The following is a 288,358-nucleotide window of genomic DNA, read 5'->3' on the forward strand; positions in this document are numbered from 1 at the left end:
GACATATAGACAGTAGAAGGAGACTGCAGCAGTGAGACCCAGCGGGAAATGCCTTTTTAAAGAAAAAAATGATTTCACTTGACTTGCAGCAGGAATTCCATTGTTAGTCTTGTTACAAAATGACTGACGAAAATGTTTGTTAACAAAAGATTTTTTTTTTTTTTTGTGAAGGATAATGAGGATGAGGCAAAATGCTGTAAGATGATAAAGAAAAGTGTAAAAAGCAGGAATATTAAATTAGGAATATTATATTATTATTACATTAATGGTATTTTGTCAAATACAATAAAACAAAAAACATTGTAAAAATGAACACTGTAAATAACTATAATTTTCTTTATGAGAACTTTTTGTTTTCCAGCCAAATTAAAGACACATTTGAAACAAGATGGAAAAACAAAATTGTGAGAAGATAAAATCTAATCAAATTTATTGAGATTTATGCTTAAAAGGGTGCTCAAATTTGAAACCTGTATCAGAAAAGCTCTGTGGTTCTGTAGGTGATTGCTCTTTTTGCTTTGGAGTTTCGTAACTCGCTGAGGCATTTGGGTTCACTCAAAATGGCCTTCTTAAATCAAAGCCATCACTCACATCCACATACGCCTCTACTTTGCATGCTTTTATTCCAGTGTTGTAGTGCAACCACATTGTTAGAGCTATGCATTAGACACTGACCTGTTGCTTTATTTCTCATCCTGTTTTTCTAACCTAAAGTAAATGCGTTCAGACGGCACAGCTGTGAACCTTCAAAGGGCTCCTTATTTGCATGTTCTGGGCACACACACGCCCCTAGAAAAAAAACATGGTCTACAGAGTTGGGTGTTCACCCCCATGCTACACTGGCTCTTTTTTTCTGATGGTGAATATGGCTTTGGGAGAAAAGGCTGTGCTGGAATGTGAAGAGAGAGAGACGGCTTTGGTAGATCCAATGCTGTGGGGGTAGGAGGAGATGGTAGAGTGCGGATCTGCGCCCTCTTGTGTAAGGTTCAGCGTTCTCAGACAATGAGGCGAAGGTATTGAGAGTCATGTCACATCTTTGAGGGCGGTGGTAAATGGGGATGGGGCTGCTTGAATAGGGCACTCTTTTAAAGGACAAAACAGGGCGGTGCCTCGGGTTGCCTATTGAAGCACACAGACCTTGAAGATCCGCCAATGAGACGGATAGCCTTCGCACCTCCAGCCAGCAAGATGGGGGCGGAGCCATCTCACTTTAATCAGGGGCCTCCTTAATGAGTATGCAAATGACATTTTCCTCCCAAACCAGTGAAGTTTTGGAGGGAAGGGAGTGTGCACGCAAACTCAAGTCCTGCATTGCAAGTATAAGTGTTCAGTATTTTTTATTTGTTTTCTGGTAAAATATGTAAACATCTTAAAAAAAAAAAAAAACATTACCTCAGAACCAAAATTGTGAAAGATAAGACTTGATTTGCCACAACTTTAAAGATGTTCCTGAAGACAAGTCTTAATATCTTTTTCAAGTAAATTGATCTTAATTTTGATCCTAAATTTTTACACACAAGAATGATTTTATTTTTTTTATTTATTTTTTTTTGGTTGAAATGTAAAAGAAATGGCACATTTATGTTTGACATACAAAAGCAACTTTGTTTTATCTGTTAATTTGTCCTCTTTTTTTAAATTTAGTGGATGCTTAAGAAGGTGCTTTAGTTTCACATACTGTATAAGACTATTGTTGGAAAACAGATGACAAGTATTAAATTCAAAACTATGTCTGCTGGAGAGAAAAAAAAGACAAATTCAAATACATATAGGTTACATGAAATCATAAAGTGTTCACAGTGTCCAGGGGCCTCATTTATAAAACTTTGCGTAGGATTTGCGTCAGAAGTGGCGTACGGATGAAACATAGGACGTGCGTATGCAGAAATATTCTGATTTATAAAACCGTGCGCACGCACATCCTACGCAGTTTTCCCTTAATAAATCACAATCAATTCCAAATGTAGCGCAGCTTTTGCGGCTTCATGTCACGCCCGTAGTTGCCCATAAATAGTCCGTGAAACGCCCACAAGTTAATATTCATCATTTGCCGCATCTTCTAAGAGCGCAAGATCAGCCATTGTGCGTCATTACGCATTGTGATGGCATCATGGCATTTTATTACCATCCATTTGATTGCATCTGACAAGCTACAGATGTGTTATGAGGATGAATTGCATAACATGCCAATATTATTGCAGAACATATTTCATACATACTTTTCTTTTTGCAAATATGTGTTAATTTGCATTTCTGTTGTAATCTTCGTTTGATTTTGTTTGTTTTACACTGCAGATCGATCAAACGGGTGTTCGTGTGGGCTGTTAATTGTAAGACTTGCTTTGTGAAGTCTTCATGTTATTTATGAGAGGCAGTATTGCCATTTCTTTTACACAACGGTCTACAGTTTCACACACTTTCACGTGTTTCTTCCATCTGCCGACGGTGTCTCCATTTCTCATTTCACCCGTTTTTGTGCGTACACCTGGGTCAGAGTTTGCGTGAAGGACCGCACATTTTCCCGTCAAGTTTGCTTTTTATAAATACCAATTATTGCGTAGAGAGCGGCGTACGCCTTCTTTTGTGCGTACGCAACGTTTATAAATGAGGCCCCAGGCCTGTACTTTAAAAGCCAGGAAGGTTTGAGTTTAGTTTGAGTCTTTTGCTTTAAAATGAGCTTCAATTTGTTCATAATGATGTGTAAATGTTTAAATTATTCATATTTTTCATATGATATAATTCATTAACAAAACAAATCTTCTGTTTTTATTATACATGGATTTTTTATGACCTTGTACGATTAAGTGAGATATATTTGAGGAATATTTTGTAAATATTCATTTGTCACCATGTTATGGGAAGATTCATTTTAAATTGACTACAGGAAAATGTGTCTTCATAATGATTAACAAGTGCTTGAAGCTTCCCTGAGGACAGGTGCAGTGTCCTATGATATGCTTTTCATTTGTAACACTTGTAATGTGCCACCAAGACAATAGCCCTTATCAACGGAAGCACACAGCCTGCAAACTGGGTAATTCTCCGCCATCCTGCCCTATCTTGTGCTCGTATATTAGCATTTCCTCAATACTTGAAGTGGATGGAATGCATCTTCTTGCCCACCGTTTGTTTCTGTGCCTCGCTAATTTATGTATAAATAATCCCAACTATTTTATTCCTCCATGAAAAATTCATGCTAGTATTTCATGAGGATGCCAGGGGCAGGGTGCTTGGTGCCGCCACCATTATTAGAACAGATGAAGTTTGAGTAATTATGCCACAAATATTGGAGCCAAGTGTGAATTCCGAGCTAGTGCACATACATGGTGCGGTGTCCTCATTAGACTAGTGAGATACAATTGCAGAGCCACATTAGACTGCACACTCCAAGCACACATGCTTCACTGTGATTCTCTCTTTGACAGCTTTGTAAGCTAAACGGATGCTCATCTGTGATCTCGGCATCTTTTATACCCTTTAGGGAGTTTTACAGCTATTCTAAATGAAGAAAAGTGCAATTTGGACTACTTTATAGTGCATCGTTTGTTATTCAAGCATCATAGAGATGTGAAACTGTCATTTATCTTTCTTAGCTTATGTCTCTATTTTACTCAAACTGCTCAAGTTTGAGAGTAGTGTAAGCTACTATATGAGTCTATTTTTCACTGGCAGTACCAGTTGTTTTTAGTTTAAAAGTGATTTATTGTAGCTGTTTTATTATTTATTTAACTGACTTTTTTTCAGGTTGAAATGAAACAAAATGATATACTTCTTTAATAATAATATCACATTATATTATTAGTATTACCATTTTTTAATTTACAAAGTGAATTATTGTAACAATTATTATTTTATTAAATTTTTTTAATGAAATCCAGTATAAGAATAATACCTCATTTCTGTTTGGTGTTTATGACCCATGCCGTATCCAGTTATGGGGATATAAGACAAAAAATATTGGAAATCTCTGGCTTAATTAACAAACAAATGCGTCATTGCCTCTGCTTGCTTTTAATCTATATATTACCTCATCCTCTTTGGCATAACGCTTGTCAAAGGTAATTTATCATTCAAAGGTTCAAACCTCCCACCAGTGAAAAGCTCTCCCAACACCATCCGCCACTGCCTGGTGGATACTGACCCCCCCAATGGTGGCAGGGTTTCCAGCTTCACATTGAAGCCTTCGCCAAACATGGCATACAGTGTGCTTTTCACAGCCTGCCTCTTCAGAATGGTCTTTGGGAATAGCATTGGAGGGCTGGCATTGTTCCAATGTGGTGTGAAGAGAGGGACTGCCGTGGCTAAGGTCAGGGTTAAGCTGACGGATTCTTCCAGAAAACAGGGGCTCACAGACAAGATGTTAATGACCTGAACGATGACTCACCACTTAGGCATCCATCACAAACATGCCTCAGTCCTGAAACACATGAATGCAAACACAAACAAAAGAGCACCAGATCTGTGTGGCATTGTGTCGTACCTGACAGATTTGATGTTGTTAACTACTTTGACCACCAAGGAGGTAGCTAAATGTTTATATCCTAATCATTGAAAATTTGGGAATTTTCTCAGTATTAAATGGTTAGTTCACCCAAATGTGGAAATTCTAACCTTATTTACTCACCCTTGTAGTTTCAAGCCCTTATGACTTTCTATGGGTTTGAAAAAAGTATTCTAGCAAATTGGTTAATGAGCTTTTTTTCTATATGTTGTAAGTAAATGGAAAAGGGTGCTGCTGGCGTACTAAAAAAAAAATCATTCACATACTGTATACTCAGATATGGTGCTTCAAGACATGCCATTAATTAATACACTATTAATACACTAAACCAATTACCATCAGTAATTACAATCTGCTTACATTGAAGGGTTTCTTATGTTTGACTATGTTCTCTATTACAGTTATTGAATGTGTTTGGTTTGTAGCCTTTAAAAGAAGTTTGCCATTTTAATTAGCCAAAGTGTCTCCTATTCAGATCAGAAATACAAATGACATTTGAGATCTATGGTGTGGGGCAAAGTCTTTTTGAATTTTCATGTTTGATTTTCTTGTAGATTGATGTGTTTTTCTTTGTCCAGTAACATTGGTCGGTAAGTTAATCAAAAATTTCCTTTCCATTCAGCCTGATGAACATTCATCCATTACTGGCTATAGTTACTTTTTTTAATTGGCTTGTGTGAAAAATTAACCTAGAATATCTTGAATCTCTCTCAAGCACACTAACTTTGTCTCTGGAAACGTTCCTGAATTTAAGTAATCAAGTCAACCTACTTATTTTGCCATCTAGTCTTCCTTAGGTACACTGTCAGAAATAGGGGTACAGTAGGAGTCCATTTCTGTCCCCCAAGGTACAATCTACACTAAGGTACCCCATAGGGCTTATTATTGGACCTCAAGGTACATATATGTACCTTTTTGAGGGTCAAAAAGCATTAAAAGGTGCATATATGTACCGTTTCTTTTAAAGGTTAAGGGACAATATTATACCCTTGAGGGTACAGCCCCACTGACAAGCCATTGTACTGTATTCAAATATTCTGTCCTTGAATTATGATTCAGTCGATTCAGTCCCATCAGTCAGGGTTCACTTGAGCCACACCATTTATCTTCTTATCCACACTGAAGGGTTTCTTGTGGTTAGTGTTTCCTTCGAACCCTTAGTGCCATACAAACTAATGGACTATATTTAGAGTTTCAGTCAAGATCTGAAACCCATGGGATCTCAAGCTGAGAGATGAAGGTTGTGGCTTTGTGCTTATAACCGAGTAATTTGTAAAAGTATGTGTGTTTTTGTGAATATGCCCACCTTAAGACAGCAGGATTGCAGTTTTTAAGTGCTGCCTCTATTGTTGTTGGCTGGACACGCAGCTCTAAAGGGGCATAATTGGACAGAAGAAAATGGAGTGGCTTGCGCTGGTGAAAAAAAGAGAAGACGATGAGATCTCTGTGCTTGAACGAGACTAGGGGATGGTATTTACATGCAAATTGCATCTAGTCTTCCAACTGTCTAGTTACCTTACCCTTTTAAGCCGCTGGCCCACTTATCATGCTGTTTACACAATAAACACCACAATAAGGTTAATGTCTTTTGATGCATCTGGCTACATGCAATATTATCATCAACAGTTGCGTAACCTGCTTTATTGCAAACAGCTGCCAGGCAACTGCTAATCACAGCAAGTCACTTTTTTGGGGTTTATTTTGGTTTCCTAGGCAACGGAATGGGGCCCAGACGAAGACACCAGGAGGTCCTGTCAAAGCAAAGGGAAGACGGAGGTAACTTTAAACCCCCAGGTTCTCTGTTGAATAGGCACATTTCTTACAAAATGCTGACAGCCTATTGGCCAGAGAGGTCGGGCATTGTTGGGGTTTGTGGGAGGTCAATATGTTGAGCTTACTTATTCAGTATTTTTAAAGCCCAAAGGTCAGTATTTTCTTTTTTGAGCTTATCATTCGCTGAATGTGAAAGGCAAAATGAAAAACCCACTAGCAGATTAAAACGTTGCAGGAAAAAGTGTTTTTGCAATTATTAAAGTATTGCAAGAAAAAGCTTAGCTCTTTAGAATGACTGTAAAGAACCGGTTCTCACCGCCACTCTTAACCAAATCGAAAACTAGTTTATTTCAAGAATTTGAGCATGCTGAATGAAACCGACCTAGCCTTTTTGGAATATGGAGTTTGCTGTAATTATTTAATTTCCCAGAATGAGATGAGAGGTGTGAGTTCTCATCTCAAATAGACGGCATAAACAACAGTCCCTTAACTTTTAATTAAAGCCACGTGGCTTTATGGCTCAGTGACGTTGGAGTGCTTATCATATCCCATCCTGTTTGAAATATTGTCACTTTTACAGTTAACTGCACAAGAAGGTTGATGCCGTGACTCGCCGATCCATTGTTAGATTGGATTATTTATGGATTGTAGTACAAATGAAAGCTGAAGTAATCACACTCCTTGGTGAAGAATAAGTGTTCTCACAGGAAATATGGCATAATAATAATGGCATATTAGCATCCTTTGTCATAACATTATAAATTAATGATAATAATTTCTATTATAATATTGAAGCGGATATGATTGAGCAAGAACCCTGCAAAAAATTCCCACTGGGTGAACTGATTTTTTTTCAGTTTGCACTACAGTTCAAAAGCTTGGCTTCAGTAAGATAGGAAGATACATTTTTATTCAGCAATAACGCATTACATAGATCAAAAGTGGCAGTAAAGACACTTACATAGTAATAAAAACGTACTATTTCAAAAATGTAAAACTCTATTCTTTTCAACTCTATTCGTCAAAGAATCCTGAAAATATATACTATGTATATATATATATAATAAATTCTTATGATGACTTCCACAAAAATATTTAGCAGCAGAACTCTTTTCAATGTTGATAATAAGAGATGTTTCTTGAGCACCAAATCAGCATATTAGAAAAATTATTTCTGAAGGATGTGACACTGAAGATTTCCATCACAGGAATAAATTACATTTTAAAATATTTATAAATAGAAAACTATTATTTAATGGGACTGTCAAAAGTTATTTTCACAATATTGTTGAATTAAACATGTAACATAGTTTAACTGTTTTCGTATTGCTGTTTCCATACGTTTTCAATTACATATTTAAAATTGTATGCATTACAATAGTAATTTGAACATGTATCTCCTCTTGCAGGTGGAGTGTCAAAACTACATCCGTGTGTTGCTTGTCAACAAGACCGAGGTGATCACCTGCGGTACCAATGCCTTCCAGCCCCTTTGTATCACCAGAGAGGTGAGCATCTATCAGTTAAATGGGCTGCCTCAACTGGAGATTTTATTAAAGTGCGTGACGTGTGTGTGATCCATGCCGTATTCTTCTCTTAGGCAGGGAACATGAGCAGAGTGTTGGAGAGGGTGAATGGAGTGGCCCGTTGCCCCTACGACCCTCGTCATAATTCGACGGCTGTGGTCACCGAAAGCGGAGAGCTGTACGCCGCCACGGTCATTGATTTCTCTGGCCGGGACCCTGTCATCTACCGCAGCCTGGGAGGAATGCCGCCTCTGCGGACCGCCCAGTACAACTCCAAATGGCTTAATGGTACATTAATCTCATCATTTTATGTCTGAAAGTCTCATATTCCAGTGATCGTCTGGAAAGTTTCAACATTTCTGTTGCTGCCCTTCCTTTTTTCTGTCCTACTAATATGCAGCCAAATTGCCAAATGGTGTTCTTCAAATGACAAGCGACGAGGCTTTATTCAATTGCTATAGCATTCCCCATAAGAAAGAAAAATCAAAGAATCCTTTGAAAAAAAGTTGTTTTCACTAGACAACAACGAGATTAAATGGAAAACAAACCGTGCTTTTTGCTGAAGTCTCCTGCTTTTCAGATTTATTTCTTTAAAAAAAAAAAAACTCACATGCTCCATCTCCTCTTTTTAGTATAGATATCAAAATGTTCCCCAAGTAATCAGATTTGCCAAGAGAACAAAGTGATCAAAAGAGAAGCAGAGGTTAGATTTAAATTTAATCTCAAACATTTTTCATCAAACATGTTATTTTAGTATTATTGATATACTATTATAGTTTTATTAATACTTTGAATTAGATTCTATTTTATATTTTCTGTTTTCACTTTAATCCTAAAGTTTTTGTTGTGTTTTTGTCATTTTTATTCTTATTCTTATTGAGTATGTTTATATATTATTTATTATTTGAAATGTAGTCTTGGCAACTAGCTGAAATAAAAATAAAATAGAAATAAATAAAAAAAATAAAATGTGATTTTTTTTTATTTGATTTTAGTTAACATTTTATTTCAAGTAACAAAATATTTTAGTTTTAGTTAATGATAATAACCCTGATCCATGTTTGATCTGACCTAAGTGCGCATGACAAGTATGATACCTAGGTTGTTCTTCAACAAAAAGCGAGTAAAGCAAAGCTACACTCTCACAGTTTCATCGTTTGTGTCTAAGGTAGATTTTTTAGAGCAGCCCTGGCCTGTCAAGGGGAGGAACCAGTCAAACATGGAGATGAACAAAACTCAGCACACTTCCTGCAAAAAGTCAAAAGGTGTCAATAATCTCCCAGCTGCTGACACTGTGCCTTTTCCCACAGAAAATTCATCCAACACCAGTCAAAAAAGAATAAGCAGAAAGTTGTGATGAGAGCTGTGAGTCATACAGTGAGACCTCACCGAGGATGTGTCAGAGAGCAGTTGAGGTGAAAGGAGAAGGACATAGACAAGGGATGGAAAGTTAGAGATGGTGGTGAACGAATAGAATTGGGTGGAACAGATGCCTTTGTTCAGGCATCCTGCAGTGTAATTATTCCTCATGGCCGAGAGAGGGTGAAATTGCAGCTAAACGCTTCACGTCACCCAGTCGGCCTGTAGTTCCATTGTAGGCTCATTTTAGGAGAGAGAAAGACAAAAAGTGAGATTATTGAAGCATACACATTTACCTGCAGTCTAAGGACACACATATTGACCATATTTGAATAAAATCAGCACAAGAAAGTTTGAAATCAATGTGAATTGCTATTTTACTTCTAGAATATCACATAATTCAAAGCGAAACAGTATATATAACATGTAATAAATGACTTTTATTCATTTTGAATCGGTTGAATTGTGAAAAGGGAGTTAGCGCTTGCATGAGTTGTGAGTTTGTCCTATTTTGTAAGTGTTGTAGCTAAAGTAGCTATTTGGCTTATATTTAATGTCCGTTAATAGTTTGCACAACTCTCTTCAAATATATTTTTTTCCAGCACAGCCAAAGGAAAACCGCTAACCTTTCAATCATGTGTGTTAGCTGGATGCAGGGTGTGTTCACACTTGTAGTTCGGTTTGCATGGTTCGTTTGGTCGGGACCAAAAAAATAACATTTAGTCCTAGTCCTCTTAGCTTTCACATTGACATGTTAACACCGAACCTAAAGGCATAGGGATATATGGTCACAATCTGATTGGTAGGCTTTTATTATGTATATTTCGCATATGAACTTAATAACATCCAAAACAATGCTATGCTAGGATAAATGCGCTCGTTGTATGTGCGTAGCCTAAATATGATGGTATTTTGACCAGCTGAGAACTCGTGAAAAGCTTATAAAATGTGTAAAGGAGTCAAAAAAGCAGCAGGAATCCCTCCGTCACACACACAAACGAAGATCTACAGTACTGCGAGGAGACGTCTTTTTAGGGTCGCATCCTGTGACATCATGTGCCGTTTTTGGTTTGTTTGGTCCGTGTTGTGTTCATATTTCATTCGAACCGCACCAGAGTTCATTTGGAAGCGGACCCATGTTTTAAGCGGTCTCGGTCTCGGTTTCTTGCACATCAGGGTTCAGATGGCAGCGTTCACACGTGTTCAAATGAATCGCACTAACAGAGCAATCGCACCAGGGTTCATTTTAATCGAACCAAACATGCCAAGTGTGAACACACCCTAAATGGAGATGAAGTGTGAATTAAAAACTTGTTTCTCAACTGAGGCTCAGTGAAGAACAGCATGAACCTCAAGTGTCCACAATCGAATCCATCCGGACTGTTATTGTACCAGTCGTGCCAGGTGCTGACTGAATGTTTTTTTAACACTGAGCCCGTGTGGGGTCTGACCTGAAGTGAGATGTGATATTGTTATAGCACAGCTCTGATTCAATGAGAAATATCATCATCGCCAATAGCGTGGCTATTAGAACATGCCTCTCTCCTCTGGAGCTTATTGGGCCTCGTAATTCACTTCCCAGCTTAGTGTTTTCTCCTGACTGCGGCCTACAGATAAACACACACACACATACAGGGACCCCTGATGGAGTGGCGGTGTGGAAATGAGGCAGTATTTACGTTCAGCATGGAAGAAGGAAAATACAGTTTGTCATGTTCAGTCCCACACAAATCAGCACACTCACTCCCTGCCCATTCCAGCTTAGCAAAATGACTTGATTAATTCATGCAGTCTCTGAGAAGTAATTGTTGTAGTTCCTGAATGCATCAGTATTGGTTTTCACTGTTTCTCTCTAGCCACTTTCTTCACCCTGATCGGTGTGGAAATGTTGTTATGATGTACTGAAAGCTGAAGAATTCTTTGTTTGATTACATTAACAACAATGCTCTCTGAATACATCTGGACAGAGAATTTCATAATTTTTTAAAGTTCACCCCTTACAATATGTACCATGGTACAGTTAGGCATTAAAGGGCAACGGCATGGAACTTATGAACTACACTTACCGTGTAATATGATACATATTCATATTCTAGTGTGTTTGCATGGTACCAGGTGCTTCAAATACATGTCCAAAAAAGCATTAGACTTCTGTGGTACATGTTCAGAAAGATATAGCATTACCCTTTCCCTGATTACCATATCCAAAATTATTGTTGGTACTTTTTGTTAGTGAAAATTCATCAGTCATCATTTATTCACTCAAAATACTGGGATGGCATCTGACATCAATACCATGGTATTTGATGTATACAGCATCGTTCAAAATCTCTAATGCTCACCAAGACTGGATTTGTTTGATTTAATAATACAGTAAAACGGTAATAATCATTCTAATATGCTGATTTGGTACTCAAGAAAAATGTATTATTATCAATGTTGAAAACGGTTGTGTTGCTTAATATTTTTGTGGAATCCGTGATACATTTTTTAGGATTCTTTGATAATTTGAAAATTCAAAAGAACAGCATTTATTTTAAAATAGAATTTATTGTCACAGTTTGACCAATTTAATGTATCCTTGCTGAACAAAAGTGTTAATTTCTTAACTTTAAAAAAAAAATCTTACTGACCCCAAACTTTTGAATGGTAGTGTAGCATAGTATATATTTAATATTTATACAACTGTATTCACATAGTGCTTACTTAAATGTATTTATTTATTTTTTTTGCAGTGAAGAAAAATTGTTCTTGCCGTTTCCCACACAAAACTTTAGTAGTATGTATGAATGCATTGAACATTGCACAAAGTCATTTGGTTTGCGTTAATGGTGCTTTTTGTGATTTTTGGACCAGCATATGATACAATGCACAAGGTCCAGTCCAGTTTCAAACATATAATTCTGTCGCAGTCAGTTTATGCAGATAGAGCAGTATAATTTTTATTTTATTTTATCCATGCTGAATTTTCTCCAAGCTGTTTCTGGATGAAACAGTGAGATTTGGTATTTATTGTGTTTAAAATTGAATCAAAAACAGTTATGGCTATTGATGCCTCTCCTGGGATTCACAGCATAACAGTAATCTAATTTTCGTAAAACGCCGCGATGGCCCCAGCAGTTATTATAGCCAAGCCTATTTACAGGTGAATATCTACGGCATGCATTACTGGATGGGCTGGGGAATAAACAGGCCTTAGGGGTAAGACATTATTCAGTGTATGTGATATTAACTCTGACTAATGCAATCCAGACCAGTGCCACTTGGACCGACGGGACAGCTTTGTGTATTCAGAATCATTTTTGCATGTCACATGCACACAGTTTTCTGCTCCAGTCCAAGGCAGGCCTGAGCAGATATTCAGAAAGAGTGGAAGTAAGAAATTCAATGAAAAGGGATGCAGGCCAGTTTGCTGTGGAAGTAAATTATTGTTTTGGCATTAAATCCACTCAATGCTGCATTGCTGAGAGTCCTGCCATTTGAAATGCTTGTTTTACCCAAAAGGTCTTTAGCAACGCTTTGTTTTCCTTCTCCCTCAGAGCCTCACTTCATCTCGGCTTACGACGTGGGTCTTTTCACCTTCTTCTTCTTGAGGGAAAACGCAGTGGAGCACGACTGCGGTAAGACGGTGTATTCAAGAGTGGCACGGGTGTGTAAGAACGACATAGGAGGCCGCTTCTTGCTGGAGGACACGTGGACCACCTTTACGAAAGCCAGACTAAACTGTTCACGGTCGGGAGAGATCCCATTCTACTACAATGAGCTACAGAGCACCTTCTACCTGCCTGAACAGGACCTTATCTATGGCATCTTCACCACCAATGTGTAAGTTTAGTCATCTAACAGCATCATTTTGTGTAGTTGTTTGAGTGACATGTAGTACTTTTATAGTACTTACATGCTTTACTCCATCTAATTTTAACTTAAAAAACAATATGTTTAGATATGTATATAATAAATATGAGAAATAATTATTTGTTCACACTTCAGATTAGGGTCAAATTCTCACTGTTCGCTAACTATTAATTATGACTTTTGCTTCAATAAACACCTAATTACTGCTTATTAATAGTTAGTAAGGTAGTGGTTAAGTTTAGGTATTGGGTAGAATTAAGAGATGTAGAATATGGTCATGCAGAATAAGGCATTAATATGTGCTTTATAAGTAATAAACAACCAATATCCTAGTAACATGCATGCTAATAAGCAACTAGTTAATAGTGAGAATTAGACCCTAAACTAAAGTGTTACCAGTTATTTACATTGTGTATAGTTTTATATATTTTATGTTTAAATTTAGTAAAGTTTATAAGGATATTTATTCTGGAAGATAAAATTATATATTTAATATATATATATTTAATAGGTATATATTTAACCTAAAATCTCGAAGGACGTATAATTATATATACACACTTAAGAACTAAACGTGACAAACTCGTGCTTTGTTAACCCTAATAGCTGTGAATGTCTTTTGTCAAAATGAACAATTTGGATTACACCTGAATTTAAGAAACATGTGCAACGAGTCTGTTTCAATTTATTCAAGAAATGTGAGAAGGCCTTAGAGAGTAGTATATGAATGTGTTGCATCTCTTTTACAGTTTGGACAGAAAATAAATTAGCACTAAATTAACAAGCATATTTTTGCCCTTAATTGCAAGTCACATTGCTAACAAAGTATTTGTTAAAAATATGAATTTAATATGATATGAAAGCTAGTAGGTAATAATGGTGAAAGCCGCAGCTGTCACAGACTTTCTTAATTAATATTTTAATGAAATATTCTGACTGTCATCAATCACTTCTTTCTCTTCATATCCATATCTTGCTGTGTTCAATATTTTATACTGCATACTTCACATTACACACTGTTAATTGCATTTTATGTAATGTAGCATTTGATTTATAATCAAACATCTTTTCTCTCGAATTTAGTATTGCAGCACTTTTGGACACAATTGTCCATTCCTTTCAATTAAAACATCTTGTAAAAATACATAAATGTAAAGTAGAATTTTTTTTTAAGCAATACCAGAACATACTGGATCCTATTTTAACGATCTAAGCGCATGGTCTAAAGCGCACGGTGCAAGTTCACTTAGGGTGTGTCCGAATCCTGTCTGTTGGTTGTCAACCAAAAAGTTTTATCTACTACCTTTTAACACTACTGGACTGTATACTACCTTTCAAATATACAGCAAGTAGTGTAGTTTCAATACTGCCTCACTTGCTCTCCTTCCCTATATTTCATACTATCTCTCTCTCTCTCTCGTTTTCACTCATTTTATCAGTTTCTCTTTTGTCTCTTTTCCTGTCCCCTTTCGCTCACTGCCCCAGTAGGAACAGAATATGGTAATGCAATCAGAACAACAGAGTCTCCATCTGTCTGTGGTAAATTGAACACCTTAAGCAATGCTCCTTGGGGTTTGGGGCTGCAAAACAGGGAGGACGGGCATGGGAGGAGTTCAGTGAGACAGAACGCAAGAGAGCAGCCAAAAATGTCTGAAAGTGTTGGTAGTAGTTTGTCCCGAGGTATTGGCAGCCTTTCATTGAGTTGGCTGAAGGTGTCAAAGCAGTATATGTCATCACACTGAGCTTATAGACAGTAACGGCTATCTAATATGTATTAGATGTATTGTGAAAAGCTACTTAGGTAATGAACTTTATTAAATTTTTTTATGGATGTTATATACAGGCCTTTTCTATTCTTTCCCTGTTTTATTTTTTTTATTTAATTTTTTTTATCTTTGCATCAAAGCTTTTCGCAATGTTTGGCTCAGATTCCTCAGCTGTTTCATGATTATTATTGTTCATAAATTTAACTTGACCATCGGTATGTTTTATTAAATTGCTGTTGCTGCATTTTATAAAAGCAATAAGTCAGGAGAGGTTGCACTTTGCAAAGATTTTACTTCGGGTTTCTAAAAGGGTTTTCTGTAATGGCCTTAACTGCTAAAATCACTGTTTCTCTTTCTCTTATTGCCTTTATAAAACCTCTTACATGGCTTGATTCTGATTGGTCAATCAGAGCAAATTTTTTGTATGATAATTTTATTGGATAATTGGCAAATGATTCCCTATAAAGCTATGTTAATTTCATGTCTCCGGTATCACTCAGCGTCTCTTTGTTCTCATCTAATTAAATTTAGGATTCATTTATTAACTCTTGATGACCCTTCCTGGGTTTATTTGGCGATATGACTGGCTAACTGGACATTTTCCTTTATTTAGCCACTCCTGACCTATCGTACATTTTGGTATGAGGAAGGAGGAGGAAATGTTTATAGAGAGCTAATATTGTAGAAATATTTTAAATAGGATTCTTTTTTTGATTAACCTTTTGAAGGAATAGCAATCACCCTCATTTCTGTCACTGACCCGCAGGTTAACAGGGTGGAACAAACCTATTGGCACTTAGTATGATGACAGACAACCTCTCTGGAAAACAGATCCGCAGGTGTGAATGAATACGTCTATCGTGAATACACACACTTTCATGCCTGAATTACAACAAATGCCAAATAACAACCAAGTGCATCTCTTCGCACACTGTGATGCGGTATGACAAAATCCACCTTGAAATGAGTTTTTTATACCCCATAGCAGGAATCTTTGCTTCGTGTTTATTCCTTGCCTATGTATTTCATGTAGATTGTATGAAGGTTGTATTGTTGCTTTTCATCTTTCTGAAACTGAAGATGATGTGCTATAACTTGTCAAATTAGTACACCAAACAGCGTACTGTAAATATGAATACTGTGTAAGAAACTTTCATTTAAATATTGATTATAAATATAAATATTTAATATAATAACAATATTTAATATACATATTTATTACATTTAAATATAAAAGCTCTATAGAAGATGCAGAAGGTGTATACAAAAGTTAAACTTGTTTGCATTTACAATATATTTTGTTGCAATACGTTAATAAATAATAAATTAAGGACACGGATGAATGAACTATGAAATTATTTTATTTTGATAATTAATATTCTTTTTATGCTTGAGTGCACATTTTTACAAGAGCAGATATTGTTATGCTGTAAAAATATTTATGAATAATCTTGCCTCAGTCCTGGCTGTGGAATGTTGCTGAGTTGGCTCTTTGTTTTTTTGCTGCGATGCAAGTATTCACTGAAGTTGAAACACGGAAGTATTTTTCTACACTGATGTATCTTTCTATTTTTTTTTTTTTCCTTTTTCCCTTGAGTACTGTCCTACTTTAGGTCAAAATGAACTTTATGGACCTCTTGGGTGACCTCAAATGACCCTGTGCTTTTTGACATCTTGTCTATTCTGTCACCATAACTCAACATGACTTCATCTAAATAAGCATGTGATCTATTGTACGTGTCGCTTGGAAAGCTCAGAAGTCATCTGCTCTCACAGTGAGAAGACTTCATTCCCATATGCTGCGTGTTATACCAAGCGTGTCGTGGGATTTGCTAGAGTAGGTGACTTTCCAAAGGGTTATAGGACCAAACTCTGTACTTTACTTTTTACAAAACTCAAGAGCTTTTAAAACTGCACCATCATATGTGTGAAAGTCACATCTGCACAAGCATAAATGCAATAAAATGCCACGGTGACTTAGCATAGGCATGCATTATTTGACCAGACAGTGCATAAATGCATTTTTATGTTTGTACAGCATGTACTTGTGTATGTGTGTGTGTGTGTGTGTACATACTATAAACCTTGCTCGGATATGTCAGAATAGTGAAGAAAAGACTATCGCAACTTCCGTTTCATGCCAACTTTAAAATCAGGAATTGGAATTTAAATTGAAATTTCAATTAATTTCTGAATGATGCACTTGACGTCACACCCTTTTTTATTGTGAAAGTCATGAATAATGACAGTATAGAGCTGTTCACACCAAGAAACAATAACTATAAAGATAGCTATATTGATAACTATATTAGCGTCCACACAGACATTCTGCTGCAGTTATGTTGTCTGCCAGTATTTTTATCGTTCATCAACTGGAAAAGGAATTAGAATAGTTATTAACTAGAACTTTGTATTTATAGTTACCATTATAGTTATCGTCCTTGGTGTGAACAGGCCTATATATCTTCGTAAACTATAGTGACTGAATATGAAAGCGTATAAGCAACTGGTTCTAAGACCTTTAGAAGACATATTGCACTGTATGATGTGGCAGAAATTTTAATGGTGTCAATTTGGTTATAGAATATGGTGTTCCTTTTATTTATAACTAAGTTGTGTGTAAATGTAACTGTATTTAGAAGTCTAAAAAATACTAGCAAGTGTATTTCTGCTGCTGTGAAGCCGCAGCCACTTATATAGGCAGTCGGCAGGGAAGCAGCTCACTAGCTTTTCCCTTTCTCTATAAAAGTAAAATCTCAAAAAAAAGAAAAAAGCCTGTAGTGTCTCATAACAAAGTTTCAGAGACTTCCTTTTGAATGTAAGAGTGAAAGAAAAAAAATTGCTTGAGATAATTGGCTGTCCTGTCAGAGCCTGCTCTGTCCTCGCAGCCTAAGGCTGACCGGTTTAGAGCCAATGTTTCATCGGCGCAACAGCCTTTTGAGCTGCACTTCCAAGAGACTCTCACTTTACCTCGCTAATTTTCCATGTTGAACCCCCTCATATGTAGTCCCCAGAGTCCATAAGTCCATGCCTCACCATGCCACATAACAAGAGCCCAAGCCAGACACCAGCGTCTGGCAGGCCGAGTCCCCTCCTGGAGCTCTGCCTCTGGACCCATCTGTCTGTGGCTCCGGCATTACCGTCACAGTTATTGCTGCTCATTTATGTGCGGTCTCAACAGCACAAAATAATGAGTATGGTACTAACAAGAGTAACTTTCCAGTTTTAGTCATCTTCTCAGTTGACATCAAAAGACACCATGCTACTTTCCTTGTATGTGTGTAACACTTGTATGTGTGTTACTTCCTAACATCTACTGTAAATAGACATGAGATCTACTGTACCCTTCATAGTCAGAAGACTTTGACTTCCAAAGCTGAAGGCTATACAGAGCATGTCATGTGTAGGTGACCTTTAACACCTGCTGCTTATCATACTTATAATGTCATAAGTATAAGCAGTAAAGCAGCATATATTTAGTTCAAAACGAACTTTTTTTCAGCAATAAATGAAATTGAATATGGCTCTGGTCACTTGGGGTCCTTTCTGGTCCTTTCTTTGTCACTTCAACAGCTTCTGAAACTGCACTGTCATCTGTCCAAAATTGAGTGAGTCTGGGAACAAGAATAACCACTCAATCCATCCACTGCAGAGCTCATCTCTGCTCCTGACAGCTTACTGGAGTCTCTGGGCCACCTGCCACTCAAATCAAGGGAGTTAATTAAGTCACGATGCATTTAAGAATATTTCATGCCAGAAGAAGCTGGCAAGATCCTCATGGGATCAGATTATGAACTTTTATGTTTGTCTCAAGATTCTAGATTGTATAACTTTTTGAAGCCCAAAACCAACAATACCATGTTGGTAAGGTACATGGTGTGTAGAGGTCCATCAGCTGTATGCTGTGTGTGGGAAACCTCAGACACAAAAATGAAAATACGTTCCATCATATTATTTTAGAGAACAATTAATTTAAGTAAAAAGTAAAAACCTGATGGCATTTATCTGCAGATCCGATATTAAAGAACTGATAACTGATTAGAAAATTGTGAATATCTTTTATATTGTGTGTATATGTTTTCATTGTGCTAAATTTTACTCTTTCTTGTGATGCAGGAACAGCATTGCTGCCTCTGCAGTTTGCGCGTACAACCTCAGCGCAATAACGCAGGCTTTCAACGGGCCCTTCCGCTCCCAGGAGAACCCTCGCTCCACGTGGCTCCCCACCCCGAACCCCATCCCTAACTTCCAGGTGCATCACTTTTACATTTTGTTCTCTGTGTGTGTGTGTCTGGAACAAACAGCCAATAGATAAATTCTATCAGCCCGGCACTGTGAGAGTAATTGCTCTATACCAGCTGGGTGTACTTGCATGCATCGTAATTCACAGTTATTGTCTACTTTTCTATAAAATTACATGGTGAGAAGTTATTTTTTGGAAAAGTTTTTTGTGAGTTTATATTTGCACTGCCCTGCTTGACCTCTGCACTAATTAATGAGTCTAACCCTATAATGACGCTTACCAGTGTGGGACCATCGAGGAAGAAGGGCCTAATGAAGGACTAACTGAACGAAGTCTGCAGGACGCCCAGCGGCTCTACCTCATGAATGACGTGGTTCAGCCAGTTTCTGTGGACCCGCTGGTCTGGCAGGATGATGTGCGGTTCTCTAAGTTGGTTGTTGACATTGTACAGGGGCAGGACAATTTGCACCACGTCATGTACATAGGCACAGGTAATTAGGCCTTGAGGAGTTAGACAACTTCAGTTTTGTATTTTTCTTTTTGTGCAGAAAGTTTACCACCAAATCCTTATCTAAATAACATTGGTTATGCAGCCTTGTGTAATTATGCTTTCCCTTCTGTTCTGACTTATCAGAGTATGGAACTATTCTTAAGGCCCTGGCAACCACAAATAAGAACCTGCAAGGTTGCTACTTAGAGGAGATGCAACTCTTCCCTCCTGGCCTGCGTGAGCCAATCCTGAGCCTTCAAATTCTCCATGGCGACAGGACTCTTTTTGTGGGCCTGAATGACAAAGTGCTCAAGATCCCTCTGGCAAGATGCTCCAGCTACAAAACAGAATTGTGAGTGACATGTTTTATCAGTACATTTTGTGCTGCAAACAACTCTCAAAATCAAGATCTTCATTTCTCATCATTCATTTGTCTGGCATTTGCAGGTATTAGGTTGGGATGTGCAAACCTGCATATTTAAAAAATGGACTGGTTGGTGGATTGCCAGTCGCTTAACTAGCCTTATGGATGCCTTGAGTAAATATTCTAGTTTTAGGATCCCAGATTACCCCGATCAGATGTGACAGAATGGAACAGATTGCACAGGTTTTGAAGGGTTTCACTATTTTTAACTTGACACACTGCTCCTGGCAAGACCGCTCAAGACAGTGGCCAATACGGTCTCAATGTCTATGGCTGTAGTGGAGATGGATTGAATTATATTAAAATAAATTATTTTATAATATAAATTACAAATATATTATGTAAATATGTTCTATAATATATCATTTCTACTAAATACTGCATACAATTTTAATATTCTCACTTTAATGGCATTTATAACACCAATAATGCATTTATCTACATTTTTGTATACTGTGTATATATACAGATACTCTGTGTATATAAATATATATATATATATATATATATATATATATGTGTGTATATACACACACATATACTGTACACACACATATATATATATATATATATATATATATATGTGTGACTAATGGACTAGTCACTAGTCGGTTGTTGACAAATAGTCAGCTAGTCGACCATTGTGAACCATTCCTAGGGCCTTTTAGATTTCAAGGACAATACCTGCTTTCTCATTGGACTGTAGGTGTTGGGTGACAGCAGACCCAGGTTGAGGTGCATGAATGGCTCCTTTCACGTTGGTAAGAGCTCTTGTTACCCACCTCATTGGAATTATACCCTTGATGTGTCATTGGAAAAGAAATTCCTCCTCACGAGTGACTGAAGCAGTAAGAGGAGCGCCGTTTGACAGCCCCCATGTATTCTATCAAAGCTTTCCATCAACTTCCCACTCCAAATGCAGGGTGGGGACAACAGTCAGGCTCAATTTGCCAGAGGAGCACATAGAGCGCACTGTCCGCTCTCTGCGCGCCGTGCATGAAGGTGAAAGATCGAGTGTGGGTCTGGATGAATTAGGGAGAGATAAAGGAAGCTAGGAGGGTTCAAAGGAAAGAGGAAGGGTGCCGTCTCGAGTGAATGGTTTTCTGTGAGGGCAAACATATTTGACTGCGAGCAGATGATTAGTCAGCACTTTGATTTCACTTCTCAGTATGTGTGCACGCTCTCCCTCATGCACAGAAACACACACAAGGCTATGTGGTGAAAGCTGAAGCTGTTGCATACTAAACAAGGTGAAGGTGAGATCTGAGAGATGGAGCGGAAGTGGACGTTGCCAGCTCTATTTAAAACCCAGCAGGGAGGAACAATCACACTGGGCTCCAAGGGCAGGCCAGAGAAAAGAGTCCTTAATCCTTAATCCGTAATTTCTGCCACATTCAGAGTACGTTCACATTTGAACGCAGCGCTTTGACATTTCATTAAAGCCGTACTCTCATATGAAACGTCATAGAGGTCGGTGTGACAGGCCTGCATATGAGCTGCATTTTTTTTTTCACTTCCTTCTGCACCAGCCAGCTTCCACTCTTTGAGCTTTGACTGAAGCGAATCATCAGATCATGGAGAAGGTGGATCGCTGCTAGAGACCTTAAATAGAGTTATTTTTCTCCAGGTTTTATATTGGCGCCACATATAGAAGTCAAGTCAAGTCAAGTCAAGTATATTTGTATAGCGCTTTTCACAATACAGATTGTATCAAAGCAGCTTCACAGTATTAAATTAAAATAATACAACAAGGTTTGTTTCTAGTGGAATTTATTGATAAAATCAAATTAGATATCCAGAATATCCCCAACTGAGCAAGCCAAAGGCAACAGTGGCAAGGAACCGAAAAACTCCATCAAGTGACCTAATAGTGTCCTAAAACTCCATCAGGTGACCCAATGGAGAAAAAAAAAAAAACCTTGGGAGAACCCAGGCTCAGTCGGGGGCCAGTTCTCCTCTGGCGTTTATTAACTAGAGGCCGGATTGTAATTTGGACTGTAAGATTAAAAATATTATATGAATGCCTGGCTGAAGAGATGCGACTTTAATCTAGTTTTAAACTGGGAGAGCGAGTCTGAGCAACGAACAGTATCAGGAAGGCTATTCCAGAGTTTTGGAGCTAAATGTGAAAATGCTCTCCCTCCTTTGGTGGTTCTGGATATCCTAGGTATGACCAAAAGCCTTGAATTTAGTGATCTTAAAGAGCGCGATGGATTATAGGGCGATAGAAGATCCGTTAAATAGACTGGAGCTAAGCCGTTTAGGGCTTTATAAGTCAGTAGCAATACCTTGTAATTAATACGGAACTTTATAGGTAACCAATGCAGTGATGATAAAATCGGTGTTATATGATCATATTTTCTTGATCTAGTAAGAACTCTAGCGGCGGCATTTTGGACTAACTGTAGCTTGTTAATTGAGGATGCAGGACAACCGGCTAATAAAGCATTACAGTAATCTAGTCTCGAGGTCATGAATGCATGAACTAACTTTTCTGCATCAGAAACTGATAGCATATTACGTAGCTTAGCAATGTTTCTAAGGTGGAAAAAGGCGGTTTTTGTAACATATGAAATATGATTTTTGAAAGACAGGTTGCAATCGAGTATAACACCCAGGTCTTTTACTGTAGAGGATAAAGTAACAGGACATCCTACTATATTAAAGTTGTATTGCGAGAGGTTTTGTGGGCGGTTTTTTGAACCGATAAGTAGTACCTCTGTTTTGTCTGGATTTAATAAAAGAAAATTACGCGTCATCCAATCTTTTATATCTTTAACACACTCTGTCAATTTGGATAATTTATCGTTTTCATCTGGCCGTGATGAAATATATATTTGAGTGTCATCAGCATAACAATGGAAACTAATTCCATGTTTCCTTATAATATTTCCAAGTGGCATCATATATACTGAGAATAATAGAGGGCCTAACACAGATCCCTGCGGCACTCCATAGTTTACTGGAGTTATGATCGATTTTTCTCCATTTAAATAGACAAAATGGTAGCGGTCAGATAAGTATGATCTAAACCAGCTTAATGCTTGTCCTTGAACACCAGTATAATTTTGTAGTCGATCTAAGAGTATTGTGTGATCTATAGTATCGAACGCAGCACTAAGATCAAGTAAAACTAGTATTGAGATACAGCCTTGGTCAGAAGCTAAAAGTAAATCATTTGTGATTTTAACGAGCGCAGTTTCAGTGCTATGGTGCGGCCTGAAACCAGACTGAAACTTCTCATAGATATCATTTTCTTGCAAGAAAGAACACAATTGAGCGGACACCACTTTTTCTAATATTTTAGACATAAATGGAAGATTTGAAATGGGTCTATAATTTGCTAGGTTATTATGATCTAATTGTGGTTTCTTAATGAGAGGTTTTATAACTGCCAGTTTAAATGTTCTTGGAACATGACCTAAAGATAAAGACGAGTTAATAATATTAAGGAGAGGCTCTTCCACTACAGGTAACACTTCTTTCAGTAGTTTAGTTGGTATCGGATCTAATAAACATGTTGTTGTTTTAGAGGAAGTGATAAGTTTATTTAACTCTATTTGTTCTATAGTTGTAAAGCACTGTAATTGTTCTTGCGGGGTGATAATTAAGGCTGAATTATAAGGCGCAACTGAAGATTGAACGTTTACAATTGTGGTTCTGATGTTTTCTATTTTCTCAGTGAAGAACTTCATAAAATCATTACTACTAAACTGTAATGGGATATTTTGTTCGGGTGATGTCTGTTTATTTGTTAGTCTAGCCACGGTGTTAAATAAAAACCTTGGATTATTTTGGTTATTTTCTATTAGTTTGCGGAGGTGCTCAGCCCTGGCTGCTTTTAGGGCCTTTTTATAACGTGACATACTGTCTTTCCACGCGATTCTAAAGACCTCTAAATTAGTTTGTTTCCATTTACGCTCTAAAATACGGGTTTCTCTCTTTAGAACATGCGTGGTATTGTTGTACCACGGTGCTTTAATTTTCTCTCTGACCTTTTTTAATCTAATAGGTGCAACAACATCCAATGTTCTAGAGAGAATAGTGCTCATAGTGCTAGTTAGTTCTTCTAGTTCATCTGTTTGTTTGGGTTCAGGCAGCAGCTGAGACAGATCGGATAAGCAATTTGAGAAATTATCTATGGTGGATGGAAGGATTGTTCTGCCTGGTTGATAACGCGGCGCTGCATGACATATTACAGCAGTACGTAATATGCAAGTTACCATGTAATGGTCAGTGACTTCATCACTTTGCGGTATAATATCTATATCGGTTGGATCGGTTCCATGTGATATAATTAAATCGAGTGTATGATTAAGACGATGAGTTGGTCCGGTGACGTTTTGCTTGACCCCAAATGAATTTAATAAATCTGTAAACGCAGCCCCTAACGCATCATTTGGATTATCTACGTGTATGTTAAAATCTCCAACAATTAATGCTTTATCGACATTGACTAATAGGTCTGAGAGAAAATCTGCAAACTCTTTTAGGAAATCAGCGTAAGGCCCAGGCGGTCTATATACGGTAGCCAAGGCTAGAGATAATAGGGATGTTTTTCTAACATCTAAGAGCGTAACATTTAGTACAAGTACTTCAAACGAAATAAACTTATAACCCGCTTTCTGAGTAACATTGAGAATATCTCTATAAATTGTCGCAACACCACCGCCACGACCAATTAGACGGGGCTCATGCTTATAGGAGTATCCAGGAGGAGCAGACTCATTTAGACCGAAATAATCATTTGGTTTAAGCCAGGTTTCAGTTAGGCAAAGTACATCGAAGCTATTATCTGTGACTATTTCATTTACAATAACTGCCTTAGGTGTGAGTGATCTAATGTTTAGAAGACCTAGCTTTAGAAATTGTTTTTGTTTACTAATAGCAACATTTTCTGTTTTAATAACAATTAGATTTTTCCTAGATCCTGCAGTAGATATATTATTTGATCTCACTAAACGAGGAATAGACACGGTTTCTATGCAATATTCTACACTAGTATTTATATCAGTTAAATTGGTGCAGCAGAGACTATGATTTGGACTTTTGGTTACTAGTCAAAAGGTATTTAACATTTTGGAGATGTTATCCGACAGAAGATCTGCTCCGAATCTGCTTGGGTGTAAGCCATCGGCACGGAAAAGCCTAGGACGCTCCCAAAACAGATTCCAATTATTTACAAAGAGCAGTTTCTGCTCATTGCACCATGACATTAACCATTCATTTAGCGCAAATAATCTGCTAAACTTTTCATGTCCTAGTCGGTACGTGGGAAGCGGTCCTGACACTATGATCGTTGTTTCAGGCGATGTGCTGCGTACCGTATCGATCAGATTCCTGAAGTCTTTCTTCAGAATCTCTGTCTGGCGCATCCTGATGTCGTTCACTCCCGCGTGGAGGACAACAGTTCCGACGCGCTCGTCACCGTTCAGAATCTCGGGAACGTGAGTAGCGATTTCAGAAACACGAGCACCAGGAAAGCAGTGACTGTGCACCTTACTTTTACCTAACGTTGCGCGTACGTGCCGAATGATGGAATCGCCGATGATCACAGCATCGCGTTCTGTTTCGCGAAGAGGGGAGAAGCGGTTTTGTGTGGATAACTCGAAAACCGGGAGGGTCGGAGAGAGTCTTGGTCTAGACCTGACTCGCGTCTTCCGCTGCGGAACCACCCAGGCTTCGTGGTGGCGTGTTGGAGCCGGAGTGAACGAGACCATGGCTGATCGCGACCTCGGCGCTCGGGACCTATGTTGAGAAACGCACGGAGTAGACGAAGTCGGAGTCAGCGGGTTAGTAACGTTAATCTCTGATTTGTGTGCATCGGCGCGTGATGTTTCAAGAGCTAACCGCCGGTCTATCAGCTCGGCTTGTCTCAATAAAAGGTCGTGGATCTGTTTCTCAACAGCTTCCAGCTCAGACTGCAGTGCGTGCAGCTCAAATGTGTCCTCACCTGCACCAAAAGGTAGACTACTTTCATCTGATATATTCGCCATTTTAACAGATGGACAGTAAGTTAGCAACGAAGCTACCAGTGATGCTATCAATATTAATACTAATTTATGACTGAAGTTTTAGATATAATCCGTCTTTTTAGTGGTACGGGTGTAGAGTAGACGCACGATAGGCGAAAAATGTTTGTAAGTGAGTGTTGAGAAGACGCGTTCAGCCGTGATCCACGGGAGTAACCTATAGGAGTATCCAGCGTTGGATCAACAGAACACATTGTTGTTGTTTGGTAGTTGTCTTTTGGACCAAAGCAACCTAAAGAACATTTTTGTAGGTCAAATGCAAATAAGGGATGTGAGATTGCATCAGTGATGTGAGAGACAAATTCTTCTTTGCCCTTGTTGTGATGAAACGAATCAAATCAATGCAAACAAAACCGACAAAAAGAATAGCAGGCTTTTCAAAATGTAATGGCTCTGCATAAAATCGTTATGCTTCTGTTCACAGTTGCTGCCCCTTTGCAGCTATTTCTCTTTACAGATGAAAAGAGACAAAGAGTCTCCCCGCTCTTGCCTTTGGAGAAGTGTTTATTAATGACTTAATCTACATTGTTGGTGGCTCTTGTTTGAAAGCAGTGTGATAATTAAAGTTTGATCCCTCGCAATTCACTTTTCTGCTAATGTTCATTGGCCTTAGCCTCTCGCCTCTGCTTTAAAAAACTCATTTACTTTAATCAGCCGACTGATTGTTTGACGGGATCTAAAGGGACCAGCCGACTGGGCCAGATCGATAAACTCAAAAATGGCGATTTCTAATCAGCGATGAAACAAATGTGCAAGTTGATGGGCTGGATCCTTACTGTGATTTCTACCGACAGTGCAGCACTAAGCAGCGGAGGTTTGGGTGATAAAGTTGCTCCTGATGTTCACTATTTACACCTAGGCTATATACAGCCAATGGATCTTAGTAGGGATGTGAAAACTGCATAATTTTCAAAAACAACCACTCGACTAATTGGTCTTGGAGAAGTGATGTACTGAATAATTAGGCTGGCTTTGGGTTCACTCGTCCTTGATTCAGCCAACAAAATATTGAAAAAGTCTTTTCAAAAAGTTTTCAAATGAGCAAAGAACTACAAAAAAATAAACATGGGCTGTGAAAACATGACATGATTAAGACATGACAATCTCACAGCTTAATTTTCATCAAATTAATTATGGCGTCTACCCTGACTAAGGTCTATTGATGAATTATTTTACATACAGCAGCCTAATTAGAGACAGCAGCGCAGTGAGTGCTGACAGTTTTGATGATGTGATGATGTGATGATGATGTCTTGGAGCGCTGTTAGGAATGTGGTTTTGAGGTTACAAACATCTTCCGCAAGCAGAGCATACTATAAACAGCCCAAACCACAAGCTTTACTCAGAAAACCACAAATATGTTTTTACAGCTTTCCTTTCCCACTTCTTGTGATGTGGCAAACCCATGTTCCCATGTCTACAGAGATGCTTGGTCACATCAGAGAGTGTTTTTGGAGGATTTTTGCTGTAACAATCACTGTATGTTGCAGTTTTAGATCTGTCTTGCTTTATGGATTGTGGGGGGGGGTGTAGGAAGTCCTGGATATTTTTTTAAGCCTTGTTTTTTTAATATGCTCTGAAAGTACTTACTACTTTCAACCAAATAGCTGTTGTAGTTTACTCTTTCGCCTCATTTACGAGTTCTCTCGTCTTTCATGAGAAAACATTTCCCCGCCATTGATGAGTTTTACAGCTTTCCTTGTTTTCACTGTTATACGGTACAGTGTACAGAATCTCCTGATTAAAACACAGGAAAATAAGCAGCAGAAACTATCGATCTCATGTGTAATCAGATGCATATAACAAAATAATATAATATTTTGCATAGTAAAAATAATGCGATCATCAACAATAAACAGCATTTAAATCAAAACGCCCTAATGTTACCAAGTGAAATGTCGACCCAGGAAGTGGTTAGGACTGTGAAGCTTTAGGAGTGTTGATGGACTCGATCTACTCCATCTTTTGTTCATCGTACTGAATCTGATCCAGACGTAGTCTTTGACAAAAACGCAATTTTTGCTCAAAATGTAGCTTTTTTTCTTGAAACTTACCCATATTCAAGTGTTGATAAAAAAAAAAGAATGTATGAAGCTAGAATAAAAGCAGTATAACAGCTTTTTTATTTATTTTTATAAATTACTACTTTATAGCCAGCAAGGACACATTAAACTGATCAAAAGGGACAGTAGACATTTACATTGAAAAAAAAAAATCTTTCAGATGCATGATGTTCTTTTGAATTTTCTATTCATCAAAGGGTCCTAAAAAATGCATCATGGTTTCTTCAAAAGCATTAAGCAGCAAGCAGGATTGACAATAATAGTATCTCTCAAATCAGCATATTAGAATGATTTCTGAAGGATCATGTGACACTAATGATGCTGAAAATTCAGCTTTACATCACAGAAATAAATTACATTTTAAAATAGTTTACAATAGAAAAGTTATTTTAAATTGTAATAATATTTCACAATATTACTACTTTTCCTGTATTCATTTATTTAGTAAAAGCATAAAAACATGGTGAACAAAAGATACTTTTTCAATGGTTTTGAATGGTAATAGACCAATATAACAATACATTATAATAAACAGCAATATTTAATTACAAGTCATGAAACTAGTTTTATGACAAAGTCTTGGATCTCTCAGTTTTAGGAAAATTGCTGGTTTGATTTTGGCAGGGAGGGAATCGTGATCTATCACCTTTGTGTGCTTAACCTCAGGTTGCACCAGTGTAATTGTCTCCTCCATAATGCTGCGTTCACGTTGTGTTAAAATTAGCGCAATTACAAGCTGACAACTTGAGATTTTACTCTGAGAAGAGCACGTTCTCAGACATGACATGTTTCTATGGCAACCCTCATAATGTCAAAAAGGTTCCACCATGTGTGGTTGTGTTGTTGATGATGATCAAAATATTTAATCACTACATTCATTTACCTTTATATGCTTTTGAAAAATAGGAACAAAGAAAGTGCAGCAGGTAACAGAAAAATATAGATGTATGTGCCTAATTACAAATGTTGAAGATGCTGCCATTTTCCATGAAGTGAGAAAAGTCAGTGCTTTCATAAAATGTAGTTTCCAATTAGTAAGCACAACTTTGTTTTCTAGTCAAAAACGTATCATTTCTGTCATTTAACATCATCAAATTCCCCCTGATCATGTGGCGATAAATATATTTTCTAAAAAGGGTCTTTGCCCTTTACCTGTGGCTAAGCCCTATAGACAGTCTGTAAGAAATTCTAATTTCAGAGGCCCCGTCTTTACCAAACAATTTACAGCCAGCTTGTCGCCAGCTTGTCAACGGGGTGCTAAAAAACACGGGGTTTTAGAGCTTGCAGCTTGTTTGAGCACACAGCCCAGTACTTGAGCAACTGGAGGAGCTGCAGAGAGAGGAAAGGCAGGGGAAGAAAGTAATCTGAAGGTGAGAGCATTTATTACCACAGGCTTTTAACTGACTCTCCATTGGCAGAGTCCCAAAATAAAGCCATTTTTCTCATGCGCTTTCTCCCATTCTTGATTAAGACAAGCAATATGTCTCAAACTCCGCTGTCCTGAACTTCTGACAAATGGTATCTTTTCTCCTGAGATGAAGCCATTAAAACACCTGACCATCTTATCTCTGTCTAAGCTAAGCTGTCAGCGTTTGGTGTGTGTGTGGAAAAGCTGTAATTTATGGGCTCTGGCGTTTTCCTAAAATATTAACTGTATCATCGGTAACATGCAGAGAATTCAATTGACAATTATAGGGTTTGTATACTAAATGTGTGTGACGTAGCTTGGTTAGCTTTATTGATTCTGAGCATAGTGTTCATAGTGCATCCATAAAAAACAAAACTTTGGCCCTTGTTTACAACGAAAAGGTCATGAATTGCTATTAAAAGGACAGCAATAACTATTTGTCTTTGTTCATCTTTTTTAAAGGCCTATAAAATAAGACAGTATTTTTTACAGCCCTCCCAATGACTTTAAAACCTCTATTAAACCGCAAAAGATTGATTGTCTTCTGTCCGCTGCCTTGCCACATTGTTTTATGTATTACTTCATTTTTTTGCACTAGTTAAAATTTTACAAGCAATGTCTTGTGGCTTTGCTGCTGAAATAGTGCGCTCTTCGTGTTGGTTTGTGTTGCTTTTGTTTTAGCACTTTTTCCATGCACAGGAACCATGAATTAAGGTGCAATTCTTTAAATTGGCCCTCAAGTGCACTAACTTATTTTTCACAGCAGGTTATTTTTAAAATATGTGAGCTATGTGACTAGTTGCAAGGCTAGACGGCTGAGTTTTTCTGCTGTCCTTGTCCTTTTTCTTCTGAGACCGTGGTCAGCTTGTGAAAATCTCTCTCTGCGGAGTGCAAGTCGCAGAACTCAGGAGAAAAAAAAAACACCTTCAGGAGGCTGTTAATTGAGTTTTTTTCTCCACTAGGTCAGCTGGCAGAGTCCTGAGAGCAGTCGTGTCCTGGCAGTGCCCCAGGGCCGTGTCCTGAGCTCATCAGTATAACAGGCTACTGCTGTATGCCCACCGGAATGTCAAATCAGCATTCCTTCCATGCCGGCACATTTTCATAGTCTTAAGAGATTACATGGACGGCTGGCTTTCACTTTGGTCCGTGGGAGTGGATCTTCCACTGTAATTAATGAAATCACTGCAAACGTTTTTGTTTGAACGGGTAGTTCTCGTAGGTCAGCGCCCTGAGGGCTTGTGTTCCTGCCCTCTGTAATGGGGGGTAATTTGGCCTTGATGTGCACAAGGAAGTTGTCGTTCTTCTCTCTATCCTCACATCCTTTAATTGGTTGGAGCCTTTTATTTCATCAATCATGCACTATATATGATGCTAGGGGTGCTCCAGCTAATTTATTCTTGTTTATTACCGTTGCGTTATAGCTGCCAAAACTTAGTCAGAAACTAATGAGAAGATAATAATCAGGCCTGTTTCATGCACCTCACGTCTGATGCAATTGATGCATATTCGTTTCAGCACCCATATTGACTGGATGCAGAAACCCTTTTTTGAAAAGACTTATGACTGAATCCGGATGACTTAATCAGTTTTGCATAAAGTTCAGTATATCTAAAATGCTTCTTACTGCTTGCTCTGCTGTCAGTCCCACAATCCCTCACATGAGCCTGCCACTCAGTTGCTATTGGGCAGGATTGTCCAATCCTGCTGCTGGACGGCCACTGTCCTGAAGAGTTCAGCTCCAACCCCAATATTTCAGCTCCAACCCTCTATATTTTTTCAGAAAAAATACAAAGATAAATAGTGATGAAAGCCAAAATATTAAATGTCTTGGATGTATATTTACTGAGTAATCCACTGTTTTGTAGAAAGATGGCAGCATCATTATTTTATTTATACACAGAGATTGGTAGGTCTATTAGTGAAATCTGTTGACTTTAGTAATCTTTGTTGCATTATATGTCAACAGTGACCGTTCAAAAATGGGAAAAAGCACTTATTGTGTTTTTTTGCCCCATGTTTGCATGCCTGTTACTCAATAAGTATTAAAGATATCTTAATGTCCTTTTAGATTCTGGTTCTTAACAAACTTTCCTTTTGGTATCTTGGTAGCCCTATATGGTTCAATTCCAGAGATATGGAGATCTTAATGCGGCTCTATGAGTAAATAGGTCAATTGTTCACATTTTAAGTGGTCAAAACCCAAAGTCACTATCAGTACAGCTGATACTTTTTTCTTGTAAAGAGGAATATCTGACCAAGAAATAATGTTGAAACTAGAAATGTAACTAGTGTTGATCTTTTCTATCAACACAATTGCATCGAACATACCTCTCTGGGTGCCAAAAATACACTGAAATGGTCAAGTTGAGGCACATTAACTTGCTCTCAAAAGTGTATTTATATGAATCTCTATTTTAATCAGTTTCAAGGATATTGGAAGAAAGAATTTTGTTCATTTTAACAGCTTCTGGAGCTACCAAGAGTTCAAACACGCAGTATCGTAACTTAGATAAGATATCGTGACATCCCAATACCTCTGGGATTTAACCAAATAGCCTTAAAAATTAAGATTCCAAAAGAAGTTTCATAGGAACAAGAATCTAAAACGAGATATCTTTAACACTTCTTGAGTTACAGACATGTAAACTTCAGAAGTTTTTTTTTTGCCACTTGCAATTATTTTGATAGAGGAAAACGAGATACATTTCTAGGTTCAGTATTATTTGTTCTTCAGACATTTCTCTTTAAACACAATACGTAACAGCTGTTTGAAAAGTAAACCACATTTGGTTTTTGACCATTGAAAACGGGTACAATTTAACAATTAAACATGGAGCCGTATTGAGTTGCGCTGACTGTGAACTTGAAAAACATGTGATAGGAAAATGTATGCACAGATAACCCCAATACTTAGCCCTAGTTCCATTAGCCCAGTTAAATCATATGGATTTAACACATTATGACAGAATCTTCATTTTTTGCCATTTTACGATAAGGTCATTCAGGATCTGTTTAAATGAAAGTGTTGAAGGGCAATATATTTTCCTTTTGCCTTGATATTCCTGACAGACTTGAAGCGTTGGAGTGGTTTAGCACTCAGCCCAGCTCGAGCTCCCTTCTCGGCAGGATTCAGTCTTGGCACTCTGCACTGTATCAACACTCTGTGTGTTTCCTCAACCTTGAGTCTGGAACACCAAAGGGCCAGCGCAAACAAACCAATACACTTGTGCCAAAATCGAGCCTTTCAAGCTAAAGGGAAGGTTGTGAGGCTGCTGGTGCTTTACTAACACACCGCCCCAAATTCCGGAGCCTTTAAAACGGCACTCATGGCTTAACTTCATTAGTGGGTTTAGATTTAATTACACCTCATTAAGCCTCTTTTTTTTAGCAGCTTACAAATATTTAATCAATTTCGAGGTGTTGCGTAGCAAGGGTTTTGTAGAAAAAATGGGAAATTCTCCCAGGCGTGGTTTAGATTTGTTATCTGGGAACTGTAGTGCCTAGGGCTGCTGTCAGTTAATGTGCATGATTTTTAATCTACGATGTTAAGCAAGGAAAGCAGATTTTGGATGTCTCCAGTTGAAAAGTCAGTGTGAATTTTCATTTGCAACCCATTTTTCTTTCACTATCTGTTTAAGATAGTGTTTGCTTATTTGTCTGGGAATCGACTGGATCATGAAAAGTGGCTGTTGCATACCCCAATGAAGTCTTGCTAAAACAATAAATAGCTATTTGCATTCAAATTTGAAATAGCTATGTTAGCTATGTCAGTAGATTTTTTTTAATTCATATGTATATATTTCATATAATACATATATATATAATCATATATATATAGTAAATAAATTGAATTAATATTTTTGTGGAAACTGCAAGAATTTTTTTCAGTATTCTTTGATAAATAGAAAGATTATAAGGGAAAAAGAACATTATTTACTGTCACGTTTGATGTACTGTACTGTTTACTGATCACGTTTGATGTGTTTATATATACACATATAAATACAGTACATATATATATATATATATATATATATATATATAATTGATCCAAAGACCAAGAACGTGCATTTTAAAAGTAAATAAGGTCAATTCTAATTTAATGTTGACTATTATATACAGTACTATTCATACACTATGTCCCTTTTTCTTTTTTTCTCACTCCTTCTATTTTAGGACGTGTTTGGATGCAAGGGACCCTTACTGTGGCTGGGACCGAAAGCAGCGCCGCTGCACCACCATAGAAGACAGCTCCAACATGAGCCAGTGGTTTCAGAATATCACTGCCTGCCCGGTAAGGACCAGCCGTTTAAAGAGTCCACCACACTCACTGCTTCATGCATGACTGAAGTTTCGACACATGTCTGCCGTCTCCATAGCTCTCAGTCAGTCTCCCAATGCAGCTTTGAAATCTGTGTTGCGTGAAAGGTGCTATGCCGCATGATTGATAACATCACTTGAGGCAGCTGCTTTGTGGTCGTTATTTTTTAGGACTGAGATTCTGCACGCACCGAACCTTCAAATTCACTCGTTTTTTTTCTCATTAATTCCAGCTGAGGAACCAAACCGCAGATGGTGCATACGGGCCCTGGGCTCCATGGCAACCCTGTAGCCATGATGATGGCGAAGGCACCAGTACGTGTCTTTGTCGATCACGGGCATGCGATAGCCCGTCCCCTCGCTGTGGAGGTAAAAACTGTGAGGGTCCCACCATTGAGGTGTCCAACTGCTCAAGGCAAGTAAAAAGTTGTGTGGTTTTTTTTTTTGTTCCATCCTGCATCCAAGGTGCTGAAACTGAATTGTGATTTTACTAGAAGTGGCAGTTCTGTCATCATGCGAGATACACTGCAGAAACAGAGCACTTTAGCAATTTGAGAACGTTTCCAAATCAAAATTCCTTACCAAAGCTGTTCTCTTTCTCTTTCATCACATCACCTTAGTTTTATCAAATGCGGCAGTGTTGCTGAAAAAGATTCACTGACACTCACTGTTTCTTTTTTCTGCAGGAATGGAGGATGGACACCCTGGTCGTCCTGGGGCCAGTGCAGCACAAGCTGTGAGATTGGGTTTGAAGTCCGCCAGCGATCCTGTAACAATCCTTCACCCAGGCATGGCGGCCGAGTGTGTGTGGGGCAAAGCAGAGAACAGAGGTAAGAAAAGAAAGTCTTTTATTTGCACATTTAAATAAAATAAAATAAACACAACCTGAAAAGTATAATTATTTTAGGTAATATAATTAAGGAGCCTAAAATTATATTTGCTTTCACATGAGGAAGATTCTTTTTTTATGGACCCCTGAGATCCACTTATAATGTGTGTCAGAGTCTTTAAACCAAAACAGTCATTATTTACATTTCAAATTTCACCCTCTGAAAATGGTAAAAAGGTAATTTTGCTCTTGTGGTCTGACATTATTTTCCCCATTATTTACGGAAAAAACGGAAATATCCAAAATCCTTGTCCTTGTGGGGGCATTTTTGGACCCCATGAGCACAACAGTTTATAAATCAGATTAAGTTATGTGTCTTGAGAAATGCAGAAAGTTTTCTGTGACCATCCTAAACTCATGATATCAGTGAAGCATATTTTTCATGCTCACCAGATTCTGCAATGAGAAGGTGTCGTGCCCTCAGCCCATCTTCTGGTCATCATGGTCACCCTGGTCTAAGTGCAGCTCAGAGTGTGGGGGAGGGGTGCATTCCCGCTCCAGGAACTGTGAGAATGGAAATAGCTGTCCAGGGTGTGCGCTGGTACGTACACCTGAAGTACACACACTTACACACACAAACTGTAGCCTTGAAGCCTCCTGCTTGACCATGATAACCAAAGCAGCTCTCTTCCCAGAAAGATATGTGTGATGCACTGTAAAAGTGGAGCTTATTTGTGATTCAAGATAGACTGAGTGGCCCTGACAAATCTGCACAGAACACTTTTTAATTATATATTTTTTAGATTAATTTTTTTTTATATATATTTTTAATTTTGAAAATATATGCAGTTCTAAAGCTGTCGTCTACTTTCAGCTGATCATTTACACAGCCTGCCAACACCCTTGTAGTTATTTACATTCCTCATCTTCAAAATGAAGATCCCCACTTTCAACTGAGTATATTCATTTTATATGTGTGCTATTTTTGTAACCAAGACATTAAAGGATGTGCCTATACAAAATTAACTTAATCATATTCACTGGAGGGAAAGTGTCACAACTTGCCCGGTTTCCCCTATAAACTGTTTCCATTTGGATAAATTTTTAAACAAAAAGAAATTGTGATGTTAAAATTATGACAGGAAGTTGTCACCCGTGATGTAATGAAAAACTGTGGCATGCAGAGTAATTAATTGAAATCGAATGTCTTTTACACAGGAAAGAATAAATTGCTAAGTCCCAGTTCTAACTAAACCTTTTAGTCAAGTAATCATACTAACTGAAGAACCATTTAAAATTCCATTAAATTATTTTTAGGACAATGGTTTCTTATTTTGTGAAAGGAGTGAACAATAAATCAAGACAAATCAAAACAGCATTCAGTTTCCTAAAATGCTCTTTTGCTTTTACATTTTAAATCAGACAGATTTCTTTGCTCTCCAACTCTCTTAAGAGCTGCAATTAATTCAAATTTAATCGACTTAATTAGGACTCAAATTAACGTTCCTTGCAAAGAACTGCAACACCCCCTTGGGTGTCTAGGAGCCATTACATTTTATTAACTGTTCACAGTGATGGCACAAAAATGGTGAGCTATGGAGCTTCTCATGCATCTTAGGAACTGAGGTAATGTTCCCTGTGTATGAGGAATGAGCAACTGGATGATGTCATCAATGTGTCAATCCTCTCTCCATTGCAGGAGTACCAGGCATGTAATCTGGAGTCCTGTCCAGAGGTGCGTAGAAACACCCCATGGACACCTTGGGTGCCAGTGAACATAACCCAGGGAGGGGCACGGCAGGAGCAAAGAGTACGCTACATCTGCCGGGCCCAACTGGCTGACCCTCACGAGCTCCAACTGGGCAAGCGTAAGGTGGAGACACGCTTCTGCCCCAATGACGGGACAGTAACCTGTGAAACAGACTGTGAGTGTATAGATCCTTATTTCTCATGCAGACCCACACCTAAATGAGCAGATATGACTTGAGTCAGCCGATACTGCTGGCTCGATGACATATCAGGGTCACAGTTCAGCACTTGACCACTTTGCGCATGTTGGACGCCACATTGATTAACTGTAGCATCCTGTCTAAACTCAGAGGAGGTCAACCACTTGAGGTGCACAAGGAATGCATTAGAGACAAGAGTGTGTCAGAATTCACCTTGTGCAGGTTGCTGTGACCAGAATGTTTTGTCATAGATGCTGTAAAACACAGCGTGACATTGGTTTTTTTATTTTTTTAGGTAACCTTGAATTTCACAGGAAAAGGCCATTCCTTTAAATAATACAATACTTATAAAAGACTAAAGGGGCATTCACACACAAGAACAATAACTGTAGCGATAACTATATCCACACCAATGGACGATAATATTCTGTTTTTTATAAGCGCGCTGCAGTTACGTCATCTACCACATTAAATGCTCATGCTCTTTAAAGTCAGGTGGATTCTGAGTGACTGTCAATGTTTGTATCGTTTACCATCTGGAAAAAAACGTTCTGGGGTGTGTTTCCCTAAAGCATTGTTAGCCAACTATGGTCGCAACATGTCGTTATGTCGTTATCAACATAGGTCAATGAGTCTGTGTTTCCTGAAACCAAAGTTACAACGAACATTCGCAAGCAGCTTTTGGAACGACAGCTCTTGACCTGTGGTTAGAAGCATAGTTTCTTGTTTGCATGTCATGTGGACTCAATAAATCCTTATCTTGAGCAAAATAAGCAAGCTGACATTCAGTACAATCTTTTTTGAAGAGTGCGCATGTGCGTATGTAGCCTGGATGCCAGCTGAACTTAGCCCCGCCCACAAAATGTTTAGGTCGGGAAGTTAGTCATCCTGACTAGAATCTGAGTATGACGACGTCAGGCTAGTGCGTACGTGCTCTAGTATGTAAGAACGAGCCAATGAATGAATATAGTTCTCATGTCCGTAATTTATAGCAAAACATCTAGCATTAATTCGATCTCAAACAGATTCATTAAAGAAAGTTATTACTCCACCACCTGCGTGACATCATTAACCAATGTGGTTGAACGACCAATTTGCGACAATGTGGTTTCGGGAAACAGTCGTGACTATTTGCATCATAGTGAGGCAGCGAGTTACATCGTTGTACGGGAAACGTACCCCTGGTTGTGATTCCAACTATATTTTTCCTCTGCATTGTTTTCATTAAGCTATGGTGTGGACTTCGCTATTGTCATGGAATTAGTTATTTCACCTTTTTTTAATATAGCGTTTTATACAATACAGGTTGTTTTAAAGCAACTTCATAGTAATAAATAGGAAAATAATGGAATCAGTGATGTAAATTTCACAAATTCTGCTGTGAAGCATCTCTAAAATGACAATAGTGTCATTATTCAGCTCAAATCAGTTCATTGTTAATTCAGCTCAATAGCTGTGTAAAGTTTATCAATAATGAAACCGTTCAATTCAGTTATGGTTATATTGGCAAACTGGTAACATGCAATAAATGTTTACAGCACTAGTTGAGGAGCTTCTCAGGACGCCTGGTGTACGACTGACAGGTTCTGGCTGGTCTTCGTGGGAGACGTGGTCAACTTGTACTCAGGAGTGTGCTAAAGGCTACCGCACTCGCAAACGCACCTGCACCAGTGCAGAAGGCAAAAGTGTTCCCACCGCCTGCCGGGGATCTTCAGTAGAATATCAGGACTGCAATCCACAGCCCTGTCCAGGTAACACACACGCTCAGAAACGCTCTTGTAAGCACAAGCTCATTTACATAGGTACACACATTAATAGACTCCCACATATGCTCATAATCAAGGTAGTTGCTCATCATGATGGGAAAGCCTCTGCTTCCATTAGAGTATGTGAAGTGTATGACTGATATCATTAGCTAATGGAAACCTGAAGCCCCATAGGGGCCTGCTGTGGTCAAATTAAGAGGTTTTACCATAATTACAAAAAGACGTGAACTCAAGGTTAAATCGAATACTCTTTTTTTTGTTTTAGAAACAAGATCATATGAACTTTCCAGTTAGCACCAGGACTTTATAGGTGAAGTGTGTAATGAAATGGCATCAAACTGAATTTCTAAAATAGCCAGATTTTTTGGTTTAATAAGGAAAATGTGAACGGCAAAACCTGCCACTAATTTGCTTATTTTCTGGAGGTGAACAGGGAGTTGCTTTTTTGTTTTCTATGTTTTTAATATAGTGTTGCTATAGTGCTTGGGGATGCTAACGGACAGTTTGAGAATGCTTACAGACAGTTTAAGGATGCTAAAAGGCCGTTTAATAGTGCTAACGGACAGTTTAAAGATTCTAACGGACAGTTCTAGGATGCTAACAGACCGTTTAAAGGTGCTAACATAGTTTGGACATGGTAACGGACAGATTAGTCATTAAGGTGTTAACAGACAGTTAAGGGACTCTGACATACATTTTAAAGATGGTAACAGACAGTTTAGTGATGTTATCAGACCATTTAGGGAGTCTAACAGTATATGTGTGCTAACAGACAGTTTAAGGCTGTTAACAGTTTAATGGTGCTAACAGAGAATGCTAATAGATAGTTTAGTGTGCTAACAGACAGTATAGTGATGCTAACAGACAGTTTAAGGGTGCTATGTTTTGGAAGTGCAGGGTGACCAATCACCCTGAAAGTTCCCAACAAATGGTTTATGTGGTTCTTTAGACATATTGGCAGATACTTGCCAATGCATTGTCCACTCTAAACTCTAACTGAGTGTGACAAATGAACATCACCCACACAGTATTTGCTATGCTGTTTTCTACTCAGGCAGGATGAGAAAATAAGATTGAAATAATAAAGTGGAGGGGAAGAGGGTAGGGCACATGGATTCAAACACATCACTGACATCAGCCAACCATTTTAATCATCGTTTTGACCTCAGACGTGCACTCCAATCCGACGCCTGGCTTCTCTCTCAGTGTGCGAGGTTGCTGGACTCACTGTGATTGCGGTCGCTCTTTCTTCACACTTCAGTCATGCCCCAGTACACACATGCTAATCCACTGAAGTTAAACGGTGCTTTCTAGTGCAGAGAGAAGGAGCCACCCCTAACCTTCTCCTCCATCAGTCTGATGAGACATCGAGAGGATGGTGGCAGGGCCTGTTAAAGTGGGGGGACACTTCACAACAGCAAAGCTTCTATGCTGGTCAGAGCTGGAAAACCTAGTTTAAAGTGCTGGCAGTGATAGCTGGTTTCTAGCTGGTAGACAATCTTGAACCAACAACAAATGAGTAGGTTATACCAGCTTAAGCTGTTTTTTGGAACATGGTGACCAACCAGATTTCAGCCATCTGCTTAATCTGTAATTTTCAGCAAGACTAAAAAAAGAAAAGAAAGTGAACAGCTGGCATTCGCTGTAACAAGTCTCGAGAGTTCGGTGAGGAGCTTTGTGGGTCAAATAAAGCAGTTTGAAACAGACCCGTGCGACATTGTTTCCTGCGCTCTGAATGTCTGGATCAACATCACATTCCATAACAGATGTTTGCTTGCCTTGTCCGCCTTTTGCAAGTTTCCAATCATTTTTTTGTATTGTTTTGTGTGTTTGCCTGTTTGATGCTGTTTTATCTTTGAGTTCGGTACATCGTGTTCGCATCCTCCACAACGTCTTTCTTGTTTGTGCAGCATTTGCGTCCGCTATCTGATGCTTGGATGATTGTGTCCCCCCTGCTTGCCTGATTGTTTTGTGTTTGTCTTTGTATGTCGTATTTGTTTGTGCGTGTTTGGTCTGTGCAGTTAACGGCGCCTGGTCTTGCTGGTCGTCATGGTCACAGTGTTCAGTGCCCTGTGGAGGCGGGCACTATCAACGAACACGCACATGCACCAGCCCTGTCCCTGCCAATGGAGGGGACATCTGCATCGGCTTGCACACAGAGGAGGCCCTTTGCAACACACACACCTGTGATGGTAAGATCAGCTCCAATCCAAGACCATGAATGGGGAAAATTATGCTTTAAAGGAGAACTCCGGTCAATTTTAACATTGAGCTCATTTTTTTGTACATTTGGAGTGCTGTCAGTACAGAGAACAACGACAAAAATCGGTGTTGCCTACACCGAGTTATTCTATTTTTAAAATTTGCACCCTATTGACTTCAATGGGGCAAGTAGTAAGCCTGCTTTTTAGCCTCTTAACATCCTTTAAGTGTCATTACAAGTGCACAGAAAATGTGAGTGATTCCTTCCGAGTGAACACGGGTGGATCTGACTGCAGTAGATGTTAGAGATATTAATAAAAATGAAGTTAATTCAGCCAGCGCTCATACCTTTGTTTACATCCTGTTTTCGGTGGAAGGCCATAGTAATCGATTGTCGAGTTCAAAAAAATCCTCTGTGTGTTCAACATCTGATTCGGATGAACTATCCATCAGATCTGATATTCTCAGAACACCACACAGCACCGTCATCGGCTGGGCTGACAGTCTGAGTCTCCACTGTTGCTTAGTTACCTATGATCACGCGCGTGAACTCGACAATCGATTACTATGGCCTTCCACCGAAAACAGGATGTAAACAAAGGTATGAGCGCTGGCTGAATTAACTTCATTTTTAGTAATATCTCTAACATCTACTGCAGTCAGATCCACCCGTGTTCACTCGGAAGGAATCACTCACATTTTCTGTGCACTTGTAATGACACTTAAAGGATGTTAAGAGGCTAAAAAGCAGGCTTACTACTTGCCCCATTGAAGTCAATAGGGTGCAAATTTTAAAAATAGAATAACTCGGTGTAGGCAACACCGATTTTTGTCGTTGTTCTCTGTATTGACAGCACTCCAAATGTACAAAAAAATGAGCTCAATGTTAAAATTGACCGGAGTTCTCCTTTAAGTGAAATGTGCTACAAAAAAACCCTCAATGTTCTCCTAATTGAGCACTACCTCTGTCTGTAAGTAGAATATAGTTGCTTCTCAATGTGTCATCTGTCCATCAACAGCCATTATTATCACAAATCAGACACATGCAGTTTCAACCCTGCTGAAAAGTCAAGCGTAGATTGACCAGCATTGTATTTTCCAGCAAATCTCGGAGGCTGATCGACCAGGGAAATTGTGCTGGATGGATAGTTCACTCAAAAGTGACAATTCTGTCATCATTTACTCACTCTCCTGTCATGCCAAAATTATGACTTACTTTCTTCTCTGGAAATCAAAAGAAGATATTTTGAAAAGGGTCTCAGTGTTTTTGTCTATACACTGAAATGTTTTGTGTTCCACAGAAGAAAGCCAGTGAGTATGTAAATTATGACAGAATAAAAAAAAAAAAGTTTTCTCTTTTAACTCTTTCCCTGCCATTGGCGGAAATTCCCACTGTTATACGGTAGGGAGCACTATGACACTTCTTCTGAAAGAGTACAGAATCTCAGAATCAAAACACAGAAGCAGAAACAAGCGATAGATGCATTGCTTATGCACATGTAAAATAACATGAACATTAAACAGCATGTAATTCAAAACTGCCTAACATTACCAAATACATTTTTGACCCAGGAAGTGGTATAGGGCTTGGTATAAGCTTTTGGGGTGTTAATGGAAGTGATCTACCACTTATGTTTTGATCATTGGTCTGAATCCGATCTGGACATAGTCTTTAACAAAAGCGCGATTTTCTTAGCTTTGTGTTCAAAATGTTGCTTTTTTTTATTTTATAAAAACTTACCCACATTCAAGTGTTGATACAAAATAATGCATGAAACTAGAATAAAATGTTTTTTGTTTTGTTTTTTGTTTAAAAGCAGAAGCTCTATTCTTTCTTTTGATGTATTGCATGTTCAGATATTCATATAACAAAATATTCTGGGGGCCATGAAAGTTTTGTGAAAATGGTCTAAAAATCGTTCTTTTTTTAAAAACGCTGGCAGGGAAAGAGTTAAGAAGCCTGGCGAACACAGCAACGTCCACAACACAACAAATGCTGGTCTTTTCAACAGGGTGGTTTATTTATGACCAACTGATCATTGTATTGAAGGCATGATTTCAGACCTTTCAATCATCAGAAACACACTCTTTAGATTCAGAGAGGGGCTTCTAGGTCCTCCAGGCTGCAGATGGTACCATATGTGAGCTGCATGCATATGGAAGTGTGCTGTGTGTGAGCAGACTCTGGCAGTGCAAAGCTCTGTTGTCACATTCTGTTGCCATACAATAATCAGCTGTTCCTTTTAGACACAACTGAAATTTATGACGAACCTCAAATCCATGCTGTCAGTGGCAGATCTAGAGTTTAATTAACAAACAAACAAAAATAAGAGCCTTTAGAATATTCAGCTTTTATTCCAGTTGATATTAAGAGCAAACTCAGAATGTAGAACATTCAGTCATTTATAAAATCCCATTTCAGTTAGGGTGCTGCCTAAGAAATTCTATATGATATATTGTTTGTGTCTGGAAAATAAATGAAGGGCTACCTTTTATCATTTTTAACTGTGGATCTGCATTTTACGAAATGCCAGGATATCCTCTGAGACTAGCTACTGATAATAAAGACTTTTAGATTCAAACATTTGTCCCCAGTTGGTCCCCTTCATAAATGACACATTTTTTTAGGCTCTGAGAGAATTTTAAGACTGCGTAACATGAAAGGAATGTGTATATTTACAGATTGGATTATCTCAGCAAACAAATACATTTGAAATCAAAGTTAAGTTCTTGGTACACTTGCTCTGAAAGTGTTGCTTCAGACTGTGATTATTTGTGCCTCCCCGTGTGACTCTGCCGGTATTTGTTTCATGTGTGTGGGTGGGCCGCTCTGGTTAGATTGGTGCCTGAACTGTGAGGATGGACAAAATTGGACCGCTATATTTAAAGGAATAGTTCACCCAGAAATGAACATTTTGCCTTATTTACTCACTGTTATGTTGATTATTTTGATGTCATGATGGATTTTCATTCTTCCTTGCACCTACAAAAGGATAAATTGAAAATGTACTGATTTCTCTTTTCTATGGGGACTGAGCTTCAAAAAGCACCCAACAGTGTCATAAAAGTAGAATTTAAGTCATTGTTTACTGATAATCTTCTCCGTTGAGCTGTTAACCACTGCAACTGGGTCACAGAGTCAATGAGTTAAACTTAACTGCATGATTTTAACCGACTCCTTGCAACAATTTCGGAATATGAATTTGAATATAGTCCATGTCAAATGGACCACTTTTATTAAACTTATGAGTTTTTTTTATTTTGGTGCTTGACAGAAGAAAGTTATAGAGATTTGTAGTGACATGAGGGTGAGTAAATGATGACAGAATGTTAGTGTTTGGGTGAACTGTTTCTTTAAACCCTGTGTTTGTGGCCGTGTCTATGTGCAGGTGGGTGGATGGCCTGGTCAGTGTGGTCTGAGTGTGATGACTCGGGCCTGCAGCTGCGCAGTCGAGTGTGCGGGGCTCAATCCACGCCGTGTGTGGGAAACAGCTCCCAGCACCGAGACTGCAATGAGATCCCAGGTGAGAGAGAGCTATATATATACTCTCACATACATTCACACGCAGTCCCGACTATTCCATGATGAAGCTAAGCTTTTCCCAATTGCAATGTTATTGCAATGTCTTATTAAATAAACATTCACTTTAAAACCCTGTCAAACTCGCTGTTGTTTTTAATAGATTAGATGTAATATGTTTACTTGTGCTTATTCATTACTCTTTGCTGGAGGAGTGGAAGTGTTCAAAGTGAAGAACTGAACGCACCCAGCCTGCAAGAACACGAGTTATCAGAGCGGAATACCAAGTGAATCAGGCACTCTAATTAATATTAATGTTATGCCACAAGGCAGACTCGCATCCAATTTCTCTCCAGTTTTGGGAAAAGGGTTCCAAATCCTGAGGTGTCTTAGACGATGAGGAGATCAAGGAGAATTGTGCATCTCAATCCAAACATCTCCCTCCCACACCCATCTCTGCCGTTTGTGGAGATTTCAGATAGAGCTTGTAAAGCATGACTCTGCCCAGTAATAGTGCACTTCAGACTGTATTGCAGCTGTGAAAAACACGTTTCATTTAAATGCACCTCATTACCTCAACCAAAATGAAATATTTACTCTAAACGAGTGTTTAAATCAAGTTGATTTTTACTGACATTGCTGTTTATTCTTGAATACTTTTGGTGTTTGAAAGCTGGAGAAATGACAGAACAGCAGTAATAATTTAATCACTTTTATGCGACCCGACTGACTGCGAGCCTTTGATGTGTTTTCCTGTGCTTTATCACTGCGGCCCTGCTCATCCCTCAGGTTTAAAACAGGAGACCGTCTTCCTCACCACTCAGGTCTACTGCTCTTTGAATCGCCTCACTTCCAGGAAGGTTGCTTTTGAATGAAGAGAGTGGAGTGATATAAGATGGGGAGTGATTGACATTTTGGCTGCAATTCAAAAATTGGAGGAAAAAGAAGGAAGGGTGTAATAGGCCATTCACATTAGACTGTTCCTTGCATCAGTCTGCTCCATTTATAAACGGTTGGTTTATCATCAAATAGTTGATCGCAACTCAAAATTGTTGGTCATAACCCAAAATTTGGCAGCAGAACAGACCAAAAAATGGACACTAAATGCATTAATAAAATAAACTGCAACTATGTAATTGTGCATGTTTGTGATGGCAAAATAAATAAGCTTATTAGCTTTGAAAAGGAGGAAGCACTTTTCATGTTTTTTTAATGATGACATCAAGGACATCCTTTTTATAAGGATAATATGAATAATTTTACATATTGTCGGGCCTATGCAGTTCATGGTAATATTAAAAGATTTCAATATTTGACCCTTTTTCCTTACGTTTATATGAAAAAAAAAGTCGTCACTTCATGTCTAAAGTAAAATTTACATACAAGCATATGTACTGTATGTAAAAAAGCCTTTAACACTGAGTGGAACAACACTGAGCCTTTTCCTGTAAAAAGCTGTGTGTTTGGCAGACACTTTTATCTAAAGCGTAAATTCATGCATTCCCTGGGAATTGAGCCCATGACATTGGCATTGCTAGCGCTATGCTCTACTGCTTGAGCTACAGGAATTTCGATTCTGAAGCAAAACTAGTTGACAGCTACTGCTTTAGATGGATGTCTATGACCGTTCCGATGCATCTCGAACCACGATCGTTGTGTTTTGAAGATGCTGTTTCAAGTTGAAATATATGCAACATCAGTTCAAGATGCTCAGAAAGAGCTCACTGCCATTGCTCATCCTGTGTGAAGAGTCCCTAACTATATATCTCCTTCTTTTCACAGCGATTCTCCCGGCATCTAGCTATGAGAAGGACCAGCAGTGTGGAGGTAAGTGCTTCGACAGATGTGTTTGTATTGTGTTCACCGCATGTTAGAATGTGCTTGTGCATGCACTCTCCTGAATGCTCAAAGACATGTAGCAGTGTGCTGCTTGTGTGTCATGTTTCACGTCAGCTCCTTTTCATCCAGAACTCAGGAAGAAATGGAATCGATAACCAGGTTTAAGTGAGTGAACTTCATTCACATTGCTGATCTTTTTTTTTTCATGTGCCGTGCTCCCAGGCAGAGGTGCGCTGCCTTTCCAGTGCATGCACTAGATGAAAAAATTACATGAGGGGGCACAACGGTGCCTTTTAGGTTGCGAATCCAGGCCACATTGGGCAGTGGCTGCCTTCAGAGATGGCGCCGCAGTGCCAGTTTGGTGTTTCTCCAGGTGGCAGCACATATTACCCATCAATGTCCAGCAGTGGCATTCTCCTGAGTGATCGCTGTCCAATTAGAGCAGTTCATGACGGGGGTTTGGCGTTCACTCTCCTCAATCACATTTCGCACTCATTACGGGTCAGACCAGCAGGATGCCTGGTCCATCACATCGACCGGCTAATCACAGCACTGTCCCTTGGTACTGCGTCATTCAGCCAGATGCTCTCAAGCACCTGCCCACCACTGTTTGATGGATACAGACATGTTGTGTTAATGATGAGAGATGTAATGGTGCTGCATCAAAGTTTCCACTGACAAGGATGACTATATTGTCTCATTATAAAATAAAAAAATTAAAAAAACATATTTAGTCAAAGGTCTGGATGAGAGTGATATCACATTACAGTTATTTGCAGACAAATGGTTACTGTAATATTGCCTTCTCTTGTTTTCCCAGGGTTCACTCTGCTTCACCTGATAGCTACGGGTGTGTCGTGCTTCCTGGGTGCCGGTCTGTTGTCCTTCCTGGTGTATGTGTACTGCCAGCGGTTCCACAAGCCCTCGCAGGAGTCTGCCGTCATCCACCCCACCACTCCCAACCACCTCAACTACAAGGGCAACACCACACCAAAGAATGAGAAATACACACCCATGGAGTTCAAGGTCAGTGCTGACACCCTGGTCACACTTTTCTTTTCGTTACACTGTTTTATGCCATGAAAAGTGTCAGTAGGACCATTGTTTTTGTTTTTGTGTATCATGTTGCTACACTTAATCTTACCCATATTAGATGTACACCCCTGGGCAAAAAAACCCAAAAGGGCCAACCCGAAAATGGCTAATCGCTAAGCTTTTAATAGTCTTAATCACACATTTGTGGTCAGGAAATTAGCTAAATTTAAGCAAATGCACTACTTAAAAAGTAATTGCTGTCTCAGAAAAAACGCAGAATATGTGGAGTGATGAATCACAATGAAACAAATTGCATGGTGATGCTCCAGAGCAGTGTCTTCAAAAATCTGGACAGAAAAATAATAATAAATGCATGTCTACCACAGTGAAGCATGATGGAGGAGGTGTCATTGTGTGGGGAGCCTCTTTAGCTGCTGGTATTGGTGAGCTGCTTCACTGTGAAAAGTCATTTAATGCTTTGGAGTACAGGAGAATATTGCAGAATGGCTTGCTTCCCACAAATGAAAAGTTGTTATCTAAATAGGAATGATCAGATCTTATTTTTCAACAAGACAAATCCTGCCCGAATTGAAAAGACAACCAAGAACAAGTCCATCAGGCTCATGTTTTGGCCTGGTTAGAGTCCAGATTTTAACCCTATAGTGAATATTTGGTCTCACATTAAACTCAAACCGAACTGGGAGACATTTTTCAACTACTCATGAACTGTTTAAAGTTTTAACATTGAGTGGGACAACACTGACCCTTTTCCTGTAAAAAGCTGACCAGTGATTGATTTGTGATTGAATTGGTTAAGACCATTAAAAGAACACTAAATATTTAGCAATTTTTGCAATTTTTTTGCCCAGGAGCAGTCCATGGCCCGTATCACAAGGAATTACCTCTGGTTGTATTGAGTGATTGATAATTGAAGTGTAAATAGAAGGAATTACATTATGTGGGAATGTTTTGCATGAAGCAGGGAGACTTTTTGATTTGTCAGGGATGTGTTTTGATTTCATTAGCTATAACGAGGTGTAACATCCTTGCAAAGTCACATATTGCAGTTATCAGCGGCTATTTGCTACAGTCATGCATATTTTTATTCACAATGTGCAAGACTTTCAGTAAGATGTGCAATGAATTATGGTGGCTTACATTGTAGTTGCTAAAAGTAGGATGGGGGGGATTAGTACTTCTTGTCGGTATTGGCCTGATGTGTCCCAAATGCACTCTGCGGTCCATGAAAATAACTAATAGTTGTTGTTGTTGTTGTTGTTGTTGTTTTACTTAGACTTAGATCCGCCTGCGCCGTGCGGCGCATTGGGCGCTAAGCAATCTCCAGCGGGCTCGATCAGTCGCAACTGTTTCGGCTTCGTCCCATGGTAGGTCAACGGCGCGTAAGTCTTCGATGAATGTACGCCGCCATGTTTTCTCCGTTGTCCTTGCTTCAGTTCTTCGGTCTGTATATTTCCTTTTTGCTGACATGGTTACGGTATGAGACCGAAGACATCGTTGTTGGAAGACGTTTGGTGATGCTTGTCTACGATTTCCGGGTTTCACTCGTGTTGGGATGTCGACTGAATTTAGAAATCGGATTTTTGTTCCTAGGACAATTGCATTATACATCCAGATTGGCCATAGTTGCCGTATAACCGTCGTGGCCTTCCCAAGTCGACTCGCGACGTCTTGGTCTGAGCCGCCGTCCGCAGTCACAACGCTGCCGAAATAAGTAAACTGATCAACTTCATCCAGAGGCTGTTGGTCAATTTGTACTGGAATATGTGCACAGGCGTAGCCTATACAAAGGATCTTGCTCTTGGACGTGTATATCCAGGGTTCTGGCTTTTTCTGCTTCGCTTCCCATTGCTGCCGTTAGCTCGCAGAGTGCTGGTTGAATAGATCCGAGGAATGCGATATCATCCGCGAAATCTAAATCCGCAAGTCGTCCTCTGTCTTCTCGCTGTAGGTCGTAGTCGCCATGGGTGAGGGGACGTCGCATGACGAAAGAGGAATGGCGACAGCACGTAGCCCTGCCTCACTCCTGTGTCAATATGGAAGAATTCAGAGACATCTTAGTCGGTGCGGATGCAGCAGCTTGATTCATGATAAATGTTGCGGAAGAGGTCAATGAAACGAAACCGGGATGCTGTTGTTTTAACAAATGACTAAAATAATTGCAGCCTTTGCCAAATCGCGTGCGGTTTCATTGCAATTAATTGTGCGGCCCTAGCAAGGACGCATGAATTTGATCAAAATTGACAGTACAGACATTTATAATGTTACAAAAGATTTCCTTTTCATGATGTTCTTATGAACTTTCTATTCATCAAAGAATCGTAGAAAACATGTTCAGTATCACGGTTTCCACAAAAATATTAAGCAGCACAACTAGTTTCAACAGTGATAATAATAAGAAATGTTTTTTTTTTATCACCAAATCAGCATATTAGAATGATATTTGAGGGATCATGTGACACATGAAGACTAAAAATTCTCCTTTTGCCATTTTTGCCACAAATACTATATTTTACGACATTTTTGATCAAATAATTTCAACCTGGGTGAGCATAAGAAACTTGCTTTCGATCCCAAACTGGTCGTGTATATATTCATATGGTGTCAATCTGCAGCCTTTTATTGTATTTTCTGTTCTGAATTTTGGTGGATTTTAACTAAAATTGAGCTCAGAGTACTGCACTCCCATTGATACTGTAGCTAAATGCTTAATCAAATGAAATAATAATAATAATTAATGGACACTCAAAAGGCAGGGATATGTAGAACTTTGAGAATAACGGTCATAGTAGATCTGTGCAGATTCTGTGTGAGCCTGAAGATAAGTTTCTGACAATTCCACATAAATCTCAGTGGATTTTGACAGATTGCATGTCCTGTTCATATTGTTATTTAAAAGAGTGTTTAACAGCTCCGTTCTACAAATTTAACTATATTAAATCTATAGGCCGCTCAGTGTTTTGATAGCACCAGAGAGACAGCGTTTACACTTTTCATGGGAATGCGCCTACAGATGCCTTTTATATAGTGTTTGCATATTAAGCTGAGTATTTTCACATCAAAACATGACATATTTCACCTTTACGGTTTCCCACAGATAAGCTAGCAGAAAAAGTTGTGAGCAGTCAAAAAACCAAACTCAGTTGGAGAGCACGCTCGTTTATTTTGTCCAAAATGAGCATCACTAGATAACTGATAGTTTGGAGATTACAGCTGGTTTCCCTCTCCCCACGGCCGCTTGTTTAGCCGTCTCTTCTGGCTCCTGGCACACACTCCGTCTTTATTAATGGGCTCCATTAGGCTGTTTAAGCAGCAGCCGCTCAGTGGACTCCCACAGCTGGTTGTGACTGATCGTCGAGCTCATCCAATTAGTTTGGCTCGGCTCGCTCTCCTTCCACCTCGTGTCCTTGCTGTGACACCTGTGCGAGCCTTTTGCCACTTTTTCCATCGATCTTCTGCATGATCAGTACTTGCTTGAAACTCATTATGAGACTTTGGCAATACGAGTGGATCGAGAAAGAAGCGCCTGCTGCAAAAGATCGTCACTCAGGCCTCTGTCTATGCGTTCCCAGGCCACGTCGGTGCACAGATGGCTGTGTGATATTAACCGGGTGACACGGACTCCCTCTGATTGATGGGTGTTTGAATAAGCATCCGTTGAGAGCCACGTTGTAAATCAGGATGAATATTCTGATTTCGCGCAGGGAGCTGTTTGTCGAAAGTCTGCAGAAGATACCACAGTCAGCAAGATGTAATTTGGTTTCGTAATAGTAGACAAACATTCACTTGTTGTCACTCATTGAGTCTTGGATAAAACAGCAATTCCATCTATCTTGTTCAGACTAAAAATGATCTTAGTGCATTTGTAGAGCTATTGTTTGCCAGGTATTGAAAAGTATAATTGTTGCACAGCAGTTCTCGGCTACGATGAGTCATTCAAATCAATCTTGTATGTTTTTTAGCTTCACTCCGCCAGTTACTGAGCTGCAGGTTTTTTGGAGCTAGACAAATGATATTTCTCGAGACTCAAGAGCACTACACTTCATACACAAATGCTACTTTCATCCATGACCCATAAGTTCACCACTTTTGAATTGTTTATCTTCTATGGGCTCCATTCAGTGGTGCGTTACATATTTAAAGGTGCAGTTTGTAATTTCTGCTCCACTAGTGACACCAAACCGAATTGCAAAAAAAAGAACCAGATTTCTCAATTTCTTTTCTACAGTGTTCTGGATTTTGTGTCCTTAGCATGTTGCTGTCTGTTCTCTGTTTCGTTCAATAGCCCCCACTTGAAGGTCTATGGTATATTCTGGTCCATAGGTGTAGTTCATTGCAAGCCTACATGATCTACTGTTCAAACTCATGCCATTGGTTGAGCTAATATTGCTTTTTTGGGGCTGCTCAAACACAATAGTGGTACAGATATTACAACCCCATGTTTCATCTCAGAGATTGATTTGCCTCTCAGCTCATGTAACTCTCCTTTATATATTTATTTCTCTACAGACTTTGAATAAGAACAATTTGTTGCCGGATGAGAGGACCAACTACTTCCCTACTCCACTTCAGCAGACAAATGTGTACACCACCACCTACTACCCCACAGCGCTGGGCAAATATGACTACCGCCCAGACTCCTCACCCTCTCCCTGCAGAACCTATAACCACAGCTGAGACATGCTTGCCCATCCGTAGCTTTATCGCCATGGTGACAAGGCTGCTCACCTCCCTTTTCCCACCCAGACACTCTACACCCAATGTGGTGCTTGTTCCAACATTCCAGCTGATTCCCCCCCAAACTCTCTCCCCTGAAGACTGTGTCTCCTAATTCATGCCTTGTGGTGTCCAATGGGGGAAAAATCCAGTGACTCAAACAGCACTTTTTAAAGATTGTGTAGCGACACTGACTTTGATAAACTGATGTCTTGATTGATCTCTGCAGAACTCCCGTTACTGGAAGGAGATTTTGCTGAAGCTGAAGGTGGGAAGAGAAAATTGTGCTGGCATCCCGTACAACTCCAGTAATATTCATTACGGGAATGCAATCTGCCGCGCTGTGGCAGTTCTTTTTAAAACTACATAAGAGAAGAATAGCCGGACGCCAGACAAAAGAGAGCAATCAATGGTGACATTATCAGGTTTGGTTAGAACGGTGGTATTGTTACCTTTGGATGCAAATGTAAGGACTTCCCACTGACTTCCGACCTTTGAGAGGACAATCTCTAACAAAAGAGGACGAGGATCGCAGGATCAATGCATCTCCTGGGTGGACTGTTCGGATATGAGTTCGCAACCAAGCTGCAAGAAAAAGAACAGCTTAAAATAGGATGCTATTCAGAACGGACTCTTATCAGAAACGAACTATAGATTCTCAGCACGGTAAAAGCGTAAGGACAGAAGAATGCCTTATTCTTCCCCTAAAAAAGTTGAAACACCCTTTTTACTTGCGAATGCATGGGAATTGAGGAATATTGCACCAACATGGAATATGCTTAGGTCTGAAGCAAACATGTTCTACTCTGTTACTGTAAGTCCCGGTGGTCATATTAAATATGACTGGGTTGAAACTGAGACGGACTATATTTTATTATGAAAAAATGTAGGAAATACTGATAGCTTGGCACTTGTTTTCTACGGTTATTTTAAAGAGGGAACTATTCAGCAGTTGTAGGATAGATGGACAATAGAGTTTATTTAAGAGACGAGTTCAAAAATTGATGGAGCTATACTGAACATTTCATATATTATTATTTTGTATTATTGTTTCCAGATGGTGTATTCCTAACCATCATCACATTCATCGGAGAAATGAGCGAAGGCGTACATCGGTATATGAGCATCACATATTCATAAAATTACCCAGAGTCAACTCTCACATAAATGATCAATGGATCACTGTTTTTGTCACATCATACAATATCTGAAAATATAATCTGTGTGCAGCAATATGTGCCCAACTCAGATCTTGTTTTGCTCATGTGTTGACATGCTTCCCAGCGGCATCACGCCCACATTCCAGGTGCAACTCTTCAGTTATCGATAAAAGTGTTTCAGGAATGGCAACTCTCACCAGGATGTAGTATTTATGGTATGCTTGGTTTCTAAAGGGCATTGAGAACTAAACTAAGCTATTTTATCAAGCTCATTTAATGAATGCGAAGCCAACCATGCTTTCAGCTAAGCATGAGTACATGGGTTGTAACTAGGTAATGTCCCACCACAAAAAAAGTAACGCCACGCAAAGGTTAGTATAATGTACATGTATATTGTAAAGCTAACACTGTTTTTTAAACGCCTTATAGTTGTAAAATAATACGTGCCGCAGCGGTGTAAATATACCAACCGTAGGGATTGTGTGGGGATGGAGCCTGTCATGTCCAGAGTTTAACTGCAGTAGAGAGACCCATCTTGTTGACCAACCCTGATCGATAACATCAAAGATGATACACTACAGGCCCTACAAAACTATTAGAGAATGTAGTTATTTTTGATTAATTTGGGCATAATTCATATGAATAGATGATTTTGATGTTTGGTTCACAAATGTTACTTCAATTAAGGCACTTAAATATCATACTCATTCAAATACATTTGCCTTTAATTGTTTTGACGCTGTTGGATCCTGTTCAGAGTATTTAATGCAGAGTTTTTATCTGATTTTTGTTGCTCACACACCGAGACTTCACAGATACATTTTCTACAGAGGGTCCAAAAATCCATTACTCAAATTGTTCCTATTTTGCATTTAAGTAATTATAATTGCAAATAATGTTATTAGTATAATTTGAATGAGAAGTTGAATTGAAAAAATAAATAAATTTTTCTATAGATTCTAAAAACATTATTTTACCTGAAGTAAATCACAGATTTAAAATGTCTTTCAAAGGCTTTTTGACTCCACTGTATGCATGAAATGAATCAAGAATAGGCAAGACTCTAAGCTCATATTTAAGTTAAAAGGTCAAACTAAATCCCCACATTCACACATCATCACATATCATGTGCCTGCCCAGATAATATATGTTGGTCAAACGCGGCTGCTCTGTGTAAGTCGGGTCTTGAAAGGAGTATCTCCGCTATGGAACACGCATAAAGCCAGACGACGCAATGAGGCGCTCCATCCCTGCAAGGCTTGGTGCCCTTCTATGCAACTGACCTGGTGGTTAGATATGCGATGTAGACTGTAATCACTGCCTTTTAGACACTGTGAATTTTTGGTACTCTATATTTTTGTATATTGTACATTGTAAAAGATAATAAACCTTGATGCCAACCCGGTCTAACCCGGCTGTTTCGTCCTTTCCCAACTACTCCCACACTACATCAATCTAGGTCACCTCGCTGTCTCCCGCAGAGTGAAAGGTAAGCGTTTTCAAACTGTCATGTTTTTCAATCCAATGTCAGGTTGACTATCATTTGTATGTGTAGGGATTTGCTTGGCAGGCTGAGGAAAATTGGACCTAAATGCTGACAACACATGCACATGGTTTTCCCCTTCACACAAGAGAGAAAAATAGATGTTGGTCTTTGACATGAAGCAGTGTTTGCCCTTTTCACTCAAGACCTGATGGCATTAATATTAAAGTTGGCATCGCCATCCAAGATTTACCCTGTGAGTGTGTGAAGTTTATTCACTGCTCGGACTGTGAGTTTCTTTTATTTATAAAGAAGATGGTCTAGAGTTTTAAATGAGTGAGAGTCGATAGGAACCAGCAAAGTCTCTTTTTATAGTTGTTTGGATGATCAATAATTGTAGTTTCAACGGTATTGCTTTTGCTCCATTCAGTCAAAGGAATAGTTCACCCGAAAATGAAAACCTTCATGTCGTTTCAAACCGATCTGACTTTGTCTTCTGTGAAACACAAAAGAAGAAAAAGTGTTTTCATTACAGTACAGAGGTTGCTCTTTTCCATGCAGTAACAATGAATGGGGTCTGGAGCTTTCAAGTTGAATCAGAATAGTAAAGTAGTCATTCCAAGTAATGTGCTATACTCCTAGCCTTTGAGAATAAAAGCTAAAAATTGAAGCTGTTATCCACTGAAAATATTCTCCTCCAGTGCCACTGCGACCGGACCATAGAGTTGAATGGGAATCGGATCAGTCAAATTTGTTAATGAATTGTTTTCAGGTTTTGTGAGTTGAATCAAACTATTCATTGAAATGATCTGACTCAATTAAGTTTTTTTATCTCATGAATGTGCTCAGATTTTCAGTGAACAGTGCCTTTTGGTCAGAACAGAGCTATTATGTGACTACAGAAGTAGTATGGACCCCTTTTTGGAGCCTGAAAGCTCCGGTCCCCAATTTGTCCGGTGACCATCTAAAACCAGAACCAGAACTATTCATTAAAGGTGCAGTTTGTAATATTGACAGCTAGCGGTTGAAATTGGTAGCCTGATAATACCAAACTCTGCTACTTCACTTTGCTTCGTAGACAGAGTCTGGAAGGGCATAATTGAAAAGTGTTTTCTCGCAGTGGGGTGGGGTGGGGTGGGGGGGGCGCTTGTCTGAAGTTTAAAATCACTGGTTACCCGTAAGCCAATCACATAACGTTTGGTTATGGCGTGTGTTATGCGCATGCTCAGCCGCATCTAACTTCCACTGTAAACACATGTAGTATGATGCCAAAACAAAACCATCGAGCGAAATACCGGAGTGAACATGGCTGTGAACGACTTTTGCAGATTATGTGAAGTAAATCTACGCATCCACGGTACAATCTTAGCGTCTACTTCACGGCTGTCAGCCCGCCCTCTGTTCGTTGATTGGCCGGCTGTTTTCAGGCCGGAGGAAAACGGAGAGATAAGGCGCTATCTCAGACTGAGTACAGAAGCGAACTGAAATTGAGCGGAAGTACGAAGTCTGACGTAGTCAGGCTATGAAATTGGTACTGCAGTCCAAATTCTAAATATCGGAGAGAATTGTTTCCCCCACCCCCTCCAACACAGCTAGATTGAGGACTGGTCATAGAGCTTTTTAGATGGATGCCGAGGCTTTTTATGTCCGGTAGAATCTTCCATGGCTGCAATACACTGTGGTTTCCGGGATGTCTTGATACTATTTAGGTAATTTGGCAGTCGGTGGACCCCAAGACCAACAGCCAAGACCCAGAGACCAAAACAAAAACATTCCGACACAGAACAAGTATGCTGTGAACTTAGCACGTTTCCTAAATATCTGCAAGTGTATTATGGAATTTTTATGCTTTAGTACAGACAAAGAAATTACATACAGCACCTTTAAAAAGTTTTATGTTTGGGATGATATGAGGTAAATTACAGGGATTGCATTTGGGTGAACTATGTGTTCTGTGGTATGTTTTTCCGAGCTCAGAGTGAATGATGTCATCTCCTTGTTGAAGACAATACATACTTGTTCTTCAGCATAAAAACCATACTTATCTCAATCTACCCGTATGAGTCCAGCAGGGCAATGCTATGAGATGAAGGGTGAAGGCCAGAGCCCGCTGCACTACAGCTTGGTCTTTGCACAGCACTGCAATCATTTCAAAGTGTGTTTTATTGACGAGCACACGGCTCCATCCATCAGCCACTATCTGCTGACAGACTGGCACTGACGGATGACCACCGCTGTCCTCCCCTGAGTGGCGAGCTGGCGTCATGCCAGGACAGAGCCGTATGCTGAAGGTAGGGGCAGAATCTGCGGCCCATCAGAGAAGAGCAGTGGCGAGGAGCGAGACAGATGCTTTTGTGGCTGGTTCTGCAAACCTCGTGGAATCAATTTTGTGCTGCTGTCAGCAGAGTCGGGAACTGCAGAGTAATGTGTCTTCACCAGTACTATACTGTAACTTCCTTAACACCTGGTATAAAATCCAGTGTCAGGGCCTTGGAAATCTAATCTTTTGGATTCATGTTGTATTTCATTTGTTAAAAAAATTAATAAAAAAAACTTATACTGAATCTAAAAATGATGTCAGCCTTTAATGAGACTTTTCTTTGTGTCAGTCTCAGGTTGGTTTATGGCCTACAAAAATATATATATATATATCAACATGAATTTTAAATGATGTTTTATTAACAAAGTTCAGGAGGAGCACGTTCAGATAATTAACACAAGTGGAGAGCACTCAGCAATCAATGGTAAGAGGGGTATATACACTCAGCAGTCTCACCTCATTCCATTGACAGTTTTGCAGCATCCCTCCACCACCCCTTCTCCACGCTTCTAGTCCTAAGCACTTACATACGGGGGGAGTACTCTGGGTACTCAGGCCGAACTCCGAGCTCCGAGCCCTCCCCCCGGACAGCATGCCAAATACGCATTAAACCTCAAGTTATATGTAAGTGTGAACTCGTGAATTAATAAATGGGAGACATACAAGAAGAGGTGTAGTCATGTCGTTTAAAAAAAAAAGTATTACTGAATAAATAACAGAATGGATACAGACTCACTGACACCCCTGCATAACTCCGCATAAAGCGGTTACACAGATTTTGTTTGGGAGTATTTTGGAAAGCATTTATTATACTGGAAATTCAGTAATCAGATTACTTAAAGAAATCAGTTTGCATCTGCACCCAACGCATCTGTCTTGCCATTGTTTTCACTATATAGCCAATGATCTCTGTGAAAAACACTGTGGCACATCAGATAAACATCGTTCTATTATGATGTTTGTGAAGAAAGCTGAAATTGTTTTGCTTTTTGGTCTCCACAGGGAGACCGGGAGAGACTGTTTGCATGCTTACAAAATGAGCAAACCAGTTTGAGTAAGTCTCAGAACCTTAAACAGCTCTCCTTTACAGCACAGAATCTCTCCTTTATTCTCTGAGGAAAAGAGACGGTGTCTGCGCACTGAAATAACAGATGCTTGGAAATGATTGATATCATCTGCAACCAGATGTCATTGATCAGATATCTTCCATATACAGGGATCATACACTAAGATGATCATATTTCCAAAGAATAGTATGAGAAAAATGATTTTGTGTAAAAATATTTTTAGCACCATTCATTTTTATTTTTTCCATTGTGACATTTATTTTGTTGAAGCCTACATCCTTTAAGTTATTCAGGAAGTTATAACTAAAGATGTAGTCACATTTACCTTTGTACAGTAAAATTCCGCATGTGAACTGCAGTCAACTCAATGGACCTTTTTCTCTGGGTTCAACTTCTCATAAGCGTTGGGTAAACTGAAACTTCGACAAATATAGATTTTGTGTTCCTATTTGCTCCAGTAGCAAAATAAATAATCTATGATATGATTTCTATGAATTTCCAAAAGAGGAAAAAAGGTAAAGGGATTGAATACTGTGGTCAGAACAGAAAGTTGTCAAATTTGTGGTTACACCCTCAGCCGTTGGTAGAAACTCACACAGCAGCGTTAACCAGTGTATCAGATTGTTTGTTCCGTCCATTAATCACCATGGTATCACTGTGCAAATTTAAATACAGCTGTCAATTACAACCCGAGGTAGCAGGTAGGCCACACAAAGCTGCACTCTTGCGAAAACTCCCGTTATAATCAATGAAGCTGTGCAATGAATGAATCATATTGACACCGTGTTTATACTTTGTTGGTTATAATGAAAGGATTCACGAGCGTGCAGAACTCGTGCTGAACAAAAACTCCTGACTAACTTAAACACATCTGATTGGCGTTCATGCGCTCAACAGATGTCTGTGAATGGCTACATGGCTCACAAAAATACATTGTAAATAGAAACCTTTGATGTTCTTCACACAAACACTCACGGGAGCATTTTAAAGCAGCCGGCTATCAACGGGTACTGGTACATATCGTCATAATAAATGATATAATAAATCTTTAGCGGGACAAAGATTAATTTTTGGTGGCCTGTTACGATTTCCTGATTGATCTAGGGGAGGAAAGCAACAGCAAAAATGGATGGTGGTGAAATGAATGTGCAACAGCATGAAGCCACCCCGTCTCCAGACCCAGAGTTGTTTCACAATAACCACATAATTATCTCAAGAAAGAAAAATAGTTTTTTACAAATTAGGCAAAAGAAAAAAAAGAGGGGTATCAGATTCAGAAGGGGGTATTGCCAAAACAACAAACATAATCAATCTAACTCCTTATTAACCAAACTACCTAAGCTAAAAGAAAACAAGAGTACAGCAAAATAAGTTAACTCCCTTGCTAACATAAACAGGAGAAAAAGTCAAATTCAAAATAAACGGCACCCTCCTCCCTACTAACGCCACAAATAAAGAAATAAATGATTAACTAGCAAATTTCATATAAACTAAGAGAAAACAGATTAATTAACCATACAATAAATAATCATTAAAGTTAACTCACTTCTGCATTTTAAGTCTCAATCATAGTGTGATCAAAAAGAGACTAATGAGAGAAAACTACTTCAATAAGTAGAACACAACATGAGGTAGAGCTACACTATACACTATACACTATACACTATACACTATACACTATACACTATACACTATACACTATACACTATACACTATACACTATACACTATACACTATACACTATACACTATACACTATACACTACTGGCTTCACCAGAACATCAGGTCTAGTGTTGAAGAGGAGACCTCAAAGCTGCTGCACACAGTCAAGCCACCACCAACACGGCTCTGATGATGGTTGCAGTTTAAATTCTCTCCTTCCCCTCCCAGTATCCAATCACAGCAGGGCATTGATTATTTGCATCAGGTGGAAACCATTTCTCCTACGAAGAGAGACAGGGATAGAGAGAGAAACAGCACAGCTTGGGCACACACAAACAAAACCTTACGGCTCTGGATTTAACTGCCGTCAAAGTATTTTTTAAACAATAGCCTATACAAATGATTTTTTAACTGAACGGGAGCCTTATTCTTTTTTTTCTTGTTTCGGTAGAGTACAGATTTCTAAAATGAGGGACGGGCCTCAAATCCGTATGTAGTTTACAAAACTGTAGGAACGGATTGCGAAAGTGTGTGCATGGTTTATACATTTTTTAGGTATGGAATGAAAAGCCGAAGTTATGGTTTACAAATGCAAGCGCACGGATTGGAAATTCATGGGTAAGGTTTATTAATCCGTGGGCATGATTTGTTAAACCGAGGGAACAATGAATCTGTGAGTAGCCTATACGGTTTATAAACTAAGGGGACGAATTGCAAAACTGTGGCACTTGCGGGTCTTGATTTTTTTTTCTCCTAGGTCACTGTAGGTGACTCTGTATGTTATAGAGACACATGATGCAATCAAGGCGAAACATTTCCCCAATGGATTTCATATCAGATTCTAGTTTGTTGAACACTCAAAATACAGATCACATGGTTTCAAAGTGACCTCTGCTCATGCTATCGGAATCATACATTGGAGTTGGAAATTGGTCATGAACGCTCTCTCAAGTAGCCTAGCCTATAACATGTAAACTCGGACATAATTTTGATACCCAAGTTCCCGAGTTGGGGCGTGCCATAAAATGTTAAACATGGACAGAGGGGAGAACAATTGCTGCTGTAACTGGTATTCTTTATTATTATTTTTTCAACACAGCGAAAATGCATGTAGGCCTACTTGACCGAAATTCCTGAATCGTCAGCATGCTGCCTATCTATAGCACGGTAAATGTGGTTATAATCAAATGGGACGAAACGTTTTATTCAAAATTAAATATCTTCAGACTTTACTTTAATAAGATTTACCTAAGAAATAGGCAAGAATAAACCTGGTAACCACCATGAATCCTGTTCTTTCTGACAAAAACCACTTGAACGCGACAAGCTGCTAATGATTTCAGAAGAGGGAAGATGGAAATTTCCGATAGCATGTGAAGATGTATATGATAAGTATGGAAGCTTGTTTCCGCCACAAAATAAAAAAAAAATTAAATATAATTGCGACTTTTTATCTCACAATTGCGAGTTTATATCTCGCAATTCTGACTTTATTTCTCAGAATTGCGTGAAATAAAGTCGCAATTGCGTCTTATAAAGTCAGAATTCGGACTTTTTTTCTTGCAATTGCGACTTTATATCACGCAATTCTGACATCTTTTCTCAGAGATATAAACTCACAATTGTGAGATATAAAGTCCAATATTAAGGGGGAAAAAAGACGGACTTTTTTTTATAGTTTATATCTCACAATTCTGACTTTATAACACGCAATTTCGACTTTATATCATGCAATTCTGACTTTATTTCTCAGAATTGCGACTTTATATCTCGCAATTGCGACTTTATTTCTCAGAATTGCGACTTTATTTCTCACAATTCTGACTTCATATCTCGCAATTCTGAGAAAAAAAAGTAAATTCTGACTTGATATATCGCAATTGTGAGAAAAAAAAGTCAGAATTGTGAGATAAAAAGTCGCAATTATTATTATTAATTTATTATTCAGTGGCGGAAACAAGCTTCCATACATAAGAGGTGCTTCCTTCCTGCATTCGCTAATGTTTTTTTTTTTTTTTTTTTTTTTTTTTTATCGGATCGAGTATTATTGCACAGACGAATCATGCACAGCAAAAAAAAAAAAAAAAAAAAAAAAGTGCTAGACTCTTCCAAAGTCAAACACATTTGGATCACCTCATCCTGTGTTCACAGCTTTCTCCTACTGACTCTTCTCAAAGTCATTTTTTTTCTTCTTTTTTGGATGTGACATTAAAGAATGGGTGGGTGGCCATAATGGTCAGAGATAAAGGGTCCTTTTGCCTTCAGAGTATTCATATTGATGAATGCAGGAGCAGACCAAATTATGTTAAATTACCTCACTTAGCCAATACGGTTTGGAGCTAAATGGAACTTCTATTATACACTTTGCCCAAAGAAAATGATTAGGACAAAAATCAGACCAAGATTTCTATTAAAAAAATCTTCATTTAAACAGCGTCGGCTTAGCGGGGCATTTATTTGGCAAAAGTTTACTGTGTTGTTTAATCTACTGCCTGATGTCATAAAAGCTGAAACATGCTCTGAAACAAACATAAAGGAAAACTTCACCATTGATTTGACTGGAATATCTCTGGCACAAATTTAGCAGTTTCACAACAGAAACATTTAATACATCTAAATAGAAAAGTATAACAATGTCGGTTTAAAGCAACAACTTTATTCAAACATTTGATTTAAGAAAGTTTTTCATCATTTAAGAAAGTTATTTTTACACATACCAACACTGCAGTGCACAAGAAGAACAAGTGACAGAACTGAATTTTTTATAGCGCTACAAATTTCCATCAGGAAACTTACAGCAAGCTTTTCTTTTTATCACTGCGAAACAGAAATTGCTCAGAACTTTTTGCACTCGTAACATGAAACTTTAAAACAGAAGAAAAGGGAGACAGAGAACAGAACACGAGTCACTGTTCAAAGTTTTCTTCACTAAATAAAGCAACTTTGTCCAGGAACCATCAGAAAATGTGCTGTTAGTTTCACACATGTGAACCCCTTCTAATGTCTGAAGGGGTTTTCATTTACCATTGCAGCAATAAAATCTCTAATTATGTAATTTAAAAAGTAAAAACGTAATACATTTTTTTAATAATATTGAGTTATTTTTTACACATACCAATTATGACAAAACATTGTCACTCTCAGAGATGAATAAACAGCTTGAACTGAACTTTGAATCAAAAAAAAATATATATAGCCTATATATTTTTTAACTATAGAGAAATGAAATCGAGAAACACAAAACAGTCACTCCTTTAAATCACTGTATTATTATTAGGCAATATTGTGTCTAATAAAACCTAAAACATGTGGTAGCCGACAGCTTGCAGGGTTGAATATGCAATTCATGTACTAAGTGTACAGTAAGTCGCTTTGTATAATGAGCTACATGATTAATTATGACTGGCACCATCTCCTATGTGCTCCAACCTGACAGGTGAGCAGCTGTTGTGGCTGTTCTGCTATGCGATTCGGCAAGGACAGGTTAATGGAGCTCCGATCCTCTGACATCTCCATTCAGTACTCTTATGATTGAATATATCAAAGTCATAACCGCTGACCTGTCTGGCTCCATCGAGCCCATGTAACTGCACAGGTCCCCTTTCTGCAAGCTGCTCTCTCACGTTTATGAGGGAACAAAACAATAATCCAGATGTCCATTAGCCACCCTGTTACACATGCAGAATCCTAAAGCCGGTGTGTCGTATCCCAGTCTTCGAGCTGAAGAAGCTGGATGCGCAACGTTTGAATAATATCAAGCCGCAAATCTGACTTGTGATGCAGCCTGGAATCCAAAATCAGACCATGTTCGTTCATTTGTCCAGAGGAGAATTGAGTCTGGTTTCTCCCAAGGCTATTTTTCTCCATCTCTGTTACCTGATGAATTTTGGGTTCCCTTCCACTGTCTCATTTGGCTTGCTTAGTTGGGGTTTTAAGGACATTTAATATTCAGTAATATTATCAATTTGACAACACAGACATTATCGCAAGATGAGAAAACTTGAATTGAATTAAGCTGGAAGATGACTTAGCTGCTTTACCTGAATCGAATCCATTTCATAATTGACACATTTTGCAACATCGACACTGACTGAACCGAACTGACTCTAGCTGAATGACGACACTATTGTCACCTGTACATCTGCATTGAACTTGCCTCATAATTGATTCACTTTACAGTTATTGAACCGAACTGAATCAACACTGAACTGACCTGAGTTTAATAATGACTCTATTGTCTTTAATTTGAACTTGTCTCATATTTCATGAAGTCTGCATCATTTTTTTATTTACTACTGTGAAACTGTCTGTATGAAGCATTATATAAATAATGGTAACTTGATACAGATGATTCATGTGTGCATTTTATCAGCATGTGTTTCATGGGAACCCCTGACCTTAGCTTTTTGCTAACAGCTTTGAATATATAATGGTCTTAAAACAATGCATATTAAGTTTGGTTTACGCCATTGTAGCCAGCTTATGCCAGTCAGCTTCCTTCATTAGTAGAGCATGGCTGTCAGAGCAGAGGTGTTGTGGGATTAAAATGAGATGAGTGCATGATCAAAGAGTCCGTCACTCTCCCGACCGCTGCGTTTCCGCTTGCCTGGATCTCTTAATTGCTTGAAGTCTCGAGACATGCTGCTTTGGTTTAGCCACGTCTCCGCACATTAGAGCCGCACAACTGAATCCAAACACGCCGTCTGCTCGTTCCATCTCCCGTCTGGTCTTGGAACGAAAGTCGCTCACCTTGATGAGATTCAGCCAAGTAGACTCCCCATCCAAACATGCTCACTGATTATCATCAAGCTCCATTATGTTTTGTTGGACTTTGCTATTGATTTGCTGGAAGTGCGGGTTCCATGCCTAGCTTCTTATTCAGCAGGCTATCACAGTCAGGGCTGGAACGAGATGGCTGGTAATGCCTCTGTGACCATGTTGCGCACATCCCTGCCAGCCATCTGGTGCTTACTGCAATCATGTATCCTTAAAGTCACTGCAATGCACTGAGAAATCTCTACAGCTTCTCGAAAACAGTCACTTTTATTATTGTTTCGTTTATCATCTTTATTTGGTATTTCCACTATTGCTTGTATGCATAATTTAGTTTTGATGTCATTTGATGTTACATTTATGTCTTATTTTTATCATTTTATTATATGATTGTACAGGACATTGATCAATGCTCTGCTGTTTTAATCATGCTTTATAAATAAACAAACAAACAAACAGAACAGAATTATTGTTTGAATCCTGTTCAACACATTTGATCATTGTTTGCTATATCCAGCAAAGTAAACGAGATGGTCCTCACTGCAGAACACGAAATCCAGGGGGAGGAGTTGGATCCAGATCCAACTCCTCCCACCTTACATATACCTAAACCTACCCATTTCCACCCCCTGATCCCTACACCCACCCCTAAACCTACCCATCTCCACCCCCTGATCCCTAAACCTACCCATCTCCACCCCCTGATCCCTAAACCCACCCCTAAACCTACCAATCTCCACCCCTAAGATCTGGATCCAACTCCGCCCCCTGGATCTCGTGTACTGCAGTGAGGTGCTACTGAAGTAAACCACGTTAGATGATTCTCACAAAAAAAAAAAAAAAAAAAATTCTGCAAGCTTTTTTCAAGGTAAATTTAAGTGTCCTCATATTTTTTTCCAGAATACACAATGTATAGCCGAGTGCAGTACAGTGCAACAGCAAATAGCTTGTTTACCTTTTATACAGGTCAAGTTGCGATACCGAACAGGAGATGCCAAAAAAACCTAAACCTACCGCATAGACCTGAGGCTACCTAGCCTACTGTTCAAGGATCCATTCAGAATTATTAAACACAGCAACATGACAGATAAAAACATTATCCAGAACGTGTGTGGAAACAACGTGAATGTACTGAAAAGTGTCGGTGCGTGCATAAATACAATGTGTGATCACTGATCACTGAGAAGTGCGTCGCGCACATAGCCAACATGGTTTGTTAGCTCATCAATATAACGGGCTCACGTGCTTACTGTACGACTCCTGTACGTCACGGCAATCGTCTTTATACCTTGATTGCAATCCTTTAGCCTAGTGAGACGCTGGTTTGCTTTCTCCAGGCAAAAAACGTAGTTTGCGTATCATCTGGCCATACAGCGGAGGGATGTTTTGACGTCATTCTGTCTATCTGTATTTCCCTCAGAGCGATGCGTGAGCGCGCACGCTCTTCAGAAATAATCACAGAATATGACAGACACGTGTTTTAAAGAGAAACACATTGGAATGAATAAATCACTGAAAACGCAACGTGAGTAGCCTATCTATTCTCTCTGCCATTTGTGATGTATTCAGCCTGGCTTTCTTTTCATTAGCACTGTTGAACTGATCGTGTGAATGAATTCGCTTATTGGATCATTGGACTGGACACTTTCCCGGAGTTTAGCGGCTTAAAAAGATCTGATGTGGTGACAAACAAAGATGCGAAATCGGGAAAATGATTTTAAAGCGTTAAGTATTTTGAATTATAGCCTTGGGCTACATTAATGTTGACAAATACCAATTAATTTTCGTAAATTAAAATAAAAGCGGAAATAAAGTATGAACATTAAGGCCTGTTCACACCGGGACGAATTTCGCGCGCGATATTCGCCGACGTTTAACGCCTCGTGACTAAACAAAGGGCGCCAATGTGAGTGTGCACACCGACGCGAAAAACGCCACGCGTAAAAGCGTCATTTTTAAAAAAACGCCTCGGGTTCGTTTTTTTGGTTTGACGCGCCGCGTCAAAAACTATCCGACCAATGAGATTGGCGCTTTTGCTCACGTGTCTGGAGCTTCTGAAGTTACAGTAAAACACAACTTGGGGGCGCTCAAACACAAAACGGTCTTGCCGAGCACACATACAGGCGAAGAAGATAGCGTCTACACTGCTGGGAAGAAATAAGACGAGGAAGATGCAAGGCAAGATGAATGTAGAGCTGCTGGCCTCGTTGGTGTCGGAACATAAAGAACTAACGTTATATGACAAACGCGACTACAAAAATCTTGATAAAAGAGAACTGTTATGGAGTGGTATTGCAGAGTAAATGGGCCTTGATGGTGAGTTTCATTTTACTTCATTGTCTTTCATGTACATAGGCTTGTAACTTTTTCCCACGAACGTTTGACAATCGCGCCATCTAATGTCAGGGAATGAATTTACATGTTCACTCGGCTCATCGTCAGCGAAAATCGTTTGGGTGTGAACACAAAAAACGCGTTGAAAAACGCTGGCGAATAACGCGCGCCGATATTCGTCCCGGTGTGTACGGCCCTTTAGGCTACATTAAACAAAATTACAATTGCCTTGACAACTGACAATTTGACAAATGCGACCTAGAAAAGATTTGGGATTAATAGGTACAACAACCATGGTGTTCCAGCGAGCTGTGTAGGCCTAATATAAAACACAGTCAACATTTATGGTTTCCTTTCGAACGGTCAGTTTTGAAGAATAAACGTGGTAGACGCTACTTGTCCGTGCAAAAGTCAAGGCAATGATATGCAGATGAGAGTTTTCACACTTTGCGATGAGAGGACGTTTTGTCCCATTAGGCTACTTGCACAAATCAAGAGTCTCTGATATTCTGTTCCATCCTTCAAATTTAATTGGATATTTTTTTACCTGTTTTATTGTCAAATGTGAAAATTAAAAGTTAGATCATTAAAAAAAGTTACTTACATTACTTTTAATATTCAATATTATTTAACTTTTTTTTAAAACTTCTCCATCCAAGTGGATGCTGCACACTGGTGGTGGGTGAGAGGAGACCCTCTTTATGATTGTAAAGCACTTTGGGTGTACAATAAGTACATAGTAAAGCACTATATAAATGCCTCATTCATTCAACTTTTGAACATGTTAATTTGTGTAAATTCATTTCATGCTAAACAGGCTAAATATAAGAATTGTACAGTTTCTGCAAGGGGTGTGTAAACTTATAAGCACAACTGTAACTGGTGAAACCGAAGTCAACATCCCTATATTTTTGTTTTCTATTTATTTGTATTTTTCATAAGACAAGGGTTCTGAATCTGTCGCAGAAGAAGTCCGCTGGGAAACGTCTTGCCGGAAACATGAAAGGGCATACAGAGCATGCGAGGACTGAAAGCTGCAACAGAAAACAAATCAATGGCTATAAAAGTGTCACCTAGATTGACAGTGAGCACTGTTTACAACAGAGTGTGCGTCATGTGCTCAAGAACAGGAACCATGGCGGAACAGAGCGCATGGAGGGGGGGAACAAAGCCAAAATGGATTTTATGAAATTGCTTGTCACTGAATGAAAACACCTGTTAAAGACAATCTTCTCCCAGGAAACCTGTTGCTGCTGTTGTCAACACTGAAAAGTAACACTTGAATTGGAGGCTTTTTTTATGTGCTGAAAATTTGACGCGACAAGCTTAAATGATCCTTTTTGGTATTCAGTTATGGTGGGATGAAGAAAGGGATCAATGTTCTTTCAATGCTCTGACAGCAGTGCTGTGAAACAAAAAACAACTTAAGAAGCTTCAATACTTCATTCTTTGAAAGCGGAAAGGGTGAAAAAGTACTAGGCCTACTTTAAAAAAGGTAAAGGTATTAAAACTTTAAACTTGGTATTCACTTTTTCCGTGTCTCTAAGGATCATTAATCCACATAAAAACCATCAGACCGATTTTAATGCGAAAGCATAAACAAGGATGAATGCAAAGCAATTTTATTTAGCGTTCACATAATTGCAAATTGTTGTTAGTTTCACACAAACCTAAAAATACTGCGACAGACAAGTAGATAAATGGCTCATTCTATATTTGTGGAGACAATAAATAATATATACACATAGAAGTGAAGTGTACTATTAAATAAACGTATAATATAATTGCACATTTATACACATAATCATATATTATGTTTTTTTTATTATATCTATAGGCCTAAATATTAAAATAGTATTTATTTTAGTTTTCTATATCCAATATATTTTAAATATTATTATTGTCAAGGTTTTTAAAGCCTATAACTCATATAAGCCTATTCAAGTTAAACATAAATAAATGACTTTTAAACTGTTAGTTCCATGAAAATTAAACTGTTAATCGAAATTTTTATTATGAAAAATGAACACTGGCAAAATTCATACAGAAAGTTTATCAGATGAGAAGAATAATCTATAGGCTTGCATGCAAACCGCAGGTTTTTTGGCTGGTGTACCGCACAATATGCTAAACACATACTTGCTGTGTACGCCCACTCTCAATCCTGGTGTCATCTATGATCTCATGCTTTGAAGGGTGTGGGGCAAAATCCAAAAATATGACCTCATACATATAGATGCCCATGATTACACAAAAAGTTGTTTCCTCGAAGGAAGGCAGCATTCTGTAATGGCTGGTTAACACTGCCAACATTTCAATCATTGTAGTATTTTACAACGCCTTCGTACACGGCTCATTAATCATAATTTAGAGTCAGAACTATTTGTTTTATAACTGTTATTTTCACGGTTTCTCATTACATAGAAGCCAGGTCAACATCTCGATGACAGAGAGGAGAATAAGACATGATTCCATTTTAAAAACATCTTTTTAATAAGGTGCTAAAAATCTTTGACATGTATTTGCACACGGACAGGAACACGAACGCCCCTCCTGTGCCACTTATCATTAACATTACAGTGACAGAACAGAGCACAAGCACTGACTTGGCACGCACATCACAGTGGAGAGGAGGACAGAACAAAGGTCACTGTTAATTAAGGCATGTTCACAGGTAAAAGAGAGAACCGTTCTGTACAGAGAAACACGGAAAGTGATTCGCAAGCAGGCTTTTCCCAGAGGAGAACAGAACTGTGTGTGTCCAAAGTTCTCAGTTGCAAAGCTGTGGAAATGTGAGGGCTGAAAGAATTCAGCATGTCCATGAAATGCTTTTCCTTTCCACCGATAACCGTCAATCAGTTCCACTGAAGTCAATCCTAAATCCAAGTCTCAAGCCACCAAATTTCACCTTTCACAGGACCTAATGCGATGAAGTAGTCTAGATTCAGATGGGCTCCATTTTTATGGTGATGCTGAAAAATGCAGGAGAGAACAGACCAGTGGGTTCACGGGTCATCCGACAGGGAGAGGGAATATTGCACTCGTTGATGCATGAGGTTGTGCCACAAATCACGAAAGGCTACCGAACATGGCCGTTATTGCTGGTGTTTTACTGTTCCAGCAGTCTGTAATGCCATGTTTAAAACAGTCAGACATAAAAACCATTAACAATCCCTTACAGTCAATATTAGTGAATTAATCCCTAAAATGAGTTAATAAATTACATTTAAATGCTCTTAAAACATAATCAATTGCAAACAATTCTGTAAAAAAGCTCAAAGGCTTGTGCAACAGACACCCACTGTGCGCATGCTACAGCTAGAGATGAACACAAATGGCTACCTTAACATGAATATAGATCTCTCATCTCATAAACCACAACCTCAGACGTTTTGAGGTAACGCGACACAGAATCAGACCAATCGCTGTAAAACGATTAGACTCCACAGTGGAGTGAATAATCCTTTGCATAATATGGGCTGATAAGGAAAACGAGAAGACTTGAGGACCACGGCATATGCCACTTATTGACAGACCTATCACAGGTCAATTAAAGCTTGGATCCCACAGGCTATTTACAAGTGACACTACAGCTCTAAGAGGTCCCCGGTCCACAGACGGCCATAGCTCCCGCCAGGCGGCTAATTGAGCTTGTCTATAATTATCCATTACACTCCCATTAGATGTGGTGAGAGCACTAGAGGAGTCATCACCATGGGGCACTGCCAAATCCACGAGAAGATCCGCTTGTGCTTGCATCTCTACGCAATAAATGTCCCTTATATCGTGACAGTATGTAAACACATCATTTCCATTGATCATTTAAAAAAAAAAAAAAAGAGGCAAAATAAAAATATATAAAAGGGATGCATTCAGAAGGCAAAATGTCCAAGTCAGTATCTACACTTCTTTCCTCCTTAGTCAGGTCTCAGTTTCTACTGTTAGTTATGATGCTAACACAATGCACCGCCATCACTGCTGATCGTATATTTCACAATTACAACATCTTTCAAAAAAAAGCACTGATCCATTAAAGTGAGCAACATGCTGTGTGCCCTTTCTGTGCACTCTGCTGGAATACATTGTCCATAAAAAGTCAAGCCTTCAGTCTTCTTCAACGGGAAAAAGCTCACTCGGTGTGCTCAGACAGAGACAAAGACGTCCAAATAGAGGCGGTCGTACGATTCCCTGAAGAAAAGGAGGAGCAGGAGACTGAAGATGCAGGATCCTGTCAAACACCAGTTCAACCAGGACAGCTCTGAAAAACAAAATAGCAAGGTTGACTGAGGTTAGCGATGACAGTGTTAAGAGCGCTGGATACCACGTACATCAATGCATGATAGAACAGACATGGAGTTTATCATACTTTTGGAAATAGCGTTTTTTTTCCCCCGCAATATTCATCGAAAATAAATAAATAAAAGCTACAAATGTTTACAGTCTTTTTCCCCCACAGCATGGCATTCATTAAACACAGCTATTCTAGGCATCTTTTCTTCACGTTTGTAAGTTTCAGGTAAGTTAAAGGGGTCATCGGATGCAAAATTCACTTTTATATGGCGTTTGCATATAAATGTGTCTTTGCAGTGTGTGTGGACAACCACCATACAATGAAAAAAATCCATTCACTCTTTTTTTAATCCTCAAAAAGCCTAAACACTCTCAATAATCAAGCCGTTTGGATTTTCTGATCAATATGCGGTGGCGGATTAAGACTCGTTGGTGCCCCTGGGCACTGACACCTAATGTTCTGACGTCAACCCAACTTTCATTTCCAACAAAAATACAACGTCTGTCCGACGTCGGATGTTGACTTCAGTCTGACGTTGGGTTCCACCTAGAGTTTATACAACATCAGGAAGATCGGACCCTTCCTATCAGAGCAGGCCACACAACTTCTTGTCCAAGCTCTTGTTCTCTCCAGACTGGACTATTGTATTGCTCTCTTAGCAGGCCTTCCGGCACGTGCTGTCAAGCCTTTGCAACTAATCCAGAATGCAGCAGCGAGGGTGATCTTCAACCAGCCGAAGAAAGCCTACGTCACACCTCTCTTCATCAGTTTGCACTGGCTGCCAATAGCCGCTCGCATCAAATTCAAGGCACTGATGTTTGCCTACAAGACAACCACTGGCTCTGCACCAATATACCTAAACTCGCTAGTTCAGACTTATGCGCCCTCCAGAATCTTGCGTTCTGCAAGTGAACGACGCCTCGTGGTGCCATCCCAAAGAGGCACAAAATCACTCTCACGGACCTTTTCCTGGACTGCTCCCAGCTGGTGGAATGACCTGCCTATCTCAATTCAAACAGCTGAGTCTTAAGCCATTTTTTCATCAGCACCTGACCAATTGCTAGCACTTACCTTTTCTATTCCATACTATTCTATTCATTTTGTTTTTCTGTAAAAAAATCTAATAAAAATAGCTGTGTATTGTGCTAGACTAACTGAGACTTGTTACAGTACTTGTATAATTATGCCCTCTTGCTGGTCTGATTGCTTCTATTGTTCTCCTCATTTGTAAGTAGCTTTGGATAAAAGAGCCAGCTAAATGATTAAATGTAAATGTAAAATAAAACGTAAAAACTCACTCGTTTACACACTGCCTCTTTCTGCAACTTTTTTGCAAAGTACAAAGTGAAAGTGCAAGGCTGATGCTCTGTAGTGGATTCACACATACATGAGCGTCGCAAGGCAGTTTCATTTCGATTGAAAGGACGCAAAACACGCAAAAACCGCACTCCCAGAATCTGTATGGTGCGTTTCCACTAGCCTAGCGCGGAGCAGAGCGAGCGTTTTCAATTAATATAGAAGTTTAGCTTCACGCTCACACGCGAGCTTAAAGCTCAACTTCCATTTGGAATGAATTGAAAACACTCGCTCTGCTCCGTGCCAGTGGACACGCTAGTGTAATATGGACGTTGAAATAAAAAGTGTGAAGTATTGAATCTGGCGGTAGATCCCGCGTCCACAAAAAAACATACACAATAAGGAAAATAATAAACTTTCACCAAAACATTCAGGGAATTTTTAACGTTCTGATGAAAGGGTATAATATAGTAGCCTGGTAATACCAAACTCTGCTACTTCGCTTTGCTTCGTAGACGGAGTCTGGCATGGCATAATTGAAAAGCGTTTTCTTTCTCGGGGGGAGGCGCTTGTCTGAAGTTTAAAATCATTGGTTCCCGTAAGCCAATCACATAACGTTTGGTTATGGCGTGTGTTATGCGCATGCTCAGCCGCATCTAACTTCCACTGTAAACACATGTAGTATGATGCCAAAACAAAACCATCGAGCGAAATACCGGAGTGAACATGGCTGTGAACGACTTTTGCAGATTATGTGAAGTAAATCTACGCATCCACGGTCCAATCAGTGTCTACGTCACGGCTCTCAGCACGCCCTCTGTTCGTTGATTGGCCGGCTGTTTTCAGGCCGGAGGAAAACGGAAAGCTATTACGCTGTCTCAGACTGAGTACAGAAGCGAAATGAAATTGAGCGGAAGTAAGAAGTCTGACGTAGTCAGGCTAATAATATAGGCCTAAAAATGCAGAATCCAGAAATACGTTTGAGAATGAATCGCTTGTTTTAAAAGAGAAAAATATATTTGCGTGGTGCCCAATGGGCACTTGCCCAATTGCACATATGGTTAATCCGCCTATGGCAATATGATGTCATATTGCTCATGCTCCGCCCACGACCACTGACGGACTGTCCCATATTAGCATATTTCCTCTCTCAGCCATTTGTATACTGTCCACCAAGGCAGGTTGCCATGGCAGCACTTTACGTGTCTTGTGTCATACATGCTCCATGGAAGAGAGGGGTGGGGTTAGCAGTTGCTCATTATCATTTAAAGAGACATACACCGAAACGGGTCGCTGTGAACAGAGCTGTTTTTGAGGAGGTAAAAAGGGTGTTGTTTTACCCAAAGTATGTTACAAACTTTACACGAAGACCCTTAAGAATCATCCCAACTTGTCGGATGCCCATTTTTGTGGAAAATGGGCATCCGATGACCCCTTCAACAAATATAAATGTGTTTGTTTCTTTTTTTTTTTTAGTACCTAGAAAAAATCTATTTAGTAGTACCTTAAAAAAAACTAGCATCCAAGGATTACTGTGGTTAGTGATGACAGCATTTAGAGCACTGAATACCATGTAGCCTACTTCACCGAAAGATAGAATGTTTATCATAATTTTATAAACACAGTAACATATATATACAAAAATAACAATGCAAGCCTACTTGGCCTTAAAAGGTTAGGTATACTTGTAAGGTACAAGAAAATAATGCAGATTTTTTTCACAGCTTAGCATGCAGTACATTTTTTTTCCTAAAGGCAAATTCCAGTCATTTCAATAGGAGTAGTCCACACATTCAGAATTTTGAGCAGGGGTAAAACATTTCCACAAGAATTACAGAGCTGCAAGTGGTTACAAACAGCAATTCACATTGACTAAATGCAGTTGGCACTTACAAACTTTGAACATAAAAACAGATATCACAGCCCTTCATTTCCTTTTGACCAAACCATATACATGGTCATGCTCCAATAATCAAAGGCAAATAAACTACAAAAACAAAATATACTAATAATTGTTTGAAATACATCAGACTGTGTGAGATAGCAGACACACACAGATTCCCACAGCCGCTCTATCCCTTTCATTGGGCAGTTAAAGTTACGAGAGGTTTTACATAAGGTTGAAGTTTAAACCAGCAACAGAATCATTTCACACACGCTGTACATGAATACGAAGATACTTTTTAAAGGACAACACTGAAAACTGCATGCGAGAGCTGTGCAAACACATTCAGAGTACATATACTGCAGTGAGTGATTCAATAGATGAAAGCCTCACACCAGCTGCTGGGGCTCTGATAGAGCGCTGGGTTGAATATAACATAAACCAGGTCAAACACACAGACCCTCGAGGACAAAGGAAAGAGCGCAACTTAATTTAATAGAGAAGTGGATTTCAATTTCAAGGCGTCCCGTATCCAGATAACAGGTTGATCAATTGCCCCTGAAGTGAGAGCTGCAATCGATGGCAGAAGGTGAAATGCATGCTGGGTCAGCTGCTGAGCCCATTTGGGATAAATGATATGATTTAGCCATGCAGCACAGTCAACACAACCAGGTACGGCGGACGATAGAGCCACGTCGACTCGAAGAAATGGGAAGCGGGGATTCTTTCCAAAAGCCCCCTCATTAATCAGGCCTTACTAGCCCTTCAGCTGCACTTGGTCTAGCGGCAGGTTAATGGAGTTGTGTTTATCTGGCTATTATGTCTGTGCTGCACGCCCAGAGAGAGGTAGCATCACCAGGCAGGATGTCTGCAGCGCATGTTAATGAAGAGAGCGGCTCGGCTCAGGTAATCCAATCAGACGCCCCCCCAAAAATCCGCGAGTCGTCAACAGTCACTCTTTCCAGCGCTAATGGAAGGCAGAACTTTGGACAGAGCGGCCCAACCTCTCCCTGAGGCAGCACCGCTATGAAGAATACAAAAGAAGTTGGTTTAAAGGATTCGATTTCTCCCTCCTTCTCTCACAATAATAGGGCCACAGCAATTATATCCTGTCTGTCAGTTTACACAGCAGTCAAACTGTTATGTTGCATTTCCTTCCTCTTAATACCTGACGGCAGAATGCAGAGATGTTGTTATTAAGGGTGCAATTTAGCCTGTCTCTTTCCTGCCATCGTCTCATGGGCTGTAATGTGCTGAAAAGGCCACGGTGGAATGACAGCGTAAACAGGCCACTCACCGTGACACTCCAAATCTCTTACATGCGGAGCGCTGGGACAAAAGCTAGGACAAGGAGGGAGGGATGCGAGGAAACATCCTACAGCCGCCGTCTCACGTCGTGACCGGGCGGCCCAATGTCGTCTCACTCACCCACAGGGCTCCTCACTTCCTGTCAAGCGAGCTGGGGTGTCTGAGATGGTCCTCTTATTGCTGTAATTATTCTTAATCGTTCCCCATTCAGCTGGCAGACTGATGGCATATTTCAGATCGGTTTAATGTCTTGCTCTGGCCCCAAGCAGAATCAAGAGAGGATGACTGACAGTTTGTAGGCTCTGTTTTCTCCTTATAAGATTAAACCAGTATTATATTTTGCAGTTCTGAGTTTGATTTGTTTACCTGGTTTGCTCTGGCAACACAGTCAAGCTGTGATTCTAAATATACATATGTTAAAAAAAGAGGAAAAATGATGTAAAAATAATAATAAGACAAATTAAATTAAACAAAAACAAAAACGAAAAAAAAAAAAAAAAAAAGATATATATATACAGTGCTATGCATAAGTTTAGACACCCATACTAAAGTTGACTAAAAAGAGGAATAAAAAAATCATCTTTTGGAAACTGAACTTAATGCCTTAATTTAAAAAATTAGGAAAAATCCAACCTTTAAGGACACCAATTTTCTTTGTGAATGAATAATGCATCGTAAATAAATAAATGTTCTTCCTTAAAATACAGGTTGCATAAGTTTGGACACCCCTATGTTAAATTCCCATAGAGGCAGGCAGATTTTTATTTTTAAAGGCCAGTTACTTCATGGATCCAGGATACTATGCATCCTGATAAAGTTCCCTTGGCCTTTGGAATTAAAATAGCCCCACATCATCACACACCCTTCACCATACCTAGAGATTGGCATGGTTTTATTTCAGTTAGCCTAAAAGCTAGTTTGATTTGCATTGAGAGATGATCTTATGGAAAGTACCCCATGCCAATCTCTAGGTATGGTGAAGGCTATGTGATGATGTGGGGCTATTTTAATTCCAAAGGCCAAGGGAACTTTATCAGGATGCATAGTATCCTAAACAAAAATTTTAAAAAAATACTTAAAAATAAAAATCTGCCTGCCTCTATGGGAATTTAACATAGGGGTGTCCAAACTTATGCACCCTGTATTTTAAGGAAGAACATTTATTCATTTACGATACATTATTCATTCACAAAGAAAATTGGTGTCCTTAAAGGTTGGATTTTTCCTAATTTTTTAAATTAAGGCATTAAGTTCAATTTCCAAAAGATGATTTTTTATTCCTCTTTTTAGTCAACTTTAGCATGGGTGTCTAAACTTATGCATAGCACTGTATATATATATATATATATATATATATATATATATATATACACACACACATACATGCACTATATCTTTTTTTCTTTTTCTGTAGAGATTACAAATTAACTTTAAGTGACAATGTCTAAAACTAAAATGAGGAAATCAGCATGCACAATTAATATATATGCAAAAAGATACAATAAAATATTGCTTGATCAACCACATGGTATAGTACAGTATATGTGCATTATAACATAATATTTCATCCCTTGATGAAACTTGATTTTGCTGAAGGTTTACCTTCACAGGCAATTGAACGCGCTAAATCGAATGCTGCAAAAAGAGTTTAGAGCAGGCATACCCCATCAGGAAGTACACACTCCGGGTCTCTACAAAAGGTTACTGGACCCTTAATTTTATTATTGCCATTTGACAGACGGGCCACCCTCAAACAGTAGGTGACATGTCCTTTACTAAGCCACAATCAAAAAAGGCTGAATGTTCAATCTTTACCAGCTATTCACAGCTTTCGGATTTAAGGGTGAATGAACCAACCTTGCCAATTTAAATGGCCAGCTGGGAAGGACAGCAATGGTCACTCAATGAAGCACATCCCTTTCATTTCATTTTAAAGTAAATACAAAGAAAGTGTAAGAAAATGTGTGAATGTGTCATCTGTCACAGGCAGGTGCTATTCTTAAAAGCACATCAATACAACCTTGGGTGGCTGAAAAAAAGAGGATCTGGAAAATAAAAGAACATCGAGGCAGGCTCAGTATAAGAGGAAACAGGCCATTTTCAATGCACATTGAAATCTACACAATAATTCAGATCTATATTAGCAATGAAATCAAAAGAAACAGGGTAATTACAACAAGGTAAACAACAGATCTCTGTCAGGACTCAAGCTTCTTCTGAAGGCCGTGACACACCAAGCCGTCGTCAAAGAACTAACGGCGACAAAAGTCGACTTTGTTGTCACCTCGCATCAGCTGTGTCTGGGCCAAAAAGCTGCACTTGATCCCACCGCATAGACTATAGTCAACTGCCAACTAGCATGTGAGCTCTGCACCTGTGTATAAGGAAATAACTGTCTATATCAGCAGGTATCAATAGTCCATATTCATCTTTCAAAAAAGGAAACCGAAACTAGGACTGTAGATATTCAAACCGTAAACAAAGCAACGCTTGCTTACCATTTTGAATACCATCATGTTGATCACTTTCTTTATTCCATGCATTAGGCGGCTCATGTTGTTATAAAAATACTCGCTTATTGGAATGCTCAGGTAAGATGATATACAATTAGAACAGCCTTCTGTCTGTGCCGTCTCAACTTCTTCGCTTGCTGTCATCACTTTTGCTTTTATTCTCATGCACTCATCAACTAAACTGAAAAGCCAATCAAATGATCTCTCTCACAGATGGCCCTGACGCCAATTCAACATGCTGAATTGGCTGAACTGTCACTGACGAGGGCCCAAATAGAGATGCATGTGGAACACACCATAAAAAGTAGCCCAACGGATGCTCACCAGCGGCCAGATGTTCTGTTTCAATACATTTTGAAATGGAATTGCATCCTGTGATGCAAAGCGGAATTTTCAGCACCATTACTCCAGTCTTCAGCGTCACATGATCCTTCAGAAATCATTCTAATATGCTGATTTGGTGTTTAAGAAACATTTCTTCTTATTATTAACCATGTCGAAAACAGTTGTGCTGCTTAATACTTTTGTGTAAACTGTGAAGCATTTTTATTCAGGATGATTAGGAAGTTGAAAAGAACAACTTTAAAACGTTATTTTTTGCATTTATTTAAAACAGAAATACGTAACATTTAATTTAATGCCTCCTTGCATAATAAAAGTATTCATTTCTTTCAGAAAAAATTTAAATCTTACTGACCCCAAACTTTTTTTCAAAACTTTTTTAAGACGAATACATGCTTCGGTTTTACGTTTGTCACTACGTCTTGTACAGAGTGTAAAAATTCCAGCATCCAAATTCTACTTTCAGTAAATTTTGAGTAGAATGTCTAGAACTGACTTCAATAATTGGTGGGTCCACTAGATGGCAACACTTTTACAGTTGGGCCATTACTTCAAAGAAATATCCTATGAAGAATATGAAAAATGCCAATGAAAACAACAGAATAAATGTTACATCAATGTGCAAGGGTGATATTACTAGAGCTTTCATCAAATGCACATGCACATCATTTTAATGTGTTCAATTTAATCATCTGTCTAAAGTTCTATTCATTTAGCTATGTGTCAAATTTTAAGTGGAGCTACACCTTTAAGAGGAGGACTTTTGCAGTTTAGCTAACAGAGAGCTTATTATGTCGAGAAGGGCTTTCTGCCAGTGGAAACAGCGAGAGGTTGCAGGATGGTTCTGATGAAACAAACAGAAATCCATCCATCATCTCTTCAGCACCTACACACCGCTTGGCCTAAACAGAAAGCGTTCAAAACTCAATAGCAATGCCAACGCAATAACCATCTATATATAGAGACCTCATTGTTCCAACATTATTTTCAGCCATGGCACGGTGTTGGCGGGCAACTGCGGCACTGACAGGAACACAAAAACAGAACGAATCTCATGGCTTCATTTGGAACCGATAACACGATCAGATTTGAAAGGATGAGCCAGTTAAGCTCACTCATCTCAGTTTAATCTTTTCCAAGGGATCAGCAGGAAGACTGAGGAGTTTTCGCAGCCTTTCTTGACACCTGGGAGCCGTCCAGCAACCTAACTGCTCATAAAAACAGAGACCTGTCAGCCGGTCACTCAAGGCCACTGCCAGAATGGGGAGATAAGTATCACAGCGGACAGTGTGAACAGAGCTTGACAGCAGTACAATTCATAACACATGTTAATTTCTAAAGAAAATGGGGGTGGTACGTTTTTCACAGGCAAGCACCACGTGTTGTGTGTGTTTTCTTAGACATGGCTATGAAGTTTCAGAGATGCTCTATTTGGTGTCTGGGATGTTCTTAGTGTTGGCTAGTTGGTTGCTTACTGGTTCAAGTAGAAAAAAAAAAAAAACGATATCATATTCTGGTCCCCAAGGTATAGCTCACATCTCTCTTTTAATGCATGTTTGTGTGATTTGCACCATTTTTATTGCCCTTTTATTGTGTCGTAAGTCTGTTTTTACCCCAATCAAAATTCAAAAGCAATGACTTAATATTATAAAATTATTTTCAGGAAAATTAAATCCCCAAATCTCATTATTGTAATGCATAAAAACAGACTTTAACAAGATGACTATATCTTTATATTACTTTATATACTTTAATAATACAAGACTATAAATATTTATAATTCTAATATAATTTATATAATTTATTTATACATCTTAGTAGTATTTGTACAACTACCTTAAACTGAATTGATAACAAATTGATTTGAACTTTTTTTAAATTATGAAGAATAAATGTGCTTAATTTTCCTGAAAATAAAATCACAAATGTAAAAACTTCTGACAGTAAATTGCATTTTCTTTATGCAAAATAAGAAAAAAAAATTCTTTTTTTTGGGGGTGAAATGTGAATTGGACATTTCCTGGAAAGGATTTGGGAGATTCATCCATACTCGGTGAAAGTTTTAGTGAACGCTGAACACCATCAATAAATAACAATCATTGAAATCATTGTTATGTTATCAACATATATATGTCATGTATTTACAACATGTCATGTATGCGCTATGTAGGCACACTATATAACAAAATGCTGTTTTTTGAATGGAAAAACACATACAGCCTTTGTGTTAACCTGACAAACGGTGTTCACCAATAGCAAGAGCTAGAATAAAACTATCACGGACTACCTGTCAATCCAAAGAAACCTCTCAGAAAGTGACTCATCAATATTCAGCTGGACGCTTGTATTTACAGAGCAAGTCAATCTCCCTGCATTTTTTTTTTTCCATGCGAACAGCTTTGCACTGAAAGTTAATCATCATTCAGGAGAAGGACAATGACACTGTCCTAAGTCTAAGTCCATATCTCTGCCATGTGTTTATTTAGGCTGAGTGAAAGCTTTGTTTTAATTGCTGTAAACCTTGCATTTAAAGAGTTAAAAATATCAAGGTACCTGTAAAGTAAAAGGTGAGGAAAAACAGCAAAAGTCCAGTGAAGAGGTTGCTGAGGAAGGTGACCACTCCACAGGTGATGCCCTCAGGTACAGGGTAAACCGTCTCAATGAACAGCTCCAAGAAGATGGGCACACTACTGTTGATGAAGATACCCACCAGGATGCAGGAGGTGTAGAGAGTGGCTAAAGGAGCAAAAAGAGAGAAAAAGTGAGAGAGCTGAAACTCAAATACATTTCTAGAATAATACCTTCGTTACACAGGAAAATAAAGACTCTGCAACTGATTGAGTGGAAAAAAACCTTTCTAATTAATTTTTTTTTCTTCCTGCGCTGGCAAACTCCATTTCAGCAGATATTACACTAATCAACTACGAAAACACTTACAACCTCATCTTTAAGAAATGACTATAATGTGCTAAGTTGGTACTACATAAATCTTTCTTATTATCTTAGCAAAAGTGAAGTTTAATGAAGTGCGGAAATTGCAATAAAATGTCTTTTATTCCAATATTAAATACACTTTCATTTCCAAAACCCAATTTTGCTTTAAAAAAGTGCCAAAAAGAAATACCTTGCTATAGAAACTCATCAGTCTATTGTCATTCTCAGTGATAGAAGCTACTCCATGTGTGGGCGCGCAGTACTGTTTTAAACAAACCCAAACTGGTTTTAACCAGGGCAAAGAGAAAAGGATGGCCCAATTACACAAAAACAAGAGAAAATGCACACCAGAGCCTCAGCTGCCAGCGTAAGTGAAAAGTACATAGCAAACACTAGGTTTCATTACAAAATGGGCTAAACAACTAAAAGATTGGTTGGTAAATAAGAAAAGATTATTATAGATGAATAACTCGATGCTTGAGGTGTGGGGGGTACATAAAAAGAGAAACAAACTTATGGGAACAACACCTATGGGAAATGTTGCAAAAAAACATGGTATTTTTTGCATTTTTCGGCATCAAAGCCCATCAAATTGAAACATTAAAAAGGGATTTAATGTACACTACCGGTCAAAAGTTAGGGGTCGGTAATTTATTTTTTATGATTTCGAAAGACGTCTCTTTTGCTCACCAAGGAAGGTTTTTTTTTTTTAAAGTGGAACAGTAAAACTGTAAAAAAAACGTATAATATTTCACAATTTTACTAACTTTTTAAACAAAGTTTAATATAAGCTTTTATATTTTAACACACTGTATTCCTGTGATGGCAAAGCAATTTTTGACCAATTGAATGCAATCTTGGTGAATAAAAGCATCAAGCGCTTTCATAAACAAAAACAAAAATATCTGAGATACGTGTAACCACGGTATAAATAGAAGAACTGACAACGGCACCGCTGCATTTTGAAAAATGTAAAAGTCAAGGTAGTAATGTGGCCAATTATTCAATGTTACACAATGAATATCATTATTTCTGTATTATTTGAATACTATTTAGAACATTCAGATACAAGACAAAATATTTAGCAATAAAGCACTGTTCTATGAAAAGTGCCTGCACTGCATTTACAATCAAATGTGTTTATTCAACCATGCACTGTTGCTTCTAAGCAATGGCAATTCTTGTTGAATGCCATTCAGAGACATCTTGCATGTCGCAATGATTGAAAGAGAAGCAAAAAAAAACTGGCATTGCACAAAACATAGCCACATTTGGCTCATGGCTGACATTAATTTGACACACTGGATGTAAGGAAGTACTGGTATTTAACCATGGTGTTGACAGTGTATTAAATGACAGTGGCACCATTAGATTACATGGACACGGTGGGCGAAGGTCCATTGTCATTTATTCCTTGCATAATGATTCCATCTAGAATAAGTTCTGATGAATTGATGTTGCCACAACATAGTCTTGTGTTCATTAGTGAGTGATATGAATCACGACAGGCATGGGAAGGCACGGATGGCAACGGGACATGCATGTGCGATATAAAATCATGCCAGATGGAAAGATGGCCCATGAGTCTGAAAGCTCTGTCTGCCAGGAATTCTGGGAGAGAGCAGATAAAAAAAAGTCAGGTGCCAACCATAAAATGATAATTGATGGAAATATCTGAGCTGGCTGATCTATGGGGCATATGTTTGTTTCAGGCCGACTTCTCTAGATACCCGCTCCCCTTTTCTCTTCACGGATCAGGACTTAATGAGTTCCTCTGGCTCCCTCTCACAGATAAAATTGCAGCTTGCTATGCTGCTGTTTGCCTAGCAGACTCACCGCGGGCCGACAGTTTTGTTGATGTGCACAAGGCAGAACATACTGTCCTTTTCACCACAGTGTACCTTTAGTGGAGGGCAGGTGAGTGAGCCTGGTTAAGCAGGTGAGAGTGAACCAGGTGGCCGCCAAGGATGCACCGGCAAACATCAGCACGAGAATCAGCTTTAACATCCCTCGAATATAGTCAGCAAACCTGAGGGCAAAAACAGAAAACATAAGAAAGCAGGAGGAGAGAGAGAAACGTGAATCTCGAGTCATAGCTCAAAGGTGACAGAACAAAACACGCACAAAAAAACAACAACAGAGGAGGCAAATTATAGGCAGGCGCAGGTGAAACTTTTTCACAGATGTTATTCTCGGCACCAACGTCAGAGACGAGGCGCGCGCGAAAAATCTTGTCCCTCAAAAACAAGCCACCTGGAGATATCTCAAAACAAATCCTCACAATCTAATATATTTCATAGCTTCTGACTAAGTTCTCCACACCGTCTCCTCTCATCAGACATCAGACACAATTTAGCACCTCTAACATGACGGCAGCAATACATAGCAATATCACTAGGGCATGTTATTCATCACCTTTCCTCACAACAGAGATGAAAGCCATCATAATAAAAACACTTAATGGTGGAGTTAGCTGTTATTTGTTGTGTCGGGGTTGCAAGACTTATTTTTAACAATGGCTAATGGGCTTTTAATGCCTTTTAAAGTAATTATTCACCTCAAAATGAAAGTTTTGTCATCCTTTACTTGCCATCATGTCATTCCAAACCTGTGAATTTGTATATTCGGTGGAACACTAATGGAGAAATTTATCAGGTTGTTCATGCAGCTCGATACAATGGAAGTCAATGGTAACCAAAAAAGTGCCCCTTGTGACTTAAAAGCCATATTTCAATTTCAAATCTTCTAATGCAACTAAATAGCTTTGTGTGAGGACAGGAATGTATGTAAATATTCACAGAAAATCTTTACAGCTCTCAAATCTCATTAACATTCCGATATATTCAAATAAAATGTGCCACTCTAGGTTTGACATTAATGATAACAACACATTTATGGTGTTGTGGGCATTTTTCAACATTTCTCTTTTCATGTTCCATGAAAAATGTCATATGGGTTGGAACACATGTCATACATTAGAGCAACATATAAATGAAGAACAGAATTTCAATTTTTGGGTGAGCTATCACTTTAAATATAAAGCATTAACTTTAATCGGTTGTCAACCTCACTTTCTTGACCCAACAACATCGCCTTCTTCATTTGAAAATCAATGTCACCCCTACCTCCCGACTGCTGTCTGACAATTAAAGTCTGGTGGTTTGTCAGGCATCACAGTGTTTGCCCAACCGCTCAGTATACCTCACACCACAAACCGTTAATTGACCTGCGGAGACAGCCTCTTATGATTCACTCGTCTAGGATAACTCCACCATAACGGCGAACGAGGACGAGTCTTTGACGAGGGCTTGCGGCCATTATATCCTCCTCCGGAATCGCATCAATTAGAATGTGCAGCCATCGCCCCTGCAGCTCGATTTTAATGCATCCATTTTTCTAAAGCATGGACTTGACCCAAAGGGATGCGCTCTGCGGCAGAGAGCAGGTGGTGTATAATAACTCATGTTAACGCATTTGCTGCATGATTCGTGGCACAGGGAGGGCGCTGGACCCTGTAACTCACAGGGGCCTATTAACGAGAGATCACTCGCCAAACAACCACTAATAGGACCGTGCTGCCGCCGAGACTTAGTGGGGCATCTGTTGCTTCTTTCTGCTACCTGTCCCAAATGAACAGCCAAAATGAGAAAAAAGCTAACACGTAAAAGTGCCAAAGAAACTGGCGGGGTGTGCAATCTTCAATCAGCTTTACCAATCCCCATTCGGCTTGTGGCTCATGACTCGATTTGAATCACACACAACTAGGGCAGCTCAAAAGTCTTTATTGATGTTTTACCCCACTTTGTCCCTCCCTATCTTAATGGTAATGCGTGTACCAAGCCCAAAAAACCAATACAGCAATGTGGCAATTGATTAAATGCAGTTTCCTAATTAAAAGGTTTTCAAAATGCAAAACCTGACTGGATGTACTGATTTGAGCCCTCCTGCAAACATTAGTCATTGGGGACAGACAAATCTCTTGCTTTTTGCAGACAACAGTTTGCTCTTTCTCTCTTCTCTATGCCAGTGTCTTAATCTGTCTGTGCGACGTGACCATTTCATTAGCATTTTCTCCCACTGTTCATAACAAAAGCTGATTTTAATAAATTAGCAGAAAGAGAATAAATTAGCTTTGGGATCAGGGAGGATCCAAAACACCCTGGAAAAAAAGTGGCCTAACAAAGACAGAATAAATGTCTTTCCAGCAGGAGCGTAGGAACGATCTGAAAAGCATGACACAAGTTTGACACTGGTTTATATGCCTAGTTGCCAGGGATACAGTCATATCAGACCATTTTAAAGCTAAATAAAACCTTAGAAAGTTTCTAGAAACGTCAGCATTCTAGCATTTTTGTCATGAAACTTTAATAATTAGGCCTAAAACATTGTTGTGACAAGTCAAATATAAAAATGCATATTTTTGTGAAAAAACAACAACTTTTCTTCTGTTGTTCATATCTTCTTTCCGCAGGAAGTTTTTTTTTTTTTTCCTGTCAGTGGCTCAGCACACAAACTGTGCCAGGCGTGGGTTATATTCATGAATATGTATTATTTGATGTGACATTTGCCCTAATTGATCCACTGAAAGGTGGAAGCTGGTAGCCATTGAACGATTACCACCTGCCATTTAGCCCACTCCTAAAACTGGTCTTAAAAGTTATAATTTTACTAGCTGTGAAAAAGTACATATTTTTTCAGACGCTCGCTGGTGAATTTTAATGCCGACTTAGAATGTTGAATTGGAGGTGGAGCTTGTCAGTGAGCCTGTCACTCTGATTGGCTGTTCAGCTTAGCGAACCAGTGCATGAGAAGAAAAATGGAAGTAAAAAGCAAGCAAATGACAATACCAAGAGGGCACACAGAGAAAGCTCTTCTCATTTTTCATCTGCATCTCATCTGTGATGATTTTCATTTAATTCGTCTGTGGAGAGCTAGACTTGTTTGAAAATGGTAAGAGCAAGTGCAGCTTTGTTTACAGTTTGCATATCCGCAGTCCTAGCTTTCGGTTTCCTTTTATTAATTACGATTACAGGCTATCAGCTGGTATGGAGAGTTCCAAAGCAGCTGGATAGAGAGCAAAACAGAACAGTGGTCTTGAGACGCATTTATAAAAGCTGAATTATTTTTACCTTGATGCGAAACTAAAGGTGTTGAATGAATGAGACACCTATCGAAGTTGCCTGCTTTCTTCTCGACAGGTAATTCAGCCTATTTGTGTAAATTCGAAGTTGTCTAACCATAGCATGGTTGTGCATAACGCCAGAACGACCTCTAGTATAACTTGCGTTACTTTTCCTCACGTCAATGGTGAAAAAGTATTGTTTACCTTGTAACATAAATCTGTGCTGCGACGGATCACAGGTGATAGTTTTAAAGGCGCAATTGGACGAAGTCGAACTGGAAGCCATGTTAATCTTGGAATAATACGGCCACCGTAGGAGTTAAAACGCCCTCGAAATTGAAAGAAACAGAAACTAATACTCACTGGGTAGTCATATACAATTTCACCGTTAGATGGGGGAAAATATCACACAGTGTAGCTTTAACAGAGATGAATTTAGAGAGAGCTTTAGCATGCTGACAGTCCCAGCAGTTAGTCAGTAAAGCTCATTCCTGGATTCCTGTGACTAATGTTTAAGGGTCTGCTACTTCTCTTTTCCATGTCACTGGACAATACATGTACAGTAAATGTTAATTAGTTGCAAATGCATGACAACATCACCATCATTTCTCAGGCATTACTCACCTCGCCATGGCCACACCAAACACACAGCCTCCAACTATGGACCAGAACCCGATCCAGCCAGCGTCCACCTATCAGAACAGAGAAAGGTGTGATCAGAGGGGATTATTCGCTGCTTGTGATGCTGGACATCACTCGTGACGAAGCAGCCTGATGGGGAGTGAGCCAGGAGCTTCTACAGTCTGAGCAACTGTGTCTATCAGAGAGAGACTGGCAGACTTCATGCTGTCCACGGACATATCTTTGATGAGCAATCTGGTTCAGCAGCAGACTTCATAAAACAGATGGTCTGTGTCAGGTATGGCTGAGGTCAACCACAGTATTGATTAGAGCAGGGATACAGGGATTTAAGTTCCTATATGAGAACCAAATAAAATGCTACATATTGTTTGTCAAAGCACCCCCCATAGTCTCACAAAATCCTGCAATTGTATTGATTCGGCCAAAGTTATTTAGTAAAACAACTTGACTGTGATCTTGACTGAGAGTAATTTCTCACCCTCATGTTGTTCCAAAACCCCGTAAAACTTTCGTTTATCTTCGGAACACAAATTAAGATATTTCTGATGAAATCTGAGAGCTGGCTCACTCCTTCATAGGCTTCTACGTAATCGATATCTGCCATCCCAGAAAAGTTAGTAAAGACATTGTTAAAATAGTCCAAGTGACTACAGTGGCTCAACCTTTAGTTTATCAAGCGACGGGAATACTTATTGTTAATTTTCTTCTGTGTTGGCCTCTGAGTGAGTTTACGTAGTGTAACAGCGCAGCGCTTCTGGTTTGTACGTCAGAACGTGGGCTTACTATTGGCCGACGCTGGTCATGTGTGTGATGCGTGTGATACTGGCTACACTGTACACTATGTGAACTCACTCGAGAAGCCCAGACAGAAGAAATTGAATAGTTGAATAAAGTCATTATTTTTGGGTGAACTAACCCTTTAACTGTTCTATACAAACTACATATGACCCGTTTATTTATATCTTCTCTGCCAATCAAAAGAGTTCTAAAATACACTCGTCTCTCGTCCACCAAAATATACCATGCAAGGAGAACGATTATTCTAGTCAGAAAAAGTTACAGCATCAGACTTTGATTTCGCTGATTTGATAGCTAGCGAAGCTAACAGAGCGCTCCAAAATGCTGGCTCTGTCTGGGCATCAGCCTTGATCCCCTGGGGGTGGTGATGGGGAGGGGAATGCTGGCTAAGCTCTCTGCCATCAGGAACAACATCTCTCACCCAATGCACCGGACTGTCACTGCACAGGAAAGCACCTTCAGCAAAACACTTATTACACAAAAGAACATTCCTTAGGTACTTCTTACCTGTGGCTATCAGGAAAAACAACTGTACCCTGAGCTGAATCTCACTGTCTTTGGCTGGGTTGTAATGTCACTATTCAGAGAACACTGAGTTCATGAATATTACTTCGCTCATTGCAAGCTAATCTTCCTAGACCAGAGTGTCACAGTAGCTAATTAACATTCATGATTCATGCTAACTAATATAAAAATTCCATGCTGTTTTGGGATGTAGTAGAGCTCACCTCCAAGATGAACTGAAATATCAACAATTTAACATCAGGACACGTTCAAAAAGGATTTAAATTCATTATTCCTTCCCTTTAAAATGGTCAATAACACACTGATTGGATATTTCTCATAAATGTAAGGTCAGTCTTGTGAAGTGTGATTTGTGTGACACTTAATTTGTGCACAAACGAACGTGACATTTATTTGACAGCTTCATCGTTCTAGAATACTCAAAATCAAATGTAATGTTGATTTTAGCATGTGTGGAGATTAAGCACTGTGCATTTTCAATTTTTCCACCTTCTTAACACTGTCCCTGTCTGGACAAGTACATTCTCACTTAAACGGCATTAAGACACCGCTGCTCCAGGGATTTATAAGGTCTGAGGATACATGTGCTGATGAAATGTCTTACTGCAGGGGTAAAAGACATCTTTATCTATTTGAAATAAACATCAAGTGCTTAAACTACAGTGAACCATACCATATATCAGAATGTCATATATCATGTGATTTTAATGCGAGGCAGCAGAGGTAGACTTCATAATTTAATATCTGCCAATGGGGATGTGAGCTAAAAGTTTGGGGGGAGTGAAGTGGCAGAGAGAGCCCTGGTTCCAGCGCCCCTGGATGTATTAATTGCTATTTCCCATTCTGTGATTTATGTCTACTGCTGTAACGCTGCAATTTCATACCCTATGCTATTTCTTTTGGCAAAAAGTGTAAATCATGTGTGTCCAAAGCATTATTTCAAATTCAAATTTTTCTGTCATGCAGTATAGTGCATTGTGATGATTAGGACTCGGGACAAGGTGGAGAATGATATGGCATACATCCCAATTACACTGATGTTACTGTTTTATACTGATATAATGTATGATGTTTTTGTTATACGTTCTGTTGTGATATAAATTGCATACTTCTGTGAAAGCAAACACTTTCTTCAGCTATTCTAGATCTCCGTGCTTGATGATCTTAACTCACTAACATGTTTACACCGGAAACCTTAGGGGCAAAAAACATGGCATCACTCACTGAAATGGGTTTTAAAATCAGAAAACCACATAGCTCCCCCTATAGTTTTAAACAGGGCAAAATAGTTCTACACGCACCATCACAAAAGCGAGCCTTTGGTTTCCGGTGTAAACATGATAGTGAGTTACGATTATCAAGCACAGAGATCTAGAATACCCGAAGAAAGTCCTAGAGCTCATCCTGTCCGAATTTAGGGGAAAATCAGGTCTATTGGAGACGTCCAATAGATTTTTTGGGCCCGTCGAAAGAACACCACAGACACAGTACAATCCACATGGGAAAATCTCACAGTAAAACAAGCAGCTGTGCAAAATATGATACACCGGTGTTTTGCCAGATGAGATGTTTATGTATAATCTTATTACTCTTTTAATTCTTTATAACTGTATCTACTGTATGTCCGACTGATTGCACTGTATTCCTCCTTTTGATTCTAAACTGAACTCAAATGGCACTGAGAATTGGGTAAGAGACAAAAATAAATTACTTAATTGGGGAACTTGAGAGATGAAACCATGCTGATGACCTGGGTCTGTGGTGGAGTAGTGAGTTTAATGTGTGATTAAACTCGAGGTTCTGTGGGGTGCGGACTGGACTGATTCCATTCCTAGAGCTTCCAGACAAATGGGTTTTTGGGGTGCGGACTGATGGGGCAGTGAACCCGAGGTTACCCAGTGAGTCAGTCCTAGAGCTCCTCCTGTCCAATTTTAGGGAAAAATCGGGTCCATCGGAGACGTCCAATAGATTTCTTAGGCGCTCCGAAAGAACACCACATACACAGTGTAATCACCATGGGAAAATCTCAGAGTAAACCTGTTATAAAATATAAAAATATCTGTTTTGCCAGATGAGAAGTTTATGTATCATCTTTTTACTCTTTTAATTTATTTTATAACTTTTATATAATTTCTTTTATATTTTGTGATTATTTTAATTATTTTCTGTAAAGCACTTTGAATTGCCACAGTGTATGAAATGTGCTATATAAATAAACTTGCCTTGCCTTTGTTCTGAGCAGTTTGAGGCAGCTTTAATAAAACAGTCACTCTTAATGTTTCTCAACCCCAGCAAAGCACCTTGGAGTTTGATGATGACTTTCCAAGGGCAAAGGGTGTCTGCCTAATCAGTGCACAGCCATTGTGCGCAGGCTTAATGGCCATTCACCATTAATGAAGCAATTAGACAAGACTGATTAATGTAGTGGGGGACTATACACTTGCAGCTAATTATTGTTGAACTGCTCTACATGCTTACTGCCTCAGGGCTCTATCATTCCACTTACAAATTACTCTGTGCGAACGTGGAAACTTATTTGTTGTGAGTGACTTCTGACACCAATCAGCATGCAAGAACTTAACATCTTCAGAATATAAACTTTCACACCATGGGCCCTATTTTAACGATCTGAAACGGAAGTATCAAACGCGAAATGCAAGTAACTTTGTGGGTGGATCTAAATCTAAAATGGGTTGGTCTGAAGTAGCTACATTACTCATAGGTGTTGTTTGGGCATAACGTGAAATAAACCAATCAGAGCATCATCTCACATTCCCTTTAAGAGCAGGCGCGTTTGTTCCATGGCGGATTGCTATTATAACGGCGGATTTGCCAGGCGCACGCCAGGAGCGGATCACAGCCGAGGAGACCAACGTCAGGGCCGTAAAAGACAGAAAAGTGACATTGTATGGGGATGGGAGAAACCCACCCAAATTAGCTTCGGTTAAACAGGGTATAATATTTTTTGTAAATGTGTAAGCTAGATTTATGCTTATTTGTTCACATCTTCATGGACACCACAATGATTTCCCTCACGTGGGATATTTTTCCTTGTAATTATGTATGGTTTGCAAAAATGGCAACTGCTGCGTCTGTGTATGAGAGAAGCAAAGTGTATGCGCGTTGTGCACACGCTACATTATGGCCAAGCATGCGCCCCTAAAACAGCATCTGAACGTGCCACTGAAAACGCGCCATTGACTTTAGACTAGGTTTTTCCTGGTCTGTGGCCGAATTGTTTTCTGAAACTGCAAAATAGCACCAGGGAACGTTTGCGCCGGAACACGCCTCCTCTTTTCGCTGAACTGCCCCCGGGAGCGCAAGTTCATGCCTTTACTGACGTGCGTCTGTCGAGGGAAAAGTCCGCTGTGCGTTGTGTGCAAAATTGGAATGATACATGCGTCGGTGTACAAAGTCAATTGTGCTGGGTGCAAGATACGGCCCCATGACTGGATGCTTTTCATTGCTTTCTATCCAAGTCAACAGAGAAATCATTCAATGTAAAGTAAATTGCTAACACTTTATGACAAAGTCCCATTGATTAATGGATTAAGGATCATGAATAAACAACGTTAGAATAAATGTTTGTTCATGTTAACTGTTGCATATACTGTACAATACATACAACCTTATTATAAAGTGTTACCAGCAAAGCCAAGGTTTATGAATTCTGCAGTTAATCCTAATTTAGTTTTTCAATGTGATCCAGGCTGAATTAATTGTTGAAGTTTAATACTTAAAATTTGGGATTTTGAACAAATCCCTAACATGAATGTTTGAGGAATATCAATACACTGCTGCCTTGTAAGCAGTTCCGTGTATTATCATTATTATTTTTTTAACAATCTGACTTCTAGAAATCTATATATAATTTCAGTTTGTCTGATAACACTTATTTCTCTTCAACCAAATTTAAATGACTAGGAAAAAAGACTTTCTTAACAATAGTGAAATATTAAAATGGGAGAAAGAAATGCTTGAGGCGTACGCTTTCAATTGTTGTTAAAAAAAGAACTGAGACTTGAATGAGAAGACGGAAAATTCAAATTAGTCTCACAATGGCTTTGGCAGCAGAGACATATTGTGGAAAAAGGAAAAAAAGGCATTCTATCTTCAACTTGCATGATTTTCTTTACAATACCGGTTCAAAGACCACTTAGTTTACCTGGAAAAGAAACTACAAGACATGAAAACATCATCTTTGTCTCTGCAAGCCAGTAATTCAGCTGGGCCTAGAATGTTGTGTGATTGCTTTGGCCCATAACTCTAACATTTCAGATGCAAATGTGAGGAGGCTGGGGAGAATCACAAACTCTGAGGTGGAGAGCTCATCTCGTTAAGCAGTGGTTGGCCCATCAAAGATGAAGTACTTTTGTGAGTATGCAAATAAAAGCGTCTTGAGCATGTATGTTTGATTAGATTCTGATGAGCTCTGTTAGGAGAGGGAACGGCTGGAGAGGGCTATCTACATGTGGACAGCTTTGGATTTTCAAAACTATAATTAGATGTTTTTAACAGCTTGTTTTGAAGTTCAGAGTCCACCCATTCAGGCCTGCCAGTTTTTTAAATGAGAACGTATAGAAAGGCAAACAATTTTTTGGTCAGAGTTTCCAGTCAATACTTCAATGTGTGTTTGTACACCCAGGGTTAAATATGAGTCAATAACCGTTTAATCCAAAGGAATTACATTTCATTTTGATCATAATTAAAATTATGGAAGGTGCAAATGATTTGTACATCTGATAAATGCTTGTTTCAGACACACACAACTATTGAAAATACGGTGGCACATTTCTGCCACATATTTTTTCCACTCAATTATTTCTTAATAACGATGTCATTTAAACAAAATATTTTCTCGTAATAACTAGATGCTATGTCGTTAAAACAATGTCTTTGTAATAACGAGATAATGTGTTAACGACAATAACGACATATGCTTTTCCTGTTATGAGAAATTATTAAAAATACATATTTTTGTATGTGACGTGACAACACGGGAAATAGGCCTTTATCACAGTCCATGTTAAAAAATTGGAAGCTTAAATAATATAGTAAAATAATTTAGTCTACTGTAGTCTGCATCAATGGCAGTGGCCATAGCATGGGATTGTTGTGATTTATTGATGTTCAGTTTATCACAGATACTTGATCGAAACACATAAACATAAACACATAATTTTTTTTTTACACATATTTCATTATTTAAACGGCCGCACACAAGCCTACTGTATATGTGTGCACAATATTTCCAAGTCTGACCATCTTTTTTTATTAAAGAAATGCAAGAATTGAATTCAAACAACATATCACATGACACAGCATTATTCATTCAGGTTATGCATTCAATAAAACATTAATTATGAGTAAAGACTGTACAAATTAAACAATAATAAATGTTCAGATTGCTTTCATGCTCTGACTTTAGTTTCCGATATAATCATCAAGTGTTAAAACTGAAGTCGTTCTAATAAAGAAATGTTTCCAGCCCAGAGTCGATTATTCAAAAATAACTGGTTTGATCATCTTAAACGATCAAATAAAAACCATAACACTAACATTTAAATTTAAATTTAAATAGAGTGTATTCCAATTATTCCTCTGGAAGTAACTTGAGCAGTGTGCAGATCCTCGTATATCTCATGACTGTGGCAACATCGGCAGTGCTGGCTAACGCCTCGTTCACAAAACATAGCACATTAAAATGGAAATTACCCACACATGGTAGGTTATCATGTAAGGCTAATTAAACCGTTTGAAATGATGATTTTTATTGTCAAGTTCAGCCAATTTAGTTTGATTTTCTTTTTAAAATTGGCAACCGACCATTGACAATAATGCAGGAGGAAATTCAATTACACTACAAACCTCAGCCGGATGTGACAATATGCGGACTGTGATAAAGGCCTGTTTCCCACGTTATCGCGTCACGTACAAAATATGTCATTTTAACGATATTATCTCGTTATAACAGGAAAAGCATATAATTTTTATGATATAAAATAAATCGTTTTAATGAGAAAAATGTCGTTTTAATGACATAGCATCTTGTTATTACAAGAAAATGTATTGTTTTAACAACATAACATCTTGTATGAGAAATATAGTTTAAATGACAACATCTCGTTATTACGGCATAATTGATCGGAAAAAATAAAATGTATGTGGCACTGTGGCAGCAATGATCCACCATAGACACACATGGAAACAGCCAAAAATAAACAAGTCTTTGTATATTTGCAATACTTTTACCAGGAAATAATGTAACATCTAAATGGGCCCAGCATGGAGCATGGAATATGTCTTACCTGGCTGACTTGAACAGGTGTTAAAATCATGTCCAACACGCCGGCCCAGCCGGCAACAACCCCTGTGGGCACGGAGTAGGCGAGCGCTATCATCAGGAAACGCATGTTGCTGAAAAAAAAAAGCAAAGAAAACTTTGAAACTTTTAGAAATAGAACACTAAAGCACTTTAAGATACTAGGCTGTATTTTGACTGTGTACGACGCACATTTTTGAAAGCGCAACAGATCTTTCAGAACTGTCATGAAACTGAACATCAAAGCTTTTGCATCTCAAACAGACTGAAGAGTTTCCTTCCTATGCCTTCCAGCCTGTCACCAAACATTTATCCTACCTTGCAGCCCAGTGACAGAGAGATAAAAATCTCCTTAATACGGGAAATAGACGGAACTGATAGCAGAAGCAGATATCAGGCCAGCACAATGCTAGAATAAAGACATGCCCATAAGCGGTGCTCTGTCTTACATTGATTTAGCTTCCTCAACTGAATGTGATTCTTAAGAGGACACTGCGCATTTGAGTCAACATAATAATACTAAAGCTTTCATCTGCACAAAATTAACTTGAAATTTACATGCTAATCCAATTGCCATTTTAGTCAGAGTAACACTGACTACTTTAATGAATATGACATGATAATGAATTGACTAAATAAAAAAAACCCTATAAAAATAGAGGTTATTTTTAATTATTGAGGTCCTGCAGCAACTGGAAAAAATGCCACTGAGAATATGCAATGTTAACAGACAGCTTGCTTAAGGTAATATACCTTGATATTAAGAGTTTTGCCAAGTAGGAATTGTTTTAAACATCTAATTAAATCTAACTGACCCACTGGGCAAAGCTATGCATAAAATCAGTATCTGCATGTTTTTAATAAATCATATATCTGTAGGGCACAGTACTTTACTCTTTCATAGCAGTATCTATAAGACTCGCTAACAAGTATTACATGCCAACAAATCCTTCTTGAAGCTAAGCAACAACAAAGTTGCTCTAAGCATTAATACAAGCACAGTGCATGGTTTAGTGTACTGTCAATTTTGTGGTAATCCTGCCCTGATACAAAAATCCCTTGCTATGAGGGATGCTTTTTCTTCATGTATTAGCATTTTTATGAGCATCTATCCAGTCACAGGATTGCTGTAGTCAAGACTGAAACAGGTCGAGAATCCCTTTGTGGAATCTGCCTTTATGTGTTCCTTCTGGCAGGTCTCCAATCACTCCCAACCCAATTACAATCACCGGTTCTTCTTACTCACTTCTCCACCTATTTTCCCTCAAGTGTCTCAAACAGTGTCTCCCCGACTTACCCGAGAGGAAATGTTCCCCCCATAAAACAACAAAGCATCTGGAACCAATCATGAGGGCTCTCCAAAGATGCTTTGTTTATCTTTTGAAGCGGTGTGCATTATGGAATTTACTTGTTGCAGTTTGGTTCTTGGTATTTGAGTCTCTAAGGCTGTTTTCACAGTTAGTTTGATTGAAAAAAAAAATTTCTGATTGCACCATCATCCTCCTGCCCTAGATTTGGGAAGCCATCAAGCCAGAAGGATCATTAGCTAAGTGTCATTTGTCCTTTGCCAGCTCTGTTGGGATCTAATACCGCAAAATGAAGATTTTGCAAGACACAGCTATTTTTAACACCAACACATCAACACTAATACTATTCTATCATCAATTTTACTGCAGTAATCAAACGCTGGATAATGGTTCCTATAAAGGTGCGATCATGATGCTCTGCAAAAGCACAGACAGATTAGACTTCTCCAGGCTTGTGTAATTTTTTTTACATTTATGAATTTTAATTGAATTGACCGCACCCCAAAGGTAACTGAACTAGAACTTGGACTGGAACTACAGGAAGTGGAAGTTACGGAATTACAATTTAAAAAAAAAAAACATCAAGGGATTCCAGGAAAAGAAAGTTATTGCCAACCTGGTTCATACATTTATTAAATATAAAAGTGTAATTTAGTACACATTTCTATAGATTCGTTTTCTAGATAAAACGTATACATTTGCAATTCAAATTGCAATTCTGCATCTTGTTCGCAATCTCATTTCAAATTCAGGAATTGCTTCAATGTTTTTTGACACTTTGGATTTAGAAACTTCACCTAAAAAAAGTTTCTAGCACTTGTCAGCTGCGGATCTATTGAGATTTTAAGTATGTGAGATTCTTTATAAAGGCTTTTTAAAGAAAAAAATCAGCTATAAAAAAAAAGTGACCAGGAGGATGCAGATTAAATTATAAGTAAAAAAATTAATTGCCTATCAAATTAATGCACACGTAGTTACTTGTAGAAAATTCGATTTGCATGTCATGCTACTCATAATTACCTCCAGGTATGAATTGCTGGATGTGAAGAAAGCTCTACCATCAACGTCCATTAACATTAACAGGAAAGTGTGAGGAGAAATCAAAGCATGCTTTCAGTGTCTTACGGTAGCCTTGAAGGCAATGGCAAAAAAAAAAGGTGTTGATGGAGAACCCTTTCTCCCAACAGTACCCCCTTCATTAACCTCACAGCTGGGAGAGATCGATATCTATGCAGTTTTTTTCCCCACCAAGAGCTTATTTAGCTTATGGGATATGATGAGAAAGCCTTTCTTTCCATTCTTTGACAGATTTGGGGGAGCCATCAAGCCAGAAGGATCATCAGCTAAGTGCTATTTGTCCTTGGCAGGCACTGTTGGGATTTAATACCCCAAGATGAGGATTTTGCAAGACATGGTCATTTTTAACACACATTTCATAAATACTAATACAATTCTATCATCACAGTTAGCGCAGTAATCAAATGTTGGATAATGGTTCTCGTGAAATAACGATGCTCTCTGCAACAAACAAATCAGGCTTAAAAACGTTGAAGCTTTACCAAGTCAGGTGAGCCAGGGACTTAGGAGTTCAGAAACGAGGGTGAAATACAATCATGGTCTGTATCCAATAAACTGTCCCTATAGACTAGCTGTTCTACAAAGCTCTGCCAATCTGCTGCTTCATTCAGATACAAATGTGAAACGGCTACTGGAACTCTGCCTATCGGAGGGACTCCAGACAGCATACGGTCTCCGTCCATTCATGTTTGTTCTTCTCTTTGTGAGTGGGAAAGTTCTGGCGTTCCTCGGAGGGGGGTCGAACTGCAGACTCACTGCAAAAGTGGAAGTTCAACAGTTCTTTCCAGTCCACACATTTCAGCCAATTTCTCTAGTGTTGGTGTGAGATCACATTCAAAGCAGGGATGGCTTCCTCTGATCTGTGAATATCAACCTCCCCAGGCATTGCGGGTGAGACTACATCAAGAGGGTTCTGACTAGCTGTAAAAATGCCACTGTGGTCACACTGGCCTTGATGGGCTTCACTGGGTTTATAAATGTACAGATTAAGATGTTCTATTAATTAAGGATGGTCAGAATGTGACATCATAAGGCTTGGTAATTAATCTGCAGGGAGAGGATCTTGTCTTTGATGTGTATTAAATGACAACTGCAACATATGGTGAGTGACAAGACCCTGTTCATTAAGATTCTCTTTTGTAAAAGCAATAGTAACATTTCAAAGACCTTGCTGAGATCAGGGAGACAGTATGTGGAAGTTACAAAAGGCATAAAATAACAGATGTCCATTTTTATGTCCATGTGCAGATATACCCAGTGCAAAATCTCTTTTGAATGGCAATGAGGAACACTGATATTCATGCTCTGAATCCATTTTCAAATACAGTAAATATTTTATTTAGGTCTTTTCAAATTTTGGAATTTTTGCACTTGGATTTTTAAAGGGCCAGTTCACCCTAAATTATTATCATAATTATTTTTATTTTTTTATCATATCATGTATTTTATTTGCTTTTACTGTCTGTAGCGCTTTGGGTTTTAGAAAAGCGCATTATAAATAAAATGTATTATTATTATTATCATCATCAATTAATTCTTAATTATGCAATTGCGAATCAGCTGGATTGATCAGACTGATGGTTCGTCCTCAGAAGAACACAAAAGCAGATTTTTAGTAGAATATTGCCCAGTTGCTCTTTTCCATAGTACATTTAGTGATTCAAGCCGCTGATTCTCACAGTACCATTCAAAAGTTTGGGATCAGGGAGTTTTTTTTTTTTCTGAAAGATATTCATTCTTTTATTTAGCAAGGATGCAGTAAATTGATCACAAGTGACAATAAAGACTTACATAGTTATAAAAATTGTTATTTGCTGTTCTTTTGAACTTCCTATTTATCAAAGTTTCCACAACTATTTTAAGCAGTGTTAAGAAACGTTTCTTGAGCACCAAATCAGCATATTAGAATGATTTCTGATGAAACATGTGACACTAAAGAGTGAAGTAATGGCTGTTGAAAATTGCTGCTTTTTTCATTGATAGGAATACAATTACATTTATTTTGTTAAAAAAGAAAAATGCTAAAAATATTATAAATGCAGCCTTGGTGAGCATAAGAGACTTCTTTTTTAAATACATTAAATATGTTACCAATCCCAAACGTTTAAACATTAGTGTATTCGAACCTTTCTAAACCTGCTCTGTGTGAAATAGATCAAAGTTATTATTCAAAAAAATGTACCAATATACTGTTTTCAGTGCATCTGCGTTTTAACCTAAGGTGATGTGACAGACACAAGAACCAATTAAGTTTGTGCAGGGTTACTTCTCTGAGTAAGTGTAGAAGACTTTTTTCGGTTGAACAATTCTCTTTTCAAAACAGTTGAATCAGTCTAGTAAAGAAGGATCAGCATTATACCTCAGCAGCCTGCAGATGCTGCTCCTGTAGCTGAGACGTTGGCTAGCCGCTGCCACGCTAGGAGGGATGGGCGGCCTGGAGGGGAAGTAGAACAGCACAGCCACGAAAAGTGCTGCAATCATCCCAAACTCTGCAAGTTCACAAAAACACACAACATTTACCATGCGGCCACAGTGTCAACGTCAAATCTCACAAAGATTTTACGGATTCAGACTTAATCTATCTCTGGTAATTAGAACAAGAGCTTAACGCGTCTGGCATTTCAGTGCAATTTTCAGATACTAAATTCAAATTAATGAGAGAGAGAGAGAGAGTAGCATCCAAACCAACATCATTAACGGTCATTAGATGGCTCACATTAATCTAGAGTTAACCATGAGTCTAGCAGATTTATTACAATTCTGTAGAGGGAGGAAATGCACAATGAAACAACTGATCAGCTCATTAACCCTAGTCCACATAAAGCTCCTGCTTTCCAACGAGCTTATCCAGGGCTGGAATTTGTGACGGTGTGACCAAGTTGTAGCCAAGAAAAAACCTGTTGGCACACAGTATCGCAAAACCAGATGCACTGTCTCTGCCAGCATAGGATTCAGGTTGAGTTCCTAAATTTTGTGACCTCCTGGGCACTGTCGACATGATAAAATAGGTGCAGTTTCCTTGGACAGATCCCACTTTTATTCAGCTAGTTAATTTCTACAGTATCATTTCTATAAATCTGTCCTTTCTGTCATAAAGTACAGATTTATCAAGCAAATTTAACATCACAGTAATATTAAGATATACACTACTATTCAAAAGTTTGGGGGAAGTAAGATTTTATGAAATAAATTAATACTTTTATTCAGCAAAGACACATTAATTTGATCAAGAGTGACAGAAAAAAAACATTTATAATGTTGCAAAAGATTTCTATTTCAAATAAATGCTTTTCTATTCATCAAAGAATTCAAAAAATAAAACAAATGCTTCATAGTTTCCACAAAAACATTAATATTAGTATTTTTAACTGTGATTAATAATAAGAAAATATAGTTGCAAGCAGCAATTTAGGGGCCAAGCACCACTATTAATTAATTTGGAGATGATGTTATGCAAAATGGTTGAAAAGCCATACAATAATTTGTACTGTGCCATAATTACTTATTACTTTTGGCCAATAGGTGTTGCTGATACCAAATTGATCTGGTGTGGTCAGTTTTGGGTGACAATTACACACATAAATGCTGATGTCAATATAAAAAACAGCCTCAGATGTAGTTTGGCATTATGCCATCAAATATGTTGATGCGGTACACAAAAACAATTTCGTCTAACGACCCGAAATCTATAACGTTATGCCAGCATGGGCTGAAGATGTTCTAACTCGAATTTGGTGAAAATCAGACAAACGGTCTAGGAGGAGCTTGAAAAAGTAGGTTTTTAAAGAAAAAAACAATGGTGGACAGGAAGTTCAGCAGACAATGGCAAATTTGGTATATGTTCTCGGCATGACCTAAAATATCTATGAAGGCCAATTTCATTTCAATAGGCAAAATTAATCAAGCTATTAGCATTTTTTAAAATATCATAATTTTTGACCACAAGGTGGCGCTACTCAAAACTTTTTCAGTACCTTCAGGGCATGGTGCCGATGACGCTTACCAATTTTCGTAACAATACGCCAATGCATTTGTAAAATATAGAATTTTATGACAAAATTCTAAATGGCCAACACACAAAATGGCCGTTATCTATAAATTGGGAATCATTCGACTCAGCATGCAGCACAGAATCTTAAGAGTTTTTCTTCTTCAAGGAGTGTGTCCTCCTTGAAGCCCAATGTTGCATCTTGATGCCCAATGTTGCAGTGTCACAATGACCTCTAAACTACCAGCAAATCATTGTCTTTTTTGTGTACGAAGGAAACATCTTTCAACTTAAACAGACACAAAGTATCAATCTATTATTGGTAAAATGTATCTCTCTCTCTCTCTCACTCTCTCTATAAATGTTTTAATTTTCTGAATCAGTTAAGCAGAACAATGCTAGGCAATCTTTATGGCGAGGTGAACGCAAACCACCTTAAGGCGCTTGATTGTGGTATTTGGAGAGCCGATGGATGGCTTTCTTGTGATTGCTTTTCTGTATGGCAAATGCTTAAAATAATTTAATATTGATTGAGAATGAATGCTGTTGCTGGATTGTCAGCTGACAACACCGTACCTGCGTAAAGAACAAACTGCTGAATACACTGTACCTGCATAAAGAACAAACTGTATCCTGTCTCCTATGTGGTTTTGGGTCCAGTAGATAGTACTTGTGCTTCCCAATTTCTCAGTGTCATTGGGTGCAGGGACAGCTAATGGACCAATCAGAAAGGAGCAGGCTGACCCCAGGTAGCCAATAAGTGATGCAATAGCGGTGGCTGTAGCCCTCTGATCAGGAGCAAACCAAGTAGTAGACAGGAGAGGGCCGGCACTCATAATGGTAGGACCAGCTAAACCATTTAAAAGTTGACCACCATGAATCAACCTGTAGATTTGAAGAAGAAAAAAAGACACTATGAGTACAATACATTTTTTACATTTTAAAACAAATAAAGAAAATATGGGTGTGCTTTTTCCTGTAAAAGTCACAGTCACAATGCTATATTGCACAATGCTGGATTTCCAGGGCATTGCTATGTGTTGATTAAGTGATCTGAGAGTTTTTAGGATGTTTCTATGCAGTAGCTAGGGTTTTCTGGGCGGTTGTTTACTGGCCCAAGTCAAAAAAGGCCCATCAAGCATCTATGATATTTGTATTTCTATATAGCTAGTTTCCTTGCTCAAATCAATGCAAGTCAGACAAATGTCTGAGAAAACATGTAACTATTAACCATATACATTAAAAAACGGTTACAAATGCAATCACCTGAGTTTAGTTGGTTTATAAACACAAATTGCTGCACTCCTCCATGTCTATCAGAGTTGAGGTTTGATAGCAGGGGAAACAAAAGAGCTTTATCTGTGAGACAGAATGACTGAGTCCCAGTGGGGTGACTTGTGATAGCCTAACTGCCTGAGTAAACACTGCAGTGCTTGTCTCCAGAATAGATCTTCAGAATTGACGAAGATGGAGAGTGACTAAAACACTTTTCCATTTTCTACAGCCCAGACGTACACAAAACCAGACCGAAATGTTCTTTTACCTTCATGATAATCACTGTCATAAAGATCAAGAGGTTTCTTGTGTCAAGTTTTTTTTCTAGTTTCTTCCTAGCAATTGTCAAACTGAGCAAAATATTTAAAGGTCTATTCTTGTGTTCGTGAAGAAGTGAAGTTCTTCACTGCGGCTTGTGAAAGAGTGTCTGAGGGACGGTAAAAAACCTCTGAAGATGTACTAAGTGGAGAATTGATAGTATACTTTAAAACCAGCTCACAATAGCATTTGGTTTGGCCAGTACACATCATACACAACATTTAAATAGCCCTTTATAGGCTCTTGAACCTTGCAGTCTGCAAAGGATTTTGGTTTAAACTAAGTCATTGATCATGCAATGCTCTCCTCAATCCCCAATCAAATATTATGTGAAAGCTCCCTCGACTATTTTTCCCTCTTTTGTTCAAGTATGTTGACTAGGGCTGAACGATACATCGAATTTTCATCGTCATCGCGATATGAACTTGCGCGATGAACACATCGCAACAGACAGCCTGACACGATGAATAAGGGAAAGCAGTTTATTACATGCGCCAAGCGCATGTAATAAACGTTTGACCTATCACCTTTAGCCCTGAAGACATGGTTGGCGCGTTAATGCTATTTGGCCAATCAGGTGAAGCCCAAGCGTGAGTCAGTTACGCTCAGATTGATTTGTTAGGTGTCAATTTAGTTGCGACACTGTGCCATTAGCAAATACGATGGCGGAGGAAGGAGAGAAGAGAGAGGAAAATGTGGTGGCTGACGAAGACCATATAATTCGCTATATGCAGGGTTCGTACACTTTTTCCAAGGTCAAATTCAAGCACTTTTCAAGCACTTTCCAGGTCCATTTTAAAGCTTTTTCCAGCACCTTACACTACCGTAAATTACATACCAATACATAGTTAAAATTATTATTTAGTGTTTTTATCACATCAAAAGAGATAAACAGCCAAATGTTTCATAATAGCAGAGGGCTGCACGATATTGAAGAAAAATGAGATATGCGATAACTCATTAAATAATGTGATATTCAATTTGCAATATTTCGATATATTGTGCAGCCCTAATATTTAAGCCAATCACAAGTTTTATTCTTTAAAATGTATCACTAAGTATATAGCCTAAACCATATGAATAATATACTTTTCATTATATTAATGTCCAAATATTGCTTACCAGATAATGTGATTTATAGGCTGTAAAACTGAATTAATTCAAAATATGAAGACTTAGGATTTGAACAGAAATATTTGACAGGCCTTCCCGTTTTGGGACACATTCTTGATATAGACAAGGTTTGAACAATATCTGAGTGCACAGGCACCTGCCTGATAAATGTATTTCCTTGCCAAGATGTCTTGGGCCAATACATAACGTTAGCTAATACATTTACTGGAATAGAGCAATGTAAATATTGCATAGGGCTATCCTAAACAGTAACAGTATACTAATGACACTGACTGATTTCAGTTCCGCAATCAACGACTGTTGTTATGCACTGGGCTAACGTTTGCAGGTTAATTTGCACGTTACAGTTCTTTAATTTTGGCGATGTTCACTGCATATTCCACAAATGAACGTGACATAACGGACATGGCATGCAATACTTACACTGCATTATCACACCAAGTACTCTCAGTCACTAATGGCCCTTTCAGATAGGACGCGGACCGCGCTGCGCTATGAAATGAAACCAATAGGCCTATATTTCAATGGCTTGCGCCGCGCGACTTGGACAAAAGCAGAGCTCGCGCGCACGCCACCGTCAAAGTTTAAAATAGTTCAACTGTTGCCGCTGCGTGGCCAATAAAAGCGGTGCATCCAAACAACCGCGGAAATCAAAATGAAACCTCCGCCTACTTTTGCTCTGGCCAGCGTAACGCAAATCAATCTGTTTCTGATTCTGAAGGGCTACATTTTTTTTCTCCATTTAATAAAGAACCATTTCGTCAGAAAGATATTTCTTGTGAAAGAAATACAGTTACAAATTCAAGCATTTTCAAGCATTTTATCCAAAATTCAAGCACTTTTCAAACCTTGAAAACACAACATCAAAATTCAAGCACTTTCAAGGATTTCAAGCACCCGTACGAACCCTGTATATGGAATTATTTTGGATTTAGGAGAGATGACGCGTTACAAACACAGGTACAGGAAAATATTTTAAAAGGAGCAGGGGAAATTGAACGTTAATTTCTTCTTAGTTATATAATGCCTCATTTATGTGTAATTTGTTCACTAAAAGCATGTCAAAAAGTATCTATTTGATTTCTTTATTCAGTGGGAATAGGCTATTCAATGTTTAGGTTCGCAAAGAACCTATTAAAGCACTAAGACATGGGAACAGTATAGCTAACATTCACATTTGAATATTTATCGCAAGTCATATCGTCATCGCAATATTAAACAATGTTATCGCACATCGCAGCTTTTCCTCATATCGTGCAGCCCTAATGTTGACATCTGATTCATGACTGACATTAGCTCCTGTGACACTATATTCATGCTAAAGCCTGTGCTCTTCCCTGTAATGAAATGGACCAGAGTGCACTGTGGGATTTTTTTCCTGAATAAGAAGAAGTGGTCTACATTTGCATTGATTGCAATCATTGTGAGACCTCTCACGTAGCTCATAATTGGATCGTAGATTATTCTAAATCCTACACCTTGAGCCGATCATTATTATGACATTACGTTTGACAATTACGGTTGGAAACAATGAGAATTCTGGTACAAAGAATGACTACAGATATTGCCTACTACATCAAGGCCACCGAATTCCAATCTAAAGCTTATCAGCCTGTAGAGGAGAGGAAAAAACATTATTGATGTGTTAAGGCTACGTATCTAATCAAGTTCTATAGGATTTTGGTGCCAACAGAATGGTTACTTGGTAGCGACAATTCAAGGTCACCTCAATTCAAGTGAAACCTCTCCTCAAAAGTTTCCCTCAAAATTCTGATTTCAGATGTGCGCCTCTTTGTGAATGTTAGCAGGGTATATTTAAATAATTTAGCTCATATTGCTTTAGAACAAATCATCATTTCTATTAATTTTCCACTGAATTATGCAATCTGGTGAGAATATTTGCTTTCAGTGCTGTCGCCCTGTATTCTCAGTTCCCTGATCGCTGTTATGACTCAGAAGAATATTATTACAAGCAATCAATGGTGGTATATACAGTGAGTTGAGTAGCGTAGTGTTTATCTCATCAATTGTCATGTGTAGCTTGATGCTAATTGTAGCTATAATTCACCTGTTACCCATATATGATTATATCTCATGATGTAGCCTATGTTGTCAAAATGATTCCCATAAGGTCGTAAGAAACTTGTTTTGTTTTCGAGAAAGCTTTTTGAAAATAGGTGGGAATGTATATCAGGATCAAAGGGATGTGGATGGGCAAGCCATGAAATGCCAGAGTAAAGTATGAAAAAATGGTCAATATTTCAGCCGCTGAATGTAAGCTTTTCCATATTACAAGCTAGCTTGCTGCAATCGTGATGTCACACGCACGAGTCATGATTTGTGAAAGTGTATGAATCTAGGAATTATTGGATTGTTGGATTTCAAATCAGTAGCGGTTGAGGCAACTAAAATAATGTTGTAACAAGCTATTTTATGGATGGTAACTGTAATATTATAACTGAAATCTTATTAGTAATTAGTTACACTACTAGTTACTGCAAAAAGTAGTATTTGTCTTGAACAGACCACATCAATGAGTGACTGCAATAAAAAAATACAAAGATACTATTTACTATTACTATTACTATTACTAAGATACTATTTACTGGCTTTAAGGCCAGTTGTGTTGACATTTGTATGATTAACAATTGTAATATCATGTTGGGTCGCAGCATGATGTCCTGAAGCAAAACTTGCTGAGAATCAGTGTCCTATGCTATATTTCTTCTGGCGACAATCCGCTAAACCTTGCTTTAGAATTAAAGAGATAAAAAGGGTGAAATGAGTCTCATGCACAGAGAAATGTAAGGGCAGCAGAGGAGTGGTAATATAGCCTTAGATGATTCTGATCTGGCACGAACAATATAAGGGAGTATTCTCTGCTTTCTTTCAAAACTGCTGGGCTAACAGGATTTGAATGCAAATTTTATAACCTCCATGAAAGTGACTGAGCAACATGTTTTATAAATGGGGTGCTTTACACTGACAAAACCAATAATGGTACGGCCAAAACTTCAAGTCATACTAAACTAAACTAAAAGTCCAGAATAAAAGACGGACTAGGGAGAATTTAAACCATACTGCCAGCCTTAAAATCACAGCCAATAAAGACATGATATAATCATGTCCTTCATTTAATCTACAGAGGGAAAGAGAAATAGTATTCAATAAAAAGACTGCCTGAAACTTCAGTTCAGTTTGGCTTGCAAGGAACATTGTGGCTCAAACCAAGTCACTCCTCCTCACCGCCAAAAACGGCCTTTAATTTGTGTGCGTCTCCTATTGGAAAACATCTGCTGCGACCACAATCACTGTTGATTTGAGAACAACAATTGACATTTGTAATCAAACGCCATTGTCAAAAAATATTCTATCATGATTGATTCTCAGCACAGAGTCATTCCGAGACCGAACCAAAGCTTCTAAATAAAGATGTAGGTTAATAAAAGTAACTGAAAAATCTGAGATATCCATGAATGGGCCTGATTAAAGAAAACAGTTCACCCAGAAATTTAAATTATGTCATTGTTTACTATTCTTCTTGTCATTCCAAACACATATGCTGCTCCATAGAACACACAAAGATATACTTAGAACAATTTGTACACTGGTCTTTGGCAAACAACCACTGTTCATATTGTTATCACATCAGTCAAGCAAAGTCTCAAGGACGAAAAACAAAAACATAAAAGCAGCATAAAACTGGTCCATGTGACACATGGCTTCTGAAGCCATAAGATAACTTTGTTGGAGGAACAAACTGATTGACATTAGTCCTCATTATGAACTACTGTATTCAAAAGAGCTTTGTGTTAAAGAAAAAAATATATTAATATATGAATAATAATAATAATAATAATAATAAACAATGACATCATTTTCATTTTTGGGTGAATTTGGGTTTATTTAAACAATGTATTCCAATATAAGCCGTCTAAACTGAGCTAACTGATATCTGATGTTGTCCAATTTACCCTTAAACCATGAACTCTAAAACAAAACAGCACATTCAGATCAGAACGACTCTTTCTAGTGTGGCATATCAATGATTACCATCAGTCACATGCTAGATCACTTGATATGCAAGATGGTTAGTGAGGACCTTTTTTACAGTTTATTAATGCAAGTGCTGACACCTAGTGGTAGCTAAATTCACAGCAGAAGTCACCACGCCATGATGCAGGTGTATGGCCTCCTTCTACCTAACACCTTTTAAGTGTCTGTGACCTGAGCTTAACCAGAGGCTTCCAGTAGCACTCCATAATTTAGCTTTTATAGTTGCAACGAACGTATCTAATGACTCAGGCAGTGTTTAACTCTCAAATGAAGCAGTGTGCAAGTTATGGGGTCTAGGCTGTTTACACACGGATCGGAATTTGTTGCACACGTGTAAAAAAAAAAAAAAAAAAAAAAAAAAAAAAAAAAAATCATCCTTTCTGAGCCACTTTCAAATGTTGTTTTAAATCAGATACATATCCGACATCAGGACATCTGACCTACTTCCAAACACGTATATCCGATTTCCCTTGGAATTCCAAGCCACCACAAGGCCAGGGCAACACGTTTGCCCACAAAGATAGCTTTTTAATGTTGTATTTTGGGGCAGACATGCCTACATGAGCTCGCACTAAAACTCACAGTGGAAACGGAATTTCGAACACAGAAACGGGAGCATAGAAACTGGTTTTTAACCTCTGTCCCATGAATTTTATAAATAAAACAACCAACAGAATATTTCATTTTATTTAGGGCAGGGATTAATGCACACAAATATCGGATATCAATTGTGTCTAAAGTGAATGTAAAAAGCCTGAACAATAATAAATACAAATAAAAAGTACTTTTACAGTTCTACCAACTGCTAATTTGAATAAAGCCTTAAGATTTAATCATTATTATTACACAGACAGTCTACTTAATGTTTGCTGATGGTGTAAACTGTAAATCTATTTAAACAATACATCATTAGCTGTACTGGCCATCTAAAAATATATAACACACGACAGAGTCAATTCACTTTGTATGAATCAATAGACTCAACACATTAAGTGCCCCCATGTTGAAATCAGCCATTACATTAACAGTCACTTCAGGCAATAGCTGCTTGCAATATATCTTTGTGTTTAAATGTGCTTGTGATACAATATATAAATATATAAAACAATCAACACAACCTCTGCTTTCTCTCTCTCATGTAACCATCCTAAAAAGCTTTTCCTGTTATATCAAGCAAATACACAATTTCAGATTATATAACTGAGAAGGTCAATGTGTCACTGTCTGTTCCAGTTTTGTAGGAGCTGTGAAACTAAGCTACATAGCCTTATTTCATCCAAGTAACTAATCAGCAAACATAAAAAATAAGAATTATAATAATGTTAAGTTGAAAAAGAGTGTCCTTGCATGGAAATTGGCCCCTCTAACTACACACGTTTATCCGATGCTTTAATAAAAATGGGAAATAACATAAATCAGATACAGATAAGGGAGAGTGTCAATCTGCATTATAGTGTATTTTCAGCAGACCACAACCAGACCCAACTTCTCTAAATTCAATGAATGAATAATACTCTATATTCCTCAATAAAAAATATGATTTATAATCCTTGATGTCTTATAATGTAGTTTTGTATTGTCAGTTTTTTATTTTTTATTTAAATAGCCATTCTAACAAAGTTACATGCACCCAACGTGATTTAAATAACCTTGCTTAAATGTCCATTGGAGTGTAGTTAGCTCTTTGTCAAAACTAATAATAATAAAAAGGGTTGTTTCCTTTTCTCGCAAGTGCAATGAGAAGTTTGCTATAGTTATTTCTTTATGTGCTGATGTTAGCCAAGTGTGAATGAAAAAGCTTAAAGAGATAAGGAGTGAGAGAAAATGGAAAGAGGACACAAAGCACAGTAGAGGACAGGAACATTCAATTTTACAGGTAAAAGAATCCTAATCTAAAGCAAACAGAGCACAGTCGTCCTGTTAGAGTCTGCCACCACTGTGTATTTAAACAAATGAAAAGGTCACATCTTTAAAGTGGTACAACCATGTAGCAGTAACCTGCACTTTTGCCAATGAATAACACACTTTCACTTATGTGTGGCGGCGCATTTCAAGTCGGCATATTGTGAAAAATACAATTATTATTGTTAAATTGTATTTATATATTGGCCACCCTGCTCTCTAGATAGCAGTATTGAACTGATGAAATGAACAATCGGTTGACAACTACATCTAACCACACAAATACAGCTAGATCACAAAAGCCATAATTATACAAAAAAATATGGGTATTCAAGGCATAAAACACAGGCTGTCAACATTATTTCTTTAGATGTGCTAATTTAGACCTCAAACAGTCAAATACACAAGTACAAATGACCAATAAAATGTGCCACCAACCTAAAGAAAAGTTTAGAAAGACAGGACAACATTGTCCGCTACAGCATAAAAAAAATACTACAGCATCAACATTTTCTAAAGGACCTTTAAAATTGCGACGTAACGAAAACTGCGACAGATCTCTTCTTCCATATTGTGATATACATCCAAGTGAAATATAGGGCGGGAATTGCTTCCATCCATCCAAGTCTGGCATATGTACCAGAGAGAAGTGTCTCATTTCACCAGAAGATCAGGTTATGAGATTCTGATTAAAACTTACGAGGTCAAGTAAATTAAACATATGAATTGATCACAATAAGATCATTAAGATGATATCTATTTAGAAAATAGATATGGAAATGTACCCTTTCATGCTGTCAAAACAATGTGCATATTGTAATAAAAGCACTTACAATGCTGGGCGTTTGGAAAGTAATCTCTGATCTTCTCATGAATTATCTCATTGGGAAATGAGGAATTGCATAATTATGAAAGTGATGATGAGGAACCAACATATAGTGAAAGCAGGTTTGGCTAAGCAGAGTTTTTTGTTGAATAAAAGATGCTTCATATAGTGTAACTTTCTGTGTAATATTGTGTGAGTCTAACCAGCGTCTGTAGTGCAGGTCTTTGAGGGGCACACTTCGAAGCGCTGCGCCCAGCACCATGAAGAACGCTGACAGCAGCAGAGATGCTCGCAAACCTTTGGCACAAGACAGAGAAGAAGGAAAGAAGACATATCAGGTTTTGATGCATTGAAACATTAGCCACTGTTCTCTTTTATTATTGTTGTTCGGAAGCCTGTGCAATGATGTAGCTTCCTGACAGTGGGCAGTGCTCGGGGTGGTGACTGAGTAGTTCTGACATCACATTTATACGGAAGTCACAACGACTCGTGAAAAGGCACAGCTATTTTTTGCTGGCTGTGTGCATTTGTCTGTGGAGTGACTGTTTTGAAACTTATATGGTAGTTTCATAGCCCCTAGACCTCTGTTATCATGAAAAAAGCCAGGAAATTTCAGTTTTGACAATATGGGACCTTTAATTAGCCTAACTGATGAGATTAGTCGTTAATGTAGATCCATCTCCGAGATCCTGGCAAATTATGCAGGCTTATCTTGAAGATATTAGGATTAGGAAATCAGAGAAGATGAGAATTTTTTTTTTTTTTAACCATCAAAAATAATTAAATATGATTTATTGGTGACAAAACAAATGTTTGTTTGTCCAGGATGCATAATGAAAAGCATTTTCCTGGATTCATGAAACATGAACTTTACAACTGTTTTTGAGTTTAATATAGAAACTGCGAACTGTGGTTTTTGGCAGACATGGTTTTCACAGCCTGTGGCAATTGCTTTCGTGTTGAGTACAAAAGGGAAGGTGAAATGCTCCCATTCAGTATAAAGAGTGAAAATGTGGAACCATTTTCCATCATATATTTACAAAAGAACATGCACTTTCTTTTCAAAGATACCAAATAACGTGTGTTAATGTGTTAATAAACAGAACTGAAATGTCGACTAGTCAAGTCACCTTTATTTATATAGCGCTTTTTACAATACAGATTGTATCTAAGCAGCTTCACAGTGATACCATGAAAATAATACAACAAAGTTTGTTTCTAGAAGAAAACTGCATCATCGTCCACCTTAAGTAAGGCAGATCAATAATATTGTTGAATATTAAATGTCAAGCAAGCCAAAAGCCAAGGCGACAGTGGCAAGGAACCAAAACTCCATCAGGTGACAGAATGGAGAAAAAAACATTTAGAGAAACCAGGCTTAGTCTGGGCCAGTTCTCCTCTGGCCAATGAGCGAACAGTGTATGATTATGATTCAGGCAGCATTATAGGTCAGAAGTCAGATTGGATCAGAACATTCAGAATATTTATCCAGTTCCATCTGGTTGGAAGTCGGAGTCATCCAGCCGAAGACTAGGAGTATAAGCTAATGAATGAGGTGTAAACACGGGGAAACTGAGAGCTGAAGACATTTGTTTGACATTATCAAGTCTTTGAGATATCTGAAAATGCACCTTATTTCCAGGTAAGATAAAGTGAAAGGCAGTGGGGAAGTTTTAAAAACACAAGCTTTCTGTCCTGTTTGACCAAACGCTCTTTTCCAAATGCAAACCACGTGAGTGTTATTTGAGGAAGGCTCGAAAATGTCATTTTCAAGGCTCAAAAACAGATTCCTCACACAATGATTCTTATGTTAAAGGGACAGTTCACTCAACATTATTTACTCCCCTTCATGTCCTTTGAAACCAGAATACTGTTATTTTTTATGTGAAACGTAATCTTTATGTAACTATTACCATATAAGGATATGTCCATGTAATAAACACCATAAATTATGTCCTGCATTCACGCCATGTCGAAATTAATGTCGTCTCAAAATGACAACGTGACATTATATTCAGAATTGTTTACGTACTCAAAATTATGTGTTTCTATGGCACCACTATCAACGCCTAAATGAATCTGGTACAGCAGTCACAGCTCTCAGACAATTCCAATCTTACGAGCTGTAATTATGAGGTCCACAAGGACATGATCGCTTTTTACAAGTTAAAATCACGTAATTGCGGTAATTACGACATGGTGTGAATGCACCTTTTATAACATTTGAAGTCATATGATAACTTTGTGTGAGGAAAAGATTGAAATCAAAGCTGTTGTCTTCTTCTCTGCAGAAGTTCTAAAACCATTTGTGTTCTTATTCAGAACACATGGTGTAAGTTCTTGTTCTTAGAGGTTTTCTGTCCTTTTCGTCAGCGCTATCTTTGGAGGGCTGAAATCATTGACCGAAACGATTTGCTCTTCTTCAATGAATTTTGACTGTGTCAGCGTCTATTTTGTGTACACAACATGAATAAGTTACAAAAGGTACACGTGTTATAGCAGTGTAGACACACTTCACTGTGACCAACAATGATGCTAGCTTAGAGTAGCAGCAATGTGTAAAATTTGAAATATCGAAAATGGCTTTACTTTACTACGACTGGTTTATCACCAATGAACAATGCACTGAACAGCATACTGGTTTGAAATACCCAATGACCAAATTTATTCAGCAGTTTCAGTTTTTGGTTCAATTAAAACTGGTTTCGGGAAAAAATTATTTTGGTGCATCACTATAATTTTCATTTTTGGGTGAGCTCAGTCAGTGTTTATTATACGTGTTCCTTCAGATGGCTCCTGACCAACTTGATTTTTGGTGTAGAATCCATAATTTAAATTTGTATGAGTAACAGAAACAAATTTAGGTTCAATATTTGCCTATATCTTGGCAAACAGGGGCTCCCCTCAAAATATCGAATTTGAAGTTTATGAAATATCAGAAAAAGGAATTGAGATTCTATAATGTGAAGGTTTCCTAAAAATTAACAAACAATATGAAGAACATGATAGGACATAATTAACCTCCATTTTACTGTTATATATTCTTAATGTCTGTTTCACATTTCATTCAAGGCTTCTAAGTCTGTAATTTCCTCCACTTCATTCAATTGGCATGGCAAGCATGAATACAAAAAATGCATCTAATGACGCCAGGCTTACATAATGACTTGTGTCATATGATGTTAGGGAAATGGTTTTGTGGCCTAACACATGATGAACTAGGCTACCTTTTAATGACTATTACTTTATTTCAAATGAGGTAATGAGTCTTTATGTGTGGCATCCTGTTCAGCTAACCCACATAAAGCATTGTATAGCCTAAAACATAATAATTTGCAACATTTTTTATTTTTCCAAAATGGTGTAGGCTACTTTAAGTTACACATCTGGCCAGGCCACACCAATCTAACTAAGTCAGTATAAAATATTCAAAAGGTACTTGGCTTTAACACATTTGTCAGAAATGTATGTTATTAAAGAACACAATGACATATAAAGAGGACAGTTGTATAAAATTCTGATTAAGGGTTTAAGGTAATTACAAATTATAGTTTGGATACGTCACCCATAAAATGCACCCATAAAATGGTTTGAAGGACCTCTCTGTAGTGAACAACATGCATAAAAGAGATATAAACAATTGCACAGACATCTCAAATTTGTTAAAACATAAATGTGTACATTAGACATTTAAATTATGATATAGGCTCTGCTTATTTACTAAAACAGCTTCAGTTATGTGGAATGATCCAAGACAATACATACATCCATCTAAATAATGCCAAATTTATCTGTCATCATTTGTTTGTATTTACAGATATTGTTGCCATGGCACTAGACAAAAAGCAAACAACTCACCTTTCTTATCCATCAACCAAATAAACAGCAGCCAGGGCATGTAGCCCACTGGACCCCACATCACCAGCACCGCGATATCTGTCGATGAGAACTCGAACACATGTTTGGCTGAGATCTGGATCGGGCCCCAGGTGTTCCACACCAGTCCTTGCATAAAAGCCAACAATGAAAACATGGTGAGAACAAACCATCTTCTCCCATACACCCTGCTGAACACAGGCTGTGTGGTGTTTGTCGCCGGCTGGGCTGGAACCAGCAAAGGTTCCCTTTCCCCCTCGGTGCTTTCCACGGCACCCATTGAACAGACGTGGTATCACGTTTTAAAATGTCTTTATGCTATCCAGCAACGTCTATAACATGACACGTTAAAAAACTAGGGCAGTCGCTCAATTGTCAGCTGCCCATCGAAACAAAAACAACCGATGACACTCTCAGCAGCGCTCCAAACTTTAATGCGCATGCGCAGTGTCGAGGCGGAATTGACGTAAGTGTGAAACTGAACGTCTTTGTTCTCCATGTTGGATCATATATTTCATCAACTTAAAGGGACCTCAGCTCTTCTATGGAGCCAACATGGCCGTTGTTTCGTGTCCCATGTGTTGTGTGAAAAAACAGTGGTACGTCTCACGTGAGTTTTGTTTACTAGCTGGAAAATGGATTTTAGTTGAGTTTACATGTGTGTAGGTGCAAAAATGTAACTTTTAAACAGATGCTGCACACGCAGTGACAATGTGTTTTTACATTTTAATATGAACATGTCAGTTCTATTGATTTGTCTTTGATTATGGATTTGACTTTGTGATTCTCTTTATCACAATCAATCACTGTGATATATGTTCATGATCTGAGTGGTTTAAAGTTAAACCCCTACATTTATCTGAAATATTACTGAATATGTGTTGTATAAGACAGAATCGATTTATCTAAATCATCCTCATCTTGTGCTTTTCTGTAGAATGGCTTCGAAACCTTTCACCCCAGAAGAGGCAAGGAGGATTGTCCAGTTTCTACAGAAACCAGCTGTGTTCCTGAACATGACCAAAGACTGGCCAGCATTACACTGGACTGTGGAGCACTTGTCAACTTGCCTTACAGAGAGGGTACGATTCCGTATTGGAAAAAGGAATGAGGATATGGGTAAGCCACAAACATTACATTTACATTTTACATTTAGTCATTTAGCAGACGCTTTTATCCAAAGCGACTTACAAATCAGGACTAAATTAAGCGAGTCATCATGAAGAGGTAAAAGACAACAACAACGCAAGAAGTGTTCAGAATACGAAGTTCAGGCATTATTCAGAGTAGCATAAGCATGATAAGTGGGATTTTAAGGGGAAAGGTTTTTTTTTATTTATTTATTTTTTTTTTTTTTATGAGTTTAGGTGCTCATGGAAGAGATGGGTTTTCAGCTGTTTTTTGAATGTTGTCAGGGATTCAGCATTCCGGATGAGGGTGGGGAGAGTGTTCCACCAGCATGGAACTGTGAATGAGAATGATCTGGAAAGTGATCTTGTGGCTTTCTGTGATGGAACCACGAGACGTCGCTTGTTGATTGATCGTAGGCGTCTGGTGGGGATGTAGGCTCGTAGGAGTGAGTGAAGGTAGGAGGGAGCTGAGCCTGTGATAGATCTGTAAGCAAGCGTCAATGCCTTGAACTTGATGCGAGCAGCGAGAGGTAGCCAGTGCAGAGAGATTAACAGAGGGGTGACGTGGGCCCTCTTGGGCTCGTTGAAGACAAGACGAGCTGCAGCATTCTGGATCATCTGAAGAGGTTTGGTAGCACATGCTGGAAGTCCGGCCAGAAGAGCATTGCAGTAGTCAAGCCTAGAAATGACCAGGGCCTGGACGAGGAGTTGTGTTGCGTGCTCAGTTAGGAAAGGCCTGATCTTCCTGATGTTGTGCAGCGCAAACCTGCATGATCGAGCTGTCTTTGAAATGTGATCTGTGAAGGTCAGCTGGTCATCAAACGTTACTCCCAGATTTCTGACCGACCTTGATGGTGTGATTGATGATGAATCAAGCTGGATGGTGAAGTCGTGCTGTAGAGACGGATTGGCAGGGAGGACAAGCAGCTCAGTCTTTGCCAGGTTGAGCTGCAGGTGATGTTCCTTCATCCATGTGGAGATGTCTGCCAGACAGCTCGAGACCCGTGCAGCTACTGTGGGATCATCTGGTCGAAATGAGAGGAAGAGTTGTGTGTCATCAGCATAGCAGTGGTAGGAGAAACCATGTGCCTGTATGATGTGTCCCAGTGATGTAGTGTAGATGGAGAAGAGGAGGGGACCGAGAACTGAACCCTGGGGAACCCCTGTGGGGTTAACATTAAACAGCAAGCTAATTAGAGTAAAATAACTGCATTTGTCCACAACATATTTTTTAAACATAATCAGGACATTCATTTTTCTAAATTTAAATGACGGGTAGGTATTTTAGAAGAGGGTTGGACTTAAATCCATGAAGGTAGATTTCCAGGAATAGAAATAGGTATCCCAAGCAACACTATAATGTTGTTTAGTTACTTGCTAAGAGACAACACCCATGTAGTATCCTACAATTTCTCAAGAGTATTCCTCCCCTTTGTTTTTACAATCTTTGGTGAGGTAGACAACTGTCTTGAGAAATCACACTAGCCTATACATGTTCGCAGTGTGAATACTTTCTGAAGGTGGTGTAAATGGCATAATAATTCAGTTTTTTATTAAATACTTTTTGAGTAACATAGACAGTCTTGTTCACTACAATGTCAACATAAAACACATTTGTTTCTGTAAGACGATGCCGTCTATCCTAAGGTGCAGTTTGACAGACTTTATTTGAAGAAAAGTTTATTTCGAGGTTAATTTGTGGATTTGAAAAATGGTAATAGTGTGCCTGCAGAAACTTTTGGTAACAATGGGAACTTTGCCATTACAGGTGTAAATGCCTTTGGCACTTCTGGCAAACCAATGGCAACAATTCATGGACAATCCATGAAGGCTGTTTTAGCTTTTTACTGAAGGGAAATGCAGGTGAAAAGCAGAGACAGGATTGTGACAACACTATAGCTCTAAACCTATTTGGTTACACTTTACAATAAGGTTCATTAGTTAACATTAGTTAACTACCTTAGTTAACATGAACTAAGAATGAACAATACTTCTACAGCGTTTATTAATCTTAGTTAATGTTAATGTTTAACATTTACTAATACATTATTAAAATCAAAGTTTGTTTGTGTAAACATTGGTTAATGCACGGTGAACTAACATGAACAAACAATGAATAGCTATATTTTTATTAACTAATACAGTAACAAATGTATTGCTCATTGTTATTTCATGTTAGTACATTAACTAATGTTAACTAATTAAACTTATTATAATGAGTTACCAACTATTTTAAGCAACAATTTTCAGTGATAGTTTTACTTGCAGTTTTTATGACGTCAAATCAAACAAACTGATATCATGCTATTACAGTGAGGAAAATAAGTATTTGAACACCCTGCTATTTTGCAAGTTCTCCCACTTGGAAATCATGGAGGGGTCTGAAATTGTCATCGTAGGTGCATGTCCACTGTGAGAGACATATTCTAAAAAAAAAAAAATCCAGAAATCACAATATATGATTTTTTAACTATTTATTTGTATGATACAGCTGCAAATAAGTATTTGAACACCTGTCTATCAGCTAGAATTCTGACCCTCAAAGACCTGTTAGTCTGCCTTTAAAATGTCCACCTCCACTCCATTTATTATCCTAAATTAGATGCACCTGTTTGAGGTCATTAGCTGCATAAAGACACCTGTCCACCCCATACAATCAGTAAGAATCCAACTACTAACATGGCCAAGACCAAAGAGCTGTCCTAATGGTGCGTTCACACCGGACGCGTTTAGCGCGTCAGGCGCGAGTCATTTCAATGTTAAGTCAATGCAAAGACGCGTTACTCGCGTAAAAAATTCCTGCGGCGCGGTAGACGCGAATTCGCCTCATTCGCGCGTCAAGTTCGCGCGAATGACGCGAATTGAGCGTCTGGCGCGTTAAGCGCGTTACGCGCGAATGATTTTATTAGTGCTATTTGTGCATTCACGCGTTTGACGCGAATTCGCGTCTGCCGCCCGAGTTGAAAAATCTGAACTTCTGCATCAATTCGCGCCGCGTTAACCAATCAGGAGCCTGCTTGCATGCTGCTGTCACGTGGTGAAGTGACAGTTTATAATGTTATTTTATGTTTGGCCTCAATAAATTATTTTGTAATATGACTAAAAATGCACAATAAAGCAAATAAAAACATAAAACTCGATTTCAATATATGAGAGATACTCATTTTGTATTGAATGCTATTTATTCCATATCTATTCTAGATTATATGAAACATTATTAATCTAATGTAAAGACAACAAACACAATTTAGTGTATAAAAAAAAAAATCACAGGACAGGTTTCATTTTTGAAGGCTGCAGCTCCATTTATTATCAAAACAAAAATAAATCACAGATTAGGTGCGGGCGAGGGTGAACCTCGCGCCGGGCTGTACAGCGCGGGCTCGTCAGGCAGCGACCACCACTCGAGGCCGAGGCTTATACGGCCTACGCTTTCCTCGTCAGCGTCCTCACCGTTAGGTCCACCAAACCTACCTCCTGGAGCAAATTGTGAAACCCCTGAAACCCTCCGGAGGGTTTGGTGGACCCGAGAACAGCGACGATGTCCACTACGCTGCTGTTTCTGCTCTCCAGAGCATATACGAGCGGTGACTCTCTCGATTAATGCTAATGCTAATGCTCGATAAACATCTAAAAAAAGATGGCCGCCAACAGGTTTCGAAACTTTCGCCTCTGACGCGCGTAAATTTCGATTCAAACTTTTGATTTTACGCGCATCAATTTCGCTCTTGACACGCGAATGCACACAAAGTGGTCAAGCGTATAACTAGACGCGGCAGGCGCGAATTTTGACGCATTTTCGCGTCCGGTGTGAACGCACAGTAAGACACTAGAGACAAAATTGTACACCTCCACAAGGCTGGAAAGGGCTACGGGGAAATTGCCAAGCAGCTTGGTGAAAAAAGGTCCACTGTTGGAGCAATCATTAGAAAATGGAAGAAGCTAAACATGACTGTCAATCTCCCTCGGACTGGGGCTCCATGCAAGATCTCACCTCGTGGGGTCTCAATGATCCTAAGAAAGGTGAGAAATCAGCCCAGAACTACACGGGAGGAGCTGGTCAATGACCTGAAAAGAGCTGGGACCACCGTTTCCAAGGTTACTGTTGGTAATACACTAAGACATCATGGTTTGAAATCATGCATGGCACGGAAGGTTCCCCTGCTTAAACCAGCACATGTCAAGGCCCGTCTTAAGTTTGCCAATGACCATTTGGATGATCCAGAGGAGTCATGGGAGAAAGTCATGTGGTCAGATGAGACCAAAATAGAACTTTTTGGTCATAATTCCACTAAACGTGTTTGGAGGAAGAAGAATGATGAGTACCATCCCAAGAACACCATCCCTACTGTGAAGCATGGGGGTGGTAGCATCATGCTTTGGGGGTGTTTTTCTGCACATGGGACAGGGCGACTGCACTGTATTAAGGAGAGGATGACCGGGGCCATGTATTGCAAGATTTTGGGGAACAACCTCCTTCCCTCAGTTAGAGCATTGAAGATGGGTCGAGGCTAGGTCTTCCAACATGACAATGACCCGAAGCACACAGCCAGGATAACCAAGGAGTGGCTCTGTAAGAAGCATATCAAGGTTCTGGCGTGGCCTAGCCAGTCTCCAGACCTAAACCCAATAGAGAATCTTTGGAGGGAGCTCAAACTCCGTGTTTCTCAGCGACAGCCCAGAAACCTGACTGATCTAGAGAAGATCTGTGTGGAGGAGTGGGCCAAAATCCCTCCTGCAGTGTGTGCAAACCTGGTGAAAAACTACAGGAAACGTTTGACCTCTATAATTGCAAACAAAGGCTACTGTACCAAATATTAACATTGATTTTCTCAGGTGTTCAAATACTTATTTACAGCTGTATCATACAAATAAATTGTTAAAAAATCATACATTGTGATTTCTGGATTTTTTTTTTTAGAATATGTCTCTCACAGTGGACATGCACCTACGATGACAATTTCAGACCCCTCCATGATTTCTAAGTGGGAGAACTTGCAAAATAGCAGGGTGTTCAAATACTTATTTTCCTCACTATATATGAAAAGTAAACCATATCAATATATGTTGCCTCTTACCAAATACAGTTCATTTGCCTAAAATAATTTTACATTATCAAAGGCTTTTCCAGTTCATGCATTTTGAATAAACCCGCTTAGAAAATCTCTGTGGAGAGACTGGGTGTTTCTCAATATGCGTTCTTCAGCGATCTTGCGTCCTTGTGTTCTCGTTTTACGTCATCATTAACCGTCGAAGTTCAGACCCAATTCTCAAGAACGCAAGTACAGAGGACGCATGAAAGAACCCGGATGTGTTCTTGATACCGAGGATGCATCGAATGCAGACTTGAGCTAGTACTCGCCTGGTGTCCCAGAAGTCATTGCGGCCGGTTCCGAGTTCGTTCTTCCAAGGAAGCTTGGCAAGACCGGTCTCCACGAGAACACAAGTCCGTTCTCTGCGTTCTTGGAATTGAGAAACAGCCTCTCTCTTTCTCTGATAGTCTATCCATTAATTACTTTGTTTCACTTTGTTTGCACCAGCTCCTCTTTTTGAAACGGAGTGCTCCTTCATTGAAGCAACTGTTAAAGAGTTTCTGTCCTGGACTACCAATGAGGGTGAATCACTTGTTGGGCCATTTTCTGACTATCACTGCAAGGAATTCTGGGCTTATGCTGATTACAAGTACATTACCCAGCTTTTTCAGGACAAACCTGCCGTCTTTCAGGTAAACCTTGTGAATTCCCTTTCCATTGCTTTACAATCAGATTGTATTCATATTTTTCAAACATTTAATACTACTAATACTACATTATTACAATTATTACAATTATTATTATGCAATATATTGTATTATGTATTCTTATAATTGATTAAACTATACATTTTGCCATCACAAATTCTAGTTAAAATAAAATCTAGTGTTGCAAAAGTGAGCTCCATTTGAATAAAACACTACTCTTCTAATTTCCTCTCACCATCAATCATGCTCTCAGACCTCATCAAGCACCATTTTAACCCATTTGCCTTTTTTCCGCATGCCAGTTATGCTTGAGAGCGTCATGAAGTGGCGCTCTACAGCACACAGGGCACGTCAATGACATCAGCTTTGATCAATAAACACAGTCGAATATTCATTTGTATCTATTGCCTTGTCTCCCGAGGATGCTTACCTTTATTTTATGAGCTCTCTGAAACTCTTTATTAGCCTAGAGTTATTACAACATCTCATGAAAATGTATCACAACACTTGTAATAACAGATATGGAGAGCAATTAATCAAGCTGTTTTATCATTTCAGTAAAACATATCCTATGGCACATCATTGTCATTCTGTAGACATTTTATGATATTTTGTGCCAATTTATTTTGTTTTGTTTTCCCCAGCCAGGGGAACAATAACCTAATGTTTGTTTCTAGCTTTCAGTTTTTGTAAATCATAATAAATGCTTATGAGGTGCCAATATTCTCCCTGCCAGCTAGGGCACCGGGAGCAGACATGGGCCTCTCTTAAATGATGAATAGGGTAATTTAAACATTGCTGAGGGCTTGATTACATACCATCTCATTTACAGTCCTCTGGACATGGTAATGGTTCCATTATCTCCCTTCAAGGGCAGCATCTCTGAGTGTTTCTTGTTTGTTATATTGAAATAACTGACATCAAGTTGTTTTTTGCTCTTTGTAAAAACAAACATTATAACTGCAGGATGTGATGTGGTCTGACTTTGGCTTTGCTGGCCGAGATGGACGAGACAGCACACTTTGGATTGGCACACAGGGTGCTAACACTCCATGTCACCTTGACTCATATGGTTGCAATCTTGTGTTCCAGATCCAAGGCAGGTAAGAACCAGGGTCAGACAATTTTGTTTTTCATTTTTCATTTCATTTATTCATTCTTATATAGCACAGTTTAATGCAACACGGGTTGCCCAAAGTGCTTTACAATAAAGAACAACAATCAATACATAGAGATAAAAAATACATAGAACCACGTAAAGCAGACACAGGCGTACTCGAAATTTATATTTTTGTTAAAATTTTTGTCCTGCTGACACTGACACATAGAGGATGCTGATTCTCTGATCTCAAGGATCTGGGGGGAGTATATGTTGACAACATGTTGGACATGTACAAAGTTGCCTGGTTGTGAAGAGCCTTAAAAACAAGTAGAAGAATCTTATTCATAATTTTATACCGTACAGGCAGCCATTTCAATGAGATTCAAAGCGGCGTAATTTAAAAAAGTCATCTTTTTTGGCAGACTTGATCATCATAGCCGCTGCATTTTGGACTTTCTGTAAGCGGGCTTGTGATCTAGCATCAATACCATAAAAAAGAGAGTTGCAATAGTCCATTCGTGTGAAGACCAAAGCTGTAATTGCTTTCTCAAGATCTGGACCTGATAAAAAAGGTTTAGCTAAAAGCCATGAATTAAAAGAAAACTGGTTCTCACAACTAGTTTATTTGCCTATACATTTTTAAGTTACTTTCTAATACAAAACCCAGATTTTTGACACTAGATTTCATAAAACCAGCCAAGGGGGTTTATTTCAAAGATTGACTCACAACATCACTGACATTACCAGGTTTTGTGGCAAAAATGCCTCCAAAAGTGACAAACAAACCCGAGATATTAGCAACTATTCAGTTTACTAAGATGATACCATTTCAGTCAGTGTTATTTTAGTATTAATGAATATTTTGAATTTGCTTTTTTTCTATATTGTCAGTTTTCATGTTCACATTTTTATTTTTTATATTTCTATTTAGCTTTATTTTTGTATTTCAGTTTTAGTCATTTTAGTACTTCATCTTAAACTTATTTTATTTCAGTTAATTGATAAGGCAGCATTTCAAAATGTATGTTCAATAAATTTATTTAAAATTTATATTTTATTTTATTTCGGTGTTACTTCAATTAACAAATATAATTTTTAATAGCAAAGACATCCAGTCCATGTTGTTTAAAAGCCAGTCAGAGAATGTTAGATTTAAACCTTTTTTGCTATTTACTGCCACAGAGACAGGTGTAGTTTCTCATGACGCTTATTTGAGCAATATCTGTCATGTAGTAGGTAGTAGATTCAATTTAAGTATTTGACATATGTTAGAAACAATATGCTCTCTTAAATGCACCTGAAAATCAATTATAGGGCGTGAATGTCACCATTTAATAAAAAAGAACCCATAACACTACTATGTTGATATTGTATTTTTCTGCTCTTGTATAACCCCTTCTGATTTTATGGTTTGATGTGAGATGAAACTAGTTTTTGATGACCAGCTGTCGATAGACCCCTGAGCAAGATGCTGTAAGCCTCAAGCAAAACTGCCAATTTGGCTTATTCTATGAACATGGTTTAAAGGAACACCATGTGATTTCTACAAATATTGACAAGAGCTGTATCTCATCTTATGTTAGGGTTCCTGATCCAATCCTGAGCTGTTGAAAGAAAGCCATTTTTCTTCTGCATTCGAAAGAGCGAGTCATAAACAGGAAAGTGTAGTGATGTGAACAGCTATTGAAATGTTATTTGCTACATCGAGAGAAGCGAACCTGACAACAAAGAACCTCTTCCTCCATCTTATCTCTTTGTGAAGCTTGTCTTGTCTCTGTAATTGCTTATTGAGACTTCTCGTGTCAAGATGGCCTGCCACAGAAATCACAGTATTGTATAATACCTCTTGCAAGTAGAGCCATAACACTTTGAGAAAACTAGCTAATCCGTAAGCATTCCCATTCATCTCAATGGTAGTTGCTCGGCTGGCGCCTTCAGTATGCAACCTGCATGCTGAAAATATTTCCTCTAGAAACTGACGTCCTGACACAGCTGAAAGCTAACCATTAAAATTCCCATTCATCTCAATCGCAGTTGTTTGATTAGCGCTGCCGTGACATGAAAGGCAGCATACAGGGAAAATATAATCTATGGCAAAACAAATGTGGCTGTGGTGAAACTTTCTATAATACAATGAAATATGGTCACTTTTAATTAGGATCCAATTCTCACTATTAACTAACTATTAACTGACTTTTGCTATTGGTGCTTATTAATAGTTAGTAAGGTATTTGTTAAGTTTAGGTATTGGGTAGGATTAAGGGATGTAGAATATGGTATTATTATGGTATAAGGTATTAATATGTGCTTTATAAGTACTAATAATCAGCCAATATCCTTGTAATGCATGCTAATAAGCATCTCTTAATGGTGAGAATTTGACCTTAAACTGAAGTGTTACCTGAAATATTTGTGATTGATATGTTATTTAGGCAAATCTCAGTGGTATCACAATAAAGTCATTCTTTCAACAGGAAACGATGGCATCTCTTCCCTCCCGATGACACACCCTGCCTCTACCCAACACGTATCCCATATGAGGAGTCCAGCGTGTTCAGCCAGGTCAGCGTGGTCCATCCAGACCTGAAAAAGTTCCCTGCATTCAAAAGAACTCGAGGGCATACTGTTACTCTGGAGCCTGGTCAGGTAGGCCTGTATGATTTATTTTTTTCTTCCTGTCAAAATTTTTGTCACAGCTACTAATTCTTTATTTTTACTAGCCACATTTTTGAATAGTACAAAATAGCACAAATGTGAAGTGAAATGAAAATTAAAAGCTAATTAAAAATATTAATACACATTTTAATGTTATAAAAATTATATAAAAATTACACTGGGATTACCTTTTACTCATTAATTAACTTAATTAACTAAATTTTATGGCAACATAAATCCAACATGGTGACGTAAAAGGTGCACAATCTTTATCTTTATCTTACAACTCTTGTGTATACAGCTTGTATAGTCATAAGAGACACAATTATATTATTGTGCAGTCACAGTACAGTATTTTTATCCTTATTAGTACTACATTCACTGTGTGTCCACTTTAAAAAATAAAAATCCATGTCAGTCTGTTTCAAGACCACTATTTTTTGCCACATTTTAGAAAAGTATAAAAAAACACAAATGTGAAAAATATGCGGACTGTAACACTATTAAAGACGTTCCGGACTTTTGTTGGCTGCCTTTCCTTTACCATTCATCCATTAAAAAATTCTGATATTTTTAATATTATATTATTAAATGATTTAATTATTTTAATGTATCACAAATTACATTGTCTACAAAGCTAATTTCAAATGTGTTGACATAAGTTGTTTGCAAGCGAAAGAGGGCTTGTTTGAATCCCAGATATCACATAGGAAATCTAGTGTACAGTTGTGCAATTAAGTCGAGATTTGTCCATAAATTACCATCAAGTGATGTCATGGATGGCACATTTCCAAAACATTCAATATAACATTCCTTGAGTGTCTTCTTGGATCCTGTATTACAACATTTGGTCTCCTATGTGTGCATTTTAGCGACGCCTAGATGAATCAGACAGCAGCAGAATAAAGCTGTGTGCATGTTTTGTAGCACATCCCCCTCCTTCAGATTCCAGCAGGGATTGTGAAACCTCTCTGATCAAGCTCTTTGAGAGGCGAGATGGTGGCAAGGCAATTAGCGGCGGTCCAACACTGCGAGCGTACTCTCCGGGAGCACTCACACTTTTCACAGCATACTAATGAAGACGGGAGACACAAACTTCCATTCTGTGAGACAGCTAACGCTGCTCCACTACCTCTCACTGCAAACACATGGGAAAAAATCACAGAAGGTACTTACAATGTACCTCGAGTTCTGGAATGTTAGAGGTGAAATCAACTGAAATCAAACTGAAATAAGTTGAAGTTCTACTATTATTAAAACTAAAACTGAAATAAAAATATATTTTTTATAATTATATATATATATATATATATATAAAAAAAGACAAAAGCACATACAATTACTAAAACTTTACTATGATAGTTTGTAAATAATACTAAAGAAACACTGTTGGAAACACATTTTTATCCCTATATAATTTTCTCTTTTGAACAAAGTAACTTTAAATTCAGTTTTTATGTCAGTCTGTTTCATGAACACTAACTCAGTGTTTATGTTTTCTTTTTTATGGATCTGTTTTTAGCTGAATGTTTGTTTATTCCTTTGATGTTATGATAGAGAGTTTGGTTAGATTAAAAAGCACTGTATGTGAGAATATTGCTATAAATATTGCTAGGATATGGATTATTTTATGACCCAAATGATGTGATGTTATATAGAGCACAGCTGCCACCTTGTGGTAAATAGTATTTCAATATGCACTTTTACATCTGTACATACAGTATAGAGTTTGGTCCAAAACTCTGAGATGGAAAAAAATGAATACATTTTTTATAAAAAAAAAAAAAAACAGAACAACAACCAATAAAACACCCTTTAATATAATGTATTAAAATGCAAGAGAGAACAGTTGTGACTTTAGACGGTACTTAAAGGGATAGTTCACTTTGAAATTAAATTTTGGTATGTTTTAGCTTACCTCAAGGGCATCCAAGATGTAGGTGTCTTTTTTTCCGCAGTAGTTTCAATTTTGATATTTTTAGGTCAAACCGTTCTTGTCTGTCAGTCATTTAATGCAGGTCTATGGTCACTGTCTCAAAGAGCATGCACAGAGTCCAAATTAAAACAATTCCCCGTCGTCCAAATTAAACAATTCCCCATCGTAAGTACACATTGATGGCCTAAGACACGAAACGAGCGGTTTGTGTGAGAAAACGAACAGTATTTATATTGTTTTTACCTCTTATACACAGCCACGTCCAAGTGATCTGATCTGACGTGTACGCAGATTGGTGCATAGATATATTCACTAGATGTCGCCTTGTCTACGGCAGTTCATTGGAACGAATGTCTTTAAGGCGACATCTAGTGTGTATATCTATGCACCAGTCTGTGTACACGTCACACACCAGGATGTGTGCGCGCCCTCAGATCACTTGGACGTGGCTGTGTATAAGAGGTAAAAACAATATAAATACTGTTCGTTTTCTCACACAAACCGCTCGTTTCGTGTCTTAGGCCATCAATGTGTACTTATGATGGGGAATTGTTTAATTTGGACGACGGGGAATTGTTTTAATTTGGACTCTGTGCATGCTCTTTGAGACAGTGACCATAGACCTGCATTAAATGACTGACAGACAAGAACGGGTTGACCTAAAAATATCAAAATTGAAACTACTGCGGAAAAAAAGACACCTACATCTTGGATGCCCTTGAGGTAAGCTAAAACATACCAAAATTTTATTTCAAAGTGAACTATCCCTTTAATAAAGATATTTAAAGTTGGCAAAGACCTAACCACAAAGCTGGTTGTTGTTGTTCCATAATCTTGGACCAGCAAAAGCAAAATTAAAAGGATAACTAAACCATGCACTATTTCTAGGTCAAATTTGTGACACTGAGCATGTGACTTCTTTGTGAAGAAGATGCTTCTAAATGCGGAAGAACATGATCATCAGATTTTACACACATTTTTGGAGTTAATGCCGCTTGAGTGCTGCTGTCATTAAAGCAAAAGAGGAACAAACAAAATACTAAGATCATCTGAAATTCATCTTAATAATTCAACCTTTCACTCAAATTTTTATTTTCAGATTTTTTCATAATTCATGATTTTTCAGATTTTTTATAATATATGCACTATATAATAATTATATTATTAAAAATACAAAATACAATCATTTTAATTAGTGGTCTCAGATTTTTGCACCCTATTGTTTGTTCATTGAATTCAGGTCATTGTTTGACATGTTATGAATATCTTCTATCAGAGTAATGACTGACTGCTGTTGTCTTTCATCAGGTTCTGTTTGTCCCCAGACATTGGTGGCACTATGTGGAGTCTGTGGATCCACTGACTGTCAGTGTGAACTCCTGGATTGAGATAGTAAGACACGTTTGCCTCTGTGACTCTGCTGATTTATTTCTGTTGTTTTCTGTAAGCTTTATAGTTTCAGTGTTAAAATTTAGAAATAACATTCTGTTATCAGCGAGTGATGAGTGTATCAAAGTAATGTCCATATGGCAGTAATATACAGCTATACTACAGGACATTAGTTAACTTCATGTATTCAGTTAAGACACAACAAACATGTTAGACTGCAATTACATCTACAATATAAGGTGAATATTACAATATCAGGATAATATTACAATACAAGGATATTATATGTTGATCCAGAGTTGTCATCGCCTGAAATCATTGCAAAGCTGGATACAAAATATGATTGCGTATTTGGTACGATTTCATCAGATATAATTGAAGTACAAGTTTATGTGAGGTATTATTTATATGTTTTGCTAAAGAGATGTGTCTTTAATCTAGATTTAAACAGTGTCTGAGCCCCAAACATTATCAGGAATGCTATTCCAGAGTTTAGGAGTCAAATGTGTAAAAGCTCTACCTCCTTTAGTAGACTTCGATTTCATTGCTACTATCAAAAGTACAGAGCTTTGTGACCTTAAAGAGCGTGATAGAAGATCGTTTAGGGCTTTATAGGTAAGCATATTTTATAATCGATATGGAAGTAAATATGATCATATTTCCTTGACATGGTTAGAAGAACTCTTAGCAGCTGAATGTTGGACTAACTGAAGCTTATTTTTTGAGGATGTAGGAAAACCAAGCATTACTATAATGAAGACAGTAGGTAACATTTTCCATAAATTTGACAATGTTTCTAAGGTGGAAGATCACTGTTTTTGTAACATGGGAAATATGATTTTCAAAAGACAGGCTGCTGTCTAAAATAACACCAAGGTCTTAAATTGTAGAGGATGAGAGCTAGCTATCCACTTTGCCATTTACTGTAAATGCTCCCATAATGCATAGCAAACCCTACTGCTCAAACTATCTAGATGAATACAATTGTATAAAAATTGTATTACTCAAGTTGACTCTTTTTCTTGTGTGCTTCAATCAGGTTCTTAGGAAAAAGTTGCTTATGTAAGCATATGATGTGGTTTCTTTTTTTTTTTCTGCCGTAGGACATGGACGATGAGGCCAGAGTAGGAGAAGCTCTCACTAAGGCCATTGTGTGTGCCCTGAAAAGCGCCCCCAGCTTAGACAACGACGACCACTGGCTCAATCCCACTGAGGTATTCAGAACATATGGAACAGTGCTTAAGAGATTTATTGAAGAACTGGCCTGAAATCTCAGTAAAGCCGTGAAAGTTCAGCAAATCTTTTTTTTTTTTTTTTTTTTTTTTTAAGAAAAACATACTTTTATTCTGCAGGGATGCATTAAAAGTGGGAATATTTATGTCATGAATAATGAGGTCATATTTACACATGCATTTCAAACCCATGTGGTGTTATTTTTAAAAGGAGACATTTTGAGGCAGAATGACAGTGATATGATTTGTGAACTCCAAGTCTTCTGAAGCCATATGATAGCTTTGTGTGAAACAGGTTGATTATGGGAATTTTTTTTTTAATGATATTGCTTAACTGCACCATTATGTTATCTTTTTGTGTGTCTTAGGACAGAGTTTCCTCTCATGATGAAAACATGCAGTATTTGAACCTAGCAGTAAAGGCCTGTATGGACAAGAGGACAGACGACACTGAAGGCTGGTCCTTGCTTGGAGACCAACCTAGAGCAGAGGCGGGGAAACGTGATTCCAGTGGACTGTTAAAGACTCCAGCATCCCCTTTTGTTCTTCCCTTCGGACCTCATCTCATTCCTGTTATTTTGGCTCAGAAACCTAAATGCAACTGCGCAAAGGACACATCATCTTTCAAGTACAATGACCCCTCACAGCCAGAACAGAGAAGTGACAATGAATTTTGTCAGAGATCTGGTCAGCATGCACATCAGGAAGTAGAAAGCCCAGGATCCTCACAAGGAGCTGCTGGTATGTGCCTATCCACCAATGACATGCTAGAGTTCCTGGTACACCCTGATGTCATCGCTCAAGTTACAAGGCTAATCATGTGCCGACAAAGAGAACTTCGGTCTTAATTTATACCGGATGAACAGTACTTTTATAAATAAAAGATCCCATGCTGATTATTTTTGTATTTATTACATGAGTCTTTCTGTACAAACAATCACATCAATTGTCAACAATGTTTAATACTCAAAATGTTTTCCAGAACCAAAATAATGAATTATGTAAAATATAAAGTGGAATTAGATGTTCACATTTTGCATGTGTTACACATATTTAAGCATAACAACAGAGGGCCTATTTGGATAGGGCAAAATCAAATGGATATTTTTCGCACATGACCATTGTAAAAAGTACAAGGCAAATTACAGGTTTCCAGCCAACTTGGGGTTAGAAAACTAATCCTGTCAGATAAGAATGTTGTAATTGTGGTACATAATTTTTCATAACACATCGTTTGTTTTAATTTGACCTGCATCAAATAGTTAATAGCCAAATTTCTTCTTGTGTTTCCTACATAATTATTTCCAATTTACTACTACTAATTACTACCAATTTTCAGGGTAAAATAACAGTTGGTGGATCAAATGCTAAAATCTGTTCTGTTGTAATTATATGCATAATAATTATTTCACATATATGTCTTGTTCATCCTTTCCAATCCCTTCCAAATTAGTACATGAAATCACAGGCATACTATGTTAAACTGTCGTTTAGATTAGAAAACTAATCCCATCTTAATACTGCAAGACTGACAAACATTATGTAAAAAAATATGAGCTTTAATTAAAATGTGCAAATAGCATTGTTGGACTAATAGTTTTAGGCATTGAAATGACTGAAGTTTATACACTACTGTTTGGGGTCAGTAAGATTTAGTTTTTTAAAAGAAATTAATACTTTTATTCTGCACAGTCTCTTTAAATTTATCAAAAAGTGACTGTACAGGCTTTTACATTATTGCAAAAAAAAAAGTGACTGACATGTATGTGTTAAAACACATTAAATGTGTACATTGATAATTAGAAATGTTTCTTGAGCACCCAATCATCATATTAGAATGATTTCTGAAGGATCATGTGACTGAAGACTGGAGTAATGGCTGCTAAAACTTTAGCTTTGCCATCACAGAAATAATTTACATTTAAAAATATATTTAAAAAGAAAATAGTTATTTTTAATTGTAATATTTCCCAATTTCACCGTTTTTTTAATCAAACAAATGCAGCCTTTGTGAGCGCAAGATTTCTCAAAACATGAAATATCTTACCGACCCCAAATCTTTGAATGGTTGTAGATGTAAAGTCCATCACATTCTTAGCGATTACGTTTTATAACTGCTCAAAAACAGATCACTTTTTGCATTACTTACCATATCATGTAAAAGCATAAAAATTCCTTCAGCACAGTAAATTTCTCTTAAATCAGCTGGAATATAATCCCTGATCAGTAGAGGTCAGCATAATGCCACAAAGGCCAAAATAACAACAGAATTTAGCTTAATCACAATTAATGGATTTGAATAGTTCATAATGAAACAGTCATTTTGCTACATCTTGGTTTGCTTTGGCATGTCAGCCATGGAAACCGCCTCGTTTTTCATACCATCTAAACTTTTCACCTTCTCATCGTCTGTATCCTCTCTGAAAAGCTTGTCCAGCTGATCTGGATCCACATAGGTGTAGAAATAGGCCATGATGGAAAAGATGATGCTGACAGCCACCAAAAGGCCAGCAAAAAGGAGGAACTCCACCCACTGTATAAGAAAGAGCAGTTCAGTGCAGAATATATGCAACAAAACCATACAGGCATTTATAATTCAGCTCACTGCTTACCTGTTCCATCCCGGCCCCCTCTGCCACAATCAGTACTATGACATTTCCAAATGCCACAGTCATAAGCCATCCAGCCTGGAGAACAGACTTCATGTTTGCCGGTGCCTACGCACAAAAGCATAAGAATGAGAAATGTATGCACTCAAGCTAAAAGTGCAAGGAATTTGATAGACTTACCTGTGAGTAAGAGAACTCCAAACCAGTGATAGAGAACATAACTTCTCCAGCGGTGAGGAAGACATATTGTGGAATCTGCCAGGCGATGTGAATGTTGTTGGCTTGGACATCCTCCATCTTTGTGAGTGTTAGATCATTGCTTTTCTGTAGAAATGAACCATATCTGTGTCAAGATATTGATCCATAAAAGCATTTTTTCTTCTTGTTTGAAATATTATAAAGGTCCAGTATGTATTATTGACAGCTAGTGGTTGAAATGCGTACTGTAGTCCATTTAAATTTTAAATATTGGAGAAAGTTGTTATAAAACAGTGATATTGTGAAATATTATTATATCATAAAAAAGAAAAAAAACTGTTTTAATGTATTTTTAAGTATTCTGTGATGACAAAGCTACGATGGACACCACGGGAGAGGATTTATGAATGGCAATGAAGTGACGTAACGGACACTGGTAGGTCACATGATAATGACAACATGGCATTCATACATTCATACTACCCACACTCATACTATATAGAACGTGCTTTTTTTTAGCGGCCGTCGAGTAATTACTTAATCTCGAGTAGGTTCTTATTTTGAATATGCGATTTCAGACGCAGCCTCATTGTCTATTTGGTGACGCAAGTGGCACAGAAACGTTTTAAAAAAAATTTTGTTTGCAGAACTGTGTTACACTATCTTATTTACCAGCAAAATATAGCCAGTAAATCTTCAGCCAAGTTCTCATTGAGCTGAGTAAACTACATCTTAAACTTTGCAGTAATGTAGCAGAAAAACATTAACTAGAAACTGAACTCTATCACCCACCTGTGTGAGTATGACAGTGTAGAAGGCACCAAAATCAAGAAGTCCCAGATCGATTTCATATTTACTGGAGTCTACTAAACAAACAACTCTATTGTATCTGAAAGAAGAGTAAATGCAGATGTGAAAAACTGATCAGTTGGAGGGGTTGCTTGAAACTATATATGGACAATGAAACAGATGTACTGTAGGATTAAAATACTCACTCTCCCCTTGGTACACTTATATTGTGAGAAATCCCATAATTAGCGGTTGCATAAAATTCCTCCTCTCCAACAGTTATGTTGATATTCTCAGTGTGGGTATTGATGAACCTGCAATAGACAAATATTCTAAGACAAAAGAGTACTGAAAACGATTTCAGGCAATCCCAGTTGCTTTGTCAAAGGTTAGCTTGAAGTATAGTTAATTGCAGCAAAGCACTACACTTTAACAAAGCTGTTAAACAGTAACTTGAAACAATATAAAACAATGTTCTGCAAGTATCCATTTACCTTAGATACGCAGCCCCGGTTTCAGATTTGGTGATGTGATCTTCCACCTGTATTTGTTTTAATAATGATAAATGTCAAATTATGTATAGTAATGTATATGCTGGTAGAATCTTTGCTGGTGATTCACTAGTGACTCACCAGTTTGCATACAGAGCCACCAGGCTGTACAGGACTGTGCAGGAAGAGACTGTAGGTGGCCTGTTCTGTGAACGTGAGTCCACACTGGTATTCTGCCCCATTGTGACTGACAATCACTGTATGGAGCTGGGATTCGCCAGTAAGTGGAAGACTTGTGTATCCCGAAGGATCCTGTGTAATAAAATTAAAAAAAATCTGTTGTTTACTGACTAAACCTAATCAAATAAAGCAATAACAGGAGTTATAGTACAAGTTGCAGTGAGTTACAGCACTTTTAGAATGGGTCATAGACATGTTGTGAAGCTGAGAGCCTAAAGCTCCTTAAACTGGTCAAATCACATGCATTGCCTCAGATGGCTTATTGCATTATAGTATAGAATAGTTCACTTAAAAATGAAAATTCTGTCATCATTTACTCACCCTCAAGCTTTTTTCTTTCTTCTGCTGAACACAAATGAAGATATTTTGAAGAATGTCGGTAAACAAACAGTTGATGTACCCCATTGACTTCCATAGTATTTTTTTTCCTACTATGGAAGTCAATGGGGTACATCAACTGTCTGGTTACCGACATTCTTCAAAATATCTTCTTTCCTTTCAGCTTTAAACCTGCTTTTAGCCTCTTAACATCCTTGATGTGTCATTACAAGTGCACAGGTAATGTGAGTGATTCCTTCGGAGTGAACGCGGCTGAATCTGACTGCAGTAGATGTGAAAGATATTAATAAAAATGATGTTCACTCCGAAGGAATCACTCACATGACCTGTGCACTTGTAATGACACATTAAGGATGTTAAGATGCTAAAAGCAGGTTTAAAACTTGCCCCATTGAAGTCAACAGGGTGCAAATTTTAAAAAGAGGATAACACAGTGTAGGAAACACAGATTTTTGTCGTTGTTCTCTGTACTGACAGCACTCCAAATATACAAAAAAATGAGCTCAATGTTAAAATTGACCGGAGTTCTCCTTTAACAGTTGGCAAATAATGTAGCAACTTGAATTAAAAACATCTTCAATCATGGCTTATCAAATCAGAATTCAGAGTTGGAACTATGTGACATGACATTCACTCATTTAAGCCGTTGGAAATATAAAATAATATTGATGTATACTATAATTTTTTTATTTTAAATGTTTTTGAGAATATTTTTGAATGTTTTCATTTATTTGATAAAAAATACAGTAAAACAGTAATATTGTTAAATATTATTACAATTTAAAATAAGTTTTCTATTTGAATATATTTAAAATGTATTCCTGTGATGGCAAAGCTGAATTTTCAGCATCATTACTCCAGTCTTCAGTGTCACGTGATCTTTCAGAAATCATTCTAATGTGCTGATTTGGTGCTCAAGAAACATCTGATTATTGTTATCAGTGTTGTTTTTGTGGTAACCATGGTAAATGTTTTAAGATTCTATTTTTTGATTAATACAAAGTTTAAAAGAACAGCATTTATTTTTTTTATAGAAAAGTATTAATTTAACCAAACATTTGAACACTAGTAATAAATTAATAAGCGTGTAAATAATAAGTATAAGCGTGTTGATAATGGAAGAAGCAATAAAATGCACTCATGTTTGTCTGCAGTGATATTACCTCATATGGTTTTAGTGGCTCTGAGAAGACAGTGTGTCCTGGAAATTGCACTCTGACATCTGAATCCATAAGATTGAAAACCTGAATGAGGCTTTCTTTGGCAGGAGGGGGCTCCACAACAGTTTTCTGGCCACAGAGAAATGTCACTTTTAGTTAACTTTCAAGCTCTAAATGTTTTTAGTGGAAGATCTTTAAATACAATATGGTGCATTTTTGGAAATGTACATACAATGACGTAAATTTCTACGACAGTTGCAGCACAGAAGGCAAGTGCCGCAAGGATCATGCCTGTTGCCATCTTCCTTAGTGGACTGAAAATGAACAAGAACAATTATTTTACTCAGACAGGAAGAGTAACTGATAAAATGAGTGTCATGTTAACATCTAATGTTTATATCTTAAGGTTATACTATATCGTTTTACCCTGGTCCAATGTTTTGCCCTATGGGCTTCCATTGTCAATGCATTACTGTAAAATCTTTTTTTTTGCCCTATGGGCTTCCATTGTCAATGCATTACTGTAAAATCTTCTTTTTTTTTTTTTTTTTATGTTCTTTTATATGTTTTTTTTCTTTTTACTGACATGTGCATTTACACAGCACTCACGTGAGTTTGATCCGACACAGCCCTACCAGCGGGTATATGCCCATGTCAAAGATTGGAATAAACACCAGAATCAGCAAAGCATTCAGCATCTTAACAACACAGAAACACACACCCACTGAATGACACCATAAGACATTGATTATGAAGGTGATAACAATAAAATTCAGTTACTTAGTTTTTACAACCTGTCATAAACTGACTGGTCAATTTGGTATGACAGCACAAATGAAGAGGAAGAAGTAAATGTTTGTGTGAGGCTTTAGAGGTCGAGGTTTATCTGACTTTTTGTCAAATAAACCCTTATAACCTTTGACAATATATTTATATAAAGTGTTATCTAAGATTTAATTTGATGTTCTAACATTTCAATAAATATAATCCATAATAAATGTCATTTATTTTGTATATAAAAAGCAAAGCTTTATAGGGTCCAAAAGTCTAGACCTAAAATCTGGGTTTTCTTTTGGATTTTTATCTATAAACAAACAGTTTCAAAATTATGAAAAATGTTAAACAAGATAAAGTTAAAATAGAAAATTCACATTCGCATTGTACAAGCAGTTTTTAAACAAAACCTATTATATTAAAAATCCAATAATGAAGCATTAGCTTTTGTGTGTGTCTATCTGATGACCTTTCTGCCTGTTTGTCTCACCTGCATTTGATCAGGCTTTAGTATGAAGCCTCCACCCTGTAAAACATCAATTAGAAACTCATTATTCTAAATGTTTAGCTAAAAGAAGAAATGTGATCATTTTGTCATCTTTCAGGAGCACATTAGAATACAGACATCTTCAAAACTGATATACATGGACTAAAAGCAAAAATAATTATATTGATAATAATTTCATGCAGAATGTCTTTAAGCTGGGATACAATAAAAAAGAATAATCATTTTAACATAGAAAAAATGATGCACTTCAACTCTGCAGCATTTGAATTTCTACAACAACAACTGTTCTAAAGTCTTAGATATTTATAACCTTTGGATTATATAGTGATGATGGCAAAGCCTGTATATTGTTATCAAAAGAAAAATCAGATCAAGGACATCATGTTATCTTATTTTACTTGATATATTGCTTAACTGCTTAGAATCACAAAATAATATTATGAAATGATATGTGACAATTGCTTTCACTGTCCTAAGAATCTTGCATTCCCAAATGTATAACTACCCAAGAATAATCTGATTCAAATAAAGTATTAACTCAGGTCACAAAAGAAAAGACTTACAAAATCCATGTTCATTCGAGTGGCTTGGAGAGTCCAGCGTGAACCCTAGCATAGAACAAAGAGAGCTATTCTTAATCAACTTATTCACAACATTGTTATTTATTAATTCTCTGATCCTTATTAAGTATCTTCAGAGGTTGTACAGTGCTGTGATCAAGAGTGCCTTTTCCACTGGTTAATGAGATCATTATGTCCAGCAGTCAATTTCTGGTATACAAAGAATTCATGATGAATCTGATGAGGAATCAATACATTTTCCTTGTTCCTTATGACAGAATTTTCATTTTGGGTGGACTGTCCCTTTAAGTGAAATACTGTGTTGAGTTGAGCGTTAAAGAATGTAAAGGATATGACTAAAAGCTTTTACCTGCTGGTCAAAGAGAGCCCAGAACATGGGCAATGGAATGTAGAGTACCAGCACCCTGAACACCATTTTAATTTCCTGAATGAGCCGCTTCTGTAAAAACATCAAAATCATGATTTAACAAATGTATTTCATTGGTAGATGGAGCAACACAAGGATTTCAACTTGCTAGATTTGGCTTGTATAGCAATTAAAACATACCGGGTACTTCTCCTCCGCCCAATCCAGCCAGTGACTCTTTTTTGGGCCGTTCTTGGAATTCCTCCATCGATTTCGTATAGCAAACTGGCAAAAACAAAATAAAAGATGGCCGTTAACCTTCCTTTCATGCTCCAGAAACTTCAGAAACGCATTAAAGAAAGCTGTTGATAAGATTAACTTACCCCAATACATTTGCAGACACGCACCAAGATATTTCCCTCCGGAGGACTTTTCTTATATAGTCCACTTCCAGAAATAAACACCACTACATGAACAGGTGCAGAATTAATTAGATGCCTAATAAGTGAAATGGCCATAGAAGTAGCATGCTCTTCTCCATAGTGCATTAATAATCAAGTATTGGTTCATACTGTACAAGCACTATCTATATATATGCAAAGACATAAATCATTTTAAAGCGTCTCCAAATACTTTTTTGAGCCACTATATTTCCAGACAAAGGCTGAATCCCTTCTCTTTCCATACAGGATTCATGCTACACTGAATGGGATTCACTAACGTGCTATCATAACATACTGGGATTTTCAAATAAATGACCAGGAGTTTGTTAAATATACATGCCTACTGAGGACAGTTGGTTTCACAAATACAATCAGTTTAGGATTACCAATTATTCCCAAATTCCTTCCATTATTACACCTAAAATTCCCAGAAAACTGAGGACCCTCACCTAAGGCTATGACCATTAAAACTGCAGGAACTCCAAAGGCAAGGGCGTAGCAGTCTCCTCCAAAGCACTGCACATCACCTATGGAGATTGAGTACAATGAAGATCTAAGGTTTCTCTAATTGACATGATAATGGCACTTTATGACTGCAATAAATTTGTATTGCTTTAAAAGATGAATTGTAGCCAGAAGCTTATCTTGATTCTGACCTCTTAGTATTGGTGTGACAATGGTGGACAAGACACTTCCAGCATTGATTGACATGTAAAAGATGGAGAAGAACTTTCGCCTCTCGTCTGTCTAAATAAAAAAGGGTTAAAAGAAGTTAGATATTGTAAAGACCCAATAGCTGAGTCAAAAGTTCACTCAAACAAAGTGTGTCTTTTAGCCCATGTCAATTAGATTTAAAATCACATGAGTGTACTCCTAAAACACTTTATTTTATTTATTTCTGCTGTACAGCACGTTGGCTCATACTCTTATTTTACAGAGTTTTATAAATAAATTACTTTTTGAGATAATAAAGAAGCATTAAAATAAACAGAATTTGACAGGTGTTAACGGCCATTAGCTGATATCATTTTGTGTTGTGACTTACATTCTCCTCATCAAACTGGTCACCACCAAAAGCTGCAACACATGGTTTGATCCCTCCTGTCCCAAAAGCTATAAGGACCAGACCAAGCACTGACAAAACTCTATAAGGAAAAAACAAAACTTCACTTTTTTTCACTTCACCTCTAAAAGGGAAATACTTATTTCACTTGAAACATATTTACTGTATGGTCTCACAGTAGAATGGTACACCTTGACTGGCATAAAAAAAAGCTTACATATGAATAGTGCTGTCCCCTACATCAGGAATGGCACCCACAGACTTGACCACATGACCAATCACATAGACTATAGACAGATAGATGATGGTTCTGTGAATAGAATAAAAAAAATGTCATTTTCAACATCAACTTTCCCCATTATTCATCAATTGAGTATTAAAGCGGCGCTATGCAGTTTTGGCAATTTCTTTGCTTTTTGCTCGCAGGTTTCTCTATAGAGCTCCCCCTACAGCTTCGGAATAGATATTTGACAACACCGCCAGCTCAAAGTTGCAAGGGTGGTTTTTCCACTCACAGGCGGGAAAGCGAGACGGCCACCATTCAACCCGAAAAAATTCATATAACCATTCCAACAACTCCGAAGCTGTTCATTTAAGGTAAATTAAGCTAAAAAAAACCTGCATAGTTCCACTTTAAGAACAAGACTTACTTGAACTTCCCCAACCATGAGTCAGCTATCAAGGCCCCCAGAAGTGGAGTAAAGTAGCACAGGCCAGAGAAAGCATGGTACACAGCTGTAGACAGATCCTTGTCCCAGCCCAGGTAACGCATGAAATAAAGCGTGAGCACCGCTGCATAAATAAGATGCACAGTAATTAATACAAAAATTTGAAAATACATTAATACAAAATGCAAGATTTTTTTTCTATTTAATTACCTTTCATTCCATAGTAAGAGAATCTTTCACAGAACTCGTTGACCACAATGAAGGCAATGCTAGTAGGGTAGTTAGTCCCACATAATTTCTGTGCATAAGTAAAGTAGCATTTTATTACAAACAGGCATGTCACATTTCCACTGACCTCTGTTGTTATATTTAGTAGCATGACTTGCCTGTATTTGCTGTCTGAGATTTAAAAATTTGAGGTAAGTCTTTATCTAATAGCTTTTTTTTAGCTATGAATCATTATCTAATAGTTCATATTTTACATGTTTTTCATGTGTAATGCAAAAAAAAAAAAAAAAAAAGTAAAGCTGTAAAAAGTGAAATAACTCACCGGTGAGCGCTGTCCTTTTCCATCGTTCTCTGCATCTTTTTCTAGAGCAGAAAAAAATAAGATAAAAAGAGAATTAGGTGATAAAAGTGTGGAATTTGGACAAGTCTAATATCAACTCAATAATGTTGATCAAAAACAATTAGAAACTATGCGTACAGGTTTTACCCAAGCCAACAGAAACAGAAAGGCAAGATCATGCAGTGTAACTTATATTTGTTTAGGTATCATTAAGTTGAAAAAGCCATTGTCATCTAGTATGCGCATTCCCACTGCATGCACGTAACACAACATTGGTTTTCCCTCAGGCGCAACGTTTGCATTAAAAATTCCTAAGTAATCGATTATCTTGACTTGCAGTAGTGCATCATATTTTAGCATTGACATTATCAAATAGGCCTAACTTACTTCATATATGCATGACGCAAAGTTTGTTTAAACTCAAAAATGAACCCTTACAACTGTTTTAAAGATGCATAAATGAATCAGTCCACGCCAATTTCCAAAAACACAGGCACGTCTCGCAGAGACGACTCCAAAATTTGACGTACAGATAACTGCCACATTAAAGACATATTACAAGAATTTGAAAACAGTTTAAGCTTAAAAAAGCCCTCGTTACCCTTTATTTTCCCCATGTCTTCAATGAATCCAAGTGTGTATTTAGACACGCAACATCTAGTGAATTCCTGAGCACGCGTCCAAGTCCGTCCCTCCACAGAGAGTAAAAACTCATCCGCCTCACGGTGTTGTTAAAGCGGTTTAACCCTCTTGGGTTAATGTTCTACTTTATGATAGAATCGGTAACTCCGAACCGGGCGGGTCGATATGCCACATGAGACCCAACACATGCATCAGATTATGTGGTTTATACGGGAGCTTCCCACTCCTAAACTGTTAATATATAAACGAACGCTGTAGAAAGCAGCTAAGGAAAATATTTCACTCAGGTATAATTAAAATCCCGTGTATTTTCTTCTTTTTTCGACTTTTGGGATGGTTGGGCTGTGGTAAATGTGCCTCAATTTGTAAACTTGTGCCCCCTTCAGTGCAGCTCCCACTTCCCTCTGTAACAGGCGGAGGGCAGACGGGAGTTAAGTTAACAACAACAACAACAACAACTTTAGTTTTGAATGGTTCTTCGGAGTTAAAAAATTTATCCTAACAAATAAGAGTCAGTAGGAAGGAACTTTTTTTTAAAGTCTGAGGTCAGTAAGTTTGTTTTTTAAGAAAATAATTTACATTGTTACAAAAAATATATTTCAAATAGGCTAATGCTGTTCTTTTGAACTTTCAATTCATCAAAGAAAAATTTGCTTTGCCATCACAGGAATAAATTACATTTTAAAATATATTTAAAAAGAAAACAGTTATTTTAAATTGTAATAATATTTCACAATATTACTGTTTTTACTGCATTTTTGATCAAATAAATGCAACCTTGGTGAGACTTTAACATCTGACTGGCATTACAAAAATAACATTTTGCAATATATGTATAGACTTTTTTACAATTGTATAATAAAAGCATTCAGTGAGGATTTTGGGAAGATCTGATTAAAGCCACATAAAGATAACTATAAAGATATTTGAGAAGCAGGTTGTTCTGAATAAGGTTGTAAAGTTTAAAGGTCCTCTGGTTATTTTCTTTTGAGATCTGTCTAAGAGAGATAGAGAGAGAAAGAAAGAGGGGAGAGAAGCAATACACTATTGACTTTCACTAAATGTATTTTGAGCTAAGGAGAACTTTTCCTAAAGTTAAAAATATACCTCAGCACAACTACAGTGACCAACTTCAAATACGTGTGTGCCCTCTGTAGGAAACACACTGTAATTCACTGCAAAACAAATGTTTAAAATTGTCCTTAGAACATGAGTGGTTGGGCGTTTCTGCGATTGATTAATGATCTACAACAAAATAGAGAGAGTGTTTGTGGTAACTAAGAGAATGTTTAATTACTTCAATAGTAATTTCTCACAAGAAATGACATCAAAAGTGGAAAATGTTCAAACAGTTGACGAACGATAGCCATTGACTTAAAATACATTCAATACAATGGAAGTAAATTGCTACCATCAACTGTCTGGTTACCGAGTGGGATTTGAACCATCGTCTCCAGCGTGGGAGGCGGGCGCTCTTGAGATCAGGGGAGTGAGGTTTACACGCACAGCTCATACTGGCCTACGACAGTTACACCAACATTCCTTAAAATATATTCTTTTGTGTTCAACAGATGAAAGAAACTCACACAGATTTGGAACAACATAAGGGTGAGTAAATGATGATCGAAATCAAAATGATCTTTTGTGAACTATTCCTTTGATAATTTTTCCAATTTTCATGGGTCCAGCTCCAGGGCCTGATACAAACATTTGTTAACCCTCTATTACCCAACCCCAGCCCCTGTTCAGGGAGGGGCAAGAGAAGGAGGAGAGATGTCATTTCTCCTCAATGATTCGAGATCGTTTAGACCACTTTCTCTGAATCACCTCCCCTTAGATCTTGTTTGACCCTCCTTGAGTTGCATTTCTCTGCAACCTACTCAGATGAGAAGGCGGATCACGTGTGGTGACGCTCTGGCTCCAGTCCTCGGACCGGGGCGGGCCAGGCCCATCAGAGGGTTTAGGAGCGGATCTGGACTCAACGGATGTGTCGGGAAGCTTGGAATGCGAAAATAGCGCAAGGACAAACTTTTTCTCTTTCTCCCCGATGTCAGCCACATAAGTTCACCTATAGGTTCTCTCCGTGGCCACCATTTCCACCATCGATGGACCGATTGCGGCAGCAGTTTGCTTGGTAGCCCACAGAGCCAGATCTGTGGTCCAGCTCAGCTCTGCCACCGGTTCAGGGGAAAGACGCTGGCCCTGGTCCAGGTTCTTCAGCAGATCAGCCTGGTATGCCTGCAGCACAGCCATTGTGTACAGGGCTACCCCCGGCCTGACCCACTGCCGCATATGCCCTGCCATTCAAACGAAATGTGGCACGCAGACTTGGATGACAGGGTTGGAGACTTCAATATGATGCCTCCCCCACTAAGAGTTAGCTGGCTAGTGTCTCTTCAACGGTAGGCATCATCACATATACATGCTCGCGTATTCCTTTTACATTCACGTAATTAGAATGATGAAAGAAATGAATGCGGGCCGAATATGGTTTCTTCCATCATCTCACAACATCAGCATGGAGATCCAGGAGAAACGGAAGGCTCACAGGAGCCGGACTGTTATGTCTGGAAAGAAAACACTCGTCCAACCTGCCACAAGGAAGATCTGGTCTCTCTGTGGAACATGCCAAAAGCTCCTCATATGAAGGGCAGGCAGGCTGCCAGCTTCTTCGCCTTCAGCTACATCCTGTTCTTCCTGGGTGGAAGCAGCAGAGCGCTATCTGCTGGATCGGATGATGCAAGTGATAGCACGTTCTGATCCAGCAATTCGCTCGAGTCTGCGGCTGAAGAGTGAGAAAGATCCATATACCTTTCTCAGACTTTTCAGCCAGCTCGACCACGATAACTTTCTCCACTTCACCTCTGCGTTCACGGGTCCTGAGCCAAGTGCAGACGCTTATCTCATTTCCTTCGAGAAAAATGTGACAAACGTGAAATGGGCTTCTTCATTGGAATGCTCCTCGCCCAAGCACATAATGCAGAAGTCATGTGAATCCTCAGGTCAGATACCTCTTACACAGATACACACACTTCCTGAAATGTACCTGCCGTGCTGTCCCCTCATCGAGACTTCCTCCTCGGAGCTTCATGAACCGAAACATGTTCATGCAAGGCAAAGGGCGCTCCAAGACCATGGTGTAGTGGTCCGGGTAGTCCTGCCAGTCCTGCAGTATAATTATCTGCGGAACGCTGGGGCCCTTATTGGCCATGAATGTCAGGCCGATCTCCATGGGGAGGCGTTTGGGATGGCCAGGCTAACATAAAGAACATATGATGGTTAGATGGACGTGCTTTCCCAGATTAACATGAACATAAGATGTTATAAATAGAAAACAGTGACTGAGAAGCAATGATATAGAGAGCACAGCCTACTCACAACTCTGATATATGTTCTGACGTCAACCCACCTTTCATTTCCAACCAAAATCCAATGTCTATCCGACGTCAGATGTTGACGTCAGTCTGATGTTGGGTTTTGACATCAACCCAACTTTCGCCACTGACACCTAGAGTGCAAAAGTAATTCATATTAATAAACTTATCTGACAACAGAAGGTTACATCAATGTTAGCTCAAGTAGAAATAATTCTTACAAAATCAGGTTACCACTTTTTGCAATGTACTCTATAAATGGTAACTTGTGAACCCAAATGTTAAAGATAACCTGCTGCAAGTATGCAACATTAAACATTTTAGGACTAGTGAACCCAACTGTTACAGGCAATAAACATCTGTTTCACTTTAAGGTACGATATAAACAAAGCATGCTGCAAAATATTATAAAAAAAAAAAACGGAACTAAATCTAGACAATTGAAAAATGAAATGCAATCATGCCAAGGGTTTAGACTGGTCTTGCAATAACATCTCTATATCTACATGGTTTTGTGAGGTTTTGAACGGATTTTTATGTTTATTTTTATTTTACACCTCGCCTCTTTCTGCTACTTTTTTGCAAAGTAGATGAGTGCGGGGCACAAATTTTGGTTTTGGCTCAATAATTAAAATAATTAAGTTAATCTTTTTTTTTTACACAAGCAATATACACATCTCTGCTACAAATGAACACTTTAAGTTTTTTTCTAGGACCTACCATTTTCGTACAGTTGCACTGAAAGTGACAGAAGTGCAAATGTTACAACTAATTGTAACAGACAGAGGGGTTAGTTGTAACACATGTGTGTAACACACATAATTCAGTACTATTTTATCTGTATTGTTTGTACATTTGTATAGATAGATATCCATACATCCATCCCTCATCCAATCATCCTTCTATTATGGATCAATATCATTGATAGAGATATATGAAAGGGCTGCACAGTTTTGCTATAAATGAATCAATAAAATCCTCAAATATTGTAATTGCTATTGAATTATATTTGTGTGTGGCAGCTGCATGCAAAATTATTATTAATAATAATAATAATGAAAACGATCTCAAAATCACATTTTAAAGGGTTTATTGCATGAAAAACAGGCTTTTTAATATATAAACAAGTGATCAATGCATAGTTAACAAATGTGGAAAACAAAATCATACTTTGACATTTAAATTTAAGCATTGTTTGTGAAAGTCCAACAAAGTTGAATGTGGCAAAAATAAATAAATAAATAAATACTCAAACCTGAAAAGTTGTGTGGCTCCCTGTTTTCATTTTCTTATTGTTGTACACTTGGCGGCTTAGTTGTAACACTGAGCTACTAACCCCGCTGTGTAAAAAACAGTTTAAGCCTAGCTAACAGTTGCTAGGAGTTGCTGATATGTTTCAAAATGGTGTTATGTTTTATCCAACAAGACACTGATTAAGGTAATATAAAGTTAGATTTGGTGACGTACACACCCAACTCAGAAACCGAAAAAAACGTATGATGAAAAAAATCACTTGCATGGTGTCAAAGTTTTGATAAGATTTCGTGAAGATTCTAGACAAAGAGTGTTTTAAAACACTCTTTGTCTAGAATCTTCACGAAATCTTATCAAAACTTTCCACAAATCCGCGGGAGACCGTCTTCTGGCAGCGAGAGAAAAAGAACGGAAACACAACCTGCTTGACCCTGACTAACTATGTAAAAGTAGTTTTTTTTCTTTTACCCCCCCCCCCCCCCCCAAAAAAAAAAAATATATTCTCAACATGATAAAAATATATGAAAGAGTTATGGCTATCAAGCGGTATTTCGTCCAATCTAACACTAGAGGGCATCCTGGGATTTGTATTTGGCTGTGCAATCTGACAAACAGCAAATAACCAGTGTAATGTGACAGCACTGGAAATATCTATTAAAAAAAGAAAAAAATGTCCAGTTTCATTTTTAGTTTGTTTCCCTTGTTTAACCACGATTTCGCACCAGTCCAACAGTAAAAAGGAATTTTATCATGACCTATATGTTATTGAATATATAGAATGTAAGTATTGTGATTTATTTTTATTTAATTGTTCATTTTTCATTTCGTTTCAATTAATTCCAATTAATTTCATTTCATTTAATTTAATTTCAATTAATTTCATTTCATTTCATTTCATATTGAAAGAAAAGTTGAGTTCTCTCAGCAAAGCTTGTTTTGGCTGCTTGCCTCATGCTCACTCTGATCGGCTATTACATCTTCTCAGTCCATGACTCCTGGGTCATTAAAGACCTCAAAATGGCCACACTGGCCCTCAGCCCATCTCATGCTGTTTATTTGTCTACGAAATTACTATATTTAACAATAGAAGAAGCTGCCAAATTCAACAGACATAATTCAAAAACTGTTTGAAATTATTATTTACTGATGGTTTTATCTTTCTACCTTCATGTGAAATGCTTATTATTTCAAGGAAAGCGATCAGACTTAGTAAAGTGTTACAAAGAGAAACAGTGAACTGTTCGTCATCTGAAAAACATTTGAGAACTACTGGAGATTTCCACAATAACACTGATATACTTTGGAACAATGCATTGCATTGCACGCACACATGCACAAAATTCTTGTACAATCTAAAAAATGCTGGATTATTATGTTTTAACCCAAATGCTGGATTCAGCCTAGCTGGGTCATTTCATTCAAGAAGTTTCTCCTCAGGAAGTTATAATATATATTTAGAGAGAGAGAAATGTCACCATAGGCTGCCATTCAAATTCAATTGTTGATATCAACAATTGATTTCTTACTAGTTGAAATTCCAATTTCACATATCAGAAATATAATTCTTACTAGTAAATCCTTTATTTTCGATATCAAGAATTAAATTGTCACTAGTTGAAATGTTTATTCTTGATTTCAACAATTGAATTGCTACTAGTAACAATGTTAATTTTTTATATAAATAATTAGATTTTCAAAATTCGAGATGTTGGTGTCCGTGCCGGAGATGGTGGTGTCCGTGCCATTGTCTGTTCCGAAGAAGTTGGTGTCCATTCCGGAGACGGTGGTGTCCGTGCCAGAGACGGTGGTGTCCATTCTGGAGACGTTGGTGTCCATGCCGGAGACGGTGGGTGGTGTCTGTGCCGGAGACGTTGGTGTCTGTGCCAGAGATGGTGGTGTCCGTGCCGGAGACATTGGTGTCTGTTCTGGAGACTTTGGTGTCCATGCTGGAGACGGTGGTGTCCGTGCCGGAGTCGTTGGTGTCTGTTCCGGAAATGTCCTAGACGGTTGGTGTCTGTTCCTAGACGGTGGTGTCCGTGCCGGAGACGGTGGTGTCTGTGTCGGAGACTTTGGTGTCCTTGCCGGAGACGGTGGTGTCCATGCCGGACACGTTGGTATTCGTTCCGGAGTCGTTGGTGTCCTTTCCGGAGAAGGTGGTGTCCATGACGGAGACGTTAGTGTCCGTGCCGGAGACGTCGGTGTCCTTTCCGGAGATGTTGGTGTCCTTTCCGGAGACGTTGGTGTCCGTGACGGAGACGGTGGTGTCTGTGTCGGAGACTTTGGTGTCCATGCCGGAGACGGTGGTGTCCATGCCGGACACGTTGGTATCCGTTCCGGAGTCGTTGGTATTCGTTCCGGAGTCGTTGGTGTCCTTGCCGGAGACGGTGGTGTCCATGCCGGACACGTTGGTATCCGTTCCGGAGTCGTTGGTATCCGTTCAGGAGTCGTTGGTGTCCTTTCCGGAGACGGTGGTGTCCATGACGGAGACGTTGGTGTTCGTGCCGGAGACGGTGGTGTCCTTTCCGGAGATGGTGGTGTCTGTGCCGGAGACGTTGGTGTCCGTGCCGGAGAAGTTGGTTTCTGTGTCGGAGACTTTGGTGTCCATTCCGGAGACGTTGCTGTCCATTCCGGAGAAGGTGGTGTCCGTGCCGGAGACGGCGATGTCCTTTCCGGAGACGGTGGTGTCTGTGCCGGAGACGTTGGTGTCCGTGCCGGAGACGTTGGTGTCCGTGCCGGAGACGTTGGTGTCCGTGCCGGAGACGGTGGTGTCCTTGACGGAGACAGTGGTGTCTGTGTCAGAGACTTTGGTGTCCTTGCCGGAGACGGTGGTGTCCATGATATTTTCACTTAATAGGCTATATATATAAAAAGAAACATCCTCCCACTTTCAACTATATGAACATAAAAATATTTAACAACTGAGACATAAACTGAACAATTTTCACAGACATTTGATGAAAAGAAATGGAATAATAAACCCCTGAAGACAGAGGGTTGGGTGGGGGTCAATCTCAAAAGTAGCAGTCAGTATTTGGTAGGGTGGCCATTTCCATAACACCAAAAAGGAGGACACTTTGCGGCATTTAGTGAGGCAAGAATAATTGCATAGTGTATTCGCAACTACAATACAATTTTGTCCATCATATCGATGGTATCATGATACAGTGATTCTGAAATAGCCTACTCTATTCATTGCCAGACAATTTGATCTACGATATATCTTGATGTAGACCTATGTGTAACAGAAGAGGCAAAAAAGTGTTTGTTCACAGTATTTGTATTTATTCAAGACATTGTGAAGTCTGATTCAAAAACTGACCACTGAGATGAACCTGTCTTGCAAAGTGCACAGTAGGGTGGTCCTTATCAAGTCCAATTTTTTTTTGTGTGCAAAATGTTAGTGTCTTAACCTCTTAAACTGTTCCTTTTAACTTCAAAATTAGAAATATGCAAAAATGTTGACAACAAAATGATATTTAGAGGTAGCTCAATCATGTGGAAGATTGCCTATGTTAAGCTGTGCGGCGTTATTGTGATATGCAAGTAATATTAAAAGTTGCTGCAAATGAACAACATTTTATTGAAATCAGAGCAACACTGACATGACAACAATGACAACAATCTAAAAAAAAGCACAAAGTTTTCAACAATCCCTCATTTCTGATGCTCAGCAGCCAGTGTTGACTTTTTGCAGTCTGGATAGATCCGTCGGTGATCTTCCACCACATGAAGGAGAAAATGCAATTGTTCTTCAGAGTGTGTGAGATAGCCATTGTATTCTTGAATCAGAGCCACTCCTCTCTCAACTACTTTCATTGCATGTATGGTTGCCTGTGCCTCCTGATAATCTGCTTGATTAGGCCAAAGTTCCGGGTCAATTTCAAGGAACGTAATGTAATTTTTTAAACCAAAAAATGTGCTCTAAACCCAAACAATAACCAAGGTGATCATCAATAGAAATATGTATTGATTCCACCAGGAAAGGTAAATCTGCTAAACCGGGTCATGGATGGATTAATTTGGATTTAGTTTCTACAATAAGTAAACTGAGATATGTATCTAAAATACATATTTAGGAATATATGGTGCATTAGATGCTTTTATGGAGATTTTTTGGGGAATTTTACTAGCCAGGTACAATACCAATTCAAATGATCTGTTTTTACGAAAATCATCAAAATCTCAGAAAGTTTAAAGCTATTGAGCTACCAGTAATTATTATGTTACTGCCATAAAAATTGCCATGCTGTATTTTCTTATATAAAGGAACAATTTAAAGGGTTAAGAGCATGACAATTGGAGACTTTAAAAATAAGGACCACCCTAGTGCACAGTGCCAGAAAACATAACATTTCTGGACTTCTGGAAATAACAGAAATACATAAATAAACAAATAATGAATGCGAAAAATAAATAAACACATTTCAGTTCTTAACAAAGAAGTTCACTCTCTGCAGCAGCTCAGGCGACAATAGCACCTCTAAGGTCATCATGGCCAAATTCGTGCTCTTTTGTCCATTCCGGATTAAATGAGGTCTGACGTTTCGGCCAGCTCAGCCAAGGTGTGTTGACTCCTGTGTTCCACCTCAGACCTCCAGGCCCATAGCTCCAACTTACCCCGTTGAGCAGTCGACTCCACCTTGGCTCCACCTGGGACCGTCGTCCCCTTGGCCTCACCATGCTTCCTCGTCCCACCGGCTCTGCCTTGGTCGGACGTCGCCCTGCCTGTGCCGCAGACTCCACTGCATTTCAGCTCTCCACCCCTTCGGCTCCATCTGGCTTCCCTGTGGCTTCAGCAGGGTCCTCAGTCACTCCGCCTCAATCCTCCGGTGCCCAGGTTCCACCTTGGCATCTCATCGCTGCGGCACCGCACTGCCCTCCAGGACCTCCGTTGTTGCCTGGGTCCCTTCAGTCTCTCTGCTCCACCAGGGTCTCCAGACCTCTCGGCTACACCACTGGTCATCGTACCACTAACTGTGCCTTGGCTCCTCCCACCATCGATTCCGCCTAGGGCCGTCTGCTCCACCCTGGTTTCTCCTGCCTTCCGGAGGGGGTGACATAATGTCACCATTATGTTCAGTTTAGCTTTAGTTTCTTTTTCATGGACACTTATTATGTTTCTCTTTGTTTCCGTCTGCCTATGTTCCTGTTTGCACGTCATTAATCAGTTCCTAATTAGAGCACACCTGTTTTTTTATTTGAGTTTGTCACTTTGTGTATTTAAGTTCCTCTGTTTCTAACGGTCAATGTCCGGTATTGTTTGTGCTTGCACGCTGTCTCGTATCTATTGGCGCTTTTCCACTGCATGGTTCGGCGCGGCGCAGGCTTGGCACGGCTCGATTTGCTTTTCAATTGCAGTTTAGTACCACTTCAAAGTGGGTGGGATTATAGACTGATCGTTATAGTTGCGCCGCCTCTACTGCCGTGACATAATCATAAACTCGCCACGAACAAATGCGCGACACAAACAAACGCACAATACAGGAGCAATGGAGCATATCGATGGAATGGTGTTCTTGATTCTCGGCATGTGGATGTTTTTCACTGCAAGACGAAGAAGTTTGTTTGTTCAGGTTTGGTGTCTCGTGTCGCAAATACAATGACTCTGGTAGTGACGATTCTCTCTGACCAATCAGTGATCTACAGTGTTTACACGTCACATTTGCTTGGAACCTCAACTGAGGTGGTACTATTTAAGTGAGTCGTACCATGCAGTGGAAAAGCGCTATATGTGGAGTTTACTTTGTTTTAATAAACACGCTTCAAGTTGAATCTTTTTCACCATCATTGGACTAAAATGTGACACTTGCGCATGCCTAAGGGGACAATATTGGTTACACGTGGTTTGGCACTGCAAGGATGATCAGCTGTCCTTTTTCCCTGTAGCTCTGTCTTAAGGCATCTTAAAGAAATGGAAATTGCTGTTTATTGATATGTCCACATCTGCAGTCCTCATTCTTCCCTGCAGCAGGACTATGGGATGTTCTCACAGGTGATCAGGGACCCTGGGCATCTTTTGCCATGGTGTTTTTCAGAGTAAGTGGAAAGGTTATTGTATCCATGACATTAATTGTCTATTGCATGTAAACTATTTGTGTCTTAAGGACTTTTCACATTGTGCATGTGCAATAATTGTTTATGGTTCACTGAAAAAGCATGTTATTATTATTTTAAACCCTTTCCGATAGAAATCTGTAAAACTTATTCGGATAAGGTTTTTTCCATTATGTTTTATTTGTAATTATATATTATTATCTCAAACAAATAAACAGCCTAAGCAATTTTAACAGTGGCTTTTAGCCAGTCATAACCTTTGTTAATTTTAATACAATAAAATATATATATATATGCCACCAGGGACTGAAGCCTTTTTCTCTGATCTAGGCATTTCTCAGATTTTTAAACTTCTGTTGAATCATTTTTAAATAAAAAGCCTGATTTTTTCTGACCCCCACCCTTGTTTTTCAAAGATCTTCTCCTCTTTACTGGCTCTGGACAAGAGAATATTTTGCCCCCCAGAGATCCTGTTCAAACACCATACTTAAAAAAAAAAAAAAAAATGGTTTCCAAGATCTCAGCACACTAATGAACATACTCTCCCTCTTCAGGCTGTGGATTAAGTCCAGGGTGAACTGTGAGGAAAGAGTTGGCTGTGGAATGATGGATATCAGATGGACTAGGTTAGCCATCTGGAACTTTATAAGTGTGATATGATGATAAGAAAATGAAATGATCATTATAATTGACATTGAACAATGACATTAATATTAACATTGAAATGGTGACGCCTTGTTACGAGATATCATCAGATTCAGGTACAATGACCTGATCATGGGCGTAGCTATCATTTCAGAAGGGAGGGGGACAGAATGTCAAGTGTTAGGGCTGGTTCACACAGAACGCGTTTTTGCTTTGAAAAACGATAGACACGGGCAAAAACCTTATTTTAAAGGTTGTATCAGTGATTTCAGGCCCAAAAAAAGAAGAAGATCACATTCATCTTACCTTTCCTAACGATCCGCTAGCTGCACGCCCCATAAGCATGCCGTCAAAAAAACGCGTCTCCGTCTCTGCACACAAAAACAATTGGTTTCACCAACCACTCAAAACCAAAACAAATAGTGTTCCAACCAATCACCGACAGGGGGTGGGTGTTGTGAGGTTTTGTGCTCGTGCACGGCTGCACGCGAAGTCGGAGCTGAAGAAGAAGCTGGCTCAAAACCTCACAACACCCTCCCCCTGTCGGTTTTGGTTTTGAGTGGTTGGTGAAACCAATTGTTTTTGTGTGCAGGTCTCAGAGCCTAGGCTGCCTACAGATACGCGTTTTTTTGACGGCATGCTTATGGGGCGGTCAGCTAGCGGATCGTTAGGAAAGATTAGATGAATGTGATAATTTCTTTTTGGGCCTGAAATCACTGATACAACCTTTAACTTGAGGGCCATGTATTTAGAGCGCTGTGCCTTGCGCGTGATGCTGCAAAAGTCGCAAGGCGTGAATGCAATGGTCAAACACATCCGTCTAGCGCTTGTTTACATAGAAAAATATGGGAAAAGTAGCGCAGTGGAATGGAAAAACGCGTTCTGTGTGAACAGCCCCTAATCGATTTTTTGTCTAATTGCCTAAGAATACACTGCTGACCAATAACCAATAATTTGTGTTCTATAAAATTATAATAATTATAATAATATTTCCTGTATTTTCCTAATGACAATTTTATGATTGGTGTATGCAGGCTAAACTTATGTACAGGTTTATATGCAATTTGATTGCACTTGTGTATTGTCATCATGGATTTTATACAATGTAACAAAACCCAAAAACGTTTTTAAAGCCATATTTTATCACAGAAAACAGGCTATATTGTATAGTTTCTATACTGTAATAAAGTCTATGTCAATTAGCACTGCATTATTTGTATACTTTATTGTTATGAAAATACCCTGAGATGGGTTGAAAAACACACTATAAATTGTCGCAATCGTCTGTTTATTGCATTGCCTCGTTTTTTTTAATATAAAAATAAAATGTAAATCTAGTGACATTTTTACACATGAATCAAATCTTCAACTAGGCCCATCTCTGCACTAGTACAAAATACACTGTGGTGACAATAAACAATAGTTGTTTTGTTCTTTATTCAATTTGTTTTAGAACTGCTGTCTAAACTGTCTCAGGGTAATATATGATATCTATGAGACTACTCTGGGTTAATTTTTCTTCAGTTTTATATTTTATTTATTTATTAAATAGGCAACACTTTATTATTTTTTGTTGTGTTGTGACTAAATTTGAGCTGTTTTGCTCCAACTGCAACAGCACAATCACATGTCCGACATTTTGCCTCGAAAACATACAAAATCTTAACCCAAACAAACTGAATTCTGTTTTACAGGTGCGAGTAAATGTGATACTTACCTACAGAGTCTATTCTCAAAAGATTACTACATTTGTTTCTCAGTCAAAGGATTAATGTTGTAAATGTATTCATATCGCAGGCTCTATTTGGTATCAAAGTAAGTTGTTTGCGCTCAAAAAAGAAGGTTATCGGGTTATCAATTGTTTAATTTGATAGGTTTTGCCGTTAAGAAATGCAATCTTTACGTGGGAAATTCCCCTGGGAATCATTGAGGGTCCTAGAGATGGGGATGAAGGTATCTGCATGAATAAATTTATGACTCCATTTTGGATTCCAAGAGTAAACACATTTTTGGTCTGAATATATATATTTTTTAAGTGTGTGCGGACAACTTATGTTTAGCAAGTTTTACCTTAATTAATCTTCAAGATATATTTAGCCTTTTCACTAAAGAGATGCTACACTGACATAATGACAAGTACAGAGTTGAATGGATGTTTATTAAATAAAAAGTACTTTTGTTAGCAGGCCTAAAATTGTCAACAGATCTCACTTTCCTAGTGCAGTGCTCGGTGCTTAAAGTCACAGATCAAAGTGAGGAGCTCTTATTGTTCAGCTCACACTACACACAATGTCACCATTCATGCATGGATGTCTTTTAAGCCAAAAGCCTCTCATAACCCAAAGCATTGCTGGGTAAGGAGAGGAGGGTGCACTTGCGCCCCAAACCCTGACCCGGTCAGACGTCTTTGATCCGGAAGCCTGTGTTCTTCGCGAGCGTCCTTTGATGGAAAGTATTAACCAACACAATGAAAGTACAGAGGACAGGCCGCAGTAAAGTGGATTAGTTTAATGTGATGACCTTCTCCTGAGGTCATATTGAGACAATTTTTTAATGCACTGAAACAGCACTTGAAGCCTTTATGATGCAGGGATATATGATGAAATGATATATCATAAAAGCTGGTACAGGTGCCAAGTTATTCCTAGAATAAATATATAGTTTGCATATTTTGTCCGTCCCTGAAATACTTTTTCGTCTTGGCCTAAAAATGAAACCCCTTAACCGGGCAACTGACCTTTTCTCAGCTGTTCGATGTCTTCCTAAGATGGGACCACTGCACAATGTCCATGGGACTTTCAAAAGTTTGAGGTCAGTAAGATTTTAAAAAAAGAAAAGAAAAGAATACTTCTATTCAGCAAGGGTGCATTAAATCTATTAAACGTGACAGTAAAGACTTTTACAATATTAAAAAAGATTTTGATTTAAAATTAAGAATTTTCTATTCATCACACAATCATGATAAAGAATATCATGGTTTCCACAAAAATATTACAAATGCAGTTTGGTGAGCATATAACATTACACGTGAGCATTCCAAAAACATGAAAAAAAAAAAAAAGACCTTACCAACCCCAAACTTTGGAAACATGTACCGATACAGTACAGTTGGATAAACTTTTCTGGAATCGTCAGTGTGGTTCCTTATCATCAGTTGCTAGTCAACTCCACTTTCATGCTATCCTCCTGTTCTTCATGCTTCTGAGATTTACCCTGGGGCTATTTTTCCTCCATCATTTCTCTGAGAGAATAAAGAATTACAAGGCAAGAGAAATTATTTGGATGTGGATCAAATAAATCCTCAACAACATTTTTCTGTAAGGCTGAATTATATAATTCGCTCCCTATGTATATCAGCGTACCAGTCTCCACGATTCGCAGCTATTCAACTAAAATCAATAATTCAAACTATAGGAAGTGCTCAGTATGCATTTAGTTTTTGTTCATTTTCAAACTAGGTTGTCATACAAATTTAGAAATAAATGCTGTTACACAATGTTACACAACTACTTCCGCGTTCTAGTTATCGGGAGTTTCCGGTTAGAGCGTTCAGTGCACCGACATACATGAGAATGCAGATTATTACTATGTTTTATGGCTGCCAATTGATTAAAACAATGAATAATGATCTCAGTATTAATTATCTTGAGCCTGCTGAAATGTTCATATTTTCTTTCTAACTGTGCATTCTGAATAATAAATAGGCTAAAAATGTATCCACTAAGCAGCAGCAGTCCTATGTTCGTCTTCTCATTAACAGTTTTTTTTCTCTTTCTGACATTTCATACCTGTTGGGTTTACATTTTTAAATAAAATTGACTATTAAAAGGATTGCTTGTGTGCGCTGGTGTTTATTCCAGTCTTTTAAAATAGTTGAATTAAATGAATGCTCGCGAGGTGCCTGTAACGATGTTAAATGGGCTAGGCTATTTAATCAATAATGTAAGCTTAGAAGAGAATGACAGTCAACTTCTTTGAATATTATAGCATTTTGGGCATAAACATGTAAATAGTGAAAAGATTGACATTGAAAAATGAATGATCACACAGAATGATTCAAATATTCAAATCTTTAATCCAAATAAATAAATGTTAATGGTTCAAACTGATGTTATTCATCTGTTCTCATACACTTCAGTGTCGCGGTCACTATAGTTTAGACCAGTGGTTCTCAACCTTTTTTGGGCCATCTATCCATTATCCAGGTCCCTGTAATTTATGATTACAACAATAATGCCTGACCAGTAAATTACTTGGTGAACATTTAGAAAACATTACTAAAAATGTAAAAGTTTTATTAGTTTTAAAATTCATTGCTGGAGTGAATGGGAACATGATTTATTGAAAATATTTGAAAATACATAAGTGGTTCTTAAATCAATACTTTTTTAATGGCTTGTCAACTTTACATTCCTCCGCGCGAAACATATTTTTGAGCACTCGAATTCTGATTCTTGTCAGCGCTGTATTCTAGTCAGTGCTTGAGCACGCACGGAGATGAAAAGGGTATGTCTGGACTTATAACTCTGGGGGATACAGTGAATAAGCTAAAGTCCCAAAAAGTCGGCGTGTTCCTTTAAGGCAGTTAATAGAGTGCAATGCCCTCTTACAGTACACATCTACAAAATACCTAAACCTATACAAATGAAGAGATATATATCTGTGTTATGACAAGCTCATGGTGATATTACTTTTACTACTGAATTTTAATGAACATGATCACTTTGCACTTTTTCCACACTTATTTCTTCAATTCAAAAGAGTGCGCTATAGAGCTTCTGAAACAATACCTGCTCCACAAGGAGCAGACGGAAGAAGAGACTAAACAAACCCAGTAAACAGAAAAGTTAAGATGCTTTATTGAAAATGTACAAAAGCTATACATATGCTGAGTTCTGCAAATGGCATCACAAAATACCAACCAACTCCGATAGTTCAGACTTTCAGAATCGCTCTGTCCTTGGTGGGAATTTCTTGTAACGGTCCTAAATCAAAGGCAGAAGTCATTTTAGTATGTGCCTGTGGTTTATCACAAGCTCAGGAGGGTGATGAACCTGTTAATTGGGATGTGATGTCCGCTGAGAGCATACAGAGTACTTGCATATTCCTTTAAAGCCATCTCAAATGGACGCAATGCTGCCCTTCAACATCACACAGCCAGATGAGAAGCAACTACAGAGATCTGAAACTCCTGGAGCATGTTTTGAGGGGCTCCTCAAATTGACCAGCTCCGAGGAAATGTGCAGACATTTATGTCCATCAGTTTCTTATAATTCCCCTAAGGAGTGCCAAGGGGGTACATCAGAGCATTGAGCACATTATGAAGAAGCATGTGCAGTTAATATGCAGTACACATAATTTAAAGCATGAAGGATATGGAATAACTATAAACAAACAGCAAAATGCAATAAAAATATCCATAACTCTATTAGTTTAGCTACATACCAGATTACATAGCATTATATGAGTTTAAATCTTATTACTTCTTTTATGTGAGGCACTTAGTGAATTTCAGTGCACTGTTGAGAAAGGGAAATCAGACTTATACAAGTCCAATAACCATTACCCTGATGTACACTAATAAGCATTAACAAACAAACTTACATGAAACATATATGGCTTTGTGAAACATCATCTTGAGGTTTTTGCCAGCCTGGTTGCATACAACAGTTGTGTTAGCAAATGTCTGATAATGTAATTGACAGTGTCCACCTGAATGCTGCAAGTTTAACTTTTGCAAGATACTGTACTTCAGTGCCTTTGCTCATGAAATAATGCATAAACATGTTTTTCTCCCCTTAAGAGAACAAATTAGTGTTCATTTGTATTCTTTGTCACTTTATTGTTCAATGTCTTTACATTTAAAGAACATTAAAAGCCACCCCTGATTTTTGAATAAATTCTTTAATTCTCAAGCCATCAAGTTTAAGAATTTGCTTTCCTCTGCAAGGGCCGTTAACATTGAGCTCATGTCACCAATGGCCATGTTGCCAATACCTGCCGGTATCGAGGCTAAAGTAACAGAGTTGCGAGGGGTGGTGAGCCGTGAGGAATTCTGCGAAAGACTCTGCAGAATGCCCGGACTTAATGTGCCGGACATTAGGCTTGAATGGTCTCCATCATCCAAAATGGCATCGAAGTCTATTTGAGTGTGTTCAAGGGTTTGAGTGGAGTCCACTGTGCTGGTGACCTGATTAACCCCAGGAGACGCCATTGTAGACACTGAAGCAACAGGGGCTTGGTTTGCACACGGGGACATGGGTGAACCGTAATCCACACTGGGGTCCAACATATGGATCTCTCCTGAATAATACACAGTGCCGTTCCCATTGCTGTGTTGACCAAAGTCACCTGGTCTCTTTGGGATAGCTTCTGAGGAGTTGGCATTAGACAGGGAGCAACCATTCTGTTGAACCATTCCTGACCCTGAGTGTTGCCTATTCAAAGGTTTGGGCTCGGATGGAGGTCTGGGCTGTATTAGTCCTCTGCCTGCATTTTGACCGGCAGTCTGAGTAAGAGGAACATAACTTTGCTGGTTGGCATTATTCATATGTATAAAGTTTGATCTGAAATTCTGCATCTGCTGGTTTTGCACCGCTCTTCCATTGGGCGGACCCATGCTGTTGCATGTTAGGTGTTGACTGGAGTTGAAATTGAGGTCCTGCCGATATACCGGTTGAGGGTTTACTTGCTCGCCGAGATTCTGACATGGATTGGTAATAGACTGCCGACACAGCTGGACAGAGTTCATCCTCTGGATGGTCCTCTGTGGATAACCCTGTTGCATGCTAGCCAGATTCTGGCTCATTGATACAATCTGTTGATTAGAGCCAAAGCCCTGGTAAGGGCCAAAATTCTGCTTCTGCTGAACCAATGCCAAGTTCCCTCTGAGTTGTTGCTGCTTTGGAAGCCTTGCATTTGTTTCTACAGAACCAGAGCTGACCTCGTTCCATTGCACAGGCATGTTGTTCTTGTTCATGTCTTGCGTATTGGCCATTTGCTCTGGATGTGAGCAAATAGGCTCTACATGGCTTCCATTGTTGCTTGTCATGCTAATTCGCCGTTGCCCGTAGAACTGTTGTTGTTGAGAGGTCATATTACCATGGAAGTCTAGTGCATGACCACCATTGAAAGAAATCCCTGGGTCCTGATTTGAGCTACCATTCTGGGACCTGAGGTACTGTACCATGTCATCCGGAAGCACCAAATCATCCTCTTGCTGATCACCTCCATCACTGGCCATATTCTCCATTAAAACGTTCTCTGAAATACTAGGAGGCCTTTGGCTGAAGGGATGACGGTGCAAGCTGCCATCAGAACAAGCGTTGCTCTGCAAGTTGAAAGCACGTCGATCTAATGCAGGCAGACGAGAAAAGTTCATGTTGCTGATGCTGTTGAATCGCTGAACCCTTGGCAAGGAGAGCGGGTCGAAAGTTGTTCGACGAACAGGATCACTTGCTCGTCGCAGAAGATTAGCCTGAACTTCATGAGGCATCATGCCAGGGGCACTGTAGCCGGTGTCACTGCAGCGTCTTGAGTTGACTACACCTTGGGAATGGTGTAAATGCGTTGAACTTTCTTGCGAGTCGTTGTACAGGGCCATTCTAGTTCTAAGACTCATGCGATCCATGTTCGGTAGAGGTGTCGGTGGCGCACCCCCTGTAGCTGCAGCGTATTTTGCCTTGAGACGGTAGTGTTGTGCCGGCGTGAGATTTAGTAAACTTGGGAGTCCACCTGCACCGCCGCAGTGGCTAGCTTCACTGGAGCGCCGCGACATATCTGTGGAGATGGGGTCATAGGAATCTGCTGAGCTGATGTTGTTGTTGCGGATTCCAAATTGCGAAGTCTCGCTAGAGCGACGACTGGAGTAGCAGGGTGAAATACCAGAGGACCGACGACTTAGCGTGTATGCTGAGCTCATCGTGCTGGTGGAGCTGTCTCTGCGCTCATGCAGCTGATTTAGGATTGTCATCTCATACGAAGACAAATCTCCTGAACGTTGGGTTGGAGGTCCAGGCATATGATTGCCCATATTTGAAGTCTCCAGCAATGAGTCTAAAAAACATTAATGAGAGTAATGTTACTTTCTCACAAAGCATGAGAATGCAAACATGGAACTCAATTTCCAAAGTAATAAAATCACCCATTTTTTGGCTGCAGTACTCACCAATAGTGGGTATTGGAGGCAGCTTGGTATTTCGGACTTGAGGTGAAGCATTCGCCCAGGAGCAGGAGTCTCTTACAGTTTTTAGTTTTTCCTTCTTGATGTGATCAAGATGTAGTAGTCCTCCCCTGTTTTTACGCAGCTGAAGACCTACTCCTGCAGAAGAACCCGGAGAACCGGTAGAATCTACTACAGGCATGTCATCTAAAGCATTCAGGTCCCCCAAACTGCCTCCACTGTGCATGGCCATCTCTACTCCACTGTCATTGTTGGTGGCACTGCCAAGTGGCGATGGCTCACTGCTACATGATGACTGACCACCAGGGCTGGACTGGTACATCTATAGAGGGACAGTAATAAGCAAAGGTCAGTTCCACAGTTCCATTTAATCACAGAATCAGTGACATTTGTGGAATTAAGGAAAAAATGGTCATGTGAAATGGAAACATTCAGATATTTGCTGCCTCGTATTTATTATCTGGTTAATGAGGAAATCTTGAAATAAAACTAATACTGTTATGTATTTGTATTAGCATTAAGATTAGTTCTTCATTAATGTTAGATACAAACTTGTGTAAGGGCAAGTTCCTTTGGGTTTCTCCTTGTGAAATGTACAGCTTACTTGCATATAAGGGAACATGTTAAATGTTTCTACTGATAGTCTACAATAAACTGAATTGATAGTTCTTTAATAGTTCTACAGAGAATTAACTTTTTACACTAAAAGCAGGATGTGATACGGGCAAAAGTGTTGGCCTCTATCGTAGCACGCAATGAAGTTAACATCAAATCACTTCTTTTACAACTTTTATTTAGTTTCGGTTACAAAGATTTTCACAGTACAACTAAATCAAACATTACTGAAGTTTTTTTTTTTTTTTTTTAGTATTGAATTTGCCATGCATTAAAAAGAGATTTCTCCAGTGCTCACCTTAGTACAGTCTGTCCATTATTTTCAAAGAGAAGCAAGTTAGTTAAGAAGAAAGGACAGTGTTAGTATATTAGTAGAGGAAATGGTTAGTACATTAGTTTGAATTCTGCATTAAGAGCATTACACACAGTACACGATAAACAGCAAGCTCTGCACATGCTGCATCTCTGCATGAGGTGATTACTGTAAATACTGCATATCTTACATGCAAAAAACGAATATCTTAGTCAACAAAAATAAGTAGTTATAACATTTATCCCTCCATAAAATAGATTAGACACAATCTTAAATTTTAAATAGCAGCAGCATGGAGCAGCAACAATGGCCATTGTTTTCTCTTCCGTGTTATTTGACCAGATAAAAGCTAAATAATTAATTGATTGTACTGGTTGTGAATAACATCACCTTCGATTGTTCAATAACATACCACAGTAATGAATCTTGTACTGTCTCTCTCCCAATGGAAAATTATCTGGGAACTTGTGCTTACCATGCACCGTGTAAAACTGCTTTTAGTCAAGAACTTTGACAGAACCTCTCATCAGTGATGTAATCATTTGTTAAGAACAAAACTGACTATTCTTACCACTGTGTTTTCCGTCTTGATAGACTTGACATGTTGGCAATCCTCCACTCCTCGGGTGGTGCTGTTGGCCTCCCCTAACCCGTCTGCTCTTCCCCTTGCATGCTTTGTGTGGGCCTCATTTTCTCCATTCCCTTTAGGGGGATGAGGTTTAGGTGGCACATCACCACGCTGCTTCTTAGTGACATGTGCTTCTGGACCATGAACGGTCTTCACATGTTTCCTGAGAGAACTGGGGTCTGTATAGCGTTTTGTGCAACCTGGGATCTTACACACATATGGTTTCTGCAAAGGAGTGACAGATAGCTTTCAGAGTGCAATCAAATCTGACTTAAATCAAATCTCTTGGTCTCAATGAGATGGGAAACAAGATGCACATAATGAAACTGATGTTGAATGCTCAAACCTCATTTGAGTGTGTGCGGTTCTGGTGCTTGGCTCGGTCTGAAGCATTGGAAAACGCCTTGTTGCAACCCTCATGCTCGCATACATAAGGTTTCTCGCCTGTGTGGGACCTCAAGTGAGTTTTGAGGTTTTCCAGTCGAGAGTAAGCTTTCGAACAACCTTCAAACTAGACAGAGAGAGTAAGAGAAAGAGAAAAGCAAGTCATTACATCAGCCCTCTTCAGTCTGAACCCAAAATCAAACAGCTTTATGAGTGAATCTCATAAACCCTGTCAAGAACATGTCTGGGTTATATTGCACCCCTAAATCAAAAATAAAATAAGAAATTATATTTTTCTTAAAAGACATTGTAGTCTATTGGACAATGAAACATATTTGCTATAAAATGATCATTACCATAATGAAACAATTTGTTTTTGTTAAAATGTGACCTGGATATGTTTTCAAGAGATTCACCCTCAAAGAAACATTTTTTATTGTGATAGCTTTGATAATTTTGCTTGTTCAGACCATGTCATCCTCAGTTATTATGATAAATCTACTGGGTTATATATCTATATATATATATATATATATAACACTGAAGGTGTGTGGAAACTTTCAATAAAGTAATTTAATAAAGAACCATGGCACCTTCCTCTCCTCAGACTTTAATTATGTCTCCAACCTGTCAATCAGCACGCTCAGAAGTTCACTTTTTAATAGGATCTCAAGCCACTAAAATTGGCTGGAAACGCAAAACAGCAGAGCAGAGTGCCTTCATGATGTTTTAGGAAAATAAAAGTAGCCAAGATGAAAATGTGTCCTGTTTAAAATCATATGTTTTGCTGAAATAAGAAACAGGACTATATCTGTAAAGCAATAGCTTGCTCTACTCGTGAGTCCAGAAATCGATGCGTGTATTCTTGCAATTAAAGGTAAAGGCAGTATATAGTTTTTTAAATAGTGAGGGGGAGGTAGTAAGTGTGGTTACACTTTATTTCGATAGTCCACTTTAGACATTCTCCTAACTATAAGTAACTTTGCAACTATGTGTCAACTAATTCTCATTAATTTGCAATCTCATTAATTTGCAACTACATGTCAACTAACTCTCTTTAGAGTAATAGTAGACTGTTAGTTTAGAATTAGGGTTAAGGTTAGTAGAATAAGTTGACAAGTACTTATAGTCAGTAGAACGTCTGTTGGGGACCATCAATGAAATGAAGGCCCGGTGAGCAGTGGTGCATCACTTACTGTGCACTTATGGGGCTTCTCCCCAGTGTGTCGACGCATGTGAACCACAAGCATGTACTGGGCCTTAAAAGGCTTCTCTTCTCGCGAGCACTCCTCCCATCGGCACACAAACTCCTTCTTCTCTCCATGGATGTGGTCATTGTTGATATGCTGCAGGTAGAGAAAAGTGACAACATGAATGTCAACAATGGCCTTAATTCCTTAACTCTGCAATAAACGGCTGATGATACATATTTCTTGCTTGCCATGGTAATGGATATGACAACATTAATATATTTGGTCTTGGCGGAATAGATCTGCTAAATGTGTTTTTGCTGAATAACATTAAATAATAATAATAAAAAAAATTATACTGACCCCAAACTTTCGAACGGTGTGTATATGAAGACTTCAGATGCAAAAGCCTCTAAGTGCCATCTGAAATTTTCTTCTAAAATTATCATTTTTATCAAGTTTGTATGTTTATGTTCAGTTATTTCACTTTAATGGCAATGAAAAATACCTATTAATTGTCATTAAAGTGAAATTACTGAACTTAAATATACGAGCTTGATAAAAATGATCATTCTAGAGGAAAATTTCAGATGGCACTTAGAGGCTTTTGCATCTGAACTCTTCATATGTACACATATAAAATGAAAAAAATACAAATACAAATAACTGTATTCTGTGTAGCTTGAACAGTACTTGCTTTGTATTCTTCTAACAGCACCTAACCTATCCTAACCCTGAATGAAGTTCTTCAGGGAAGGATTGCATGAAATAAAATCAAACCATGCCATTATTTTGTTTCTTGAGGTGTATAATTTAGATCGCAAGCAGAGAGCACAGACTATAGCCTTAGGACTAAAAAGGGTGTGTAGGAAGGAAGTCCAGGCTCTCAGTTTTGCTCTGGTCTCTAAACATTCCTTTGTTTCCACTTCTGATTCCTCTTCCTTGTCTTCTCTGGCTGTAATTATACCTTACACTTGGTCTCGCTTTTCAAAACCATTTTATCGTATTTCTTTGAAATCCGAATAATGACGGACAGCAATCTTGTAATCCCCAACAACAATTCACTTGCAACTACTTAAGACCATATGTTTGTTTGTGCCTTTATATTAGACAAGTGTGGGTTAAAAAAAAAAAAAAAAAAAAAAAACACATACACACACACTAGGCTCAGCTTAGACTGGTTTGGGCTTGTTCTGGAATTGGAGAATGGCAGGAACCTAATTCCACTGATCCAGAACCCCAGAGAATTGCTAAGCTCCAGGTCCAGGTCTCATGAGGAGCCAGACTGGCTCGGTGTGTTCCTGTCTAAGTAGTGAGTCTGACTCTGGGCCCAAGTGTATCTGTCACATCGTGGCTTTCAGATTGTTAATAACGCCCAGCAGAGGGGCTGAGGTGTCAGAGGTGGAAAGGGCCACTCCAGAGCTGCTGGCATGATGACGGATTTACTATATGGCCTCAGGGAAGTTTAAAGGTCAGAGGGTGCACAGAGACAGGAGCCATACATACGAGAGCATGTGTGTGTAAGTGAATGTGTTCTGCACCTCTGCGGGTATCAACATGCTCATTAACCTTACACGTGTCAGTGACAGGAAAGGATCAGTTACAGCTCTGGCTGTAGTGTTTCTAATTATTTACAGTTGTTTCTGCTTTAAAAAGGCAGATAAGATGTTTGCAATTTGTGTTTGTTTTGGTTAGTCACAATGACCATTACAAGAAAATAGCTCTGTTCCAAAACTTAGTAAGCTGTGTAGCTTGACAGCATTTTAAGGCATCATATGCACACCCCTAACATGAAGGCTCTTTTTTTATTTTATTAATTAAGATGCTTTAGAAGATTATTCTTCTAACATAGATGCATTAAATTGCTCAACCGTGATAGTAAAGACATTATACAATTTTACAAAAGAGTTGTATTTAAATTAATTGCTGTTCTTTTGACTTTTCTTTTCATCAAATTATCCTTTAAAAAATATCTATAAAAAAAGCTCTGACACCAAGAATCAGGGTTCCAAAGGTCTTGAGAAACCTGGAAATTTCAAGTTTATAATATGTACTAGTGTTTAAAAGTTTGGGGTCAGTAAGTTTTTTTTTTTTTTTTTTTGTTGAAAGAAATTAACACTTTTATTCTGCAATGATGCATTAAATTGGTTTCCACAAAAAAAAAAAAAAAAAAAAAACATGGTTTCCACAAAAATATTAAGCAGCACAACTGCTCAACATTGATAATAATAAGAAAAGTTTTTTGAGCAGCAAATCAGCATATTAGAATGATGGATGCTGAAAATTCAGCTTTACCATCAAATGAATAAATTACAATACATTACATAAGACACATTACAAAAAACATTAAAAATCTTCTCAATTGATAGTGAAACTAATGAAGTTCCATAACAGTTAGGATGCTGCTACAGAATGTAGGCAGGAGACAGAAAAGGCAGCTCACTAGGTTTTGAGAGTTAGAATACATTTCAAAATCAAAGGAGTTTAATAGAACAGTGTGACTAACATGAACTAGCTGGTCCTGGGTGTCATACTCTTTGGAACATCCTTCCCAGTGGCAGTTGGTCTCATACACAGCCTCAGGTTCTTGCTTGCATTCGTCTTTATCAAGTTCCTCCCGTAACTCCATATGATCCTGTTGAGGAGACAACACTGGTAAACTTTATTTGTATACTTTATTTTATTAAGCCTATCATACGTCAGTCAAGAGAAAATGTTGCTGCTCAGTGTTTGCTTTTTAGCTTGTGAGACTGAATGTTATATATAGTTGATATATTGTAAAAGCATAGAGCTATAAGCTATAAGCCATTGACTGATATGGATAGTGTAGCTTTGATTATTTGGATGAGAACTGTTTGAGTTCATATTGTGATCTCTGACTTCTGATTCCAGACTTTGTTATCATGGGAAATCCAGGCAAAGCCTGAGATATGCTTGTCTGCTACTCTAGAAGAGACATGATAAGTTAATAGACTGTTTTTCTCCGAAGAAAAATATGACAAGCAGGGTACCTAAGGAACCATTTGGTCTCACTGTGGTCTAGAAAAAAAAAGAAGAGATCTCATTAGTGTTTTATATTTCTTATGGGAACTGAACCAGGTCTTGAGTTATTGAGAATCAGATGGGAACTATTGTTGGTGGTCATGTCGATTTTGCAATCCTCGTTTCTCTTAAGGTTTGGGAATGTTAAGAATGCTTTTGAGATTTAATGAAGTTTAAAGCTAAATGGTTCGAAACCTCTATAATGTGGTGAGAGAACGGAATGCTTCATGGCCACATCTAATGTCACCTCCCACATGCTAATTTGTGTGATATCCAGTCAAAAGTCAAGGGTATGTCTACCAGCGAGTGCTATGTTGTTAAGAGCACTAAAGCAACAACTGATAATGGTTCCTTTGAAACTATCCAGAGTTTGGTTTCTTTCATTCCAAGTGTTGAAACCTCAAATATGAAGGGTTTTGAAAGAGGTCCATGCTGACTGCAGCATGTTTATATTTGGCCCACTATTGTGTGCTCATCAATTCACATCTGCCCTGATCACACTCCACACCCCTCCTCATGTATCTTACCAGCACACTGTCACAGAACTGGAAATGAGCCGAGAATTCCTCAAAAGAGTAAGATACAAGAGAGACTTAAAAGAGGTGAGCAGAGATGAACAGAGAGATGCATATAAAGCGGTCTGGGCCATTTTTGTGAAGTGGATCAATAATTTATTGAAAAGATTAGAAAAAAAGGACAATTTGTTCTTGGATGTTTTTTTACTACATTTTTTAACTTAAATTTAGGGCTGTTTGTCACACAAAGCCATTGTTTAGCTTCAGAAGACTTGGAATATAGAGCAAAAATCATATGGACTATTTAATGAAACTTTAATAGTTATTTTGAGTCCATTTTGAAGCTTAAGATGACCTAAAGTGATAATGAACATGATCCCACAAACCTGAGAACCAGGTGAGATGGGGTGGGGTCCATCTGCTTCAGTCTTCACCTTTGACCTCTTGAATATCATAGGGTTGACAGTGCTGCTGACAGCAGGATCTCCACCAGCATTCTGCAAGAGAGCAAGGAAAGAGTCATTGGAGACACCATGTCGACGGTTTGGCTTCTGGCATGAGTGGTGATTTCACGCCTACAAAGGCACCATGCTCCAGATGCCATATTTCACAAAGCAACTTGCCGCAGAGACTAAACAGTTTAGACTGCACTATGAGCATCTGTCAGATGGAAATATGAAAAGGAAGAAATTATTACGCCCAGAGAGCGACTACAGACTTTGATCCTCAGATGGATTCATAATTCAACAGACAGTCTCTGTGAACATGCAGGCTCTCCGTTGAAGTGGGGGTGCCTTTTCTTCCAACCACTATAGTATGGCAGAGGCCCATGTTTTCTATTAACTCAATAACCCTGACACGGTTTGCTCAAAAGTGAGGGAAATGTGTTTCTCATAACTATAGTGTGTGTATGTGGTTTGGAGATCAGCAATAAAGCTGGAAGGAAAACTGATTTGGTGAGTTTCTGGATAGTGTGAGAGAAGGTTAGAGGAAGTTTATATTCTGGATGGCCACAGTGTTTACATGGGAGCGGATCCTTGGATCCTTGGTCGATGAGCATTACACAGCCTTCTATAGAAGCTGATGAATGAAAAAATAGGGATGAATGAAAAGATTAGTTCAGATTAGCCTGAATTCCCTGGTTTGTTTATGTTGGGTAGTGATGGTGTGCCACTACAGCAATGCTATTCACCTTTGCCATTATTTAACGCTTAAAGTTAATCTTCAAACACTAACAATTAAATCTTAGATACCAAAGTGAATATCCATTTTTCATGCAGTACATTATAATATCGTTCTACCTTAATTCACTTGTAGCGTTTGATGATTTATTTTTGTTGTTAGTTAATGTTTTTAATTTACTTAAAAACAACAGTATAGCATTTCAACATCTGCAACTATTGATTATTGGCCATAATATGAAAGCAATTATTGGAAATAATTATTTATTGGTGCATCCTTAAACTATACACTACTGTTCAAAAGTTTGGGCTCAGTCGGATTTTTTAAATATTTAAGTCTCTTATGCTCACCAAGGTGGCATTTATTTGATCAAAAACAGTCAAAACAGCAATATTGGGAAATAGTACAATTTAAATCTATTTTAAAATTTAATTAATTCCTATGATGGCAAAGCTAAATTTGCAGCAGCCAGTCTTTAGTAACATGATCCTTCAGTAATCATTCTAATATGCTGATTTGCTGCTCAAGAAACATTTCTTCTTATTGTTGAACATGTTGAACAGTCTTGCTGCTTTTTGTGTAAACCGTGATAAAAATAAAATAAAAAATAAATAAAAAAAATCAGAATTACGGTAACTTTTAATCAATTTAATGCTTCCTTGCTAACACAAAAGTATTTATTTCTTTCAAAAAAACAAAACAAAAAAACTTACTGACCCCAAACTTTTGAATAGTAGTGCATATTATAAACATGAAATTTCCAGGTTTCTCAAGTCAAGACCTTTAGAAGCCTGAAAACGCGTACGGAAACCTCTGTAAAATCACCTGGCTGGACTCTGTGTTGGTGTCGGCGCTGTTGTTGTTGGTCAGTGCAGCAGCTGCCACCAGCGTCTGCTGCCTGGAACTGAGGGAAGGAGAAGGCTGTAGGAGGGGGGGAGTGTGTCCAAATGCATTCAGACTTCTCTGTTGGGACAGCAGCTGGTGGTATGCAACTGGTGTGATAGGATGTGGGAATGTGAAGGACGGACTGAGATGTGAGAAAAAGGAATTAGTCACATTTAGTGTGAGTTCAAACAATGGGCAACCTGCAAAAACATTTACAAGGAGAAATCAACACAGATGGGAGAATGGTCATTCCTGTACCTGATGGCCCCGACGGAGAGGTGGCCGTAAGAGCTGCTGGCAGCCGAGCTGGAGCGGGAGTTATTGATGTAGGCCACCAGAGAGTTGGGCGAGGTGCGGATCATGGTCTGCAGGTCGATGCTGGCATCCGAGACTGGAGAGATGGACAGCGCCCGCTTCCTGCTCACCCTCGGCGTCAGTCTGGGACTGGGGAAACGGGACACTGGAGAGAAAAGACACTTTTTTCACTCTCACCTTAAAGAGATCCGTTCAATTCTCTTTATCTCCAGAATCACTCCTATGTTGGCTTGCATACAACTCACTATGAATAATTTAACAGTCTAATCATACCAATCTCACCCAATGAGGTGTTCTGCAGAATGCCAAACAGATGCTATTTAACAACATTGATCAGAGAGTAAAATTAGGCAAACAAGCAAGCAAATAATGTTTGGAATGCTGAACAGTCTATATTTAACTTAGAGGAGATTTGAGTAAGATTATTTAGGAGTGCCTTTCCGTTGATAATTATCTCCAAGAATATATATATATCTGTGTATGTTAATCATCTTCAAAAAATAGCAAAGTTAGATTTGTTTACAATTCCGTACAAAGTTTGGGGTTGGTAAGATAAAAAAAAATATATATATTTACTATTTATTTTACTATTGTGAAGTATTATTACAATAATAATAATAATAATAATAATAATAATAAAAATACTTATTTAAAAATGACTTAAAAAAAACATAGAATGTAAATTATTCCTGTGATGGCAAAGCTGAATTTTCAGCATCATTACTCCAGTCTTCAGTGTCACGTGATCCTTCAGAAATCATTATAATATGCTGATTTGGAGCTCAAGAAACATTTCTTAGTATTATTAATGTCACAAGCAGTTGTTCTGCTTAATATTCTTGTGGACATTGATGAAAAAGACCAGAACTTACAGTATTTAAAATTACAGTATTTATTTTTTTATATTCTGTACTGTACTTTACAGTCTCCCTTACTGAATAAAAATATGAATTAATAGTGCAAATTCTGATGTCAAAAGTTAAAGGGTGGAAAATTACAAAAGTACCCTTCCACAAAATGTAAAAACTATATAATTTGCATTTCCATTTGCATTCCAATTGCTGAGTGAGTGTTGACTTAAAAGCCACGTTTCTATGTGCATGTGCTCTGAACTGTAGTAAACAGGTGCTGTGCATTAAGCACTGGTGTAAGCGGACAGAGAACAGCAGTCGGGCACGGAGGCTTTTTTGCCTTCCAGGGGGGCATCAGCAAAGGTGCTACAACAGGAAACATGTAATGGCTCCATTAAACTACACACAAACATGAGCACCTCACAAAAAACCTTCAACTGACATTTCAAACAGAAGCCTGTCAAACTCTCACAAATCCACAGCCTCCAACCAGTTAATTACTCCCCTGCCATTCTTTAAGCAACAGTTTTGATGTGCACTGCAAACAGCAACTATTATTGTTACGCTAATTAGATTTTGACATTTGATCCCTGAATGCTTAATTTAAAGGTAAAGTGTGTCATTCTGCACCATTACATCAAACGGAAATGTTATACTTTTAATATATTAGGGAAATTTCACAATTATAGATACTTCAACAAAAACTAATACTAACTAATGTAAGAAAATGGTCCTCAAAACAATTACATATGACAAATTAACAGTCAGCAATACAATAAAAACAAAAACTAATTACAAACAAAATGGACAAATAAATACAACTGAATGAAAATACAAATTAAATAAACAGTTTTTTTTAAGTTTTTCAGGAAGATGTACTAACAGTGGTATTCAGACAGTAAATAGCCAAAAAAATTAAAATAAAAGTAATAATCAATTGTAAAACAACACTGCATTGAACACTGCATAGTCTTACTGTACACATTAAATATAGATTAATCCTTATTAAAGCTAGTGATCAGTAAAGATCAGTAAAGTGTTTTTAAAATTGGGAGGTTGGCTTTGGTTGGAGAGGAGCAGCAATAGTTTGCGAGTCTGGGGTCAGATGGCAAACCACAGGATGACAAAAACAAGAAACTTGAAATTAGTTTTTCATTTAATTGTATAAAAAAAAAAAAAAAAATCAATGTCTCTCGATTTAATTATACCAAAATAAACTAAAAATATACCTAAAACCCCTAATAGATTCTGTCTAAGAACTTTTCCAGTTTGCTGTGCGACTGCCACGTTGATAGGACGGTGTGTGGCAGCACTTAGCAGGCCGCTGCCCACAGAGTGAAGAGAACAGCAGGGGGTATCAGCGCCTGGCCTGCCCTCAGCTGCCGAGTCCCACACACTCTGCAATGGTCTGTTTTTATAGGCAGTGTCTCTAATTTAGGGGTGCACAGGTTCCTGGGAGAGAGCTAAACCAGATGTGCAGTGCTGTGAGGCGGTGGTGGCAGAGGCTGGCTCAGGCAGTCCTGTCGACCCTGTGGGAAGGGGAATGGTGGGTAGGAGGAGGTGCTTCTAATTGAGGATCTGGCCTGATATATAGCTTTATAATTACAGGCGCTCTCTGCACGTATACGAAAGAGGCAATTATATTAGGCATCTGCTCTGATGTTTTTATTGGGATGCCAGAAAAATATGTATTTGGAAGGTGTTATTCCTATGTTCCTTCTCTGCTTTAATTTCCTTTCGGGGATCAATGACAATCATCTAACCATTATCAAATAATAAAAATCAACTAATCGTATAAATCATAAACACTTGAATATAAAAATGAAACAGGTAAAAAATTTTTTTTTTTTTTTTTTATTTAAAAACAGTATTATTGTTTACAATTTAAAATAACTGTTTCTATTTTATTATATTTTCAAATTTAATTTATTCCTGTAATGGTAAAGCTGAATTTTCAGCAGAAATGACTTCAGTCTTCAGTCACATGATCCTTCAGAAATCTTTCTACTATGCAGATTTCTCAGTGCTCAAGACATATTTGTTATTATTATCAATCTAGAAAACAGTTGTGTTGTTTAATACTTTTGTGGAAACCGCGATTAATATATACAGTACATCTTTTCAGGATAAAAAAACCCAACGACTTTTGAACAAGTGTACATTACAAAAAAGAAAGAAAGTTGAAGTGCAAAATGGGAGCGTCTTGTGTTAATGTTTGTTGTGCAGGCATATGTATGTGTGAGTATGTTGGACTGAGCTAAAGTGGTGACAAGACTCCGTTCCTATACACCCAAAGACCTCCGTTCCAAAACACCAGAGTCCTGCCTGTAGCCGGACAGCAGACATTTGCTTTGGCAGTAGCTATTATCACGGGACCTTAAACTGTTCCCTCTGGCTATGCCATACAAATGAGTTCAGCACTTGTTTCCCCCCTCTTTCCATTCATAATCTTGAAGCATTCCTGTGAAAGCAACTCAATTAGAGGCTGCAAACCCCTTCACTTCAACGTAGAGTTAAGAAGCAGAGCTGAATTGAGCCATCGATAAAACGGAGGTCTGTTCAACCTATTATCCTGCTGTTTTGGGCATCAGGCAGAGTCTGACTGTGAGCCGGAGGCTGTGGTGATTTATTTATTCACTTTCATCCATCCAGAGGGCGTAAGGCCAGCATTTCCCATCTCACCCATTGAGAAGCATTGACTGAGACTTCTCATAACATTGCATGCGCAATAGATTCACTGAAAGTACACAAAAAGGGCCTACGGAACGTGCCCATTGAGTAAAAACCCGTCTGGGTGTGATGGGGAAATGCGGCTGTGTTGTTTTTGGTGGCGACTGTGCTTTCAATCGGCGTGTCGCCCTGTCAGACGCAGACCATAATTAACATGTAAAGTGCACTCCAATGGCATGCACATGCACTTGGCTCAGCAATGGAGCATTTCAGCAAGACGTGCACTCATAGCCGACGCCGTCTCCTTTCATTGTTTCCCTCTATTTGTTATTTTGGGGCCTGTTGGGGCAAATGCGTTTGGCATTCACATCGTTGGCAGGAGGAAAGTGATCTGCAGGAGTGAGCTACATGTATTCAAAGCTTTTTGGGTTTAAATTCAAGAGGGGGTGATGATCCATCATTCTTGCGTCTTAAGAGTTTACTCTTACCTTTATAAGTCATGGATGACTGATGTGGGGTTACATACTAATCATATTTAAAGACGAGAGATTTGTTTTAAATACTACTCTCGGCACCAAAGTCATGTGCATGTGAGCCACTGCATGAGTGAAAAATAGACTGCACTAGAGCATATTTATTTAATTTTGCTTGTTAAAATAATAAATAATATAACAAATGAATTAAAATGTTAAAATAGTTAAAATAAATAAATAAATCTAATATATATACAGTGCAATGCATAAGTTAATACACCCATGCTAAAGTTGACTAAAAAGAGGAATAAAAAATCATATTTTGGAAATTGAACTTAATGCCTTAATTAAAAAAATTAGGAAAAATCCAACCTTTAAGGACACCAATTTTCTTTGTGAATGAATAATGTATCGTAAATAAATAAATGTTTCCTTAAAATACATGGTGCATAAGTTAGTACACCCCTATGTTAAATTCCCATAGAGGCAGGCAGATTTGTATTTTTAAAGGCCAGTTACTTCATGGATCCAGGATACTATGCATCCTGATAAAGTTCCCTTGGCCTTTGGAATTAAAATAGCCCCACATCATCACATAGCATTCACCATACCTAGAGATTGGCATGGTTTTATTTCAGTTAGCCTAAAAGCTAGTTTGATTAGCATTGAGAGCAATGCAAATCAAACTAGCTTTTAGGCTTACTGAAATAAAACATATACATGCACCATGTATTTTAAGGAAGAACATTTATTTATTTACGATACATTATTCATTCACAAAGAAAATTGGTGTCCTTAAAGGTTGGATTTTTCCAAATTTGTATATACATATATATATACATACATACATACAGACACACATACATAGACACACATACATACAGACACACATACACACAACAATTTTTTAATAATAGCATTTCAGTTTTTCAACTCATCATGTATTGTAATGGGGTCATCATGTATTGTAATGTAAGTGGAGTTGGTAGAAAATACAGCTTTACAGTGAGGTTTACAGCTAAAAAATTGTTGTGTGTATGTGTGTATGTATGTATGTATGTGTGTGTATGTATGTGTGTGTATGTATGTGTGTGTGTATGTGTGTATGTGTGTATGTATGTATGTATGTATGTATGTATATATATATATATATATACACATACATACATATATATACATACAGACACACATACATAGACACACAACAATTTTTTAATAATATCATTTCAGTTTTTCAACTCATCATGTATTGTAATGGGGTCATCATGTATTGTAATGTAAGTGGAGTTGGTAGAAAATACAGCTTTACAGTGAGGTTTACAGCTATATGAAATGTCAAAATGCTTATTTTGCCGTACAGTGAAGTCTATAACAACCTATTCAACGCCACATGACTCCAGTTAGTGTCTTGGTTTGACCCAGTAGTGCGTGTAAAACTGCCGAATGTCCAAATAAATTTACAGTGCTGCACATGTTGGCTCTAAATGACAGGCTGGACAGATTTTCCATGTGCACAGTTTTCATTTTTTACAACAACGATCACCATTTACAGGAAAACCCGAACATTCTCTCTCCAAGTCAGCTAATGGGCAAATGGGAATCATGAAGGGAAAAACAAGAGGGCCACTTTGTGCATGCTGAACACTCACTCTAGTGGTGGGTCTGCTGAATTTATTAGAACATAAATTGATTTTTAAATACGCATACGAATTTTATCTGCACACCATTCCAAGACAAACGCTAGGCTCTGCAATGCATATTTATCAGGACTTTGCTCTACTGAAGGGCTTGCTTTATGCCACCACGCCATGAGCTGACATCGGCCATCAATGAAAGCCCTGTGTCTGTGGGTTGGTGTGGAGAGCCGTGAACACCTGAGTGCCCAGAGTGAGACCACATCAAGCCAGGCGGACGAGAAGGCCAAAGACACAAGCCGGGAAGGGGAAAACCCCATGATGTGTTGAGCTAACAAGCCTCACTAAACAAACTGTGGGCAGTCAGCTCCGCGGCGGCCAGCGTTAGCAGTCAGAGATGCAGGAACTCTCACGACCGACTCATTACAGTCATAAAAAAGCAAAGGTCCATGTTTGATTTGTGATTGGAAGTAATTGGGGCATGTGATGTGAGAGGGTACGTGGATTTGTGGCACTAAAAGTTACTGTGGGTGGCTGGACTGTTCTATACACAGGTGAAGATTGAAAGACTAATTTTTTTGGATGTGGAAAGCTTTTTTACAAAAAATTTCGCTATTTTTACTTGCCTGGGTTATTAGCATTAGCTAAAACTAAAAACATTTCTGTTACATGCAATAAAATATATGTAAACTGAAATAAAATAAAATATGAAAAACTTGGAAAACCGTGGATTTGTGGTAGCCTGGAAATCCAGACCTAAATCTAAAAGATTAATGGTCTGGTGTCGACTAATGAAAATCGCCCAGCTCGAGGGGCGGCACCAAGCGTGCATTTGAAAATCTCACTGCACGCAATTGGATAACACTACGACCAATCACAACAATAAACCCCAGCTACCAGCGGAGCTAACTGGTAGATTATACTCTTACCGTATCCGGTCGGCAAAACAGCAAAAACGTCCTTCTTGCAAAGGAACTATTCGAGCGGCGTCTTTTGTTCCTGTTTTAGATAAAAAGCCAAGTCTAACTCGTTCATTGTAGCGGCCAAAGCCGTTTCAAACAACCGGTGTTCATCCATAGCCATCTTGCAATGTTTACTAATGACTTCGACGTCACAGCGCTGTCGTTATCTGTTTAGCTCGCCTTTGTCCCGCCTATATCAGATAACCCAATGTGATTGGTGCAGCTCAGATCGAGGGGCATATTTAATGAGCATCATTACTCGACACCAGAGTAACTCGCTGAGCAAATTCAACTTGTGCTCTCGCGAGAACTCTGGATTACCAGGGTAGATTTTTGGCACAATGGCCGCAATATATTCATAGTTCTTTTTTGTTCTTCACTTAGGGGTAAAAATAAGTTCAAAATGCCACACTGTTTGGAGCAGTGTTTAAATTAACATGTAAAAAAACAACAACAAAAATTACAATAGTGAGAAAACGTTAAGAAAGCATCTGATCATAGCGATGTGGATATATTTGCACGAGCTCTGCAATTCGGCACTCTAGTCAAGTCACGTCACGTTTATTTATGAAGCACTTTATATAACAGATTGCTTCAAATCAAGCAACTTTACAGTATTAAACATGAAAAAACAGTGTCAGTGTGACTTTCAGTTTGAATTACAATTTCAGTTTCTACTATAAAGCAGCTCTCCAGTGTGTTCATGTTTTTACCTGCGTATTACACCTACCTATTACGTAATAGGCGTAATACGTAATAGGTGTTCATCAGCCAGAGCAAACTTTTCCATAAAGTTCACTTTGGGAAGCTGTTTTGAACTCCAGAAAACACTCCAAATTAACTTCACTTTGGCCTGATTTTGTTCGAAATGACGTCACACCAGTTCGCTCTTCGATTTCACTTGTAGTATATAGGGGCCTTAAGAGTTACTGTGTGTGGCTGGACTGGATCATAGCAAGAGTGAGTGCCAGCCTGATTACTTTCAAATTAGCTATTTGTACTGGCCAGGGTAATTACTGTTAACTAAAATTAAAACCATAAAAAAACATTTTTGTTACTTGAAATAAAATAAATGTACGTTGATATAAATTATTGAAAACTTGAAAAAGTGTGGATTTGTGGCACTAAGAGTTACTGTGGGTGGCTGGACTGGATCAAGGCAAGAGTGCGTGCCAGCTTGATTATTTACAATCTCAAGTTTCCTGAGCAGACACCCTACACTGACTTCCCCCTCATCCTCTCTCACAGAGTTACCCATTCACAACACTGTATTTCTCGCCTAAACTCTGGATGAGAGCCGAAAACCTGCTTGGCACCGTGAGACCTGCAACCTACTCGCCCTGGTTCACCCCTAAAGATTACGCAACGAGATGCAATCGTGATCCTCTGGGCATCTTTTAACAATGGTACTTTATTGAGCCAGGAGTAATCAGTACCTTACAAGATCAAGAACATACACCCGTCCATTACATGACTAATTGGATCACATTACAAAGAAGCAGAAGGGGGTACATAGTTGCCATAACACATCCTTGAAAACAAAGAGCAGAGATGAAAGACCTGGCATTACAGCCACAGCAAAAAAATATGTCTCCTCCAAACACTGTATTTCCCTTTTAAGGTGAGGGAAGTCGAATGTTACTTATAATAACACATCACACCTGCAGCCCAATCTGAATTAGAGGCCGTAACAGAAACGCCTCGTAAATTTTTGAGATGGCTCATGTTTACTGCCGATTGCCACGTGAGTCATGTTTTATACACAGGTGAAGATCGAAAGACTTATTCTTTGATGTGGAAAGCTTCTGATCTATTATTTTTTACACAATTTTTTGCAGAGTGTAGCAAATTAGTAAGATATTCGTACTGGGCAGGGTTATTATCGTTAACTGAACCTAAAACCATAAAAAAAAAAAACTTTTTTTTTGTTATTTAAAATAAAATAAATTAAATGTTGACGGAAATAACATATAGGCTACATATACATATATATACATATACACATACATATATATATATATATATATATAAAAAACTTAAAATTATTTTATTTCAGCTAGTTGCCAAGGCAATTTTTTTTCCATTTTTGTTTAGTCTAACTTGAAGTATTAAAATAAAACTGTATAAATCTAAAAAATTAATTAATAAAAATGTATTAATAAAACCTATATAGACACAAAAACACAACACAATTACTAAAACCTGAACATTTTTTTTTTATATATAATAGTATATAATAGTGTATAATAGTATATAAATTATACTAAAATAACACTGGTACTGATTGCATCTAATTTTGATCCTGTAAGTAAGACAGATTTTTTTGAAGATGTCTAAAGTTTCAGTGCTAATAGTGGCATTAAACAGAATTGGAAAAATAAAGATTATCTCCAAACAGGTTTTCCATACTCCCCCTGTTTGTCCTGCTCGATATACAGAAGTCAAAACACCATTGGTTGAGTTAGAAATTGACATGCCGGCCCATTTAAACCTACAAAACAATATTTTGAAAGCACCACAAAGCCACAGTGTTTACATTCTTGGAGAAGCAGGGGTCCAAATAATAATAAAAAAAAAACCTCATACATTTTTACTTTTAGGAGCCAAATGACTTTGTTTATTTTACACAACTGCAATTGCATTTTTTCCTTATTTTAATTGTTAAAATATCAGAATATAATTTATAGTGTAAAAAACATGCTGTTTATATGGCAACATGCAGTTAAAGATGCATGAGTTGGTAATCAGATTGATTTAAAGCCCACAAAAGTATGTGAATGCAAACACTTCTGGCTACACTAACACATTTTTGTGCATTGTAGCATTCCGAAATGTCTCAGACAGCCATTCAAGGGTCGCTATAATAGATATTGGAATAAGCCTTGCATTAATTAGTTGAATTAATGTAAACTGATGACTGCTAATCAGATGAAATCTGACAAGGCCAAAAATTGACAAAGTTTTCATTCTTTCATTCTAATATTAGATCTGACATTATTGTCGCAAATGTATATTTTGTCACATTTGCGACTTTTTTAAGTTGCACCCTGGGAAAACCAATACTTACTTCTAGCTCTCTTCACATGAAACAAAGTATTGCAGCACAAATTCTTTAAAGGGGTGGTATAATGCCCTTTTCACAAGATGTAAAATAAGTCTTTGATGTCCCCAGAGTGTGTATGTGAAGTTTTAGCTAAACTACCCCACAGATATTTTCATATAGCATGTTAAAATTGTTACTTTTTGAGGGTGGGCAAAAACGCACTGTTTTTGTGTGTGTTCCTTTAAATGCAAATACGCTGCTGCTCCCGGCACAGAGGGCGGAGCTTCAAGAGCTAGTGTGTTAGCAGCTACGATTACCTCACACAGACATGCAATGAAAATTTCAAACAATTTTAGCCTTTTATGTTCAAATGGAGTTGGAAAAAGATGGAGAGGCTCAAGAAGAAGTGACAACATGTAGACACCATTTCTGAATGGTTAGTTGATGAATTTATGTAGCTTATGTGTAGTTATCTTCTAGTCATTGATGACCATATTCTGTCATGATAATCTATAAATTGCGTTGCCGGGGGCGGGGTTTATGTAATTTTTAGGGTTCATGATGTCACTAACCCGGGAGGAATGTCGTGTGGTCCCTACCAGCCGTTTGTTGTAGTCCTTAAAAAGCAATTTCTTTAAAAGAAACTATCTCCCTTTGCTTTGAACTTGAGAAGATGTTGTTTATGCTCAAACAGCAACATTACACACTAACTAAAGTTAGAAAAATGAAATCAACCACTCCTTTAAGGTGATAGAACGGATGTCGTATATTGGTTAGTGCTGTACTCGTGGAGAATAACTCACTGTCCACTGGGCTCATGTAGTCAGGGAGATGAGCAGCCGCGGCCCCCGTCTGCATGAGCAGGTCTCCGTAAGGGCTGCGGTGACTGGTGATGAGGTGATAGTACTCTGAGGGGTTGGCCCCAGGCGGGGGAGGGGGCAGGCCAAACAAGCTCCTCTCCTTCAGGTGTTCATGGGTCACTGCAAAGACAGAGAAGAGTTTAGTATTTCAGGAGTCACACAAACACATAGGTGGGGAAAAGTGGGGTTGGACGTATAGTCCCCTGCACAATGTTTGTCACATGACCTTATACAGTATTTAAATACAGTATACCGCAGCTTATGAGAGATGTACATGAGAAAAGTTGTAAACATTTTTAGATTTTTAGTCAAGTTTTTCATTCTAAAAACACAACATTTAAATGATCTAGCCAAGAATTATTCAATGAAGTATTTTGTTTACCAGATGATTTGGGGCAAGTTGTGCCAGTGGCTTAATAAATCTTAATAGTAAGCTTTGCCTTCAAATATTAAATATTACAAATGATGAGTAATGAACTGTTTAATAACACTGAAAGTAAAAAAAATCTGCATTTAATTGATCAGAAATACAGTAAACACTGCAATTTAAAATAAATTTTATAATTTCTATTTAATATATGGTTTATAGTAGACATCTTGAAATATGCCTAAAAGTAAAAAGTGGCACAGCTTACTTTGCTCTCCCCTTCCCCTTAAGCCCTTTGCCTAAACTTTAACACCTGCACCTAGTAAACGCTAATCTAAAGGTGTCAAAGGCAATACATGCAAGTGATATATTTATTTTTCTGTCTGCTGAGGTCAGATAACCATTAGTGCCTCCAACGTTATTTCCGTAACACTCGCCTACGACGAAGAAATAACAGCAATTCACGCCCATGCTGCTTAAGTTATGGGACGCTCAGGATGGGGGGAGGGTTCCACCCCATTCTTGCTTGCTTGACCATTCATACCATAACAGCTCTATCAGGAACAATTAGGCCCCAGCGAGGTTAAAAAAGAACAGGCGTGTGTTTGTGCTGGATTCATGGCAGAACAAGGCCGTTTATTTTCTCCACGCTCGCCGGATCGTATAACTGCGTCCCTAGAGGGGCTCAGAAACGGTGTAAGGAGGGGTGCAGCAGAGGCTGGGGCTAAAAAAGCCCTGAGGCAGTGGACCAATGAAGGCAGATCAGCAGTCAGAACACTGCTCTGGGGCTTGGGACATCTTCAGTGATCTTAATCAGCAATTCTTTAAGGACCGTCTGTTAAACAGAGAATATGATAGACTTCTACAAGACTGAAGCTCTGTCACGAAGTTAGTTGACTGTATAATGTGCGGAAACAATCCAGTTTAGACTAGGATTAGCATGGTATATTAAGCAAATCATTGAATTAATCACCTATAATTATTTTATGTGAGACCTTTTAAAGTGTAGGTGAACTGTTGGGAACACGGTTTATATGAGACAGTCAAAAAAGGCTTTTTAGGTTTTATTTGGATTCATTCAAGCTCAATTCCTTCCATTATCTCTGCCGCCATTTAATCACCAACACAATCTTTTCCACATTGCTTATTTAAGTGTGAAAGCAGAGCCATTACTGGAAGGAGAATGTGCTTGGTGACTTATCTCTGGTTTGGGGTGCTCGTCCCAACCTGTTATAGTAACAGGGCTGAGAGGACCATGCTTTATGGCAAGGGAGATAATGTCTGGGAAATGGTTTCTTTCTCAATATTATCTATTTGCATATTCAGGCTACAGTAATGTTTTTAGCATTCCAAATGTCCAAGTCATTGACATAATAAAGGAGATAAACAACGGTAGAGAGCTTCTGTGGTGTTTGAGTTTGTGGAGGAGCAGAACCATTAAATTCTTTCATCCTTAACCAATGTTTGTATTCTTCCTCCTAGACATACTTCCATAAACATACAATCCATTTTTAGGTGGTACAATGGGTGATTTGAAAGTGCTCTTTGGATCTCACACTAATGTCATTTCAAACCTGCGAAGTTAATGTACCTGGGTGACTCTCTTTATTTTTTTAAGCACAAAATAAGATTTTAGACAGGATGTCCACAAAATGAAAGTGAATGTTTCTCAGTGACTGTCAAGTGCACAAAACATAAAACAATAATAAAAAAGTAAAAAAAAAAATCACAATAAAAGTATGAATATAATGAATAATAAAAGAAAGTCATATGAATATAGAAATACATGAAAATTTGAATTTACAGCTGACCTTACACAGTACTGTTCAAAATTATGGGGTTGGAAAGAGGTTTAAATGTTTTTGAAAGAAATCTCTTATGCTAAACATAACAAGGCTGCATTTTTATATATATATAAAAACAGTAATATTGTGAAATATTATTGCAATTTAAAAGAGCGGTTTACTATTTTAATATGTAACTTATTCATGTGACGTCAAAGCTAAATTTCATTACTTCAGTATTTAGTGTCACTCACATTATCCTTCAGAAATCATTATAATACGATGATTTGCTGCTCAAGAAACATTCGTTATTATTATCAATGTTAAAAACAGTTGTGCTGCTTAATATTTGTGTGGAAGCCATGAATAAAAAATATATTTTTTGATGAATAGTATGTTCAAAAGAGCAGCATATATGTGGAATAGAAATCTTTTGTAACACCATACAAATCTAAAGCCTAGTTTCCATCCACTTTTTGCGCTGTTATGTTATCGACAAAGTGAATATGCGATAAAAAAACATTACGAACTTTGCCGTCTCCAGACTGTTTCCATTCAATTGGCCTTTTACCGATAAGATTGTGTGCGTGATGTGTCGCATATGTTTTGGTGTATCGCAAAAAAAAAGTGCCCTTGAGCCGTTTCCATACATCTTTTATTTTATTTTATTTTTTATTGCAAATTCTACCTTTTGGGGTTCCAGTCAGCACACCCCCCAACACCAAACAAACAAACAAACAAAAAAATAATAATAATAATGGAGAGAGTATTCAGGCAGTTAATTGAAATTTGCCAGCTTACTGTCATTTCAATTTCACAAATAATTGCAAGTGTCCGAAATATCAGAAGACGACGGCAGAATTAAACAGTTGCTCATCTGATAGGGCTCAAATTAACTATACCGTTACGCGACGAACTCCAAGGGTCTGGGAGAGACCATGCAATACGGCGTTCTGGGAGGAAGTTGTGGAGAGACACTTTACAGAAAGTCTCTGGGTGCAACATTTTAGAATGACACGGCCGACGTTTGAGATGCTGTGTGGATTCATTGGTCCTGATACCATTGGGCCCGGGTGGGCCTGGTACATTTTCTACTATGGTACGTTTCTTCATTCAGATCTATTTGCGATCCATTCCATAAACAAACAACGCAGTTTACATGCTCCTTGTTACATTATTCATTAAAGTCCCACTCTGATCATATTTTGAGCTATTTTTAAACATTCTCAGTGGTCTTTAAATGATGATTATGCCGTTTTTAGCCAAAATCACAAAACCTGTGCCGTTTCACACACACACACTCTCTCTCTCTGATAATAATTAATAAATGCACGCATAATTATCAGTGAACTTGATGAATGTTGCAGATATGTTTTACATGCATGCACAAACAAATGCCTTTCAACTTATGTGTGCAAAATTCAGAATAAAATGAATGTGCAGCAAGTTGTACAAATAGAGAGTCTGTAGGCCTACTGTGTTGTTGCCATTAAATAAGCGCATTTAGTTTCATATTTGTTAAAATATAATGATGTTATTTTTTCATTTATGTTGATTATGAAAAGTGAACCGCATGATGAGCAATATCGAGAGACATGGAGCGGGTCAGACATGATTTTGACCACTTAATTAAGTTAAGTTTTGCTGAAAGACAATTTTGTATAAATTGTATCTTAATTTTTTTTTTTTTTTATCAACCAATTGCCTGCATTTAATAAATACAAATATTTAAATATAACAGACAACAATCATAGAGGCGCCCGCGCGGTCACTTGCATTGCTCGTGAACAGGAGCGCATCTCATCCTAACTTAACGAAACTCAGCATATGCCTCACAGACATAAAATATAGCCTATCTTAAGAAAGCTTGAAATGTCTTTTTAACAATTTACATAACAAATAACATAACAAATTCTGGTTATGTAATTCATGATGTGCATTTCTCTCTATAGGCGCGTACTACGGAGATGGCGATCGTCAACTTCATCTTTACAGCTGTTGTTGCTGTTAATAAACTAAAAATAATAGGCCTATCATTTTATTAAACAATAAATTAAATTAAATTGTAAGTGTATTTAAAAAGCAACTATAATTCCTGTTTAAATTTTTTTAAACCTATGCTAATTACGCATTAAATTCAGGTAGGCTACTGAGTCGCTGTCCTCAGTGCCGCAGAAAAGCGCTGAAAAGGAGATGAAGGGGAACCCGTTTTTTTTGGGGGGGGGGCTTATTTTAACTGGCCCATCCAGTTTTCTTTGATTCACCTACAATCAAAATCACGTGATGAAAATCATGTGACACCACATTTATTTGCGTTAAAGCCCTTTTTTTCGACAAAAAGTCTTTCCAAACTAGTTTTTCGCGTCATTTAAAGTATCGACATAGAATGTATGCGCTAAAGTTAAACGGAAAAGGATTGTGTCGACATTTGCAAAAAAATATCGATAATTGCCATTTCCATCAGCTATATCGGTAAACATTTTGATGCGCTAAACCTTTTTTCGCAAAAAAAACACTTGGATGGAAACCTGGTTTATGTCTCTTTTGATCAATTTAAAGTGTCCTTGCTGAATAAAAGTATTCATTTCTTACTGAACGGTAGTGTATTTGTCAGTAACAACAGCACACTGGTACATGGAGAACAATGTGACACTCACCGTCAGCAGGGCTCAATCCTCGTGCTGCGGAGATCATGGAGAGAGTTGGGCTGCTGTGGACTGAGCGCAGGTAGTGCTCCATGTGTGGGTTGACATACGGGTGCGGTGGGTTGAAGGGGGATTCTCCGGTAGTTGCAGCGTGAGGCGATAGTCGGATGAGAGAGATATCAGAGATAACTGGACTGCCAGCTAATCCATGAGGTCTAGCAAAAGACAAAGAAAAAGAAGGCCGCAATTAGTTTCTTACACAAAGACAGGCTGCCACATAGTTTAAGTGCTTAAGTGTAGAGCAATTAGGAAATCTTTGTGCAAATCCATGTCTTAAAGTCACGTAAAAATACTTTTTACCATCCCTATCTTTATCACTGTGTCAGTGACAGACCTTAATTATTTCCACTTAAAACAAGCTCGGAACTCATCAGGAAATTACCATTTACTTCCTTAATGCATATATTCCTGATTGTATGGTGCACGATTCATTGACTTTCCCTTTTAGATGACATCACAAATCCATTTGGCTCCTTTCTGGTATGTAACGTTCACTTTTCACAATTCAACACATTTCTGATGGATACAATTAAATCTCATCCAATCTTTTTTTCTCCTTGAATATCCAGTTTCACTTTGAAATATGTTGCATATTAAAGTAAAGAAATAAAATGGGTCATGAACAGTGTGATTCGACAATCTACACTTTAAAACTTTGTCTTGTCTTCCATTCAAAATGTCTAAACATTTTCAAAAGTTTACCTGAGAAGCAAAATTATAAATATTCAGATTTTTTTTTAAATCAGAAAACGTATCTTTAATTATAGAGCTGATCTAACTAACAGTTTATTTGTCTTACCTTATTGGCAAATTGTTGTTTTTCTTGTTTTAATGTTATAATGATGTTTCAAGATTTATATATAAAAAGATATGTATATACCAAGCGGCAACCTTCCGATCTCTCTCTTGAATCCAACACGGAAGTGACTTAAACAGCAATTCATTGACTGGCAACAAGAGACAGGCTCCAAAAGAAAGTCAGTCCCCTAGACCCCCATGGTAATATGCCCAACTTTACAGCAGAATTTTTTTTTACAGCCTGGTACAAAAAGTGGTTTTGGTCTATATAGCTAATTTTGCCCTTCATGACAACTGTGAGGGGGGTGAATTTTTTATTTTTATAACTCATCCGTTTAAATTCTATTAAGCCTTAAAGTTATGCATAATTAAGGGCATGGCCACTTGAGTGACAGGTGGATTGGGCTGTTGTCACTCTTAGCCGTTTGTCTGCTGTCTGTTTGCCATCACGTCACCTCAGCTAATCCCGCCTTTTTGCCCATTTTCGATTATCCGGGAGCGACGGCTGGCTCAGCCCACTTAGGGCTTTAAAAATGCTCCAGGTCCAGATGTAACATCTGAAAGCACCAATTGGGTCAAAAAGGATCTTGGGCTTCAGACCTTGGGTTTGGGCTTCAGACCTTTACTGTCAAACTGGTCATATTTTTTTTTTTTCACAACTCCCAAACATAGACAAGCAACTCCTCCCTTTACGCCTGAGGTATTGAACAAGTAGAAACTGAGAGAGCTGTAGTACATGATTAGTTGTAATGTTTGCGTGGGACTGATGCCTCTGAAGACACACGCCTGAAGTGTTATGATGATACTGCTTAATTCTCCCTCCCCATTTCTCAGTCACTGTTTGAAGAGGCTGATGTGTAGAACAAGATAATGGGGCAGAAGTTCACAGATAGCCCACAGGGTCAAGGTGAGGATATAAATGTGTCACGTCTTGGCAGGTATATCACGCCAGTCCAAAGAACACCAGCCAGGAGGCAGCTGTAACTCTTACATTTCCTGAAAGTAGAGCACACATCTCTGATCTTCAGTAGCAAGAGGACTTCGAAGAGATGTTTTGCGTGTGGTTCCCATTAATGACATATTAGTATACAGAGGTTAAACACTTGGACGAGAGCAAGATCAGAACCTGATGTCCCACATTTACATTTATGCATTTGGCAAACACTTTTATTCAAAGTGAACCCATGACCTTGCCGTTGCTATACTGCCATGATCTACTCTTTGAGATACAGGAAGGTCATGGAAGAAAAAAAACCAAACAGCTGGTCATTATTGCAAAATAAACCCAATTATATGATCTGGAACCTAATGTCAAACTGATTCTGACTGGCTAATGCTGTGTTTGACCAATCAGAATGAAGTATTCGAGAGAGCTCTGTTACAGTTGAGTCCCTAAATGGAGTGTTCTTGAACACAGAGGGAATGTCAGACAGTGTTAAATAAAGCAGACCTGTCTATGTCCCCATACTACTTCACTTTCCACTGGGAGAGGAAATGACCATGCGTATGAATCAGAGCCTGCGTTCCACAAGGGTGTGTTCTGCACTCTGGCTGCAAATTATGGGGGGATGGTCGGTTCTTCTGGGGATTTGATGGCAAGCAGGCTACAACTATAGCTACACATTCATTTTGTATCGAGGAAAATTAGACCATACTCAATGGGGGAGAAAAAAAAGCCTTTGCCTGAATGAAAGGGGAATGTTTCTTTTATGAAAGTGTGCGTTGTTTACATTTGTTTGACACGTGAATGAAGAGGATTACAGATTGCCTCCATCAAAATGCATTTAGTTATGTGCCAAATCTTTAAAGTAACAGTTCTGTCATCATCTACTCACTGTTTCCAAACCAAGGAGAAAGTTCAGTCCTGCTCTTTTGCATACAATGCAAGTGAATGGTGAATATGGCCTGTCAAGTTGCAAAAAATGACCAAAAGCACTTTAAAAGTATCATAGCCCCTGTTTCCAGAGGTTCAACTACCTCTGGAAGTGGTCGAAAGTGGACAAGCTCAAAACGTTTTAGACCCCGTTTACACCTGTATTTAGTGTCTTCCAAATGTGATCTGATCGACCAAAACGCATCTTAATACCAGGGCTATAAACAGGTGTAAACAGGGCCAAACATGTAAAATGATTATATTCTAAAAAAAATTAAGCTTTGTGTGAGGGACAAACTGAAATAATTAAATAATTAGCTAATTAAATTTCAGTTTGTTCCTCACACAAAGCTTAAGAAAATTTAGAATATAATCATTTTACATGTTTGGCCCTGTTTACACCTGTTTACCCTGAATATAGTCAGTTACCCTAATACCCTTAGTCAATCATTTTATCCCTTAAAACTAATCTTTGATCACCAAAATGACATATTTTTAGTATACGAGGTTCTATGAATATGCAAATTAGCCCTGCCTCCACTCACTCACACCAGCTCAGAGATCCACTCGTTGACGATCATAAATTGACGCGATTACAAGGAACATTTAATGTCAGAAACACCAGCGATTTCAAACCACGTTTCTGAGACTGTCTTTGGTTCACTGCAGTTTTAAGCAGAAAATACTCAGCAATGGTGTTGACTTAAGAATTTGCACATGGTTTGTCTTAAACATTAAAAACACCACAGAGACATATAAACAATATTAAAAGCTTGATTTTTCAATACAAAAAATCTCCCAACATGACGTCAAGACGTGTAACAGTAGGTTTGATGTTGATGATGCCAAACGCCATTGGTTATTGTGTGGCTAGTAATTGATTATGATGCATATGTGCATATTCAGATTGCGCAAACAACATTTGAGAAGAGAACCGAGGGGAGGAATTAACTTCAGTAAATAACTTGAATTTTGGCCTGTTTATCACACAAAGCTAATCTATGACTTCATAAGAAGTTATTGCACTTATTATGTATTTTTGTAGTTTGACAGGCCCTGATTACAATTCACTTTCATTGTGAACATTCTGCTTAACACCTCCTTCTACATTGACCTAAAGAAAGACTACAGGTTTAAAACGACATGAGGATGAGTAAATGATGACAGAATATGAAACCATTGCTTTAATACATGCATTTTCAAAAAGGGATAAACCGTTTTTTGTACCTTTAATGAGATGTGAGCAAGGCCTACAGTGACTATCTGAATGGCAGGTATCAGATGCATTATGCTTGGCACAGTCTGGCTTCATCTCAGTCTCTCATTTATACCATCTCTGTTCGGAGGCCAACTTGCACCCAGCCGGAGTCGTGCTCAGTTTCCAGTAAACGCCTGCAGACTACCAGGCTTGTCCTGTTGCCAACTTTCTGCCATAAGCCTCCTTGAAAGGATAGCCATAAAGACGTCTCTGTTCTTGAGGAGCTGAAAGAAAACAGACTCGCCATACACAAACCACCAAACCCTCCCCCCATTTGTAGAGGGGGGTGGGGGTGAAGCAAGTGCTCAAAATTAATATTCGCCTGCAAAAGTGCTATGATTTTGCAAACTGCCAGCAAAGGTGTGTTATCTGTATGTGGCCATAAGCACGTGTTGGTTGTCATCTTGATCACTGACAACAGCACAACAGATGGCATCACAACAGAAAATGTCATGATGGTTGTGACCATTGGTTTCAGTGTCCCAAACTGAACATCAAAAGATGTCAATTAAAATGCTTTATTAAAAACACACAAATATATTTGATGCAGAAGACAGCTTGACAGAAATTGACTTTACATTGACAAACTCTATTGTTAGTAGGAGAGTATTCTTTCTTAATGTACTGACTCTTTACACACTATTTTTTTTATTATTTTAAAACCCCAGACTAAAGCTTAAAGCCAACATGAAACACCACTTGCAGTTGCAACCCTCTTTACTTCTGTAAAACAAATCATGCACAAGAAGTCCAGCAATGCGCATTAAAAAAGTAAACAGGATTAATTTTGATTTCATGCTGACTTGAAGCATAATGTCATTATGAATTCTCAGCCTTACTGGCACATAATTAAAGATTTGGAGTAATATTTACAGTGGTTTTGAAGTCTTGCCTGCCATAATTGAACTACTATGAGAAAGTATGTCAACAACAGTGAGAGACAACGCTTAAATATACATAAACACATATTAACCCAGTTTTGGGTACATTCCCACATTTCTCAGTGTTCGCCAGACAGTCAAAATCGACAAGACAACATTGTCAACGCATTAATAAATCAGGAAAACTGCTCTGGGTGTTTGAACCTTCAATAATAAGCCATTATTTACAACTTTACCTGTCAGGGGATAAGAAAAAGTGGGCCCCTACTGACAAGAATGATAGCCATGGTCTTGTTGTTACGCCCTCTCTCTGACAAGATGGTACTTGAAAAGTTGAGGAGACCTTAGTCATAGACAGGGTATGTCATGGTGCATTTAGAGAGCTTCTTCTTAATAGCTACCTGTCATTTTTAGCAGTCTTCCATCGTAGCACCATGGGTGGTACCAGCCCATAGTAACAAAACACAATAACTGTCTCCATTTGACATTCTTTTTAGTGTCTCTATTACCACACACACAAGAAAAGGCAGCGACTGATGCAACAATATCATGAAGGTACTGTTACCGTCTTACAGCAGTCATTAGCAATGTTTCTCATGACCTAACTGCTGTAAAAACCACCGACTTGATATGTAACTTGAAACGGTCATGACAAGTTTATGCAAGTATATATATATATTAAAAAATCATATAAAATTCATTCCGTGTTTTCATTCTGCAGGCACTGTGGAAATATTCAGAATATGCCTATTCCCTGCTGACTCCAGAGAGAATATCAGTATGCCACATCTCTGGTCAGGTGCTCTGATTTAGATAAATCACATCTTATCCCGCAGAGACTGCAGTTAACTGCCACTGTGGCGACCGTGGGAACCTTTTCCAAACTCAATGCTTGCTCTCCAGTCCCTCTCTTTCTCTGCAGTATTACTGTATGTCCAAATCTACCATCACATTTACCAAAAGATATGTGCAAAATTTCCCTTCACTATATAAAAAGATTATATTATTAGTTTATACAACTTCTTTTTAGTACATTCATTGGTTTGAAAAAAATGTTGGGTGGTGCTTGATACCACTGCAATCTGAAACTGTTTTCCAAAAGAAAAATTCTTTTGAGCAAATTATGTGTTTTTCTCATTCACTCTGCTGTCATTGAGGTTTGGGGGAAGGATTCTGGATGCTAATTGCTTTGTTTAAATGTTGAAATACTCTACAAACATTTAGACATTCATCTTGAAGACTTGTCAACTATTCCTATTTATGCGTGTGGGGAGAGATTTGATTGCTTTGGAAGATTTTTTGGCAAACACATATCTGCAGCATATCTGAATAGACACAAACCACTATTTTAAACTGCAGCTCACAAGCCAAAATATCACGATTGCCAGTGTTACATGACAATAAATGAAGATGTTAATATTGAGTAACTTACAACCGCTGCAACACTGTAATGGCATCCAGGAATGAATCAGTGTTTGCATGAATCATTTAAGAGAGCAAATCAATTAATCACTTTTTAAGACAGTCACTAGTTTCATTCATAAATTAATCAGTATGTTTGAACAAATTAGTTGTATTAATGACTCAGTGACTCTCTCCTATTACCTATTGGTGTAACATACAGAAAGAGACATTGAAAAATCCCTACCACCAATGTACAGATCTAATTGTATGTATTCGTTTCGCAAATGTTTGTCTAAGTGTGTCAATGTTTGGTTGCCACGTGTGAACGCTTTGAATAAGTGAGTCGCGATGTTGCCCATTACAGTTCGGTACAGATGTCTCCTCGCAAAAGATCTTCGTTTGTGTGTGTGACGGAGGGATTCCTGCCATTTTTTTGACTACTTTACACATTTTATAAGCTCTTCACAAGTTCTTATCAGGGCAAAATACCATCATACAGTATGTAGGCTATGCACATAAAATGAGTGCACACAGCATTATTTGGGATGTTCGGTAAGTTCTGAAGTGAAGTCTACGTAATAAAAGCTGACCAATCAGGTTGTGAACATATCCCTATGCCTTTAGGTTCAGTGCTAAAATGCCAGCGTGAACGCTAAGAGGACCAGGACTAATGTTTTTTTTTTGTGGTCCGGCTCAAACAAACCGAACTATAAGTGTGAACACACCCTAAATGTTCCTCTAACAACGACTTTTACATATGGCAAAGATGTATACCTTAAGGGTGAGCATAAAACCCATGTATCATGAATCATTTTATAGGATCCGATCACTAAATCAGACCCTTACTACTACTACTCCAAAAGATAACATTGTGCTTAATTTGCTGTGCAATACATGTAATTAGGTGAATTGGGCACAGGCAGTGAAAAGGACAGCTAAATCAAGGTCTTGATGAATTAGGGGGCCTCTGTCAAGGCCAAGTCACATTAATCAAAGAAGCCAGAGCACAGAAAGAGAGAGGCCAGGAATTCTCTTTCTCGGGCTGTTCTATCCTGTGATTAATTGTTCTAGTGTCGCTGGGCTCACAGTATGTATCGCTATCAAATCTGGGATTTTCAATGCAAATGCACCGACTGTTTCTCAGGTAAGTCTTCATATATGTGAAAATGCTCCTATTTTGCAATTTATCATTTTTTATTATGATTTTTAACATAACTTGAGTGAATGCTTATCCTGATAAAAAAAAAACATAATGTCTTATTATTTGGTTTGTCTCATTTGCTTTTAATATGTTTAAACCCAAGATTTTCTTATTATTCCCAGGTTTAAACGTCAAAACCTTCCAAAACGGTTTCAGTAAATGCCGGACTCAGACGCTGTCCAAAACAATGAAATATTACAAGGATGAGAGATGCTAATATTCTGTCTGTGATATGAAACTGCTTGAAACGTTGGCATTTGTTTCTCGCTACTTGGACATTTGTTCTCCATGTGTTGCACATCTCCGACTAAAGCTGAACAATCTTTCACGCAGAAGACAAACTGCTGTACTGGGCGTGACCTGACCACAGCATGTTCTGAATCTGTGTGTTTTATACGGAAGATGACTCAACAGTCAACAGGTTATTTTTTTCTTTGAGACTTGATTAATGATGATTCCATCAGTGCAGACAGAGGAAAATTAATGTCGAAGTGCAAAGCAAACTTACCCATGCATGGAGTGCAGAGGGTGTGGCTCGTAATGGTACCTCCCCTCATGGTGTCGCATGTCGATCGGAATCGGCGTGTGGAAGGTTGAGAATAAATGAGGAGCTATGGAGTCAAGGACAGAAGAGAAAAAAGACAAATAAGACAGAGGCCAAAATACAAGATGGGTGTTTTGTGCGGTTTTGTGACCGCTGTTCCTAATATATACACACAGTATATGTATACACACACACACACAATTCAATCCAGTGTTATTATAGTATCATTGTGATAGTATTATAGTTTTTATTAACAGCTTAAATTATTATTATTATTTTATTTATTTTAGTTAAAGTTTTAGTAATTTTGCTGTGTTTTGTCATTTTTATTAGTTTTTTAATGTCTATATGGGTTTCATTTATTTTTTATTTCAGTTTTAGTTATTTTAGTATATCTAGTTAAACTAAAATCAGATTTTGGAAACTAGCTGAAATTAAATAAAAAAATGTTTTTTATGGTTTTAGTTTTACAATACAATACAATAACCCTGATTCAAACCACATTAAACGCAAACACGTTATGCATAACACCATAGAAACAAGGTGTTCACAAAGTGCTACGTAGCCTATTTGTAAACCTATTTGAGCCTAAGTATGGTGTTGTTAGCTTAGCAACATGCTAATACCAAACTATGTTTGATTTTAAAACTGAGCTTGAAAACTTACAGACGATACGTCAATATTAGTGGTCTTACATGTGCAATGAGTGAATTACAGTTTCTCATGATGAGTTTTTATTTGTCTGGGCTAGAAAAAGAGAGGACTGAAACATGCTCTTCCTGTCATAAAAAGGTTGATTGCTTTTAAGGGGGTCTTGTTAAAAACCAACATGCTTTCATTAATGACTGGAACTTACTTGAGGTGGTGGTTATAGATCTTTGAGTAAGCACTAAATAGAGTATACTGTCTGCGTCTTAAATGTGTGTTTGTCATTACTATTTGCTCTTAATGAGCTCCTGAAGCTATTTTTGGATCGACTCATCATCTCATCTCCTGTGCAACATCTCATCTCCTGTCTGTGCCCATTCCTCGCCTGTATTAAAATTCTTGGGCAAAACATGCACCGTTGAGTCAGACTTGACCTGAGAACGGAGAACATGGGGGTAAAGTCTTCAGATCATTATCTTCTCCTGTGAGGAGATCAGGGTAGATCAAGGTGGGGAAGGGCCACAGGAGCCTCTCAGGGGCCCATCAGGAGGAGACCTATATGAGTCAGCATTCCAGAGCTGCCGCTTTCACTCCAATCATCATGGTGACTCTCAAGCATGCATTATCCTGATTCAAGACTATAAAGAATGTGTCCAACAACCTGGGGCGAATTCACTAAAAAGTTTTCTGCACAATTTTTCAGTGCACTTCATTCACCTGCAAGTAGCAGGTAACCTGCTATCTATCTAAGTTATTCTTATTTAGTATGAGCAGATTTTATACCACAGGGAGCGAGACCAATAACGAGACCTACTCAGACCACAATCATTTTACATTATTTACTTGAATTGTAAGTATGAAAGAGGCCTATCAAATAAAATCAATTTTTTCTTCTTTCAGAAAATGAAGGGAAAAAAAAAACAATACTGTACAAGAAACAACATATCCTGTAGTAAACAAATGGACCCTTTTATAAAATCGCTGTAATCCGAGTATCCTTACTTTAATTATTATTAATATAAATATTATTTAATTCCTTTGCCAAATGCATACTACCAAATATAAATCTACCAAATATAAAAATGATTATATAAATATTATTATAATAATAAATATAAATAATATGTTCAATATGTAATTTAATATGTATAAAATTATACAACAGTGGCCAAAAGTGATGTCCAGAGGGGTTATGAGTTTTTAAAGACCTTACCAGTTTGATTAAACCAAAATAATTTAAGTATGAGCAAAAACATTGCCAAATTTGCAAAACATTGCAAAGAAAAACTAAAAGCTCACAGGAAAATGCATACATTGACTGACATAATCAGTTAATTTTTTATTGGTTCTCTCTTGTTTTTGCAAGTGTTTATAATTTCTTCATCCAAACGTCATAATGTCTGCTCAATTCAAAGATTCTGAGCTGTAATAATAGTCACATTTTTGAAACCAAAGCTTTACAAAAAAACAGCGTATGGTAATGTACTTTGTGAGCTTGCATTAGATTTAAATGTTGGTATTTCCAGTGGAATTTGTCCTGGAGAAATGATCAACTCTTCAACCCCTTCATCACTGTCAAAAGCGGAAAGTACAACTGACAGGTAAGCAGCCTACTTCACAACTGGGAAGGGATGATGGTGTGATGGCTTAAATCCACCTCAAAAGCTCAAAATGACTGCATACTTTCAGGCTGTAGTAGAGCATTTTTCCTTGCCAATTAGGTGGACTCCCTTTCCTTGGTGAGTTGGATATAGAGAGGCATTACTCAAATCCTGGTGTAGAGGCCAACGTAATGAGGGCTTGCGTGTATGAGAATAAGCATGCATATACATAACATATTCATTGATGCTTTGGCCAAGTGTGCAGCATGTCAGCGCTTGAGTAAGCCTTTGGAAACTCATGGGATTCCTGTGTGTTTAAGAATGATGGGAACTGGTGCTGTAAAGCTTGGAGGATCATATATGAGCTAAAACGTTTAGAAAGCTACGCTTAGTGTTCATTACTAAGAGCAGTTACAATTTTTTTCTCTCACTGAGCTAATGCAATGCTTCACATTAAACACCATAAATTCACAGCAAAAAAAACCCCAAACATCATATAATAGTCATTCTCTGGATGGCAACCACTGAATGACCTAATCTTGGATGCACTAACTCTGACCAGAGATAGGGCAAATACTTATGAGGCAGGGATGGCCTGAGAAGGGCTTATTTCATCATCATCATCATCATTATCCATTGTTTTTGGAGCAAAAAAAGGACCAAAGTCCACCGCTCATGAAGATACACAGGTGTGATCTTATGGTTTGACCCACTTTCTTCTCTAGATTGAAAAACATGATATGCTCCTACCAAAGGCAAGAGGTTTGAGCATAAAAATTCTCCCTAAAACAGACTGTGGCCAGGTTCATGAAAATTAAAATAATAATAATAATAATAATAATAATAATAATAATAATAATAATACAGAACATTTGAGATTAAAAGTTCGTAAGAATGTTCTTAAGAATGCTCAAATCTTTCGATGGTTTCTTAAATTTATTTTTAAGAACATATTAATTTTATTCTTATGAATAAAATGACAGATTTTGACAGTTTCTGATTGAATATTCCATAAAAAATAGGAATGGTCAATTTTGACTTCATGATGACATTAAAGTAAATTTCAATTATTTTAATGTATAAATATTCTGTTATGCACATTCTAGGGTTAAAAATATTACATTAAAATTCACCAAAATACTTACGAAATGTATGATTTTTTTTTTTTTTGCTGCAATCCAATCCAATCATAATGCATCTAAATTAATGCATCTGAACTTTTAAGTAAAATTGTATTATTTTATTCTATACCCCCCCCCCCCCTCCAATTAATTAATATATATATTTTTGTTCCTTTTTTTTTTTTTTCATACATACATTTAAAAAATTTAATTAGCACCATGTTTAGGTTACAAAAAGTAGTATTGTTTCAGTCCCCCATTATAATTTTTAAAATGTGCAAAACATCCTGTCAAGACCTGGTGAGAACCAGGCATCCACGTTCTGTTGCAGGATTAGCTTGCGGTTTTATATCCTTTTAAAGACAATAGCAGGTGGTAGACATTATCAACGGGTACTCAAAGTAGAGGAAAAACATTCACTTTTCATGTCCGAACGGAGCCGAGAGACAGGCTGCTTTATACTGAGAGTAGCTCATCTTTAGAGGAAGCACTCAAGAACAATAATAATATCCTGAGAGGCCAGGCAGCAGCGGTGTAATTAAAAAGGCTTTTCTGTCTCGCTCCAGGAACGAGGAGGGAGTCGATTCAGACAGGAAATTCCAGCAGAATGGCCTGGCAAGGGGCCTAACTACACAGCACCATGCAAACCGCTCCACACCAGATACCTAAGCTGCCTTGAACCCTGGGAAGCCGCAGGCCGAGTGGCAGCCACCAGTGGAGTCAGACGATCATGGTAGCATGCAATTTGTTCCCATTTTTGAACAACCTAGTGAGGCCTTTTTTGACTTAATGGCACACATCGGTGTGCAGCAGTACGCACCATTTAAATTCTCAGGGGGAAAAAAGGAGGCTTGTCTTCCCTATCCATCCTGCACCTGGGAAATGTCACACTGTATAACATCACTATTTAGCCTGTGTTGATGGTTTTTTCCCAAGGCGTTAGTTGTGGCGGCAGAAGGATTAGGGGTTTAGGGAAGAGCACGAAAACTGCTTCCAGCACTGAAAGGAAGTATTAAGTGAATTACTCTTCTTTTAACACCCCAGGGGCTTTGTAAAACGATACATTTCTTATTAATAGAGGATTTCTGGCAAAGGCCAAGTAGATTAAGTTATGGCATCCGTACCACAGCCATAACTGATATACCTCTTGTTAACTGTAGATCCTTTAAGATGTGTCAAATTCGAATATTGTAAGAGTTGCTTGTTTGCCTCTTACATTGAAAAGGAAATTTGTCGATTAAAAAAAATATATATTGGTCACTGCCAGAGTGTTGCTATGCTAAAGCTCAGAGTATACTTCGGGGTCCGCGCACTGTAATTTACATCATTAGGAGGGTCCGTGGACAGCGCGCTTACAACAGTGCATGTGCGAATGACTTGAGCTCTTGAAAACAAAGTCCACTCATGTCTTCCCGCGCTCACGGCTAACGGAGTATACTTTGAAAGGCCCGCATGCTCAACTGTGCGAGAGACGGAGCAGAACGCGGAAAATGAAGTACACCCGGGCCTTTAGGTGTTCTGAGTAGGTTTAGTGCATTGCTTTGTTGTTGCTTACCAGCCTAAACAAAACCTTTGAAGCATTTCATACAATTTTAAACGTATACTACTGTTCAAAAGTTAGATTTTTTTTTAATGTTTATGAAATTGTGATCATTTATTTGATCAAAAGTACAGTAAAAATAGTGATATTGTGAAATATTATTATAATTTAAAAATGAGCTGTTTTCTATTTTATTAGATTTAAAAATGTAATTTATTCCTGTAATGGCAAAGCCGATTTTTTTAAAGGCCATAGTTTTACAGCCATAGTGTCACACGATTCTTCAGAAATCATTCTAATATGCTGATTTGTTGCTTAGAAAATAATATTCATCATCAATGTTGAAAACAGTTGTTTTGCTTAAAATTTTTGTGAAATCCAAATATTTTTCTATGATTTTTTGATGAAAACAAAAAACTTTTTTTTAATTTGAAATAAAAATCTTTTGTAAAATAAAAAAATGTCTTTACTGTCACTTTTCATCAATATAATACTTGATGAATAAATCCTTACGAGTAAAAGTATTAAAAAAACCAAACAAAAGAGTCTAACCCAAACTTTTTAAATGGTGGTGATACCAGTTAGTGACCTGCCATGCGTTATATAATGTTTGTCGACTTAGTCATAAAGAAATTACATTTCATTAAAATGTATTAACAAGACACAAGGTATCATATTAATGTTTGAAGTGTTTTTTTTTTGACTAATGTTTTCCTAATGTCATTAATGACAGAGGTTTAGTTCATAGCAGGTCTTAGGTTTACAAAACCCTGTCATAAATACAGTAGCTCCAGATCCTCGGCAGGCCTTATGTGCCTTTCCTGTTAATGTTTACAATCGCTGGCTTCTCTCCGGCAGACTAAGGCCATGTCAAACAACTGGCAAAATCCATCCAATCACTCACAAAATTTCCAGCATGCTGCTGGCCCTTATAAGCCCTGAGAGCCGAATGTGATTTATTAAGCCTCTCTGAGGCGCTGGACTAGTTACCTTAATTGTCTCGATACTTCCACAATGTCTCAGACCTTGGACAAAAGCTATCAGGGCAGTGGGGTCACCAGCAAATAACCCCCATGTATCACAGCACAAGGTATAGAGCTGGCACTATGTGAGTGTGTGTTTTGCAACACATTAACATGCTTTTGGTGTAACAGTGCCTCTTAGATATTGATAAAAGTCTCAGCAAGACTACTTACACGTAAAGCTAATCACCCACCTGATTTATCATCAAAATTACTGATGAAACAATTATTGTTTTATAAATAAATACTCACCAAGGCTTTCATTTATTGGATCAAAATACACTAAAACAGTATTATTGAGAAATATAATTACAATGTATATTATTACATTTAAATATTATTACAATTATCAACAGCAATTACTCCAGTCTTCAGTGTCAAATGATCCTTCAGAAATAATTTTAATATGCTGATGTTAAATAAAAATCTTTGTAACATTATAACTGTTTTACTGACTTGACTTTTGATAAATTTAATCCTTGCTTAATACAAGTAGTATTTTTAAAGAGTATACACACACACACACACAATCAGAATACAATGGACTGAAATGAACTAATATGAAATTACAAAATATTAACTATACTTAAAGGATATTTGAATCAATAAAATGAACACTGAACACATGTGTTTTGTCAAGATTAAGTACATACTTTTGCATGTACTTAATCTGCAGGGCTGTACATATTATGAGGTTGCAGAATGCCAAAGCCCTCAAAACCAAAGTTAGTCATTTAAAATGGGTGGATTAAAACAATCACACTAAAGATCTGACATCCATATAGCATGCCTCAAAATCTCATTGGATGACTGGTTGCGGGGTCACAGCACTGATATTTGTGGTTTTGAAAATGGCACTTAGACATCCTCTTAAGAGCTACTTTGTGCCTTTGGTGCTTGCTTGAATCAGTGATTTACTGCTCTTAGAGTACACACTAACGTTCCTTACCCATGAAAACCCAGAAAACATCAGCTTAGCGTGATTGAGGGTTTCCAATACAGGCTCATGGTTATGCACTCCCTTAAGCTCTACAAATCTAAAAACGGAAAAGGGAGTTCATTTTCTTCATCTTCTCTTGGGAACGCTGGTCTCTATGGTGTTCCACGAGGCCCTTTGGCCTCTGCACTGCGGCTGATACAAAGGATGTCCATTAACACAATGGATGCACTAACAGTGGTCAGTGCTGCTTCAGCACTACTGGTCCACCAAAAGATCTTTTACAACAGGAACTATGGCTGTGAAGGAAGTATTCTCACATCAAGACAAAGCAAGAGCTCAAGAGCCAAAGTGATTCATTTGAGGGAATCCCTGCTTGGGTTCACATGGGGGTGAGACCTTGTTATCTGAGTGGACTAAAAAATGTCAACACTCAAAATTGCGAGATGATATTTTCCCCAGTGTTGCAGAAAGCAGTGGTTTCCAAAAGTTTTCATGCTGAGGCCCACTGTGAGACCTACAGTGCCAAAAACTTTACTACCAGGTTGTTTTTTCATACACTTGCAAACTGTGAGATTTTGGGCTAATTGTCTTCTTTCATACTAGTGTAATGAAAACACCACAAAATACACATTTAAGTGTTCATTTTATCATATTTTTCTATTTGGTCTGTAGATTTCAATAACAATACAGATCTATAAAGGCCGTTTTCTCAAAAAGTTTATTTTTTCTATGCAATGAGCCAGAAATCTCCACTGTAATACTTACATATACCAAACTTTACAGTTTTATTTTTTTCGTTTAGTTTTTTTGCTGTTATCATTAATTTCAGATTTATGGAGTGATAAAACAAGAAATCCCCTATAATTTCTAATATATAAACAAAAATGCCTGTATGACTTTCTTTATTCAGTGAAACAGTGTTGCCGTTCATACAATGAAAGCCATCAGGGTCCAATGTTGTTTTGGACCCCACTGACTTTCATTGTATAGACAACAACAGTTGTTTAAAATATCATCTTTTGTGTTATGCAGAAGAAAGAAAGTCTTACAGGTTTGGAACAACATGAGGGCGAGTTAATCATTTTTGGGTGAACGATGCTTTAAAACATGACTTTCAAGCTCAGAGAGAGGTTTCCAGGTGCGATAAGATACAGTTAAGATAATAGTCCATTTACATAAAACAGGATCCTGACTTTCTAGCCAAATGTTGGCTCTGATTGCAACATGCTCTGGGGAATTATGTGAAAGAATTTGTTGTAAACCCTTTAAACTGAAAACATCTGTGAAGGCACAGTGTTATTGGTCTTGTGGATGCCTCAGTTGGGGGTCAGACAGGCTGGTTGCGGTACCTCTTCTTTGCCCTCTCTAGGGGGGCCCTCCATTTTCTGTTTGTATTCCTACTTCAGATGCCTCTGGCCACAAACGCTATGCAATTCTGTGCTTTTCATAAAATAAAGCTTTGGTTCATTCTCCATTTCGGCCTCTTTGTTATTCTCCTACACCCAGGCAGTGGTCTTCCTGGCAGGTTGGAATGAAGTAAGTAATCGCAGCAAAGCACTCATTCCTGTTACTCAGCATTTAACATCCTTTTTGTGCAATTCCAGGTCACAAATGCTTTGCCTCAATGCCACAGACAATAAGACCCCTCATTAAAATTCTTTTCCATTGTGAATGCATCACTTCCCGTGGATGAAACTTCCCCTCTTGCTGCCATATCCCCGTGGCTCATGCCTTTCATTGCCATCCATTACTTTTTACTCAGCCGTTTGGACCCTACATGCTTCAAAGAGTCCTGTCATTACCACCAGTGCCGAAATTGGCAGCATTCTTTACTTTAACCAGAAGCGTCTTGGCTCACGATAGCCATCTCATGCCATCACGCTGAGAAAGTGAGATGATTTACAGACGGCTGCAATTTTTTTACAGCATTTACGACCAGGAGAGGCACTGTCAGCATCAGCGCCATTGGACACACAGATAATGAACTGCAAGGAAACGTTTCCCGTCAGCCCTCCTCTTTTCTGCGGATGAGAGGATTAGGACTCTTAATTAGTGCCTCCAAAGGGAGAGCTCAATTTACGGGATAGCAACAGAGTGCTGGGGGTGGGTGGGTGGGTGCAGGAAAATGTCTAACAGGCCGGAATGGGGGCCTCCCATTAGAGAGGGGAAAGGGGGATGGGAGGATGAGAGCTTCTTTCTCCCAGACAAAAGGGGTGCATTCCGCCTGTACCATGATTCACAAAGTTTTAGAAGGAGGGTGCACAAGAGTCTCAAATTCTGGATGACCCATGATTATGGGAGGTCATGGAGGTAATGAGCATATATAAATCAAATTTTAAACAAAATGTAAAAATACTTCTCATGTAATTTTTTTAACTTGATGAATGTATATCAACAAAATTATAAGTTTGGCATCTATGCAAAAGATTTACATTATGTCACACTTGAGGTAAAAACTCAATTTTAAAAAGTAAATATGTATAACATTTTGTCTAAGACATGGACATGGTATATGCAAATAACTTATATATGCACAGTTGCTCACCTGTAATAGTAGCTGCGTTTACATAGACCCTAATAATCTGATTGTAATCGGACTAGTAGCACAGACGGAATAAAAAAAGACACACGTAACCACGTCAATCGGAATGAATTGGCCAAATCCAACTGAAATTTAATCTGGATTGTAAGGGGTGGTTTAAATTTTTTCCAATCCGATCGAGAGGACATGTAAACACACTTTAGCGGACTGAAAACCAAAACTGGAGAGTTCTGTGCAAGTGCAATGACGCAAAAATGGCGTAATAGCGTATGATGCGTGGAACAAGCGGTTGTTGTTGAATCAAGTTTCATAAACGACTGTCGTGTCATTCTAAAAGTTTCCTTCGACTCATCATCTGTGAAGTGGAGTAGGACAACTGTCCCACCAGTCCTTGTTTCGGACTCTTATCCACAGACGCCTTGTTTTACTGGTTGATAAATATAAGCAGCATGGCACAGCGGTTCATGTGCTCGTCGTGCTCGTCGTCTCCTAGTGTGGTCTGCTCTTTAAAACAAAGAAAAGAAGCAATGCAGGAGAATAGCATGTGTAAACAAACAGCGGGAAACTCAGTATATTCCTGCAGTGTGCACATTTCAAAAAATCTATTCTGATTTGAAGCTTGTGACATATAAACAAGCTCATCAACCCAATCACTTTATTTAGCATTCATGTAAACAATACATTCGGATTCATCAATCAGAATTAATTCATTCCGATTGAAACAAAAGGCGTCCATGTAAACGTAGCTAGTGACCACATAACAGTTTAATTCTATATTCACATGCAAAGTTGCAATGTTGTTTGGGAACCATTCAACCTTTAGTTACACCGTATGGTTTTTAAGAGCATGCAACAGAATTTCTATTGGTTGATGCATTTCCACCATCAAATCATTAATAAAGGACAAATGTCATACTTCACAAAAATGTTGGCTCTAGTAGTGGTAAAAACAGGGCTGAGTGGGGAAGTAAAGAAGAGCAGACCTGTTCCTTTCCGGTGATGAGTAAGACTTAAGGAACTTACATGTTTCTTTGTGCCATGCCGCCTGGTGCCCATAAATCATTGTGGTAGTCCTGTGCTATCCAGTGAATGTCCTTTCTTGTGGGAAACCTTTCAGTCAAGTCATGCTTTTCCCACCATTGTTTCCAATTTGGGAGCCCACCTGTTTACTACTTTTAGTGCTCTAAATGTTTACACAGGACCTTATCCTGTAAGCGTATTTTTTCAGTTGGCTTCACCAAGCCTGACCAAGATGTTTTGAATGCTGAACATGTAATTTAAGTGGTTGGTGTGAGCTTTACGTTAATATCCACGTACAGAATGAATATGATTCCAGTTGAAATTTTAATTAATGTTTAAACGTGTCAGCTTTAAATCCTGTTCGTTTTCAGTCAAAAATCTCCCTGTAAATAAACTAATCCTATGTTTTGGTGGTTGCTGAGGTGAACCCAGGTAAAGAGGCACTAGAGACCAGCTCTAATGTAAGGGTCTTCTGAATGCAGCACACAGAGTAATCTGCTATCCTGCCCCATACCTCTGAAACCACAATTTGCAAAACTGACTTTCTAACAGACTGCAACTGAAATGTTTACTTGGCCGCAATGAAAGCATAAAACTAAATAAACAAGAACCCTTGAGTAACACGTGTAGATCCCCCCCCCTCCCCTACCCACACTGGAAGGGAGGTCAGAGAGGGGAGATGTGGGCAAATGTTAGTTTATATGTCTCTCTTCATTCAAGTCCAAATGAAAGAACACAAACAAGACAAATTAATGAGAGCGCCTCGTCATTGTGAACGACCAATAATATTTGCCTGGACAGACCCATGCTACATGTTGCTACTGTGTGGGGCACTGGTTTTTAAAGCATTTCCCGATAGGATAGGATAGGATAGGATAGGAAATAGAAAAAAGATAAAAATTTGATAAAAAAAAAGAAAAAGATTTGAAACAATGACTTTCATTGTCAGTGAGGTCCAAAACAACATTTGCGGTCAGACCGCAACAAGGGCTCCTCTCTGGAAATGAGTGAAAATAGTGTGTAGAATTGTCACCGTTTCATTTAATTATTGCTATCATATATAAAGTTTTGGAGCAAACTTGCTCTTAATTTTTGTGCACACGCCTGAGGCATTTTTAGTGGTGTCTTGAATCAAAGCTAAAAGTTCAAAACATCCTTGTCTTTAACGTCGGGACAAAAGTCAACTGTGAGTCTACTACGTTTTGTTCACACACTCGTTTAACTCCTCTTAGAGCTCTTGTAAATATTGTCAGACGAGCAGAAGCTTGCCTCTGTCTGCCTCTCAGAGAGCTCTCTACACAGGGCAATATTTATCTTAGTGCGGGCCGCAGGGAGGGCTAAAGCTGAAGAAAGGGGTCTAGGTAAACACTTCAGAGGGGTCTGAGACAGCCCTCCAACACTTTACTGAAAAGTGCCAGTGACTGACCTCACAGCTCAATGGCACAGTGCTAACTAGGACAGAGACAAAGCGGGCAAACAGCCAATTGTTTGAAGATAGAGCCTGCAGTGCTAAATAGGGGACGGGAGGATGGGGGCAGGGGGAAATGCCAAAACTCCACTGCAGCTGTAATTTACAGCATTAGTGAGCAGCATTAAGACAACTTGTGCTTCTTCTAATGCAGTGGTTATAGTCTTAACATGTCCAGGTCATATTTCAGCCCACAAAACTACTAAACAGCTCTCTGAAATACTGCATTATGTATGTATTCAAACAAGTTTGCATCATGACTAATCAAAAATATTTCACACTTATTTCATTATGTATGTATCTACTAAGAGGTATAATGGTTGCTTCATGACTTCAATTAACTACATCATTTAACCATTACCATAATGCTAAAAAATAACAAAACCCACTGATATCATATTTAACAAAATATTTATATATAGCCTACATCATAGTAGCGGTTTTGTTATTGTTAACTAAAACTAAAAATTGTTTTTGATTATTAAAATAGTTGAAATACAATAAAACATACATATTTGATTAAAAACTTGAAGTACTAAAAGTTGAATTTTACATTTGAGTAGTTAAACTAAAATTAAGTTTAGTAAAATTTTAATATTTAAACTGAAGCTAAATAGATATATCAAAAACAAAATTACAAGAACATATACATATATACATATACAGACACACACACATATACACATATATATATATATATATATATATATATATATATATATATATATATATATATATATATGCACACACACACACACACGTCTTTTCATTCTTTACAGTCAAACCTTACAACTGACAATAAAGACCATCAGAACATATTTGTGCTAAAGTTTCTTTTAACTGTTAAAGTCTGCACCCACTCAAGACTGACCTGTCTGAATTAGTCCGTTCTCATTACATATATGACGATAGAGTAAAATTAGGACTGATAATTGTCAGCAATTAGCTCAAGGCAAAGAAAGAGAAGACGACAAGCTTCAAGTTATGTGTTGTGAATACTTAAAACAAGTGGAGACTAAGAGCCACTGTGGCTAACTGGTCACATCCTGACAGCCAAGACGAGCAATACAATACACTCTGTCTGAGCTAAGAGGCAGGTCATTAACACATAATAGAGAGGGGTGTCACTTTAGACACCTTAATTTAATAATTACTGACAGGTAAAATTACACTATTGAATGATGACAGACCACGGAATAGAAAAGTTTGCTGTGCCTTCAGCCAGTAAGGTACAATGAAACACTTCGGCCAGCCTGTTCTACAGTATCTAAACCACAAAAAGCGACACCAGGTGATTTTCCAGAATAAAATGACTCACATGGAGACTGTGGATTTATCCTGCGGGGTAGCACATGAGTCTCAAAATTTTTGAATGCGTCTTAAAACCTGGAACCCAAATTTTGCATTCATCGCTCATGATGCCTTTGATGAAGCTTTTGTTCTGAATCAGTTTTTGTCACTAGGCCAAAAATCTAAATGACTGCCAGAAGGTTTCTAGACAGTAATCAAAGCACCTCAAAATGTTCCTGTTTTCCATTTAAAGTTTGCTAAGGAGGGTGTGCTGACTCTAGTTATCTTTATCTTTTGTATCGTAACAGGACAGCTCACCCAAAACGTATAAATTATTCACCCTCTGTAGAACACAAACAAAAGGTACCTTGAAATTATTTTTATTTTTTTCATACAATTCAAGTCAATGGGGTACGGTGATGTTTTGGACCCCATTGACTTTCATTGTTTGAACAAAAACATTCCTCAAAATATCTTCTTTCATGTCCCGCAAAAGAAATTAAATGCAATTGCATGTTTACAAATGTAAACAGAAACGGCAATTAGAGTAGCACATCCACGCACACAAAATAAACATCTGGTTTTCTAACGTCTGTCGCGATAGAAACGGTGGCGTAAAACAGAACCATGCTTTACCGAGAAATCTGATTAAAAAGCAGTTATCCTCTCTCGCAAAGTAATCTCAAAGTGCATTGAAGTTTAACAGTTGCCGCCGTCTTGATGAAGATACACATGTGCCACAGATGTATTAACATCCACGAGCTGATCCTTCAATGGGTATCAGATGCTGCCCAGCATCAGCGTTTGGTTTCTGAAAGACTTACTTACAGTGAGCTGACATGACATGGGTACAAAGATATCAAGCTTAGACAGAACGATAGACAGATAGAATGATGGACAGATAGATTGTTAGAAAGATAGACAGAGGAATTATAGAAAGATTGATAGAAAGATAAAATAATTATGGAAAGATAGACAGAAGATAGAATGAAAGAACGATAGACAAATAGAATGATAGATAGACAGATCGATAGACAGAGAATGACAGACAGATAGATAGAACAATAGATAAAATGATAGATAGAATGACAGAACGAGCGAAAGAAATAAAGATAATATAGAACGATAGACAGAAAGACAGACAGACAGGGAATAATAGCATGATAGAACGACAGAACGATAGATAGACATAGATAGACAGAACAATACAGTATATAGACAGAAAGATAGATAGAATAACAGACAGATATAACAATACACAGGGAATGATAGAACGAAAGATAGACAGACAGAGACAGAACAATATATAGACAGAAAGATAGATAGAACGTCAGACGGATGGACAGACAAACAGATATATATATATTAGGGGTGGAGCCGAACCCGAATACGGTATTCGGAAAGCACAAATAATGTGTTTTTTACGAATACTTATTTCGAACAAATACTTTTAAAAATATTTGTATTCGGGAACAAGAAAAACTTTATATCAAAAAGCTGCGTTTCCTCATGAGACATGGCGACCGGCGGTGCTGCTGATGTGGTGGCTGAAATATTTTGGATTAGGCTAATGTCACGTTGTCATAAGGGGTAGTTCACATAGCGCGTTTTTTGCGCGTGCAGATTTCAAATGTAGGCGCGCGGCAAGCGCGCTTATAATAGAAGCGAGCGGCGCGCTGCATAGCAACGACAGACGCCACGGGAGGGCAAGCGCTTGTGGAAAGGAGAAAGCGTGCGAACTGCGCTCTTCATGATTACGAAGTATCAGCAAAGAATTAATTGATTTCTAGCCCTTGCATTAGCTTTAGATATATTTATGGAGATGAGAAATGAAATTAAAAAGCCGTCATTTTGTCATTAATATCAGTCCGTCAGAAAAGCAGTTCTAGGCTTATTCTTGGCTGGATAACTCTTAGCAGGTTTAAAAAGCTCTTTTAAAATTAAATATGAATGCAGTTTTGGATTAAATATAAGTACAGTCAAGTCAAATAAAACATGTTTTATCTCCTGTTTGGTAACACTACAATAAGATACCATTCATTAACATTACTTAATGCGCATCTAACATCAACACATTGAGTGAACAATATATTTTTACAACATTAATTAATGTTTGTGAATGTTATTTAATACAAACACTTGATTGGTCATGTTTGTTCACTTCATTCATTGTGCATTAAATAATGTTAACATAAATAATGTTAACTTTTGATTTTAAAAATGTATTTTTAAATGAACCCCAAGGAGAATAATTGCGACAGTATATAGCCTAACTATTGTTTATTGTTAGGTCATTTTATCTATTGTTATCTAACAAATGTAATATTAATGTAGTGTTTTTAATACTACAGTTTCCATCTTTGTAACCGTGATATAAACTTTAATATATGTAAATTTAATCTAAATTAAGCTTTACCGAAATTGTTACCGAGAACCGTGGATTTTCACAGGTATTGGTACCGAATACTGAAATTTTGGCACCGTGACAACACTAGTAGCTCTGTTAGCTTGGTAATTTAGACAATAGGCTGTTGACAGAGTAACATTAACGTAGGTAATGGCTGTTATGTTATTTTCTTTTCAATGACGTTCCTTGTTACATGTTCATTGCTGGATTTATGGAAAAACATCAACCAATATTGCATATCCATAATTATTATAATGGATATAATTAAAGAATACTTACACTATAACGTAAATTAGAAGTGTAACGCAAAAAAAATGGATTTTTACACCTATTTTGAAATTTACTCGAATACAAATACAAATACTTTTCCCCTCTCAACAAATACAAATACAGATACAAATACCGGCTGCTTTGCACACCCCTAATATATATATATATATATATATATATATATATATATAAAACGATAGATACAGACAGAACGATAGACAGATAGATAGAATGACAGAGAATGATAGAACGATAGACAGACAGAAGGATAGAACGATAGATAGAATGACAGACAGATAGATAGACAGAACAATAGACAGAGAATGATAGAACGATAGACAGAAGGATAGAACGATAGAACGATAGATAGACAGACAGAGACAGAACAATATATAGACAAAGATAGATAGAACGTCAGACAGATAGACAGACAGACAGATAGATAGACATATACATAGATAAAACTATAGATAGAATGAGACAGACAGAACGATAGACAGATAGATAGAATGACAGACAGACAGACAGAGAATGATAGAACGATAAAATGATTGAACGATAGACAGACAGAAGGATAGAACGATAGATAGAATGACAGACAGATAGATAGACAGAACAATAGACAGAGAATGATAGAACGATAGACAGACAGAAGGACAGAACGATAGATAGAAGGATAGACAGACAGACAGAGACAGAACAATATATAGACAAAGATAGATAGAACGTCAGACAGATAGACAGATATATACATAGATAAAACGATAGATAGAATGAGACAGACAGAACGATAGACAGATAGAATGACAGACAGACAGACAGAGAATGACAGAACGATAAAATGATTGAACGATACAGACAGAAGGATAGAACGATAGATAGAATGACAGACAGATAGATAGACAGAGAATGATAGAACGATAGACAGACAGAATGATAGATAGAATGACAGACACAGATAGATATAGACAGACAGACAGAACGATAGATAGATTACTGCATAAATATGTATATAAATATAGTTTGTGTGAACTGAACATGCGAGTGTGTCACACTGAGTATTCTTCTGTTTGAGCACATTATCATTAGCAGTTATATGCCAATTACAGTGTCTCAGAGCATTTGACAAGCTGCCAGCTCGAGGTTTCTTGAGGTGTCAGAATTGGGCTACACAAACAGATGAGAACACAAGGTCTATTTAGGGGGATAAGCAGGCTTCATTTCCAGAGTTAGCATGAACCCACCTGCAATAACAGACATGCCTGATTCTGGACAAAATATAGCCTCTAATAACAGTAAGCATACTGCTTTGAATGGAAAGCCTTAAAAGGCCAGTAAATATTAAAATAAGTAAATGGCCGAAATGAATCTATACTGCTGTACATTAATGGAAAAAAAAAAACTAAAAATCAACAATTTAGGCATCACACCATTATAATGTACAGTATGTAAAATGTGTATTCATTAAGCAAAAATGACACTTGAGTATGTTATGATATATATATATATATATTTTTTTTAAGGTTCATTTAAAGTGAGGTAATCTAAATGTAAAAATAAGAGTAAATGACCATGCACAATTAAATATCCAATATCAACTGAAATAAATAAACAAATAAATAAATGTGTGTGTGTGTACATAAGATAACATTCCCTTAGGTGTGAATTTGAAATCAATTCTTGAGAACATACTTCGCTTTGTTCAATAATTTTCCATTGAAATCTATCAGCAAAGTAAAAAGGCAAATCAAAAGACTGCTGGATGATATCTGTGCGCTGACACAGCGGAGGCCTGCTCTGAATGCCTGCGGTATTCGCTGACTACTTGAATTAGATAAGAGAAAGCATATTTACACACTGGCCCAACACTACAATTCAGTCTGTCAGTGACACGGTCTCAGTCAACATTGCTCTCAATCCATTTAGCTATTCTGCGGTTGCGCAAACAATGGTAATATAAAGGCAATGATGTTTATGCTATTAAGTGGTGGGTTGTGTGGGAGAAACTATGTTCCTTTTTGGCCTCCTGCTCTTGGCAGAGCCGGCACAGCTCCCTCTGGCTCCAGACGCCTCTATGTCGCTGCCAGCAGGGCGAGACTCGCTTGACAGAAGAAAACGTTACCTGGAGCAGACTGCTAATTGGCTATGTCCCAAACACCAGTGTTTTTACACAAATTAACTGAATGTTACAGAAACACACGAGGGGAACAAAAAGTTCTCTCTTCTATAATACAAATACAGTCCATAAAAAAAAAAAAACACTATGAAATAAGAATTTAAGTGATAATAATTAAAAAAATGCAAAATGTAGGATTACAACAACTAATCAATCAAATTAATTAAAACAAATATTTAAAAAATGAATGTTGTAATCATGAAACATTAAGCAGCAAGTTTTTTCAAAGAAGTCTCTCATGCTCCCCAAGGATGCATTTGTTTGTTTAAAAACAGTAATATTGTGAAATATTATTACTATTTAAAAGAAATTTTCTATTTTAATACATTTAAAAATGTAATTTATTCCAGTGGTGGCAAAAAAAAATTCAGTATCATTACTCCCGTCTTCAGTGTCACTTGATCCTTCAGAAATCATTCTGCTGATTTGCTGCTCAAGAAACATTTCTTGAAACATTCTGCTAAATATTTTGTGGAAACCGTGACCATTTTTTGATGAATAGAAAGTTCAAATTAACATTTATATAAAAAAAAAAAAAAAAAAAACGTTCTGACACCAAACTTTTGAATGGTAGTGTATTTTCGATGTGACGTCGCTTAAAAATGGCAGCGACCACTGTAATCAAATACTGTTTGATTTCTCCGTAAAGAAATGTATCTTCTTCTAGCCTTTAAATCCCATAATTCACTGTACATTATCAGAACATTGTGATTGAGCACGAATACATGCTGAAACGTTTGAGATTTTACTCTGCTCCCTGTTACTTTTTGATCTTTCATACCTTTGTTGATACCTTCATGGCTCCATGCCACAACATGTCAAGTGCATGTCTTGTTTATTCCATCGGTCTCATGCCGTGTGAGTCAAAGATAAGATACTATCCTACTGGATCCAGGTTAAACCGCTCGGCTCCAGGAGGAGGAGGGTTAGAAGGAACGCTGGGGCCGGGAACAAGTCCGTATCTGCTGGTGCCATGCAATGACCTTTTTTTCTCTCTCTTTGAAGCACAGACCAAGAATGCATAGTTTACACTGTGGGAAATTACCTGAGCCACAACAGAGTTTAAATTCACACCAATTTATACCTGAAGAATCAGACGGACCTCGAACTTGGACTTTGCATGACCAAAAACCTGCTTTCTGAACCGTTTGGGTGTGCAGGCGGTGGTTCCAGCCGAATAAGTATTCCGATGGCATGGATTTCATTTGCAAATGATGTCCATTTTCCTGAAAGCTACACTTTTTTTTTTTTTCACTTCTTCTCTTAACATAAGCCAGACTTATTTTGGGAAAATTGTTTTAAGAATGATTAAGACTGTAAGCTGCTGCCAGCAGTGTGAGCTGGCTTTTACAAGCAGCAAATGAGTAAGGAAACATTTTGATTCCATTTCCCATGTACAAGCTTTCAGAATTCCAAAAGATTTTGGTCTCTGGCAGCTTTTCCCTGCTGCCCACAGGCCACACAGAAGGAGAGGAGTGAGCAGTACATATGATACTGTACATCCGGACGCTTCCTCTTGAGGCCAATGCTTCAGCAAATCTGAGCAAATAGCTATCCATGTATTATTTTCTTAATGCTGTTTTCTCTAACATTTCAACCAGCAGGTTTACGGGCACTTGTTCTGCGAATCAATCAAATCTGCAAGGCGGAAATTCAAAGAGCCAGCTAGCTAACATGGCAAGCTTCAAATTTCTCCTTACAAATGAAGAAAAGTGCACAGCAGACATTTCTGATGATTTTTCCCCCCCTACCACTTTAAACGATCTCCTCTCTGAATGATTTTTGGTTTCATTAGAGTCTTAGCTGAAAACCAAGTCTCAGAGAAATAGTTAAGTCATCATTTATTCACCATTATGTCATTCCAAAACCTTTTTTTTCTTCTGTTAAACACAAAATATGTTTTCAAGACTGTACTAGTTGCCCTTTTCCATGCAATTACAATGAACCGTTCTTCAAAAAAGGTGCAAAAGCACCATAGAAATGAAATAAATGTGTGTGTGTGTATGTATATATACCCCCCCCCCCCCCCAAAAAAAACCTTTTTAAGTCAGTTATTTATATCTTTTGCTGTAGTGTGTCAGTAGGAAATATCAGTTTACATTTCCAAACATTCTTTTTGCCATTACTTGTAATAATCCAGTGAGATTTCTGTATGCGCAAGGAATCTGACAACAGCCAGGATGATCTGATCTCACCATCATCGAGTCCGTCTGTGATTACATGAAGAAACAGAAAAAACTGAGACAAACTAAATCCAGAAGAACTACGGGAACGTCTCCAAGATGCTTTTGTGTGTGTGTGTGTGTGTGTGTGGGGGGGGGGGGGGGGGGGGGGTCTAGTCTAACATGACTAAGACTTTTGCACAGTACTGTATGTATGTATGTATGTATGTATGTATGTATGTATGTATGTATGTTTTCACTAGAGATGCACCGATTACAATTTTCTGGGCCGATTCCGATTTCCGATTTTTCATTAAGTGTGACCTGCCGATTCCGATTTCATTTTTTCTAACCACTTTACAGCACACACAAATATTTATTTTATATCTTTTCTGTAATAGAACATTTTACAATTTGCATAGTACATCTTTTTTTGAACAGATAAACGCTATAAAATAGAACTATATAAATGACTCCAGATGTGGGTAATTCACACATATGAAGTGCAGTGTTATGGAAGAACCATTTCCTTTTCACATTCAATATCCAATTATTTTTATATATATGTATTTAGCAAACTAAACGTCTGTATGAAAACAGGGAATGGCAATAAAATAATATATAAATAAAAAATAAAATAAATATAGCCTTGCAGTATAAAGATATTTCTCAAAGCACACATACACAGGCCTATTGCAATCACTTGTACAAAATGAATAATAAAACAAGTTTCTATAAATATTAGTCTTCTTTTCTGACATGGCCTACACCAGTTCTTGTTAAAACACGCAAATTCTGTGCATTTTGGGCACTTTTTTGTGAAACCCTATTTAGGCTATTTTGTCCATCAAAAGTGTGCTTTCCCTTTAATTGAGCGTGAGCAGTGCAGCAAATAGACTCGGCGCCGAAACACGCGCTTCACTGCTCGCGCTGCTCCTGCTCCCGTTGTGAATGCACTCATTGATTAACATGCACGCCGAAAAAAAGTACGTGCTTGCGGTCTGAACGGCAGTAATTCACGAGGTATCCTACATGTGTGTTCCGTGTGCACGTGTGATGCTGATGTTGCACGATGTTAATCATGCGGCGCCCGAGTGCATTTGACTGGCATAAAATCGGCATTTGTCAGACTGACCAGCCTGTCGCCGGTCATGGCCGATCACGTGAAAATCAATCGTGCATCTCTAGTTTTCACATTCATCCCAGCTCTCACTGACTCGTTCACTGAGAGTTTACAAGTTCACAGCAGAAGTCGCTATTTGGTTTGTGACCCGATCTTTCTTTTTAGTCAGATATTTGTTCTCAAGTTCAAATCACCGACTCATTAATTCAGTCGCAGTGGTTCTCGTGTTAACAGCTCATTGGAGGGAAAAATTATAACTGAATAATGACTTAAATTTCAGTCTGTTTCTCACCGAAAGCTAAAGTATAATTTCAGAACATCTGGAATACAGCATACAAGTAGTACTTGCAAGCATCCATATTTTACCCAAACTGACTACAGTAGATTAATAACAGAAACAGTCTCCCCTTTGCAATCTTGGATTCAGTGCTTTGGTGGAGTTATCATGGGTTACTACTATCTGGATTTATTCCTGCAACTGTTACGTTAGTAGCCCAGATCCATCACTAGGTCACCGCCATCTTATCAAGGGCACAAAGATAACAGGACAGGATTGTGTTGATACAGTCCTGACGATCCATCTATGATACTGTGCAACAAAAAGTGCATGACAGAGCTACTACAGCACTGGCCACTGACATTCAGTACTTGAATGAATGGCCAAAGGAGCCAACCGCATGCTTCTGTGCGTCTGTCTGTCCACCCGCGGTCGGAGGATTCCTCTGTTTGTTATCACTTGACAGACTGCATTTACACAATCAACCCCCTCTGCTTATTTTGCTGGTCGCACAGTTTACTATAGCGCATCTAGGCCCTGTCCTTGGAGCGTGTCCAGAAATGACTACTGCTGTCGGCCCCCCTCCGCCTGTCTTCAACGCTGGACAACCTGCTGACACACCAACCGCCAATCTGTGGGAAAATTTCCCTGGAAAGCAGCATATTCTAGACCCTCTGCAGCTGTGCATTTGATAAATGTGCTTCGAGATATTATATTTAACATACATTTCTGTGCAGACCTCCTGCAATGGTCCCCGTATTCTGAAAAAACGGATCATTTGCTAGGCTCCGCCCCTCTTGGTTTACAGTTTCTAATGCCTTTCACAGTCAACAAAAAAAAAGTTATAACAGTGTAAAAGAAAATAAAATTCAAATGTTTTTTTTGTACAGCATACTCACTATGGCACTGTGAGTTACTTTTGCCTATAGGGATGCACCGATTTTGAAATTTATGCCAGTATAGCGATTAGCTGTTTTTATGTTATGGGCAATATCCAATAAATGTCCGATATTAAATTGTTATATAATTGAAAATTAAGAAACCAAAAACTAAAATCATCTTTAAAAACGACTTTTAAATGCTACAAGTGCATTCTATAAAAACTAAAATCCACTTTTAGTCACATTTAGTCATTGCAACATTATAATGTACAGAATGAAAAATGTATTCATTTTGATTTGCTAAAAATTACATTTAACAATGTAATTAAATTGTTAATGTTGTTAAAGATGAACTCTAAATGAGTCAATATAAATGTAAAAATAGATCAAATTAGCAAACTGACAGCAATAAATAAAAAATAAACCTCTTTAATATGGTCCCAAATATTTTTGTGCATCCCTAAATGCCTGTATATAACCTGAATTAATACATACATGAAAAGAGTGCATCATTACAAATGCTTAAAAAGAGTTTTTTTTTTTTTTTTTCTGTTTATTGTAATGAAGCAAAGTTACAAATTTAGTCTGTTTATCCTGTGTAAATGTCTGGAAGACTTCAGACATTCTCTTCCTGTCATGCTTCACTGGGATGCGGGTCTGGCTCAGGACTGTGTGTGGGTAGAGGTTCACACCCTGTTTTCATTAACGACAGTACAGACGTGTTAGGTACAGGCCTAATTTCACCGTATGCTGCCTGAGCCCAAGCCTTATACATGTATTCTAATCTTTCATTCTCAATAAAGTAAAAATGACAGTAAAGGGGCCACCAAAAACACCTGTGTGTGAGCAAGTCTCCAAAGCCTTTGAATACACACTAGGAAACATAAAATGGATGGAATTATCTCAGAGTTTGAAGTCAGGACTAAACGGTTCATGCTGGGAATGGCACGCTGTTAAAAAAAAAAAAAAAGGAGAAAAAAGGAGGCAGAGAAGAACAGGGAAGGAGAAGGGGAGTGGGCTAATCCCCCGGAGCATCCATATATTGCTCCTTACTCCTCTCCCACTGCTTGTAAACGCCCTGGAATGTAACATGTTGTCTTTGGACCCTGTGTGTGTGGATGTCTCCAGTATGGAGAGATTTATGTGCGCAGACGTTGCCTAAAGCTCCCTCTTTTTGACTTTTAACAAGGGGCTTTGAAGCAAGGAGCCTTTCAGCATTAAAGTAATATCAGAGGCACATTCTTTCATTTCTCAGTCAGTTATGCATTGTATCTTTGTGTGGTGGGTGTATCGTTGTCAACGCGTTATGTCTGGCAGATACAACATATGAGAAATGGGTCAAAACGAGTTTGTCTTCCCTTGTAATAGCGAATCTTCTCAAAGTTTGCAATGCATAAGGCTGTTTAAAAAAATAAAATAAAAAAGTACTTTCAGAGCACTTTAAATATTCCTCAGAACTCAGATGTTAACAGTGTACATATATTATTCTTTATTTTCAAGCACACTAATGTTCGAAATACACCAGACATTTTTTTTAACATCAAACTGTCGAAAAGTAAAAAGACTAAAACCCATGTGACCGAATCCAAGCAAACTTGAAGGAAAAGCGCACTGGACTTCCTTTTTCCAGTCTCATTCCGTATGTAGGGCACCACTTCTCTGACTTTTACTTTCTTTAATGAGTGTGGAAGGGAGAGGAGCTACTTCTTCAACTTCTTGATCAGAATCTCATGTTTTTCAAGTAGACTTTATGCCACAATCAAATGCCTGTGGACTCTTCGAAAAAACAAAAATCAAGACATCCCCCTGCTTTCACTTACCATATCTAATCTTTAAATCCCCTTTTGGGGCTGGTCAGTCCCCCATGTGAAATTTAAGATGAGGAGAGCAGGGGGATCTTGGAAAGCCATTTACTTAACTGTTTATAAAAGCCACATGAAGGAAACTTTGCACAAATCCCTTTAACCGCTGGTGAAAGAGCTTGTTTCCACATAGAGAACAAGCAGCACAAAATAACAAAATGGGAAGAAAATTTAAGCACATTATGCGCCGACAGCAATAAAATGATCCTATAGTTTTTCTTGTCGAGGAAGGATCAAGGCAAGGTGCTTTTACACAGTCTTGGTCACCTTTTGGGAAGCCAAAATTAAAGTATTTCCCACTCTAAAATGATATCAATCTTCTGCAAAGACTGCAGCCTGTTCCAGATAGTGGGCGGTCACACATCTGACAGGAACAAAAAAAAAAAAAAATAATAATTTCAGACTCAGTCAATAGGCCTTCCTGTAAGCTGCCAGCATGACTTCTCGGGTGTCGGGCAATGGTGGGGTCAGTATTGACTGAGGTAGTTTCGAAAGCAAGACAAAAAGTAACTATTCGTTTCATGCCCTAAATTTTTAGGGTTTACGCTAGTTTAGCCAAATCACATCGCCAATGGTAACAACGCCAATGGTTCTAGCATATTGACTAAAACCGTTTACACAAGACGACAGTCCAAAAAATGAATCTAATCACTGTACGGGCCAAAGTTCACTTAAAGAATGAACAAAGTGCCATTCATGCAAAAGGGTGATCTATATTACGATATTTCTCTATACGAAGCATAGACTTTATTCAAGCCACAAAAAGACAAACTTATTACTGAAACACTAATAAAAACCAAAGTATTGGAAGACATAGTACTGCGCTTGTCACCCAATGTGCGACCCCATTAAAGATGCCATATTCAAGTACAGGGGTACATATTAATGTCTTAAATTCATCACACAAACTATAGGACAGCTAAAAACAATTGGAACAAAGCACTTAGTAGTATAGACTACTTTTTATGACAGTTTTATGGTGCTTTTTACCATTTTGGAGAATTTTATAGAAAAAAAGATCATATGCGCATGTGTGCATACAACTTGCAATAGTTCTAAGAAATGACAAACTGGCAAACATAAGAAGAAAAAACAAAACCCTACAACTCCAGCATAGGCTAAATGCAGCCTGCTCATGCTATCCTGTCAGAGATCCTCTTTCTCTGGACCAGAAAACCCACTGCAGCGGAAGGGCCTCATTTAGAGAAACAGAAAGGAAAGGCGGAGGAAAAAAAGAGAATAAATCCCTTTCTCAGGAAGATTAGTGGCTGTCCCTTTAGAGTGGGCTGTGTGTGGATAGAGCGGCTTTTTAAGCCACATTTTTCTCTGCCAGTGGCTTGACCCCTGGTGGACTGCCTCTCTCCCCTGGGCTGCCCGCCGCACTGCTCTCTGCTCCTCCCACCCAGCCTCCTTACCCATTCTTCACCGTCTCTACAGAGAACTATTTAGAAGGGATAAAGAAATACCTCTGTTTCTCTGACATGGTGTCTGTGACCAATCTAGAACCGCTCGGTGTGCTTCCACAAATGAAAAAGGCTTGGAAAAATTATCTCCACCACCTGTCATCAATCTGCTGATATTATACCAGGCAGGGGCGGGATAATATCCTCACCACATACAGGTATCCAAACAAAACTAATTGGCACCAAACTTGATAATTAAGCCTGCCTGAAGTGGTGCAGCCACAATTTTACATTGTAAAGTGTATTAAATTACATAAAAGATTTGAATAGACAGTTATTTTAAATCAGTAATATTAATGTTTTAACTGTATTTTTGATTAAATAAATGTAGCCTTACTGAGAACGAGAGACTTAAAAAAATCTTCCCAACCCCAAACTTTTGAGCGGTAGTGTGTTATTAAAGCGTATGCTTTGCAAACAGTTTTCGGTCTTTGCCGTTCATACAGCAGTAGCTGTGCTTGCATCATTAAAAGTAACTGCCCAAGGGTGTTACCAAGATGGCCGCCAACTGGACTGACTTTGGTCGGGATCATGTCAGGACACATTAAATTTGAGAACACCGGTTTAAAATTTGGCCTGAACTGGTGGGAAAGAATGTTTTGTGGTCGGAGAATTTTCTTTGCAGATTTTCCTTTGAAACACTGACACCTTTCCTTGTTCCTACTTCATATCATGTACCTACACTGAGCACACATTGTCTCGAGGTACTGAACAAAAGTTGGAACGAGCAGCTAATAAATCCTGCTGATCCCCTGTAACCACTAAACTGATCTCAATAAAACAAATTCTGCACCATAAAAACTGTAAATAGACATAAAAGTGAGATGAAACAAAAGGTATTGAATAGCTCAGAAATGCTTTAAATAAGTTCAGTCCTGCTCCAGGAGATCTATATCGCCCTACAGGGTTCAGATCCTCTAACTCTAGTCAAACACACTTCAACCAGCAAATCCAAGTCTTCAGGTTCATTGGCAATTACAGGCAGGGTTTGAAAAATACCATACAGGGAGGCAGATCTCCAGGGACAGGAACGAGTATATGTAACTTTCCAATTTTTTTTATAGAAAAATACCTTTTTCAAGCTTAAAAAAAGCACCAAGTTATTCATACTGTGCACTATATTTTAAATGAATTCAAAATGAAATTGAAGTACAGTAAGTACTTAGTAACTTGAAAACTGTTAAAAATGATTTGTGAACGTATCATTCAGACCAATGTTGTGAACTGGATCAGTGATTCATTGAAAAGATCCGACTCATAAGCATCATTTGTTTATGAATTGGGCATTGCTACTTCTCTTATAAACACATATGAACATGTTAAGGACAACTAGAGCGAATAACAAGATTTTCAGTGAACAACAACTTAATTTTCAGTCATATGGACCACTTAAATGATACATTTTGAAAGCTTCACCCATTTATTGTTTTATTTATTTATTAATTTATGATTTAACGCAGTATATGCAGCAATGGCTATATTCATGGCAATCAACAGTATTTCAATTTTACAAATATTTAATGTATGTAACAATTTTCTTAAAAACAATCAATATACAAAATCAGACATATATACCAATAGTAACAACAGTAATAATCACCCATTTATTGTAACTGCATATAAAGAAAATGACCAGGACATTCTTTCAAATGTTTCCTTATGATTCACAGAAGAAATAAAATGTCATACAGGTTAGGAATGACGTAAGAGTGAGTAATTTTTGAGAGTATCATTCCAGTGTAACACTAAATTGAATGAAAAATTCATGAAAAGATCCCAACTTCCTTGTCTACATCTTTTTATACACGCTTGTAAAACTTCTGGTCTCTAGTGGTGAGAGCAAGGTCCTTCACCATCACTGAGGTTTGTATTCAAAAGCCTTTTCAGCAGGCAACTAATGAAATGAAGTACTATTCCTTGAGCATTTCCTATAATCATATTTTTTCCGTTTTAAATATGAATTTTCACATTCAAAATAACCCACAACATCATACACTGAGACAAAAAATAACACCCTTCTGAAGAGCGGGTACACCGATGCCCTATTTCTACTTTTGTCTTAAACAATTTATGATCATTGCTTTCTTATGGCAGGCCACCAAACCCCTCATTAAACAGTACGATGCCATAATATGAGCAGGTCATTAGCATTTCAAAGGTCTTTCACCATCTTCATGTTTGTCAGATGGACAGCGCAGTCCACTGCTCTCCCTGAAGCTTTAAGAAATTTATAACATTTATACTCTGGAGGTAAGAACAAGGTCTTTCAACCTAGTTAGAGAAGGGTTTTCATCACACATTCACTGACATCTTTTAAACATGTACAGCCTCTCGTCCATTCTCTTCACTCTTTCCTTTGCATCTTTGAGTCAACAAGTGATACACGAGCAAACCGGTCCGATACACAATGTCTCAGCCGATATATGAACACGTCTTCCTAATATGGCGTATTCTAGGGTCTTAATAATCATTTTAAACTAATATTTTTTACAAAATGTCAAAATTATTATCAATAATAATTTTAAATATTTTTTTATTATATAATTTAACAAACTACTAAGCATACCAAATTTAACTTAAAATAATAATAATAGTAACAGCCAAACCATTAAAAATAGTTTTTTAATAACTGAAATAAAACTGAAACAAAATATAAATATTAAATGAAAAACTTGTTGTTCAATGTTGCCATCGCATCTAACTGATTGGTACTAATCTAAGTACCAGAATTACTAAAAATAAAACAAATATTACGATGAAAACTGAAAATATAAAAATAAAAGCTTATTAAAAATATTAATAAATACTATAAAGTATATAAATAATACTAAAATAACACTGTTCTAAACTGGTTTCCCAAACACTCCTGGTCATCAATGGAGTTTCAGTATTTACCACCAGGGGCAAACTGAGCCATGCTAACCAGCTGTAACCATTTGGTAGTAGGACAACAAGAACAAATTAAGAAAAAGTTTTGAAAAGCGCCAGAGTTACACTTCGCAAGTCAAGCTACAAATTGCCTCTACACAATTTACTGGGATAGGAAAGAAAGTAGTTAAACATCAGAAAAATAAGACAATGCACCTTTTCCATTTGAGAACACAGTACCTCGAGATGCTGTGGTCGGTGAGGGCTTTTTGGGAAGGTCTGAGAAACTACTGCCATCCAGGCCTGACCCCTTGCACTCCTTCTTTTCTGTGGTGCTGGGACTTGTGGTCTCCATGATGAGCCTGAAAGAGAAAAAATATATATTCATACTGTCTTCTGAGTCACACAAATAGATGACCTGAAACATGCTACAAAGTAGCTTAGCGGACAAAAAGAGGTGTCACAACCTGTCAGCGACTGATGCAAAATTGAAAATCATCACTTCCCTCGAAAGACCTACAAATGCATGAAATCTTCAGAGGTAGTGACTGAAATGTTTCCATTATATAAACTACAATTCTACAGAAAAATCCTTCACTTCCCTCTGCCCTGTCTCATGACTCGTCTGTTTGTTTTGAGAGCTTAGAGGAGCCGTTATAGAAATGCCATGTTACCAGAAGAGACAAAGCAGAGAGCGTGCAGAGTACCTCCTCTATGGCAGCTCTGTCAGAGCGCTCAAGTGCCTGTGCTGAAGGCAGATGACTTGGCAGCACGCCGCTTGTTTAACTTTGTGTAACCTACAAGATTATCCTTGGTTCAGAGCAAACAGCGAGCGGTTTAGGACTTGAAAAGAGGTCCAAACTGAGGCCATTCAGTCTCTGATTGTGGCTGCCCATGTTGTTTGTTCTTCAGCAAATTAACAAGTATGTTTATACTTTATACCATACGTTTATAAGAAAGGCTTAAAGCTCAATAAATGCATGAAGTCAGTGAGTAATTATGTTAAATAATCCTGATCTCAGTATTGACCAAAATAATCATTTATTTTAATTAACTATTATAATTTTTGTCATAATCAAGAAGCCCTGCCCTAGTGAAAAAAATCTATATCAAAATGTATTTAAAATACATTTATTGCATACTAAGTATACTACAAACCCATTAACATATTTACTGACATCTCGCTTGAGAATTACTTATTTGGAGCACTTCTTTATTGCACAATGCACATTTATTAATATTAAGCCTAAAATGTGTTTTAATATCACTATTAGTAAGGATAGTATGATCTATAATATCAGTTTTTAAATGCAAGATATTTAAAGTGCATCAATAGTTCCACTTTAGCACAATCAAATATACTTAAGTATATTGTTAGTAGGACCTTAGCACTATTTTCGGATAACTAAAGCGTTTTAAGTACAAAATTAGTGGTTCCAATTTAGCAGACTTTAAATACCAATTTAGTATACCAAAAGTACAATTGCATTGTATTTATATTAAGTACATAAATATGTGAATGTATTTGTAGTATACTTAGCATAAAATAAATGTATTTCAAATACATTTGAGTATATTTATTTTTCACTTGGGTATATAGACTGTGGTATTTGGAAGCCTGTAAAAAAATAAATAAAATCTAATTTTAATATAAAGTCATAATTGTGAGACAAGTTTTTTTTTGTTTTTTTTGTAATCATATAACAACAGCCCATTAGAGAATAACTAGCATATTTATTTGCAGTGTGCTCCAAATGGAAAATGCATGCATGCAAACTAAATGATGCTTTCCTTTTGACCTTTTGAATGTTGTTTCTACATGCTAATTCAAAATGTAATTTTCTTATGTTCAGCATCCTGTAAGAGTACCTGTGGCCACATTCATCAGCCTTTTCTCGTGCCAGTCAAACATCCCTTTGCCAAGATAAGCCGATTAGAGGTGGACTGTTGGAGTTGGCCAGCATCTGTCTCACTACTTGTTAGCCAAGAGGGTACATTTGCCATCCTGTCTCACTGACACCTCTTCATAGATGTAACTAAACATTGTAGCTGTCAAAGGATTCATTTATACATTAATAATGAGGCCTCCTAATGCTGCTTGTGAACTCTGTGTTGTCATCAAATGTACACAGGCCAATTATAACAACTGGGACATTTCTATATGTCTCTTATGGAAACCACCTTCCAGGACTCAAAGTTGTTCTTGTTCCATATCATTACCACGATTGTTAAAAGAGAATGTTAAATGAAATGAATCCCCGTTTGAGGACATTAGTCAAACACAAACATGCTATTACTGGCGCTGGTCACCTTTATTTGCCAGAAACACCTATTACTGAAGCCAAAGCTGCCCTGGAATACATGCACAGCAACAATGACTCATAAACACCTGTCAAAGATGATCAATCATTATAATTTCAATAACATCCATCATACAAGGAGTCCTTTCAATACTTCAACGATCATTTCTTAAAAAAAAAAAAAAAAAGATTAAAAAAACTACTGCCCCCCAAATTTTAAACAGTAGTGTATAGTGTTACAAAAGATTTATATTTTAAATAAATGCTGCTCTTTTTGTTTGTTTTTTTTCCATCAAAGAATCCTGAAAAAAGTATAATAGGTTATAAAAAAAATATTAAGCAGCACAACTGTTTCCAACATTGATAATAAATCAGCATATTAGAATTGATTTCTGAAGGACCATGTGACACTGAAGACTGGAGTAACGGCGGATGAAAATTAAACTTTGCATCACAAAAATAAATGATATTTTAAAGTAGTTCAAATAGAAAAGCATTATTTTTACAATATTACTATTTTTTAATCAAATAAATCAGGCTTGATGAGAATAAGAGACTTATTTCAAAAACATTTGACTGGTACTGTGTGTGTGTATACACATATGTGACCATGGACCACACAACCAGTCACATGGGTACATTTTTTGAAAGGACAATATTTGTCAGAGATACAACTATTTGAAAATTTGGAATCTGAGGGTGCAAAAAAAAAAAAAGTCGAAACATTGAGAAAATGGCCTTTAAAGTTGTCCATTTATGTTCGCGATTGTGCTGCATTCACTCACAAAAATAAATGTTTTATATATTTACGGAAGGAAATTTACAAAATATCTTCATGGAACATGATCTTTACTTAATATCCTAATGATTTTTGGCATAAAAGAAAAATCAATAATTTTGAATTTAGAATTATTATTATTTATATATATATATATATATATATATATATATATATATATATATATGTATGTGGGTGTGTATTTGTGTATGAAAAAAAATTCTTATTCAATTTAAAAATTCACAAAAAATATTTGAAAATCTCACATTATTCAAACGGCAGGGTTGTTAGCTATTGGTTCAAAATTTAAGGCTAAAAGGCTAACCTGGTATGACATCCCAAAATGGCCCAAATTCTACCGTTTGATTTGCATAGCCAATATATCAGTAGTGCCCCATATTGCCATTTTCTTGTCACGGTCTGTAGTCTAAACCGAACTCTGACCCTTTGATGAAAAGATCTGACAGTACAGGTGTACATAACCGAGTGAACAGGTGGCGGTGAGGGGGGAAAACCGACAAGAAAGCAACTCTGTTCTTCTGCGTGGCTGCTTTGACAAATGCAGCGTGCGAAAAGGATCAGAATCTCAGGTCCGCATGACAGAGGGGTGTGAGATCACGCAGGCCTGCAGGCTAATCCTCCATAGCCGCCCCCTACCGCATTACCCCACCTACTGCTGGGCCAGAAAGTTCAGCCGTGACCGCTCACAAAAATCCCCCCCTTTGAACACTCTGTGTAGACCACCTTCACAAATCCACAATCACAGATAATGATTAGAACGGATTGTGTTTCCACGAAAAGTGAGCTGCAAGGGAAGAGCAGGAGGAGGACATTTCATTAACTTTATACTTCTTGTAAATTTGATTTCCCTTCCAGCCAAACAGTTTGTCAAAGACGAGTGAAGTCAAGCAATAAAGCTGGACACAATCCACTTTATCTTCACACAACTTTCCCTCCATTTTTAGGAAAGCAATTACACTGACTACTTAACACCAGCAATTATGTGGACTCCAAAAGTGTCAAAAGTGTTTTTCTTCCAGGAAGCTCCATGAACTTTTCTTCATTTTCCCTGAATACATGACAGGCAGCTTTGACTGCTTCTTTCTGTGCCTGTCATCAGTCTGAAAGGAAGCAACAGGTGTGAAAAAGACACCCCAAAGGACTGGGAGGGTGAAAAAAGGACAAAAATGAGAGATAATGGGAGAGAAAACCATGTGGCCCTTCGGAACAATCAAACTGATGCTGAAGAAACACCTTGTACAATCTTATAGAGCTGATGACTGCAATTCTAGAAGCCCACGCTTCTGTTCAACACTCCAATAGCATCATAAGCTCTTATAGCAGAAAAACAATCCAAAGGATAAACAGATAAATAAACAGCTCAATTAACAATTGATGTATGCTAATGACATGAACATGCTTGGAGCATTATTTATTTTCAACAGTGTTACAGCTTGCCTCTCACACAACACAAACTTCCTCTTATTTGAGGATCTCTCTAGTCTTCTGTGGCATCGTGTCTTTTGCACAGAACCACGGTGAGGACATAAATCACTGCTTCTTCATCTGTACAGTTATAAATGCAAGTGAGAGTTATATTCAAAAGACAAATTCTAGAGCAAAGCGATTAGACAAGATTATTTCTTTACACTTAACCTTAATCTTGTAATCCAGGAACATGGATAACATTACAAGCATGAAGTGCATCTAATGTCACCAAGCCAGCAGGGTCAGGGAAGTTACTCCAAAACGGTTATCAATAATTAATCACTAATTGCTTTCTCCACATTATAATGTGGCCACTTTTCTAATTACTTCAACTGAGATCAAATTACAACACTTTTTAGTGATAACACACTATAACATTATCGTATGCCATACAATTTTTTGTAAAGAAACGTAGCATTTTACTCCGCAAGGATGCATTAAATTGATCAAAAGTGACAGTAAAGGCATTTATAATGTTAAAAGTTTTCTATTTAAATAAATGCTGTTCTTTTGAACTTTATATTCATCAAAGAATCCTGGAAATAAAGTATCACGGTTTCCACCAAAAAAAGCTTTCATTGATTTTTTTTTTTCATTTTGGGGTGAACTAACCTTTTAAAATCTCCTCAACTCAAGGAACCCACCCCAAAAGATTACAGTTCAGCACATTTCTACATACAGTAGATCTTGATCATTTAAAGTCAAGATTTTATGGCATTCTTCTAAAACAAATGCACTATTTTTAATCTTTTTCAACTTTTTAATTTCGCTTGAAATGTTGTTCTCAACTAATGCTTACTACCAGACAAAAATATTTGACATTTTCCTTCTTAATTTGTCTTTGATGTTTATTGTTCGTGAGCATTTCAGCTCCAAGAGCTCGCTACATATCAACAGGCATTAACTATAACAAGCTTGTTATATCCCGGAATATGACAATGCTGCACCCAGTCAATGTTGGAATCGGAATATCTTACTATTGACTTCCATAACAAACCTGATGCAGAGATCAATATGAATGAGCATGGAGATTAGATTCATAGCAAAGCAGCACAACTATAACATCCTCCTCTCAACACTGACAGCAGGGAAAAGACCAGATGATGACCTTACCCATCCCCCCCCCCCCCCCCCCCCCCCCCCCCCAACCCCCCCAACCCTAAACCCCTGCATATGTGCAATATCCTGTGCTTGATCTCTTTGTCCTCCTAAAAATCTGAAACAGATGTTTACTTTACAACCAAGTCTATCGTTTAAGAAACTGTCCCAGCGAGGGTCTCGGCGAAGCTCCGTTGAGTGCGCTGAGAATGCCGTTGTATATGTTTGTGCACCTAATTAAATCGTTATGAGAGCTGTGTTTATACTACAAGTGTTTATAAATAAGGTGAGGCTTACTGAGAGGATACTTTAACAGAGCGTAGTGCAGCTGTTGCATGTCACATCACAGATCTCATGAAAGAATTTGCTCTCTCTGCACACCATTTGCTCGGGTCACTAAACCAAATGGGTAGTTAGCGCTCTCTCGCTACAGGCCCAGCTGTCATCCCTCCGTCTGTCCTCCCAGAAAGAAACAGACACAAATGTTAATTACATGCTTGTGAAAGAAATTATAGTTGCGGTGTAATGTAGTTTCAACGTAATTAGCGGCTAACTTACTGAATGGGACGCATTTTATTGTACAGTTTGGCTCGGCAGCTTGAGGGTGTACTGTATCATTAAGGGTGTACTGTATCATTAAGGGTAAATATCATTTAGGCTAAGGAAACATTATGAATGCCGACCGCATAAACAGCACATGACTGTTTTGGGGATTATGCATGTTCTAAAACATCCAATGTATTTTAACAATTGTTTTTTCTCTTTTTGTAATAATTCAATTATATATATAAATAGGAAAATCACTATACACTGCAAAATATTTTATATGATCAATAAGTTATGATAACATGTTTTTATATTACTTTAACTCATCAAAATAAGTTAAGCAATCTTCACCTTTTTTACGTTATATAAGATATAAGTCAGTTTAATGTAATTTAAGTTGAAATGCATTAAACATACAAGTTGATTGTACTTAAATTTAAGGCAGAAACTTTTTATTTTACAGTGTAGAAAAGTATTAAACGTTGTTTTTAATATAGTTGTTGTAGAAGTGTTTTTGCATTCATAAAACGTTAGAAAAGGCAATATTTACAATTTTCATATTGTTTAAATGCATTTACTGTTTAATATTAATTAATAATCAGAATAAACAAAAGCAAGTAATGTAGTTCATTTGCTAACTGACCATTTATGAATGGAGTGAACAACTTATCAGCAAAGAACGCGTCTCATCCAATCAGAATTTAGAGTCATAGGGTCCATTTCATAATATCATTTCACTGTTTGGTTTATACATGCACAAACTTGAAAATATGGGTCCATCATCATGGTCACATATAAAGTCATTCGAAACCTGAACCCTTAGGTATGCTCATCTTCTTAGTTCAAAGTTTAGATCTTCTGTTATCTAGATCTCTCTGACGATTTCTTCATGGTGTCGGCATGTGTGATCTTATTTTACAGCTTTTTTTGTTGTCCGTTTTGCAAGTCAGGGGTCTGTCAGCTGTGCAGGGGTGCGGAGGGTGGAGAACCACTGCTATCTGTAACGTGTGATGGTGTCTGTGTGGATTCCCAACTCTACCAGCTGCTTTACACCCTGACACTTACCCGTCTGTATGTTGGACAATTAGAAACATTCAGATTATCGGTCAGCACTAATGAGACTATGAATTTGTTTCAAAGAAATCAGCCAAAAATACATATTCAGTGATTGTTTACTCACCCGCATGTTGTTCCAAACCTTCTTTGGTCAATTATTATCTAGTTCTTGCCAAACAACAACAGTTAAACACTGCTAAAATATCTTTTCAAGAAATTGCGGTAGACAAAAACCTTAAATTATAAGTGATCTAGGAGCTTTTTACAGCAGATGCCATTGAAAACACAGCAAGTCTATCCCTCACAGCCTCGCTTTCATGACACTGCTTTGAATAAGGTCTATAGTGAGTGACGAGGGGCTGTAAAGCTCCAAAAAGTACAAAATGGACCATAAAAGCATCATAAAAGTGGTCCAAACTAAAGTTTTCTGAAGTTATACAATAGACTGCTGCAGGGATGAGGTACTTTTGTAGGACAAACCATCAGTTTGCTTCACCCTGGTTCCCTCGACAAAAAGCCAATAGGCTTTTGGATTAGAAAATACCAACAAAAGTTTGATTCTTAAATACTTATCAATATAATATTCATAAACCAATTCAAATTATATGAATTTTGAATTCCAAAAAGTTTAGTTAGTCAGGGTCACATGACTTCAACATTAACACCGGTAAACTTCAGACAAATCTTTGAATCATTATTTAAAATCTTCAAGTTGAAAAGTTTGAATTAGAATAGTTTGCAAGAGTATAAACACAACAAGGCTGTAAAAGCAGACTAGTAAGTCAATGATTTACTGTTCGGTGTGATGTTTAATGTCCCCAACAACCTCTGTAGTCCCATGTCTTCTTCAAGACATATAAAAGCTTAAAAAACATGGAGTAGGGTATTACTGATGTATTTTATGTCATAGAATAAAACAATAAAATATCCTGAACTTTCCACAGACCTCATTTCAGCCATCTAACCAAAAAAACAAAATCAATTAAAAAAAAAAAAAATCCCACAGACTTCAGGATGATGGAACCAGAAGTTTGCATGGCAAGGGCTGCATAAAGGTTCTTTCAAAAAAATTAATTGTGCTACAATGAAAAAAATATTTTCCCATCCCTTTTTATGAATGTTTCTAGTCTTTGAGATGCACACTGTTCTAACTACCCCAATGTGGGGAGTCATATATTTAAGCTACACCGGGAATACACTGCGAGATGATGACAGGGACACACATGATCCTTATCCAGCATAACGTAGTGAGAGAATTCCACAGTGAGCCTGGCCGTGATCCAGCGCGGCGTTCAGGGAGAGGCCACGAGCGGGAGTGGACATGTGTGACGGGGGAACAAGCGGGCTGATTGCTAAAGATTACCACATGGCTTCTCCTTGCTCAACACATCCAGCTCGTCTTCCAGTCTGTTGGAGGAGTCTGTGGCCTGGCAGGAATTCAGCGCTCCTCTTTGGATCTCCCTGCTCATCCTATGGAACGCAATGAGACTGATCTATCTACCCACTCCATTCCTTGCAAGTCTGGTCAGGAGCTGGGAGGCCGCCTGATAAATCACAACTCCCTTGGATCGACTTCTCCGTTTCCAATAACTCCGGAAACAGAAGACTGCCCTGCCGAACCGCTGGTGGCCTCTGTGCAGTTCAGACTCGGTTTCTGCATCCGATTAGCTTTGACAACAAACACTTGGAACAGGGTGCTATTGTTTGAGCGTGCAACAGTGAGAGGGTAAACTGCGACTCACAGGCTGTGAAGATGATACAATAACTGTAATAACGATACAGACAGCCACTGTGAAGAGGTTCCTATAATGAAGAACTGGATAGCCCGTCAGCAGCCCTTCAGGAATTAATTAACTAGCACATCAAAGCTAACCCTCAGAGGCCACAGTGTCACACAGTACTTTGATTTAACGCTGGCTGTTGACTTGATAGTAAGCTGCACATAATGCCTATCCTGACATTCACTGGTTTATATTCTATCCTCTCACATTAAGATGGTTCTTAAGTAAAACTTCTACTAACTTTTCTCACAAACTTTTCAGGATAAGTACCACCTTTGATCAAAACACTCAAGTCAAGGATGGGAATTGTAAAGAATTTATCGATTCTTGTTTGGATTCAACTCCGGTTCCTTAACAGCTTCATCAATGATTCTTTTAGTAGTGTTAAGGATATTTGAAAATAAAGAAAAAATACACTCAATTCCACTGCCAAAATGGTGAGATCATTTCAGTAATAAATGAATTAAACACACTCTTTGTATCGAGTTGTCACTGACTTTTTAGAGACAGCATAAATGCAATCCAATAACTGGCCTTAATATTTAACAACAGCACTAAACAAACAAATAATGCAGAAACATATTTCATTCATTCATTAAAGAGTCTTTCATTTCAGGAATCAGTCTACGCTGATTGCACTGTTTTTGATCCACTAATAAAATGACTTATTGGAATCATTTGGTTGTAAATCAATCTACGCTGCACTGGTTGCGCTGTATGTTTTTTAGTCACTAGAGAATCGATGCAGAGTCAATTTGTATTTGATTCACTAACAATAATCAACTCATTTTAGTCATTTGTTGGGAATCAATACACCAGTTGTACTATTTGTTTTTGATTCACTAACAAGAATCGACTCAATACAGTCATTCGTTTGGGAATCAATCTACGCTGGTTGCATTGTAAGTTCTTTCCCTAAAATTCCCTAAAAAAAGGACCAATTCAGAGTCATATTTTTGAAAATTAAACTAAGCTGGTCATGTATAGCCTGGCTAACGTCAGACCTCGTCTCATTGAGACGTGGTCTGGGAACCACATGTTCATTTTCTCGTATTTGAGGCGTGGTTTACGAATGCCCAGAGCCGTTTATTGGGCGCTACGAATGTCTATCAAATGCGCCTGTGCGTAGCTCATAGCCAATCGTTTCAATTATACCAGATGACGTATGTAGAGCGACAGAAATTCGACGAGGAAGAAGACGATGGGTCAGAGATTTATGTGTGCACAATGGCGTTCAACGACTAAACTACTTAGAACACTATCTAAGGCTGCATCGAAAGGTAACTTCGCGTCTGCTGCCATGTTGGATCCATAGATATAAACAAACTGCTTCGGTGTGTCGCATAGACGTCGTCATCGTCTTGCTGCTCCCTCCCCGTTCTGTGATTGGTTCCCTTTTTGAGGGGAAAATCTGGTCCATGGTGTCCAGGCTGCCTAGCAGCGTGAATAAAATCGCACTGCGCGCAAGGCAGTGTGGGGAAACCCAGGCTAGGTCATGTATAACAATTGTATTCACTTCAGTGGACTTTTTCTGGTTCAAGAATATAAATGTGGTGGGTGGACTTTGATCCTGTATAGGTGTATACAGATCATAAATTAGAAATAAAACACTGAACATAAACTAAAATAAATAAAGTTAAAAAAAAAAGCTATATTGAGTTGTGACGTCTACCAGCCGGGGAAACTCCCATGCAGTTTGAGAACCACTGAACTCATTCTGACAGTAATCTACATATAATTCCCAGCACCACAGCTTGTTTTCATGTTCTCTGGATATTCCAAAAGACTCAGCTGTCACTACACCTCATCTAAAATTCAAATACAGACTTGTAATTTTGGTCTAGTAAGATGTTTATTCATGGTCAGCTAATAAAATAAATTTAGGTCCGTCCTCCGCATACTGTGTCTGGAGGTTTGCATGAATCACAGGTGGACGTGTGGTTTGGGAAATGTTAGAGTCACAGCAATGGTGAGTCAAATATAACTTAATGTAAACAGTATACATTTCAACTGTTCATTTTCCAGCTGTCTTTAAACGGTGGCCCGCCAGCCCACAGCACAAAAGAAATGAAAGAGTTAAGAGCAAAAAAATAATAATAATAAAATAAAACTTTGTGAAAGAGACCAAAGCAGAAGGCTTACAGCTTAACAGGCCTTTGAGGAAGGTGAACATCGTTCCTGCTTGTGTACTTTCTTTACCCGCACACGTGCATGCATTAAACCAACAACTTTTACCCAATGCACTGGGATCTGGAATTCATATAAAATTGCACTGCTGCATTATTACAAAAAAAAATAAACACACACACACACACATATGGTGAGTCTCCACTATATGTAAAAGATCAAGCAGTCCCTCAAAATGAAAACTTGCTATTTCATCTACGGCACTAGGACTCCATGTAATGGACCTTATTTCCTATAGGCTTGGCAACAGTTGATGATGACTAATGAGGACAATCAATCAAATTATGGTCTTTCACTTATTTGCTGTATGCTATTTAATGGCATATTAAAGTCTTTTTATATACATTTGCGTGTGTGGTTTCTGTGAAGATATCTGTACAGACTTAAAGGGATAGTTCAGCCAAAATTGAAAATTCTGTCATTAATTACTCACCCTCTCGTACTCTCAAACTCCAAACCCGTAAGACTTTTATCTTCAGAACACAAATGAAGATATTTTAATAAAACTTAAGAGCTTTCTGTCCCTCCATTGACAGCTACCACTTTGACGCTTCAAAAAGAGATCGAAAAACTAATCCATATGAATTGAGCGGTGTAGTCCTGAAGATACAAGATCGCTTTATATGATGAACATATTGAACTGATACATTTTTTATTCATATATAAATATTCATCAACTCACACATCAGTTGTGGTTAACGGAGGCTCAAGCATGTTCGCTTTACGTGCAAGAACTAATCATTTGAGCTTCCGCAAGAACCGATGAGGTTTGTTCTTACGCGTCAAGCAGGTTCGGTTGAGCTTCGGTTTATATTCGCTGATCAATGTTTATATGTGAATAAAAGCCTAAATTCAATCTGTTCATCATATAAAGCGATCGAGTCTCCTCAGAAAATTTGGACTAAACCGCTCAATTCATATGGATTAGTTTTACGATCTCTTTATTAACTTTTGGAAGTGGTATTTTTTCATCAAAAAGATCTTAATTTGTGTTCCAAAGATGAACAAAACTATTACGGGTTTGGAACGACATGAGGGTGAGTAATTAATGATAGAATTTTCATTTTTGGGTGAACTAACCCTTTAACAATGCCCTGATAGTTGCATGAGAGAATGAGGGAGGAAAAAGCTGTGAAGGACCCCATCCACACTCATAAACCGGATGTGATGTGATCCTCATTAACCCCAGACACTTGTGAGAGAATGAGGCGGATGTCTGGAGGGGTGTCCGACACAAACTCCTAAAATGCAGGGATTGTCCCATGTCCTACGGGCCAAAGCTGAGGAGATGGGTTTAAAAGAACAGCCTTTGAGAGGGCAAATGAATGTAAGCAGCTACCACTTCTCACATCTCTGTTTTCTCACCACACTGCCCTCATCTTCAATTCAGTCCGACACTAGAGACGCAGCACACAAACTTGAAACACAGCTGTCTTTCACAGCACTTTAAACGGCCATTAAAGTCTCATCAATTCACTTTGAGGCACAAGTGTACTTCAGGCACTCCTCAAAAGCTTTTTCTTACAGATAAAGAGATTCAAGGTCTTACCCGAGACATTGACCAAGATACAAAGTCTAGTTCTAGTTCATCTCTTTTCAGAAATCACATTATGAAATAAATGTTTTTCTCCAAAACACATTGGGCACAATTATTTGCTCCCTTTTATTAAATACTTTTTGCAACCTCCTTTTTCCAAGATAACAGCTCTGAGTCTTCTCCTATAATGCCTGAAGAGTTTGGAGAACACCTGACAAGAGATCAGAGACCATTCCTCCCTACAGAATCTCTCCAGATCCTTTAGATTCCCAGATCCATGTTGGTGCTTCTTCTCTTCAGTTCAGCCCACTCATTAAATTTTTGCTAATATTTTTTATTAAAAAAAAATCTAAAGGATTAACAATGCAGATTTATTTTTTACAGCCATCTTTGATCATATTTACCAAGGGGGCAAATAATTCTGACCAGTGACCATGGCACTGTACATGGATAATACTGCAATATTTCATAAAAACAAAGAGTTTTCACTTTTGATTTAATAGTGACTAAACATTTATAATACATCCTATTTTCTTTATAGAAAATTCAATGATGTTTTACATCCTAACAGTAGAGTTACTCTTGAAACTTTTTCTTTGATTGTCATTGCATTGTCTTGTCTCGTCCTTGTGTCCTTGTGCGGTGCATGTGCAATGTCATTCAAGGTCCCCCTTTTTATGAGCGTTTGTTAAAATCTCCCGCGGAATTCCAAGGCTGAACAGCCCTGATTTAGGCAGCAGGACAAGAGGGAAATGTGTGAAAATGTGCAGAGCAGCAGGAAGGGAAGATGAAAGTGACACGGTCTACCCATGTTTAAGAAGCTGATGACCATAGCCCAAACCAGGCTGAATAATCTGAATGGGCCATCATTTTTTTCCCCCCTTTTTGAATCCTTTCACTCGCTCTGCCTCTGACTGCTGGCGCTTCTCATTCTACACAATGGGAAATTCACTAAGACCCTTTATTCTTATGCTAATGCTCTCAACTGGGCATCACATTAAATTTACCACATGCACACACTTTTCTGTTTTTCAGGAAAACAAGGCACACTCTTGCCACTCTTTTTGCCAATCCTTTAAACACAAAAATTACATTTACATAATACATTCAATTCTTTGCAATATTTGTGTAGAGAGTTACTGGCAAGTATAGTAACTTGAGTTTGTGAACATAATCAAAGAATACTGTATTAAAAAAATCTTATTCGGGAACTTTTCAGTTTACAACCCTAACTATGAACTATAATACAGACAATATTTTGAAGGAACTGAGAACCATTTTTTGTATTTAGAAACGGTAAAAACAATGAAATAAGAACTGAATGATTTTCTTGACATTCGGTTCACCAACAATGTTCTGTCAACTTCTTACACTACTATTCAGGGTAGGCCTATTTTCACTGAATCTTAAACATGCTTCCTACCAGTATAGTAGGCTACGATTCTTATCAATCGGTTCTTTTAGGTGAATCACAAACAAACAGCGTGAATAGTGTAGACCAACTCATGAAGGGATGACATGATTCTGATTCCGAACGAATGACTCTTGTGAGCCGGTTCTTTTAGTTATTCAAAAACTACAACGCGCGATAAGTGAGGATATTTAAGTGAGGCCCAATTACGAGATCATTTCAGATTTGAACAGTCTACAACACAGCCTATATGAGAAATCAGATGTCTGTATGAGCCTACAGACTTTTAAACATGTTTATAGGCTTTTGTGCAATACCAATATATTATTAACAACAAAACGCAGTGTGTATTTACATTAACGTTGTCAAACGAGCAGTCACTCAGTAACTACTTTTAAGTTTCCAAAACCTTAAATACAACCCTTTAACATTTGGTTTATTTTCTAAGCATGATCAAAGTCATAGCTAACTTGTAGTTCAGTTAGTGAATCAGATTTATTCAGTAATCGACTCCTTTATAAGCCCATAACAGCTATTCGTTCTGGAATCAAACCAAACATTAGCTACTTGATTAAAATACGAAACGAATCTTTAACAGAACCGGAATCGCTTAGAGGAATACGAATCGGAAACGCTAAATTCGATTCCCATCCCTACCTGGGACACAAGTTGACAAAAGTTTGAGCTCGCAAAAGTCACAATATATGCCTCTATAACGAAATGTAAAGCGCCAAAAGTCTCTTCTCGTCAGCATAGCAATAATATGTAGTTAATATGACACATTTCAATAGCTACAGCGAGTTAATGTCGCGACACTTGTAACAACTGAAAGATGTAGCCTAATGAATTGAAAACACATTCAAGCTGCGTACACATTGTGATCAGTAACCTCAAGAGTAAATCATCATAACGAAATACATATTTACCTCCTTTGATGTTGTAAAGTTCGTCAGTTGCTCAGTTGTCCAGCGTGCATCCGAAAAACAACGCAATTGTACTTAAAACAAAAATGTTAAAAGTGATTGTGTCACGAAACTCCATCAGCGGTTTATTTTGTTTTGCAAGAGCAAATGTTTTAGCAAAACTACATCATTCGGGGACGACGAAGCGCTACAGTTGCACCTCGCAAACTTTGACGATCCATCACACACGCGTCTTCAAAAGACTGTACTTAGCCTACTCGAACATTAGAAAGCGATTTAGCCCTCAACACGGCAGAAATGTACCCCAAGCAAGTTTGTTGAGTCGTCGGTTGTGATGTGCGGTGGAAGATCTGTTGGCGTGATTTGTTTTCAATCCGATCTGCCCTCCTCTATCTCCACTTCTCCCCCCAGTTCTTTGAGTTTTGGGCCACTCACTCTCTTCACCAGATGGGCCGGGTTACATCAAACCAAAGGTAGTTGCATGAGGCTTAAGAGGAGTTTGCTTTCAAGTTTCACTGGAGATTTGTAAAACCTTTGCATAAGAATATTTTACTTGTTTTAAAGTAAATCGATGAGCTTGTTTAAGTTTGGTTGAGATTTGAAACTGGCAATTTGCAACTTCAATATAGGGTATGCCTAGCCTACCTCTATTATTAGCCCAAAAGTAATCATGTCTTGATTTTCCTAATCATTTGTTAATTTGTTAAAAGTGCGTTGAACTGTCAATTGTAACGGAATTTTTATTTTATTTTTTCCAGAAGTTGCATGGAGATGGAAGTTTTTAGACTTTTTGTAAGTTTTGTGTGTATATGTGTCTGGTTGAGATCTGACATAAAAATAAAAATCTTAATGTTTTTGTGGTTGATGCACTCCACATTGCAGATGATCACAGCCTGTGATACCAGTTGAAAGAAGGGGAAAAAATAGCTTGAACCAGCCTAAACTAGTTTGTTGGTCTTAGCTGGTTCAAGATGGTCTCCCAGCATGGCTAAGCTGGCCTTCAACTGGCTTACAACCACTATTTTTTTTAAAGCAAGGACGTATACTATTTTACCATACGGTAAACATAAGACAACGCCACCTAGTGGAGAAGTAGGGGACGTTTATGTATTGGAGTGGTGCTATTAGTGTTGGGATTGAAGTAGCCTATTTGCAACTAATTAAAGATGATTCAGACATTATTTCACTTTCCAAATAATTCCAAATCATCTGTACCATATGGATTATAAACAATTCTGTTTGAATGTATCCAAACATATACTTATGTCTTAAGACATTATATAAAAAACTAAAAGAATAAAGAAAATAAAAGCGAAATCAACCCATTAATTTGTACATTCATATAATACATAAAGCAAATATTTTTTTTCCATATAGGCCTACATTATGTTTTTCAAGAAGTGCGTTACATACTACTAAAAGACATTGAATAAGACATTTGTTCAAGGCTATGCTGGGTAGACAGACAAAAGTGTCTTTGAAAAAGCCTATACATTTTAAAGTTGATTACTTAACTAAAATGATCCCCTTTACATCAAACAAGGGTTTCCAATTTACATTGAGACTATCTAAAGCTTCCATGATAACCCTAACCCTATGTCTCTTAAAACGTATCAAGAAATTGACAAAGGCCTTTTGTACTAAAATGCATGCAGGCTGGCTTTCTCCTGACTCACATTACATGTCATAGTCTACATCAAATACTGCAAAGACAATCGTTGTACGTTATCTCAGAAGCTTTGAATGAGTGTAATAAAATAAAAATAAAAACTAAGGCCGAGACACTCCATCTGGACGATTGCAATTGATTCACACCCGTAGAACCACATTCACCTTTTCTCAGTCGTGTCTGTAGAGAAAGCAATGACAGACCAATGGAGATACCGCCATCTTGTGGTGCACACTCTGACACAAATTCAGTCCAACTGTCTGCCAGTTGCATAAACTGCTTCGAACTAGTCTTAAAACATTTTAAACGAGTTTATTTTTTCTTCAAGACGAGTCATAACTTTTAAGTCATTTACATCGGTATAATTTGATTTTAAAAAGTAAGACGGTTTACTCCTTGGTTAATGGTAGCTAGTCGTTGTATAGTCTTCTTAAGACACTAGTGGTGGCTGTTTATGCAACTGGAACAAGTTGTTCTTACAAGAACAGACGATAAGGACTCTTTTTAATGAATAATTGCATTAGTGCCATATTCAGTTTATTGTGACGTTAGTACGCTGAAATACGAGAAGGTCCGTCAACTTTACAAGATTACTTCGTCAGTTCATCTCCTTGTCGCTGGGTGGCGCCAAATATAAGCTACTGTCCTAGCTCAGGTTTTAACTTCCAGATTTAGATTTAAAACTAAAGTCTTAAAATACTATCCAACAAATAGTTTCAGTTTTAACTGTATTATTACAGTTAAATACCCCCCCCCCCCCCCCCCCCCCCCCCCACTAGTTTCACAAAAGTTTCAAATCTCCAGTGTCATAGTTCGAAATATGCTTGTGGAAAATTTTGATTTACAAACTGGGACAATTGAAAATAGTGAATGGTTGTGTTGTCAGTCTGTGATTTAGATAAAAAATGATTGTTGATGACTATTTAGGGTTGTATTTGAAAGCTCTTGGTCAAGACCAAGCATTATTGTCAAACCAAGAACACTGTGATCAGAACTCACATTTATCATTTTGGTTGGGTCTAACCAGATGCTATTTACTTTCCTTTGTCTTTTCAGGGGCATCGTTTAAATATTTACATGAAAATTAGACTGCTTCATATAACAAATGCTATGTTGCTTTTTTGAACTATTTGTCTTTTATCTGGTCTTTTATTAATTTTTACCATTTATTTGAAGAATTAGTGCTTTAGTTTATCCCAAATTAGCTTTATGTTAGAAATAGCATTGTTTGCTTTTTAATGTAAATAAGTAAGTGGATGAAAGCATGTTGAGGTTGGTCATGCTGGTGGATTGAGATAGAGGCCCATCATGTCTAGACTTTCATTGAACCCCAAATGAATACCCATCGTTTAACTGCCCTATCGATGTTATCACAAAGCAAGTCTAACGTTTTCATGCTAAAGTTTCCATGAAGCTATCGGAAAGGCCATTCAGGAGGTGGTTATTGAGCTGGTTTGTCGTGGGATTTTATTTTGTTTTGACCAGTGTCGCCACTTCAAAGAACAGGAAAGTTGGTGGTGGTGGTGGGGGAATACTGTGCCCTCCACTGACTCATGCCCATGGTTTAGATTGTGGCTCACCCATTTATTTTAGGCAGATTATATGTCGCCATGACGCCATCTATATAAATGTCAAAAGATGGTTCAATAGTTTTATTTAAAGGAATAGTTCGCCCAAAACTTAAACAATTCAGTCACCATTTACTCACCCTCATGTTGTTACAAACCTTGAAAACACAACACAAAAGAAAACATTTTTGCCTATACAAGGAAAGTAATTGGGGTACAGTGTTGTTTTGGACCCCATTGGCTTTCATTGTATGGACAAAAACAGTATACAGGTTTGAAACGACAAGAAGGTTAGTAAATGATGATAGAATTGAACTTTTGGGGTAATCTATCCCATTAAATCTAATTTAAATCTTTTGCTTTTGCTTGTTATTTAAATCTTCTTTTAAAAAAGACAAATTTCCTCTTAATTTTCCTCCAAATTTCCTGAATTCCTTTCAACAGAAGATCCAGTTATGACATTTTGACTGAACATTATGATGTCAAAATAAACCTGAAAATGAAACATGCACTGATGTATTGTTCACAATAACTTATAAAACAGATATGGGTCATATTCATTTCATGTCAACTTAAAGCACAATGTCAGACAAGTATACATTGTTTTCCAGACAGTGTACTGATGCTGATCTTGTCTGAGGGCCAAACTGAGTGTGGGGCCGATCATGGATGTTGTCTGACCCTAGATGCTAATCTAGTGCTAAATATGTTTGTGCCAGGCAGGCGACACTCATCTGTGACTCATAAACGACTCTTTCCTCCATGTCGTGCTAGCAGTGCCTGAGCCAGAGCACGCGACCCGGCTATAATATCCCCCTTGCTAATGACAAACTTGCGCTTCCAGAGAAAAAAAATTAAAGGCCTCTGAAGTGGGACGGTGACCTGGAAAAACGCCTCCGGTTTTCCCGTAATGTATGGTTCTGTGCGGTTTGGCCTGCTGTTTACTTTAATGATAGAGATGCTGTATCACCAGTTTGAGAACCTGGAAGAAGAGAGTGCCATAGTTTGGGAAGCTGATAATGAAAAGTTCTTAATTTGGGCACTAGAGGGCAGCAGTGAACTTTTTTTTTTTTTTTTTTTTTTTAACGTAATTATTTGCTTTTCTGACTGATTCTGATTTTATAGGGTTGTTTTTTTATGTAATGAAATACAAAATCGAATTTTTGGGTGTCTGGGTGCGGTGCAGACAGTTCTGCTTCAAATTAGATTACTAAATTGTTCCAAATTGCCTATAATCTGTAAATGCTTTATGATAAAAGGGTTTGAATCATTATAGAATCATTCAGGGGAGTGGAATTTTGCCAGTGATTACTCTTTATATCGTATTGTTTTGTGATTTTTGTCTTAATTTGATAGGATAGTAAAGTGAGGACATTGAAGGCCTGGTTCAAACCCATGTCTTTGAGAAAACACAATTCGTATGTATCATAAGCATGGGCTGAATTTGATTCTGATTTCTTATGGAAAATAATAAAACTGTGTCTAATGGTGTGAGATGTTGAATGGCAAGTGAAGAGTTTCACAGCGGTCAAAGATCATCTAACACACTAATCCGCAAGAATGCGTTCTGTGTGAATTGCCATTGGGTGTGTGCAAATTATGCTAAGACAGTAATTAGTTTACCGCATGTTTTCTTGTATGTTTTCCCAAAAGTCACTTGGATATTTACGGATGTGTCTGTCCGCTTGCACGCATTCACACACACATTAGACTTAGCGTGTGACCTTGTTTAAGCACTGACACCGAGAAGAATCACCCAGCAACTTCGCCACAGTATTTTTAGAAAATCCAGTGGGCAAACAAATTGCATGGTGACCCTCTTTCACCTCTCCATGTAAAAGCTTGACAGGTGTGTAACTTATAGCCCGGTCTCCTCCACCCTTCTGATTACATGCCCCGGACCCCCTCTACCCCCACCTTCTAGTATGTGAGAACCTCTGTCATGGGAGGAGTTCACCTCTGACCCCTATTTCTCCTTGAACTCCACACTTTTTGTGTGTTAAATTGTGCCATGTCCCTTGTGCTGGTGTATCCTACCCTATTTTACAAGGAGGAGAGGAAGAACAAGCCTTTACTTTTTAGCACAAACAGCTTTTTTCCTGTGACATTCCAATGAGACTGTGGTTTTTAACAGGTGGTTTGAGCAGCTGTGTGTCCTAAAAGATACCATAGAAATAGCCTTTGGTATGATCTATTCAAGGAAATCTCCTGTTGTTTTATCACTGAAATCTGTTTATAATCAAGTTCTTTAAGCTAGTTCACTATTGATAACTGACTCTAAAAGATGTCCACACTTTTGGCTTTTGGCTGGAGAGCATGTCTGAAAATTTATAAACGCTGATAAAAAAAAAAATTCTGGCCAGTACTGATAAGCTATAAAAAAATGTTTTATGTAATGGCTGATATTAAAAATCTGTACTACTTTGCCCCCACCCCCCCCCCCCCCCCCCCCCCCCCCTAAAACACTAAAATCAGTCATTTTAAATGCTGCAAGTGAAACTTAAAATGTAACCTTTTAAAATGAATGTTTTTAAAGTTGAACTTTAAATTACTTTTAATATAAAAATGACCTTGGACTATATATATATATATATATGAAATATGAAATAAAAAACGTCAATATAATATAATTATTATAATTATATTATAATAAAACAAAATCTGTTAGGTCTGCTGCTAACTATTAGTACCTAAATATAAAAATCATGCATCCCTCCCTAGTCAGAAACAATGTTTACCAGGTTTTCTAGAGGGTAAGAGTCACAATGCCTCTATTCTTGAGTTGTAATGTTTGACGTATAAGGAAGATTTACTGCAGATATTTCTTTCCACTTCAATCATCTTTTTTCTTGCCATCTGATATCCAGCTATATTGTCTATGGGTTGCATTGTCTAATATTGGATGAATCGTGGCGCTCATGGTTCTTTTCTCAGTGTTGGTTCTGTCAAAACGTGAACTGACAGGAATGCGTCTGATGTTCCGATAAAACGCTGAAGTTTCGTGCGTCACTCTCTGGGTATAGTGCTTTGAATGCTATCTTCTCCCTTTCAATCCCAAACACCAGGGAGAGTTGTAAGGATTCTCGGGTGAGGCTACATCTTGATATGAGTTTGGATATGCAAGATATGATATAATTCGTGTATGCATAAAAAGAGGAAACCCTCCTGCTCGCCGGTCACTTGGGTGAGGCTCTCCAATACTGTCTCTCTGCAAAGCCTTGATGACACTTTCATGCTTCTGGATTGTGCCACCCAGAAAAGTATGTGTCTGATAATGACAGAGTATAGCTGTGTTGTTTAAGGATCAAAGTGAGAACATCTACCTAACCTGTGTCTATCTGCTTTGTCAATATTCAGTGTGTTTTTGCACAAAACATTTTAGTAGAAGCTTCTCTGGTGTTCAAGATCTTTTTCCAGACCTTTGTTTTGCATATGACGAATTGAGATCACTTAACCAAGTCCCCCAAGCTAAGGTTAAGCTACAATGGTGTGTGGATCACTTTTGGGATCATATAAGCTTCATCAGAGTTACTTGATTCCTCTTGGGAGCACCGCAGGAAGAGGAGGTCAGAGGTTGTTAGGTTGCCCTGTTGTGCTTTTGTAACCCTTCCATTGCTTCACTGTTAGAGCAGTGAATTAACTCTTCACTACTTGCCTTTCCACACATGCTTTGTGGCTTCTTTGATGTCCTTTTGCCAAAGGATAAGGGTGATTGTTCTTTTGGCAGGTAGGCTTGATGAAATTTCAGAGCCCTTGAAATCAAGACTTGTTTTAGGCATTTGAGAATTTAGAATAGAGGGGAAAATGAACCTCAAATGTTCCTCGATATGTTTTTTTTAAATAGTACTTTAAGCACTTCAACAAATTTTGATAGTCATCCCATCAGGGATCAAATGACTTCTCATGTTACCACTGTGGTTTTGTGGGCGTTTGATGGACAACGAAGCAATTGCATAAGAAAATGTTGCATGTTTACTGGATAAAAAAAGCTTATTCACCCAACAAAGCTTTTGCGTCTCTTTTGGTGTCAAGGCGCATGATGTGAAAAAAACCCCAGCTGATGACATCTTTATTCTAGATGTTTTGCTTCTGACGTTATCTTCCCATTTCCATGCCGATCTACCCACTCACTGAGATTCTCAGGGATGTACCTTTGCTGCGTGTTCTCACGGTCCACTAACTCTGTGTACAACATCCCACCTCCTCAGTTTTCTTTCAAGATTTTTTCTCATACCTATTTTCCATAATCAACATTCCTTTTTCATCCATCTTCGGGGTAGCAGGTGGGGGTGCTTAGCTTAACTCTCTGTAGAGTAGTTTTTGTCGTTTTACTTTTAATTTATTTGAATGCAATCCACCCGCGGAGCAAAAAGTACATTGAGACCAGCATGATTAAATTTCAAACTCTGATTCGGACCAATTAAAACAAGTCTGAAAACAGCCTAAAACTGTATTCTATAAGTTTAACTTTTTTTTTTTTTAGAAAATGCGATGCTACTTACAGCGATCATATTCACAAGTCTCTGATGTGATCTGAACAGTGACTGAGGTCTGTAGGCTTGTTTCTACTATCTACTAGAGGGGAGAGCTAAGAATTCTGGGTATTTCAGAATACCTGTCATAAACATGGGCTGTAAACTGGACAGTCCATCTGAGAATGTCCTGGGGCCTCTTGCCTGTCTTAAAGCCCCCCACCAGCTGCAGTCATTCCTCTCATTTCTGCATGTCTCTTAACACCTCAAACCAATGCAGTCCACCTGGGCCCCTAGAAATGCCTATAAGAAGCCTTGAAAGTTATGATGTCTTCATTTTCAAATGGCAGTGTGTCATATTGTGTAGCTTGATCATGCCACGTTTTATTTGTCTGCCTACTTCTATTACTGTATGTTTAAGAAAACCGATTAAACTTGTTGTTTTGATATTGGTCAGTTTGCTGCATGTATTATGAGCACTAACTTAAATCACAGCAAATCTCATTAAAACGCTACCGGAGTCTAGACTGTCTCTATGAGCAACAGCAGCCTTGGCAACACAAACTAACATCACCGGGACACTTACTCCATCCGCCCCCATTTCAGAAGCACTGGCTTAATCCAGGAAACAAAAACCCCCACTGAGGTCACGTAACATCAGCCAGACACTGACCTGTGATCTGCTAGGGGGGAAAAGTAGGAGCTAGAAACTTTAATCCAGGGAGAAAGCTGTTTTTCCTATTTATACTTGTTTTTTCACTTAACGGTTTTGTGTTTTCCTGTTTTTTAAGTATTTATCTTCTTTTTTTTTTTTTTTTAAGGCCCTTTGCTTGATTGGATAGTAAGTCCGATTTGTTGGAAAGGATATGTTCCAGACAGTCAAAAGGATTAAATAAACAAACACACTGAACATCATGTTTTCATATCAGAACACACAAGCTGATTACAGCAATAGAACATTTAGTTATTAACATTAGTCATTTATTTTACAAAGAATAGTACCTTACAATCCCCAGCAAGCAAATCAAACACATATCTTTTTGTAGGGACACCACTGGTGGTCCTGACACACGTTCAATACATGAACGAAGAAAAATTATATTTTTAAGTAGTGTTGCAACTCAACTTGACAGCCAGTGATCATTATGCATTTTCACTGTATGGAAAAAGGCACTTTTGACATTTTGATGAGTGACAATCAGCTCTTATTTTCTGTTGTGTGTAGGCGGGGTTGGGTAACACACCTGACATCCACTTTTCGAAGAAGCTTTTTGACAAGAGATGTGAAGGTTGAAGATCAAGTTCATCCTTTAGAGCATCTGGATGTATCCCAGTGGTAACTTATTTTTCAAATCTTTCATATTTATGCTTGTTATAACCTCTTTAATTAAATTAAATTCAGTTTGTTACCTACAACAGAAGTCTTAGCCAATAGTTTTTTTGGCCACTGGTCAACATTAACCAACTGTCTGTGTTGTCTATGTTGTCAGTTGAAACTATAAGGACTTGTTTTGTTGTTTTGGAAAAAATTGCATTGTTGAATTCTGCATAATAAACCATAAAAAATTTTGATTTTGATTTTATAGACTTGCCAAGTATAAGATCTTCTGGAAGAGAGAACGTATACCGCTACAGGTAACTACAACATTACCTATCACAAAAAATATTATGTTCCATAATTAGTTACTATTTGTAAATGAAACATTCTTTTGCGTTAAGGAAAGTTGTTTTTAACAAAATGACTCATTAGCCTTTTTCTAGCTTGTTTTGGCATTTCAAACTATTGACGCAAGTATTAAACTTTATTTGTCTAGTGGAGTTTTGGAGAAGTGCCAGTGGTTGGTTCTGATTGCGATGTTGACACATCTATTAGCCCTGATACTGAGAGTGAAAAAAAGCTCTGGAATTTCTTCGCGTAGTTCCTGCCTTTTCTGTGGATTGTGCTTTCAGTATAGGTGGATAGCACAAAGCTTTATATGTTTCTGTTTATAAGGATATGGTAAATTATAATTCTCTGTGTTGCTAACAGTCATAAAGACTATGTGTGAGTTGCGGCCGACTGCGTTTTCCAGACTTTGATTTTTTTGTTACCTCTGAAAGATTAATACCATATTAGTGTTTATTGCATCCTTTGAGTATTGCTTTCATTCACAAATAGTGAGTCACATGTTTTATTGTGTCTCTTGAGTTTATTGTTAGAAGGGCTTGGAGGCATAAGTGACTATTCTTGAGTTCCTCTGGATAACTTGTTCTCGGCTCGTATCTACTCCATCAGATCAGCCACCCACGGTAGGAATAAATTCCTGTGTACAAATATTTTCGGTTCTTGATTATATTATAACTGGGAAATATGAACAAGCACATTTTTCGCCTTATATTTGTTTTAACGTTTGTTTGTTTGTTTAAGGATATGCACAATTTTGAATCTTTTACCTATCGCCTTTTTTCTCCCAAAGACTCTTCCTCCTTCCTGAACATCCGTATGGTATTTATTTACCATGAGTAGCAAGAGATACTGGAAAAGGTGGGGTGGTGTTTATTCAGAGTTCTGGGAAGTCTGACACAGGAATGCCTGCAGCAAAAGACCAACAATTTCAAAAATTGTTAGTAGGAAGACACATTATGGCCATATTCCAGGATGACAATGTCAAGATTCAGCAGATTCGTCAAAATTGTGAAGAAATGGTTGGGAAGGGAGCCTGAAGAATCATGTCCAGACCTTAAATGCATTGAAAGTCTTTGGGATGTGCTGGAGTAGACTTTACAGTGTGCTTGAATCTTGCATTGTCAATACAAGATCTTGGCCAAAAATTGATGCACCTTTTGGTGGAAATAACATCACCACATTTATTTCCATCAAGAGGTGCATCAATCTTCGATTGACAATGCAAGAGTCCAGCACTCTATAAAGTCTACTCCAGCACATCCCAAAGACCTTAAATGTATTTAAGGACTGACTCAGGTGCCAATTCATGTGTGAAAATGAATCTTAATGCTCCTCCCCAACCATTCTTTCACAATTTGACCCTGATGAATCTTGACATTGTCAACCTTTAATATGGCCATGATGTGTGTTCAACATGGTTGTTTAAGAAATGAAAAGCTACACACTCCATCAACTGAATGAATGAATGAATGAATGAATTTCGAATATGTTAAAATAATACAATAAAAGCTAATAGACAAAAACAAAGACAAAACAAAAAACAAACAATATTAACTTATGTCTGAAAAGGAGTAGGAATAATAATAATAGTAGAAGTAGAGAATAAATAGTGTAAAAAAAAAATAAAAAAAATCATCTGTGAGAACACCTAGTCAAAGCCCTTCTTCCTCCTTGTGCCTTGTGAAAACCATATTTTTGTACCGCTTTTTGAACTGGGTCATGCTTGGACATTGCTACATTGCTGGATCAGTTCTACAGCTTCACTCCACATATAAAAAAAAATATATAAATATTGAATGGTGTACAGACACAAAGATGTTTTTAAGTTGCACTCCCCCCTAAAATTATATCTCCCTTCTCTATTAAAAAAAAACTATTTTTTAATAATGCCAGGGAATAGGTTGTTTTTTGTTTTCAATGTCTTTGATTTTATATCTTTGATCTCTATAACCGGTATTAAGAATTGTTCTCATGGCTCTTTTTTGCAACATAGATAGATAGTGATGATAATCTGCATTTATAAGTATTGCCCCAAACCTCCACACAGTAATATAAATGTGGTAACATCAGTGTGCAATAAAGAATGTGGAGGGATTTGTGGTCCAGAACATGATTTGCTTTATTCAGTACTGAAATGCTTCTTGAAAGTTTATTGTGTACATGTTTTATGTGAGATTTCCAGCTTATTCTGTCATCTATTATCACCCCAAGAAACTTATTTTCAATAACCCTTTCTATGTCCACACCATCTACCTGTATCTTGTGTATTCTTTTTACAGTTACTTTTACTCTTTTAACATTTCTGTCAAACCACCTTTTTAATTTACAAATTTCTGCAGTAATACTCTCCAGTAGCTCCTTTAAATCCGCCCCAGAACAAAAATATTTGTGTCATCCGTGAATAGAACTAATTTTACTATTTTTGATACTTTGCAAATATCGTTTATATAAAGCAGAAATAATTTTGGACCCAGTACTGACCCTTGGGGGATGCCACACACAATGTCCAAGCACAACGATGAATATTCCCCCAACTTCACAAATTGTTTCCTGTCTCTTAAATAACTTTTCACCCAGTGCAATACTACCCCCCTGACCCCATACCTATCCAGTTTATTGATTATGTTATGATTGATTGTGTCAAAAGCTTTTTTAAGATCTATGAAAACTCCAACTGCATACTGTTTGTGATCTCTAGCTTTTGTAATCTCCTCAACTGAATCAATTATTGCTAGTGATGTTGAACTGTTTGATCTGAATCCGTACTGACTGTCAGAAAGTAATTATGTTATCTACACATTTGTCTAATCTGTTGGTAAATAGTTTTTTTTTTTTTTTTTGTAAAATTTTGTAAAATTATGTAATAGAAAAACAGGCCTGTAATTTGTGAAGTTGTGTCTATCTCCAGTATCTCCCAATTTGTATACTTGTGTAGTCTCTCTTACATTGTGATGCCCTTATTTACTGTTTGTCAGGCTTAAATGCTCTTCCTGACAAATACTTTGAGGCTAACTTTTCTCCTTTAAGGAGGTGTCTGGTTACCTCAGGTAAAGCTATGGCTGTTTTGTTGTTTTGATTTGGGATGTGGGTGACACACTTACACAGGAGTCACACCCTGCTTTAGGCTGTGTAGGTGTTAAGTCGAGAAGCATGATTATGAGGTGATGACCTCTGGCAGCAGAGGTGGTGTGGGCAAATATTGTGGCTATTCTTTTGCTAAGTTTTAAAATATTGACTTAATATTAAATATTTCTATATATTTTTACATTCAAATAAAGCAAAATAATCCTCCTTACCTCAGTTAAGTGAGTTTTGTGGCCTTTCACACTGTAATTTTTTTTCCCTGAAGTTGTAAATAAAACTTTAAATATTAATGGAGTGCGTTTCACAATTTCAGTCTTTCTACTTCAAAAGGGTCATGTTTAATTCAATGTGTTGCTTTCTGTTTCTTTGTAATTATTTGTGAAATTCATTTATTAGCAATTTCTGTGTGAAAGTTGTTTCAAACAAAGTAAATCCTACACCAGATATTTTTTTTTTTCAGTGCAGTATCTATCTCCAGGGTCTGCATGGTCACCAAAGTCCAGACCGAAGGATTTGACCTTATGAGCAGACCTGGATGACTTCCACATTAGTGTACCAAATGCCATCTGCCCTATTTTTTCTTGGCCCAGACTACAAAAGTCCTTGGCTCCTGGTACATATCCAACCCAAACCATTATGTTATTTGAATCAAATCGCGGTACAGTCACAGTGTAAATGACCTGTTTGATAAGATACATGTATGTGTATCTAGCTGTGATTAGAGAATGAAACATTATTTGCATGAAACTGGATCTTGAACTTCGGATAAGGTGTTTGGATATGAAACTGCACTTTTTGATTTACCTTGAAATAATACGGTAAGAGACCGTTATGTCTACTATGCTACATTCCTTTCTATTTCTCCTGTTTATTATACAGTCATCAGGACCAAAGTATTGTTTTTTACATTTGTGGCTGAGCTGTAAATAGGCTCCTCGTAACGTGCAGTGTTGAAAGGGTTGCGTTCAGGCACGAGAATGAATACTCACCTAATGTTCTGCAATCAGAAAGTCATGCTCCCAAAATAAAAGAAAATGCTGTGCAAACATGCTGCTTGTCAAGAGCTCATTAAAGCCGAGAGGCGTTTATAATGCAGTAGAGGCATAGTAAATCACTCTATTCCCTAAAGCCCTGTTAGAAAGGCAGCCTTTTTTAGCCGTGTTTGCCCTCTTACGAGTTAATGTGCCACACCTCTAACCCACTGCTGTCAGACCTGCTGCCACATTACCACTGAAAGCAGCCATTGGAACAGAAGGATGCATTCAGCTCGCTTTCATTTCTCTCTTACAGACGCTTGGTCTGCCAACACACAGTTACATAGAACCATTTGCACAGAACAGGGTCAGAAATGAACTTTTCCATTTAGGGGCAATATTTTCCCCCTAGAATTGATATATATATATATATATATTTGGCACCTTTCTAGTACTGGGTTGGGACCCCCTTTTGTCTTCAGAACTGCCTTAATTCTTCATTACATAGATTCAACAAGGTGCTGGAAACATTTCTCAGAGATTTTGGCCCATGTTGACATCGTCACGCAGTTGGTGCAGATTTGTCGGCTGCACATCCATGATGCAAATCTTCCGTTCCACCAAATCCCAAAGGTGCTCTGCTGGATTGAGATCTGGTGACCGTGGATGACATTTGAGTATAGTGAACTCATTGTCATGTTCAAGAAACCAGTTTGAGATGATTTGAGCTTTGTGACATGCCGCGTTATCCTGCTGGAAGTAGCCATGAGAAGACAAGTACACTGTGGTCATAAAGGGATGGACATGGTCAGCAACAATACTCAGGCAGGCTGTGGCTTTTAAACAATGCTCAATTGGTACTAAGGGACCCAAAGCGTGCCAAGGAAATACAGTATCCCCCACACCATTACACCACCAGCCTAAACCATTGACACAAGGCGGGATGGATCCATGCTTTCATGTAGGTCTGAGATGCTCTTCTGCAGACCTTGGTTGTAACGAGTAATTATTTGAATTACTGTTGCCTTTTTTATCAGCTCATAGTCTAGCCATTCTCCTCTGGCATCAACAAGGCATTTTCTCCCACAGAACTGCCGCTCACTGGATAGTTTCTCTTTTTCGGACCACTCTCTGTAAACCCTAGAGATAGATATGCGTGGAAATCCGAGAAGATCAGCAGTTTCTGGTATACTCAATGTTGGGTGATTTGTTATAATACTCAATGTTGCAAAAAACATGTAAAGAAATCTTTGATTCAATGTGAGCAGATCTAAATGTAATGCTGCAATCAACACTTTTTTATTAATTCTCATTTCACATTACTGCAGTCGTAGATACTAGTACAGGGTATTTTTTTGCCTCCTAATCTTGAATTTGGGAGTATTTTTGTTCATTTTAGTTGCATTTCCCCCCCAAGCCCCCGTTAATTTCTGACATTGCTACATATATATTGTGGCATGAATTTTAATGGAATTCATATCATCAGATGGCACATTTCTGACCAAACAATGAACAGCCAGCAGACAGATATGATCGGCTCTCCTCAGCTGATATGAATAGAATTGGATAACAAGCGTGGAGAATGACTGCTTTCTTGTTCAAATTAATTGCTGCTCTGGGCTTCCCTCTAGGCCACACTGTTTGTTTTTGTGTGAGGCAAATGCCCCCCATTCAGCAGCCCAGTTAATGTTAATAGGCATTATTTAAACAACTGTTAAACAGTGGATTAAGTTGGATTTGGCTCAAGCAGACTTGAGGGAGCACTGTTTTCCCTCTGTGTGTGCTCACACTCACATAAGTGCAGGGTGACACGCTATGCAGGTAGACAAGAGCTTAGGGTGGCAAAAGTCGGGATGTACTACATCAGGTCACCCAAACACGTATCAATGAAGCCAAGGCTTTTAGCTTCCACATGGAACTAATCCAATTTTTAAGTCTAATTATAATAAAACATCTTTTTAATTTCATTTTTATGTTTCTGATCAGAATTCAGAAATATTCCAAAATCTTTTTATCATTGCATTAGAAACAAATAGGATTAGAATATAAATATACAAATGGAATGCAAACAAATGATAACTTTTCTCAGAAGTGACTTCATTTTCTTCTTATTATTTTTATTCAATAATTGTATATAAGTTCTCCTCAAGTTAAGTGTGTTAATATAATGTAAAATAATGTAAAGGTAACGTGTGTGTTTAGGGTTGTCAAGCGATTACAATGTTTTGTCTAATTAATTAAATGTGCCGATTAATGACTTTAATTAATCACATATTAATCACACATCAAGCTTGGCTGAGAAATTACCCCCAAAAGATCATTTAAAAGTCATTATTGTGGTAAATGAGAAAAGCATCAAATAGACATTGCAAAAAGTAGCTTTAGAATGAAATATTTAATTTGATTCAACTTAGAATTTATTACTTGGGATGCACCTAAACTACTTTTTCCAGAATGAGGCTGATACCGATACTTTCATTTTTGGCACTTACCGATACCTGTATATTAATTGCATTTGTTTTTAAAAATATTGGGTAGAGAAACCAAAAGTATATGAATCAAATTAGTTAGATAAATTCATTTAGCAAATATATATATTCTACAGTTATTTTCAATTATGCGTGTTAAAATGTATTGTAGGAGCTTCTGTTACTTTCACTGTACATTCTATATTGCTCTATCATATTTAATCTTTTATTTAATAGCACAGTGAAAATTTAGAGCTGCGCCAGCAGGGCTCGATGCTAAGGATTTTTTCCTATTGTCCCGGGTGAGCTAATGGTTACAATTTTTAGATACCACGAAACATCACAATTTTCAGGTACAGAAATTGAATAAAATAATAAAATGTAAAATAACACTCACTGTGTAAATGAAATATAAATCCTTGGGGTGTAACGGTTCACAAAATTCACGGTTCGGTTCGATACGATAGGTGTGTCACGGTTCGGTAGGTTTTTGATACAGCAAAAAGAAAGAAATGCCAGAGAAATGTACTATTTATCAAAAGAAAAATAAATAAGTGTGAGTTTTCCTACATGTTGAAACTTTTAGTTTTATAAATGGGGGTAATCTTTTAAGGATGAACAAATAACGTTTTGGTCATCACATTAAAAATAACATTTAAATATGATAATATTTGAGTTTTGAAGTGCTGTAAAAAGATGTGACGTACTTGAAAGCATTTGACTATTTCTGCCAAACTTCCATGGTTACAGTTAGTGTCACTATATTAAATCCATGGTGAATGTTGCTGATCTGTGGACTTAAAGCCTATAACTAGTTCATTCATGGAACAATGTTTCTCCTGGTTTCTATGTCAGCGCTGTTTGATCCGCTGAGAAATTTGAATGGTTCTCACTAAATCTCGAAGCAATGTTATTACTTCAGTGGCGAATTCAAATGCTTTCTTTACTGGATCTCTTAGCACTGTCACTTGATCAAGATCAAGATAGCACTGCATTGACATTGGTCCAAACTGATAAATGGTCCGTGAAGCACAAAATAATGAGTTTCATTCCGCTTTCATTACGTTTGCCATTTGATGTTGTGCAATGTTGTGGTGGTCGCGCCAGCGTGAATTTTGGTTGGCAGGAAAAATGGTCCAACGAATCGTTCGGTTTGTAATTGCTACCCAACATAGACATAGAGGACAAAGACAGCAGTAGGGTTATTAGGCTGCTGTCACTTTAAAGGGTTAGTTCACCCAAAAATGAAAATTCTGTCAGTAATTACTCACCCTCATGTTGTTCCAACCCTGTAAGACCTTCGTTCATCTTCGAAACACAAATTAAGATATTTTTGATTAAATCTGAGTGCTGGATCACTCCTCCACAGGCTTCTAAGACACTATAACTTGCTGGCCCAGAAAATGTATTAAAGACATCATTAATATAGTCCAAGTGACTCCAGTGGCTCAATCTTAAGTTTATAAAGTGACGAGAATACTTTTTGTGCGCAAAAACAAACAAAAATAACGACTTTATTCCACTTTTCATTTCCTTCTCTCTGGGCCTCGAGTCTTTTCACGTAGTGTTTAAGCGTAGCGCGTCTGTGTTGCACGTCACCACGTATCACACACATGACCAGCGTCGCCCAATAGTTGAGCCTACGTGTGACGTACAACACAGACGTGCTACGCTTAAACACTACGTGAAAAGACTCGAGGCCCAGAGAGAAGGAAATGAAAAGTGGAATAAAGTCGTTATTTTTGTTTGTTTTTGTTATTTATTTTCCCTTAATCCTAATTTACTAAAATAATTGCACCGCTTGCTAGTGTAACCTGCATATATTTGACAGCAGGTAATTCTTGCAAACGTATTTATGTAAGCTAATTACCTCACTTCCACTTGCAGGTAGACAGTGCTCTCATTCCCACTCGGAGTGTTGTGGCTGAGAGTGAGATGGCGAAGACTGATCTCTTTCTCTCGCCGACTGGAAAGTGATTTAGGTGAGACTTTTTAAAAGTGTCTATCTGGGCCACCTCGTCACGAGACTCTCGGAAATTCAGCCTCTCTTTCTAAGACGACTATGGCCTCATTCTTAGTTCATTCTGAGTTCATCATTCTGAGTTGCCCCCCCTCCTCCTCTCGCGCTTTCCTTTCCGATGTGTAATTACAAGGCAGACGCCAGTGAAGGAAATGCTATGATGTCATCACACTCACTGTTGGTTATGCATGCGTTGCCTCTACATATCGTTTGGACATTGATGGTGGTTTAAAATGATCAACATATAGGCAATGTTAAATCCGTGAATATATTTGGTTTTTGTTGTTCATTGTTTTTGGCTCGCAAAATAAAAAATTTTTACTCGTTATGTAACTAATAACAGTAATGATTTTGTAAAAAAAAATTGTGCAAGAATTGTTGTGGAAATAATGCAATAAATGGGTTCTTGCATAATTATAGAATGATTAAGAACGAACAGAGGCGTATCAACTGAATTATAATACCTGTTGTTTTGGGTTGTGTTTTGTCCCGCCCCACTTAATGAACTGAAACGGGGTGGAAATGAGAAGTGAGTGGGGGTGGTGTGGACAGCTGGCCCGTCTGATCCCCTGAGTCTGCTCCTAAATTGGTTTTAGCAGCACTAATAAAGCTGATTATCTCTCTGCTTCCAAGTCCCACTAACCCTGACACCCGGGCAGCTGGGGCTCTCGTACGCCAGCCCGGCCCCAGCTCACCCGCTGCAGTCACTCCGCTTCCCTCCTTTTCTCTCTGCTCTTATCAGTCTAAGCAGCTGCCGTTAAGCTTTCATTGACGCCTCCGTTTAGGGTGGCACATGATGTTTTTTAGTCTATTTATATTAGGACTGTAAATCGTTTAAACTTTAATTGACTTACATGATATGTAAATTATTTAAAATTTAGGTCAGAATATTGTTTGTTTTTAATCATAGGACATCAGCCTATCACTGGCCTGCAGTCCACATCAATTATTTTTTGCAATTCAGTTTGTTAATCTGTCTGATGTAGCAGCAGAGTCTCCTGCAAATATCTTTGGCTCCTATGACATATTTCTTTTGTTGTTCAAAAGTTAAAAGCATCTGCTAAATGAATACATTTAAATGTAAATGTAGACTTGAGGGCTGTTCTAACAGGAGGCGTTCTGGTATTGTTTTTGTCATATATTTTTGTCATATATTTGTCGGTCTATTTACACTTGTCGATCGATGACTAAGAGCTAATCTTATTAAAAAAATAAATAAATGCTGTTCTTTTGCACTTTCTATTCATCAGAGAATCTTGAAAAAAATCTATCACAGTTTCCACAAAAATATTAAGCTGTGGTAATGGAGTAATGGCTGCTCAAGATTCAGCTTTGGTGTCACAGTAATAAATTACATTTCAAATTATTTACAATTGTATTAATATCTCACAGAATTAATAGTTTTACTGTATTTTAGATCAAATAAATGCAGCCTTGGTAAGCATGAGAGTTCTTTCAAAAACACTTAAAAAATCTTACCAATCCCAAACGTTTAAATGGAAGTGTACTTTCAATTGTGAATCTACTGAAGTATCTATGTCCTAATTACTTTATAATTTATTCATATTTAAAAAAATAAGCACTATTAGATATTACTCATCCTACCATTTACAAAGCATTTATATACCAGCGTCTGTTTTTTTCTTTTTTTTTTCAACGTGTTTGAAAACTTTAACTAAAGATAAAAAAAAAAATTGGTTTCCTGGTGTGCCTTCATGTAATTTTTTTATTATTTTTTTACAATTTGTGGTTTAAAACTCCCTTATGATTAAAAGAAATGATTAAAGAGAATCCAATGGGAAATTGGATCTGTTGTGGCTGTGTCAGATATGATATAACTCGCCTATAATTCCTTCCCTTAATTACATGTGAATTGTTAGAATTATTTCTTGTAAGTGTCATTTGTTTCATAGGGTCTAGTGATGCACGCATCCAGAACACATGGCCTTCCGTAACACCCAAGGTCTCACAGACAACCCCCATGTTAATAAAAACCACAGATATCCCAATCCCATTCAAATAAGTACATGAAATCACAGGCATCCGATGTTAATAACTGTAACTCAAACAGCATTTGGAAAACAAATTTAGTCCGATAAGTGCTTGAGAACTTCATCATGCGTCATCTTCGTCATGTGTTGGTTAATTGAAAGGTATCTGCTCATTAAATGTGAAATTGCTATTTTAATGAACAGTGAGATTGTAATTGTAACACCGACTGTAGGAACATCATGTGCTGTTCTGTCCTTTCTCTCTGATACACCCTCTGAAAATGAACTATGCAGTTCATCCTTCTTGTTGTGCAAAACATTAAAGGCACCCAAAAAGGGCTTACCATGTAATCATGGTCCCTGCTACCTAGTTTTGCATTCATTCCTTTAATCGCATTCTATCCCGGCACATTCTGTGTCCGTACTCCAGAATTTACATTCTCATGTCGGACATTTTTAATAACAATTTTGATAACTGGTCTTCATAACATTGTTTTTCCTGATTAAGTAGTCAAAATTTGCTCTGCAGCTGTTTTCAGACTGAAATCAACCATCAGTATTTTATTAAACATGTAAACAGAAAATTACCTCGTAAACATGCCACTTTGCTTTGACATTTTAATGAGTACACGGCTAGATGCAAGTTTCAGCTGTTTATATATAGTCGAATATACCAGATGGTTTACGCTGTACGTTCTGCAATTGAGTCAAACATCTTAAAATGGTTTCATGTTGTTGGGTTTCCTGTAACTGGACTGTGAGGTTGCCGGTGGCCTATAAAAAAAAAAGAAAAAAAGCACATTTTTGAAAGCCAATTCCGATAAATAACTGTGATTTATCAAATTGGTTCAATGGATGGTGGTTTTGCCCATGTTTGGGGAGATTGTGGAGAACTTTACAGTAAAGTGAGGAGGAAAAAAAAGAGATATCTGGGTAGAAGAAGGAGAGAAAGGGGAGTAAGAATTTGGACCTGTTGGATTGAAACCCAAATTGGCCTTAAGAACGGGAACTGCCTGAGAGCAGGAAACAACTTCAAAGCCTCGGATACGTCTCAAACATTTGTAGACACCACAATTGCGATGTTCTTTTCTCTGCTGCCTGGTTTTTATGCTGGAATGCTGGGAAGTATACTTGGCTGTTTGACTAGCTTAATTGACAATAAACGGATTGTGTTTTTGTTTTGTTTTTCCCCCCACAAGATGTTCTATTCGACTTTTCTTACACTAACTGGAACATAACGAGAACCAGTGCACAGCAGATGTGGAGTCAATGGCTGAGACTTGTGAATTACACACAGGCTGATATATGTCTTCTGAGATGGTCATTTTGCTCTCACTCATTTCAGACTTTCTGAGATTTTGCTTTTGTGTATACATGTGAAACTCTCATTATGTTCATCTTACTTCCCTCATAAATTTGGTCTGAAATAGCAGGGGTGAATAAGTATTTTCTTTTACATTGCGTTTATGGTTTTTAAAGATGAGGGCATGTTTTGCAATCTGTTGTTGTTGCAGCTGACTAACTAGTTTCTACCAAGATTATACATTGTACACATTAAAAAGGTATAGGAAGAAATGAGTAGAATTCCAAAGATATTGGAAGTGTTTTCTCCTCCCATTTGGAGCAAAAAAATCTTTATAAATAAACTGCATTTAATCAACTAAAAAAACATTCCGTGACACAACAACATTAGTATTTGTAAACTTATGTTTGGTTTGCTCCTCTGCCACGACACTCGCTGTGAGAGAGGCTGCATCAACTTTTTAATTACTGAATTGTTTTTACTCCAATTTGTTGGTGAAATAGCAATAAACCATAATGACTGATTTATTCAAACATTACATTAAATATGACATCACAGGTTAAGTAAAAATAGAATGAATATGTAATACAGTGCATATTAGCAAAATGCTCTTCTCTAATGTCATTTTTTGACTTTATGGACATTAAATAGCTTTCTTGAGGTAAATGTAACGTTAAGTGACATTGCATAGCCTACAAGCGGTTTTATTGATGCATTCCCCCAGTTGAAACACTGATTGAGCGATTACATGAGACAGGATTCATTTCGGTAAGTTAATGTAAATGTTTACCCATGTTGATTTTGTGCTCTACATTAATCTGTCACGCCGTATTAAAAAGCGGCAAAATATTTGTTGTTGTTGAATTTCATAATAAAAACGACAGAATTTCTAAGTTGAGACTTTAAATTAATATTGTCAATCCAGAGCTGGTGTACATACGGTCACCTTTATTTATATAGCGCTTTGTAGAGATAGTCAAGGCAGCTTTACAGGGATAAAGAGGAAAGTAATGATTCAATAATGCAAACAGAGTTCAATTCAGCTGTAAAGCATGCAGCTCTAATATAGTGGGGAGGAGTCAAAGCTCCTCAATATAACACAATATTACAATTATTTTGTATTTTTAAATAAATGCAACCTTGGTGAGCATAAGAAACTTTTTTTTTTTTTTTTACCTTTAAAAATCTTATCTTATGTATATTCAATAATAGATATTGAAAGTGGTTCTACTTTTATAATATATAAATATATGGGTGTGTGTGTATATTTCTTTTTATAATTATATAAAATGTGTGTGTGTGTGTGTGTATATATATATATATATATATATATATATATATATATATACACTCACCTAAAGGATTATTAGGAACACCATACTAATACTGTGTTTGACCCCCTTTCGCCTTCAGAACTGCCTTAATTCTACGTGGCATTGATTCAACAAGGTGCTGAAAGCATTCTTTAGAAATGTTGGCCCATATTGAAAGGATAGCATCTTGCAGTTGATGGAGATTTGTGGGATGCACATCCAGGGCACGAAGCTCCCGTTCCACCACATCCCAAAGATGCTCTATTGGGTTGAGATCTGGTGACTGTGGGGGCCATTTTAGTACAGTGAACTCATTGTCATGTTCAAGAAACCAATTTGAAATGATTCGAGCTTTGTGACATGGTGCATTATCCTGCTGGAAGTAGCCATCAGAGGATGGGTACATGGTGGTCATAAAGGGATGGACATGGTCAGAAACAATGCTCAGGTAGGCCATGGCATTTAAACGATGCCCAATTGGCACTAAGGGGCCTAAAGTGTGCCAAGAAAACATCCCCCACACCATTACACCACCACCACCAGCCTGCACAGTGGTAACAAGGCATGATGGATCCATGTTCTCATTCTGTTTACGCCAAATTCTGACTCTACCATCTGAATGTCTCAACAGAAATCGAGACTCATCAGACCAGGCAACATTTTTCCAGTCTTCAATTGTCCAATTTTGGTGAGCTCGTGCAAATTGTAGCCTCTTTTTCCTATTTGTAGTGGAGATGAGTGGTACCCGGTGGGGTCTTCTGCTGTTGTAGCCCATCCGCCTCAAGGTTGTGCGTGTTGTGGCTTCACAAATGCTTTGCTGCATACCTCGGTTGTAACGAGTGGTTATTTCAGTTAAAGTTGCTCTTCTATCAGCTTGAATCAGTTGGCCCATTCTCCTCTGACCTCTAGCATCAACAAGGCATTTTCGCCCACAGGACTGCCGCATACTGGATGTTTTTCCCTTTTCACACCATTCTTTGTAAACCCTAGAAATGGTTGTGCATGAAAATCCCAGTAACTGAGCAGATTGTGAAATACTCAGACTGGCCCGTCTGGCACCAACAACCATGCGACGCTCAAAATTGCTTAAATCACCTTTCTTTCCCATTCTGACATTCAGTTTGGAGTTCAGGAGATTGTCTTGACCAGGACCACACCCCTAAATGCATTGAAGCAACTGCCATGTGATTGGTTGATTAGATAATTGCATTAATGAGAAATTGAACAGGTGTTCCTAATAATTCTTTAGGTGAGTGTATATATATAATTGTATTTATTTTGATATACAGTACTTTCTTTTTTTTTTTTTTTTTTGCAGTTTTGCTAATGCGTCATTGTTCATAAATAACAATGGTGGCGGTGGCGCAATGGATAAGACACATGCCTTTGGTGTGAGAGACCCGGGTTCGAATCCACTGTGAGACACCAATGTGTCCCTGAGCAAGACACTTAACCCCTAGTTGCTCCAGAGGCGTGCGACCTCTGACATATATAGCAATTGTAAGTCGCTTTGGATAAAAGCGTCAGCTAAATGAATAAATGTAAATGTAAATGTAAATAGTTGCTTTAACACATCATTTACAATATTTGATTATGTTAGCTTGAAAGGAACTAAATGAAATATGCCATTTTGGCATTTCATACTCATGAAACAGGATCAAATCAACACCAGTTCAGATTAGTCAAACCTTATCGTGGCTCATTAAGTCAGCAAGAAGTTTGTAATTTATCTCTGAAGACATTTCAAGTCTGTAGCTTATGTATGTCTATCAGGGTGAACGTGTGGTGCAGGTTACCAAGCAGAACAACAGAAGCAACACGTCAGAACAAGCACGTTTCAACACATCTTGTTGGACCCTTAACAATATGTGGAGTTAAGATCAGATTAATATGCCATGGATTTTAACATTGTAATTTCAAAGTAACTCTGAGCCTGACCTGTTCCCCTGTTGAAGGTGATGTCTTTATCATTATCTTTTTTACGATGGCAAAACACTTTCTCTTGTCCAAGTTTAGCACAAAGTAACAATTTTATGTAAACCATTTGTTCAGAAAACACTGGGCTCAAGCAAGTGATTTTTAAAAGCAAGGCATTTTGGGGTATTTTGGGGTCAGAAGACCCTGCAATTTTAATTAGTCAACATACTTTTCTATTCTGCACGCTGTGTTGAGTGTTGTGTGCAGCTGAGGCTGTGGGCAGAGCCTGACTGAGTCACACTGGCAGGAGCTCAGAGTGGTGGTTCACCACAGTCAGCGCTGAGAGCAGAGAAGCACAGCAAGACCTACAACACAGTCAAACACCAAGTGCAAATGGCCCAGAGCTGTTAAATATTTAATGTCTAACACCCTTCTCACATGTGAAAAAAAACAGCAACAAAAACAAAGTCCCGTTGAGAGCCAAATGCTACTCTGTAAAAACAAACCATTCGGCCTCCCCTTTACCCCACAGTGCTTTCAATTGATTACATATTTTAATCAAATTGAACAATGTACTATCTTAGTTGATTTATTAGATGAACTGCATAGCAGTGCTTAGAAAAGCACCCAAATGAAGACACTGGAGCTGAATAGACCTTACGCCAATTTTTTTTTTTTTTTTTTATGCTATGACAGTTGTAAGTTCATTATAATAAAATAAACAATAAATTGATTTAATAAAGTCACTTTTTTAATTCCTATAGACCTTGGTCAGGGTTGGGCCTTATTTATTTGTTTGACAGGAATGAAAACAAGGCTGTGAGGGATAGACCTACAGTCTTTACAATTGCATGCACTAGATGCTACATCTTGTAATTTTCTAAGTTTACAACTTTTGAAATGGTTTTATGGAGTTTTTGTCTACTGAAAGTTTTTTTGGAAAGATGTTTTGTCAGCTGAACACAGCTGAAATGTCATTCATTCATGCAAAAAAAATAAATAAATAATAATAATATGTCGCTACCCATATACAGTCTATAAGATTTACAAATTGACTATAGAAATGTATATATTGTTTATTTTCTTAAACTAAATTTACAGCTGTAAGAGCATTCATGGCCAGTCCATTTTGCAATTGTGTCTGGTCATGTTCTTTTTTATTTATTTTCTTTTTTTTGTTGTAATTGTTTGTCTGTGTCACATGGACATATTTGGACAGCATCAGCTGATTACAGAATTTGTGATTTAGGTGGCACTTTTTAAATTACAAAAATGTACAGCCAGATTAAATTAAATGGGTTATTTATTTATTTATGTCATATTTTTACTTTTTGTTATATAAATATTTATTATCAATTTGTTTTTGGAATAGAAATAAATATTTTTTAAATATATTTAATTATTAATTAAAATTAACAAGATGAACTTTATAATTAGACATGTGATTGAGATGTTATTATAGGAGGTTTAGTTTGGAAATGTGAGAGTTTAGTGTCCTCAGGATAAAAAGAACGAGAAAAACGACTAAAGCTGATTTCGTACGTGAGCAACCGTGATGAACTGTTTATACCAATGCCCTTTATTTAAAGTTAGCAAACTAGAACTGATGGCATTATGATTATCCCACACTTGTGCAGTTGCACTTCAAAGGGATAGGCTACTTTAATAATTGCTCAGTTATACATGCAAGTGTTTGCTGTGCAGCAATTAATGAAATCCTGGGGCCTAAAAGAAAGCTTTTTTCTTTTTCTGCTAACACACTTTTTCCTCCCAGCTTAATATGCAGAGATAACTGTAAGTAAGATATTCGTGTGTACCAGTCCCAATGAGATGATTTGTGGGCGGGGCTATCTGTTTGGCCGACCAATGACAGTGGGTTCTAGAAACATATTGTGAACAGTCTTTATTTTTCAGTTTTGTTTAGTGTCTTTAAACAAGTGTCTTTATAAAAATGTATTTATCCCACAAACATTTTTTCCTTGTATGCTCTAGAATTCCTTCCCTTGCTCTGTGTTTGTAGCATTTATTATTGCTGGGTGTTTATGCATGTGCATGCACGTAGCGGGTTTTGTTTTCAGCAGCACTAGGCTATTCCTGTTTTTAGAGCACATAACCTTAGATAACTACTTTTCCCTTTGATTTCTTAGCTTAAGGGTACTAATGCTGTCTTTGTGATAAAAAAAGTGAATAAAACCGTGTGCTGTGCTGATGTACAGCCAATGCCATAACAATCTATTTTAGTGATCCATGGAAGAAAGAAACAGGTTTGGAAATAACATGATGCAGAGATGACAAAAGTAGGCTACTCACTTCCCGTACTCAAGAAGTACAGATACTTGTGTTAAAAAATACTCTGGTAAAAGTAGAAGTACTGATTTAACTTCTTTACTCAAGTAAAAGTAACAAAGTACAGGCTGGGTAATTTATTTAAAGTATAAAAGAAAAAGTAGCCTTGTGAATGACAACCATTTTTTATGCAACGCTACCTGGACCACACAAATGTTACTAGAGTGCAAGCTGAGAAACTTAAGTGGATTTGGAAAAAAAGGTTCTTTATATGCCATTGCCTACATTTTAAATGGATGTCTGCCAATAGGCCTAACACATCACATAGCCTATATGATTATTGTGACAGACTGGGACTCCAAGTTAATAAGATTCTGATTCGTGAACCGAACATCTCTTCCTTCTAGTTAATTTATAGCATCAAATAAACATTTGTCTAAACAAGACGTCGGTACATTTTGTTTTTCAAGTTTAAATCCTCCAATGTTAACCTAACGTTACTAACTCTCCTGACCATAGACAGTAAAATAAATGGACACAGCGACCCCATTGGATTCAACGGAGAAAAGTGAAGTAAATTAGAAGCACTCACTTCCTGATGGCTGATCGTACTGCGCAGACTCAAACTGAGCTTGACGACGTAGATGTGACGTGAGCAACCCGTCTGTCTTCTAGTAGCTGTGCCAAGAGAAATCTGAATCATTCCCTTCCGAAACTTGCAGAGACGGAGAGTGAGTAGGAGCTGTCCATGAGCTAGGAGCAGGAGAAACTTTTGCTAAGTATTCTGATTAATTATTTTGTCATTTTGCCTCCACGTCCCCCCGATTGCCCGCGAGCTTCTCCTCCTGTCCATACGGTAATTTCTCTACTGTGCGACAGAGAGTCACACAGTGGTTATGACGCAATCGTCAACCTATTTTTACAAAAACTGCTTCTACGGGGCCATAACGTAAGATACAAGGTAATGGAGCCTTTTATACATTTTCGTATTTCTTTAGAAATAAATAATGGACAAATGGAGTCTTTAAATGCCTCAGATGTAAAGTTATTCGCTGTCAAAGTGACGCCAAAATGAATAGGAGTCAATAGAATGCTAACAGCTGGTGGGGGTCTGCTAATCAATGGCGGCGCCTGGGGAAGCTTACATTTTTTCCGAAACATTGGCCCCCTGCTCCTGACTGCTTTGTCGGACAAAATGGCGAATGGCGGATTATGATTGGTCAGATCGCCTGTCAATCAAACTCCCTGCGAAGGGTTGACAACGCGAAAAATAATAACGGTAACTCCACTGAAATTATTTAAAACTAAAGTAACGAGCCAATTTTGTAAAATGTAAGGAGTAGAAAGTACCGATATTCGTGTTAAAAATTTAAGGAGTAAAAGTAAAAAGTCGGAACAAAAATTTATAGTAAAGTAAAAATATCTGAAAAATCTACTTGAGTACAGTAACGAAGTATTTTTGTACTTCGTTACTTCCCATCTCTGATAACATGAGGGTGAGAAAATGATGACAGAATTTTTGGGTGAACAGTCCTTTAATGCCTTTAATGTATGAGTCTCATAAATCTCAAACAAAGAACAATCCACCGTGGATGGTTCATTGTTTGCTAAGGCAAAAACCCAAGAACGAGTAGCACTTAGGGAATGAGCCATTGACAGTAATGTTCAGTGCCCACATTTTGGTCCATATCCAGTTTGATGCCTCTCCTCATAACTTTGATGAAACCAGCGCAGCTTGAGCAGCAAAGTCCATTGAAAGGTCACCCATCACATCTCAGTGATGTAATTCAATGCTGACACATCTGGAACTTGTCAAAGTATGTGGGTGTACGTGTGTGCACATGTAAGTGTGAGCATGTGTTCATGACTTTCATTCATGTTTGTGCATGTCTTGAAACAGAAAAGTGTCACTCTTTTGGTAATGTGAGATGCTCTGTCATGTGTGTTTGGGACGTAGAGAACGCAGGGGCGTAGCAACCATTATAGCCGCTTTTAGAAATGTCTTAGTTCATCCCTCCCACTTTGAAGGGGATAATCATTATATTTAAGAGTTTCATTTTGCTTGGCTGCAGGGCAAATAAAAAAAAATGTAGCTGGTCCTGTAAAATTATGACTTTGAGACCAAGTAGAAGCCTTGGAGCTGCATGGCAGTGCATTTTTTATGAATACTTCTTTTTCATTGTTTTGCTAGGTTTGATCCTGTACTTTATTTTAGATGTGTGTCTTTATGGTATAATACCATACAATATAGAATTTCAATATAAAATGTTTGGAGTCTGTAAGATTTTATAATGGTTTTGAAAGAAGTCTCTTGCCCACCAATACTGCATTTATTTGATAAAAAAATTAAGTAAAAGACAGTGATATATTACAATTTAATAATATATTTAATTAATACATTTTAAAATGTAATTTATTCCTATGATGGCAAAGCTGAATTTTCAGCATTAATACCCCATTCTTCAGTGTCACATGAACCTTCAGAAATCTGATTTGGTGCTCAAGAAACATTTCTTATTATCAGTTGAAAACAGTTGTGCTGCATGCTAAAAAAAACATGTGGAAACTGTGATGTATATTTCTTCTTCTTTGATGAATACAATTTTTTTTATTTTTTTTTACAATATACAAGTCTGTACTGTCACTATTAATCAATTTAATGTTTCCTTGCTGAATAGAAGAAAAACCTTTACAACTTTTGGGGGGGTTTGTGTTGTTCCCTCCTCGGTCTCGATCACTTTCCTTTCGCCACGGGGCCCTCTTGATCGTGGGGCCTGGTGGGATTGTGCCCGTTAGACCACCCTAAGGACGGCCCTGTGCACATACACGTTTTGTTATCCATCTGCACAGACACGCTATATAAGAAGTGTTCTTAATGGCTTGAGCAATAGTTCAGAAAATCCCCTGACAAAAGAACTAATTCAGTATATGATACTGTCCCATCTTCAGTTACCTCATGGCAATGGTTCAGTCAGATTCTCAAGCATGACTGATGGGTCTTTCCCAAACAATGTGAACATTATCTATTTACCACCGAAAAAACAGCTCACACCATTGGAATCGGAGTCAAAGCCAAGTGAGAGCAATTAGCTAGTATTTGCTTGTCCTTTCCTTTTCCCCTGCATTGCAGTGGCTGCTGCTCTGTTTCTGGATCTTGGATCAAGCACTGGGGAGCGGAGTATATTTAGTCCATAGATCTCGTCTCTTTGTGCTGTCTTAGAACATTATGAAAATGAAAACTAGTTGCGGTGTTCACCCAAAAATGAAAATTTGCTGTTAATTTACTCACCCTCAGCCTAGGCCATCCAAGATGTAGGTAACTTTTTTTCTCCAGTAGAACAGTAATCAAGATTTTTTCCTCTGTGATTCATATAATGGAAGTCAATGGGTGCCATCACTGTGAGATTCAAATAAACATGCAGACAAGACAAAATTAATACCTGCGGCTCCAGATGATACACTGAGGTCTTAAGAAGCTAAATTATCGATCTATGCAAGAAACTTAGAACATTGTTTACAACATTTGTACCTCTAATCCACAGCCTTGGCAAAGGCTGACCATTTGCAGACGCTGTGGATTTATGGTTTTAATGTTGAGGTAATGATTTTGTAAATAATGTTCAGTTTCTTGCATAGACCAATTATTTCGCTTCTTAAGACCTCAATGTATCATCAGGAGCCACGGGTATTAATTAATGACACCCATTGACTTCCATTATGCAGTATGAGTCACCAAGGACCACGGTTTCTGCTGAAACTCTTCTTTACTGTTCTATTGGAGAAAAAAAGACAAATACATTCTGTATGGCCTGGGGATGAGTCAATTTATAAATTTCATTTTTGGGTGAACTATCCCTTTAAGGTTATTTCAAGTCACTTTCAAGTTGAAAAACAAATGGATCGTCTTTGAAGTGCACTACATGGCCAAAAGTATGTGGACACCCCCTTCTAATTAACGGGTTTGTTTCAGCCCCTTAATCTTAATGCTACACCATACAGTGACATTCTAGAGATTTGTGAGCTTCTAACCTTATGGCAGCAGTTTAGGGAAAGGTCTTTTTCTGCTCCAGAATGACAAGACCCCTTTGCAGAAATTGCTTCATTAATGCCCACGATTTAGAAAATTACATGTTCAACAAGCAAGTGCTGTCCATGTGTCTACATACTTTTTGCTATATAATTTATGACTGTATCAGTTCTTGGAAGGTGACTAACTATGTCGCCATCAACGAACTTTGCAACAACAAGGTCATCAGTTTAGCAACATCTGATTATGACACTGGCTTTTCAGTGCTTGATAGTGGGAGAAACACCTACAGAGCATATGTTCACCATCTCTGCTTCTTAAAGGGTTAGTTCCCCCCAAAATGAAAATGATCCCATAATTTACTCATCCTCAAGCCATGGTGTATATAACTTTCTTCTTTCAGCCAAACACAATCGGAGTTATATTAAAAAAATATCCTGGCTCTTCCAAGCTTTATAATGGGAGTGAATGGTAATTTGGATTTTAAGCCCAAAAAAGTGCATCCATCCATCATAAAAGTAATCCATATGGCTCCAGGGGGTTAATAAAGGCCTTCTGAAGCGAAGTGATGCATTTTTGTAAGAAAAAAATCCATATTTATGACTCTATAAACTATAATCAGTAGCTTACGGTTATTGTCCTACGTGAGTCTAGTTCCGGCAGAAGAGTGACCTCTGACCCGACGCATGACATAGGATGTAGGAGTTGCGAAAGTTTAGGTGAGAGTAAACGCATCTCGCGGCTCAAACAAATAGGGCTGGGCAACAAACTCAAGCTCCTCCAACATTTCTCTTAAAAAAATATCGTGACCGGTGTTTTGTTTTGCTCTATCCTCTGCCCTTCAGCGTTCATCAATACGACATGCGTCGGGTCAGACGTCACTCTTCGGCCGGAACTTGACTCTCGTACGGCCGTTACTGGAAGCCAGTGGTTATTTTATTCATTAAGGTTGCATTAAATTGATCAGAAGTGACAGTGAAGACATTTATAATGTTACCAACAAATTCAAATATGTATAAATAGTGTTCTTTTGAATTTTCTATTCATCAAAGAATCGTTGGGGAAAATATGTATAACGGTCTCCGCAAACTCTTTTCAGCATTTCAAAAACAGCAAAATGTCTTCAACATTGATAAAGTTTCTTGAGCACCAAATTTAGAATGTTTTCTAAAGCAATGCATGCAGAAAATTCACCTTAATTAATGTATGACAGTAGTTATTTTAAAGTGTAATATTTTACAATATTGCTGTTTCAACTGTATTTTTGATCAAATAAATGCAGCCTTGATGAGCATGAAATACTTCTCTCAAAAACACAAAAACCAAAACTTGATTGACGTGAATAAAAATGATTATAATATCTTGAAGTTTGAAATTACTTTGCTAGATTTCACACTGCTGGCTAGTGGTGTAGTTTACACTGGTTAATGTGGTCCAGTTAGCCTCTGCTGGTAAAAGCCGTAACTACATCTTTATGCTACCAGAACTTATCTGTCATTCAAAACTATTCCTGTATACTGAAGAAATTATTTTTGGGGTTGTGTATGAATTGAAAATATTTCATAATTATGTTTTGCCAGTGATCATGCCAATTTTGACATGACAGCTCAGGCTTAAGAAAGTTTGCCCATCTGCATTACTATGACTTTTTGCGGCGGCTCCAGAATAATTGGTCAGATGGCACTTACAGCTCAGGTGATTGGTTCATAAAGTTCTATTATCCAATGAGCAAACAGGTTGCATTCTTCTGGCTTTGTAATTTCTGGAAGAATCAGACATTTGAACACATAGACGGTGGATTAAATTTGGTCTGATCCCTCTATAAACTCTGCAAACTCTATAAACAAATCCAAGCAGTGGAGTGGATTGTCAATTTGCAGATTAATCTGTAAATGATTAACCAATCCAAAAAGTTCTGAAAGGGAAAACAATGCTAATTTGAATTGCAGTGGGACACAATGTTTCCTCATCTCGTTTTGCAAATGAAAAGCAAAAGTAAGCAGATCACTGTTGATGGTATGAAAAAATGATATTTTCAAGAGGATGACCCAGTAAATTGAAAGCAAGCAACAGACTCCTGTGTTTATGGAAAGTGGGTTTGAAAAATTCTGGGTTTGAAAAGAAAAGAGGCATCCGTCAAGTTGTAGTTTACAGAAAGACCGCAGAATATCCTTCAGCTTTAGTGAGGACAGAGTTAATCAGGAAAACCGCAAGAGTCTTGGGTTCTGTAAGGCCGCACCACATCCTCAGACCCTTCATTGATTCCTATCTGATGGAAACAAAGACTGCTAATTGGGATTTAATCTTCCTTATTGAGCATGAAGAAATTCCAGGACTTCTCTAAATGATTCATTTGTAAGATAAGATTTTAATAGCTTAATGTTTTGGCAATTAATCTCATAAGAGCCTTTTTCCCCATCCCCTCCTGTTGAGCATCAAGAGCTTCCCCATCAGGAAACCAAGCTGAATTAATCCATTACATTTGTATGCTGCTTTTTTTTTTTTTTTTTTTTTTTTTTTGGTGAGATTTGCAGTCTGGAGCTGTTGTTTTTTAAACCATTTTACATATTATTTGTGATCGAAAAGTCATTCAATAATTCAATTAAGTCAAAGGATAATTTTATATATAGGACATTAGTTGAATTTGTCAACAGAGTGTGTTTTATTATATTAGGTTTACTGTTTTGTTTTTAACTCAAGTGTTGCATAATGTGAAGCAGCTGTTTTTGCACTGATGCCAGACTTCAATTGTTATGAAATATCCATTTTTTGGGTTTCCGCCCATCAAGTTCCAAAAAAAAGAAGGAAAAAATATAATTCACTGGGTTATACAAAAACAGGAATTACTTGGTTTATTTATTTATTTAAGTTTCAGCTGAAACAATTATATAGTAATAAAGTATATACATTTATTAATCATTTTGGTCACATAACATTTTGATCATACCACCCACCCTATAGTCAACAGACTTGCCTCAATCTGTTCTTTAAAGATTGGTGTTCCTGGAGGGTGAGGGTCATTAAATGAGGATTAGTAGGAGAATATAATTTTCTTGGAGATTAAAGAAAAAAGAAGACAATTTCTGGATTATTTTTTATCATTGTCTGAATCACAAAGCTGTGGTTTCATTTGATCCATTCACTATGGTCACTGTAATGTTTATACACCTAACCCTGATTATATTCAATATTGTCTCATTTGTTGCTTGATTGTTTGTAATAATCAAATATTGTCACTCATTTACTAATTTAGACCTGCAGTTTCCCACCTGTGGATAAAGTCCATATTAGTGTGCTTTTCAAGGGCTTTTGTCCAACAGATGGTTTTGCAAATCCCCCATCATTTGCTTCAGAGTATGGACATTTATTTGTAAGAGAGTTTAGAAAAACATCATATCCTGACATAACATCCAAAAGATACATTTTTATACCCTAAACAAATTAACCGATTACAGTGCTGAGCTTTGATAGCATATTCCAGCCACTCTAATGATGTTTGGTTGCAAATTGAGTCTAAAAAAGAGATAAAGATGCAGGGCAAACATTTGGGATATGCAGTAATCCCCAACATGCAAAAATACTTACTGATCTTTTCTTGTGCATGGACAAATAGGTCAGAAAGAGTTATGTAAAAGAAGTTCAGCAAAGTGCTATAAATATACCAAATCTGCATGTTTTGAACGGAAGTCTGTGTTTCTGGGAAAGCACTTAGTCATTGCAATGAAATACTTTTTTTTCCCCCTTAATCCGATATGCCTACAAGTCCATGTCGCCTTGAATGATACAGTACCACATCCCTCTATCTAACCATTTTAATCCTTAAAGATCCAGAAGCAGAGATGTCTCAGAATAGTCACAGACATTTAATCTTTTACAAATATTGGTGAACATTTTTCTTTCATGACAGTCGTTTTTATTCTCAGGGCAGGTTTTGCATGACTGCAGCTCAGAAAATGTGAAAGAATCAGATTTGCCCTTCCGTAGTCAATTATTGCTTCTGTTCCGGTCAGGAAAATACCCCCCACAGGATGCTTTTATATTGCTTTGAGGTTAAATTCGGGCAGAAGTGGCAAGGAGAAAGGGTACAGCATGGTGGATGGCCTAGAACAACAAATTCATTGTGGTTTGTGCAGGGCTTACAAAGCCAAAGCTTATGCTTAGACCCTTTGTCAAATGTACAACAGATCAGATTCCTCATCCCCTTTACCAAAATGCCACTGTATGTACAATATGTCCCAACTTTACTGTTTTAGGTTTGATAAAATCCCCCTGAACTGACTGAACAGTTCTGTTATCATTTACTCACCTTACATGCATACAAAATGACTTTTTGTCCATAAATGAAAATCAGTGTTCTGGACCCTTTTGACTATCACTGTATGGGGCAAAAGCATTTGAAACACTCTTCAAAATACATGTGTTCTTGAGAAGAAAGAAAGTCCTACTGGTTTGAGTGTGAGTAAATGATGATATTTGGGCGAACTATCCCTTTAAGTGTACGTAGTGCTAATTACAGGATATCTAATGATGCTTATGTAACCTTAGCTGTATTATTTGTTAAAACTTGTCTTGAGGAATGCTATCATGTTGTGTTGATACCATTTAAAACGGTCCTGTTTAGGATTCCTCGTGGAATGTGAGGAATGGCAAAGCAAAGCAAACATCGCTGCCGACTCTGCGCCCTAAAACAACATAATGATTAATGCAGCAGTTTAATGTTTCGGGACATGTGGCAGAGATTAATTCTCATTTGGCTCTTTGTGTAAATGCTATCTCATGCATCTAAGGAGCCTGCTCATTGTCTCACCATACTGGCAGGTTTTGAATGATGTGCACTTGTGTCTTTGTCAATGTATTAGGTTGAATCTCTCTGTCCATTCACAGACATTGTGATGAATGAAACAAGACTCTTCCGGGCTCAGAATCTCACACCATCATCCACCATATTGGCACGCGATACAATGAGATTTAGCGCGGAGGCCCTGCAGGTGCTTTCTGCCCTGTGTTTCCCACACCTGGAAGGGCACCAAAGGGCATGGACACCTTACACGCCTATTCACCGCCGTGTCTCACAGGCTCCGCCCACTCTATAGGATATACTACTCCCCCAGCGTGCTAACAATGAGCATCGCTATCACTGTCCATCTATTCAACGTTGGGCGGGACGCACTTATCATAAAGGCTCCTGTCATTTTGATGGCCGTTATCATTGAATACGCCTTCATGAAACCAGACATAAAAAAGACTGCCACCTTGGGAGGCCCTGTTCCGAACCATCTCCAAAGGAAGAGAAAGAGTCGGGGTCAGAACCTCCACTTTTCAGTTGTCATTTATCACGTCAATAGAGACTGTACATTAATCGGGCTGAATTGAGGCACCTTGAGGAAAAAGGATATACGGGACGGCTTGAAGATCAAGAGATAAAAGAAAGTGGTAAAGAAAGAACTATGGGATTTTGAGCCCTTTGAGGGGTGGCCAATCTGGCACAGAGTAGCGGCGCCAGCGCCAGCAATATGTCTTTACTGTATTATGAGCCGTGTACTGGAAAGCTCAGTACTGTCATCAAATGTCATCGTAAGGCTGTAATTGGACTGCATCCTTAGGCTTTCGGGTCAGAGATGGCAGAAGCTAAGCGTGTCGGATTTGCGTCCTCGGATGGTCCCGTGTAGAAATGAGCAAGCTGATGGCATGCAGTCATTATTTCCCCGCCACATGCCTGCCAGATTAGTCTTGTGACTACAGCGGGACTCACAGGCCCCGCTGCGTCCACTGTCCCCTTTCTTCATGTGCACTGGTTTGAACGTCTCTTTTTGAAATGGTCACATGGCAGTTCATTTACTGCCATTTATGACGTCATTCCTTTGTTATTCGACTTGCTAAACAGATTTTTTTTGTGTGTCAAAATGGGAGCTTATAAATGATTATGCTGGTTTGCTGCAATCTTTGTTTGTTTTGGAACATACCTGTGCTTTTAAAAAGAAATCCGGAAAACTTCCTGCTGAAAACACAGAGGTGCCTTGTACTGCAGTAATAAGAGCTGTTTGTTGATATGTGTGGGTCTGAAGTGTGAGAATTTTAATCTTTCCTTTTAGTTTTATGATAAAATGTAGCTACTAAGTGTATTAAGTTGTAACAAATGTTCTTTTGACTGTAAGTGTATTGCAATATAATAACTCAACTGTACGTTCAGTCATTTTTTCTACTCTCAGCTCAGGGAAAGGGGAGTTGGGTAGAAAGAAAAGGATTTTGTGTAATATTATGGCTATAAATTCTTTAGGAAATTCCGTTAGAATGAGATTACTGTTGTCTCCAGTATTTTTCCCACTTGTCTTTGAAATAATTCGGAGCAGGAGAAATTTGTAGTTATTCATTAATGGATTTAACCCAAATGTGATTAAAATGCATTATAAATAATCTAACACTGCCAGTTGGAAAACTATCTAGCATGTTGTAGCACTGTAAAAATAAAAAGGGGGATTCTTGATAGATTTATACAGCTGAGTCACAGTTACTCATGTTCACTACATTCAAAAGTTTACTTTCGGTGAGATTTTAAAATGTTTTTAGAAGTATCTTATGCTCACCAAGGCTGCATTTATTTGATCAAAAATACAGTAAAACAGTAATATGGTGAAATATTATTACATTTTAAAATAAAATAATGAAGTTCTTCTACAGTGCTTCAGACTTGGATGGCTCCATTGTTGTGCTATGTGTGCGTGTGTGTACATAAAGCTCTTCTTTGTTGACCTTCTAGAGTAATAGTTTCCTTGTGAAATCTTTGAATTAGTCCTCCCTTCCACTGCCTTACACAATGCAAGCTGTTGTATTGTCAATCAGAAAAGGGTTAAGAATGTGTCAAACACATATCTGAAAATTAAATGTATCAAAAAATGCCCAACCTGTGAACATTTAAAGCTCTTGTTATTTTTTTCCCATGTGTGCCAATGTCAAAGAATAATACATACAGAATATTGTTCATACAGAATAATTTTTTTTATTTAGACTTAGTTAGTTAGTCTTTAAAATGTATTTTTCTTTAACTCTCACAACCAATTATTTCTCTGAATTGCTAAGCACGGATGTTTTTCTTTTTTGTCTTTAAACGATTTGAAAAAACTATTTTATTTTATTCTTTTATTTTATAGGAAAGTACTTTGTACTGTCACGGTCACCAGCTAGTCACCACCTCCTCACTACATTTCCCATCATCCTCCCTGGCCCTCACCTGCATGCACTTCCCTATCACAGAGATTACTAATCACCTGCACCTGTTGTGTATCAACCATGGACTACTTAAGCACACACCTCAGTCACACACATGGTCTGTTCTCCCAAGCAGATACTAGACTGACACTCGAAATGCTACTTACCTGTTGAAAACGTCTCGACGAAAGATTCTTATACCTTCTCCAGCGTTCCACGATTTCCACTCTGTCACTATCTCCATAGTCGTTCTCTTTTGTCTCTGTGCATTTCCCTGTCACCATGGTTTCCTTCTGGTCATCGACAACTGAGGTGACATCTCATCATGCTGTTTCCACCTGCTATCAACGTATGGTCATTCTATTTACTGTTCTACTGGTGTACTCTCTTAGTCTGCATATTGTTACAGAAGAACAGATCATTACAGAAAGGCAACAATATGGGCATCCTGCTCAGTCCCCTAGACCCTGTCGATCTGCTTCTGACCATCTCCCAGGACCACTGCACCATTGAGACCTACATTGAGGAATTCCTCCACCTCGCCCACCAGGTGTCCTGAAAAGAGGCAGCCCTCAAGTCCATCTTTTGGATGGGTCTGGACGATCCAATCTTTAGGCAATTCCCAGCTACTGCCACCACGTGTTCCTTGAGGGAATACATTGACAACATCCTGTGGGTGAGTGGATCGTCCTACACAATAGAAGCAGTTTCAGATTCTCTTTCCGTCCCCGCTGCCCTTCTGGAATCTTGTCCCGTCATGGCCACCCCCCATCCAGAGTCTCGTCCCGTCAAGACCACCATTCCAGAGTCTCATCCCATCTAGACCACCCTTCCAGAGCTTCTTCACGTCATGGCTGCCGAGCCTGAGCTTCTTCACGTCATGGCTGCCGAGCCTGAGCTTCTTCACGTCATGGCTGCCGAGCCTGAGCTTCTTCACGTCATGCCTGCCGAGCCTGAGCTTCTTCACGTCATGCCTGCCGAGCCTGAGCACTGTCATGGTCACCAGCTAGTCACCACCTCCTCACTACATTTCCCATCATCCTCCCAGGCCCTCACCTGCATGCACTTCCCTATCACAGAGAATACTAATCACCTGCACCTGTTGTTTATCAACCATGGACTACTTAAGCACACACCTCAGTCGCACACACCTCAGTCACACACGGTCTGTTCTCCCAAGCAGATACTACTAGACTGACACTCGAAATGCTACTTACCTGTTGACAACGTCTCTATGATAGATTCCTATACCTTCTCCAGCGTTCCACGATTTCCACTCTGTCACTATCTCCATAGTCGTTCTCCTTCGTCTCAGTGCATTTCCCTGTCACCGTGGTTTCCTTCTGGTCATTGACAACTGAGTTGACATCTCATCACGCTGTTTCCACCTGCTATCAACGTATGGTCATTCTCTTTGCTATTTAAAAAATCTGATATTTACTGTTCTCCCGGTGTGCTCTTAGTCTATTTTGTTACATGTACATGCTCCTTTTGACTTTTTATGAGTACCTCTGTTCTCATATAATATTTGTCTTGGATGTATGCTTTTTTTTCCTCTTTTTTTTTTTAATCTAAAATCATAATTTTAAACATTTTATTTAAGATGTATACATAACATCTTACAAATTTCTTGGAGCAGGTTACTTATCCAGTGGATTTACGATATAAACTAAACAGATATGCCCATATCAAATTTCTAAGCAACCCAGATCTTAATGCCCTATTTTAACTGGGTTATGCAGTTTGTTTAATTTGTTACTTTGGTTGCCTGTTCAGACATTAAAGGTGATTCAATTTACATATGTCTTAAATGGGCCACACCAATATTTTAAAGTTATTTATGGCCGTGTACACCCTTGCCTTCATGTGAGGCAGTGACTCATTCACTTGTGATTAATGTGAAGGAACATTGTGCCTTGAGGAGCATTTATCTTGTCATTTTTCAGTACTATTAAGTAGTTGTTTATTAAAGCTTTATACTGCAGTGAAAACAAATGGATACAAGGCTGAAATCCATCCACAACAGTGTGCCTTGTCTGTAGATACAATGTATAATCTAGTTCATGGGAATGCACAGTTTTGACTTTACTCCCAGGGTCCCATGCGTCATATTGAATATTTAGATAAGACACAAGTGTGATGCCCCATTCTCTGACAAAAGAACCAGCCATGATGTCCTTATGCAACATTTTGCAATTCTTGTATGTGTTCAACAGTGCTATAGGCCTTTAATGAACTGCAGAAATCTGCACACAGATACATGTGATTGTGTTTCTTGTTGTATTGAGATAACGTGTGGAACACCTGTAGCATTGGTTTGGTCTTAAGCCTTCATAAAAGTCCAGCTGGCCCAGCTGGGTAAGTGATGTCAAGATCCTCACAGACTGTTTACTCTATCTGAGCCTCTCGCCACTCTCTTAAACTTCTCTTGAACACTTCTCTGTAATTATCTGAGCCAGACACTTGGATTTAAACCAGGGCTGTGATTTAATTACACATTGTGCTGATTAATTAATCCCATTCATTGCAGATTAATCACATGTATAAATATTTGCTGAGAAACCCCCCCAAATGAAAAGTCACTATATTTTTTATACCAATTAAACATAAAGAAGTCTCTTATAAGGCTGCATTTATTTGATCAAAAATACTGTAAAAAATATTTTAAAATGTAATTTATTCCTGCTATGGCAAAGCTGAATTTTCAGCAGCATCCAGTCTTCATTGTCACATGACCCTTGAGAAATCATTCTAATATGCTTATCTGGTGCTCAAGAAACATATCTTATTATTAATGTTGGAAAAAGTTGATACGTGATATGTTTTTTTTATGTAAGCTTGTTTCTGCCACAGAATAAAAAATAAAAAAGGTAATTGCGACTTTTTTTCTCACAATTGTGAGTTTACATCTTACATGATATAAAGTCGCAATTGTGAGTTATAAAAGTCTCAATTACCTTTTTTATTTTTTATTCTGTGGTGGAAACAAGCTTCCATAGTTTTTTTTTCCCCACTATTATTTGATATATTGACTGTCACTTCCGATCAATTTAATGCATCCTTGCTGAATAAAAGTATTAATTTCTTTAAAAAAAAAAAAACTTTGGAATGGTAGTGTAAGTCTGTATCTGTTTTGCAATCTATTTCTTGTATTTTGTCATCACAATTATTTAATTTTTTTTTACAATATATTTTAAAGTATACTTTAAATCGCCATTGAATCAAATTTTTTGCTGTTTTTCAGCAACTTTTGGCATTAGCAAGGCATTTTTAAGGTGCAACGTCAAATTAAAAATTGTTTTCAGTACAGGAGCTTCGAGATCCATACTTTGGTCTCTCACCCAAAAATAAAAATTCTTCCACCAATATTCTGTCATTTCATAAAAAAAAAAAAAAAAATCACTCTAGTAATGATTGTGACATTGATTACAGACTTTGTTGCATGTGTTTGGTGGATCCTCACGTGTCAGCAGCAACCTCCTCTGTCTGAAAAACAGGAAGCCTCGTGTTAGCTCAGCAGTCATTGGCCAAAACGGAGGATTGTTTGCTTGCTATGTCAGGGGCGTCTTGGCCTTGATGACCTCTTTTTTTTCTCTTTGGCCCTTAATAAGTCTTCCTTCTGCAGCAGTAACAGAATGGTCAAACATATGTCAAGAGTAATCAAGGTCCAAATGCACCTGACCTGATATAATCCCCTTTGAATGGGGCTTCCAACTGTTTACTATTGTTAACAATGAGTACACCGCTAAAGGAGCTTCATAATGAAAATAGTTTATTGGAGCAGTTTACCACCACATAAAGTGTCTCATAAGAAGATGAGAAGGAGAAAAACAGGGCTTAAAGGGATAGTCCAAAATTGCGTCCAAAAAACTTGTCATCATTTACTCATGTTGTTACGAAACCTGTATGAAGCACAACAAGGAAACATTTTTTTTTTTGTCCGTACAATGAAGTCCATTGTTGACTTTAGTGTGTACAAAAAAAAGATAAAACATTCTTTGAAATAACGTTTTTGTGTCTTCTGGAGAAGTAAGGCATACATGTTTGGAACAGCAATGTTCAATATGTTTTTGCATTGAATTCTCCTTTAAATCAACAGATTTAACTTTTTAAAACTGAACGTAGGGAAGACTAAAGAACTTGTGATTGATTTCAGAAAGAAAAAAGAGAAGGTCCTTCCAGTCACAATTAATGGTCAGCTGATCGAAATTGTGCAGTCATATACATTTTTAGGCGTCCACATGGATGAAAAATTAAATTGGAAAGAGAACACTAATGTCCTAATGAAGAAGGCTCAGTCAGTCGAGACTTTTCTTCAACATCATTCAACATCAGCACAAAGCTTTTAGATGTTTTTTATCAAGGGATCTTATCTTACCAGCATATCTGTTGAGGACAAAAATAGGATAAATAAGCTGATCAAGAGAGCTAGTTCGGTTATTGGTCTTACCCCAGACTTATTGGAGGTGGAGAAGAGGATAAGGACGAAACTAAAAATTGTCTTGCTTTTACACAATTTTTTTTAAAGAACTCAGAAGCTCTTTCAGTGAGCGATTGGTAATGCCTCGGTGCTCTAGTGAGCGAATGAGAAGGTCTTTTGTTCCTGCAGCGGTCAGATATTTCAATGAACACTGTTAATTGTTAAACATTATTTTTACACTTTTTGTATTTTGCACTTTTGAATTGTCTCACTGGTTCTTAATCAGGTTTTAATAGTCTCTTAATGTAGAATTATTTATCTGTCTGTTAGTTGTGTATTGTGTTTGTTGGCTGTATGGTCTAAGTTGGTGGCAAACCAGTTTCCCTATTGGGATTTATAAAGTTTTTCTAATCTAATCTAATCATGTTCTTTTAACCTCTTGAAATCACCTCGGTTCTTCGGAAGTAAATAAGCAAGAAGGGTCCTGGCTTTCACAGGGGGTCAGAGGGTGATATTAAGGCGTGCGAGTTGCTCAAAACGCGCACCTCCTAAAACTAGCATTATTGCAGACTCCCGCATCGCTCATCGGCCATGCTATGCTTTATGTCAGCCTCCATTACCCCTCCACACTAACTTACACGGTCCAACCCCCACCGCTAGCTCAGTTTTGAGGGGGTTGGGGTGACAGACCGACCTTGCATGTCCACTAACGGTCACTTTAATGCACTGGGGGTCAAGAGATTAGACCGGGAGGGCTCACCTCTCTCACACCGCACTGATAATGTGAATGAGGTCAGTGTCGAAGAGGGAACCAGCGGAGCCCAAACTCCCTCCCTACATCTCTTAGGGCAGCAGCAGTCATGCAGAACTCACAAGTGAACACACAGAGTATGAGCTCATAGGATTAGGTCACTGAATAAGGTCAGGACACTTCTGTGACAAGGCTTGGAATCTCTTAAACCTGTTCTATTGACAAAAAATGGTTTGTGTCACGCTGGTGGTTGTTAGGCAAACGGATTTTACTTGAGTTCTGTGGTTTAGCACTTAGGACTTTTAAGTCATTAGCTAACGATAGAGAGAAAGAGAGGAGAAGAAAAAGTCATGTTCATGTTCAAAACTTGACTGTAATTTAAGCCTGAGTATTTTTCCATATCAAAGGCTTGATACTTTACTTGTTATCCCTGGCATACGCCACAACAAAACTTAGCTCATTGTTCATTCACTGTGGTTTACCAGTCGTACAAGACAACATGATCTTGCCCTATAGCTATCAACATATCTGTAATCCCCTTTGAAATACATGATCTAGGCTTCGAACATGCCTGCTGTCAGAGAGGCAAGTCTCTTATGATAATACAGAACAAAAACACAAACAGTCATTTTCAGGGCTGACATAAACAGCGATATCACATCTTGTTAAAACATGCCGGAAAATAACACTGCGAGAACATAGCTCAGCGTACGCATAGGACGTGACATAACTGCTAGCCTCCACATGAAAATGATCAAATGGATGTTTTTAATGTGTGTGTGTGTGTGTGTGTGTGTATACATATACATACATACATACATACATACACATAAAATAAAAAAAATCATAATAAAAAAAGAATTATACATACGTACGTACGTACGTACGTACGTACGTACGTATGTGTGTGTACCTGTTCTTGTCTTAGGGCAACTTTGATGAACTTTTTTAATTCACTTCAAATGTTGACTACTGTGTATATACACACACAGCAGTCAACATTTGAGGTATATATGTATATATACACACTCATATTTACACACACATTCATTTATAATTTAATATTATTTATATGCATGAATGTTTATTGTGTGTGTGTGTGTGTAAAATATTATAATTACTTATCATATTTATTATCAATATACTTATTATCTGTTTGACTGACCATTGGAAGACAAGGGGAGAAACATGAAACCTGTTGGAATACAGTCATTATTTTTGTTGTTTTGTTTGGATGCTAGTGGTACATAAATTACACACTTCAACTTTAACTAGTAACTAGTAACCCCCCCCCCCCCCACACACACACACACACACACACACACCTCACCCCCCGGGAATCTCGCATCTTATGCATTGAAATGAAAAGATGTAAGCGTTGGCAAGGAGGAGGGTCTGATCTGGGATCAGGGACAAGGAAAGAGAGAGAAAGGTGAGGGAGTGTCTTGAATGGAGTGAGGGGCTGATGGCTTGTCCTTTCAGTCATGTTCTTTGTTCTCTTCAGAGCGGCTTATGTTCTCTGGCTCCACTCATGACAATCAACAGGGGACCGACCATGTACAAGTGCGACGTGCTTCTCTCCCGTAATAACTCCGATCAGGGTTAATGCACTGCTCCGTGCTGATTCATTATGTGGGTTGTGCAACTATCACAATTTCATTTCGAATTTTAACAAGTATTTCCCACGGTTTTGATGTACGCAATGTTAAATGTAAGAAGGGGCAGATGAAGGCATGTTGGCTTTTTACTACAAGGTTTGTTAAATCACCGCTTCTGTGATTTAAGCCCCAAGGTAAACTCAATGGTATTTGTGTAAAATGCTTTGAGCCATTCATTAAGAGACAACAGCTTAGGTTTCTTAATACAAAACTGTTTTTAAATAAGTAATCTGTCTACTGAGTTAAACCTCTGCTAAGAATTGAGAGGGATTTCTAAGAAAGCAGTGCAACTACTAGCCTAATCTTATAATGCAACCTGAAAATTGACACCATATAATACATTATAACTGTGACTTTTTATTTGATTTATTTTAACCTCATTTGAATAATTTATTCAGGAAACTAAAGCGGATGAACATGTTGAGACCGACCCCTAATTAGGACTGCATTCTTTGGCTCTATTTGAGTCTCTTCTTTGAGCTTGTGAAACATGTGAACCTGTGGCATTGTGCTTTATCTGATTAAAGAGAGCTGCAAACATTTACTCAGAGGAACACAATTCTAAGCTATTGTTTGTTTTGCTATAGGCTTGTTGAGCGTGGCGTGGACAGCATGCATGAAACTAAGCAGTTATAGCCAAATTTGCCATATACACCTTGTTATTATTCTGTGAGATGGTCATGTCACCTTTTTTCATACTCAATAAAGGAGCTGTTGTGCTGAGCTTTTGCTCTCTTGCTCCTGTGTGTTCCCATGTTTGTTTTAACTGCAGTTCACCATGTTTGGGTTATGGATTGTAATTTTATAATAGTTGTTTGGATAGCCCCAGCTCCTGACACAAGTAACACTCTGGCTTATAGAGATGTTTAACCCAACAGCTTGACAAGTTTACTTGGTCATATTTATGTACATTTAGCTACCGATGCAAAAAAAAAAAAAAAACACCTCAACCACCAGTTTCGAAATGAGACCTTATATATAGGCCTTAATACACTACCGTTCAAAAATGTGTGTCAGTAAGATTAATACAAATAAAATATATTAAAGATTAATATTAAAGATTAAAAAAGTAAAGACTTTTATATTATTATAAAAATGTATTAATTTCAAATAAATGCTGTTCTTTTGAACAACAACAACACAAATAATGGTTTATACAAAAATATTAAGCAGCACAACTGTTTTCAACATTGATGATAATAATAAGAAAGCATTCTTTAGCCCCAAATCAGCATATTAGAATATTTTATGAAGGATCGTGTGACACTGAGTAATGGCTGCTGAAAATTCAGCTTTGCATTACAGGAATACATTTTAAAATATATTCAAATTAGTGTTATTAAAATTATTACATTTATATATATTGTATATGTCTCTGTGTGTGTATATACTGTATACACACATGTATATTTATACACATATATACTATATATATATACATATATAGATATACATAATGTGTGTGTGTGTGTGTGTGTATATATATATACGTACATATAAACAGACATGCGCACACACACACACACATATTATGTAAACATACACTTTTATGTGAGATGCAATTAATCACGATTAATCGATTTGACAGCACTAAAAAATGGAAAACGTTATCTTAAATTTTGCAATATTACTGTTTTAGTGATTTTTAATCAAATAAATGCAGCCTCGGTGAACATAAGAAACGTCTTTTTTATCTTTTTTTTAATCTTTTTTAATCTTTTTTAATCTTTTTTTTATCTTACAGACTCTTTTGAATGGTAGTGTACATACAGGCATACATTTATTTGTTATTTTACTTAAATACTGATAAAACAATTTGTGTAAAAAGATATTAATGTTTACTTTTAGACATGCAGTGTGATGACCTCACGAATCAAGACAATTATGCAGTGCTTGTCGTCAAGCAGGTGTTTATAAAGTGTTGTGGTGGATTCTCTAGCTGTTTAGTGCTGCGAGAACAAATGAAATCAAAAGACCTTTACCCCGGGGGGCCTTCATCCCTGTAATACCCTATACATATTTAAAATAACTTATTCATACTCTTTGTATCCCCATGTGTCTGTGGTTATGATACTGCAGCGAGGTCATACAAAGTGTTTTGCGTGATTTCCCTCCCTCTATCCCTCCTCTCAAACATTCCCCAGTCTCCATCGAATAGTTCCACACTCCCTCTATAGAGCTGTAATGGAATGAAAGTGGCTGTAAACTGTTAGCATACATGACTATTTTACACCTTGTTCTCCAGGTTGCAAGAGGCAGGACTTCAGGAATTCAAAGTTTATTCATCATACCAAAAAGGCCTAAACCATAATGTGTCCTTTTATGAATGGTTGCTTCATTAGCATCATAGAATGGCTTGTTGTTCGATAATATCATGAATAGAGCTTAATTAAATAATAGAGTTTCCACTTTGCACCTGAAAACAGGAGACAAAAAAAAAAGCAAAAGAATTGAAAAAAAAAATAATGATAGGCAACAACAAAGTGTCCAGACCATCAATTTAAAGCTAATCCTGAAGTCTGAAAATGCCCATTTACCTTAAGATTAAACCCTGAGAGGATCCAGATGTCAGTGTTTGTGGTGTTTCATCTCTTTTGAACAGACAGTTTACTTTTGTGCTTTATGCTTCTCTGCCTATTCAGCTCATATGAGACAATAGCGGTTTTGTTTGACAAAATCAATGCTGTCTTAGTGAAGAGAGGGAGAGAGGATAAGGTTCCATTTATTGAACAAAAAAACAGCTGTTCAAATTCAGTGCAGAGCAACAAAAATATAGAGCAACCGAAAAATGATGATCAGCAGCAGTGCATGTTAAGAAGAGAAAAAGATTTTGTTATATTTAGAGATCAAAGTGTCCAGTTGATCATTTTTAAGCAATTGATAAATCATGCTATTCTTGATTCTGATTGGTTTAAGTTGCATTGAAATTGTCACAAAGTATTGAACTTACAGACGTAATTGGAGGCATAAGAAAATATACTGCCCACAGAAAAATGTATTGTTCAAAGTTTGCTTTTTCATAGCTCAGATGGCTTAAAGTAATTGGTAACACTTTACAATAAGGTTCATTAGTTAACATTAGGTAATGTATTAACTAACATGAACTAAGAATGAGCAATACATTTGTTACAGTATTTATTAATCTTTGTTAATGTTAGTTAATAAAAATCCAGCTGTTCATTGTTTGTTCATGTTAGTTCACAGTGCATTAACTAATGTTAACAAATACAACCTTTGATTTTAATAATGTATTAGTAAATGTTGAAATTAATACTAACTAAGATTAATAAATTTTAATTAAAGAAGTATTTTTCATTCTTAGTTCATGTTAACTAAGGTTAACTAATGTTAGCTAATGAGCCCTATTGTAAAGTGTTACCAGGTAATTCTCAGTTGTATCAAATGTATTGCCATTTATGTCTATTAAATCAATTAATTATTTGATTTATAAAAACATGATGAGAAATGTGAGTGAATTAATATTGAAATCTATAACAATGGATTGACTTTGGCACCTTAACAAATCTGATCACAGTGTGAGACATTGAGACCTTTTCGGAAACTCTGAGAGACAAGACATTTTGAGTGCCTTTTTACAGCAGAAAAAATTAATAAAATGTTGGTGACATGGGTCCACTTGCTGTCTAATAAATTTCATTGCTGTCTGGGAAAAATAAGATATATTAAAAGTGATTTTTCTGTCTTGTGGGTCCAGAGGAAGTTTTTGTTGCTTTTACATAGCTCAGAAGATCTACATTAATGCAGTTATCATGATTTCATTTCATTTGAGTCAGATGGTTCTCCTAAATCTTCTTAAGAGAGATAAAAATACAAACTGTTTACATAGGAGTATTGAGTTGCACGAGTGTGGATGTCACACTTTAGATACGGTCTTAATTGAATCTGAGGATAAATGTTTCATACAGAAATCTCTGACTCTAGATTGCAGACTTTTGGTATCTTGGCAAAATTGAGCACACTATGAGACAACCTCCTAAACTGGAGAGACACTTTTTATTTTTTATTTTTGCTAAATCACCATTTGAGAAAATGATAAGGAGATTTGTCACCTGGCTTCTCTGTTTTTTGAAAGACACAGATGCTTGAACATTATTCTGCCTGCAAATAATTTTGTCATCTCCCCATTATACTATGTGTAAGAAGTTTATATTGTGTTCAAGACCCATAGGGGCTGGGCAAAGAGCAGAGGATTCTTCCTCTGAAGATAAACGCCATTTGCTCACCCGCCACGCTTTTCAATGAAGAGGGACCAACTACCATTCATAAACAACAAGGAGATCAGTGGTGTTGGGCAGGTTGTAGAGTTCAAAGCTGGGTCACAGCACATATATATACACAGAGGAGAGATGAACCAGGTGTTGGCTACCTCAGAAAGCCTGTTATATGTGGGTCATGAGGGCTATTTTCTGCATCTATTCAGTCCGTCCCTCTTAATCACACCTGGATTTGTTAGCACCCCCAGAATCCACATCATCATTGAAAGATCAAGGGAGAATGATCAAAAGTCTGCATGGTCAAGACCACATGTGCCTTAGAAGTATCTGATAAACAATCATTTTTCACGCACTAAAAAGTCTTTATAAGAAAAGTGGGATGTTTTAGCAACCTAAAATGAAGCATGATTTCCTCTTCAATCATTAATGAAACATTTCCTCACTGTCTTTGCTATGAAAGGCCGTAAAGATATATGACTGATGGGAGTGTTTTGCAGCAGTCCTCCATGTTGCATGTTTCTTTCAGCTTAACCTCACCTTTATTCCATATATTTCTCATTTAGATGCTGAAAACCTCAGCAAACAAAACACAGAGCTGTAGCGTTTGATTAATGCGTCTTTTATTGACACGCTTCCTCACATGTGGTTTGGCCATTGTATCACATGTGGTTAACCATGATACAGTAGGCCTTACATAAAGCAGGATGCAAGGCTCCAGCAGGAGACGGTGGCTAGTTTTAATCCTATTTATGACATTGTCGTCCTATAATAAAAGGGCATCATAAATGAGTCTGTCATTATTATGTTTTCTGCTCCTTGCATCAGAATATAAGGCCATGAAACTAAACAGGCCCTCGTGGGGAGATTTCGGGTCCTATTAAGAAGTGTGTCTTGACAAAACCACGACTAAAGAATTCTTTGTCAGGAAAGAAAGCTTATTTGAGCTTTTTTTTTAAATATAGATGGCAATATTTTCCCATATTTTATTGGATATGGATCTTCAAGGGATCCATATTGTATTACGATCTCTTTAAAAACATTGCAAGCCTGCAACTTGTATGTAGTTAAGATAGCAAACTAATTACCAACCTTTAAAATGAAAGAGAAAAAATATTCCCATATATTTTGTTGTTGATTGCAAAGGCATTGTATAACACAAATTCATCAGCCATGCATGATGGGGAAAATAGGTGAAACTTTTTTTTGGGGGGCTTTGAAATATTTAAAATGTGTAATTCGGTAATTGCATTAGATCATTAGATTTTCCCCAAAATATTTATTCCTCAAAAGCAGTAAGTATTGATGGAACCATTAAAAAAAACATTTCAGTAGTAAAAGTTTGCAACATAGACATCGTTAGACATAGAGCATTTTATTTGCCCTTTGCATTTTAAACCTGTCAAGCTCCCCGTTTCTACACAGAACGCATTGTTTCGTCATAGAGGTCATATTACTGGATCTACTGTCTAGTGCAGACCTAAGCACAGAGTGTGACACTCAGGCCAGAGTTTATAGAATGAAGGAGCTCTTGTAGATTGTTTTGTAGATTTTATATTTCCACTTGAGCTCGGTTCAGTACGGCACGATTACAAACCAATTTCTGCCCAGAATTCTCCACACTGTTGGCTAACCGGATCGGAACGGAATGGAAAAGTTAAGCGATGAGAGCGGTTTGGCCCGATGATGGAAAAGCGGCTTTTGATAACAGTTGAATGTGCTGTTTCAGCTTAGGTATGCTAAACATCTTGGAAATCTCTGCTGTCACTTGTCAAAAAATATTGTTTTGGCTTAGAGCGAATCATTTGATAGTGATCTTATCAAGACATGATTTACAGGGCACGACAATCCAAGTGTGCTGGTTCGTTGACCAGGCTTGTGTTCATTTATAGATTCTCAAAGAGGCGAACTAGTATGATCTCTAAACAGCATGGATCATCAACTCTGTTGGAACCACTCAGATCTAACGTTGATAATGCACACTTATTGACACTCGCTTTGTGCTTGTCATTGACCTGTGTGGACACAAGCACGTGTTGGGATGTGACCCTTGATATGGTCAAGGCTGTGTCAGAGGGCACTTAAAGGAATGTGCTGAAGGCCATGTTCCAGATGCATTAACAAAAAGCATTATTATAAAAAAAAGCCTTTGACTGTGAGCCTGCAGCAATAATTTGAAGGACTTGCTGTTGTTTCCAGTTGAGGCTTTGCTATTAAGGCAAATGGTGCAAAATGGCATAAAATGAGCTTGTAAAGCTCACCACATTACAACAGTGGAAAGTGTTGACACAGTCCCTGTTGATCTTTACAAGCGAATGCAGAAATAAGTGCACAGAGAATCATTCATTTAAAGAGGCTCGTTCTTGAGTTTCTCTGCTACCTGCTGTGTCAATGAAAATGAGCTATATGTGTGTGAATTTACACGTGGACAGGCCTCACTGTTACCTATAAAACACTACAGAAAATACAGATATTGAAACTGGTCATTAATGTTTCAGGATTTATCTATGTAATAACATTTAGGGCCCTATCATACACCCGGCGCCATGCACGACACAAGTGTTTTTTGCTAGTTTCAGCCCGAAGAAGTTATAATTTTCACGCCCTGCACAAGGTTGTTCAAATAGCAAATGCATTGCGCCCATCTGTTCGTCCATGGGCGTGCTGGTCTGAAAACGAGGTGTGTTCAGCCACATTTGTTGACGCGTTGCTATTTTGAACTAACAATTTTGTTTATTTAAAGGGCGCATTAGTAATATGCGACCTAGGCGGGTGCACAACGCACGTACACTCTGCTTATTACACTCACAGGGATGCGCAGCGGCACACAAACATGCCAAATATTTAAAATAAAAGGATTACAAATGTAAAAGATTAATATTGCCATG

The 288,358-nt window shown here is 37.9% G+C and overlaps 5 protein-coding genes across 14 annotated transcripts in view; 2 read left to right on the forward strand and 3 right to left on the reverse strand.

The window, feature by feature from the left end:
• The window catches only part of sema5ba (sema domain, seven thrombospondin repeats (type 1 and type 1-like), transmembrane domain (TM) and short cytoplasmic domain, (semaphorin) 5Ba), a 136,092-nt gene extending 81,897 nt beyond the window's left edge, over positions 1-54,195 (forward strand). For 3 of the 4 annotated variants that reach the window (XM_084421704.1, XM_084421703.1, XM_084421705.1), the window contains 18 exons: positions 6,215-6,277; positions 7,684-7,782; positions 7,875-8,088; positions 12,699-12,984; positions 18,897-19,032; positions 19,307-19,514; positions 19,658-19,865; positions 33,617-33,734; positions 33,994-34,175; positions 34,447-34,590; positions 35,043-35,190; positions 36,289-36,514; positions 38,077-38,289; positions 40,326-40,496; positions 43,896-44,030; positions 45,809-45,853; positions 46,686-46,891; positions 51,428-54,195. In XM_084421704.1, the coding sequence (XP_084277830.1) occupies positions 6,215-6,277; positions 7,684-7,782; positions 7,875-8,088; positions 12,699-12,984; positions 18,897-19,032; positions 19,307-19,514; positions 19,658-19,865; positions 33,617-33,734; positions 33,994-34,175; positions 34,447-34,590; positions 35,043-35,190; positions 36,289-36,514; positions 38,077-38,289; positions 40,326-40,496; positions 43,896-44,030; positions 45,809-45,853; positions 46,686-46,891; positions 51,428-51,595 (2,970 nt within the window). In that variant the 3' untranslated portion in view covers positions 51,596-54,195. The remainder of the gene's footprint in view (positions 1-6,214; positions 6,278-7,683; positions 7,783-7,874; positions 8,089-12,698; positions 12,985-18,896; positions 19,033-19,306; positions 19,515-19,657; positions 19,866-33,616; positions 33,735-33,993; positions 34,176-34,446; positions 34,591-35,042; positions 35,191-36,288; positions 36,515-38,076; positions 38,290-40,325; positions 40,497-43,895; positions 44,031-45,808; positions 45,854-46,685; positions 46,892-51,427) is intronic. The other variant, XM_084421706.1, reaches the window with a different exon arrangement.
• Positions 54,196-68,902: 14,707 nt separating this feature from the next.
• slc49a4 (solute carrier family 49 member 4) lies at positions 68,903-114,450 on the reverse strand (the record flags this gene model as incomplete). The annotated part of the gene is made up of 9 exons (XM_084420621.1): positions 68,903-70,691; positions 80,622-80,804; positions 82,904-83,031; positions 86,749-86,816; positions 94,398-94,506; positions 99,155-99,284; positions 101,394-101,668; positions 110,498-110,591; positions 114,153-114,450. The coding sequence occupies 9 exons, from the start codon at positions 114,448-114,450 to the stop codon at positions 70,576-70,578; spliced, it is 1,401 nt and encodes a 466-aa protein (XP_084276747.1). The 3' UTR covers positions 68,903-70,575.
• hspbap1 (hspb associated protein 1) lies at positions 114,364-130,389 on the forward strand. Of its 6 annotated transcripts, none has more exons than XM_084420617.1 (8): positions 114,364-114,769; positions 115,108-115,289; positions 120,841-121,025; positions 122,007-122,143; positions 124,617-124,788; positions 128,042-128,125; positions 129,226-129,336; positions 129,723-130,389. In XM_084420617.1, exons 2-8 carry the CDS (start codon positions 115,109-115,111, stop codon positions 130,200-130,202), a joined length of 1,350 nt encoding a protein of 449 aa, XP_084276743.1. In that variant the 5' UTR covers positions 114,364-114,769; position 115,108; the 3' UTR covers positions 130,203-130,389. The 6 variants fall into 6 exon arrangements, with proteins under 6 accessions (XP_084276743.1, XP_084276741.1, XP_084276745.1 ...); XM_084420615.1 differs by having other exon boundaries at positions 114,571-114,780; XM_084420619.1 differs by having other exon boundaries at positions 114,740-114,815.
• Positions 130,390-130,521: 132 nt separating this feature from the next.
• On the reverse strand, positions 130,522-141,098 carry slc15a2 (solute carrier family 15 member 2). The gene is made up of 23 exons (XM_084420614.1): positions 140,733-141,098; positions 140,114-140,154; positions 139,774-139,861; positions 139,546-139,687; positions 139,113-139,205; positions 138,878-138,977; positions 138,489-138,579; positions 138,282-138,359; positions 137,773-137,855; positions 137,591-137,674; positions 137,393-137,482; positions 137,026-137,070; positions 136,445-136,480; positions 135,790-135,878; positions 135,413-135,494; positions 135,184-135,309; positions 133,583-133,753; positions 133,445-133,491; positions 133,157-133,264; positions 132,954-133,050; positions 132,144-132,287; positions 131,967-132,071; positions 130,522-131,887 (listed from the first exon to the last, which is right to left on the reverse strand). The coding sequence occupies exons 1-23, from the start codon at positions 140,746-140,748 to the stop codon at positions 131,681-131,683; spliced, it is 2,163 nt and encodes a 720-aa protein (XP_084276740.1). The 5' UTR covers positions 140,749-141,098; the 3' UTR covers positions 130,522-131,680.
• Positions 141,099-156,935: 15,837 nt separating this feature from the next.
• gli2a (GLI family zinc finger 2a) lies at positions 156,936-236,909 on the reverse strand. 2 transcript variants are annotated; one of them, XM_084420859.1, is made up of 14 exons: positions 236,449-236,909; positions 221,581-221,702; positions 192,624-192,726; positions 184,653-184,855; positions 179,788-179,964; positions 169,295-169,496; positions 168,977-169,178; positions 167,356-167,466; positions 165,919-166,047; positions 163,419-163,568; positions 162,185-162,349; positions 161,782-162,063; positions 160,268-160,604; positions 156,936-160,155 (listed from the first exon to the last, which is right to left on the reverse strand). In XM_084420859.1, exons 2-14 carry the CDS (start codon positions 221,693-221,695, stop codon positions 158,012-158,014), a joined length of 4,320 nt encoding a protein of 1,439 aa, XP_084276985.1. In that variant the 5' UTR covers positions 221,696-221,702; positions 236,449-236,909; the 3' UTR covers positions 156,936-158,011. The 2 variants fall into 2 exon arrangements, with proteins under 2 accessions (XP_084276985.1, XP_084276986.1); XM_084420860.1 differs by lacking the exons at positions 192,624-192,726; positions 221,581-221,702; positions 236,449-236,909 and adding an exon at positions 188,599-189,118.
• Between the last annotated feature and the right edge of the window lie 51,449 nt (positions 236,910-288,358).

This window comes from Rutilus rutilus (assembly GCF_951802725.1).
Source record: "Rutilus rutilus genome assembly, chromosome: 10".
Taxonomy (NCBI): domain Eukaryota; kingdom Metazoa; phylum Chordata; class Actinopteri; order Cypriniformes; family Leuciscidae; genus Rutilus; species Rutilus rutilus.

Bases quoted from the DNA above. Each gene is read 5' to 3' on its own strand.
- hspbap1 (XM_084420615.1), top strand. From the start codon at position 114,668: ATGTTGGATCATATATTTCATCAACTTAAAGGGACCTCAGCTCTTCTA. The intron at 122,144-124,616 runs GTAAGAACCAGG...TTCTTTCAACAG, and splicing joins GTGTTCCAGATCCAAGGCAG to GAAACGATGGCATCTCTTCC. The intron at 129,337-129,722 runs GTATTCAGAACA...TGTGTGTCTTAG, and splicing joins ACTGGCTCAATCCCACTGAG to GACAGAGTTTCCTCTCATGA.
- slc15a2 (XM_084420614.1), bottom strand. The intron at 139,206-139,545 runs GTAAGTCTTGTT...TTCTATTCACAG, and splicing joins TCATGGTTGGGGAAGTTCAA to AACCATCATCTATCTGTCTA. The intron at 135,310-135,412 runs GTATGTACATTT...CTCTGTGGCCAG, and splicing joins TCGTAGAAATTTACGTCATT to AAAACTGTTGTGGAGCCCCC.
- gli2a (XM_084420859.1), bottom strand. From the start codon at position 221,695: ATGGAGACCACAAGTCCCAGCACCACAGAAAAGAAGGAGTGCAAGGGG. The intron at 167,467-168,976 runs GTGATTTTACAG...GCTCTCTTGCAG, and splicing joins CCAACACAGAGTCCAGCCAG to AATGCTGGTGGAGATCCTGC. The intron at 160,156-160,267 runs GTGAGTACTGCA...AATGTTTTTTAG, and splicing joins GCCTCCAATACCCACTATTG to ACTCATTGCTGGAGACTTCA.